General features: G+C 41.6%; 3 protein-coding genes across 6 annotated transcripts; all 3 read right to left on the bottom strand.

Annotated features, from left to right (window-relative positions):
- Positions 1-5,639: 5,639 nt before the first annotated feature.
- On the bottom strand, positions 5,640-73,451 carry SLC6A5 (solute carrier family 6 member 5). Its single transcript, XM_030562123.1, has 18 exons — positions 73,429-73,451; positions 70,941-71,019; positions 70,361-70,402; positions 58,791-59,318; positions 56,866-57,004; positions 54,041-54,172; positions 53,376-53,549; positions 48,419-48,560; positions 47,869-48,001; positions 42,023-42,157; positions 38,715-38,818; positions 35,753-35,877; positions 27,321-27,433; positions 26,892-27,023; positions 25,610-25,709; positions 12,238-12,338; positions 8,378-8,545; positions 5,640-5,951 (listed from the first exon to the last, which is right to left on the bottom strand). The coding sequence occupies exons 1-18, from the start codon at positions 73,449-73,451 to the stop codon at positions 5,796-5,798; spliced, it is 2,526 nt and encodes an 841-aa protein (XP_030417983.1). The 3' UTR covers positions 5,640-5,795.
- A 17,854-nt stretch (positions 73,452-91,305) lies between these two features.
- Positions 91,306-214,676, bottom strand: PRMT3 (protein arginine methyltransferase 3). 4 transcript variants are annotated; one of them, XM_030560159.1, is made up of 16 exons: positions 214,487-214,666; positions 214,283-214,409; positions 204,863-204,945; positions 200,005-200,054; positions 198,361-198,463; positions 195,378-195,531; positions 188,956-189,100; positions 184,272-184,337; positions 164,438-164,559; positions 161,298-161,397; positions 143,424-143,502; positions 131,768-131,955; positions 126,774-126,860; positions 107,226-107,276; positions 106,941-107,028; positions 91,306-91,972 (listed from the first exon to the last, which is right to left on the bottom strand). In XM_030560159.1, exons 1-16 carry the CDS (start codon positions 214,509-214,511, stop codon positions 91,863-91,865), a joined length of 1,578 nt encoding a protein of 525 aa, XP_030416019.1. In that variant the 5' UTR covers positions 214,512-214,666; the 3' UTR covers positions 91,306-91,862. The 4 variants fall into 4 exon arrangements, with proteins under 4 accessions (XP_030416019.1, XP_030416021.1, XP_030416023.1 ...); XM_030560161.1 differs by lacking the exons at positions 214,283-214,409; positions 214,487-214,666 and adding an exon at positions 206,078-206,097; XM_030560163.1 differs by lacking the exons at positions 91,306-91,972; positions 106,941-107,028; positions 107,226-107,276 and adding an exon at positions 113,199-114,485 and having other exon boundaries at positions 214,487-214,671.
- Positions 214,677-226,241: 11,565 nt separating this feature from the next.
- Positions 226,242-237,506, bottom strand: HTATIP2 (HIV-1 Tat interactive protein 2). The gene is made up of 5 exons (XM_030562609.1): positions 237,312-237,506; positions 237,114-237,221; positions 233,693-233,830; positions 226,553-226,614; positions 226,242-226,470 (listed from the first exon to the last, which is right to left on the bottom strand). The coding sequence occupies exons 1-5, from the start codon at positions 237,504-237,506 to the stop codon at positions 226,242-226,244; spliced, it is 732 nt and encodes a 243-aa protein (XP_030418469.1).
- Between the last annotated feature and the right edge of the window lie 50,852 nt (positions 237,507-288,358).

The raw sequence follows: 288,358 nt of genomic DNA, 5'->3' as shown, positions 1-288,358 counted from the left end.
GATGTCTAATCGCAACTTTATATTTAAGGATGGCTTGTCAAAAGCATTTTTTCCCCATGGTTGGATGGGTTTCATTTTAATAGCACAGTGCTGGTAAATGGGAGTCCATTACAGTATGTTTATTACTATATGTTTCTACCTTTAAATTGCAATTACCGGACTGGAAAAGCTCAGGTTTACGTTTTAGAAGAAAAGACATAAATGGTGTAAAAAGCCAGCATGGAGCTTCCAATTCTATAACTAGACTCTACTCTCTCTCTTCCTCTCCATCTCTCAGTATCAATCTCTTTCCACCCTCTGTTTTTTGTGGTTCAAAAATCTTTGGCATGATTAATTTGATACAATAAAAGGATATAAACAAATCCAGTTCATCCTTAGATGAGTAATTATTCAACAAGCTACAGAGTCTTTTAATAGTTAAGAATCTAACCATTTAATTGATATTTGTTTCTGCAGCTATGCAATATCTCTCTTTCCCAGGAGAGCTGTTTTCTGTTGCTGCTCAAGGTTTCTAACAATCAAACGGATCAATTCTGCAGATACCTTAAGGCAGTGTGTTAAGTAAGAATGATGTCTGTGGTAGAGGGGGTTATTTTCCATAGACATAACACTAACAATTTTTCTTTTAAACACTGGACATTTATTTAGTGTTTTTAGAACCCATACATTCTAGGATAAATGTTAATTTATAACATCAGAATATAATAGGCAAATATATAATACAATAAATTGCATTTGTACACATAAATACAAAATCTGAGGTAGGGCCTCAAGAATGACTTCTTAAATGAATAATGTACAGCATATAATATGCACTATATAAGATATATGATGCATCCTTTGTAACATAATATATTTTCTGCATGTATAGCTAATGAAAAAATACAACAACCTGATTAGGGTACATATCTTTATCCATAGGCAGCAGTACCCCCATAGAATGCCTGTAAGTATATGACATTACGCAAGTAATTAAGAATTAACCTATTCAGTGATAGGTCCACAATAAAGTGCCAAAAAGACACAGGCGCAGATCCTCAGCTGGTGTAAACTGTCACAACTCTATTGACTGCAATGGAGCTGTGACAACTTGTACCAGCTAAGGATCTGCCCCACAAAGTACACTACACACTATTGGTTACAGACAATAACATATTCTAGTCAACAATAATTATATTTCTAACAATGAAATACACCTCTAAGGCAAATGGTTACCTGAAGATGTATTTAAAACATGACGGGCAAATCATAATAATGCAAGCCATGAGGTCCAGCCCAGCTCTCACATTTTAAATTAAACCCATCAAGAAAGCGGTCTCTCTTTAGTTATAGGCTGCCTGAAGGTGACAAAGGCAGAAATCATAAATACCATAAATGGTTTTCTCCCTCTGAGTCTGTGGCATGAGTCCCCTGGAATACTAAGCTCCAGCCATTTCACAAATACAGTACGTTATTTACAGGAAGTTTAAGTACAAGCTCAGAAACAAGCATCTCATAAACCCACTAGACCTAGTGGCAGCTTTTAGGAAACCTAGCTAAAACACTTCCTAACCATGAGCATTGCATGCCAAAGCCATGCAGCCTTCAACTGCAAACATCAACAGTCTTTCTTAAATTGAGATTGCAAAATAGAGAAAGATGTAAAATAAAATAAACATCAATGTCTGCATGAAAAAGCAACCATTAAAACACAGCTAGCAAGAGATCATTATAAGCCACATAACCGTGTGTATTCAAATAAAGGGTCAGTGATAAAACAAATGAAATGGCAGGAGGAAACCACAATAAATGGGAGGTGATGATCTTGGGCACTGAGGCACATCTATACAATCAATGGAGCAGAACCTAACAAAAGGATAACTTGACCCAAATGAAACATTAGTATAAAGACATTCCAAGTCTTTTTCAATTAAAGGTCATTTTGTTAAACCCTTCTTTTGGAATCAATGTGCTGCTGTGTCTAACTGAAACACAGATTTTGTATATTGCTTGCATTTTAAAAACACTAGGAAGACCCCCAAAGAATCTGAAAATGGCAATGATTTGCATTAAGTATAATTTTAATGCATATAATAGTGCATCTCAGCTTGTCCAGAAATTCAATCTCATTTTTAAAAATTGCAATATAGGCAAAACTCATCAGTTTTTTTAAAATTTTTTTCCTTACAAGGAAATACATATTTATTTATGATAGACTAGCATGTAAATAGGTCACCTTTATGAAAATATGGCTTTTTCCCCTCTCTTTAAAATATTTTCTGATATTTAATCAGTTACTGAAATACTTTCATGTTATAAAATGCTGTATGTGCAAACTTTACTAGACAATGATAAAGTGCTTTCCCCAACTGTAACATTACTTTTCACTTAAAGGGACACTTCTGGGTAATTTAATCTCAACTTTTAGTTTTGGTAAATATGTTTTTAAAAAGCTTTAAATTTAACAGAAGTATTTTCACTTTTTTAGTTAAACTGAAAATAGGTTTTTTTCTTTTAATTAAAATTTCCCCTGCAGTTTTTGCAAGCCAAACACTGGCAGGTGAAAACCAGAAAGTGAAACTGACTAGAAACAAAAATGAAACTGACTAGTCTATTCAGTGTTTCAGCTGAAAGCTGATTCTGTGCCACTGACTTCAGTGGGAGCAGGACCAAAGCCTGAGTGAAGTGCAAAATAAATAAATAAATACAAATAAAAAACAGTAAAACACTACAACTACATAAATCTTGAAAAATTATTATACTTTTCATATTCTCTCCCTTTTAGTAGCTTAGCTAATGACACAGTTAGCAATGTTTTATTTGTATTATTTTATTGTTAACCTAACAGTGTCCCTGCAAATGATTTATCTTTACACTTTTAAAACAGGAAGTAAGCAAGTGATATCCTTACACAGTGGAAGTTACCAGTTGCACTTTACAGAGTTAGTTAATTCCAGTTCAAATAAATGTGTCTTCTGAAAAACAAGCCAGAAAGTGAAAAGGATTCACAACTATTAGGCTAACTCACCATTTCCTAACAAACACGGCAAAATCAATGGTATTTTTTTTTTTAAATCACAAAGGCAGTAATTAGTATACATTGGGTTGGGCTCCAAAAAAAGTCAAGCTCAGGTTTTAGCCAGTAAGGGTAAAAAAAGAGGCCAAGTATTGTTCATCCTGGTGAAAACACACCATTCCCAATAGATGGCGCTGATTGATTTAGGCTTCCTTCTTCACCCTACTTGTTGGGAAGACAGCTGGTAATTCATTAAATGTGAAACAATTTTCTTTTTTACTCCAGCCAGAGAGACTTGGAGGAGTTAATTTTCATCTTGTATTTATGAAATTTCATTATGCCAAGAAAGGGGTAGCTCAAATATTGCTCACACGGGGAAATAAAACCAAGAACAAGTTAGAATAGCAGCTCTCTGTTGAATCAGCTGGCAAAGCCAAATCAAGTTAGTGCAGTTTTAAGGCAGAGATGCTTGTGGAAGGATCACGATCTTAATGTTCTGTGCAATACTGGGACAAGTAAAGACAACAAACAGAAAAAAGCATAAGACAGATTTAGGGGGCAATGCTTCAAAATCTGTTCCCACTTCATTTAACGACAAATATTTGATTGTGCTTCATGTATGCTGCCTGAGGATAAAATATCCCTAGCAGTGTCAATAACTGGCAACACTATTTGCCCCATAAAAAAGAAAGTTCAGCAAAATGATTTTTTAATATCTATATACAAAATAAATTATTTATTTTGTAAATGTTACATTAAGGTCTAGTTTTTGTTTGTTTTTTGTTTTCTTCAACAAGATGAAAACATCACATCTACAGACACATTTTAACTGAAGATTTACCTGAGACCCTGTAATGTGAACACAAAAAAAGAACATGATATAAACAGTCCCCCGAAAGGAAATTACATTTAGATTGGCTACTACAATAATGGGGGAAAAACTCAGGTTACACTACTCTAAACTCACCATATCTCTACACTGGTTGATAAGATATTTATAGGGACATAAAACATCACTAGTACACGCTACATGAACACTGATCACTCTTAAAAATCTCGTATATATGTATAGAATACAACAGCATAATAAAGGTTGCAGTTTTGCCGATTTACTGAAGACATATTTTTCTCCCTCTTTATAGTGCACTTTACAATAATTTGGGGTAATTTATATTCCGTTAATTAAAGGTACTCTTAAAATCTCTATTTGTACTCTGCCCATTAGGTAGCAGAAATATTTAAGACTAACACTCAGATTGCCATACATTTACTGGATTTCTAAAATGCAGTGATAGAGGATATACTACTGCAATGCAATGTTAAAACAACAATCTACTAAAGTATGCATTATCTTCCTTATAATTTTATCTATCCAGTCTTATCACTTTATTGTATTTAATTGTTTTTAATGAAAAGGTTGACAGTAAAAAAAATTTAAGGAAAGAAACTATGCACAGCTCAGATTGTTATACGAGGATATTGTCTTGGAGAATTTATATATATATATATATATATATATATATACACACACCCACACTATAAAGAGAGACAGAAATAGAGGTTCAGTTATTTCCCCTTTGGCTGAAAGAGAAGAATATAGCTACAGGTTATATAAAGAAGTTTATAAGAGAACAAATAGGGGAATCACAAAGTTGAACAGCACACCTACATTCTAATAACTGTTGTTATGTGGAAACTAGAATACATCTACTACTGTAAGAATATAAAATTAGGCACAAATTATATGATGGCTTCTTTACGGGAGATTTTAAACAAAAGTGAAGATAGCGAAGAAAACATGTTCAGAAAACTCGGATGAAGTGAATAAAACTGGGTTTGTACTTATGTGTGCAGTTTGCCAATGAAGTTTAGATACTCAGTGTAACTGAGGCATTTTTAATGAAAAAAAACATCAAATTATTAATAGGAATGCATGAAATTAATTAAAATAGTGATGCCCATCTGCCTCATTATGGTGCTATTTCAAACCAACTTTCAGACTCAAATACAATATTAGTCCTGATCTCAAATACATTTTGCATGTGCTTTTATTTTTCTCCTCAAAAGTGTTGAATGGCTCGTTAAGCTCTTCCTGTTTTGATGTCATGCATCCGATACCAGTGCTTGGTGTTTACTTGACTGAGTCAGAAAGCCTTGAAATAAGCTTCGGTATAATCAGTACTTATTTAATAGAAGGATTGTTTGCAGACTCTGCAGGCCACATTCTGCTATCAGGGTAAATGTAGAGTGACTCCATCAGGGCCAGCGGTGTCACTCTGGATTACCATCAATATTACAGAGGTCAGAATCTGGCCAAATGGGCCACAATATCCACTCAGTCCCTCTCATGCCATCCCAATGGTCAAACTCTCCTTTCAGTTACACTAATAAGGAATTCTCAGTCTCATGTCAAAGGGGTTGCAATAGAATTGGCCCTAAATGGGCTGAAACCATTTCCCTATATAAATGGTTAAACTCAACAATCATTCCTGTTGGGCTGTGCATGACCTTTTTTTATTTTATTTTTTAAAAGAGGTTTGACCAGTTTCACAATGTCATGTTAGTATTTCACAGTGGAAATAATAGGTCATGGGCACCACTAAAAAACAAAACAAAAAACAAACTACAACAAAAAAACAGTACTTAAAGTGGCCGTCTAGTTCTTCACTACAGCATGCAACAATAAGTCCTACTTTCTAAGCAACCACTTTTAGCATCTGTGAAAAAGAACAAAGGAGACAAACTAATAAAAGAAAAATTAAAAAGGCTGTACACATTATTGCCGCCAATATAGGAATTACTAGCATTGGGTTCCAAATTCTAAATCTTTCACTGGCAGTTTAAGTCCAAGGGAGGAAGTTCCCAGTGGATCAATCATATTCTTGTAACGTTCACCACGGTGTTTAGCCAAAAATGGGCCCCAGTCAGGCTGTGGAGAGCAGACCAGCTTGAGCCTCTGTACAGTGTAGGAGAGAAAAAAAATCCCTTAAAATTATAGAGCAGAATTACAATTCAATGGAGGAAACTAGGTTACGCTGATCTGAAATAATTGACAATATCCTGCAAGGGGATATTAAAATGCTCTGCTGCTCAGTGTTTGTTTTGCACAAGTTTGCAAGATTAATAGATGATAAAATGCTCAGATTTTAATTATATATTCTCCCTCCATACCATATGAAGGGAACTCATAACCACTGCCACAGATTGCTAAACTCACTCACTAAAGGACGTGCTCAATTACTTTAGGCCAATCGGCTAAGCAGTGAGTAGCTGCATCAAAATAATTGGATTTTTGTTTAGCATATTTCCCAAAAGTATACAAATGACCAAAAAGTAATACATTGCTATGAGTGAGCAAAGATTTTAATTAGCTGATGACAAAATATATCATTTCAGTCTGTGCCCCCCCCCCAAAAAAGTAGCAGATTAACCTGGCAAAATTACCAACAATTAATATCTTGTTAATCTTTCCACTGATCTCTTTATTGAAGATATAATTTGGTTGGAGCATTTATATATAAAAAGGAAAGAAAACATATTTCTGATGGTTTAAGAGGGAACAATTATATGTTTATTACCTGTTAAAATGAATCAAGTCTCTATATCAGTTATTTTAATCTCTGCTTAATTACCAGTTTGCAACCTTTACCTCCCAAATCAACCATAATAAATTTATGCAGCAGACTCAATGGTTCAGGAAATACTGCACTAAAGCTGAAATAACTGCAGCTAAACCCTTCCCTCCTTTCACGCAGGATATGACTTTTTGCATTTCCTTGGGTGCACTGGTTAAAGGACACTAGGGAGCATGCCCTGCTCTCTGAGGCAATAAATAATCCCAGTGCCAAATGGATAAATTAGGAAACCAGAAGCAGAGTACTATTTCTCAGTGAGGGAAACTGGGCCGTGGCCTTTTAAAAAGGAGCACCAGTTTGTGTATTGCTATTTTCCAACTTAGGCCCACAGCTCTGATACTAGATCAGAGTTGGACAAAGGAAAACGAGTAAATTTAACTTCTTGCTTCACTTGTTGTGTGCTATGTTCTTTTTATAGCCTGATGCACTCCAGTGCCCTCTGCAGTCTGACAAGCCAGAGATGCATTCTATTGCCCGATGGGTTTTCCAGCACTGAACATCAAGCACCTTGGTTCTGTACAAAACAGAGGAAGATGTGGTCCTTGCCCTGTGGCATGGACAGTCTGACACATGGAGGGACCCAGAGGACATTTCTATTTTTTTCTCCTTTCCACAGCCTTGCTCTCTGTGGGTTTTGCAGAGGTGAGTTGCAAAGAGAGCTTTGGAAGGAGGAAAGTGGTGGTGCCTGTTGCTTTAGAATAAGGAGGGGGAATAGGGGATAGTATGAAAGAAAGCATGAAGAGGAGAGGGAAAGGCAACATGCAAAGAAGGGAGTAGCATGAAATGAATGCAGGTACATAGGCCAGGGCACAGTGAGTGTCAAGGGTGAGGATGAGAGCACTGAACTGATTCAAATAGTGGGAGAAAGCCAGTGAAGGGGTGATATGGTCTAAGTAGTTAGCATGGGAGATGGTTTTAGCCATATCATTGTGAAAGGATCAGAGGGGAGTAAGATGGGAAATTGGAATGCAAGTGAAGGGGAGGTTGTGGAAGCCAAGATGGGAGGCAGCCAGAGAATGGCTAAGCGTATTAACCAGAGGTGCTATAGGGAATTTTTAAGAGAAAGAGAATCAGCAGCACCCTGAATTGTAGGAGGGAGGAATAAAAAACAAACTCGAAACACAGCAGTCATAAGTCTGTGTGACAGGGAAGGTTAGGGTGTTTTCAACGCAATGAAGAAGCAAAGAGGTTTAAGTGGAAAGTTAAAGAGTTCATTTTCACCATTTGTAGCTTGAGCTGCGAGCAGGACATTCAGGGGGATGTGTCCAGATGATACCTAGTGTCTGATGTCTTCTAAGGACTGATGCTCTCTGTTGCATGATTCTCTATAGAGCGATCTAATCTGATGCCTTCTAGTGTCTGAAACTTTCTAGGGCCTGAAACGCCTTATGGCTCTCTAGTACCTGCTGCTTTCTAATTCCATTCTGCTTCCAAAAGAGGCAGATCTGAGTCAAAAAGCAGAAAGACCAGCAAGTAAGTCATCTGCAACTGTCACTGTTTTAGGGCCTAATCCTGTGAGGGTCTGAGCTCCTTCAATCTCACAGGATCAAGCCTATAGTGATTTAGGTGAATTTTATTCAGGAAGAGGGGAGCAGTAGGTGTGCATTTCAACCAGCTGCATTTTGTACTGCAATAAAAAAGTTTTCTAATAAACAATCAACAATTCCCAACACCTGAATCAGTGTAAATTATAGAAAATAATCTTCTGTGACTATATTTTTAAGAGGGTGGGATGTTCAAGAATTACCTCAATAAATTTGCCAGGTGCTAGGTGCATTTTTATCACAAACATAATAGGGATCCAAATAACAGAGCAGGCCAGCATCAGCCACCCAAGGACCATCGACCAGCCTGGATAATGGTAAGCTCCATAGGTCATTGGTTCCCATTGGTAAAAACTGAAGCAAAGAATAAACTGAAAACAAAGAAAATATATTTTAATAAGCAACACACACGTACACAGTCTGATTTACATGCACACTTTCAGTAAACACAAGTATAATCAGAGATGTTTGCACACACACATGAGAGAAAGAGAGAGAGAGAGAAACTATGTTATAATGACGCTTCTGGAAGTTTAAGGCCACATTCTGATCTCAGTTTCACCAGTGTAAAGCCAGCACAATTCCACTGAAATCAATGGATTTACTTTAGGTTTACACCGTCGGAATTAAGATTAGAATCTTGTCCCTAGGGTAATAAGCTTTATTACATAGTCTATTGGCAGTGTTTCCTAATATAATTATGTTAAGTTACTCCATTTCACTTACTGTATAAATAGCAATGCATCTGCTTACATTTGTGCATAATTCAGTAACTTTTGTAAACTGCATATGTGCCCAATAATTGCACACAAGATTTATAGCAATATAGCTATGTGAAGGCACGTACAAAAATGGTCAGTTTTATTTCTGGAGATATGAAGTAATTTAAACTCTAATCTCAAGCCATTCAAATACATCAAATATTAGTATTACAGAAGACCACAGTAGGAAGAGATACTACTTTGTTTTCTGTGCTCTTTTCCTATTGCATAATGATTGTATCATGACTGATCAATATAAAATCATTTACTACTACAGATGTTGTATTTTCCCTTTCTTGTAATTCAGTTGAAACATATGGGCTTGAGCTGGCCTCATGGTTTGTGTGGTAAGAGACCATAGAGGAGACCAAGATTCAATTCCTGGTCCTAGTCCTTGACTGCTATCAGTTCTTAAGTCTTAGTTTAGCTCAGCAGTCAACCAGAAGTTTTAGAATCACAGACAGGTTCTCTCATTCCAGTGCCAATGTTTATCAGATGTCAAGAAAATACAACACTGTGGCCAAATTCAAAATTCACATCTCAGGCTACACAAGCCATGGATCCCCTATTTTGACTATAGCAATGGAAAATGTTGCTTTACTGATTTTAAAATTCAGAGCCTTTGTGTAATTTTTTAATCAAATGCAGATCTAAAATTATAGCAAAGAATAAAAGGGAATTAGTGATAATATGATCCACATTTTTGGTATGGAGTTATAAAACTAAAAAATATAATTTTTAATAGGAATATATAAGAAAATTAACACCATACAAGATAATCTTGACAGCAGCAGAAAAATTATATGGCTTTTGCCCCCAAAAATATCATCTTACTTTTCATTAGAGATATCACAACCAAACTACTAGCATACAGTGCCACTTACTGGCACTGTGAAGCATTGCTTTTAATAACTGACTAGCTAACCTTCTTTTGCTCCAGTGTTAGAAAGAAAAAGAAAAAGTCTACTTTCAGTTTATGGTGCCCTGTATGGTGTTTGTGCAATTCAGAAACTGTTCAATAGAACTAAATTTGTTTGGCACAATGACATAGAACAGAGCATTTGTTATTGGTCCTGCTAAGTGCCAATCCTAACACTAGGTAAGAAATAGTTATGCCCCCACTTTCACTGCTGGAGAAAGATGTGTGTATTCCCACTACCACCACAGGAGAACTGGATCACACACTGAGGCCCCAATTAAATAATTCACTTAACTAAGTGCTTAATTTTAAGCACATGCTTAAGTCCATCCCTATTCAGTATCGCATTGGGTTGGTGCCTATGGAGGTATTTTAAAAATTGAAATAAAACAAAACACTTAAGCATGTGCTTAGCTTTTACACATTTAATATCTATTTATATATAATCATAGAACTGGAAGGGACCTCGAGCGATCATCTAGTCCAGTCCCCTGCACTCAAGGCAGGACTAAGTATTATCTAGAGTCTGACCATCTCTGACAACAGGTGTTTGCCCAACCCACTCTTAAAAATCTCCAATCAGGGCCGGCTTTAGGAAGTGCAGGGCCCAATTCGAACAGTTTCGACGGGGCCCCAGCAGGGATGACTAAAAAAAAAACCAAACCAAACCAACAACAAAAAACACCTGTAGAAAAACAAGTGGGGCTTTTATTCACCGGGCAGTGGTCTGAGTCTTCGGTGGCACTTCGGCGGTGGGTCCTTCACTCACTCCAGGTCTTTGGCGGCACTGAAGGACTCCCCGCCGAAGTGCTGCCGAAGACCCAGAGCAAGCGAAGGACCCGCCGCCGAAGTGCCGCTGGAGACCCGAAGCGCCGCCAGGTGAGGAAAAATTAAAAAGGTGCCTCTAGTCAGGGAAGGGATTCTCACTGGGTGCGGGGCCCTCTTAGGCACGGGGCCCGATTTGGGGGAATTGGGGGAATTGGCCTAAAGCCGGCCCTGTCCCCAATGATAGAGATTTTACAACCTTCCTAGGCAATTTATTCCAGTGCTTAACCACTCTGGCAGTTAAGAAGTTTTTCCTAATGTCCAACCTAAACCAGCCCATTGCTCCTTGTCCTATCCTCAGAGGTTAAGAAGAACAATTTTTCTCCCTCCTCCTTATAATAACCTTTTATGTACTTGAAAACTTATGTCCCCTCTCAGTCTTCTCTTCTCCAAACTAAACAAACCCAATTTTTTCAATCTTCACTCAGAGGTCATGTTTTCTAGACCTTTAATCATTCTTGTTGCTCTTCTCTGGACTTTCTCCAATTTGTCCACATCTTTCCTGAAATGTGGCGCCCAGAACTGGACACAATACTCCAGTTGAGGCTTAATCAGCATGGAGTGGAACAGAAAAATTGCTTCTCGTGTCTTGCTTACAATACTCCTGCTCATACATCCCAGAATGAGGTTTGCTTTTTTAGCAACAGGGTTACACTATTGACTTGTATTTAGCTTGTGATCCACTATGACCCCAGATCCTTTTCCTCAGTACTCCATCCTAGGCAGTCATTTCCCATTTTGTATATGTGAAACTGACTGTTCCTTCCTAAGTGGAGTACTTTGCATTTGTCCTCATTGAATTTCATCCTATTTACTTCAAGTCATTTCTCCAGTTTGTCCAAATCATTTTAAATTTTAATCCTATCCTCCAAAGCACTTGCAGCTCCTCCCAACTTGGTATCGTCTGCAAACTTTTTATAAGTGTACTCTCTACACCAGTATCTAAATCACTGATGAAGATATTGAACAGAACCAGACCCAGAAAACCGATCCCTGCGGGACCCCGCTCATTATGCCCTTCCAGCATGACTGTGAACCACTAATAACTACTCTCTGGGAATGATTTTCCAACCAGTTATGCACCCACCTTATAGTAGCTAAATCTTGGTTGTATTTCCCTAGTTTGTTTATGAGAAGGTCATGCGAGAGAGTATCAAAAGCCTTACTAAAGTTTATTTCCATGGGTATTACACATGTGCTTAGGTACTTTGCGGAATCTGGACTTACAGGATCAGCTCAAGTCCTAACACACCCGAAATTCCTCTAGAAGTCAATGGATGAGAATACTGTAGAATTATACACACACACACACACACACACACACACACACACACGCATATAGGTATGTGTAGGTATGTGTGCACACATATGTATATATACACAAACACGTACACACATACATATGTGTACATGTGCACACATGATTTATATATATATATATATATATATATATATATATATATTTGAGCTATAGTTGTCTTTGGGAAAGAGCAGGTTTCATAAACAAACAAACAAAATCTGATTGAACAGGACACATTCAGAAACTTCTTTGCCTTACAGTTAAAATAGTTGGGGTCACAAACGCCCAACAGATTCTCCAGAATTTACTTGGCTGGAATCCAATCATCATCTCTATATCTTCACAAAATCTTTGCAAGCCTGTAAATAACAAATGCAAATACAGTTAGGGGTGAGAGACTGGCTGCAGTCTGCAAAACAACTATTGTGATCTCCCTTGTGTCTAATTATGGTAACAAACTCTCTGACTAGTCAATTCAAAATTTCAATAGATGTTCTAACTATACAGTATGGTGGGAGAATACTGCATAGAACACAATTCTAATAAGTTATTTACTCCCTAAAAATTACAGCAATTTGAAATTGTATATACAGATCAAGTATATAGTATGTTTCAAAAATAATTTTTAATGTAATGACACACAAAATCCCTTTTGTTGGCTAGCTGCAAATCTATAATGTTGTCTGAAATTTCTATATTTATTTTTTTCTCCCCCCCCCAACACACACACACACCTTTGAGGATAACCTTTGTTAATTGCTTCATCCACCACCTGACAACTGTAAAAAAATAATAAACTTAATTTACACCATGATCTCAAACACTGCATACAGGGGGCCTGATTCAGATCTCATGTTGTGCTTGTGAGGCAGACAGGCCTGTATATAAAAAGTGAAAGTTAAAATTGTGACTTTTTTAGAGGCAAAGATTTTTGTCATGACCAAGTTCAAGTGTGACCTTTCATCCAAACATTGTGTGTTAAAAAGGCTGTTCAAAGTTGAGCCACTGAATACCAAAATATAAGAGAACAACAAGGAGTCTGGTGGCACCTTAGAGACTAACAGAAAACAACTTCTTAAAAACAATACTTTAAATTTTAACAGTAGGAACAAATCTATTAGTCTTTCAGGTGCCACTGGACTCGTTGTTTTGGTGGATATAGACAAACACAGCTAACCCCCTGATACTTGACAAAATATAAGAGAGAGATTTATAAGTATCTGTCTGAAAACAGGAACTGTTCCTTTATGTGCATGACTGAGTGAATGCATGATTGATGCTTTCCTTTGATTTCAGTGTCAACTTTTTGCTATTTTTGCATTTAATTATATTTGAGTTGGGACTTATGTAAGATGGTTGAGATGATGTCAGTGGATTGCCCCTCTACCTCAAATGTCTTGAACTATCAACACAGACCCATTAATTATCTGATTAATATGATGATTTAGTTCTAACCCACTACATTTTAATTTGATTTGTTTAGACTGGAAAAATGAGTGGTTCAGGTGTTTCTTCTGCAGCAGTCAGAGTTCAGACCTAAGAAGTGTCAGGACAGATAACAGAGACAATTCTGTGATGCCCTTAGCAGTCCACAGAACTGGACATATAGTCCTCTCATAACTGGCACTCAAACAAAGATTCTATTAATTTTTGGAGGCAAACTGGCTAAATATTGATCATTTCTTTCAATAAGCAACATGGGTTCCAGAACCTTTGAGGGCCAGGGATGGATACCAGCTAGTCAAGGTAAAGGTTGACCAAATCTCCTTAAATCTATACTCGCACACTGGTGTTAATATGTTGTCTTCAGTGTAATTACTATTGATTTACACTGTGGAAAGTGAGATCAAAATTAGACTGACTACATTAAAACCATAAGGCATATCCTCAGCTAGTGTAAATTGTCATCACTCCATTGATCTGAAGTAAATGACAATCTGCATCCTAAGGAAGCCAGTTCTCCTCATTTGTTACACCAGTTCTTTATATGCAGTAAAGTGCCTTCTATCTAATTTGTATTGAGCAAGATAATCTGCTGTGGTAAATTGGCATAACTCCCATTTCCCGGTTTCTGCTTAGCGGTGCTAAACCAATTTATACCATCTGAGGATCTGGCACTCATTGACTTGTCACTACTATTTGGCACACCTGTTTACCACCAAGGGTTCCCACACTGGCGGGTAGTAAATCAATCAATCTATCAGGGATCAATTTATTGCATTTTGTCTAGATGCGATAAATCGATCCGTGAATCGACGCCCGTACTCCACCTCGGCAGGAGAAGTAAGCAGCGTCGACAGGGGAGCTGCGGCAGTTGACTCACCACCATGAGGACAGCTAGGTAAGTTGAACTAAGATACTTCGACTTCAGCTACACCAACAGCATAGTTGAAGTTACATATCTTAGATTGATCCCCCCCTCCCCACATTGTAGACCAGCCCTACATAGATTGCCTGTGTTCAGTAACAGATATTTTCTAATGGAAACCCATATCTCATTAGAACATTGCCACATCTGTTAATTATTCATCCAAAGGGAACAAAAAAAAAACACATCCCACCACAAAACAAAACTAAATGTGCCATTTTTTGTCCTTCTCAGAGTGACAGAAAGTGAGAAAATTTGAGCCCAAGGCTAAATTTTCTGCTATGATGTGTATTTGTGTATGATGTATATGATGTGCCTCTCTCATTTAAATTATATAAACTTAACATTTCTCCTTACTTGTACTTCTACAGCAGTTTATACAATTTGCATGATGTGGAGAGGGGGATTGAGTCTAAAATGGTAGAGGAAAAAGAAAGGGGTAAGATTACAAGAAAAAGCAACATTGCTGGCTGTTCACTCCTGTTGCCCTTATATAACCAGCCATGTGAATGTGTTGAATGCATGGGTAGATGATGCCCATGCTTTAATGGCCTAATCCAATTTCCTTTGAAGTCAATGGAAGATGTTTCTATTGACATCAGTTGGAGTAGACTCAAGGTGTCCTGCTCTTAGAAACTTGTGCAGAGGGATAGTCCAGGCCTTAACATTTCCACAGCACGAGTAGTAGTAGTTTGGTGTACAGTATCTTCTGATTCCCCCTGAAAAAAAGGTACCAGTCCAGATAGTGCTAAGAAGTTCCTCACAAAGCAATGCCTGGATCAGACAGAAGGAGCAGAAATATGAGCAGCATAAGGTGGCTTGCAGGGGTAATACCAGATGAGACCAGGGCTTATGTCATGCCATCATACTCCTGAATGCCTTTCCAATGCTTTTTTTAGGGGGGAGGGGGAGAGCCAGAATCAGGGGTGGCTTTAGGGTTTTTGCCACCCCAAGCAGGCTGCCTTTGGAGGTTTGCCTGCAGAGAGCCCGCTGGTCCTGTGGCTACTGCCAAAGCCGCGGGACCAGCGGACCCTCCGCAGGCAAGCCGCCGAGGGCAGCCTGCCTGCCCCCTCGCGGCGCTGGCAGAGCACTCCCAGCAGCTTGCCGCCCCAAGCACGAGCTTGGCGTGCTGGGGCCTGGAGCCACCCCTGGCCAGAACATCTGATACCTCTGGTACTATCTCTTGGCACTTCTTCTTTTAGGACTTGAGCATTAGATATGAAAAGACATAAAACCCCATTCATGGTAAAGTATAAGGGGGAGGAATGAAGTAGAAGAGAAAAATGGTATTGAAGAAAAGTTATATTTAGAGAAAAACACAAATTTACAAAGGATGAAAGTATATAAAATTTGTCCGATTTCCCTTGGACTATGAAAGCAAGAAAAATAAGCTCTCTCTGGGCTGGTCTACACTACGGGGGGAAATCGATCTTAGATATGCAACTTCAGCTACGTGAATGAGGTAGCTGAAGTCGAAGTATCTAAGATCGAATTACTCACCATCCTCACGGCGTGGGATCGATGTCCACAGCTCCCCCTGTCGATTCTGCAACTCCATTCGGGTTGGTGGTGTTACGGAATCGATATAAGCGCGTTCGGGGATCGATATATCGAGTCTCATCTAGACACGATATATCGATCCCCGAGCAATCGATTGCTACCCGCCGATATGGCGGGTAGTGAAGAGGTACCCTCTGCTTTCCCTAGCTCCTGATGGTTAATGCCCCCCTCCTCACATGACCACTTCTGTTCTTCATTTTGTTTCTACGGTTATTAAGAGCAATTTTAGTTCACCATTTTAGTGTGACTTTTCCAGTGATTCTCTTACAGAACTACAGAACCACAAAGTAGCTATATAATCTTACTTTCATAGTAGCCACAGGGATTATTCACTTGCTTATATATCTTGCTGAACAGGAGCCTTAAGTGGGAGTTGTACTTATGTAACAGTGTATTTGGCCCTCATTGTTTTATACTGATATCTACTTGCAAGTCTAGTAGAGCTGAATGAACAATTTGCAGCAAGCAATTCAGATATGCATTTTAGCCCCTTTCTCTTGTCAAAACTGCCTGTGACTCCAACCCCAACATGTCTGAAGCCCTTCTATAAAACTTACTTCAGCCTCTTGATCGCTCAGAAACATCCTGCTGCAAATATTGCTTCAAGCATTCGATACCAGCAATTCAGAAGTCAAGCACAGTACACTGGACGCACAAGTCACATAGTATGTTTCTCTTCCTTGATCGGATGATCATATATATTAGTATCAAGTATCCCATAAGGAAAGGAAGGATATTCTAAGGAACTGGACACTGGACTGGGACTCAGGAGACAAGGGTTCAATTCCCAGCTCAACCACACACTTCTTGTGTGACATTGGGCAAGTCACAACCTGCCCTCGTCTCAGTTCCCCATCCCTAAAATGTGGCAATTTCCTTACACCTAGGAGTGTTGTAAGGAAAAAATCCATTGATAAGTATGAGATGCTCAGATACTAGGATGAGGAGGGCCATGTAAATATCTAGATGCAGATAGAAATGTTCACAATTACATTTCAAAATTTATTTTCTACAAATATCCCGAGGCAGTTGTGTTGATGAACATTTCCGAGATTAAACATCTTTGCCATGCTCTTGCCAAGAAACAAAGACAAAGAGCATCAAAAGAATTCATTTAAAACTTCAAGAGCATAGTTTTCTGCAGTGTTTCACCCAGCTCTGGCATCTTTGTGTGTTCCAAAATACACCGATGGGGATTATGCAGATGATTCAATTAACGAGTGAAGCCCTAAACTGCTCCTTACCAATCATGCAGCCATAATCTAAACAAGTGGAGAATAAATGTCTGTGCAGGGCATGTGGAATCAAGGCTTTGATTGGATTATGTAGCACAAGTACTAATGAAAAACAAGTGACTGCAAGGAAATAACCAAGCATGGCTTTCTTTTTTTTAATTTAAAAAACTTGAGTTCAGCAAGCAGAATGTGTAACAAGAGCTGAAGACAGATTTATTTCATCATCAAAAGCTCCTGCCTGGTACAATGCCAGACTGCTTGGTATGAAGGGTACAAGTATGTGGAGAAAGGTGTCACTGGAGTGTAAAACTAGCAATTGTCTGGAGTTCAAAAATGCATCATGCCAATTTAAAGCGCTGTTAGAATAAATACACAAATGAAGATGTAGTTCCCACCTCTGCCAGTGCAAATTGTGGACACTGCACCCTACTCCTGTGAGGAGTCCTTATAAAGCCAGTCTCACTGAAGTCAAGGAGACTAGTTGAGGGAGTAGAAATATAGATATGAGTAAACTATGATTTTAAATTGAGTTGGGATATTAGCATGAGCAATAAGCCCAAAACATATGACCAAAAAGAGTAAAATCACGAGAAAGAATAACTGTTGTGTTAAACTTGTAAAGACCCTTCAAAATACCAGTGTGACCTCATTTAAGCTTTGAGCTAAAGTAATAGAAATAGAACACAGTTAATTGGGTACCAGTTGCAGTAAACAATTGGCTAGATAAAAAACTCCTTCAATCTGGCCTTAGCTAAGGTCCAATAACTGGCAATGACATCACTTGGTTAAAAAGATATAAAAAAGAAAACTTTTTTAAAGGGCTCCTTGTTAATACCTGCCTGACCATGTTGGAAGTAACCCATGTCGGGCTAAGCACACTTGGGGTTAACCCATATTTTGATGAAATGCTTATAAATGTTTTGTTACCGTTTAGTAGCAGTAAATTGCTTAATATTTAGGCTTTTAAAGACATGTTTAGAGCAATAGTATAAATATTATTTCGCCTTTGGATTTAATAAAGGAATGTATATTTAAATTAGTGTCGTGGTAATACCCTGCATAAATAACACCATCAAGAAAATGTAAGATATAAAAGGCCCTTTATTTTTAGTGCTAACAAAAGCCAGGGTCTCTAAGCTTTGACACTTGACTAATTTCAGAAGCTAATATTTACTATATTGTACATCAGTATCATCTATTATTATTAACAACAATAATAATTACTACAACATCAATATTGTACTCAGAGGAGGGTCAGGAGAAGTAGATTTGACCTAACAGATCTTTTCCATTTCTAATTATTCTAAACTAAGATGCTGCATAAAACCTAGTTCTCCTTTGCATAAGTGCTTATCTATGCTATAAGTATGTTAGTAGAAATGATTCAAAATCATGAGCAAAATGACAATTCTAAATTCTTTTGGCTTAGCAGTTTGGAGGCCAGGTGCCAGATTGAGCCAGTGCTCATTGTAGGGTGACCAGATGTCCTGATTTTACAGGGACAGTCCTGATTTTTGAGTCTTTTTCTTATACAGGCTCCTATTACCCCCGACCCTCTGTTCTGATTTTTCGCACTTGCTGTCTGGTCACCCTAGCTCATTGGTACATGTAACAGGGCGTGCCTCTCCACCTGTCTTTTTTCCTGCAGACAGTGCACCAACTCCAGCAGGTGTGTACTCAGTGACCTTTTATTTCAACTTTCCTTCATCAGTACTATTGGAGTCCCCATGGAACAGTCTGTTTACAGTAGCTACAGTGCTTTTGGCCCCCCTCCTCAGGATCTGAGGGGAATAGAGGTTTTCCTTCCATGAGGCCTATGTGTGACTGGCTCAACTATTTTGTGTTCCCCTACCCCACCCCACCCCCAGCACTTTCTTTCTGTGCCTCGTTATCAGACTTGTGCTGATTATTTATCCCACTCAGCCCACCAGCCCGATTAGATAATCACACCAATCAGCTTCCTCTAGGGAACTAATTAGCATCTAAGTCATCACAGTGCAGGCTTACCTGTTCACTCCCTGAACTGTCACACACCTAGTCCCTCTTGCCTCCCAGCCAGGTTTTGTTTCCCCTGTACCCTCCTTTCTTTAAGAGAGGTGCTGGACTCCTTCTGCTCATTCTTGCCCCCAGGGTGGCTGTTCATCTTTCACACACAGAAGTCACACTTGAAGTTGGGGGTCACCCCATAACTGTTTCTGCACCACTGGCAGCCTGTTTCCTCACTCTCTTTTCCCTTTCTTTTTTTGGTTTGGGGCAGGACCTGTTGCTGTCCCTTCTTTTTCTCCTCCACTAGGGACTCTGATTCCACCAGCCCCAGGAACTGTTCCTGGGATTCCTCTTCCCGCTGTTCTGGCAATGAGGTTCCCTGGAACTATTTCATCTGCAAGCTAAGGGTTGTATTTTCCACTATCCCTTGTTCAAAGCTGTCTTTTCCCTCCCTTCATTTCTCCAGGGAAGTCCTGCTTTCCTCCTGTCTTGTGTCCAGGGTTCTCTGATTTTTCTCTGTCAAGTCCTTTGCTCCATTCCTTGTTAGTTTTGTTTCCTCCTGCGAGGGCCTCTGGACACATTTTCCTCTTATAAGGGAAGAGGCTCCAGTTTGTCCCTATAGTGACTGGATGAGGCAGCCCATCTTCCACGCTACCCACTTCAACCTCTCCTTAGCCTCTAGGGGGATTTCTGCCATTGGGCAGAGTCTCTTCTTGCTGTGGATATATTCTAGTTTCAGGATCCCACTTGGCAGCATCCAATCCCACCAAATCTCTCCAGATGAGTGTGAATCCTGAGACAGTGCCCACCAGCCTCCCCACCCCCAATATCTCCTCCCCACTTTTACAGGGATTGCAGGTGTTTTATTTTTCTGCCCATCTCCAATAGTTTTAGACCATCCACAAAATCTTGAACACCCACATTCCATAATCAGGTAGCCCCATTTCATATGTCCCAGCCACCCACACTGGTAGCAAACTACCCCCCAGCTACCCACAGGAGTTCCCCTCATCTCCTCCTTTTCCCTTTCATTCATCCTGGGCATGGCCCCCTTCTTTCTGAGTTCAGTTCCTGAAATGTGTGGAATTCTTTTCTGGGAAAGTCTGTGTTCACAAGCTCTTCTACAAGTTTACCGCTTCTTCCAGGGTCATCGGCTGGTACCTCCAGATGCGAATGCGTGCACTGTCAGGAAGGCTCTGGTGAAATTGTTCCAATATCATCATGCCTTATTTCCCCTGCACTTCAGCCCTCAGCTGATATGTTGCCCAGTCTGATAAATTTTGCATGAATGTCTTGGGTCACACGCTTCCAGTTCATCTAGTGTCCCAAAATTTCAGAGGTATTTTTCAACCAAAAGGTCAACCCTGTCCAGGTTGGCTGCTTTTATCCTATCATAGACTAAGGCCTGTTCCTCACTCAGGGCCATATAGCCTGCCTTCCCTGCACAAATAGGGTGCCACACAGAAGGCCCACAATCCCTTATCCCATCCAGCTCCAATTGCTACCCTCTCAAAAGTTAATAAAAACACATTGAGGTATTCTGCTGGGCCCATCTTACACAGGCTTACCCCACGTCCAACTGCTGTTCCCTGACGCTTGCCTCACCAGACCCTATATCAATTCTGCTGCCCCTGCACCTGTTACTTTATGAACTCTTGCAGACAATTCTGCTGCTCAACCTGCCATGCAAGGAGGGATTGTCATTCCACGTGTAGGGTTTCTGGAACAAATGCATAACTTTCTGCATCTCTTTTTTCGCTCCACCAACCATTGTAAGGTCTGCTCCATTACCAGAATGCTAACTCCTGGCACCAGCTTCCCCCATCTGGTCCTCTGTCCCCACCAATGGGAACATCATGATCCCAGACAAGCCCCCATACATAACAGGAAATCCATCTCCTCCTGTCTTCTTCCCTGCAAAAACTCCACCAACTCCATTAGGTGTTTACTCAGTGACCTTTTATTGCAACTTCCCTCCTCTAGTACTACTACAGTCCCAGAGCAACTATCTATTTACAACATCTACAGTGATTTGGCCCTCTCAGGACCTGAGGTCTCTGTGTGAACTGAGCTCAATTAGTCTCGTTCCACTTTTTCTTCCCCCACTGGCACTTCCTTCCTTTGACTATCTCAGACTTGGACTGATGGGCTAACTGGATCTTTAACCCACCCAGCCCACCAGCCTGATTATTTATTCGCCCCAATCAGCTTCCTCTGGAGGAATTAATTAGCATCTAAAGTGTTCAGAGTGCCATCTCACTGATCACTCCTTGCACTCTGTCACAGTACCCCACATCTGTTGGCCCATCACTTTCTGCAGACATCCACATGGGCCTTTGTCATAAACAGATAGTTAAGGGTTAATGTCTTTTATCTGTAAAGGGTTAACAAGCTCAGTGAACCTGGCTGACACCTGACCAAAGGACCAATCGGAGGACAAGATACTTTCAAATCTTGGTGGAGGGAAGTCTTTGTTTGTGCTGGGTTTTTTTGTTCTTTGTTCTCTCTTGGAGCTAAGAGGGGCCAGATGTGCAACCAGATCTTTCTCCAACTTTTTGAAATAGTCTCTCATGTTCAAAATAGTAAGTACTAGATAGAAGGCGGATTAGTCTTTATGGTTGTTTTCTTTATTTGCAAATGTGTATTTTGCTGGAAGGATATTTTACCTCTGTTTGCTATAACTTGTATCTTAGGCTAGCGGGGAGGGAATCCCTCTATCTATATAAGCTGAAGACCCTGTAAACATTTTCCATCTTGATTTTACAGAGATAATTTTTATTTTTTCTTTCTTTAATTAAAAGCTTTCTTTTTTCAGAAACTGATTGATTTTTTTCCTTGTGTAAGACTCAAGGGGATTGGGTCTGGACTCACCAGGGAGTGGTGGGAGGAGAAAGCGGGGAGAAGATTAATTCCTCTCTGTTTTAGGATCCAAAGAGTTTGGATCAGTGTACCTCTCAGGGAAAGTCTGGGAGGGGGAAGAAGGGGGAATGGTTTATTTCTCTCTGTTTTAAGACCCAAGGGATTTGGGTCTTGGGTCCCCCAGGGAAGATTTTGGAGAGACAGGGAGTGCACCAGACACTGGGATTTCTGGTTGGTGGCAGCGCTATCAGATCTAAGCTAGGAATTAAGCTTAGAAGGGTACATGCAGGTCCCCACTTTCTGGACGCTAAAGTTCAAAGTGGGAATAATACCTTGACAGCCTTGATCCTGCAACCAACTTCATGCGGGCAGATTTGCTTGTGAAGAGCCCACTTAGAGATCCATGAGAGCACACAGAGGCCCCATTGTGGAGCCAGATGACTGAAAGTGAAGAAAATGCTGAGCACCTAAAAACCATGCAAGCCCATCATTTTGTTAATTAACCTAAAGAGTGCTGTGGATACTGCTCTCAGCAAAGTATTGAGATCTTTAAAACTTTAGGAGCTTAAAGTTGGGCATCCCAAAATTGTAACACCCCAAAATTAAAGGCCTCTATTGAACATGTGGGCCTAAGTGACTTGCCCACAGTCACAGTGGAGCCTTAGAAAGACACAAGCCTTTTCCTCCCACACACTATTGCTAACACTGGCACAGCAACCACGAAAGCACTAGTGTAGACAGTGTCAGCATCCCAAGGGTGCTTTTAGCACAGGGCTGTTGCAAACCTGCTGTGATCAAATGTACACAATATGGCTAAGAACACCAACTGCCATCTGCAGCCCAAGCTGCACTAGCGCTCCCTCTGTTGCTACAACTCTCAGAGCTGGCGCAAGGCATAAGCAGACTAAGCAATTGCTTGGGCCCCGAGCAGCTTCAGGGAGCCCCTTATTCTATTTTTTTTAGTATGTATTGTGTGCAGGGGACCCCCAAAAATATTCCTGCTTAAGGCCTCCAGTGGCTAGCACCACCTGTGACAACTGCTGCAGCTATACTGACATTAGTAATGGTGAAAAACTGTACAGAAAAAACAGCCAGACACAGCCAGGAAGTCTGTAGTAGAGCCAGCAATAAAACTCTGGTCCTGACCCTCAGTTCTGTGCTTTGCCCACACAACCCTCCGATAGCCCATGAGGCTGCTGCTTTACTAGAATTTGTTCTTTTTTTCTGTTAGATTCCTTTTATGTGTTTCCATAAAAATAAAATCCACCACAAAGTGGCAATACAAATCTTATAAACAGGCATCACTGTTGAGCTTCTCAAGAGAAATCATGTGGGAACTCAATTCATCTTCCAATAAGTCAAACGGGGAATGTAATGAAAGAGTCCTGTCATTTTAATGCTTTCTTTTGGCACAGAGCAATATGCAATCACTCCATTTCATAAACAACATCTGGCACTGTGTTTTGCACTGTTTTAGCACCTATTGCCAACAGGCTCAGCCAAAAAAAAAAAGGGGAGTTCAGCTATTCCTCCACATTCCACTATTTTAACTAGCATGCTGTTGGAGAAGGGCAAAGGTAAAAGCTGCTCACCTCTTCTGCCTCAAATTATAAACGTCTCTTTATAATGCTCACCCTGTTTGACTCTGGGTTATTTAGCAGTCAACTCTTCCCTTGGACTTAGATGGATGCATCAGTAGTTTCCATTGACTTCAACAGGAGCTGACTTCAATAGGAATTATTCATGAGCAGACAAGGGCAAAAACTTAGTTCTGAAAAATATTTGGCCTCTTTCAAAATTAGGAGTTAATTAAGAGTGGTGAAGAGAGAAGAACTGATGTGTTGCAACATGTCTGGAAAAAGAGTGCAGGGTGCTCTCTATCAATATAAAATGTGGAAATGTACAATAGTTTGCACATGTAATGCATTGCTATTTTATCTGAGGATCTGCATGTGCTTTACAAATGTTGGTTGAGTCTCACTGCATCCCAAAGGGGCAGAGAGGTATTACCATTGCCTTCCCACATGTAAACTGAGGCAGCTCGTTTAGGAGCCAGGAGCAGAAACCAGGTATCCCGCCACCACTGCCCTCACCCCTCTCTCCTCCCCCATGACCTGTCCTTTAGATTTCACTTCAGGGAATCTTGCCAAGCTTCAGATCTGAGTATCTTTAGGATAGTTATTTGGATGCCAAGCTGGTAACCATTACCAATATTATCTGGTATTTTTGTTCTACCTAAGTGTGTTGATTTATTATAATTCTGAATCATCTCTAATTAAAAAGCATAAATGTTGTGGGCATGGGAGCAAAGAGGATTTTGATCAAATAAAATCCAACAGCCGGAAGCTCTCCTTTAACATTTCACATTGTATAGCTGGGTAACATTTCCCATTCATTGAGCTAACTTCTGCCCTAACTTACCCCTACACAAACCCACTCCACCCGGGTCCATGAACTCAGAAAATTCAGCTCCACACATTTTAATGACGTAACAAGATTTATATAATCAGAGGCACAGACTGATGGCAAAGGCTAACTTTAACCCCTGCCATGCCCATCCCTCAACGACACTACCACCATTTTAACTAGCATGCTGTTGTAGAAGATAATAGGTAAAACTGGCTTAATAGCCCCAGTTACACCACTTTTGCCCCAATCTCTCCTTCTTTTCATATCCTTTACATAACTTTCACCCCTCAGCAACAAGTTGGCATTCTACAGTTACCACAAGGTCAATGTGCTTTGAAACGAGCTCAGCTTTGAGCAATCCATTTACAGATGGACCCAAGTGCCTGGGCACATCACACTGCAGGAGCAGGGTCTAAAAATGAAACATTGTGTGTGCCCAAGGTTTCTCTTCACTAGAAAATGAGAAGGTTACCTACTACCAACTGACATAAAATTAGATACAATTCATCCCTGTCTGCACTGACTGCAGAACTGTGCTTCTCATCATGACCCCTCAGTGTCACGTTCTCATTTTCTAATGAAGACATGTCACCAAGTATCTCCAGGAGAATGTTAAGATTGAAGGCAGGAGTTGTCTTTTGCAAAGGGAGAACTTCGCATTTCCTTGTACCATTGTTGGACAGTGCCTCTTTCCAAGAATGGGTCTCCTGAAAATGTCACTCCTAAACAGTTTCTAGGGCCAGGATCCTCAGCTGGTATAAACTGATGTAGCTTCATTAATATCAAGAGAACTACACTGACTTACACCAGCTGAGGATCTTACCCATTGTTTAATTTATTGCATATTTTAAACAACTTCTCAGTATTCATCCAATACAAGGATTGGATAAATGTATAACAATGATAATCATAATTAACCACTTGCTGAAATGACCAGCACACTGTTGGTCCTATAGAAACAGTAATCACCTGAATATATAAGTTTAGAGGATTGCTCTGGTAAGGAAGCATCACTGAATCACTGTCATTTAAAATAATGTTTCTAAATCTCTTTTTCTTGTTTGCTAATATTGCATTGCACTGCTGAGGAGATTCAAAGTTAAACTTTCATGCGCTGCCACTTCCTTTATTTCTTATTTCATCATGTACCGTAAACATCCCTTTCGCCATATCCGTCTCTAAATGCTATCCAACAATAATACTGATTTCTTACCATATATATATGAAATCCCAACAAGCTCAAAGATGGCAATGATGACAAGAGAGTAAGAAGCTGCGTAAGTGTCCACAAGCTGTAACATGTACAGTCCACCCTAGAGTTAAAAAAAGGCAATTACCTATGGCACACACATGCTATATATTGTATCTGTCTTTACTATATACTATTCCCACTCTCTGCATAACAAAGTGTGGACCAATTGAATAAAGAGCTTTTCACCTCTAATTTGCTGGTTTGAATCCATCCCAAGGTCAGTAGTGCCAGAAGGTGTTAGCAGCTTTTCAGTAACTTATGTGAAATGTATGGGTGAGTGTGTTCTCAGTTCAGCTCCCAGTTGATAGAGACTCATATTGCAAAATATCACCACAACTGACACCCTCTTTCTTGGCAATCTCAACAGACAGGGCAAGGAATGTGTCACACACACACACACAGCTCAGCCAGGGCTGAGGTGGGTGGCAGGGCAAGGAAGCTTCCACAACTGTTGTCCATCCTGCATCTGTCCTGTGTCTATTGCTGCCTTACAGCACCTTATATCAGCAGCAAATTAATTTTTAATGTACAGTTTTCATTTACATATATTTACACACACACACACACACACACACACACACACACACACACACACACACACACACAACCTATGGCCTGAGGTACTGCAGCAACCCAGCATGTACTGGCTGTATGCTGTATACACTACAGGACAATTTAGATTTCTTTCCAAAATTTTGATTGGAACTATTTTTGTATCCCTCCACCTGTAAGGAAAGGTGCTTTAGGCTATGTCTACACTGCCAGTATAGCTATGTCATTCAGGGGTATAAAAATGTGTTAGGTCTGACTAACATAGCTATGACAGCACAAGTCCCTAGAGTAGACTCAGCTATACCAGCAAAACCATGTTTTTACCAGTAAAGCTTGATTCATTTGTGGGGGTGGATTTTACTATACCAGTACAAAACTGTGCTTTGTAGATGTAGCTGTGTCCACATTAGGAGCACTTTGCTGGCATAGTATACTAGTATTCCTATACTGGTAAAGTGCTCCCAGTGTAGACATGGCCTTAGTACCCATGAGTCCCAGTTTACAGGGTATAGAAGGAGATAATCTCTGAAAAGAATCTTAAAACAAAATTAACAGTTCTTAAAATCCAGTATCTCTGGCTATTCCAGAGTCAGAAGGCATGGGCCATTGGGAAACTCGGACATAACCATTATCCCATAGGAGAGAGGAATCGAAGGACAAGTCACAGTGGTGCTCAAAGACAATATTTTACCTGAGTGATCATAGGAAATCCCATGATGAAAAAGGAAATGCAGCAAACAAGAGTGAACAGTGGTTTGTGGGTACGCAAGTACTTGGGAAACTCATCTGAAACGGAGGTCACAATCGTCTCAATAGTGGCAAACTGGGATCACAGAAAAACAAAACATTAATAATAATCTAGCCTTTATACAAAATATGATATGATCGAGAAATAGACTACATGATAAATTCATTGTGTACGTGATTGTGCTCAGCACCTATTATTTTAAACATTAACTATGAAAATTCAAAGCTTCCCTATGAATTAAGTATTATTGTCCTCAGTTTGTTTCTCTCTTCTCAAAGAGGTTTAGTAACAGGCCACATAGGAAGTAGTATGTAACATCATCCTAAAGACAGAAGTGATGGAGCAAGAGGAAAGGTGAAAAAAGCAGTTTACCATAGTGTCCAATCCAAGAGTTAGAAGCATCAAAAAGAATATTATAGCCCAGAACGGAGAGAGAGGAAGCCTTGTTAAGGCTTCAGGATAAACCACAAAGGCAATGCCAGGACCTAGAAATGACAAAAAAGGAAATGATTGTGGTATCTTGAGCGACAACAATTATTTTTAGGAAGGAAAATATCAGGGAGCCAGAAAGAGCTAAGTTTCATGAAACAATACAATGCTACTTTGTTTTAGTTTACAATTAAGGCCCAGACTCTGCTTCCCTTAGTCCACGGTGTGAAGTCTTACCTATTGCAAAGTAAGTGTAGCAGAATTTGGCCCTGGGTGGCTACTATTCTATTGCTTTTGTGTCCTATTCTTGAATAATGGATTTCAGCATGTTATATATAATATACAGTACATAATTTTCAAGTTGCAGGATGTTTAAGCTGGATATTACACACTTCAGACAAATTTAGTTTCAAATCAGACAAAATCAGACCAGGGAAATTCAGTTGTAACTTTCTTTCATAATCTGAAATTAATTTCCCACCATCAACAATCTCTAGACAAGGGGAGAGTGCATATACCATGGGTCAGATTCTAAGAGAGATTGTCTTATGGTCTATACTACTCACATTTGCCTGGCCTTCTGCAGATGCAGCTGGAAACAATGAGTGGAAACAGGAAGGAAAACGAACACCATGTGACTAGCCATTTCTTTGAGGGCCATATGAGCATTCTGCAGATAACAGTTTGGGAACCGCTGCACTAGAAGCCATGCTGTTGGCAGGGAGATGGACTAGTGATCGAACTAAACTTTTCCATCTCTAACACCTATGATTCCATGCTTCATGCTGTCAATTCTTTCGCCAAGCTTGCTGTCATATTCCATACTTTCAGTCTGGCAAATGTTTCATCTGTTCCAGTGTAATTTAAACAGCGCACCTTGAAGTTATTTCTGGAGGCTGCAGTATCATTTATTTGAATCAGGATAGTGCTTAAAATAAAAAGATTGATTAATGGAAGCATTAATCCTAAAAACACTGGCATTTCCCATTATATGTGAGGTTTTAGGAAGACAGAGTAAAATAAGAAAGGGAGGGAGCATGGAATCATCACATGAGAATGGGTGAGATAGCATGTAAAAGAGAATGTGAGCGCTCAGAAGACGGAATACAAGAGAATGAATACATGAAAGATACAAGATGGAAATATACAATAACACCTCCCCCCACGGATTCATTGGCTACCAATCGGAGAAAAGCCAGCTTGTTAAGTGTTCATGCCCAGTTAACCAGTCATCTTTGTGCAATCCATTCCAGCATAACTCAGCTGAATCCCTTAAGGGGTAAAAGTTCTGTTACTCAAATGCTCTCTCTTTACATAGATAAATGGTTAAGAGAAAAGGTGCTGGTAGATGGTGCTCAGGAATATTTAGCATAGTTTCTGGGTATTGTAAGACCATTAAAATTGTGTGTTGCAAATGAGCCTCCTCTAGCTGCTCATTTCATTCTATGGAATTTGAATAATTCTGTCAAGATCCCTATTGGTGCCAATTCAGCAGTTTCTTGAAGTACAAAAGGATAATGTACAAATTATTTCAGCTCAAAAATGACAGCTGTAGGAAACATTTTGAGCAGCATACGGTATTTCATTTTTTCAAGATACTTTGTGAACCAGATCTTTTCTTTAATTGACAACTGTACGGAAGACAAAAACCAATATATTTTCCTTAGTGAGCTAAAATCTCATGCCATTGGTTTATATTGGGCCATCTTGCATTTTTGAGATACTTCAGTACCACTAAGGATGTGGATGCTGGCTTTATTTGCTCTGTAGTAATGAACCATCTAAGCAGCTCAAAAACAGTATCAGTAACTGTTTAGATGCTCAACTCTATAGCTGAGAGGTACACAATTGGAAATTTAATTTTATACATTTCATGAGTTACAAGAAAAGAATCTGCCCTAGTATGTTTGAAGGGATAATTCTTCACCAAAGTGTTTTCTTTTTTCATAAAGCATGCATCTATGTTTCCTAGTAAAGCTGATGAAAATGATGTTGCCTGGTTTTGGATACTTGGGATGGAGCTACATTCCTATGCATGTGTTTTTAACAGCTCCTCTTAGAGATACTTGTCATCTGTAACCTTCAAACCCAACAAGTACAAAAGGGTTATTTTAACATGCTCTGTTGCTTGGTTGATTTGGAGTTCACTGCTTTTTCAGACTCAGAGAAGCACCTCCTCAGACTGTCACTCATACGAGCATAACCTGTGACAAATCCTATTTCCAATGTTTCTTTACCAGTTGGGGGGCGGGGGGAGTTGCTTTCAAGCTATCATTATATGATGGGCAGAAGCAGATATACAGTACAGCAGGCATGTAAGTTTGCATATGATAAAACTGCTATTACTGTCCTATCACAGGAAGACAGGCAAAATGACTTATAGTTTAAACAATTTAACACACCTTCCACTTGGTTGGCCAGGAGAAGACCATCATTAGCTCATCCAGTAGAGCATCTATCTATGAAATACAAGGGTCCAAGTTTTTGGATCCCAAATTTGGTGATAATGCAGTCCAGGCATGAGATGGGACTGCACTAAAGGTTGTCTGGTTTAGTAACTGACAAACATAGTAGAGGAGACATTGAAGGCTGAATTAATTGAAGTTGACTTCCCAAATAGCATGTCACCTATTTCTTATATAATTCAGGTATAATTGACCTGCTGATGTGCTGTAAAATTCTCCTCTCACTCACTCGAGTTGTTGTTTCTGTAATGTAGTAAGCAATTCATTCCATGATTGGTTATTCCAGGCTAGAACATAAACAGATTCTACATGGTAGAACTATGTCACACAAGCTAGTTTTTCAAGATGCAAGCTAACAAACCCAGGAGCTACCATGTGTATGCAAGCCCAGCATCCTAAAAATAAAGAATTACCTATAAGTTTACTATACCCTAACTGCACCTTTTATGTCTCAGGAGAAACTTTAGAATCCAGCTGATTATGCTTCCAACACTACATTCTACCACTTCTAGTCTATGGAACAACAATATACAGAATGAACCAATGAGAGCGTCTCTTTCTTTCATCACCCTTGTTCCTTCCATTATAATTTTTTTTAAACTGTAGCAGCATTGATAATATAAAACTATCACTGCTCTGGGAAAACATATGCTTCAGTGAAAGACTGGTGAATGGAACAAGAAATGCTTCTATCCATGTCACTGGCAATATTCCCCATAAATTGAATGTTACAGCTAATGCTACCTATGCTCCATTTGAATCCTGCAACTCTACCAAATGATCCAGTGCACTGAATGAAAATTCACGCTCATTAACACCTACTCCGGAAAGAGCACTTAATAACTGGAAACATTACCAGACTTCTTGATTTCTATGTTCCATTATCAACTCACTAATACAGCCTTTGAATCAAGATGCTCATCGGTTACCTTAGACTCTGTTCTGAGCTTTAAACTGCTGGATTTATCCACATAATAAAGCTGTCAGAAAAATAGCTTAATGTCTACACATTAATGCAGCCAGTGAAACATCTTCATGCCCAGGAGTCATGAGTATGTGACATTCACTTCTGGAACTCTTCAGTCCTCCTTATGTTAGGAGCGTCTTTGTATTCTGTGCTGTTCTCCCTCATTCTGTTATGACTCACTGAGGCTGTTCTTCATTTTACTCCTGTTCTTGGAAAGGATTGTATGTGTGCTGAAGGTTAATCTGACTTAATGTGATACACTTTTAGCATTCCCACGTGTACATAAAAAGATCAGTGATGGTTGCATAATTATTTTTAATCTGCAGCTTGTGTGTTCATACACACAAATTGTGGCAAACTCATCTTGTGTCTTTCCATTTGAAATGCTTCAAAGGACTAGTAATTTTGGCTTAGGAGTCACAGTGCTGTGCCCGATGTTATTTAAGAGCTCTCTTCTGCTCTGGACAGCATTCCTTCCCTTTGTCATTTTCATCAAAACTTTACTTGTTGCCAGTAGTCATTAAGTAATACAGCAAATAAGTAAAAAATGCTTCAGTGCAATGTCATACTCAAGCCACAACAGCCACATCCAGTCAAAAGTAGTAAGCAAATGATAAAAATATCTATTTCAAAAGTAACCCAAAGACCAGAGCCTCTGTTGGGAATATGGAAATTAATATTGAACGATGGAAATTAATGAATGTCACAAATAGAAAAGTAACATTCCCTAACTGGAGGTGGATGCAGAGGGGGAAAACAAATCGTTAGTACACCAGTCACAGAATACACAACAGTACCTTCCATTCAAATGAAACTGGAAAGAAACAAAAAAAAGACTATTAAGCTTCACTGCATGAGAAGGATGTCACACATACTCCAGCATATATCCAGGAGAAGAACATACCAAAATCGTAGGCCCTTGATGTGAAAGAGAACAGCATTCAAGGCTCATGAGATTATAACAAAGGATGGTCACTAGCTACAATCCCCCGGGTTTCAGCTGCCTTCATTAAACTTAAAGGCAGCGCACCGTTCCCCAGATGCTACTGTCTATTATTATTTGTATTGTGGTAGTGCTTACAGGTTCTAATCAGCATCGGGGTCCCATTCTCCTAGGCAAACATATAATGGAAAGATGGACCAGGTAGAAAACCAACCAACTTCTACTCTGTTGATATATGTGTTAATATTTAAATAAAGCTGTAATCCTTGAATTCCTAAACTAAATATCCCTCAGATTGTGGGACTTGCAACATCTTATTGCAAAAATGCTTCAATTCTCCCTTTGTGTAACTTCTGCAATATGCACTGGAGCTCCTCAGGTAAAGCACTTTTTGCTGTCTAGACACAGTGCGTTGCAAAATGTGTCTCATCATGCTGTATGTGGTTACAAAATAGATTAGTGAATTGGGTTGCTTTAGGTAGGGATACTGAATGAGCCTAATGAATAGTTTTACTGAATGTTGCAACCACATACAGTGTTGTAGCCATGTCAGTCCCAGGATATTAAAGAGACAAGCTGGCTGAGGTAATATCTTCTATTGGACCAACTTCTGTTGGTGAGAGTTACCCAGAGCTCTTCCTCGGTTCTGGGAAAGGTACTCAAAGTGGCACAGCTAAATACAAGAGGATCACTTTGAATAGTCCTTCAGATTATCATAAATAGTTAGCACATATTCTATCTGTTCAACCTTATATTTAGGTAGGAACTGGGAGAGATGATCCCCAGAGGAGGGGATCGGGGAATAGGTGCAGTATATGATTCAGAAAGGGGAATGGTTTGTGACTCTTGACCAGCGGGTCAAATCAGCCATTTAGAAGAAGTGACCAACTGTGATATAACTGTAGAAGATGGCTCATTCTAGGGAATCTAGGTTTGTCTCTCAGAAGTTCAGTCAGTCTCTGAATTGATAGTGAACTGGGTGAGACCACTGAGCTGCCTATGACTTGCTGTGTATTCTTCTTGTCACAGGCAAGGTTGCTCAAAGAGTCTAAGGAAAGTAGAGGGACACATTCCTGTTATGTAGAATATCCAGTAAAGAATGTTGAGATTTTGGTATCTCCCCCAGTGGAATCTCTAGGGCCTCTGCAATCCTTTTCATGAGATCCTGAAAGGTCTTGAAATCATCCACGTAGGATGGCGGGAAGGAGAGGATAACAGCCTTGTCTAGTGAAGAGGATGATTTGTGAGAAAGTGGAGTCTCCTTCTCTGCACCTAGCTGTTGCTCTTCTGGGGGTCCTTCCGGTGGAAGTGGACCTGTTACTGGTGGTGGTGTTCTTACTGGGCCCTCTGCATGAGGCCATGCTGTAGAACTGGTCACCATTTGGGGCCCAACAGATCCAATGAGCCCACTGTGATGGGACACAAGGAAAAAGGGACAAGATCCCATGTTTGCTCTTGGCAGGGTTACTGGGTCATTTGTTTGCCGGGGGCGGGGAGGGTAGCTCTTCCTCAGGATGCACCTCAGGGAGGGAGGCTGGAAGGGCAAGGTGTTGGAATCCTGTGTTGGAACAAGAGGAGTCAGTACAGGGGGGTTTGTCAATACTGGAGGCCAGTGAGGGACCAGTAAACACATCAGAACCAGCGGTCAAGCCTTTGGAGAGGGATGTGCTAAGATAAGTGGATAAGTCAGTACTTGGAAATCCCTCATGGTGTCCCTTGACAGATGGGGTTCAGTAGGCCCATGGGGGGGAGGACAGTGACCACATCATATCAGTGGTCAACCCTTCATAGAAGTATGTGGAAGGACTGGAGCCTGTCAGCTTCAAAAAGGGTAAGTCAATACTGGCAGACAATCCCTCTTGGTAGCCCTCAACAGAGGGGATTCTGGTTTTTCCAGGATGAAGAGGTCTTTGTGAGAAAAGATCCTGGACAGTACTGGTGTTTCTCAGGAATCAGCACATCAGGCAGTATCATGGATGATTCTGTGCACATTCTACTGTGGCCTGAAGAAGACATCATTGTCAATGGCTTTGAGGCCTTGGTCTTGGAGGAGTCCTTAAGCTTAGAATTCTCAGATTCTGGTACTGATACCAGTGCCACTTGAGATTGCTTACTGGAAGGTTTCTTGGTATGCAGCATGCTCCTGTTAGGTGGACCCAAGGTCTCAGTACCAGAGGAGGTAGAAGCCTCAAGGTACCCATACCAGGATGCAAGGTTTCCTTTTTCCTCAGGTTGAGAAGATGACTTCCCTCCTCTCTGTCTTCCTTTTTGGAGTATGGGGTCTCTTCCTTTTGAATAGTCTAGAAAACTCAAAGGGCTCCCAAGGTTTGTGTTTAACATAGCTGGAGCTGGGGCACTCACCGGAGCATTCTGAACAGCTCAGGCAAAAGTTTTGAGGATAAAGGGGTGGCCCTTGAACCATGCAGGCCACAGTTGCCAAGGGCCAAGCTGAAACTGAGGCCACACCCAGGCAAAAAAGAACGGGGGGAAGAAGTCCCACCAAAAGCAAAAAAGTTGTGCTAAATAAGAAAAACGAAATGAGGAAGCTGTATAGCTACCAAGCGGACACTGCAACACTCCCTCTCAATCCACAGACAATTGAGAAGAAACTGGAGCAGCAACACATCCCTCCCTCCCTATAAATCCTTGTTCTGAAGAAAGACAATCCATAAGGTGCAAGTGAAGACCCACAGAAACTGCTGACAAAAAATCTCTGATCAGGAATGTACAGGCACATGCACATCCTGACATGGAGCACCCACAGGCACAGTAAGTCAAAGGAGAATAGCAGTTATCCCTCTTTCAGGCTATTATAAGAGCCTCTCAACTTCTTTTCTCTGTCCTGGCCAATAAAGCTCTTACCCTCCTACCTCTCATCCCATAAACAATCACACACAAAGCACCAATTCACCTGTCACTTGTACTCACTCCATATTCATACATACATACACACCTCTGTCAATCCAATCCATACCACCACCATGCCACCGCACTCCATTAGCCAGCCCTGCTCACAAACCTCTCCCTGGTTCCACCTTTCAGAACCTCATGTTCCCAGCTTCTGACGTGACCTCTAGCTTAAGCCCCTCTCCCTCACATCTCACTGCCAAATCAGCAATCCCTTTTAACTGTTATTGGATCTGGGCAGTGCCTAACATGCACCACATCAACACAAGTCCCAGACCCTGGAAATAAAATCTCTAAAAAGCTAGCCAGGTGATTGAAGGATGCATATTTGTAATAGCACCCGGAGAAACCCCCCTCTGCTAGGCAGCTTTCTCTACTTTCCTGCCTCCTGGGTTGTAAGCAGCCAATTTGAGCTGCTGCAGGAAGCCAACAGAGCTCTCTTCCATCCCCTTAGGACTCCCCTGCTCCCCCGCCCCACACCAATTGCACAGGAGAGGAGAGAGAAGTAGGGAGCGGAAAGATCCCAACAGCTCTGCTCTTTCCTTCCTCCTCCCTTACTGTGATCAATGGGATGGCTACTTGGGCCTCCCTCCCTGCAATATCCATCCTGGGAAGGGGGAGAGGGGACCCTGTTGCAGTCCTCCCAAGCATCGAGGGTGAGAAACCCCAGCGACTACAGGAGAAAAAGAGGTGAAACTGCAGGAGAAGGGTGCAGAATTGATGGAGGGAAGAGGCAAATGTGCAAGTGATGCTAGACACCCTGCCCACTCCCCCCCCCACACACTTTCTTAAATCTACACTGGGTCTGGGGGAGCAGGAGCAGAAGCAGCAGCAGTGGGGGACAGACTGTAGGCTAATCTGAATTAGTCTTGCCGGGGGCCTGAAACCCACAGTCTTGCTTTGTTCTGCTGCCTATTGCACTGCAAGAGGTCCTGGTATGGCAACTGGACTCCTCCGGCACACACTGCAGCCATACTCCCCTATTCCAACTGATGCATGTTTGCAGTGCAATAAGAATATAATTAAAGACAGATCATTGAATACACTCGTACACATTTTGGAAGCTGATCTAAGCAGGGGGGAAATACTGTACCTTGGTCTGCCACATCTTCAATATCTACTTTGAGTTCATTTGCCATGAAGCCAATAACTGAAAAGATGACAAAGCCTGCAAATATACTTGTGGCGCTGTTGGTGCATGTGACTATCAATGTGTCCCTGCGGAGAAAAAGACATGTGCCAGCTTGCTTTAATATGTAAAAGAGAGCTTTGTAGACAGTACATGTGCTTCAAGTAACAAATGTGCACAAGCAATAAAAATATTGATAAAGATACTTCCCACCCAACCACACATCAACCCCTTTTTCAAGGGAATGTAGTGCTGGTGGAAGATGTCAAGCTGACCTGGAGACAGAAGTCTTTGGATGAGCAGTTGCCACAAGAAGCAGCATTACAAGATCCCCTGCACTGACTCACCAATGTAACCCATCAATGTTCTGGAGAGACCTTCTCAAGGGCTAAGCAGGACATTCAGCTCTCTTGCCCTTTCAGTCTTTGGCTCCTCTGATGAAACTGCCTAATAAAGCTATGATGAATTGTGATGGGGGGATTTTATTGTTTGTGATGTGGATACCTGTTCAACAGATTTTGTGTAGGTCACCAAACAGCCATGACTTTCAGTCAGTTTGTCTTTGCAGAATTTAAACCAGACATCTCAATGTGAAGTTTTCCATAACCTGTATCATTCCCCCAGCACCCAACATTTAGTTCCTCTGTCAAGTACTTTCTGATACGATGTTCATTATCTTTTCAGAGTTGTGAGGAGCAGCCTCAGGAGATGTGTGTGCCCGAGTAGTGGGCTTTATTCTTTAACCGTGTGTGACTTTATAAAGAAGGAATCCATAATGATCCCCCTTCAGAGTTCTCACATCCTGGCTAAGACGTCTATTCTGCCATTAATACAGGCATATGTCAGACTCCCACTTCAAACTCTATGAATACAGAAGCCCCTTGCCAAAAATTCAAACTCTGGAAAAAAAGTTTTTCCAAGTTGGCATTGAATTGCTCAGTCTCACTGACATTTACTCATTAGACCCAAGAAGAAAAGCTATGTAGAAAGCCGTCAAGATCCATACTGAGCTGACAGCATCCTGGAGTCCTAATGGAGCATCCGTTAAACGAGATATTACAATATACGATCATTCTTCAGTTCTGCTGAAGGCAGATAACGTTCTGTTTGGAAGGAGATCACTGTGTGCTAATCTTGTTCCAAAGGAATGGTTTTGGCTGGGACAAGCCTCTAAAGGAGCGAAAGACAGAAAGTAGGAAGCATTATCCATTGTTTCAGTTAAATGGACATGATCAAAGAGTTTCTGTATCACATACCCTAAATTTTGGGCCTAAGAGGATTTAAGCAAGACTGGTACAGTTCTAAATGGTTTCATGAAGTTTAAAAAAGAAAAATTATTTTCACTTACATTTTTAAAATAATTACATTTGCCTTTGCCATACTAGAATGAACCAATTGGAAAACAAAACTGATTATATAAAGAGAAAAACTAACATGCCTTATTTTACCGTCCAAGCTGTGTGATATGTAAAATTAAACCAATAGGTGAAAAAGCACTAAGCTTCTTAAATTTCTTCCAGTTTTAATACTATGAGATTTATTAATAACCTAAGAATTCTTTTGAGGTTGTTTTTTTAAAAAAACTTGGTAGTGTACCTTTAATTCTGAAGTCCAGCAAACATTTCCAAATACAGTAAGCCAGTAGCTAATTAATACAGGAAGTCACCAGAAGATGACATATTGTGTTTTTGCACCTGCATGTTTTCCTCATGCTTTGGAGCACTGTTTTTCCAAGGTTAGAGGAGTCCAGACAGCACTAATAAATCCAAGACATTGGCCCAAGATTTTTAAAAAACAAAACCGAAAATTAGAACTCGGAGAGTGCTGTTGAGCCCTCAGCTCTTCTGAAAAATCAGGCTACATATTTAGGTGCTTAATTAGGAATTTAGGAGGCTAATTTTCAGCTTTATTTTTTCAAAAATCTTGGTCCAGGGACTTAAAAAGATACTCAGAAACATACTTACCAGGTAAGTAGTGCCAAAAATGTGCTAGGTGCTTCACAGATGTTAAGTATAAGATCCTTACCCTAACAAGCTTACAATCTAATGTCTTGATTCAGAAAAGGACTTGAAGATATGCTTAAGTCCATTCCTATTCAGGACAACACTTAAGTATGTGCTTAAGTGCTGTTCTGAATAGGAATTCTTTCCTGAATCAGCACCTAATCACTCCTCTGGAAATCAATGGGAGTTTTGCTTCAATGGTAGAAGGACTGCTTCTTAAAAAGGCAGTATCACTGAAGCAAAGGATGGGGGAGGGCAGACCAATGTAACAGCAAGTGAGTTAATCATTATTATAGGCATTGCACGCATTTTAATAATTATGCTTTTTTAAATGACCATTTCTTTTATAGGATTTCTGAGTAAAAAAATAATCTAAGTGAAGACAACTTTTTCAACCAACGAAACAGAACTTTTTCTTTAAAAATAAAAATAAAATAAAAATAAAGTCTCCTAAGTTTGTGACCTGAGAGAAATTTTTTTTTAAAGTAGCACTGGTGTAAATGAAACTACAAGAGTAATAAGCAGCCTTGTTAGAAACAGGAATCACGTAAGTAAAAACTGAGTATTACTCACTCACACATCTCTCAGTACAGCTTGACCCTCACCTATTTGTAATCATGAGTTGCTCTTCAACAGAGATTACCAGTTGTGCTGGATTTCATGCCACAGCCCAGAGTCCTTGACAGCTTTCGGGATTGCTTTTCATCCTGGGACTGACTGCTTGTAATGAGAACAAATGTCCCACAGGGACAATGGTGAGCTCAATGCACATTTTGGGAGTGGTGGATTTTGAAATAAAAAACTACAACAAAAGGAGACCCTTTCCAACCAGATTTCAACAAATCAAAGGTAGATCACATTTTGGATTTAAACTACTTGATTGTGTGTCTTGAATAATATTGATTGATTTAATCTCTCCATACCTGTAGCAATTATTATGGAATTTGTTATATGAAGAGAGAGTAATTAGACCTCCCCATGCAGCAGATAACGAGAAGAAAATTTGAGTGGCAGCGTCTTTCCACACCTAAGAAAGCACAGGAACAAAAACAAACAGTGTGAGCTTCAGTGAAGGGCTTTGGGCAGACTAATGAAATCAATGGTACGATTAAACATTACAGGTAAGGTGTTAACACAAATGGTTTAAATAAACTCAAACACAATTGATGTTAATAAGACAGCAATTTATGGCCAAATTCTGCCCTCAACTGGATGGTGCCTATTTGATAATTGCACATGAGCTTGAACAAGAATGATGCACCTACCTGAGGACAGACTAGAACCTTTGGCAAATATAGAAAACAGATATTCAGTGAATTACGTTCTGTATAAAACAGAATGGATTTACCTGTGTTCAACAAAGAAAATGCAGATCTAGAAAAAAAAATGTTCAGTCAATACTAATAGGTTACCTATCATATCCCCAAATCCAGTCAAAATGGCATTTTCTCCTCTTGATGCAAGGAAGTAACTCCACTTTGTGTTAGCTTAATTACACACCAAGGCCTGGTCCACACTACGCAATTAAATCAATTTAACGCTGTACCCGTCCACACTACAACGCACTTTAAATCGATTTTAAGGGCTCTTAAAATTGATTTCTGTACCCGTCCACACTGCAACGCACTTTAAATCAATTTTAAGGGCTCTTAAAATTGATTTCTGTACCCCTCCTCAACGAGAGTAGTAACGCTAAAATCGATATTACTATATCGATTTAGGGTTAGTGTGGACGGAAATCAAAGTTATTGGCCTCATCATTTTACAGTAGCTACCCACAGTGCACTGCTCCAGAAATCGATACTAGCCTCAGACCATGGACGCACACCACAGAATTAATGTGCCCTAGTGTGGATGCATAAAATCGATTTTATAATATCGGTTTTATAAAACCAGTTTTAGTTATTTCGATTTTATGCTGTAGTGTAGACGTAGCCCAAGAGCCAAGTTCAGCTCCAGTTTCAATGGGAGTTGTGGGAACTCACTGCCGAGGTCTGAATTTCATCATATCAGAGGAAAATACACCTGGGATCAAGGCTTTTAAAAATATCAGACACTGTCCATGCTATAGGTCATTATAGATTATTTTCTACAGAACATGAGCACAAGCCTCAGATGCATTTACGGGCCTGATATTCAAGTACTTAGCACCTGCAGTTAGGGCCAAATTTTCAAGAGAGATCAGCACCTCATTTAGTACAGCGGGTCAACATTTTTCAAATGTTTGATAATTTTATTACATCAAAATTTTAATATTTGATTTTCAACACAAATAATTGAACCAAAACTTGTCCAAATGTTGGGTTTTGTGTCCAGCAATAAAAATGATTGTCACTTTTATCATAACTGAAAAATTTCATCTTATTTTCAAAAGTGTTTCAATCCCAGCAGCTCTCACTGTGACACTTGTGGCCAGATTTTCAGAATTTTTTTGGAAATCTGTCCACTTATTTCAGGGTATAAATGGAGTTGTGCAGAAAAGGTTTACTACTTGCTACAACACAGAGTTAAAAACAATCCAATATAAGCAAAGTAGCTATGAAGAAAAAAACCACCCATAAAACCTAACCAGAAGGGAACAGTTTTCCAGCTGTATTTCAGATACAACCAGTGTCCCAACATCATGTCAGGGAAGATGATTTATGTCCTGGAAAATTGGCAGATTTTTTGAGATCTCAGCAATTTGAAACCAAAATCTTGCTACAACACCTGAACTGATTTCAATGTTAATTATCTGAACCTGAATTCCAACCCTAGCTCAGACCTGAATTTGATCACTAAAATCTAACCTAAACTTAATATGTCTCCATGGATGAATGTTCCTCCATGGCCCATCTGCGAATCAGTATCAAAGTAAACACATTATACATGTACATCTTTGAGGTTTTAATTTACTAGCTGCTCTAATAAACTACTTGTTTTCAAACATCAGTTCAAACTGTATGGGAGGGAGCCATGTTGAAAGCTGAGAAATAACCTTTCTTCCAATCCTTTCCAATTCATGTTCTAGTGTTTAGCAGTATATATAGATATCAAAAATTCTTCAACCCTAACCCTTATATATAGTTAGGGGTTCTAGTTACATATGATATTGGTTACAACAGATGTTCTATACCTGCACATTTGCACTTCTTATAAAGCAAAATTACTGATGGAGTAGAGTTACATAACCTGATCTGATAGTGATCAAAGTAGGATTCACTTTTCAGAATAATCTTAATTTTTTCCAATGTGTATTAAATCATACACCATGAACCCTAAAGTAATCTACAAAATAAAAACAACAAACCACCACAACCTTTGGTAAATTGTTCCAAGGATTAATTATCCTCACTGTCAAATATGTACAATTTATTTCCAGTCTGAATTTGTCTAGTTTCAACTTACAGTCATTGGATCATGTTATACCTTTCTCTGCTAGATTGAAGAGCCTATTACTAAATAGGTGTTCCCCATATAGATACTTAAAGGCAGTAATCAGTCACCCCTTAACCTTCTCTTTAAGCTGAATAGATTGAGCTCTTTTCTAATCCTTTAATCATTCTCGTGGCTCTTCTCTGAACCCTCTTCAATTTATCAACATCCTTCCTGAATTGTGGGCATCAGAACTGGACATGGTGTTCCAGCAGCGATGGCACCACTGGCAAATACAGAGGTAAAATAACCTCTCTACTCCTACTCCAGATTCCCTTTTATGTATGCTAGGATCGCATTAGCTCTGTTGGCCACAGCATCCCATTGGGAGCGCAAGTTCAGCTGACTAGCCACCATGACCCATCACATCTTTTTCAGAGTCACATCTTCCCAGATAGATTCCCCCATCCCATAAGTGTGGCTTATCGTCTTTGTTCCCAGAAGTATACATTTACGCTCAGTCGTATTAAAACACATGATTTGCTTGCCTCCAGTTTACCAAGTGATCCAGATTGCTCTGTATCAGCGACTTGTCCTCTTCATTATTTAGCACTCCCCCAATTTGTGTCATCCATCACACTTATATTCTCAAATACCCTGCTTGGGGAAGTCACCTAAGATACATACCAGTCACCGTAACACTTCTTAATGTAACACAATGAAACATACAATAAATTAGTGATATGAGAACAAGATTCCACAGATGACATTTTCAAACACCAATACTCCACATCTCAAATATGTTTATAATAAGCAGTAATAAGTCTGATAGGGAAAATAAACTCATAAAGTGTTATAAGTGGAATAATGAGCCCACCATAGCATCAGTTAGTTTCTCCCACTTAGGCGTGATGAAATACCAGATTCCAGCCCCAGCGCCTGGCAAGGTTACTCCTCTGATAAGCAGGATGATGAGCACTACATAAGGGAATGTAGCAGTAAAATACACGACCTAGAAAGACCACAAAATGTTATTGACTTGGATCTGTATGAGGAGACGAAAATAAGAGTAGTCCACCACTACCTAGAAATAGCAATTTCCCAGCCACATACATTGACAAATTAGCCCAGAGGAGGAGCAGAGTGGGAAGATAAGAGGTTTATTTCCCAGGGATCCTGACAATGCTGTCATTGTTACACCACTTCTTGCTAGCGTCAATAGCAAAGGCACTAAAGATTAGGTGCAGAGAGCTGGGGTGGTAGATAGTTAAGGGAAGGGCTTTGGAGCGGAGCCCAGAGCTGGAGCATGGAGCTGCTCCAAAGCAGTGGAGCTGCAGGTTTTTGCCTGGAGCTGGAGCAGAGCCGGAGTACAGCTCCCAAGCCCTGGTTAAGGGGGAAAAGGGAAGAGATATAAGTTGGAGTTTACAACCAAATTCGAACATCCTCAGCTGGTGTAAATCAGCATCGCTCTATGAGAATAAAGTGAGCTAGGCCAATTTACACTGGTGAAGAATCTAGCCTCTCTCATTTTCCAATATCGGCTAAATCTGCAGTGTTTTTGTTTGCACTTCTTAAAACTTATATAGAATTAAAACATTAATTATGGGCCTGATCCAAAGCTCATTGAAGTCAGTGGAAATAATCCCATTAATTTTGGATTAGGCCCTAAGTATGTAACGGCCTGAACACATCTGATCTTTCATTTAAATTATGAATTATTCAGTACACTGATATGTAGAGTTGTTCCAGCTGGTCATATAAAAAAAGCTGAGTGAATCAAGATCTGCTACAGGCTATGGTGTAGGGTCTAAAAACTGAAATCTTTTATATCCTGCAGCTCCTGAAACTCTTATTGGGACTGAGATCCTTCACCGCAACCCTCTTAATTGAGATGACTTTTGAACATACCTTCGCAGCTTCCATCTCACTTGAACCCATTGGTACTCCATTGGTAGCCTACTCCTCTCTGTCTCCTAAGCTTGTGTACAAGGAACCCCTGCTGGAGAGTTTCATTGGAATACATGGAGCATCCAGGGGCCATAAATTTGGTATTTTTTGTCTCATTGCAGTGTTAATAAAAATTATGATTGTGCCAAAGCATAATCATTTATACAGTTCAGAACCACGCCAAAAAGACAATGCTATAAAATCATTTAGTTACCAGATAAACTCTAGTGCTGGGCAAATAAATTAATGAAATGGTTTACTCAATAAATTTCATCTCTTTTTTTCAGCCTACAAACAGATCACAATTTTCTGTATTTACTCATTCCAAATTCTACATGAATTTCAATAGTAAATAATTCTTGTCCCTGGTCATTTGGTTGTAATATTTAAAATTTGTGCTGTAATCATTATGTCACATGACTTTTAATGAGACATATGCTTAAGTCATTTTTAAAAGGAATTTAAGCTCCTTAATCACTTAGTTATGAAAATATGTATAATCATCAAATATTTGTGATCATGGGATGTGTGGAAGAAACATCTTCACAAAAGCACAATCTCAAAATCTGTATTGACTTTAATGATACTAGAAGCATTTTTCATGGAACTTCAGTCAACAAACACTCGGCACATTATCAACACAGTTATAGATAACATGAATGCATCATAATTAATATTGATATAAATGCATAGCAAATGAATAAGCCATGACTAACTGTGTGTTTTGAAGTGTTTCTGGTTAGGAATCTTGATATTTATCTCTTCCAAAAAAAAATAAAATTTGAAAAAGCCTAGATTTTGAGTTGGCAGTAGACATTGCACCACTGAGTTGTACCCAAAATAGATATACACCTGACTGGAAAGTCCAAACAGTAATACTGTTTTCATTGAATAATAATTATTCATCAAAAAGGAACATGCAGTTGCAAAGCTTATGATGGTGGCCAGTGGAAAATTGCAGTTAAAAGAAAAATAAGATGCTGCAGTTTTCAGATACCTGAAATATGCCATTTTTCTAATTAAGGTGAAAAATAAGATTGCCAGTGTATGGCTTCCTAATTCAGTGTACTGCTTCCCGTATTATGTTAGACAGTTTTTGCGACAAATATCTCCAATTAAAAAATAAAGTAGAAAAGGGGATAATTCTACATCCCTTTTTTATTTCATTCAAATTGCTTTTAAGATCTGAATTTGGCTTGTACTATTTGAAAGGTAGCATGATTAAAGAGTGCATTCTACCAAATGAACGCCCAGCCCCAACTGGACACAAAGGACTATTATGAAAACCCTAGGCACCATTCATCCCTAATATAACTCCTTTATTGTCAGAGGAGTAACACTAGACATGAATGTGGCCCAGTAACTAGAAAAACTGGATGGCTCAGCCTTTCATCTCTAAGGACTTGTCTACATGAGAAAGTTGCACTGCTTTAAAGGTGTCATTTTTAAACCTATTTAGGTAAATTGGTACAGAAGTTTGAATGGGCACTCATTTCAGTTTAAACCAGGCTCATTTCAGTTTAGCTGCAGCTTTGAGCCAGGTCACTGTAGTCCTCCCCTTCCAAGGTATCACAAGTCTTTGAGGAGGTGAACCCTACAGGACAGGCTTGTGACAGATTGGTAGGGCCCTGGAGCTTCATTACTTCTGGCCAGACTGAACCTTTTCTGTGGCTACATGGAGAATTTCAATCTTCAATGCTTACAAGCCAGAGTTCTTCCATGAACTCTAGGTTCATTAAAAGAACCAGTTTTACTACTATATGCAAGTCTCAGTTTATTTATTTCTGGATCTTTGTTCCCACACCCTTCACAAAGCAACTTTTCCCATCAGATCTGGAGTGCCAAGCCCTGCTCCCACCCCTGGAAATTCCAGCATTGCCAACTTCAAGAGATCAAAAATCATGAGATAGACTCCCAAAAATCATGAGACTGGCCTTAAAATCAGGACATCTTAAAAAAAGATCATATTGTATTTTTTAGGTCAGTGTCTTGATTTTTGAACTCCCCCGTGGTGTGTGCATGTGACAATTAACATTGCCCACTCCCCTACATGTACTGGTGATTTTAGGCTTCTACTGCAGGAGCTCTCACCCCCCACATCTGCCCATCTCCTGTCCAGCAATTAATCCTGTCTCCCAATCAGGGGCGGCTCCAGACCCCAGCATGCCAAGCGCGTGCTTGGGGCAGCATGCCGTGGGGGCGCTCTGCTGGCCGCCGGGAGGGTGGCAGATGGCTCCGGTGGACCTCCCACAGGCGTACCTATGGAGGATCCACTGGTCCTGCAGCTTCGGTGGAGCCACGGGACCAGCGGACCCTCCGCAGGCACGCCTGCGGGAGGTCCACTGGAGCCACAGGACCAGTGGACTGTGAGACCAGTGGACCCTCCTCAGGCACGCCTGCGGGATGTCCACCGGAGCCATGGGACCAGTGACCGGCAGAGCGCCCCCCACAGCATGCCGGCGTGCTTGGAGCGGCGAAATGTCTAGAGCCGCCCCTACTCCCAATCCCGTCAGTTTTCTCCCTACCCAACCCCCCTCAGTTCAGCCCCATAGCCCCATCCCCCCTACTGCATCAACCCCTACCATCCTCAGTTCATCCTTCCAGCACTCACTCCATTTGCTCAGAATCCATCATCAGTCCAGCCCCCTCCGCCCCATCAGCCCTCATCCTCTTCATTTCAGCCCCTCCCCTGTAGCCTCCAGCCTCACCTCTGCTCCTTAGGGTTCTTCACTCTCCCCCAGCCTGAGGGTGCTGAAGTGGGGATCCCTCTCCCATGTCCCAGGCTGGCAGGGGAGCAGCCACTCAGGGCTGTCAGCTGGAGCCCTGGCTGCACATAGCATTTCTAAGTAAAATTAAGCCTCACTTTTAGAACTCTATATGTCAGGCTTTTATTCCAGTTGATGCTTATTTGAGGTTGGCCCTCCTCTTCTTCTATCTTTCTCAGATGAAATTTCTCTTCCCTGCTGGGGTGTAGCCAGCTGTCTCTTGTTAGCTTGCTAGCTTTGTTTATCTGATATGTAAATGAATTATTTTCTTTCAAAGTACTTTGGAATTAACTGCCCAGTGGAGAAACCACATTTCTTTGTTTAGGATGGGGTAACTAATGTTTGATTGGAAACATTTGTGGAGTGGCTGAAAAAAAAAAATCCTGACCGAAAGTTATCTTCTGAGACATGAATGAGGCTTAATATTAGGTAGAAATTGTACCTTTTGTACTCAATTTGAAAGAGTTGTCATGTCTGAAATTCCACAGCTACAACATAATAACTATTTCCTGAGAAAGAAGGGGTGTCTGGACTCAGATTTGAACTTGACTCCCCCAGTTTATGAAGTGAAGTTGCTTAATTTCCATGACTGCAGAAATTATTGTTACTGCATAGACATTTCCCATAATTGCAGAAGTGTCACTGTAACTGTTAAAGGGGCTTTCATTATGAACACTGAACAGAAATATGAAAGGTTGTCCAAGTCTCCTGGAAACATAATTGCCAAATACATTAAAAAGAAGTGTATCACTGTTAAAGTCTCTGCAGATCTGGGAGTGAACATCCCACTAAAAATATCTGCCAATTTCCACTGGCTTTCTAGTTAATCAGGAATGTAGGAGCAAATACTAATAGAATATTTCACTGAAATTTAGTTACCAGGGGTTCTCAAAATTCATTGCACCACGACCCCCTTCTGACAACGAAAATTACTTCACAACCCCAGGATGGGGGACCAAAGCGTGAGTCCACCTGAGCACAGCCGTCCTGGGCAGGGAGGAGGGTGGGCCAAACCCAAGGGCTTCAGTCCCAGGTGGGGGGGCCTATAACCTGAGCCCCATCACCCAGGGCTGAAGACCTTGAGCTTTGGCCCCAGATGTTGGGGCTTGCACTTTGGCTTGTGCCTCAGACGGTCGTGCGTGGGCTTGGGTTTCAGCCCAGTCCCCAGCAAATCTAACATCAGCCATGGCAATCCCATTAAAACAGGTTTGTGACCCACTTTGGGGTCCTGACCCACAGTTTGAGAACCGCTGAGTTCTGGGATGCAATCCTGCACCTAGAATTCCCCCTGAAGTGAACAGAAATCTTGTGTAGAGCTGGGCAAATAACAGATGTTTTGGTTCACTGGCAATTCCAAAAACAAAAAACAAAAAAACACCCATTTGGGGTTGCACCAAAGATGGCACTTTTCAAAATTGTTGGCAAATCAAATAGAAAGAAAATAATTTCTGCTCAAATAAAATGTTTTATTTTGTTTTTAAGAATTAATATTTTTTAAATTTTCTTAAAGATTTTGCAATGAAAAATCCTTTTGAATCAAAAATCAAAATGTTTTATTTTTTAAATTGCAAAATGAAATATTTCAATTTTTTTCATAATTTTTGACCAAAACAATTCAGTGAAATCAACACAAATTTTCAAAATGTTTTGGTGTCACCAAATCTGCATTTTTGCTCAAAGAAGGTTTTTGTTAAAACATTTTGCCCAGCTCCCACCTTGAGTGACAAGGAAAATAGGCCTGGATTCAAAAAGAGATCACTTCACAAACTTCCCATAAAATGGGATCATCCCCTCTCAAAATGTTCCATAAAGTAACACCAGCATCTCTTCCTGCCATTTTCCACTGGCCCTGCTGATGGTACTTAGTAAGTTCAACTTCCAGTCAGGTCCCATAAAAACTTTTGCTTTTAGCAACTTTCAACTGATTCACGGTCTTAAACTATAAGCGCTACGGATTTAAAGCAACATAGTGTACTGTTTCTGGTTTACTGTGGTAAAGTAATATTCTCACTTTTCCCGATGTCTTGATTCCTTTAGCCAGGGATGCGTACACAATCGCCCAAGCCAGAAAGAGTGCAAGTGCCAAGGGCCACCTGATTTCACCAGGATATTCAATCCCTGCAGAAATCTTCAATACAAAGTACCTGAGAGTCAAAAAGTTAGTGACAATGATTGCAAGCTGCATTCTTCCAGTGTAAGGATCTACATTAGACATCGCTTATAGTGCTGAGAAGTTTCTCTGAGCTACCCCAAAGGCTTCAGTAAAATTCACCATGTATTGTTATACCTTTTATTAATAATTATTATTTATGTGCATTGTGGCAGTGCCTAAGAGAAACAGTCATGGACCTGGATTGCATTGTGCTAGGTACTGTACAAAACCAAACAAAAAGATGGTCCTTTTAATCTTGAAACTTTTATCTTTCATGCCTGAAGGACAGTTCTCACATGCTATAGTTCGTGTCTTCTGGAACCAATCATAAGTGACCCACTCAATTTAACCCCCAGACTTCATTAGCAGAAAAGTAACCTGACATTTTCTAATCAAATAGGGGTCTTACTTGAAGTACTCTTCACTTCCACTGACAAAAGTCTTGTTTCCTTGGCTGGTGAAGTTAACCATAGTCAAGTTTGGATAGGCACTCATACAGAAAGTAGAGTTCTTGATCTGTATATTTGGGTGGTCATCAATGATGCACGAATCTGTTAAGAAAAGGTACAAATAAAAGTACTCCACTAAACATTTTTGGGACTGATGGGGACAACTCTGAACATACATTGTATAATATAGATCTATTTAATGGTGATATGTTACGTTTCTATAGCACCTTGAAATCAAGGATCTCAATTCATTTTATAAATGTAATTTTTATTAAGTCTCAATACCCATCTCAGATAGTTGGCACTGTTATCCTTTTTTTCACCAATGGGTAATCTAAGGCACAGAGAGGTTTAGGGACTTGAGTGAATGGGAGATATGGGTGAGCAAATAATGCAGAATTGACCCCCAGTTCACTTACCCAAGGACAATATTAATCTGTGGCAACACTGAAAACAGAACCCAGGAGTCCCATCCACTAAACAGATGTAAATACAGAGACAGAGATCCAACAAAAATTACACCTATGAAAAACAATTGTACTCCAAAACACACCACTGTAAATGTTAAAAATAAGGTAATATGGTTGAATCTTAGCCACATATGGGTCCAAACCAAACCCTAAGATCTATTTTGAGAGAGTTTGGATTCAGATATAAATGTTACGTCGATACTTATCCTTACAACGTTCAAATAAATTCCAGATCTGAAAATCCCCAAACTTTAAGGGTCTTCAAATTGGATGGGAATCCATGTGTAATCTGGGGCTACTTTAGTCTGAACAGAAGCCCGCTGTGATTACAGAAATGATGGTCTTTGCCAAAGTTCCCAAAGATCACCAACAAATGTAAAACAAACAAGTTTGTTAATTCAAGATATTTCATTTGAGTAAGACGTATAAATTTTCTAAGCTGAATTGCCAATAGATGGCTAGCATAGTCTCTCTCTCTCTCAATATTTATCCGTATCTTCTGAAGCTCAAAAACTTCCTAACTCAGAACTTACATAATTCTAAACCACTATGTTCAGTTACACTAAACAGAATCATTCTGTTTAGTGTAACTCCTTCCTGAAGATATCATTACTGGCAATTTTAATAATTATCTGAGACCATACAAAAGAAACATGAAATACAAAAATATTTCATAGGTGTTTAAGCATTGCCAGCAAGGCATCACTTCCCATTTGTATTGCCTGACACAGCCAAGCTAAGCTCTCTGATAAGAGGAAAGCCCAGACTTCTCTGAAATGGATATTGTCACACTGCAAAGCAATAAGCAAAGAAGGATCTGTTGAGCTGTCATCTCCTTTCCCCCCAGACTCTAATGATATCACCAAGTCCATGATTCGCCTGAGCTCTACCTGCAGGCAGATATGGAGACCGGCAAAAGTGACCTTAGCTGTCACCCTATGAAACTTACTATGAATTTGTTGCAGTTAGATGTATAATTTGATATTTTCTGTTTCTAGCACCAATTTCAAAGCTACTTACTTGTTTGTGATCATAGTTCTATGGCTCTCTAAGGCTTATTCTCAATGGCAATGAGAAGAGACAAGTCTAATACTTCTGTAAAATATATTCCCCGAGAGTGTGTGCACCCGCATCCACAAGCGAGAGCAAGGAGTATATGTACAGGTGCATACAGTTTTAGATTGTATTGGAAGGTTTTCCTTAAATAGAATTATTAATTATTATAGTGTCTGTCTATGCATGCAAAGTGCACAAATATACAGGACACACTATAATAATATATCTACTTAAAGAAAACCTTCCAATCCAGTGTAAATCCATGTGTACCTGTGGACATACACCTTGCTGACATGCACACACAATAAATTATACAGATGTATTAGAAACATCTCTCCCCATTTCCAGTGAGACTAAGCTTTAGAGATCCATAGCACAATGAACAGTAAGAGGCTTTGAAATCTCTGCTACAAACAGAAACTATTAATCTACACATCCAACTGCAACCAGCTCATAGGCGGTTTCATAGGGTGACACCTAAGGTCACTTTTGCTGCACTGCAGCAACTCTGCACAGCATTAACATTTAATAGCTTAGTTCTGTAAAGCTTTCGGTTTCCTTGCACTATCCTCTTAAAATCAGCAGAGGGCACAATTGTACTTTCAAGCATAAGCCCCTGCAATCATGTATAAATAAGTCTTCTCATGCAGTGCTCTTGATCAAAACTGAACGTGCAACAGAAACAAGGATTACGCTACCTTGGAAGATGTTAACATGAAATTACATTTACATGGACAAACATTCATAATTAAAACCATTCTTTTTTGAAATCAGGAAAGATAAGAGCAATTTAATTAAGTCCAGTGGTAACTGTGCTTGCTTTTCTGTAGAAGAAAGCTGAGACCAATCTCTGGCCTTTCAAGACCTGACTCTAATTTTTGAAGATAGACAAAACTTTTCAGTTGCTGAGCAAGTTGAAGGATAAACATGTCAGAGAAACTGACCACATTAAACCAATAAGAAAACCTGCAGATGGCACTCCCCAACTTTACAGATAGAAATGAAGGATCCTTAAAATGAGATCTGATCATTCCTGTGCTATATCTTTATAAGACAAAGCCCTTATATTCAACAACCCGTTTAGAACCAGGCTTAACTTTAAGCACCCGAGGAGTCACACTGTCTTCCATGGGACAGTTCATACTTAAGGATAAGCACATTGCTCAAGTGCTTTGCTGAATGGGAGCCATAGCACTGCATTCAGATTGTACTCTCTCAGGCTTCTTTGACATTGAGGAGATAAAATATTTTAAGGGAATATAATGGTTTACATTTTCACCTTTAAAAGAGGCCAATGTTTACAAATTTTCAAGCAAATATATGAAAATCATTCATTGGCTTTATGAATTAGCACACAGTTCAACAGCTGTCTTTGCTAGGTGCCTGAAAAGAAAAGGGGGGCTGGGCTGCTTATCTGGAGGTCCCAGGCAGATGTGAAAGACACACTTCAAAACATTAGAAGCATGAGTCAGATTGTACTATGGATCAAATGCAACCCTAGCGTAATCACTCAACTCCATCAAAACAGTTGGGATTGTAGCAGAGCTGAATTTGTCCCTATGCTCTCATTTGAAATTGGTCCTCAAGGATCCTTTTCTATTGACATCAACAGTATGGGACCAAATCCTAAAAGTTCAGACCTCCGGTGCATGATCAGTAATTATTAACATTTCCCTAACTTGTTGTTTTAGTAGTTATAAATTATTTGTATTATCCTAGTGCCTAGGAGCCCTATATCTGTACAACATGGGGGTTTAAACCTCAGAAGCAATGTCCTTGTTTCTTATTATGTTGCCATTGTGTCCTGTAAAGCTGAGCAAATAAATCATAAGGTGTAACGTATTCCATTAATTTTTCTCCCTGTCCAGTTTGTGCATCATTCACTAACAGGTCACAGATTTCTTGAATGTATTAGTTATTTGAAATGAGATATTAAATAATTCTGTAAATAATTCTGAATCTGTAGCTTGTGCGTGCACAGTGCATCATGAGCTCTCAAGATTGGCAATGCAAGCAGTTTAGATTGGATACACAAACCACTTAGTAGGTTTCCTTTCCCTGACCAAATGAAACTCTTGGAATCAGGTGCTCAGGCTGAACAGTACAGTTACAAATTTGAAACTGACTTTCCTTAAACAGCCACTTAAAATCCACTATTGAGTAATGAGCAAGTGACCATTCTTGCTAGCACACTCCTTTGCTGGAATATTTTCAGGACTCAAACACACTAGAGATGCAAATACAGTTAAATTAAGTCTGATTAAAAAGATTAATCAATATAAAAATTGAATGTATCAGTTTTATAAAAGCCAGATCTGAAGCCCATTGAAGTCAATGGGAGTCTTTCCCTTTACTTACATGGAATTTGGACAGGGCCCTAAATCTGCCACAGCAGGGTTTTAGTGGATTGTACAGTGGTCATAGTCATAAAATGAAATATGTGACTCTGGCCTGCTTTGCTCCAGCAGATCAGGAGGGAAACTTGGGAAAGATTTATTCCTGATGAGTTAGAAATTAAAGCAATGGTGAAATTGGCTCAACTGAGCTGGTCAATACTGAATCACAGTACACAAACGACATTTGTCTTCTACCCCCCACCCTCCCAAAACATGTTTTAAAAGTTATTTGTTATTAAGTGCTGCTATAAAATCTCTTCAACAAATAAAACCTAACCATAAATGATTCATCGAAATGCTCGATGGCACAAGCAGGTGACTGCCATAGCACTTCCAGTCTCAGTGCACTAAAATTCATCTGGTATTGGAAGCACAGATGGAAGGAACCTAAAAGGAACTTGCAAGTACCATTTTACTGTTAAAAAGAGCTGATAAGAAAACACCATTTATTTTTGTGGGAAGTTTAAAAACTCCCACCCCTACAGACACTAATTTTCAGGTTTTAGATTTTGTTTGTTTCTGTTTTTTAAACCTGTTTTCAGTAAAATTCTTTGGCTTTCAATAAAAATTGTAAGTTTTCATAAAAAGTCAAAAACTTTTACTGAAAACCAAAACTTTTCACCAATAATATTTTGGTTTCCAGCTTCCAATTTTTCATGGAAGAACTGAAAAAAAATTGACAAAAATCAATTTTGGCCAAAAAGGTCATTTTGGACCTTCTTTATTATTGTTTTTTTTCCAAAATAAAAAAGAAAAACAAAATCCAACCAATGGATCTAAGAGAAGAGTGCATGATTATACAGATCAGTTTAAACCAACTGCCTCAAATGACACTGCCAATGACATTCAGGATCTGACTTCAGTGGGACTGTTGTCGAAATAAGGACTGCAGTGTGAGTTCCTAATAAAGTGTCATAGGTACAATATCTCCTCTGACCCAGCTTGTGGGGAATGTCCTTTAAAATAATTTTTTTAAAAAGAGTGTCACAACTTACCTAATAAAAGTTTTCTTTTATCTTTGCAATCTGGTGTATTCCAAGGATTGGTGCAGGAAGCCCAGGGTAATACACGCACAAAGGATGCAAAAAGGTAGAAAAGTGTGTAGCACATAATAATATTATAGTATATGGCTATTAGAACAGAGATGATCAGCATAGCAATGCCACAGCCTGAAAAAGAAAGGAGACAAAAGGTTAATACAATCACACATATTCCTGATTACAAACCTATACTATCAATGGATGTAAAATATCCAAACCTGACCATATCATAAGCAGAAAGACATTTTTCAGCTGTTGCACATATAAAAACGGTTTCCTTGAAGGCCCAGCAACAATACCCCAGCATTAGCTATGCAAGCTAATGCACTTGTTGAATACAGATCAGTATATATTTTTTTAAAATTCACTTATATAAAATAATGATATAATTGTGAAATTAACACAAAATATTATTTGGATTTCCTAAGAAAAAAGAGGACAAGTCAAATTAACATTCCCTTTTGCAATAACATTCCAAGGTCAAATGAAGACTATAATGCATGGTTCAAGTGACAATGCCATGCCAAATAAAATCCTTTACAAATATCTGTTAAAGCTTGAGGCAACTCACACTTCTCTACAGACATTCCCTTAACATGAAGGGGAGGGCTGATGCTCACCTTGTAAGGCTGGGATGGCTTTCCAGACAGACACGGGTCCCTGACTAGCAAACTGCCCCAGTGAAACTTCCAGGAAGAAAATGGGTATTCCAGCTAGTGCCAGCATCATCAAGTAAGGGATGAGAAATGCACCTTGGGGAAAAGAGAGGAAAGATCTGAACTGCAGTGGGAAAATGCTCAAGCTGCGGTAATTCTCAGCATCAAACACCAAGCAAGTTAACAAAGATTCCTGGTATTTAGGAAGCCTTAAAAGAACCTGCTCCACTAGTGTATTAAGGGATGAAAAAGGCTGCAGTGGGAACACCGCACACTCTAATCTGTTTAGAAGGGACACTGTAGGGCGTTTTGTTTCAGTGAATTAATCTTAAACATACTGCTCACCGCCATACGTTTGACTAACTCATTAAGAAGGGCTAGTATTGTGTCTTGAGAAAAGTCCTGTTCTAATTATATGAATCAGTCCTTATCCATTCTCCGGGAGATTTATTTCTGTACTTTGCCACATTCCAGGGGTTCTTATTTTGTCTGGAAATGAATACCAGTCTCGCTGCAGATGGTAACCCCGATTTAATTAATTAGCGTCAATTCCCCTCATCATCAACTGCAACTTGCTTCCTTGTCTGTGTTTGAAGGGAACCAGTCTCCGGTGAGCTTGAGGGCCAGGGGCCGCTCCAGGCCCCAGCATGCCAAGCGCGTGCTTGGGGCGGCATGCAGCGGGGGCGCTCTGCAGGTTGCCGGGAGGGCGGCAGGCGGTTCCGGTGAACCTCCCCCAGGCACGTGCCGTTGTGCTTGGGGCTGCAAAATGGCTAGAGCCGCCCCTGGTGAGGGCAAGAGTCATTGGTGCAACCAGCTGGAGTGGTCAATGTGGGGAAAAAGACAACTTTACACCCATCATGCTGAGATTCTGGTGTATTAGAACAACAGAAGGGATCTAAATCGAGGCTGAGATGAGCAAGTATGCTCTTCTGTAACAAGCAACAAAGAGTCCAGTGGTACCTTATAGACTAGCAGAGGTATTGGAGCATAAGCTTTCCTAGGTGAATACCTACGTCCTGAGACGCATGTAACAGCTTGCCCAGAAGGGTTAACAATGAGATTGCCAGTCACTGTCCCTCTCCAATGTTGTCTGTATTTTTTTCTTTTAATCTTTCTATAATACAATTGTATTCAACAGGAAATTGGTTAACGCCAGTAAACCCTAGAAAGGCTTAGGAAGAGTCATCACATGCAGTACATACAAGACTTCCCAACACGACCTCTGTAGACAGTTATTAATTACTGCCAGGGCAGGTGAGCCAGATTTCGAGGCAATAAATGTGCTTCTTTGGAAAAGTCACTTAATTAATCTTGGTTTGATGATCATAAAAGATTGTTTAAAAATATATTCGTTGCATTCCTGGAGTTTATTTCCAAATCAAGGATTTAAACTATTAGGGATCTCTTTCAAAGAGTTTAGCCTTACTGCTGCTGGAAAACTGCTCTTAAAGAGGAACAGTCACTTTGATATACGCAGAGAATATGTACACAGGCACATACACATTCCTTTGCAAAATGCTGTATCGGCTTGAGCGCAACAGGAAAAAAATGAAGACCCAGATTCTGAGTGTCATAAGATACGTGTGTTTTCATCCAAATTCAGTACAATCCTTGATTTCTCATATTTACAGTAAGCTAGAATGTGTGTGGAAAATGTGATATTTTTAAAAGGGTGGGGGCAGAATAAAACCTATCTTAAATTTTATATACTCTTATTTCTGCCAAAGAATGACCTACTGAGCTCCGCTGTATGAAGGGTTTACAGTGAAAGTCCTACACTTCCTTTTACAAAACGAATAAAGGAATTTCGCTGCAAAATCTCGTATATAACGGAGTTCAGGAAGTCATTCTTTGGCAAAAATACCACCGTGAATGATCCACTTCTTACTATCTGAAGGATTTTTAGTCTATCTGGTATTTTAAACAATTACAGGCGTGTTCACTATATTTTACCATATGACAGTGGTAACAGTTGCTTGATTACCGCAACTGTTTCACCAAAAAAAAAAAAAAAAGCCAACTCGTTGTCTATAAGATTTTGTTGGACTCTAAATCTAATTAGAAGTTTTCAAGTCAAATTGCGTTTTCTATAATAAAACGGTTTAAGCAGCACAACTGCACACTGCTTTTTCAGCACATTTATTATATGTGTATGTTACTTCGTTGAACATTATTCAGACTTTTTAAAAATTACTGTTTCTGAGGCAGTGAAATGGGGTTTAAAATAAATGAGCAGTTCGACGTAAAATATTAATGAGGGTTGATTTTGATTCAGATTTTGCAGAGATTTCCCCTTATTTTGGGTTCTCCTATTTTACCTTCTCTTGCCAAAGCCAAGTATTTGGATTAGAACCGCTTCTGTGCGATTGAATTTAAATTCACACGTTTCTTTTAATTTATACTTTGGCTGGAACGTTCTTAGTCAAGTGAAAACCGGTGCTCAAAGTTTATCAGTGTGTTTGTTCATTTCCTCTCTCTCTGGCCAGTATTAAGCAGGAAGGGATCTCCTTTAAAAAAAAAAAAAAGCTCAGAACATGCTATTTTCTAAGGACCAGTGATGTCAATGTGAATTTTAGCTTTTAAAAAACGATGGTTTGGTTTAGCCCTAAATCTTTGATTGACGCAGGATATTCGTTGATATGTTTTGAAGAGCGGGTGTTGAGAGAGGTCTTTTCCCAGGCACTTTCCTCTCGCCCCAGTCCCCTTCCCTCCCTCGCCCCGACAAGTTATTTGCTGGCTCAGTATAGCTTGAAGAGCAGCAGGGTGTATAAAGACAGGAAAAGCCATACCTCCCCCATTCTTAAAGGCCAGGTACGGGAACCTCCAGACATTGCCCAGCCCCACTGCATAACCCACCATGGAGAGAATGAAGTCCATCTTGCTAGACCAGTTCCCTCGGGCTTTATTTTCATCCCCTTTATCGTCCTCCTGAAGGGTGGAGGGGAAAAACACATTGTCAACGTGGCTGTTTTCAGATCAAACAAAAATCTCAGTTCTGCAATTACCTGGAGCCGCAAGAAGACGTTATTACAGACCAGCTGCTCCGGGGAGGTGAGAGGGAGAAAATATCCAATACAAAGAGATATTACTATATATAACAAGCAGACTCCCCGTCTTCACCCTTCTACCTCCCCATGCAATCTACACCAATAATTCTGTGCACTCTTGGTTTCATTGGATACAATCACCTAGCTCTGGATCTGGCTCCTGCTGAGGATTTTTGTTATTGACTTCAGTGGAAGCAACAGAGGACCTCAGTTTGGGCATTGTTTCAAATTGGGGAGGGGTTAGTGATAGCGAGAACTATTCGGCCCAGTGCTTCTTAATCCTTCCATGTGAGTTCAATGAACAGCCATGAATTTTCTCCCGGTGTATCTGATATTTAAATTCCAGGCCTCCGAACTTTTATTTCAGCTCCTGACCGATGGGAAGAGAACTGATTTCTGTTGCGATTCTTTCTGGAAAAAAAAATCTAACCCAGGTTAGATATATTTAGCGTGTACCTGAGCTGCTTTGCTCTTCTGAGGTTCGTGCTGCTCTGAGGGGAACGATCCCCCAGTGAGACAGAACTGATTGGTCCTCAGGAGTCAGATCCTGCGCACTAGTAGAGTCTGTAGAACTCCACCACAGTTTGGCATCGTGGAAACATCCTTTAGTCTAGTATAAAGCTAGGCCGTCTCGCTCTCTCCCGCTCCACCCCACCCCAGCAAAGATCTTTGTTGAATGATCCCGGGTCGCCTCTTTCCCTTGAATACGAATGTCCCCAGTCCATGTGGAAGAGAAAGTGCAGCGCCGTTCCCATCGCATTGGTAACAGCAAGGAGCTCTGCAGCCCAGAGTAAACTTGTCTCCCGGATTATATTCCACTGGGAGAAGCCCCTGCTAGGGGAGAGTGTGAGGTGAGCGTTAGCCACATTTTCACATAGTTCAGCAATGCCTAGGAGCCGCTCACTGACCCTAAATAACAATCGAGCTGTCTGAGAGGGGGTGATTGATCACCAACCCCACCCCGGTGGCTGGTCAGGGACAGGGTTTGGTAGGGTTTGTGCAATGACTGGCTGATTTTGTTCTTGTTTTTGGTTACAGCCTCCAATGTGTTACAGGCAGTAACATCCGCAGAGGTGTTAACGCAATGCAAAGCCTTTATAAACGGGGCCAGTGAACGGCAGGGCAATCTCTTGGTATTTAATGCCAGAAAGGGAGAGTTGACCTGAAAAAAACTAGATAAACAAACGTTTCTTCCTAGCGTGAAGGAGACCCTGTGCAACTGAATTCAACTACAAGTATTCTGAGCTTCGTTATTTCGTTCCGGGCAAATTCTGATGGTTTTTATCGCCCATTTTAAGAGAACCACTCCATTGCAGCTGAGCTTCAGGGGCAGGCACCGCTCAATAAGCGCCTTTGAATTAGCTTGTAACTATAGATCATCCATTTTCCTATTGTTAACAAATTATTATTAATCAGCAACAAAGAGACTCCCGTTGCATAATTTCAGTCACACCGTTTTCTTTCTATAAGGGGGTCCTTTTGAGAGGGAGAGATTATCAGTAATCATCCCCTTGGACTGTGCCCAAATCACCTTCTTTGTGTTAGGCATTTAGAACTTGGAGTCCAAATACATATGTACTTTAATGAGCTTTGCTCAATGGTGTCAAAACACATGGGATCTACCCGGTTCACTTAGAGGAGGGGAAAGAGACAGAGAAATAACTTACCCCGTTAACACTGCCAGGCAGAACAGAAGTGTTCCCATCTGTGCTCAAAACCACGGTGCTCTGGCTCATGGTCACCCAACCGCTGTTGGCATTGTTTTGCTCCAGTGTGCTCTTACCAAGACTTTGATTAACTTCGCCTTCTGTGCTTTGCAAAGAGGGGATTTTGCAGTGGAGAATACTGACTTGCCCTTGGTTTCCTGCGCTGGGGATGTTCTTTAGAGGAAAGGTTTCTACAGAATCCTTTCTGGTGGTGGAGTTGGCTTGGACTGGGGTGCTGCTGAGCTTGCAGATCCCAATTTTGGTCCTCTCAAAATCGCTCTGTTTGGCTTCTTCAGATAGAGAGATTTTGTTGTCGCTGGAGAGAGATCTGGAGACCTTGGCCAACTGGGACGGGGCTTTTGAAGGTAGGTTCTGCTGTTCATTTTCAGGGCTGGTTCCTATAACTCCCGAACCTTCAATTTGTCCAAGGGCAACTGTTTCAGGGCTGTTGACAACCTGCTTGTTCATATCCGTTTGACGGGTGTAATCCTAAAATGACATCACATACTTTACACCGAAAAAAGCTTTAAGATTTTGTTTTTCGATAGTTCACAAATAAGCACTGTGCATAAAATTGCAGTGCAATTTTGCTGCTAACCGTGGTTAGGAAGGTTTTGCAGTATTTTCAGTCTACACGGCTCTCTTCGGTAGCCTTATCACATTACACGCTAATATTCTGAGAAGCTAACCGGGAGACAAAAACAATAGAGACTGCAAACCTATAATTCTAGACAATGTTTCTACAGCCGTGCACTTCCAACCCTTGTTGGATTTCACATCACGATTGTAGAATGCTCCCTTCCCCTATCACCGTTGCAGAAAGCTTCTTTAATTTTACGCCCCATTTCCTTTCTGTCATTCAACAATGCACACTGGCTTTTTTATAGGCAATAAACAAGCTGCCCTGTAGGCAGCTAGAGATGCTGCATCCAAACGGAATAGTTGGGATAATGTTGGTTAGCATTCCCGATATTCCCAATGAAGTTACTAGATTCATTCTAAATATGGAAAAGACAACACCATGAAGGGATATTCTACACCAAAACAAATGCTGGATTATTATTCTAAAATAAGCTTTCGAAATCACGCTCGTCTTAAAGATCTAAAATCTTCGAAAATAGCAGATAGCCTGATTGGTTAAATATTGTTAGTTACAAACAAACAAGCTGCTAAATCTCACCATTTAACAATTTCTTGTTAAAAATGTGTGCCCCTCTTTGTTTTACACTGTCACATTTCAAAGGAAGAAAATTGCCCGATGCAGTTTTCTTCGCATATATCCTGCTTATCTTTAACAATCTCCAAACCCACCCCGTGTCAGCTAATGAAACATCTGCATAGAACTCAGTAGCGATGTTCTGAGGTCTGAAGTACATACGTTTCTGAATACGTTCTCTTTCTTCTCTTATGTTGGCTATTATTATAGGTTGAGAAAGGTTTTTTCCATAGTGGAAAGTAGCCTTTCAGCACCCTGGACAGTTCCTATTTGAAACCAGCCCCTTCACCCCACAACCTAGAATACGTCTGTTAAAGAGCCACAGGACTCTTTGTCGCTTTTTACAGATCCAGACTAACAGGGCTACCCCTCTGATACTTCTGCATGACTGTTACTCTCTAGATGAAGTAATACGTGAAATTAACAAATATAAACTACATAGAGTATAGCCAAAGTAAATTCTAAAGAAAAACTCTCCCCCCACCTTAACCACATCTCAAAGACGGGAAAACAAGCACTTACCATGTCTTAAATAGCAATAGATTGAACGGGTGGAGGTAAAAACAGCAGTACAGGCGATTGATAGACTGAATTTTGCTCATCCAAGAGCAAAGCTTTCTATAGCTCCTTGGGAAAGATTGGGTTTGCGTCAGTGCAGAGCAAGGTGCCCTTCGTTTGACATTTTCTTGATAATAAGAGTTTGATAAATCATTATCCTTGGATTCAGATTTTAAAGGGACAAGAAGAAGCCAGCGCGCCGGCAAGCTGTCAGTCAGGTAGGAGTGGGATTGCGTGTTCAGTGTGATTCATATGGAACTGACTACTAAACCAAACCCCGCAAGAGCATTGGCAAAAGCAGAACTTTCTTGCAGGTAATTAGGAGGAACATGTGAGAAACACGTCCTATTGCACCCAAAGGAGAAGAGCCAAGAGGAGAAGCCTTTCATCTCTATCTCTCTCTCCCTTGTTATTGTTTTTGATTCAACATTCGATATTTCTTGTCCCTGGATCTCTGCATCTGACAATGATTCCAAAGATAAAACCTTTTAAATCATATAATATTTAGAATAGCTTCTTCCTCCACCTAATTCTACACCGTTAGACAATAATATTTTAACGTGTTTATTATTACTGCACCTCCAGGGGGGAAGCCCTACCTAAACAAATGGAAGTTGAATCACCCCACAAAGTTTATCATCTCAGTAAAGAAATATTTCTTTTCATCAAGACCCTCTTCACTGCAGTTGGGCGGGGGGGGGATACAACGTTCAGTGCAGTTTTAGATGTTATCCTTTACAAGCAAGACGAAAACTCTTTAGAAGTCAAGATATTAAGTTGGCGATAGAATTGATTTTCCAGTGCAGGAATCCATCGATGCATTTAATAATCACTCGTAAATAGGTGCTATGGGAGGCTGCTTACTGCAGTTGAGCACAAGGCGTCATTGCTTTGAAAGTAATTAATCATAGCATCTACTTTTGACAAATCTCGATGTGCCTTAAATAACACTCTCTCTGTCTTTCCATTTGAAAGTATATGCCCTCTGTTTCTTCCCAACCCCTCCTCACATTATGTTATATCCATGTGTGGTCAATCCCAAGTGTATGCCTGTTATTAACCGGGAGCAAATATAACTTTAAATTAAAATATTTTTAAAAAATCTGCTGCTAAGCCCCTTCTCTTATAGAAGACTAACCCGGATTTCAATAGAAAAACTAATCCTTAACACACATTATTTCCAAACTACCTACTGCCTTGTGCCATAAATAGTCTTAGTTCCTAGCGGGGTGATTTAAGAGCTCTGCTCCCCTGCAGCCAGCTCTGCCCAGGAGTCTCAGGCAGCAGCCCAGCACTACACATGTAGCTGCAAGGACTGCCCATCACAATCATAACTCAACACGGGTCTTTGAATTACACCTTCTCACTGCAGCCATAGGCAGAAATTCATCTGCAGGACTAATATTTAAAAAGCACCACAAGATGAGGGAGGTTGGGGCTAGCAACTGAGAACAGAAAATGTCATTTTTCTTGGAAATTTTTATCACATTCCAAAACTTTCAAATTAAACACTCAGAATTGTAAAGCAGAGGCTTAGTCTTCCTTCTGCTCTTATTTAAAACATATTGAAACTCAAAATACATACTTAATTTTTAAATATCCTCGCTTAACATCCCCCCAGTTATATTTATTCGAAAATAGTGGGAAGTATGGGTAGAATCTACTTTTATTTTATTTTAGCAGTACATCAGCAGCTTTCTGTGATATTTTCAGTATTTCTTTACCAGCATATATATTTAACTGCAGAACAGCCTGTTCAGAAGCGGGGAACTGATGATGGTCGTCAGTTCAGTTACCTTTCCCCTCAGTGTATAGCAATACCTTTACATTCAAAGACTTAAAAATTAAAAGCGACAAGCCAGCTATCCAAGGAGTATTTTTGGTGAGAGAAAATTGAGTTCCTTTTCCAGATACCCAGGGATTCCCAGGAACAGGCTTGATTTATTTTGCTTTTTAAAAGGACAGGATTTGAATGGTGAATTCCAATTCCTGAAATATTCTTAATCTTGTCTATTTCATCAGCCCTGAGGTGCTAACTAAACGTTTGACTTCTCGGACGGTTACACGAAAACAAGACGCAGGAAGAAAACTAGTTCGATTCAGAAATTTGTTAGGAAAAAGAGAGTATTTTGCCGACATTATAGAGAACAAGGAATTTCCTCAGCCACGAAGGTTCTAATAGAATTAAGTAATTATTAGTGTATCTGTGTGATAGTTACAAAACGAAAAATAAGGGGGGAATACCCGAAAAGAAATACCCCTTTGAGTTCTTCATACAACTTTTCCTTTTCCTCAAAATATCAATTACTGACTTTCCTCGCAAACCCAATTAGAGCCCTTAAAAATAAAACGCGCTCAGAATCCTAATTAATTGGAATTTTCTTTCCCTGCACACAGATCCAAAAGGCTGACTCGAAGTGGCCTTTAGTTTAAGCTGAAAGGCGCACTCTAATTTCTATGCTGCGGCTTTCAGTAAACCCAATGAATGCAAAACACTACCTATAAGAAAAACCAGCTAGTAGAGCCTGGGTCCTGGGCATAAGTCTATGCTGTTTAGTTGAGTTTGTGTCATGTGCCTGTTTTTTCTTCTATGTCAACTTCCACAACCCACCATGAACATGAATTTCCTACTAGTTTCTGGGACAGGAAGAGTTAAGGTTGGGTAGAAAGTCTCTAGTGCAGAATTTTACAAATGTTGCTGAGCTGGGCGAGTGCGTGACTACCGGGTCATCTTGACAAGAGTGGGCACCAAGGATCACCATTTACGTATTAGTCTCGTTTGGGTTAAAAATAGCTAGAACTCGTGAGTACTAAAGCTCCCCTCACCCACGTCCCTGCGTAATTCCCCTCCTCATCAGTTACCCTTTAACAATATCCTGGCTTTTTTCGGGGAGCAGGAAGGGTAAGTGCATGGCCCGTTTCCTTGGGTTACCCCTCCAAGTCTCCTCTGTACAGGCTGGTGAGAGCTGTTATAACATCAGATCGGACATGCAGCGATTCCGCCTTACTGTGCAGTGTCCCCACAGCGACCGCAACCTGACGCGGAGGCTGAGCGGGGAGATTTAGGGACTGGCGCAGCCGTGACTCAGAATAATGCGGTTGAAGTCGGGCCGTTTAAAGTTTTAAGCGCAGAGTCTATTTCCTCCCTCTCTTAAGCATTGCACCGAATCCATCAAACACACGCCAGAGGAGTAAGGTAGCCCCACCCCTGCGCCATCCTGCTGAACACCAGGACAGGAGAGCGGAGCTGGGAAACCCTGCATGTCAACCAATTTCTCCTCTGCGCGCTGAGTTATGAACTCCCTAGCCATATAAGGGGTGAATGGATCCGTTTCCCTGTGGTCCTCTGGGTGCTTAAAACTCCCTCTGCTTTCGGGGCGGGGGAGGGAGAGAGGGGGTGTATGCGGCTGGTGCACAGATCGGCATGTGTTGCATAGCTCGCCGTGTGTATAGACCTGTGTGTACTGGCCCCTCACTCGCTCGCTGGGTCAGTCAGCACCCACAGTCTTTTTAAAAAAGAAAACACGTCCTCCTGGAGCTATTCCCCGTTCTGGTCGCTTGCTTGAAGTGATAATCGCTTCCCTACACTGAAGCAGAACTGCCTATAAATCCGCATCCATCACTGCAGCAGACACTCAGATTGAATTAACAAGTCACTACATTCTTAATTACTTTGTCAAAGATGAAAAATAGCAATTGATCTTGTCCTCGATCGCTTCGCTTCCCTCTGCTCTCTCCTCATAGATAAGCAAATAAATACAAAAAGCAGGGCTCCTTTGGAAATGTAAGCCTGCACTTTCAGATAATGAAACCGCATGAGGAGGTTCGCTCACTCACACTCACTCTCTCTCTCTCACACACACACCTCTGCAGAGAAGCTGTCCACGTCCTTGGGATAGTTTGGCTAGGAGAAGGGAGAAAACAAAGAGGAAAGATTTTGAATATATGTAAATGTATATATGACAATTATATATATATATATATATTAATTTAAAACACCATTAGATAACCTCCCCACCCCCAGAACAGATATAAGTGTGGGTTTATATGGATATTGGCATGCCCCATCTGCACAAGAAGAAAGCTGATATTTCATTTTAAAATACATCTAAATCTATCCACCACTACTCAAACAGATCTAAAAACACAGAGATATTTATAATAAAGTGAATTCTGGTTTCCAAGCCAAACATCTCTGTCTCACTTCCCCTAACTTCCTGATTCTCGTTGAACTTTTCCATTATTGATCGTAGCTTAAAAGTTGTGGTGTTGTTTGGGGTGTGGATGGGTGCTTGGAAAGCTTGAGCAAAATTGGTTGGGCTTGTTGAGTGGTATGTGAGCAGGAAAACACACCACATCAGATACATAATTCCCTGCCACCATCCCATTTACCCACTTTTCATGCAACTGCCAGCTGACATTTTGCAACCCACATAAAACACAAGATTGACTAGTGTTAGAAACTTAAATCTTGGTTTTGTTTTATAGTTCTCACTGAAAGAGAAAAACTGTTGAAGTCTGAAGAAAATCAAATGGCTTTCTGTTTTTTTCCTCCTCTACTCTTTTTTGGCACCTCTGCAGAACAGAGCTATTCAGCAGGTTCAGAGAAAGCAGCCTGGGTTAATGAATCTACAATCATTTATGTTGTTTTCTCTTTTTTCTACTTTTCAGCTAAAGGCCAAAAGTTGTCTTCAATGCAATGTTTGGGATAAGAAATCATTTCAACCACCACAGTAAATTCTGACAGTGAAGAGTTTTTAAGTTAGAATCATGTGCATATTTTGCTATTTCCTTAGTTAAAATTAGCGCTAATAAAATTTATTACTTTAAACTTTATGTAACGATATATAAAAGATGTTCAGCCTGACTAGGTTAACACTACACTTTAGAATTTGTTATCTTGTAGGTGCTTGATTGCTCAATCTTCATATTGCATTTAAGGGGAGTTTTGTAGGGATGACTTACAGGAGTATTTTTTAAAATTTTTAGATTTATAAGAATGTTCACTTCCACATGGTGCAAGGCACAAGATTACATGTGCATATGTACATTTGCTTCATTAGAGTAAACATGTATACACATACACAGCCATAGATATATACGGGTAGGTAGTAGTGTGAGATCTTATTGCCGGCTATATTATTCACATTACTTGCGTGAGTTATGTGGGTTAACTCAAATGAATATCAGCAGCAAACCTGGGACATTCCTCTCTCCAATTTTAAAAAGTTCTTATTTCTAGCTCTGCAAGGTTGCAAGATGTCAGACCTTAAACGTATCATTGGTCTGAAAAAAAATTCTGCCCATCCTGGGCCATGGGACAACAACATTTTGTTATTCCACATTTGGAGAAAACGCAAGTGAACATACAGGCTAATTTTTATATAAAAGAGAATGAATACAGGTGAGAACTTGTATTTAAACCCAAAAATAGAAGACTAGCAGCAACGTGTTAATTATCTTCCATTGCCCACTGACAATTCTAATAGGAAGACTATAGATTTATATATTTCTGGATTCAGTAAGGTTTAAAAACCTGTTTATGGGATAGATCCAGCAAGTTGCTCAGCACATCCTGTCCTTCATAGTCCAGTCCCACTGCTCCTCTCCTCTCAAGGTCCAGACCTACATGAATCCTAAGTTATCTGAACACTGTGATTGTCCACAAAAAGTCCAGGCCCTTTTAAAGTGGAAGCCTCACCTTAATAGGCTCTGTGATATTGTACTTCTCTCAGTCCAGATAATTACACTCTGATAATGAAGAGTCTGGTAAATCGTTAAAGCATTAATTACATGTACTTTTTCTTCTGTGAAATGCCTCATGCTTATCATGCTTTTTACTAATCAGACTGGACACTTTTTGGATTACCTGTCTTCATTTACTTTAACCTGAGTAACTCAGTGGCAGGTACTTGCACGTTCAGAGAACTGGCAAATTCAGGAGTCCTCACTGTAAAAAGACCCAGTGCCAGGGAAATTTAATTCCTTCAGGGGAAGCCACAAGAAATAATGCAATTCGGGAGATGGGGGATCAGGTGCAAGCATCTGAAAGAGATTTCTGCACCATTGGTCAGGCACTCATGCTCTTAACAGCTATTTAACCCATAGTTACATGTTTCTTCATTTGGCCAGACATTTCCCCTGCCCACAGAGGAATTTCCATATCTGGTATAACAGAAAAATTGGATCGGAGTATCTGGCTTACTATGGGAAAATGTTACAAAGTAAGAAATCAGATAGACAGGACATATTTAGTGAGAGAGATACCATTTAATTATAAATTGAGCATATCCAGTGCTTCAGGTCCGTTCCATTGTTATTAGGAGCCCAGTCCACATCCACTGAAGTCAATAAAAGTTTTTCCATTAATTTCAGTGGGCACCAGATCCAGCCTTAGCACTATTCCAATCACCATAATAAAACCTTTCCCTCCATTTCACAACCATGAAGAGCCCAGTGTTTAGAGAAAAGGCAATAGAAGTATCTGCATCTGAAGCTGCAAGGAAGTGAGTTTTCCAGGTCAGATGGGTTGTGGGCATGTGTACATTCTGGAAACACTGCATCATCACTCAGGCAGGTTTCAATGAATAACCAGTGTATTTGAATACCTTTACAGGGTGTCAGTCATTTTTGATAGTGTAGACTTTCATCTGTAGCAATGTAAAATGGTTGCATACAGATCCATCAGGGCACTATGAGGCTTATCCAGCTTCTGCTGAAGATAATGGCAATCGTTCCCTATTTTTAATTCCAACAAGACCAGAATCAGGCCATATAAGCATAACTATTTATGTATTTCTTAATGCATCTCCCTGAAAGTATTTTGGGTCTTTAAAATTCAGCTGTACACAAAAAAAGCTTCTTTTTCTTCCTTATGTCATCTCCTCTGACAAAAGTATAAGTTTATTTTAAATCAAAGAGGGTTTCACTCTTAGGCTTTACCAGTTTGTCATTTCCAAGGTATATTAGTGTATTGGACCAGTACTATAGCACCTAGTGATGGTGACTAACTGTCTAATACTAGTTTATGAATACATGAGCAAAGAATAGCTAAAGTGTAGAAGCATTCCCGCCTCACGTACTTTACTGGGGGCAATGGGCATAGGTGGTAGAGTTCACCTACAACAGCTACAGATTATCCCATGTGGGGGGAATCTTAGATGCTTTAGGGATCCATTGCACTGTCACAATGTTCAAAGGGGCTGGATCACAGCAGAGACTCTGGCCCATAACTTCCACACATGCAGAGCTGTAGCACCAAATGGGCAAAATATACCAGCAAAAGTTCACATTGGTCAATATATGCAAATGCTGAAAAACTGAAGCCAGACTACTTGTATCAGGAGTGTTCTCAAACTGGTTTTCTTTCTGTGTGCGCCAGTGATTTCTTGATCTGTTTAAGGCTTGAATGGCAGTAATACTGAGAGGGGAAGAGTGTGGATGGAGATCACCAAAGCTCATACTTCAACAGACTCTCCAAAATAAATCTGAATTTGATCTTTAACTCTGGACTAATAAAACATCAATAATATCGCATAGAATTTACAAAGCGCCTTTAATCCCAGATTTCCTGCATGACCTTGGGCAAGTCTCTGTGTTTTAGTTCCCCATATGAAAAATGGGACTAATTTTAATCTCTGTGTTTATAATTGTAAATTTAGGGGAATAAGCTACACAGGTGTAAAGGCATCCTCATACTGGCATCCATATTAAGACCTAGACCATTTTAATTTCTCTGTTCAAAAAATAAAAATCACACTGCTATCTGAAGCAGTTAAATCAGTACAAAAACTGAATGTGGACCAGGACTTACTGTGCATTTTCACAGTTCCTAGTACAATGGAATCCTAATCTCTGTTGTGACCTTGAGGCACTGCACTACTTGCCTAAGGTACTGAGATAGATTTACTGTCCACGGAGAAGGTAATAAACTCGAGGAACTTGTCTACACAGGAAAGTTATACAGGTATAAGCTAAGGTGTAAATTTAAACTGATATAGGTTATTAGCATAACCCCAATGGCATGACTAAATTCATAACAGGGCTAAAACAGAGCTCTTAAGTCTCATCCAGACTCCCACCATCTCATGTTTCAATTACTGCAATGTCCTTTTCTCTGATCTCAACAGATACAATCTTTTCCCATGGATATCTGCTTAGAATGGTGCTACAAAGATCATTTTCCTAGCCCCTTGCTTTGATCACATCACACTTCTCTTTGAAGCCCTTCACTGGCGTGCACTTTTCTAGTATACCAAACTTGCCTTCAATGTCAAGACCCTTCACAGCCTATCCCCACCCTACCTATCATCTCTCATTCAGTATTGAAAATTTGACCCTGGCCTCCAATCGGCCCACATTGTTAGGCTCGGTTACCCACTTGTTAAATTTTCAAACAAGCATCTTTGTGCCTTCCGTAACACTCCCCTCGTGCTTGGAAGGAGCTTTTCATAAACATTCCCAAAGCCACTTCATCCTTCTCCTTCAAATCCATCTTCACTGCTTACAGAAAAAATGTGACAATGGCTGCTGGTGTGCCTTTTATACTGATCAGCGTTGTCTGTTTCATTGTACTCCTCCATTTGTTTGTATCCATCTTTTGTCTTATGCTTTGGGCTAGTTTACACTGGCAACGCTAAAGTGCTGCAGCGGCAGTGTTTTAACGTGCCTTGTGTGGTTGCGGCACAGCACTGGGAGAGAGCTCTCCCAGAGCTCTAAAAAAAACCCACCTCAGTGAGGGGTGTAGCTCCCCGGGCTGGAAGCTCCTAGCACTTGGGCACTGTTTACAGGGTCGCTCTTAGTAATGTATCACAGCCTTTCATGTTGTGGTTCCAATTTCATCACATGTTATGTATTGTTTCAAGGCTTCACATATTATATAGGATCCTTAATGCTTCGAAGACCCATGGCCCTCCAGGGTGCAAAAGCTCACAGCTAATTATGCATGATCACAGATCAAGCTTCTACAGGTGGAAGTTCAAAGAAGTCTGATACATTTTGCCTCCCCTCTGTACCCCATCTCCACCCCCAAACTATTCCACATGTACCTACCATAAAGATTAAGGGGTGTGTGTCAGCAACTGGTCCAATTCAATCCAAATTATTTTTGACTAACCACTGATCAGACTTTGTGAACAATGCTAGTAAGGAAAAAGAGGGCTATATCAGTGCTCTTCTCAAGCCTGTCTGTAGTATCTTTTCTTCCTCTATCTACAGAACATGAAAGACCATATAGCACCAATTCTAAATCAGAGGATTACAAGTCATCCTGATCTACTTTGAAGCTGGTGTCTTTTCTGTAGCCAAGTTATTCTCCATGTCAGTCTGGCAAAATCTAGCAGCATACACCATTTAGAGGGTTGGGAGGAGAAACGACACATTTTTTCCAGATATTCACTCTTCCTGTGTGTGAAAAGTAACTCAAACACACAAACAGTTTCCTATAGGACTGGATGGCTCAGGAGATGGTAACAAACAATAGTGAAAGACCAACGAACCTTTCACATCTAAATCACTAGTTCAAATAATGCCCAAGATTGGTAGAGACAAAAGTTACATTCCATTTGATTGTTGTTTAGTAGACCTTTTTGAAAAATGACCAAGAGTTTTGTGAAAGAATAGGAATTATTTTTGTTACAAGGGTTTTTGAAAAAGAATGATTTTTCATCTCTTTGAAATTTTGTCAAACATTTTTATTGAAAATTTTGGGATTGACATGTTGAGATTTTGGTTCCTCCTCTGTCTTCCCCCTACTTACCTTTTTCCATTTTGCTACTGAATAGGAAGTGGAGAATGAAAGCTAAACCAAAAAAGAAAAAAACACGTTTTTCTAGTTTTGTGAGGGAGAAAAATGAAAAAATGCAATGTTTTTAAAATTTCCATATAAAAGATCATCTCTTAATGAAAAATATTTTCATTTAAAATAGTCTAACAACTCTAATGCCCATGACTTTCATGAAATTATGTGATGATCTAAATGGAATTCCCTATTGAAAAAAATATATATTTCAAAATCTCCAGTCAAAACTGATTTCCTTGTCTCTCTAAATTGAGAGCTCAAGGATTGGGGAGACCGAAGAACTCAGGCCCCAAAAATTGTTCCATCAGGTCAGGAATATGGCATATTAGCCAGGCAGCAAGCCAAAAGATTGCATTAAACCTGTTCTTTGGATAAATTGAGAACTTCCACCAGCAAGGCTAAGTCAAGTCACCCTTCACAAAGCCCTAAGTTTGCAACAGCTTCCAAGAACATAGAAACTGAAGAACAGTATTAGCAAGGTTATTTTATTGCCTACACATTATGGCAATGTTATCTGTTACTTTGACTATGATCTTACAGATAATCTTCCAGCCCAGACCAGTGCCTCTGCTTCCTCTTGCTTCTGCGTGTGATGCAGAGGAGTACGCTCAGGAACTCTGCAATGGAAAACAGAACAGAATTTAGTGTTATGGCAAAGTTTATAGGTAAAGTATCTCAAAACACTTTACAACAAGAACAGAAACAGCAGCTGACTGAGTAGTGCTTCAACGAAGATAAACAGAGGGTCAGATCAGCATAACACCTTTGTTACACTACACTGCAGGTGATTACATAATATTGCAGGAGACTACACAATGCAAGAAACTACAATGCCAGCATTAAAACCAACACACTCACATGTACACCTGCATATGTAAAATTAAATATATAATATTTAATATTTAAAACACTGTGGATAGGATTTTCAGGAGTACACAAAGGTTTTCAAGTGTGTAAGGTGACAAATTTCCTTAGCAATTTAGAAAATCCCATTATATACATATGCCGGATTTCAAGTCCTGCTCCAAAACATGGAGGCAATAGAGCTTCTCAATTAAACAGTAAGAATTTAATAAGGACAACATAAAATTTTCTTCTCATTCTCAAAAATAGCCAAACCCTTTTTGCTGAAACTTACACACAATAAAAATCAGCCTTAGTCAGACACCTAACATGGAAAATTTCAGCCTGAACAGTTTGGCAAAGCTATAAGCAATTGAAAACATAGTCTTATAATGAAAGGTTCTAGTCAATCCTTAACTTTAGACATTGCTGCCAGTTCTCATATTTATTTATAAAATACAAAAAGGCAGCTCCTCCCGTGCATTGAGACCCTTTGCATAATTCTGTTTTCATAACAATACCAATTTATACATGATGCTTTGAAAGTGTTACTCTTAGGCCTACCTCAGTTATTCTGCTTTTCATTTCTACTATAGTCAGACTTCAAGGTAGCTTTACCTAAGCATATCGATTTTGTAGGCAGAAAAAATTTAAGCAAGACTGGCATCATTGTGCTGATATACGGTAAAGCGACTGATTACATAGAATCATAGATTATTAGGGTTGGAAGGAACCTCAGGAGATCATCCAGTCCAACATGACAACATGACTATTTTCCCCAAAAAGCTGGTAAGAGAGAATAACAAAACACGTTACCTATGTGTGATTATAATCCATGTTATTGAACAGACACTTTTACATACATGCAACTTTTCAAGGCAGGCTAAGGATTTAGATTCATATTTCCATTCAATTTTAATGGGAGATATGCTTAAATCCCTTAGACTGCTTTGAAAATGTTAACCAAAGATCCCATTGCAATAGCATCTGCATCTGGTGATCAGGGCTGTGGCTGTGCTGCGTTTGTTACCATTATTGTCAAGGATCCTTTGAATTCCTTAAGAAAGTAAGAATATTATTGTTAAATTCTGTTTTATTGTGGGCTAAGCATCCTAATATCTACTGAATCTTATTTGACCATGTACTAAAGGTATCTGAACATAAGACTGTAGCTGACTGACTTATAAACATCACGATGGTCAAAAAGGTAACATTATATATAGTGTTTTTCCCTATTACTGGTGATCTTTGACATTGAATTTTTTCACTTAAAACTCTTCGTTTTGCTATATCCGTCTCCTCTGTTTTTTAAGTTGTTCAAAATATCAGAAAAAAACGCCAGCATCTCACATCAGTGTCTGTATCCTGTATCAGCAATTCCATAGTAAAATATAGAATAAGAATAAATTGTTTCAACAGTAGGTAGCAGACAGACTCATGTTGACCCAAACTACAGGTAATAGACTCATAGACTCATAGACTCTAGGACTGGAAGGGACCTCGAGAGGTCATCGAGTCCAGTCCCCTGCCCTCATGGCAGGACCAAATACTGTCTAGACCATCCCTGATAGACATTTATCTAACCTTCTCTTAAATATCTCCAGCGATGGAGATTCCACAACTTCCCTAGGCAATCTATTCCAGTGTTTAACTACCCTGACAGTTAGGAACTTTTTCCTAATGTCCAACCTAAATCTCCCTTGCTGCAGTTTAAGCCCATTGTTTCTTGTTCTATCATTAGAGGCTAACGTGAACAAGTTTTCTCCCTCCTCCTGATGACACCCTTTTAGATACCTGAAAACTGCTATCAGGTCCCCTCTCAGTCTTCTCTTTTCCAAACTAAACAAACCCAATTCCTTCAGCCTTCCTTCATAGGTCATGTTCTCAAGACCTTTAATCATTCTTGTTGCTCTTCTCTGGACCCTCTCCAATTTCTCCACATCTTTCTTGAAATGCGGTGCCCAGAACTGGACACAATACTCCAGTTGAGGCTTTATATCTCCACCTCTGCCATACTTACTTGGTAGAGGCTTATAAAGTGAGAGGGCAGGTATTTTCTTCTTCAGGTCAGAGGGTGCCAATTTCCATGAGCAGTAATCTATATCCAGGTAGCTTATAGGAGGTGTTAAAAGACAATAAATGTTTATTATTTCTTGATGACTCATCAAAAGGATGGTTCTTACCTCTCCAAGCCCAACTTTTGCATCCTTAAAATATGAAATTAAAATTCCAAATTGTTACTAAATTTCAACATTGAAACTTAGAAAAATGGTAGTTTTCACTTCTCTTTTGCATTTATTTCCCCCATACTCTTGTGAGGGAAATATGTATTTACTGATGGGAAGACTGGGGTTCCAAGGATTGATGCAGGAAGTCTGTAGCAGAGCCAGGCACAGAACCCACCTCTCATGACTCCCGCTTTTGAGCATTTTAACCACAAGACCACCTGGGATAGCTGAAAAAAAAAAGCACACTGCATACATTGCAGTGTTATGCAGATATACAACTTTGACACATTTATTTCAGATTGATGGAAAAGTCTAGAGTCAGAAAATGAAAACATCCAAAAAGAGAAAGGAATTCCTGAGTCCAAACATAGTCCTCAAAATTTTCCATGGAAGGGATCTGGATCCCAACAACTCATGTTTGAAAAATAACACTGGCCAAAGCAACTGGCAAGGTCCAAAGATCCCTGAATCAGTTCACCTTCTTCTAACTCTAATTTGATGTGTATCATCATGCTTCTCCATTATCAGACCAGAGACAGAAAGACAATAGGCAAGAAGACTTAGCAAATAGCATCCACCCAGATGGTCTCAGAAAAGAGGGAGAGAGGTGGATATGTGAATGTCCAGATTCGTGTTTTGCACAAATATAGTTGTAGACAGAGCCTGACAGATTTCTATCTACAGCCAAATTGTTATTAGCATCTATAGCAAGTTTTCGTATCTGTTTGAAAATTCACACAACTGCAGTGAGCCAAGACAATGCAAACAGCCGCCCAGAGGACCAGGGCACACTACAGAAAGATAAAGTGGCATCTGCAAATTCTGCAGCTGGCCTTTCAAGAGATCCATGTGTAACAACCTGGCAAAAATCCCTCAGGTACTGCCTCATGCTCCTGCTTCTGTTTCCATGCTGCTGTTCATGGAAAAAAGCTTCTCAATGTTAGATACCCAGGGGCTGGAGGAGGAAGGGGAAGAAATTAGACTTGCAAAGACTTGTGCAAAATATGGAAGAAACTAACAGGAATCCAAAATATTTTTCTGAATCACAGTGTAGCTATAGATTTATATAAATCTGCACATAAAGCAATGTAGTAATTTTTATACTCTATTCACTGAATTCTCTTTACTGCATACAATCTTTTATCCCCACCTAACCGTAGCAATCCATTGATGTAATTTGATCTTAGCCCTGTAGCCAAGTAAAGTAGACTGCTGACTACTTTATTTTTCTTGGAGAAGAAGAGGGTGAGGAGGAAGTGAGAGGGAAGAGACATTTTTAGATACAAGACATTTTATACACAAGAATATGTATATGCTTTTGCTTACATGTACGTATATACACATCAACCACATGCACTTGCACATAGCTTTCTCACAAGCTCTACTCCATGTAATGCACAAGTCCTGTCTCTGCTCCAGTGCTCAGATAGTCTTCTTATTGCCCTCACTATACAACTAACCTGCCAAGTAAAATTGATGGAGGTGACCCCTTTTTATCCTCCATTCCATCCCTCCCCCCTCATTTAACAATCGCCGTCTGACCAAATATACCTTATGGGCCTTAGAGAAGACTGAGAAAGATCAACAGGATCCCAACAGCAAACTATCCAGATGTGAAGGAAAGATAGAAAGAATAGTAAGAGGCCAATATGGCTGCATCAGAAGCTCCTTAATGGCCTGAAAATCAAAAAGGTGGAAATTTTACAGAAGGTAGAAGCATGGACAAATTACTAAGGATGAGTACAAAGGACTAGTACAAGTGTGTAGGGACAAAATTAGCAAGGTTAAGGCACAAAATGAGTTACACATAGAAGAGGACATAAAAGACACTAAGAAAAGGTTCTATAAGTACATTTGGACTAAGAGAAGGACTAACAAAAGACTATACTTGGCGAGAAGGAGAGTTAACACCAGAGGACACCAAGAAGGCTGAAGTGTTAAATGACTGTTTTGCTTCAGTCTTCACTAAAAAGGTTAATTGTTACCAGATGCTTAGCACGATTAATAAGGGGGGAAAGAACACAAGCCAGAATGGAGGGTGAAAAGTTTAAAAAATATTTAAACAAGTTAGATGTATTCAGATTGGCAGGGCCTGATAAAATTCATCCTAGAGTACTTAAGGAACTAGCTGAAGCAATCTCAGAACCATAGTAATTATTTCTGAGAACACATGAAGGAAGGTTGAGGTCCCAGAGAACTGGAGAGGGTCAAACATAAGAGTGGCCATACTGGTCAGACCAAAGATCCATCTAGCCCACTATCCTGTCTTCCGACAGTGGCCAATGCCAGGTGCCCAAGAGATAATGAACAGAACAGGTAATCATCAAGTGATCCATCCTCTGTCACCCATTCCCAGTTTCTGCTAAACAGAGGCTAGGGACACATCCCTGCCCCTAACATAGTACCTTTCTTTAAAAAGGGGAACAAAGACAACCTGGGGAATTACAGCTCAGCCAGCCTAACTTCAATACCTGGAAAGGTACTGGAACAAATGATTAAATAATCAATTTTCAAGCACTTAGAGGATAATAGGGTGAGAAACAATAGCCAACACTGACTTTTCAAGAACACACCTGCCAGACTTACTGGATCTTCTTCTTTGAGAGGATTGCTGGCCTAGTGGATGGGGGAAAGCAGTAGACATGATTTATCTTTATTTTAATAATGCTTTTGGCAGAGTTCCACATAACATTCTCATAAGCAAACCAGGGAAATTTGATATAGATGAAATTACTATGAAGTGGGTGCACAACTGGCTGAAAGACCGTAGTCAAAAGTAGTTATCAATGGGTGGCTGTCATACTGGAAGAACAATCCAGTGGGGTCCCACACATCTGTCACAGGTTCATTACTATTCAACATCTTCATAAATGACTTGGATAATGGTGTGGAGAATATGCTTATAACATTCGTAAATTACACCAAACTGGGAGGGGATGTCAGCATTTTGGAGAACAGGATTAGAATTCAAAATGGAACAACAAACTGGAGAATGGGTCTGAAATCAACAGGATGAAAACCAGTACTTCACTTAGGAAAGAACAAATCAAATGCCCAACTACAAAATGGAGAATAACTGGCTACTCAGCAATTCTGCAGACAAGGATCTGAAGTTAAAGTGGCTCACACATTGAATATGAGCCCACACTGATGCAGCTGCAAAAATTATTATCATTTTGGGGTGTTTTAACAGCAGTATTGAATGGAAGACATGGGAGGTAATCGTGCCACAGTACTTGGCACTGGTGAGGCCTCAGCTGGAATAGTGTGCCCAATTTTGGGTGCCACACTTTAGGAAAGATGTGGACAAATTAGAGATAGTCCAGAAGAAAGCAACAAAAATGATCAAAGGTTTAGAAAAACCTGACCTATCAAGAAAAGTTAAAAAAACTGGGCATGTTTAGTCTTGAGGAAAGAAGACAGAGATGTTATAAAGAGGATGGTGCTAGATTGTTCTCTATGTCCCGTGAAGATAGAACAAGAAGTAATGGTCTTAATCTGCAGCAAGGGAGATTTAGGTTAGATATGAGAAGAAAAAAAAGCTTACCAACTATGAGGTTCATTAAGCTCCCTTGGAATAGGGTTCCAAGGGAGGTTGTGGACTCCCCATGATTGGAGGTTCTTAAGAATAGGTTACATAAACACCTGTCATGGCTTTGCCTCTCAGTGGGGGAAGAGACTAGATGACTTCTCGAGGTCCCTTTGATTCCTACATTTCAATGAAAGAGAGTCAAGTCCTAAGCTATATGATTGTGCTGGACTAGGAGGCTGTGACCATTACTTTATAGGAACCTTGCCACAATCCTTCATGTTTTTGTGCATCCAGATAGATTACTGTGATGGGCTACATACAGATATTTACTTAAGCATCAGCTATTGCACAATCTGGGTCAGGCATGCTTCACATAGGGAGATTATTACATCTGTGGTACAGAGATTGTTCTGGTTTTCAATTCATTTCTGGGTATAATTCAAAGTTTGGGTCCTTTTACACTCATCACAACAGTTGGGAGAATACGAGATTCATAGGCACCAACTTCCCTTCTGCCCCCGGGATGGGGGGTTGACCTCCTCCCCCCACACCCTGCAGCCGTGCAGCACCCATGGAATCGGCACTTACGATGAGCTGGTCAAGATGACAGAGTTCCTAGATTTGTGGGTCTTAGTGTTCAGCAAAGGACAAGAAGGATGGCCTTGTTATTAAGGAACTGGACTGGGACTAAGGAGCTTTTATTCACCACCACGGATGCTTTGGATGATCTTGAGCAAGTTACTCATTCTCTTGGGCCCCATCTGCAAAAATTTTAGAGAATGAGCCTCATCCTCCCCGTTTTGTCTTGTCTATTTAGATCAGGGGTTTAAAACTGCCAGCCCACAGGGTTCCAGTAATTTTGGGGCTGGGTCTCTCCCTTGAACCCACCCACAGCCACTGGGTGCTCCTCCCTCAGAGGCCCCAGCAGCACAGGGGAGCTGAACAGTGTCTGCCTGTTCACTCTAATGGCTGCCGGCCTCTGCACACTGTCCCTGCCCCAAGCACCCCTGCAACCAATGGGATGCTGCCGGGGCGTTGCCGGGGCAGAAGTGTGCAGAGGCCCCCGCCGCCCTGCCTTGTAGCCTCAGGTATGCACTGCACCCCTGACCCCGTCCCAGAGCCTGCACCCACACTCCCTCCCCACATACCGCCTCCTGCCCCCAAACTCCCTCCCAGAGCCTGCACCCCAATCCCTTACCCCAGACCTCCTTTCCCACCCAAACTCTGTCCCAGAGCCTTAGGCAGGTGGGGGTGGAGTTTCTGGGGGGCAGAGTTTTTAGGGGGTGGGTTCTGGGTGGTATGAGTGACATTGGCCCACTGGGAGAATTTGAGGACTGGCACTAGCCCTAAGGTAAATTGAGTTTGAAACCCCTGATTTAGATTGTAAGATATTCAGAGCACTGTCTCTTACTTTGTGTGTCTACATTACCTGTGTGATGGGTTCGGTCACAGAGAGCCCCTTGGGACCTGATGTACTGAAATTACCTCTGAGCCTGTTTTTCATGCCAGTTTGGGACTTCCAGAATCCTGCCTTGTTGAGCCAGATATGCTAGCGTGCTTCAACACAGATTCAGGCTCTGGGCCACACCCCCAAAGCTGCAGACTTTAACCAAAAACAGCTCAGCAAGTTACCTCCAGCACCCAGACACCCAGCTCCCAATGGGATCCAAACCCCAAATAAATCCAATTTACTCTGTATAAGGCTTATACAGGGTAAATTCAAATTGTCCGCCCTCTATAACACTGACAGAGAGATATGCATGGCTGTTTAATACCTGGGGGAGCAATCACTTACTCTGGGCTCATTAATAAACAAAAATGATTTTATTTAAGTATAAAAAGTAGGATTTAAGTGGTTTCAAGTAATAACTGACAGAACAAAGTAAGTCACCAAGCAAAATAAAGCAAAAACACGCAAGTCTAAGTCTAGTACATTAAGAAACTGATTACTAGAAATCTCTTACCCTCAGATGTTCCAATAAGCTGCTTTCACAGACTAGACTCCTTCCTAGTCTGGGCCCAATTCTTTCCTCTGGTACAGTTCTTGTTAGTTCCAGCAGACATCTGAGGTGTTAAGCAGGGGCTCTCTCATGACTGGCCGCCCTTTGTTCTGTTCCACCCCCGTTTATAGCTTTGGCACAAGGTGGAAATCTTGAGTCTCTCTGGTGTTCCCACCTCAGTATCCTGTGAAATGGTCACATGTCCTGTGAGACCCCAGCCTCCATTTTTCCTGGGCTGACCCACATGTACACAGGAAGGCTTGCAAGTAAACAGAGCCATTTACAGTTTATTGAGTCTGAAGCACCCTTAATGGCTTCCACTTAATATGTTTACATCAGTAATACAAGTTTATAGCTTATTCTCCTAACTTCAGACATAGAAATATTACATGCAAACAAATAGGATGAACACACTCAGTAGATTATAAGCTTTGTAATGATACCTTACAAGAGATCTTTTGCATAAAGCATATTTCAGTTACATCATATTCACATTCATAAACATATTTTCATTAAGCAGATGGAGTGCCACATCACAACCTAGCACAATGAGACCCTAATCTCAGCTGGGGACTCTAGTGTTAATATAATAAATAAACCACAACAAAAACAACAAAGGCCTTTTAACTGAAATTCATTCCCACCACCCTTGAGGTCTGATGGAGTCCAGGTTTGTTGGTCTGGAGGGCACATTGAAAAGCCTATTCTTGCAGGATTTTTCTGATGGATGTGCTGAGGGAGTTTATTTTTGAATTCTATTGTGGATTTGTATTGTGTTTTAAACTATTGATACTATGCCCAGAGTTTAATGGGTGAATTGGATATTCAGCTGAAAGGGATGGGGTACTAGTCTGAGCAGAGTACTCAAACTAAACTGCCATGTTAAAATACTGGCACTGACTCCCGCTGTGCCTTTGGACAAAATCACTTTACCTCTTTTACCTAGTTTCCCAATAACTCCCTCCTTTCCACAGCCTACAATGTTGTGAAGATTCACTGTTAGTACTTCTCACCTGCAATGCATTTTTACTAACTGTTGCAATGATTTCTGAGTTCAAAGAAACTAGTGTGAGCTGACTTAGAAAGAGCTACTTATAGCCCATAGAACTAGCTTGCCTTTATTATATTGAGCTGTAATGCAAGAAATCTACAGGCCAGTACCCTGTAAGATATTACAGGAAATTTAAATTAGCATCAGTGTGGTTAATCCTGAGCATAGATCAATGGCTACCTTTAGATTTTAGTAACTAAGAAGAATTTGCTCAATGGCAGGTGATAGAAAGTTCCAGTAAATGCTACTGCAAGGAATATGGAAGTAATAACTGCAAATCAGCTTACGCAAGGGATGACAGGTACGATCCTGAGCTGAAATGGCAGTTACACATATTAATATACTAACCTATAGGAAGACACCTCAACGTTCGTAGATTGAGGAAATACAAATAAATAAAAGGGAAAAAACCCTACTGAATATGCATTAGATAGAGTAGCATCAATGTAACGTATTACAAAAGTTGCATCCCAGCTTGTGGGTAGTAGGAGAGAGAGCTGTAGCCCTTGGGAAGTGCCAGAATGATGGCCACTGGTGATAATGAGGAAGATGATGGTAATGAGAAAAACAACAGCTAATTTTTCAGTTTGTTCTGTAAGGGATGATGTGAGTATATGGATGTTCAGGTGTGCATTCTGTAGCGTCCCTATTTATCTTACCAAGTTAAAGTGTTTGTGACTTTGCTAAATGCACTAATAAACTATATACAAATATAAAAGTTCCTATAGCATGAGCGTTGCACCTGTGCACATCTGGATTCCCAACTATAGAGTAATTTTAATAATCCTGGGCCTGACCTTGGGACAAGAACCTATCAACCCTCACAGTGATAATGGGAATTCTTAAGTAATCAATATATAAAATCAACAGATCAGGCTACATAATGGAGATGAAGCCAGAACTTCAGAATGGATCAGTTTAAATCCAAACCAAAAGCCTTACCAAGAACCATGTACAGTTTTGTACCAAATAAAATTTCATAATACTGAGGCAGAGCAAATTTTAAAAAGTCTATGTATCCTCTTTTGATAGATTTCTAAACTTGAGTGATTTAAAAACATGGCAGCAATTGCTGTGAAACTGACTGACTGACTAGCCTATGGCCTGCTGAAAAACAAGGCCTACAATAATGGCAATACATTAATTGGACAGAATGACCAATGGGCACAGTTTCCAGTTTGTTAAAGCTGCTCTAATAAAATGTACAAAATAGCTGATGGAGCTGTCTATAGAATTCAAGCACCGAAAAATCCCCAGAGCTGTAGTGGTAGAATTAAAGAAAACTGCCATGCTCCAGCAGAGCTCTGAAAACATAATATTTTATCAAAAAACCCATTATTCTCCCTGTATGTTTGCTAAATTTCCTTCCCATCACTGGTGATGATCAAGGCACATTTTCCTGGGGAGTAAATCCAAGAGCACACAAAGGAACATGTGCAATGCTATTCTATTGATAAAACTGTAGCTGTCCACTCCATGCTCACAACAGCATATGCACTGCTGACTGTCATGAATCCCATTTATTCACTTCCTTCAGTGGCACTATAATTGCTTTAAAACGGTAATGACTTGTGACATAGATGAACCAATCACATTGATTAGAATATACAGCCCAGTTATCCAGAGAGGTGTCTGAACCAAAATGCTGCTCCATGCTGTAATCAGAATCTAGACGTTGTAGCTGGCCTCTATCATTAAAATCAGCAGCGGCTCCAGGCACCAGCGCTCCAAGTGCGTGGCCGGAGCAGCAAGCCGCGGGGAGAGCCCTGCCAATCCCTGCGAAGGCAGCAGTCAGGCAGCCTTCGGCGGTGCACCTGCAGGAGGTCTGCCAGTCCCACAGATTCGGCAGCAATTTGGCGGTGGGTACGCCAAAGCCGTGGGACCGGCGGACCTCCCACAGGCATGCCGCCGAATCCACAGGACCGGGGACCTCCCGCAGGCAAGTCGCCGAAGGCAGCCTGCCTGCCATGCTTGGGGTGGCGAAAAAGCTAGAGCCACCCCTGCTTAAAATGGAGCAGGAAAAAAAGCCCAGCTCAAAACACCTTCAGACACTTTGGAGAAGTTCAGATTCAGATCTGATCTTTTCATCACTTACTGTGCAACAATAATTAGCTATGAGCGGAGGGAGAATAGAAAAAGCACAAGATTATTTTAAGAATTAAAACAAAATTCCTTCCTACAGAAATTTCAGGGGAAAAAACTACATAAATACTATTTTGTTTTATATGCTGATAGCTCACTTTAATGTTTGAAGAAAAACTGCATCTTACTCCTAAGGAGTTCCTCCTACCTGAAGCTATAACTATCAGTTTATAGCTTCATAATCCACAGCAAACAGAGTGGTCATAAACAGAAGTCATAGACAGTGGAATTAGCCAAAAATCAAAAGATTCATGGCCTGAATTCTCAAGTGATCATTGAGTTTTGGGGTCTCTCACTTGACCTCAAAGAGGCCTGATTTTCAGTACTCTCTGAAAATTAGCCCCAGCTTTAAAAGTATCAGTTTGGGCACTCAAAAGCATCCATAATCTCTAGTTACTCCAACCCATGGGACTAAATTGCCAGAAGGGATTGGTAGCTGGATAGGCAAATGTCTCACATATACCTACCGTTATTCTTTAAAAATAAATGAAAAAGCCTCTCTCTACAGAAGTTTCTCCCAGCCCTGCATGTGGTGGCAGACACCACAGAGGAAGGCATACAGGGTCTTGAGGGTTCTCCCACTGGATTTTTTTGGTTTGTTTTTTTGTGGCAGTCCAGAAGAGGGGGGAGACACTGCAGATGTCAGGATTTCAAGTGGGCAAAGTCCATTAATTTCCAATAGTGTGTAAGCTGTAATGGCAATGTTGTCTGTGCTGTGAAAGTGACCCAAACATCAGCCCCCCCCTTTTAAAAATATTAAAATTATTATTTAATTTCTCTCTCTCTAGGGACACTGTATGACATTTACCTTTCCTTAGGCAAGATTTGTTTTGCAGCCTTTTAACCCTGCTGAGCAATCTGGAGTTGTGAAAGACCTAGAAAAACACAGGTTATAAGAGAATTGGTGATGCACATGCCAACATGGGAAGGAAGGAAGGAAAAATCTATTGGCTTTTTCTGACACCTTCTCTTCTCAACTTAAAGCTTTGTGTCAATTTACTCATTCAGGCAAGTGTAGCCCAGTGTAGCTATAGCAAGTGAGTTACAGCGAAGTCCTGCTCCATGCCCACACCCCATCCAATTTTCCAGCTGAATGGATTTTGCTTGCCGGATGTCCAGCATTGTGACAGAGGTCAATGGTATTAGAAGATTTCATCCTTGCTCACTCTCCTTTGCATAACTCATTAAATGGCTTAATCAAAATTCAATTCTATTTACAGGTCAAGCTTGATTACTCTGTTTTGGATAACTGAGGTTCATGTAGTGTCCCCCAGTAGCATTTATTTCTATCTAGAATACTTATATGATCAAGGCTCCTAAGTCTTAGGCTAGCAATCTCACCACCAGACCATCCTTCCTCTGTCTAGTGGAAATTCCAGTTATCAGTGGAAATTCCTTCTATCACCCAAAGTTGGGCACATTGTTTGATGCTAAATTCTAATAGTGATTGTAAGTTATTGGCAGAAATTTACTGTAATGAACCCCTCTGTCAACAATACAAACAATGGTATACTAGCTAACCAAGTGTGTGTATATTTATGTTGAGAATAGAGAGTATTTTTCAAAACTGAGATAGGCACCCCATTTTAGAACTCGAAAGAAGTAATAAAATAGAACACTTGTTACTGTGTCATACAAGTACTGCACATATGGTTAGATAAAGCACCTATCTACATCAGGGGAATTTGCAGCATAAAATCCTAATTGTAGATGTATGGCACAGTATAAAGAGGGGCATGCACCACTATAGCTTACCTGGTAATGTCACTGTGCAGCAAGTTTACATCAGGAGTTTGCAGCAATACAGATTTCCTTAATATAGAACAGCCCTAAGGGCTTGATCCCTTATTACCTTACCTTGTATGGTCATTTTCGTACCCACTTTGCACAGGTGTAATCCCTCCATATCAGCACATTTCATTGCGTGAACACTTGACAGCCATTTTGTACAGGTGAACACCACCATCACAAGGCGCAAGGCAGTAGAGAAACAAGCCTATGAATCTAGGCAGGTATTGTGGTCACCAAACTCCCTTAGACTGCTTTGAAAATCACAAAAGATTCCTAGACCTCCATGTGCAATGCGGGCATTTTAATAGCAACTCTGAAGAAATCAATTTTTTTGGAGGGGTTGGGGGCAGAGGAGGATTATAGGTTTCATTGTGAGGAGGCAAAATATATTCTTTCAGTAGGGCACATTTGCTACCACGCCATACACACTTTTCCACAGTAACTTATAAACAGTACCCAAGTGGAAAATAGAATTAACTTGTTGAGTAAGTTTTATTCGCCTTTAATTTGCTACCGCTCTCATTACGAGGCTTTTGTTTTGCTTTGGTTAATCTTGCAAGAGCAGAATGAAGTGTTGTAAAGCTGTACTTGATTGTTCCACAGTACTATTGTTTGGCTGGGTAAGGCTGAAGACCACTTTTTATTTGCCATGGCCGGCTTCAGAGCTGTATGGAGCACTGAAAGCGTTAGCAAGAATCCAAAGCAATTAAGTAAAACTCTCACTTCACAGAAAGAGCTAATATCTGTTCTGAAATGTGAGGGAACAGCTGAGTAGATCAGAGTGTAGTACCTGTGAAACTGCAGCCCTCTCTATTCACAGAGCAGTAGACTGACAATATATGCAGGCTTTCGAATATCCTATTAACATGCCTCGCCCCAGATCCAGGTGGACCACCGTAATCAGTAAGATGACAGATCAGATTTCCCTGCATTGCTGATGCTCTCATTGTGTAAAGTTGACCGAATACCTACTGAGTTCACATTAGGCCAGCCATCAGGTGGTTACAATTTTAGGTCACTTGGACTTGTACAGAACCAACTGGTGGTATGGTAAAAGGCTTCAGTCTCCTGAGAAATCCAAACCTTCTAACCTTTTATCATGTATTTTACATACTTTAGCTCCTTTATGTTGAGGCTTCCTCACATTGCCCACTAGACATTCCTCACAACAAAGATAAAATTCATTTTCTACATGTTTAATCTCTCAAGCCTCTCAGTGTAATTCTCTACTGTGCTCATGACATTTGTTTTAGCTGCCTTCTATACTTTATCTCATCCACTATACATTATATTTGGTGTAAGTGAATGTCATTTTTTAAGCCAATGTCAGCATTTGCTATTATTTGCTGTTCAGTGCTCTGTAATTTATATAATATAAGCAGTCTTCAGTATATCTTTCAAGGTTCTTACATGGTTCACGAACACTCACCATAAGATGGCAGCCACACAAATTTTAGTGCAGTTATCCTGAATACTCCAGTGAGATAGGGAAGTATTATTCCCATTGTACAGATTGGGAACTGAGGCAGAGCAAAAGATATTGATGTAGGCTTTGATCTGGCAAATGCACATGTGCTCAGCTTTAAGCACATGCACAAATCTTTGATGCAGTTTCCACACACAACATTTCTAGGATTGCAACCAGTCACACCGGTAGTCTTTGGCAAAGCCAGGACTTAAAGTCTGATGTCCTGCATACCAGTCCAGTGATTTAACTGCAGTGAACTACTCATGGTGAAGTTATGGTATTTCCTCTCCTGGAGGTTACTGACATTCAATTTATGATTGGATTTATCGAGTGCAATGCCGACATCCTGCTTGGAGTGAACAGTTGCCACCCAGAGCATTCAGGAAAGACTGAGGGAGCCCCACATCAGAATATCTCATAGCTCAGTGGTTAGGACATTGATCTGAGAAGTGGCAGATCCCAGTTCAAATCCCTTCTCCTCAGAAAAAAGGGTATTACTTGAACTGAAAGTTTCCACATCACAGGCGAGTATCTATACACTACGCTAGAAGTTAGGAGGGTGCTCCTCCCATGACCCTTTTGAATAAGCTTACCTCTGGGGGTCCAAACCAGTAAGCAGGCTCAAGACCTGCCTACTAAATGAGGCCCCACAGACAAATTGGGCAGAGGAATGCCTATCTTCTCCCAGTTTGTGCATCACACTGAGGCTAGTTTGGGACTGCAGGGTGCATACTCAGAGGCAGAAATGTAAGCACCTAGGAAATTTTTACTGCAAGTTTAGTTGTACCGCAAAAAGCAAGTTTAGGTGCCTACAGAGTTTGGGGGCTTTGTGGATCCCAGTGGGGCCTGATTCTGGGATTTAGATGCCTAAGACCAATTATTAATCTAATCCTTCACTATCTAGGTTGCATGTTCAATAGTTAAGAAGTGTATCATGCTACAAATGGATTTTATTTTAAAAGGATCTGAATATATTGGTAACCTTATTAAGAATTATACAAGGTATTTTTTGTTCAAAACAGAACTTGGGTTGAGTGTTTTTTTTTAATATACTGTATACTATAGATGAATGTGGTGGCTGGGACTTACTGTACGGCACAAATGCTGCACAGCCTGAGCCTCTAATATGCAAATATATATGCATGTTCATATGCCAATATATGTGGTAAATATTCTAACATGTGGTAAATATTCTAAATATACCAAGAATAGCAGAATAAGAGATTTCAATTAGCTGTCAACAATTCTGAAGTTCATATATAGGTAAAAGTTGTTTATATAGCATTGTAAATTTACATGGCCCTCTACAACAGGCAAACCAGACCTAAACATAACATTCACATTTACGGCATGACATTAGTAATAAATAGCAACAACGGTCTCACAACCTTACGAAGCTTACAGTGCAAAAGCACCCGTGGATACATGACAACAGGATAATATGGTGTTATATACCACTCCCAGTTTTACTAGTTGGTATATACTCTAATTTTGAAGGTAAAAGGGCCAGATCAGATAGTGTAAATTGGTGTTGCTCTATTGTAGTCAATGGAGTTATGCCAATTTACACCAGATGAGGATCTGGCCCAAGTATTTTTATCTGAAGTGTAAACAGTTTTAAACGTTTATGTAAACTTTCAGAGCCCAAGCCAATAACAGAATAAAGGAACATCATTCCCCAGTGGTATCAAATCATCCTTTATTTGTGCACATGCTACCACTCCTGCATGTACTGTCAACCACTAACATCTGTGCACAATGGCGTGACAGGATTTGCACATGTACATTCTATCATGTGTGTGCACAGGAGTTTGAATCTGACCCCTGGACACGTGTTTGCCTGTGTGCAAACAGAGGTCACTGAATATTTGACCCTACATGTATGAATATATGAAAGTATCAGAAAACAAAATACAGCTATACTTACATGCTAAGTCCTGAGTACAAAAGTCAGGCTTGCCCTGAGGCAGCTAATGACCTTGAACTGTTTTAAGTGAATGTAATGTCAAAGCTTTTCCACAGAAGTTAGGTCTTGGCTGGTAATTGGAGAAGTGACTTTTCAAATAGTTCCATTCATTGTTTCTACTGCAAGTGTGCAGTAATCTGCAAATAATTTTAATTTTTTTATAAACAAAATCTTTCATTGGAATAATTCCATCCAGTTTGCTAGAAATTTAGTTAAAACTCCTTAGACAGCACTTTAACAGAGAATTTTTCCTACCATACTGGTGCTGTTTGAAGAGAAATTCTGGGATAGAGTATTTTGATCAATGACCATGAACTTAGCTATATCGTGTTACTGATGTTATCAAAGTTAACAGGCTCCTGAAATTTATCTCCAGAAATCCAATATCGCGAATAGAAAGGGTTTTCCAATGGGCAATCAGCAAAATGGCCTCAGCACATGGTTACATTGGCCATTCCTTTCCTAAAGCTTTGACTTTCACTCCTTGTAGATGAGATGGTTGCCCCGTTCAGCCATGGTGCCTCTGCTCTGCCCTTTATTCTCCTGCTTACAGGCTCTTTTACAGACACTGCACACACTTCTTATCCAATCAACACCCTTATAGGAGTCTGGATTTATTCAGACAATAACTCGGAAGTAAAACTCAGAGTACCAAGTACCTGGCCCAAGGCACGACTCTTACCTCAGAGCCTGGGTGGCTGAAAGGGTTCTTTCATCTAGTCTCCTTTTCTTTTTTTGAATGTGTTCTTAGGGGTGACCTGCCTGAGGTTCAGCCTGCAGTTGTCCATTTCAGAGTGGACTCAGCTGTAGACTCCCAGCGTAAGCTCCCCAACTGTGTTGGCTCTCTTATACGGAACCAGCTGCTTGCAGTTCCCTCCCCACAAGCAAGGTGTTTCTGGTTAGCTCCTTTAGCAAGCTTGCTCCAGGCTTAACATCTCCTGCAGGAGACATTATCACTCCCTCTGCTCTCTCACTCTTCCTTTCCATCTTTGACTTACGACATTAATAGTCAGGGCTTTCGGCTCTTTCTACATCCTCCAACAGAGAGGAAGTCATTAACAGGTGGTAGTGAAACTGTTGTGGCACATTACCAAAAATCCTGGTGAACAGATAACCTTTTCTCATGGGGAATTTAACCAGAGACATAAAATGTTGTTAGTGTGTTAAGAATCATAACTGTAGGGAACTTCAGGAACTATCAAACAGGTATGTTTGCACATGACAACTGCTAGACAATCTGTACGCTTTAAAATTCAGCTGACAAACAAAAAAGGTGGCTTGCAATCTTGCTAGCAGCCTACATGTGTGTTCAGAAAAGTGGTGGATATATTTACGAATTCCCCTTAAAGCTTTGTCCATCTGAAGATCAAAAGCCTTTTTCTTTATCACAGGAGCTGTGTCTCATTAAAGCAAACACCATGCTATAGAATAAAGATCAGGGGCAAACTATGAAATCCTATTAGGGTCCCCAGCAGGAGACTCATTCAAGAGACACATGCTAATGAAGGAACTGGAGCTGCATCCATGTTAATGCCTGGCTTCCCCTCTCCCTCACGGGTAAACTAGGAGATCACTTTTGAAGCTTGGCCGACAAGTGTTCAAAGCCATTCAGGAGAAGTTTATAAACCGGAGATCAAAAACTTTACCTTACCAGAAAAACAAAGGAAAGGTCAATTTGAAAATTGAGTTTCCTGTAATCCAGCATCCAAATACAAGTTGGTAGTAGCAGGGGCCCAGCATCCTTGCAGATCAACCCATTTGTACTGAAAGGTGCATGAATATGGTTTTAGGCATATGGATATGTTTTGAAAGTACAATGTCAGTCCTTATGCTCATCTGAAGAGAGATTTGCTACAGTTTTCATTAACCAAGTATATATATAATACCTGTGGGAAAATTGATGGCTGATGTAACTAACTCATCATTACTCGAAGCAGGCTCTGTTTTTACACTAGTTATCCCTCAATAAAGCGAAACATTCTTTCACTCTGAAAGCTCTGCATGGTTACAGCATCTATAAACATCTGCATCAAGCATTAATAAACAGCAAATGGTACATATTTGCAGAGAATATTAACGACTAATGAATGATTTTTCAAACTATTTCCCACTGAAAGAGGGGGTGGAAACCAAAAATAATTACGGGTTACTAGAAGAGCTAATTGAATACAGTAGCTTTCTCCTCAAATTCTGCAGTTACTGCAGCTAATGAGCAATCTGTTAGCTTTAATAGCCTGCAATCTCTGAGCCATTAACTAGCAAACTAATCATTAACCAACATTAATGATCAAGTTCTTGGGAATCTTCCTTTAAGTATTGAGCTGTTCTCACAAAATAGTATGAAAACTGATTATTAATTTTTAAGGACTGAAGAAAATGCCTCTTCCCCCTCCCCCCATGGCAGATATCACTCTAAATTTAACTGTCTGAAGTTTTTGGTTGGAAAAGTTAACTGGATCCCTCTTCACCATCTCCACTCCCTTTTCTATATGTTGCTTCAACATGTAGAGTTAAATGAGCCACAGAATATTTTAGAGAGAAGTTTTTTTTGAAGAGTGAAAAAAATTTAGTGCTAAAAACTGTTATTCTTGTAGTTAAAAAGATTTAAGTTAATTTGCAATCTGATGCACCTATGTTCTTTATACCTCTACACTGAACTGATGGTGTGCATGTATCAACCTACAAGAGCTTTCCATTAGAATTACACTGGGCTACAATGGATATTATCAAAATAATCATTTTTAAAACCCCTGCTTGTAGTAGCATAGGAAACTGTAGAAACTGAAAACTGAAGTTAACTATTCAGTCATTTATGCTATTCACTCACGGTACTTCATTCAGACTGAGCAATTAAAATAGATGAGTTAATGTCAATGAACTTAATGGAATTTTGTTGTGTGGAATCACAATGCTACTAAGGAACATTTACAGATTTTATTCATTAGAGATGGGCTCAAACGAAAAAACTAAATACAGCACCCTCTCTCTTCCCCAATGAACTGGGAAAGTTGGATTCAAACTTTGCAACTGGGCATTCATCACCACAAGGTGCACAACACAGCTGTGCTAGTGTTACTGCAGGAATCTCGAGGGATTTTTCAAAAGACCTCACCTCCCGCTTGGGCCCCTATATGAAGTAGCCAGACTTGCAGAAGGGCTCAGCCTCCAGCTGTTCCTATTTAGCTGCCTAAATGGGAGCAGAGCTCTTGAAAATTTGGCTCATGGACTTTTGAATCTCTTGTTTTGTATTTTAGAGAGAGTGTCCAGTATTAAACAGTAAAGCAATGTCCATTTTTACTCTTAACATAGGGTAAAATTCCTATCATGTGCACAAAGTCCAAGCCAAATTTTTTTCACTGTGGACAAATCAAGCCCCACAATTCCAACTCAAAAATGCAAGAAATGGGTAGGTGGGAAATGGGACAATATGCTCGCAAGGCTGCTCTACTTGCAATTCAGCCCAAAGACTGGTAGCAGTTTTGGTCCCGCTATCAATGGTGCATTGTGACCAGCAAATTGGTAAATGTCAGAGATGCACCTGCATCCCTTCAGTTTTCCTACGGTCAGGACTGCCAGACTTTCTGCCTTTTGCTTTTCGATAAATGGAGCTTCATTGCTAGCTCTATGGAATTTGATTTTGTTGAATTGTAGAAGATGGACATATGATGACAACTGACTGCATTTTTGTGTCACTATGCTATGAAGAAGTCAAGAGCGGATGAAGGATATTGGTACTACCCAGATACATGTGCAACTTTGCAAAAGCCAGTCCAATAGATCAGGACAGGAAAAGCTTCAGTAATTACTAGGAGAGCCACTGTAGATATTGAAGTTCTTAATCTTCCAATAAATAACGAAAATTAAGGCAACTGAATAACGAAATGTACTTTGATAGTTTATTTTGACAAGTGCAATTTACATCATACAGTAATAGAAAGTTTATAAATACAAATGTAGTTTTCATCACTAGAGCATGATGGGCCAAATCCTGAAGCACTTACTTCTACTGAATTGTTCCAAATAAAAATGAGGTCTGCACAGGAGTTGGCCCTCTTTTGATCTTAGCTAAGAAACTGTGCAAGATTGCCTTTTTTGGTGAGAATAGTCAGGTTTGCCAGTGAGCATAGTAAGAATAAGCTATGCTCTGCTGAGTTAAAATTTTACAGACAGCATGTTATCATTACAGTAAATGACAGAGTCTTATCTGACTTTTCTAGCAGATTCACCAAAATTAAAATCTTTTTCATTCTTTCTCTCCACATTAGAGGAAATGTTCAGATTTGGTTTCATCATCATCTCATCTATCACCTTTGCAAGACCACATAATGCTAATCAGTTCCAACTCTTGCTGTATTCTTGAGCCAAACACCATTTTTGTTTAGAAAAACTGACATCAGATACATATAAAAATTGCATTTCTTGAAGTCTGTTTAGTATTTTCACTGCAGGCTGTATGTCTGTTTTGTATTGTTCACCCAAAGAGTTATAATGAGGGACCGTGGATCTTTCCTATTCTTGAGGACCGTTATCTTTCCTCTCAAAGTCTCACCTACAAGAGCAAAACACAAACAATTATTGCATTTACACTAAGTTGGATACACTGAATGGCTTGATTAAAACAGCAGTGTTACATTTATCTCCTTTTATTGGTTTGCATGAGGAGTCTGTTTCAGAGGACAAGAGATGAATAAAAGGCACAAAATATTACGACAGCTACAGCTACGTGCTGAAACCATCTCCCTGTTCTATCAATTAGTAACGTCATTGACTACAAATCTGGCCAAACTGATTGACTTACTATGACATAGGTTAGATTTCATCATACCTGTTAACTTCTCACTTAACCCATCCAGTGAGCTATTAATTCCAATCAAGATTGCTATAATCAGATTGTATAGTAAATGACTCAATATGTCCTGCATACAAAGAGTTCTCCTTCCCCAAGACTCTCAAAAATTGTCTCCAGTTAAGAGGATTTGCATAGCAACTGCTTAGCAGGCCATTTGTAATAGCTTCTGGAAGCATTTCTCAATACTTCATTAATATAGCAGATATAAAAAGTCATTTTGGTATAACTTTTGCCCTTGAGTTTAAGAAGCAGTTCTCATTCCCTAAGGAAAAGTTAAAATTTTAAATTCTTTAACAACATATTACAAATTTTCTTGATGAAGTAAACATCTGTGTTAGCCATTGCACACTACTAAAGGGAAACTATTACTCCCTGAAGTGGACATTTCTTCATTCCTTCCTTGTGTTTAGACAAGGGACATTACTACAACCATGTCAGAGGAGTTAAAACTGAGTGAACAGTATAAGTCTAGTTCACTTTTCACCATGTATGCTGAGTGTTTCTTATTTGTATTACAATAATGTTGGCCTTGGTTTTTAAGATGGTTTTGTTTTGAGTCAGGTCCTGCAGGGGAATGTTTAAATAAAAACTTCATTAAATTAAAAAACTGCACAAAACATAAATTGTCACAATTCAGGGCAATTACACCTGTATTTTCCCTCAGTTGTCCATAGAGGACACCCACCCTCAGGTTTCTGGCTCCACTCCAGAGAGGCAATAGCTGGCAGAGACATGCATTCCTCTCCCTCCTGACTGTGGTATTTCCAGGCTCAACAGTTCCCTGCCTTCACTATGTCATTTCAGAAAAAGACAGTCTATCTAAAGCAGGCCTGCTTTGCTTCTCTCCTCCAATGGTACATAGTGTAATTGACACATCTGTAAGTTCCGAACGAGTTTTCTAAGCAAGTACCAATTTATTTTTAAGGTAAAAGCAACACAGAGAAAACATACGAAAAGCAATACAGAACCTACACACATGCTAATAAGCTTACCAGAGATCACCTCAACTGCAACAAGGGCTGTATCAGGAGAGGCCTTCAAACCCCACCCAGGGATTTTCCTGTAGTTTTAAATTCATTACATCCTTTGCTCTGAACAACTTTTATGAGCAAGGGAGTCACCAATTCATCCAGCCTGACTCTTTGAAGAGTTCATGACTAGATAATCAGCCAGACAGTGGATCTTTGCTCAAACTGCAGCTTCAAAAGGATGGATTTGAGGTGGGTCATTTGCATTCCTCTCACCCCTAAGTATTTCCTAGGAAATCCACTTCACACTTATTGACCCAGAAAGTCCTTTGAAGCTCTTACTATCTCCCAGAGACTGCATTAATCCTGTCTTCCTCCTAAAGAAGTTCTATACAACCCCACAATAATATACAAATATGTGCATTTTCAATACAATGAACTCCATAGGTTTTAAACTGAATTCTATGAGGTTTAATTCCATAAGGTTTGTCCGGGATATGGCAAATCACTGTCAGATCAGTCACAATTAGCATTAAATTTTGTTAAACCCCAAACAAAAATTGTCAATTAGGAACAGTTTTTTGGGGGCTAAGACATCAAGCAGACACCTTGACAGAGGCCCCGCAGCCCTTTTCAGAAGGGTAAGGAGGGAGGAGGTTACTTTTGGTTTGCTGGCCATATCCCAACTGAGGTAATTGCACTTATCCACCTAAATTCCACCCCTTAATGTTTCAATTTAACATTCTGTTCATCTTAATCTTTTGTGATACGCTGAGTTTGCTATTAAACAGGTGCTATTAGACAGCTACTGTGTTTTATCCCAGAGACTTTTGTGCTTCAGTAGTGGATAAAAACTTCCCTATATATTCTTTATCATTTTAGAGGTTTCTGAAGCTCATTGATTGTGAAGCATTTATAGATCCTATAATGAAAAGTGGTATTATAAGGCCAAATTAATACTATTAATTTTTTACCTGTGTATGCATATTTATATTTTTTTAAGATTAGTGTGTTGTAGCAGACTGTATAAGATTTGTGGAGACATATGCCTGTAGGCAGGATCCAGCCCTTAATTTTCCAGTTACATAAAAATATCTTCCCAGGTAAGGCTTAAAGTGTGTATCCAAAGGGTTCCCCTTTCTGCAAGTTTTTACTATTGACGTAGGACGTGGACAATAGCTGTTTCTGTAGAGCTACAATGCTAGTTCTAGAAAAATTTACTTTTCTTGATGAAAGATTCATAGACCAAGAGGACAGCAGTGAGTTTATAATTACAAAGATTACCAACAGCTGATCCATGCTTCATGGATTTGAACAAACAAAGGATAGAGAGCTATAAATAAACGTACATACTTTCATAGAATAAAGAGGTACACATAAATGCTTAAGTATTTTTAACAACTGCAACTAGTCACAGTTGCTTATTTTTCAAATTTATTATGTACTCAGATTGAAATGTTATTAAAAAACAAAAAAGGAAATAATGCAGTAAATCTTCATTTCTGGTTCTTTGATCAAGGACTTGCAAATAACTCAAAACAGCACTTGCTACTGACTAAAACACTTCAAACTCTCCCTCCTGCTACAATTTCAGATAAGTTATCAATGAACACATTTGAGAGGCCAGAGCAGACACCGGAATTAGGACCCAAGTGTCCTAACCCACCGTCCAATGTCCTCTGTACTGGAACAACCTGTAGGAAATCCACTTGTGTTCACCACACGTGAACAAACAGGACTGTGGGTATAAATAAAGTATGTCACTTTTACACATGCACAACTGAACAAAGTTGTGTGCACGAATGTTTTGAAAATCTAGATGCACAAGACATATTTTTAAGTTAACCAATTCAGAAGCATTCCTGCAAATTTCATCTAGTTAGCTGTTCATCTTGCATTATGTTAACTACATATTTGATTATAAAAAAGAAACCAATACTAGGTCTTTGAAAGTACTGTAGCAGTTAAAAGTGAAGTGCTGTTACACAAAAATGCCATTTGTCAAAGTACACGGCTGGGACTCTTTTCATACTTGTCATTTAGTGCCTACTTCAAAGTTTGCTTTAATTTTCATTACAGCTTTTTGAATACATGTATGAATGCAGCACAAATTGTGTTTCTTGGTCCATTAGTTGAGAGCTCATTTTAAACCCATGTATAATAAAATGGATCGTTTATCAAATACAGAAACACCTATTTCATAAAGTACTAATGATCCACTAGACAAAGGCTGATGCTAGATAAATTCAGACTAAAAATTAGGCACATATTTTAATCAGAAATTCTGATACAGGAATCAGTGGGTGAATTTCTATGGCCTGTCTTATGCAGGTGTCAGACCAGGGTTGTGTCTACAGTGCGCATCTTACAACGGCACGACCACGCTGCTACAGCCACGCCGTTGTAATGCACGCCCAGTAGGCACTCTGTCACCAGAGGAAAGCTCTCCTGATGACAAAATAAAACCATCCCCTATGAGGGGCAGTAGCTTCAGCGATGGGAAGACACTCTCCCGCCAACGAAAGTGCAGTGTAGACATAGCCTAGATCTTTATAATGGTTAATGGACATTAGAGAAGAAAAAAAAAATCTATACATTCATTACCATGGGCAAGGCTTTTTAATACTACCAGTACTTTTATGCCAGATTGCACTAAAAACAGAAGTTTAATTCACATGATCCAAACTTTTCATACGCGAATGTCTAAAATTAAGCATCCATATAATAGCAGCCTGATTTTTGGAGGCACTAAGCACCTGCATTTCCTAAGTGAACAGAAGTTGTGGAGATGCAACACTTTTGGAAGTTAAATACAAATTAATATGGCATCAAAAATTCAGTCATGACTCATAAAAGAGACTGCAAATGTCAATGCATTAAATTTAGATGCACTGTAACGGTTTAGCTTTGGTTTATTGGCACATACACATCACACCTTCCATTCTGATGCTCACAAGAGTTAAGAGTAAGTCATCATGCTACGTATGAATGCCCCACCAACTCTTCAGAAGCAATCATCATCCGATATGGATATTTTTCCACATTGTGGGGAAATTTGACCTCTGGGCTTACAACAGTATTATCTAGCAGAGGGATCTCAATGTTGTTGCTACCTTTGTTTTGAGAAAAAAAATTGAGAGCAGATGTGCAACAGAATTATCCCTAGGGTTTTGGAGTTTTTTGGAAGATAAATATGAACAGTTAATAGATTAAATTAGCAGCTCTCTCCTTTAACATTTTCCAAAATATTTAGAAAAAAGATAACTGAAAAAGCTTTACAAAGGAAGTATTTTTCTTTCAGTCTTAAGAGAGTTTCAAAATGGAATTGTGCTTTTTATTTGTAAATAGTTACTATTTGGAAAATCCATATACTAAACCAAGTACTATCAATTAAAGCAGAAAAAAAAATGAGGAGTTCTGTTTAAAAATGTATGGCACTGAATGGTGCATTAATAAAGTAGAAGGCTTTCCATATAAAGCACTCCCACAGCAGGCCTTGCTCCTTACCTGATCTTTGACCCCTCCTATCCTGAATCCCAGCTTCTGCTACCTTCTTATGCCTCCTCTGCCTCTTTGGCATCTCCCATCCTTCTTAGTCTCAGAGCAGCTAGAGATACTTGTTATTTAGTAGGATTTCTAAAGAGATTGTCAACGTCTGCAACATTTTTTGTTGCTGAAAAAGCTGAAATTTATAGTGCTGTCTTTGGATAAATAAAAGTTATGAGCCAACAAATGGCAGCATATCTGCACAGTTTAAAATCAAGTGGGACTGCTGGTTTCAAATTTAAATGGATTAAAAAAAAATCTATTCTTGCAGCTGTCAGATATCATATTAAACATAAATCCGACACCAGATCCACATTTAAAATGATTGAATGGCAGGAGTTCGTCACAGGATGCAGAATACTTTCACAGTCAAGAATGATTTTCAAGAAAAGAGTTAAAACATGGCAGAGTGGTACCCTCCTAAGGACAATAAAAACAAATCTTGTTCTCAAATTCTAGAATTATTTAGCTATTTCCCTGAAATTCCAGCTGAGCTTTTTATTAAATGTCCACTTTGCTCAACAAGACTGCTCCACTGTGGTAATTGTTATTCTATACACAAATACACTGTTAAAATGGAATGATTAGTTATTTAAATGCAACAATCCTGTCAAGCAAAAGAATAAGATTTGATACCAGTTAACTACTTCATTACCAGCAAATGGAAGACATTTAGCCTCAAGGCAAGCTCTGAGGAAGAACATCTCTTAACTTACTGATGATTTCATGGAAGAGCACCCTCAGTTATTTATAAAAAGTTAATTGCATTAAATGACCCAGAGAATCAAAGTGTAATTCATTGTCAAGAGGCAAGCTATGCCTTCCCCCCCTTAAATCTGCCTTTCTGAATAGCCTTTTCTGTAGCTGAACCGAGCAATGGCTGTGTGACCATGTAAGAGGGAGGCAGATCAGAACAATTAATCTATGCCATGGAGATATAAGATGACTGACGCTTTTTAAGAGCTCTACTGTCTTGTAGGCTGCAGAGGAAGCGCGCTCTGGGACTGAGCTGCATCACCTTGCTCTTATTATGCTCAGCAGGATGCAAATAAACCATACTGTAGTGCTGCAGTTCGATTAGGACAAAACTGAATTCGTTATAATCCAGTTGCAGCATTTTTATTCATCCCCTGGAAAACCTTAAATTTTGTCTCCCAATAAGAAAAAAAAATACTGCAGTAAATGCTTGCAGCAAGAAACTTGCTATCGCAGCAGATTAAAAAAAGGGCCTCAATTTCCATACCAAAATAATCTAAAGATAAATTACATATTTGCAATTTTCCTACATATGGTAGCATGCTATGGATATGACACTGATAATACCTCTGATGTATTATTGTGACTCTGCTCTGTATTACCAATGAGTATGAAAGGTCCTCAGGACAGGGACAATAACTTCCATATATATTTGTACAGTGCCAACACTGGAAGTTTCATATTGGGTCAGGGCAGTGATCCACCTACTCCAGTATCACATCTCTGAAAGGAGTTAGAGAAAGAAATAGTGCAATAATCTGCACACAGGGTAAATTTCTTCCTACCCCCCATGACTTTTAAATTTAAGCCCTGAAGCATAGGATTTTAGATCCCTTCCAAAGATGATTTTTTAAAAGTCTTTACTACTATAATTCAGGATTAAAAAAAAAAGACTGGATGTTTTTAAGAACAAGAAAATCCATTAAGCTCTAAGCTTCAATCGTGTCTTGTGGCAATGAGTTCCGCAAATTAGTCACACTTGGGTGAAAAGGCATTTCTTTGCATCAGTTTTAAATGTTCTGCCTTTCAGTTTAATTGAATCTCCCCTTGTTCTTGCATTATGAGAAAGGGGGAAATAGAAGTGTGTATAGCATTCGTTACTGTATACCTTTATATATGGAAAAAAGACACACACCCCCACTTTACTAACAAAAACCACTTGGCTCTTCAATATCTGGAAAAAGCATTTACAGACCCTTTTGGTTTTAGGAAGTAACCTGAGCAAAGCCTTCTCTTATTCCTTTCTTTTGATTTTATGGTTTACAGACTTGAAGGTGGAAATTCAAAGAGCAGGCTACTCTCCCATCCCACCTCAAGGCAAACTTCACCCCTTTCTCCAATCCTCATGACCCAAACAGCAAGTGATTAATGATTTATGAAAAAGGCAGTGAATGTAATCTGCTTCAACAGGAAAATCATCTGGGACAGAGACAGACAATAGTTGCATAATTTAGATTTTATCAAGATCCAAACCAGAATTTATTTTTTGTAGAACTAGGCTTCATATCCAAAGTCTTATATCATAATTAACTGGGTATAAACCTCAAATGAGCACTATTGCTTAGAAAAGTTGGCTTGAAAATTGGTTCCTTAAATCAGTGGTTCTCAACCTTTTTGGGCTCAGGACCCATTTGTAAATGTTTATGGCCCATTGCAACTCAATAAATAGTCTGGAGGTAGAGGCCTTGGGGTGGTTTCTGTTGGACCCCGTCTCCTGCAACTCCTGTGCTGCAGGGCTGTCTGGGCTTGGCTCTCTGCGCTGGGCATTGTAAGATCCAGCATTGTAGTGCAGCTCAGGTTTGGCTCTGCGTCCCTGACCACAGCAAATCTGAGAGTGGAGTTGTGACCTGGCTCATGGGGTTGCAGTGCCACTCACTCAAATTTGGCCTACCTGGACTCCCATCATCATGACAGCTGGACTAAACCTGAGTAGCACTGGGACCCCAGAGGTTGCAGTGCTGGGAGCAGAGAGCCAAGCCCAGCTAGCCCCATGGGACAAGGGCCACAGGAGCCATCACATGACCCTTTGAAACATTCTGGCAACCCCAATTTTGGGTCCTGACCCATGGGTTGAAAAACCCTGTCTTAAACTTCAGTCTCATCTGATGAACAAAAAAACCCAACCAACTAAACAAACAAAAAAGCCACCCATAGAAGGGTAAGAAATCCTCCAAAGGATTGTTTGCCGTAAACTTTGTAACTTCTACTTATTCCTTCCATATTGCTAAGCCTCTCATGTATCTTCTCTTAGATCCTAGACACTCCCAGCCACAGCCACCCACCCCACTCTCTCTTCCTGGTTTGTAACTTCGGCTGCTGTCATCACCAGCTTATGAACGCTGAAGAGCAGCCCCACTTCAGTGACCCCTACTGCTGACATAAAATTGAACTCATGAGACCATGTTTCAAGGGACTTGTTAAGTGTTCTAGAATTCTGCTTTCATGTCCGGAGGCTCATGACCACATCCTCACGAAGGTTTTGCAGGTGGAGATATTACGGATTTCCTCAAGTCGGACCACATACTGTTGTACCTCTGCATCAGAAGCATTTTGCAATTGCATTGTGGGGATGGAAAACAATTATCAGTTACTGGGATGTTTTACGCTCAGACAGCATAGTGGTGTAGACTAAATACTTACAGTGAGATTTTGTAAACAGACAGGCCAGGGAAGGGGTAAGAGGATAAACTGGTTTTATGACAACTTAATGCCCTGCCATTTCTGAGTGGCTGCAGGGGTCACTGCAGCCCAGTTGGTCCTGGACTGCTGCCTAAATTACAATACCCTGTCCCCAGTTGTCCTACCTTGGGCCAACTTGCATACACTCAGCAATGCTGCTTGGAATACCCCTGCAGCGCTATGTGCCTCTTCTGCTCCAATATGCCCCCTATGTTGGAGTTTTGGACAGGGGTGCATAAACAGTCTAACACAAAGCCAGGATGAATTCTCCACTAGCCAGATCTGGGGCTCTAACATCCCTTTTTCATTGCAGCAGCATAAGAGAGGCAATAGAAAGGAGAAAACCTCTTCCTTAGTGCTTGAAGTAGTAGGTTACAGAGGTTCCTGAAAAATCTTGAGAGCAGTTTTTAATGTCAGGTCCTGAAAGACATGTTGTAACATAATATGCAAGATATTGACAATCTCCCTCAATGCAGATAATTTCATATTTTAATCTTAAGAAATGAAAACCAATATAAAAAAGGCTAGGTATCAGCCGTTTCATTGGCCTGGTCCCCTTTGACCTTAAAGTTCAGGCTGCAAGGAAAACTAGATTTAAAAAGGATGCGATATCACCACTTCATTTATCAGTGAACAACTGCAGTGGTGACAGTGTTACAACAGAGAATTTAATTGCAATGGTAGATAGGCAGAATAGGAAGTAGAATCTCATTTAAGAGCTTAAATCCTCCAATAACTGAATGTGGAATGTAGAAGTATTTCAGTTTAAAATTAAAGCATGAAGATGCATTAATTGTGCCAAAGCCGATTTCCTACAATTTAACAAACTCAAGGAAAGAAAATTAACATTTTAAAGTTTGTTCGCTTACAAATGGCAACCTAATTATGGTGGAAACAGAGGAGGAGTAAAATGATAATCAAGAATTTTACAAGGTTTAGTTGCACGAGTCCTATTTCAGTTTTGCTGTGCTCAACCTTTTTGGCATTGTGGAAAAACAATAAAATCAAGGTTTTATTTCCACTGCAAGGCAATATCAAGAACATAAAATAATGGGGATGTGCTGTTTTATTGCTAATGGAGTTTGTTTGCATACAGATTTTCTGTTTCAACTTAATGCATTGTTATAAGGGAGGGGGGAAAATTCAGAGAGAGACTCTTAAGGTTATTTTTGGAAGCTTTAAAATTATTTACCATATGTCTGGACCTACATCAAACTCATGAACTCATGATCTTCTCTTTATATTCTTCTGTTTGGAGAAATTTAGCAAAAATGTTTAATAGGATGGAAAGCTGCAGATGGAAAAAATCAAGAAACAAATGCAATTTTCCCTCCCTAATAATCCAAATAGATATAAAGTATCGCTTTTGTTTTTTAAAAGGAATTTTCAAGCTTTTTAAGAGGGGCTATCTGCAGAGAGTTCACACAGCAATGTCCTTCAAAATGGAAAAAAAAAATGTGCGTCTTGCCAATAAAATGTCAGTTGGCTTCTCCCTCTAGTTTCTTTCATTTTGCTGCATTAATAATTAAAAACAAATCCAGCATGCTCACAGCACTTTTACTTCATTGTTCATCACCTTCAAGACTCAGAAAAAAAATACAAAAGTTACTTTTCAGATTTAATCAGCAGCAGGAGCTTTTTTCTACAGAGTTAAAACATCCCATATCTTGGTTTACTACATAGTTCTGGCTTAAGTTGATGGTTACAGACAACTCTTCATATGATTATCATTATGACTAATTTCCATTAACTTGGTCTCAAGAACTTCTGACCCATGCTGAATCTTTTCCCTCTCTCATTTCCCCACAAACATAATTCTTTCCAGCCTCTCCCAACCAGGTGTGGGTTGTTTTATTAAAGCAGTCTCATTCTATTTGGTATTATTAGCACTAACGTCAAAAAGAATACATATACATTTGTTAGCGTTAAAAGAAAAATACACAGATGTATAATTTGAGAACACAAACTGGCATGATACCAAAGGAAGGACTGAACTAGCTCATGCTGCAGAACTGAATAGTCATGCTTTGGCATAATGCAGCCCTCTTCCTGTTAAAGTAACATGCAATAGACTCAATCAGCCAAAAGCATTGCAGACAGCAAATCTAATAATATAACAAATGCTTTACAATCACTTCAGGCAACTCAAGTAAAACAAAAAGGCGCTTTTGTGTATCTGATAATTGGAGAATGAGGATTTAATTTTTGATGACAATTTTAACAATGTTTTACTTAGACTAGAAAAGGTGGACAAAAATAATTTGAGTTTTGGCAAACTGGTTGTATAAACCTGCTTTCAGAGTCACTATAAAAGTAGACATCTCCAACAGTGGGGCACGCCCACTGGGGGGTTGCAGAGTAAAGTTTGGGCCAGCCCCCACAGGGCTGTGCTCCTGTCCCCACCCCTGCCCCCAGCTGTGGCCCCAACCTCGGCCCTTTTACTTCTGTCTCCATCTCCTTTTCTCCCCAGGAGCCACAGCCCCACTGTGGGCCCTGGGGGATGAGAGTGGTGGTGGACTGAAAAGTTTGGGGACCATTGCTATAAAGAATAACATTATTTACTTTTTTCTGTAACTGTCATAACATCTTTTCAAGCATCCTTACCAAATAAAATATGGAAAGCAAGTGTCACCAAGGGTACATAATTTATAATTTTGAACAAATAGGTAATAAGTACGTCTATCTTCCCACTGGCTGCAGAATTTTGAACCACTCACTGAACCAAAAGGAAGAAATAGAACTCAACACTAATATTAAGTCTTTAACTATCTTCCTAGAGCAGGGGCGGGCAAACTTTTTGGTCTGAGGGCCACATCGAGTTTCCAAAATTGTACGGAGGGCCAGTTAGGGGAGGCTGTGCCTCCTCAAACAGCCAGGCATGGCCCTGCCCACACCCCCTATCCAACCTCCCCTGCTTCTCACCCCCAACAGCACCCCTTAGGACTCCTGCCTCATCCAACCCCCACGTTCCCTGTCCCTTGACGCCCCCCCCCCCCCGATCCCTGTTCCAGCCAACCCTTCCTCCCTGTTCCCTTACCAGGGCCGGCGCTTCCATTAGGCAACCCTAGGCAGTTGCCTAGGGTGCCAGGATTCTGGGGGCGGCATTTTGTGCGCTCCCCATGGCGTGCATGGGAGCTTCCAGTTGCGCTCCCGTCGTGCCGCCGAAGAAGGACCTTCTGCTGACATGCCGTGGAAAACAGTGGCAGGCAATTGAGCAGCTCAATGACTGCTGCTGTCGCCTGCAGCATTTCGGCAGAGAGTCCTTCTTCAGCGGCGCGATGGGAGCAGAACCGGAAGCTCCCGCGCACCCGCGGGGAGCGCACAAAATGCCACCCCTCCGAATTCTGCTTAGGGCACCAGAAACTCTGGCGCCGCTCCTGCCCGACTGTCCCCTGCTGCCCCATCCAGCCCCTCCTCTCATTTGTGACTATCCCTCCCACCCCGCTGGGACCCCTGCCCCATCCAACCACTCCTTCTCCCTGACTACCCCTGGAACTCCTGCCACTGACTGCTCCCCCACCACCCCATCCAACCCCCATCTACTTTTTGACTGCCCTCCTCAAGACACCTGCTCCCATTCAACCTCTATTCCCCACCCTTTGACAGCCCCGCCCCCTATCCACACCACCACCCCAAACTCCCCTGACCACCACCCTGAACTCCCCTGCTCCCTGCCCCTTACCGCGCTGCCTGGAGCACTGGTGGCGTTACAGCCGCGCTGCCCAGAGCACCAGGACAGGCAGCCGCGCCGCCCAGCTGGAGCCAGCCATGCCACCGCGCAGCACAGATCACTGGCTCGGACAGCACAGCTGCAGAACCGTGGCCTGGCAAAAGCTCGCAGCCATGCTGCCCAGACCATTGCACCGGCGGCGCAGTGAGCTGAGGCTGCAGGGGAGGACTGGGCATTAGCTTCCTGTGCCAGGAGCTCAGGCGCCAGACAGGAGGGTCCCACGGGCTGGATGTGGCCCACAGGCCGTAGTTTGCCCACCTCTGTCCTAGAGTCCTAGAAGTCAAGCATCTCCCTGAAGTCCTCTAAAAGGTCACATCTGGAATCAGGGAGATGCCATCTCTCGTATGGAACTGGCAGGATATGGGCAGCTGCCTTTGAAGAGCCTCCCAATTGCTGCATGCTTTTCAATCTATTCAATGCTGACATTACCTTTTTCCCTTTCCCCAGTTTTTTAATTGTTTAATGCTTGTATCTGGCCACCATTATGCTCAGAGCTGCGCAAGACTCATACCTATTCACTAGATATTTCCAAAGTCTACTAGGAGCACTGATAACTTCACCATTACCAATATTTTTGCTGATCACTGGAATGTTTGAAAGGATACAATTCTTGCCCAAGGAATTTAGATATTTGTTAGACACATACAGTTAAAAACCCACTCGATGGCCAGGAGAGGATAAAGTCTTCAAATAAACCACATTTGCACTATCTGCTCTTTTATACTTATTTCTGCAGTGTATTAGCATTGAGAGGATTCATTTGAAAATTTTTTTTTGATCTAAATGCTGAGAGGGGGGTCACCTATCACAGCAGGTGAAAAGTATGTATGGAAAATGGCACCAACGTGGTGCCAGAGCTATTGGTCTGTAAGGAGCATGAGCACTGGGAGAAGAAGTAGACAGAAATGAGAGAGGAGAAATAGGCAGGAGTGGAGCTGTACAGAGACGAGCATGAGAAACTGGAGTCTGACAAAGGGAGAGCAAAAGCCAGTGAAGGGAATCAAAGAGGGGGGTAACCTAGTCAAAGTGGCAAGAGGAAGAATTAAGCAGCAGCATTGTGAAAGGACTGAAAGAAAGGAGGTGAAAAGGAAGTTGTGGTAGGTTAGCTGAGAGGTTACTGAACCCTAGGGTTCTGGAGATAGGTGTGGAGCAGAACAGATTTTTGGAGATTTATGGAGGAACCCAAGTAGTTACAATGGTAAGAATATGCAAACGAGAATGAGGAGAACTAGGAACGTTAGATCCCAACTGCTGCAGCATCAACATGCTCTCAGGTAACCTGCAAACATACTAGGCACCTGCATTGTGATTTTTGCCTTTAAAACACCACACACACACAAAGCAACTAAGTAGCAGAATGAGCTCTTGTGCCTGAACAATAGTATTAAGTAGGATTGCTGAGTACTGCAAAGCACGTGCTTACCTGAAGCAGGTACTACTGCACTGAGGATGCAGGGGGGGAAATGGCACCCAACTAGGGAAATCCTCCCACCTGTGGAGACCTTCCTCTGGGGCACTAGGACCCATGTGGCCTTTGGGAAAGAAACTAGAGGGAGAAGCTAGAGAGAGACTGAAGCAAGCAGGAGCAGATGCAGAAGCAGTTTAAGCAGGCAACGGACACTAATGCCTGGAATTGATTGTCTGTTTGCTCCAATCCCTTGTTGGCCTCCTCCCTCAAACTCTTCACTTCAGCCTCACCTCACACCTGCTGTCATGCCCTACGCTGCTTTCTCACCACGTTCTTCTTTCTGGACTGGCCCTTCCCTTGTCTTTCTGTTTAGGCTATTACCTAACTAAACATAATTCCCAAAGTCATAGAACAAAACGGTTGCAGCCATCGTATATTCACTCTTCTTGTGGTGTTATATTCCATTTTTCCCCACCCTCTGTCTGTCTGGTGTGGAGCAGGGAACACCTATTACTCTGCTTTTATATAGTGACTAGCACATTCTTCATCCCATTTTTAGTTGATCCCTAGGTATACAAATAGTCTTCATAATGACTGAATGTGACAGGATAAGCATTCACAAGATGGTAATGACAACTTCAGTTACAAACATAGCTCAGTAAAAATTATTTTGTCTACTTTGGCTGTAAAGCTCTAAAAAAGGTTGATGCTACCCAAAACAAGAGGGAGAAGTTTGTCCCAGTGAACTGGGCATAAGAAGAGAAGCCAGGAGTTCCTGAATCCTAATCCTTGATCTGCCACAAATTAATATTGTGCCTTTAGGGTGCCTCAGTGCCCCCCTCTGTAAAATGGGGGGTAATATTAAACTACTTAGCCACAGATGTTGATGTTTTTCAAGCTTAATATCTGTGCAATGCTTTAAGATATAGCGAAATACTACTTTAATATTTTCATTAGCACTATTTAATTTCAATGTTCTCAGATGAAATCTTACATTAGAGTTTTGTTCCATCCCGATGGACAGCAAGAGATGCTGGGCTATATCCACAAAAGGACTTAGGCATTGCGACACTCATCATTTCAACTTCACAGTATTAATTTAAGAGCAAGAGCAAAACATGTAGTCATTGATCTGATATATTAATTTAAGCATACTTCTGCACTGGCATTCAATAAAACTATATATAATTTGACAAATAGGGAACAAACAAATGGGTACAACTGTCACATTTTAAAAAACATTTGTAAGATTGATAAATACTCAACAAAAAATACCACAATAAGCTAGTTTTATATTACTCGGCTACAGAAAAGAAAAACGATCTATATCTGTTGTAATATGGGCAATTTTTTCAAAAACAAAGCCAGACTGTAGTTATGGAAGCAGGATAAAAACATAAATAGATGCATTTTCTAGTTCCCTGCTTATTGTAAAAAGAAACTTCCAAATTATCATGGTCAAAAACTGGTATCACCATTAAAAACGTTTTAAGACATAATTTAACAGTGACTTGTGACTTATAGCACTGTCACATCAAAAACTATATTACATTGAAAATAAAAGAAAATAAAAAAGCATACCTGTTTTTACAGAAATAGGGGTCTCCAGAAGAAATACTGTTTGTTTCCAGTGTGTTTTGGTACACTGGGGACCCGTTGAGAACATGACCTGAATTGACAGAGTTCAAAAATCTGATGAAGTACAACATTTTTAATATCATGCTACATTAATCTATTACACAAAACACACTTCAAATGCTTGCAACAGCAAAATAGGCTTGCTCTCAAACACCTTGAGGCGACAAACTGAAAAAGTACAACACATTCGACATAATTAATTTTGAACATACAATCACCAGTACTCACACTGTTGTGGCAGTTCTTCTCAAAAAATATATCGAAGTAACCAGCAACTGCCTATAATAAAAGGAAAAAAACAAATATGAACAGGGAATATTAAGTACAATAATAGTGACACCCATGATTCTGTACATTTTCTATGAACAAAATATGCTTTTTTGAAGCAGCAAAGGTAACTTCTTCCATTACATAGATCATTTCCATTTTTCTTCAGGGGTAATTCAGGAAATTCAGATATTCACACTATTTGAACTTTACTAGAAACCTATAATACAGAATAGATGGAGACAATTCTTGAATTAATTCATAGACATATTTCTAATACTTCCAAGCACGCCATAAACTCTGTTTTACAACTGAAGTGATGAGTCACTTCAGTCTAAACAAGAAGTCTGTACTTTCAGGAAAAAACAGACATATTATTGACAGATGCTCTCTTAAGCAAGCCTCCATTTGAAAGTCAAAAGATTAGACTTCTACATTGCATTATACTGCAGCTTTCAATCACAACCTTTCACTTAAAAATGAACATTCTTATTTAATATTTAATATCGTAGCTATTTAATATTACAACAGTTATTCTTTAGGTATACACACAAATGGGTAAATCCACCTCTCTCTTCTGTGGCTGCTATAACATGCACCTAGGGTGCAATTATACACACAAAGAGGGGCTGTGGATGGGGGCTTCTTTTATCTCCCTGAATGACATGGAGCCTATTCTACACAAACTCCCTGTGCATGGAGGGTAGGGCACAGTCAGTACAGGGACCCTCATGTCCTCTATCGCAGTGATTGTGAAACTTAGGCCGCTGCTTGTTCAGGGAAAGCTCCTTGCGGGCCGGGCCAGTTTGTTTACCTGCCGTGTCCGCAGGTTCGGCCGATCGCAGCTCCTACTGGCTGAGGTTTGCTGCTCCAGGCCAATAGGGCTGTGGGAAGCGGCGCGGCCCGAGGGACGTGTTGGCTGCCCTTCCTGCAGCCCTCATTGGTGATCCCGGCAATTACAGACTGGTAAGTCTAACGTCTGTACCGGGCAAATTAGTCGAAACAATAGTTAAGAATAAAATTGTCAGACAAGTAGAAAAATAAACTGTTGAGCAATAGTCAACATGGTTTCTGTAAAGGGAAATCGTGTCTTACTAATCTATTAGAGTTCTTTGAAGGGGTCAACAAACATGTGGTCAAGGGGGATCCAGTGGACATAGTGTACTTAGATTTCCAGAAAGCTTTTGGTAAGGTCCCTCACCAAAGGCTCTTACGTAAATTAAGCTGTCATGGAATAAAAGGGAAGGTCCTTTCATGGATTGAGAACTGGTTAAAAGACAGGGAACAAAGGATAGGAATTAATGGTAAATTCTCAGAATGGAGAGGGGTAACTAGTAGTGTTCCCCAAGGGTCAGTCCTAGGACCAATTCTATTCAATTTATTCATAAATGATCTGGAGAAAGGGGTAAACAGTGAGGTGGCAAAGTTTACAGATGATACTAAACTACTCAAGATAGTTAAGACCAAAGCAGATTGTGAAGAACTTCAAAAAGATCTCACAAAACTAAGTGATTGGGCAACAAAATGGCAAATGAAATTTAATGTGGATAAATGTAAAGTAATGCACATTGGAAAAAATAACCCCAACTATACATACAATATGATGGGGGATAATTTAGCTACAACGAGTTAGCTAACTTCCAGTCACTGGGTACTGAAGCCGATTTAAAGGACAGGTTACAAACCTTAGTTAATAGTTCCGCAACTTCATATTTGAGTTCTTTCAGAACTCTTGGGTGAATGCCATCTGGTCCCAGTGACTTGTTAATGTTGAGTTTATCAATTAATTCCAAAACCTCCTCCAGTGACACTTCAATCTGTGACAGTTCCTCAGATTTGTCACCTACAAAAGCCGGCTCAGGTTTGGGAATCTCCCTAACATCCTCAGCCGTGAAGACTGAAGCAAAGAATCCATTTAGTTTCTCTGCAATGACTTTATCATCTTTAAGCGCTTCTTTTGTATCTCGATCGTCAAGGGGCCCCACTGGTTATTTAGCAGGCTTCCTGCTTCTGATGTACTTAAAAAACATTTTGTTATTACCTTTGCAGTTTTTGGCTAGCCGTTCTTCAAACTCCTCTTTGGCTTTTCTTATTATACTCTTGCACTTAAGCTGGCAGTGTGCTCCTTTCTATTTGCCTCACTAGGATTTGATGTCCACTTTTTAAAGGAAGTCTATCTCTCACTGCTTCTTTTACATGGTTGTTAAGCCACGGTGACTCTTTTTTAGTTCTTTTACTGTGTTTCTTAATTTGGGGTATACATTGAAGTTGGGCTTCTATTATGGTGTCTTTAAAAAGGGCCCATGCAACTTACAGGCATTTCACTTTAGTCACTGTACCTTTTAACTTTTGTTTAACTAAGCCCCTCATTTTTGTATAGTTCCCTCTTTTGAAATTAAATGCCACAGTGTGGGGCTGTTGAGGTGTTCTTCCCACCACAGGGATGTTGAATGCTACTGTATTATGGTCACTATTTCCAAGCAGTCCTGCTATAGTTACCTCTTGGACCAGCTCCTGCGCTCCACTCAGGATTAAATCTAGAGTTGCCTCTCCCCTTGTGGGTTCCCGTACCAGCTGCTCCATGAAGCAGTCATTTAAAGTATCGAGAAATTTTATCTCTGCATTTCGTCCTGAAGTGAAATGTTCCCAGTCAACATGGGGATAATTGAAATCCCCCACTATTATCGGGTTCTTAATTTTGACAGCCTCTCTAATTTCCCTTAGCATTTCATCATCACTATTACTGTCCTGGTCAGGTGGTCAGTAATAGATCCCTAATGTTATAATTTTATTAGAGCATGAAATTTATATCCATAGCAATTCTATGGAACATGTGGATTTGCTTAAGATTTTTACTTCATTTGAATCTACATTTTCTTTCACATATAGTGCCATTCCTCCCCCTGCACGACCTGTTCTGTCCTTCCGATATATTTCGTATCCCACAATAATTGTGTCCCATTGATTGCTCTCTGTCCACCAGGTTTCTGTGATGCCCATTATATCAATATCCTCCTTTATCACAAGGCACTCTAGTTCACCCATCTTATTATTTAGACTTCTAGCATTTGTGTATAAGCACTTTAAAAACTTGTCCCTGTTTATTTGTCTGCCCTTTTCTTATGTGCCAGATTCTTTTTTAAGTGACTGTTTATCATCTGATCCAGCCCTTACATTATCCTCTTCCGTCCTCTGTTTCTGACTATAACCTGGCGATTCCCTATCATCAGACTCTCCCCTAAGAGAAGTCTTTGTCCAATCTACATGCTCCTCTGCAGCAGTCGGCTTTCCCCCATCTCCTAGTTTAAAAACTGCTCTACAACCTTTTTAATGTTTAGTGCCAGCAGTCTGGTTCCACTTTGGTTTAGGTGGAGCCCATCTCTCCTGTATAGGCTCCCCCCATCCCAAAAGTTTCCCCAGTTCCTAATGAACGTAAACCCCTCCTCTCTACACCATTGTCTCATCCACGCATTGGAACTCTGAAGCTCTGCCTGCCTACCTGGCCCTGTGCGTGGAACTAGGAGCATTTTTGAGAATGCCACCATAGAGGTCCTGGATTTCAGTCTCTTCCCTAGCAGCCTAAATTTGACTTCCAGGACATCTCTCCTACCCTTCCCTATGTCACTGGTACCTACATGTACCACGACCACCGGCTCCTCCCCAGCACTACACAATTAAGTCTGTCTAGATGCCTTGAAAGATCCACAACCTTTGCACCAGGCAGGCAAGTCAGCATCCAGTTCTCCCGGTCATCACAAACCCAGCTATCTATGTTTCTAATGATCGAATCTCCCATTACTAACACCTGCCTTTTCCTAGCAACTGGAGTTCCCTCCCCCACCCTTTCAGGTGGGCTATGGTTATGCAGTCCAAAAGTCAGCCTCAGAAACAAGATACTGAGACCTGTAAAGAGTCCATGCTCTATTGTGTAAGATTGTCAGGCTGGCAGCTGGGGAATCTCCACCCACTAGGATATCAAATAGGGATTTCCCTCAAGTCTCTTCTGGTACATTTAATCAGGACTCCACGTGACGGCTAGTTCATTGTTTCAAATCACATTCCTCCCTAATGCAATTGACTTGCTTTTGTTATAAATATTTGTGTCTGAAAGAAGTTTCCTAGTCACAGTTCAACATTTTACCTTTTACTTAATGTCTAGTTAGAATACCAATCTCTTGCTATGAAAGTGATTATGCAAGTCATAAATTAAGCATTATGCTTTCAGTACTGACTCAAAGAAATGGGCTGTGTGAAAGAAAACACTTAAGTATCTTCCAGAAGACAAAACATGTGACTGGTAAATGGGTATCAAGGATGTGAAATATTTCATCACTGTACAATCTCATGTTTCCCTTCTCCAGCCTAAAACTTGAAAGACCATGTACTAAATGGAGAATATGGCATCTCTTAAGATGGATCTATCTATGTATAGCCATCTTGTTTGATTTTTAACTAATGGCAGTTTGAAAATTCTTGGAGAGCTTTAAGCTCCAATTTGGAGCAATATTCCTCCTGGCAGAGAAACCATACTAAGGAGACACACTGTCAATGACTCTCTTCAGAAGGTATAAATGCCAGCCTCTCAAAGCAGTGATTGTTCAGTTCCTTGAGGGCCATCAGTTCATGTTGAGAATGCCAGCTAAATAATATGCTGGTTTCTAATTTATTTTTTCCTTGGAAAATCCACAATGTTTTGTCAAGGCCTGGAGTCCTCAGATTATCTTGACCTCTGTCAAACTGCTCTTGTTAATCCACAATTTCTTGAGAATGGACAAAGATCTACTGAGTCATGCAAATTCTTTCTGGCTACTGGACTGACACTACTGATGATGAGGTATTGTTGACATGCCTGCAGAAAGGGGCAGGGATATAGCACTATCATTTTCTCTGAGGTGTTATTCATTTCTCCTGAAGCCTCACAATGCAGAGCACAAGCAGTGCCTATTATCGATCTTGTTCAGTGTCCCTTTGCTACCTTTAAGTGTGCATAAACTTATATTAACATAACCAAACTGACAAAGCGAAAACACCAGAAAAAATCCAAGTTGAGTCGCCAACATTCTGCCATATATTTCACTTTATAGCAGTCTCGGATGATGACCCAGCATGATGTTCACTTTAAGAACACTCGCTGCAGATTTGAAAAAAAAAAACAAAAAATGCAAAGAAGGTACCAATTGAAATTTCTAAAGATAGCTACAACATTCGACCCAACATTTAAGAATCTTCCAAAATCTGAGAGGGACGGGGTGTGGAGCATGCTTTCTTAAAAGAGTCTTAAAAGAACAACACTCCAACGAGGAAGCTACAGAACCTGAACCACCAAAAAAGAAAAATCAACTTTCTGCTGGTGACATCTGACTCAGATGATGAAAATGAACATGTGTCAGTCTGCACTGCTTTGGATCGTTATCGAGCAGAATCCGTCATCAGCATGGACGCATGTCCTCTGGAATGGTGGCTGAAGGGACATATGAATCTTTAATGCATCTGGCACAAAAATATCTTGTTGTAATTGAAATCAGTATACATGAAAATGTAAAAAAATCCAAAACTATTTAAATAGTATTCTATTATTGTTTAACAATGCGATTAATCGCAATTAATTTTTTTAATCGCTTGACAACTCTAATTTCTGTCAATCCCAGGTTTAATAAGGCTTGTTTTTAGAAAAATACTGTCAACTGGCCAAATTAGCCAATGACTATGAGAATCACCTGCCTATGAAGTTTGTTTTCTCAAAGTAGGACACATCTTTTTCCTTTTAGGAAGTCTTCATTGAATAGAATTTTAATACATTTTAAAAGATTAATAAATCAAAACATATTAGCATATTAACACATGTTAAATATGCCAAGAGAAACAGTATGAATTGTGAAGCGAGTTTTCATAATAACCTTCTGTTGAGACTACAGAATCATTGATTTAGGAAGCATATGTTGACTGTCACGAAACAAGACTCAACATGACTGGCAGTATAATTGATTTTTGACACTCAAACAGAAGTCACCCAGGTAGGATTGGGGAGAGACTACAGTTGCTTAGTTGAGTCCATAAATGAAGATCAATAACACAGTGGTTAGATAGTCCTTACACTCCAACACTTAGCTATGTCTTCTCACTGTTGATTTCCTGTTTTCATGCTTTCCTTCACCAATGAGCCATATACACAGTAACATTCAGAACTATGTTTGCCTCTTTTTAAAACTTATGCAATAAAATCACTGACTCACTGAACTCAGTTAATATAACTAATTCCTTTTAATTCTGAAAGCTACATTACTGAAATCATGCCAAGACTACAAAATCATTCAATGGAGTAGACTCCCAACTGGAATGTAAGTCTTAGTTACTGAAAACACTATTTAACATTTTAAAACTGATCTAAATGAACACTGAACAAGACTCTCTGTACTTATAACATGTTCTCAGACTGACATTTAACCTCTTGTCTACAGGCCATAAAATAAAAGGTATTTACTAAGATATTCATAAAAGGCTCAGAACACAAAGCCTACTCTTAAAATCTATTTACTTGATAGAATATTCGTTGCTAAATGTTTAAACGTTTTAGGCGACCCTTCAAAACAATTAAGTACAAACTTGCAAAGATCAAAATCCTCCTTATGAATGGCGATGTAACAATTAAAATTAAGTTTTAAAACCAAAAAGCATTGTTCCAACCTTAGTGGCATATATGCCAAGTTTTCTTGTTTATAAAAAAATAAAATATAACACTCATTTTCTCAGGCTCTTTCCAGAACGGTTTTCCCTCCCACAATACATTTCTAACAATTTAAAAAAAAAAAGTTGTGTGTCCACACACAGATTTCCCCATTATAGCTTTTTAAGAGGTACAGGGAAGGTTGAGATTTTGAAAAAAAGACCTCTCTCCCTCGAAACATATAACTTTCTGTGCTGTAACATAAATACTGAAGGCCTGTTGTGTTCTGCTGAGAATTACAGTCACAAATAAATCAGTGTAATTATCTAAGTTTCCCAAAGCATTTCCCCATCTTATTAGCAGGTAAAAGAATGACTTCATCCAACATACACCAAATCAGAATTAGGCATTGTCCCCAAAACAGCTACGAGAAACAAACCAACATTATCCCAATTTTACGTATATAATTTTCATCTAGAAGTTATCAGTCACTAGGAGGAGTTGACAGATTCGGTAACCCACAGCAGCAATGTTATATAACCTTATGTGCCAGATATCTGGAAAAAACAAGAGGATTAGAGACGTAGGTTAGGATTCTCATTTGTATCAATAAAGTGTGGTTACATACAGGAGATTGGACATGTAAAACTGGCACTTTCGAATTCAACTCTCTCTTTACAGTCTATTTCCAAATCAAACCTGCTCCATTTTCCTGACAGAGGGCCAAGTTGTGTGCAGTTCCTACTGACTTTGATGGAAAGCTACCTGGATGACAGAAATAAGTTTCTGATCCCATGCTGAGTCTTTAGTGTTGGCAGAAAGGGGACGCACTTGTCACTAAGCAGATTTTACAGGAAAACTATTAATGCCCCAATTCTCTGCTCAATGCCAAGCATGAAGTAGCTGAGCATTGGGCAGATGTGCAGAAAGGATAAGTGTAATGGACACATCATCTTGGCAAGCCAGCAGAGCTACTTCAGAGGCTCAGTAAAAGAACTAAAACAGCAACTGCTGGACACCAGAGGACCAGCAGATCTTCTGACTGTCCTTCCCACTCACACTCAATCACCCCATTCAGGTTGCCACAGGGTCAGTCTTCAACAGAGCTGCTGCCAGGGGAGGGGAGCCTTTATGGCAGCAGAAGCAGAATTTGTGCCAAAGAAGAAATATAGTAATCCACAAATCACTGATTACTATTCATTTTCTAGCTTTGTTTTTAAAACAAACAGTGTTCACCTGTTTACAGTTAGTTTCTGAATTGACTAACTATCTAACAAGGTTGGGAAAAAGCTGAGGTAATCAAACAGCAACAGTGCTCTACACTTTTGTCCAATATTTCTAGCTAATTTCTTCTGTTGCAATTTCACTACCTCATTACTTCATCTTTGACAGCCCATTTATAGTTCCCTTGAGGACTAATCACCATGAACCTTAGCATTTCTCTGGAAGAGGCATTCAAGTATTAGTCTCTGAACAACATGCACTAGGAAACTGAAAACAATGACTTCTAGATTGGTAATAAACAAACTGTAGCCTGCCATCAGCTTTGGAAGGATTCTATATGTTAGGAAACACAGCAGCAAGATTATTCTGCTTCTTGTTCTCTATAAATATCTTGTCAGGAGAAACAAATGCTACAAAAAAGATTAAAGCCATCTCAAAGTAAAGTAGCTAGGTTAATTAAGCAGCAAAGTAATATTCATAACTGACTTCTATTGCTTAGACTGCCAAAACAGCATTCCACAGCAGTCAGCATCATTTCAACCAGCTACAGGAAAGTAAAAGTGAAACCTCCTCAAATGGTAAATGTGATAGCCAATCTATAAACAAAATAGATAATTTATGCACAGAATACGATCACTGCAATGCAACATAGCCAGGACAGTTCTAAATATGTAAATAACCTGTATTTAAAAAACAGGTATTAGCATCCTAAACATGGCTCAATTTGGAGATGCACCTTCAGAAAGAGATCATAATCTGTACCCTTCCAGCATAAATTACAATAACAAATATTTGTCACAAACTACAGATATTTTAATGAATTGCCATAGGGAGAGTAGGTAATTTTCACTCAAATAATGCATGTAAAATGTAAAGTCACCAAAAATATTAAGATACAAAAAAGCTAACACATGGCATATGTTGCAGCAATTAAATACCCAACACATTTACACTTACATTTACACTTAGTCTTATTTTATGACTAGTGAGCTGAAATGAAAACAATTGGATTTTGATTCAAAATTATTATGAAAAGTCTTTCTGTAAAGGAAATTGCTTTGTAAACATACAGAATCTAATCTCATCTAAACAAATAAGACTGCGTGAGACCCCCTTGAGAAGTGGTAAAGACAACCTTACCAATTCAGTTAAGGAACAAGGAAATTAAAAATTATCATCATCACTATCACCTGCAGGGAGTAATTTATCATTTTGCTCATCACTGGTATCATGTTCCAACAGCGTGTGGCTATAGCAGATACAATTAGGCAGCTGGCCAGAGAAGTAGGAGGATAATGTGCTTTTGATGGAGTTTATCCAAGCATGGAGATGGAATGCTTGTAATCCATGCAGCAGAGAAAGTTACTATCCGTGCCGCAGAAATACAACAGCTATTTTAAAAATTATTTCTGTAAAAAAGAATACAAAACCTTGAGATGCCCTATTGCATAGTCTTCTTGGCACAAACTGATTATGAATATAAGTCATTTTTAATAGCATGCTATAGCAATGCATAAGTTACTAAATTTAAAACAAAGAAAGTGTATTCTAGAATGTGTTTGATACACACTACAGAAGGCTTGGGTTTCCAACTTGAGTCTGAAGATGTTCAGTACTATGATTATGGTTCAAATTAACACTTATGTATTCAAATACCTCTTATTGTAACTGGCAAATGAGTTCTCAAGTGCAGAAAATGACATTGCACAAAATTTTAAATTTTTTATAAATACAACTATCCTTCAATTAAAATTACTTTAATCAAAATTAACTCAATTTGTATTTTATTTACTGAGATTTTAGTATATCAATAATATCATCTTATTCATTTTACCGTTGTCCATCCTCTTTCAACAAAAATGCATACCCTGCTCTTTGACAACTTCTCCTGGGAGAAATGAACAGACACTGCCATTTTCCTCCCAGGGGATATTACCATTCAGCTAGGAAAAAAACAAAACAACCTTGATAGGATCACGGGGGGAAGCATTCAAACAAAAGAGGAAGTTCATCAATTGATCTCTGAGAGTAAGAAACCATTATATTTTAATCTCAAAACTAGTAAACAATTAATAGCAAACACTGAACTTTCAAATACAATTAATGGCATATTTTCCTAACAGAATCTATTGACTGATTTCAGCCAGATGTTTCATTAAAATCTGCAATGACAAACTTAGTTCACTAACAGGAAAGATGTGCTTTTAAAGATAATTAGGTTTTTTTTTTAAGCAGATTAATTTTGTGAGGTTGAAAATAGGTCAATTTGCTCTTAGAACTGATTCATTATGATCAGTTTGAGACTGTTTCGTGCTCTCAAAGAGTTTTCTGAGGTTTTGAGCAGAATTTAAAATCAAGGTATGCCAAGAAAGGAGAAGCTTAATCCTATAAGAGATTTAACTGCAGGAAATCATGGAAAGAGAAAACTGTGCCACAGTAGAGGCTTGAAAATTTATGCTTTCAAAGAGCTTTGAAGATGAAGATCCAGATATATCTAATATTAAATAATAAGCTTATAGTCAAATTTTAAACACTTAATTACACTTAACTTCACATATTTCAAAAGTCAAATGAAAACATTCCCAAAAGCTCTGCAAAATTGTGTTTAATTGTTCGAACAATTGAAGAATTATATTAAGAAACATGACTGTTTAAAGAAACCAAGTCAGTTCTTTTTCATGAATATTATAGCATAAACATATAAAAAAAGTCACAGGATCAGTTGGAGTAGTGCTGATTCATAAACACTGCCGAGGCAAATTAAAACAGGGTGACAGTAAGGGCACGTCTACACTGCATTGTAAGCCCAGAGTTCAAACTCAAGCTCAAACCTACCTTCGCTTCCATCTCCACATAAATCATGCTAACCCAAGGCTCAGACTTAGAGTCCCAGTACCCCGTGAGGATGGACGGTCCAAGCCTGAGTCAAGCTGGAACCTAGCATTCAAGTCCTATTGCAGGGGGAGGCAATCTATGGAACGCGTGCCAAAGGCAGCACGTGAGCTGATTTTCAGTGGCACTCACACTGCTGGGGTCCTGGCCACTGGTCCGGAGGACTCTGCATTTTAATTTAATTTTAAATGAAGCTTCTTAAACATTTTAAAAAACTTATTTACTTTAATACAACAATAGTTTATAGAAAGAGACCTTCTAAAAACGTTAAAATATATTACTGGCATGCGAAACCTTAAATGAAGGCTCAGCACACCACTTCCGAAAGGCTGACGACCCCTGCCCTATTACTTTGCAGTGTAGATGCAGCCCCACTGAACACATGCTCTGGGAGTCTGTCAAAAATAGTCCACAATCTTGTGGGCTGACTTTCTTTGTATTCTGGACAGTCAAGTTTTCCCTCACCGCACCATGAACAAAAAGCTCAAGTGGCCACATTTTGAGAGTACGCTAGAAAGCCTGGGATATGGACGGTTGGACTCAGACCTACATAACTCAGTGTTGATGCTGTAGCCCCACGTTGGGACTCTGGGTTCAACAATTCCTAACCTGGGGTTACAAATGAGTGTAGACGCTCAAGCCCTAGATTAACAAATCCAGGGTTTACTAACTTGAGTTCTACTAACCCTAGGCTTTAGCCGGGGAGGATCCCGAACCCCAGGCTCTAACCTAAGCCTCGACAGCTACATTGCAGTTTTATAGCTCTGCAGCTTGAGTCCCAGGAGTTCAAGTCAGCTAACACAGGTATTTAATTGCAGTTGAGACATTCCCTAAATCTCTTCATTAATCTGCATTACTTAACTATGTGAAGTATCTTAATAACTTTTTATTTCCACCTTATAATTTTAATGTTATTGAAATCTTCTCCACCTATGTAATAGTTTACATGCCCTCGCCCATCCGCCAAACAAATGAAGTTAATCACAGTTTCAGCAATGTTGTATTTAATACTGTGTTACTTTTCTGGCATCTATTTCAGTTTTGTGTTCACAGCTCATTGTCCCCATTGCCCATCTTCAGTGTTTCTCTCACGGCCCTCTCAGCTCCATAACATTTAATACAAAATATCCACATGTACTGCATTTAGTTGTTTTTATAAGATACTCATAAAATAAATACTGATGTGCCAGTTTTGCTGACAAAAATTAATGAAGTGCTGGGTTCTTGGGAGCAAGGGACTGTGGAGTAAAATGGTAACTTCTAGAAGGAAGGATGGATCCTCTAGAATACACCTGAAATCAGACTTTAGTAACACTTGCTGTGGAGGAAGTGCAAGACTGATGATATTTCGATTGACATACCAGTTAGCTAAAGGCAACGTGGACTGATTTAAAAATCACCAAGTGGAAAGCTGTGATTTAAATCAGCAATTTTAATCAACTTATCCATTTGTACTTCAGTTATTTTCTCAAGAAAGGCATATTCTCATTGGCTGATATATCACTAAAATATGTTGATTTACAACTAAAGAGTCTTTACAATAGATTTGGTATATTTTGTGCTACCTAGGAAGACAGATTTATTTAAGCAACTATATAGCTTAATATTTTCAGATTCTTATAAAAACTGTACATTTTTAGTATGTTAGAGAATGGTGAATGATACATTGATATATTTACTAGATAATTAACTTTTTGCTCATGATTTGTGTCAAGCTGCATTAGGATGGTAAGTGGAATTTAATTAAACACAAAACAGCCTACAAAATTTATTTTAAATTAAACAAAACAACTTTAAATGTTTTGGATAAACTTCTCTTATAACGTTTCCCATTTATAACTAAATGATTTATTAAAACAGAGGGATTAACTGTAGTCAGCAAATTAAACTGATATTTAAGGTCAGCCTGAAAAAATTTTTCAAATATGCCTAATTTAAAAGACACTGGATCTTAAATTCCTAGTTTACACTTCAAAATAACTTCGGCATAACTATGTCACTCAGGGGTGTGAATAATCCACTCCTCTGAGCGATGGAGCTATACTGACTTCAGTGCCACTGTAGACAGAACTATGTTGGTGGGAGAGCTTCTCCTGTCAACACAGCTACAGCCGTTCACGGAGGTGGAGTTAAGCCAATGGGAGAGCTTTCTCCCATTACCTTAGAACATCTTCACCAGACGCGCTACAGTGTGCAGCTGCACCAATGAAAATTTCTAGTCCAGATCTGCCCCATGTCTCTTAGGATACTTAGGCTGACCTATTGTGCTATACTGATAAAGCCTGACTTCAAAAGTTAGATTCCCCACCCCGTAATTCTCTTTATGCAGAAACTCAGCCTTTGATGCCAAGTTTACGATAGATGCTTCAGCATTAATTTATCATATTTATTTAATTAATAAATAAACTGGGGAATGGGCCACCAAAATACCCAAAGAGAACCTGCTTCAATACAGAAATAAAACCCCCTCCAACTGCACACTCCTAGTTGTCACCTACCACCGCATACTGGAACCAATACAGAGTATCAAACACCTACAATCATATGCAGTGGGGACCCCATCTAGGAAAGATTTCTATCAGAACCGCCACTTCTGGACTATGACAAACTATGTCCTAATATCTCCAAGATCAGCAGCGAGCCCCTCACAGACTAGGACATAGTACCTCAAAGTAACACAGAACCCTATGAGGATAACAGATGCAAAATCAGCAGACATCTCCTCTGCCACAGTGATCAAACTCCCCCCTCCCGCACACACACACATACTTTTCAAGATCCATGGTCCAACACATGCCTATATCAGCACATGGTAGTACACAGAGTGAGGTACAAGTGCCCCAATAGCAGCTGTGTGTGTGAAACCAGACAATCACTATGCTTGTGAATGAACACACACAGGAAAATGAAAAAAGGACAACCACCACCTCATCTGTGGGAGAACACTCATCACAAAGCGATCTCTCTGTATCTGAGCTATCAGTTCTCATCCTCAAAGGAAACCTGCAGAACACGTTCAAAAAATGAGCCATTGTGATAGACTGTACCCCTGTATTTAAACTTTGCACACTATTGTAATAATCTTTGTACAAAATATGCCTTTTGAGGGATCATTTGAGAACTCAATTTGCTGGTCATTATTGTTCTGGTAAAATATGTGTAGCAACATTGTATGTACATGTGACATTACTGACACAAACTGTGACAATATAGATCATTGATGCAACCAAGGTCCGACAGTTGCACCAAATTTTGTATAAAGGAAGTTAAGTAAGGTGTCTATGGAAAGGTTGTAATTTGCTGGTTATGATTATGCTGTCTGTATGTGTTATCATTTTCGTATTTTAAGTTATGAATATTGGCTATGTACTTGTATCTCAATGTGTTTGGTTTTAAGTAGCATCAGTGAAGCATTTGGTCACCTTCTTGAGAAAGGACCATTTTGAGTAAATGCCCAATCAAGAAACATTTAACTGGCAATGGAGTTTGGGAGACGCTAATCCACATCTGAGCTTTTCTGAGAACGTTCAAACTAACATGCAAACAATGGCATCGACCTGCAAAAAGCTGAATCACTCATGGACATGTGACTTGCCCAGGTGACTACAAACTCCCATCTTGTTGCTGATTTTGCATAGAAGAACAAAGGGATTTCCACCCACAAAAGAGAATATAAAAGTCCCTGGAAGCCTCTCCATTTTGTCTTCAGCTGGCTCAAGAGATGGCCTCTCCATCCTAAAGAGATGCCTGAAAGAAACTGGTACAGGAGTGTGAGCAATTGCTGGACCTGGACCATAAACCACAATGTTGGTCTGAAAAGGACTGGGCTCAGACTAGGAAGGAGTCTAGTCTGTGAAAGAAGCTTATTGGGACATCTCTGAGGGTGAGATTTACCTGTATTCAGTTTCCTGTATTAGCCTTAGACTTGCGTGTTTTGTTTTATTTTGCTTGGTAACTAACTTACTTTGTTGTATCTGTTATTACTTGGAACAACTTAAATCCTACTTTTTATACTTAATAAAATCACTTTTGCTTATTAATTAACCCAGAGTAAGTAATTAATTCCTGGGGGAGGAAACAGCTGTGCATCTCTCTCTGTGTTATAGAGGGTGGCCAATTTATGAGTTTACCCAGTATACGCTATACAGAGTAAAACAGATGCATTTGGGGTTTAGGCTCCCAGAAATACTGAATACTGGGTTCTGGGAAAGTCCCTGTTAACTGAGAAGCCCCTGGGGTAAGTGAATCTTAGTTTCTGTAAACTGCAGGGGGGTTTGGCCTAACCTTTTGGTCTGTGCTCTAGCCAACTGGTGTGTCTAGCTCAGCAAGATGGGAGTGGAGGAAAGCGTTCTCTGGCAGGGTGGTTTGTCCTCAGTGGCATCCCAACACATCTAGTGACAGTCTTGAGGGAGTCTCTGTGACCAAACTTGGCACAGTAAAGTTACAAGATTCCACTGTACGATGTTACTAAAACATGTGTTTTGGGGACCCCCTGAATGTAATTCAGGCTCGTGAGAGCTTAGGTGTGACTGGCAGGCTATAAGTGCACTTGGACACAGCTGGGAGTAATTTACATGCTGTAAGCTGTTTGTGAACAGTCCTGACGGGAGGTTACAGCAGTAAAACAGTGGAAAGGGCACCCCAGTGTAGAAGGCAGAGGTGGCACAGCTACTCACTAGTCTACATTGTACCGTGGCACAGCCATAACTTTGCCAGACACTAAAAATCATGCTCTGAATAGAGCCACTGGATTTATGGCTTATTACAATTACAAACAATTTCTTCCATCTAGTATTTAGCTGTAACACTGAGAAAGTTTCCCAGACCTGAAGAAGAGTTCTGTGTAAGCTCAAAAGCTTGTCTCTCTCACCAACAGAAGTTGATTCAATAAAAGATATTACCTCACCCACCTTGTTTCTCTAATATCCTTGGACCGACACAGTTACAACAACACTGCATACAACAAAATACAGTGTCATTTTTATGTTAAAAAACAAGGAAGTCAGAGCAGATACATACATCATTTTCTTTTATCAGAACTTTTGTCAGGTACAAAAAAAGCTTTTAGATTTTCTTCCTAGAGTGTAAAATATAAAATAGCATATTAAAAAAGTAGAAGCTGATGCATTCAAGGCAAGCCTTGTAATGCTGCTTTCAAAGCACAAAACTGTACCTCAAAAATTCTCAATACAAATAATGGACTTTTATTGTTCATTTACTGCAAGGTTAGGCAGCCTGATATGACAGATGGACTGTCAGCCTCTAACTAAACCTCCACACTCCATTATAAAAGGAGTGGAAATTCTACTCATAAAATGTTAATAATCTGACATGATTAAGTGCAAAATACTTGAGAGAATTCTACTTGTTTTTTTAAGACCTATGTTAATCAGAAAATTCCAGAAACAAACCACTAGCGCTCACAAAGCTTCCAAACTTAAAACAACATCTAACTGACATTACCTTAAAAGAGTTGCACAACAATAGAAGGTGATTTTGTAAAGGTCCAGTATTAGAGGAAAGTGATACTTTAACCAATATCCTGTTTTGCTCGATCAAACCATACAGGACAACAAAGACCATGTGGAGTTCTCTAACTAATCATAATTATTCCAAGAAGGCCAAAGAAATCAGTATCACCCTACACTAGCATTTTTTTAGGTCACAAGGTCAAGAAATCATTTTGTCACAGTTAAAAAATAAAATGCCTTCAATTTTTTTTATTAGGCAATATTTAACATTTTATTATGAAATGTTTATGCATATAACAGAATTGCACTGAGAATTTGCACATTTCACTTTGCTTGACACACATTCAGTGAACAAGAGAACACAATGTTAACCACAACATTTCAATTTACAAAAAACATGGAGAAACACCCAACAATGCATATTTTTACCTCTCTTGACACACACACGGCCAATAGCATTATTGGAAGGTACAAGTAGAAGTGCTAGGAAGTGGCTAGATTTTAAGATTTCCTGACTAGTGTAGCTAATTTCTCGACTTTACCATTACATTAATGTGAGTTTTTTAATTCTGTATTTATTATATGGCTACACATATCCTTTTGCGACTGCATATGTCAGACAAAATGCATATTATTTTCTTGAATCAATATAAAAAAGCAATGGAATTTAACATGTACACTAGGCTGCTGTCCCTTCATGTTACTGTTTATGCACTAATTTTTGCCTCTCTCTGTCCTCAATTCTGTGATGTACTGAGCACTTGCTGCAAGATAGCTGGCATCTACAACTCCCACCAAAATCAATTTGAATTTAAGATGCACAGCACGCACCAGGACTGTGCTTTCAGCACCTATTACAACAGTCCATTAATAAAGATCACCCTTTTGTTAGGCAAATCCTTTCTAATTTCAAACTTCTCAATCAAATTTGATATGGACATTCATAAAGTGATACAAAAGAATGCTTTATCATATACATTAATTGGAAAAAAGCACAAAAATGCAATTTTAATTGAGAAATCAGATACACAGAAGACAGGAAATTCAAAACGTAGCAGCAATTCACTTTTTTACTTATTTTTATGGTATACATTTAACAAACAGCTACACATTAAGAAAACTTTACAAAAATTGTGTGCATCTGCTTTCCCAGGGTAATTTCAAGTAAAATTTCACTAGATTTTTTCCCCTCACTATTGTCTCCATTACGGTAATAGAAGTCTGGTAGATTTTGTGCTTGAACTTGAACCTTCTGATGATTATTTTGCAAGGCTGCATTTGAAACACACGTTTAAATAAGAAAAACAGGCATTAAAAATAGTTCCACTTACACGCACAGTGCCTGTGACAGATGGCTATGCCTGTACACTTGAGCTATAGTTTTGCATTGTACTTCTGAACATGTTTTAAAGAGGGCTTGTCTACACAGCAAGTTTAGTGTGCAGCAAGCCAGCAAGTGAATCTACAGCTCATTAGCTTGCCATGCACTAACTTGTCATGTGGCCCCTGCTATGGCTGGGTAGAAGTTCCATAGCGTGCTTTGACATACATCATCGCAACAGTATGGCAAAGTGCTTTACGGCAGTTACGGAACTGTTAGTGCGCCATAGTGGGTCCATATGGCGAGATACTGTGCTGTAGATTCACATGCCGGCTTGCAGCTCACTTAACTTGCTGTGAACAAAAACCCACAGAAATGTTTCTACTGAAAGTACCTAGCATAAGAGCAATGGCCCTCACTAATGCCTTTGGGTGCTACCATAACAAATGATTAAATAAACTACAAGAAAACATTAAGATTGACGTGATAAGCTTCAAGAGATTGGAAATTTAATTTTAACAACCTTAATTCTGCACATGGAGTGTATATATTAAATAGTCTGATTACATGTTTCTACAGCCATGTAAGGTGCCTCTTAAGATGCGCAATAAATGAATTAGGTACATCTCTTACCTCGGAATGACAGACAAAAGTAGTACAAACAGTGCCTGAGTGCAATCAGCAATTGTTTAAAGCTAAATGCAGACAAAACAGGCACAATGCTGGCAAAAAGTAATAAAGCCTTCAGTGAAGAAGCCAATGCTTTACCTCCCTGTCACCCATCATCTTATGAAAACTGTATGCATGGAATCTTGGCAGCCCTTTCAGACTCCACTAATAATGGATACCCAAATAGTAACAGCTAAAAAATGCCCCCTTCCCTCCACAGATATAGCAATTTAGCCACATATTTTCGACTGACAGACAGTCTCGACTATTCCCATACATAATATCCAAAAATGAACAGACAATGAAAAAGATCTAGCTGATTTAACATGCAGCAGTAATACACTCTGCTAATCAACACAGGTTCCCAATTAATGACTCGATTGAATTCAAGGTCTTCACCTTGATTTTTAGAACTACCAACAGTTAGAAATTGTTTATTTTAAGAGCCCGCTTCTCCCTCCAGAGGAAGATCCACATTGTTGGCCGTGCCCTTCAGGAAAAATGGGACCAGGACTAGACAGAGTTGGGAAACAGAGCCTTATTGGTTCATGGCTGTAAACACTCTTAAAACCCAATAACCAACCTTCAGAACAAAATACAGGACTCAAACCATTGCCAAAGTTTCCCTGCATAAAAGTTTAATGGTAAAAATAATACATCAATGCCATGCCAAGTCCCTATTGCATTAATCAGGTTCAAGTGCCCATTACAAATTAATTTAATATTTATACTGACCTGATTCAGAGCAGGGACTTGAACCTGGCTATCCCACATCTGAAGTGAGTCTCCTAACAACCAGGACATTTGTTATGATAGGGTGGGTCTCCCATTTTCTGGGAGGTGGGAGTAGGGGAAGTGATTTGTCCCGATATGGAATAGGAAAATTTTGCAAATCTTGAAAATATTACAGGATGGGAAAAATATTTCCCACTTAGCTCTATGCTAGTGAAATATAAGTTATAGTAACAGGAAATTCTTCTGACTAAGCTGGAAGGGAAGAGAGTCACAGTTCGAGGCAATGGAAAAAAGATACAAAAGAAAATATAGCTTTCAATGACCATGCCCACTTTTACTTGCCCCAGAACCAGACTATTATTGGGGATTCTGCATTAATTTATTTAAAGCCCCAGTTTCACACCTCTGTAAATGCACAGATGAACTGTCAATGGTAATACTTACATTCATTTATCATCAGCACTTCAATGAATGCACTAGCCTGCCAATCAAGGATAATGTTAGTTAAATGCAGAAAGAATAAGTTGCCTTACCGTACACATGGTATTTTCAGTAATAATTAGGGTGAAATCCGATGAAAACTCAAGATCCGGAATGGATGTTGTGTGACAGTCTATACGCTATCAAAAAAGTGAAATATCAATTTTGACATTAAATAGTTTAATCAGAATTAAAAAATACATCTCAGATGAACTTAACTACATCCCCCTTAAAAAAAATAAAATAAAATAAAGACTACTTATAGTACACTACTGATTCAACTCATCAGTTGGAAAGAGTAAAACAATGCTACGTATTAGAGTTTTCAAAAAAACACAAAACTTTTATAATATATTAAGCAATATTTGTGCAACCCACAAAGATATGTCAACAACAATCGTTCCCAAACATTTAAACTTAACAAAGAAGGAAACTAAATAAAAGTTGGAATACGGAGCCTTTCACTATTGGCTGAAATCTTGTTAAGGCTGGTAGTGACGTAGCCTATACCCATTTGGATGTCTTGGCCAACAGTAACCTAAGCTGAATGCGTTGCTGGTTTCAGTATCTCTCTCCATGGACATTTGCCCATATCTCAAAGAACTTATTAATTGGCACCCATGTTGGCAGGTTCAGCAGAAAAAGAATGGTTAACCATGGAGACTTCTACTCTCCAAACTTTGAAAAGACAGTCCTCCAGGTTACAATTGAGGAATGGTGACTTGGCCTAATGGGGAACCTGCGTTGTAGCTACCTGCTATGCTGTATGCATACTGTGAATTAAACATTTGAAAAATAGTAAGAAAACTCAGTACCATTATTAACAGGGCCTCATTACATATTCAATCTTGTCATAGCTCGGAAAATACCTCACTATTTCTGCATCATATGGATTCTTTTGATTTGCTTCCTTACAGAAAATTCAAAATTTGTGCAGCACGGCCAGCACATTTTAGCTAAGAATGAATGATAACTGAATATTTTACTGAGTTTAAAAAGAGTACACTTCTAATGCCTATACTCTTCATAGTTTAGCTGTAATACTCAAACATTTCTCAATGCTGTACACCCTTTATACTTTTTCTGAACCCAATTCTAACAGGCAATACTCAAAATTAATGAATAGCTAATGTGAGGAAAGTGTACTAAACTATTTCCTTTAATAATCTTATGATGAATAGGAACATTTTTATAATTTCCTAGTTATTTTAAATCCATTTATTATGTGGAACAGTTACTGATTAAAATTGTTTATATGTAATGTCATTCTTGCTTCCCTCATTAATTATACTACAGCTTGTGCAATGAACACTAAGAAACAAAGGAGCTCAAGATTAATGGATTTATTTTAAAAAGATATTGTTACTAAAAATTATGTAAAAAGAATAAATTTAAACTGTAAAGAAGTTTTCATATTATATTGGAGCTGTATGATGACAGGCCTATTTTATGAATGGATACTCTGGCTGACTTATACAGCTCAGACAATGATTGTCCCTAAAGGTATACATTAAAGAGAGCTTACTGCACTATTTGATACAGTAAATACATATTTAACTTTAAGACTAGTGTGTTCAGTAATATGACAGAAATAGTGTTAGTGCTATATTATAGGTAGAGTAAGGAATAGCACCTACAGTTAAGACACTACCTATTAAAAGACCCTGTTTTCAGTTATGACTTATCCTAAAAGACTGCTCAGGCTGAAGTTTTCCATAACAGGTGTCTGATTTGTCCACCTTAAACATTGCTTCAATGGTTTCAGTAAAAAGCACCAGTACCTCCATCTTTTGGAGCAGGAAACTTGGTAGGGGGAGCGGTGGCCTTTGTATCAAGGATATGCCTTTTGTTAACCATGTAAAAATTCACCCAAATATGCCAAAATTATAAACTTTGGAATAAATCTCACATAGAGACTTGTTAGAGTTCGGTAGCTAAATTCTCCAAAGATTCTGTCTGCACTGAGCATGCTGTATCCCCACAGATTCCTAACACTGACCAAACTGCACCATCCTCACAGAGCAAGCTCCACCCTAGATTGCAGAGGTAAAGTTGGCCTTTTTGACACAGCTCCTCATGTGAGGTGCTGCCAGGCACAAGAACTGAGAGTGAAGGGATAGCCTCTCCTGTGCTATCAATGCCCCCTTCTTCCCTCCTCCCCTCAGCTGGTGCTGGGAAGGAGGAGGAGGAGGAGAAGGAGCAAACAACCACATTGGAACGCAGAAGGGTGAGGACAGGAACAGGAGTTGGGGTGACATAAGCAAGATCAGAGAAGGTCTAAAAACAGTAAGAAGGGGAAGGTCAGGAACAGGAAGGAGGACAAGAGCGGGGTCTAAACCACTAGAGAACACTCCCCTAGAAAACCTAAAATTGAACCCAATATTCCTCAAGCCTCAATATTCCTCTACTGTCTAACAAATAACTGTGAAACTCACTGGCAAAATGTGTCTCCATCCCCCTTTTGTGGTAGGTTTAGAAAAGAGAACAGCCTTCTATTACTACCAGCTATTCCATTAGCTCAAGTGACAGATGAGCCATGCTGCAGATCTAAAGATCCCAACCCTGCTAATGATACATGCGTGGGTCAGAATGGTTCTACAGAATGTAGTTATAAGAGGTCAGGAAGTTACATCCCAAAGTACTACATAATAAGAACATTAGCTTGCAAAATCAAGAACTCTAAAGTCAGGAAATGCCAGAAATAAGGCAGGAAGAGAAAGGACAGGCTAATGCTTACAGCAGTTCAGTGCTGCCATGGAGAATTGGATTCTATCCCTGCCTCTGGCACAAAGTTCCTGTGTGATATTGGGAAAATACACTATCAGGAATAAGGCACTGCAGCAGAACTACTCTTCAGGCAACCTAACAAGTGCAGTTGGCCTGTAGTAGGCTGCCTAACTGGCTATATTTCCTGAGTGGTTGGAGCCTAGCTCTCAAGCCCAGAAGCAGCAGCTGTGATAGCTCCTCCACTTGCTTCTGCTTGTTCCCAACCATACTCCTGCCTTGACTCACTACAGGTAATCTTTGACCCTTCAAGCTGGCATCTGGCCTCTGACTCCAGCTCTGATCTTGGGCTCCAATTCCTGGCTACTGATTCCTGCTCTGATTACTAGGCTGACTGTCCACATCCCAGTCTCCGACACACATGAACCAAAATGTTCATAGGTGGCCATTGTGTTATCCAGACAGAAACACCTGGAGTTTGATTTGCAGAAGTGCTGAGCACTCAACTGCATCAGCAGGAACTCTGCTCTGGAGCTATGAAGTGTGCTATAAAATGCTAAATACTCTGCAAAAAATCTAGCCCAGGGCTTCTCAATCTGGGCACCCAAAGTTAGTGGACACTATAGACAATTTTGGCTTCAACTAATACCCGAGTTTCCTCGTGTGTAAAATGGGCATAATACCACCATCTCCATCTCACAGGGATGTTGAAAAATTCAATAATATCTGTAAACACCAAGCAACGAGGACGATAGCAGCAAAGAAAAGCCCAAGTGGAAATTAATAATTCTGTATTCAGTGCAGGGTCTGGAGCAGCAAATAAAGCATGGGAACACACAGAATAAGGAGAATGGAATTAAATATTTAATAGCTGTTTATTCAGTGAGAAATCTCTTTCCTGGGCACTGAATGAGGCAGGTGCTCAAATAGCACATGATCAAGTAATCAAAGACTGTCTCCTGGTGCAAGTACAAAAGGGGAGCAATTAAAGGCTGCACTGGCAACTGGCATTTCCTAACTTTTGAGCGCTTAATTCTGAAACCTTAGCCTTTTTACCTTTGTTTTCCTGGATGTTATTACATACACATCCCCAACATGATATTGAGACATATGGCTGTATAAAACTGGCTTAGGCAATGTATTTTGGGCTGTTGTGGAGCTGCCCATAGTTCCATGTTAATTTTGAGTTGGGAGCATACCAGCACATTCTGAAGTCATTGCTAAATCATCTTGGATAGGTTATAACTCAGTAAGTATAACACTTATAATCAAGACCGACAGACCATTGGCCATATTTTAACCTCTGACAAAGTTTATAAATACAAGATACATTCATCTCCTATCAAATACAAGGTTAAGCTAGGGGAGCCTTGGGCACTAAAAGTATTTGGACAGAATTCCTTTACAGAAATAACTATCCAGGGAAATTAGAGGAGAAATTAATCGACATTGGTTTTAAGAGTTCAAATATTTGAAGGAAAGACAGAAACAACTTTTAATGAAAACAGAGAACATGGACCTAGTTGGATTGTCTTCCCTCCTTACAATCTTAAAATTTCTTGCTGAAGTAAAGCCTCTTTTCTCCAGGATGGAGGGGAAAAAAAACCAAGAAGGGATGGATAGTATTTCACCAAAGCTCTCCAGTTGCCCACAGACAAGCCTGTTTTATCTACACCCTTCTTTCCTGGCAACCCTTTCTCCTACTGAGGTGGCTTGAACGGTATGTGCAATTCAGTGCACACCTTAAAATTTCAGACAAGTGAGCATTCTAGAATTTAACCTCAGCCAGAAGACATACAATATTAAATGACTCAGTATGAAATAAGAATCACAATATCTGTTTACAATGAAAGCTATTTACTTTGTAATCACTCTTATCCTTTGCACTGTCACTATGAAAAGACAGCACAATCTGGTTCTCAGGAGAACCTGAAGATATAAGCTGACCGGAAAGTCAGAAATTTGTAGCAAATTAAAGTTGCAAAATTATATAACCACTTTATTTCCTCTGTTCTGGCGGGGCAGAAGAAAGACCTGGATTTAGAGGAAAAAAAGTTTAAAGATTATTACTTTTATATATCAGGAGCCAGAAGTTCCTAAACGGACTTTAGAATCTGCACTTAGTTTTTGATATTTAAAGTAAGTCATTTTAATGCTGTAAATACCTTGTTGCATTTGTTCCAGGATTTCTCTAGATTAAATATGCTTTATTAATATTTTCCATATTAAAAATAGTTGTTTGAGAATTTATCAATGGAAATAAAAAACCTGAAGAATGCATTTTTAGTGTGCTTTTATTTTAGAGAGGTATTTGGTACAGTACCTTAATGACACTGGCTTCAGATATAAGTGTGCTTGGATCCACTACCTCCACAACAGCTTCTGGAATTACAGCCTTCTTCATGCAGGACATGTTGAAGCCATACACATCATCCCAGAAAGCTAGTCTATCTGCATGTTTATTCTTATCACCTATAGCCACCAGGCTAATGGTGCAGATGTCTGGATAGACTGTAACAAACAAAGGACTAGAGGTGAAAAAAGAATGAGAATTCAGATGCTCTTTTATGTTTTATAAATGAACAACAACAAAAAAGGAACTGATTTTAGTGCTTGCACAGGGATCCAACCAACAAACAGTTTCATAGGCTGAAGTCCTTTTAGCCACAGAATATGGATAGGCTAGACCAATGGCTCTCAACCTTTCCTGACTACTGTGCCCCTTTCAGGAGTCTGACGTGTCTTGCGTACCCCTAAGTTACACCACACTTAGAAACTACTTGCTTACAAAATCAGATATAAAAAATACATAAGTGTCACAGCACACTATTGCTGAAAAATTGCTTATTTTCTAATTGTTACCACATAATAATAAAATTAATCAGTTGGAATATAAATATTGTACTTACATTTCAGTGATCATATATCAAGCAGTATAAACAAGTCATTGCCTTTATGAAGTTTGCCCCACACTACCATGGCAACATGTCTCAAAAGAAGATACCTCTATGGTTGAGCCATGCTGCCAGGATACGGAGGCGAAACATTCCATGGAGAATGCCTTGGACCATAGGGCATTCTTCGGCTTTTATGCTGAAACTACCCATAAGTGAGTATACCAAAGCGTGAAAATTTACCAGGCAGTTACTAGCCAAAGGCCTTTAGGAAAGCTGAAGAAAGCCTACTAGCAATGTCAAAGGGCAAATCCCTCATGAAACGTCCTCCACCAGAAAGGGGAAGAATGACCTGATGCCTATTGCAGTGATGCCTACTGCAGCGCTATCTTTTATATCAGCTTCTGGCTCATAGATGTTTGATGGCATTTTTAAGAAATACCTTCTGGCTGCTGGAACGGAGGAGGAGTTCTCTCCTCCTTCCTATCTTCAAGAAATCTCTTTCCTACGCACACTACATTTGGGACTCTACCACTCCCCAACTTCCATTTGTGATTGCTCCTTTCCCATGAATAGGACCAGCACCTGTCTCTGCTTATTGCTTTCTCAAACAGCAGTGGGTGACTGACACTCTTGTTTAACAGTTCACCAGTTTCACTGTGGGAGGGCATGGACCAGCATTCACATCGCACTTCCTGCCAGCACCTGCCCCAAGCTGGAAAAGCCAATGATCCAACCAGTGGACTGCATCTGATGATGAGTCCTGGTCATGTGCCGCTTGAAGCACACTGCACATATGCTAAGAAATGAAACTGGTCCTGTGGCAATTTCACTCGGTTGTTGACCGGAAAAGTTGTGAATTGCAGTAGCACTGGATATCGCAGTCTGCAGTCTTTGGAGAACAGCACTGCATCAGTCGGAAGGTTATCCTCACATTGGAATTAAGTTAAAATAGCACCTTACCTTTTGCAGAATAGATGGCTAGGATTCTCCCCACAGGGAAGTTTCCTACTTGCCACTGGTGAGATGTTAAATCTTTATTGGAGGATTTATCATTAATACATACACACACCCAGACATTTTTTTTTGTCTAAATATAAGTAGTAAGCACATTGCAGGGCACTTTACCATTTTAATGTTTTTACAGCGAAGTGCGGCAAAAGGTAATAAAAATCAAACTAGGTTTCTCTTTTCTTTTCCAACATCTGGTTAACTGTAAAATTGATTTCTTTTTCAATACTTGAAATTTTAACTTTATGAGAATGAGCATGATGGAATCAGTGAGAGGCAGGGGATGTATAGGAAGACAAATATACAAAGATTATATAATTTTTCTTTTTAATACACTGAAGTGAGAAAATAGTAGAATTAGGGAATCTCAGGGTTGGAAGTATCGGGGTAGCCGTGTTAGTCTGGATCTGTAAAAGCAGCAAAGAATCCTGTGGCACCTTATAGACTAACAGACGTTTTGGAGCATGAGCTTTCGTGGGTGAATACCCACTTCCTCAGATGCATGTCAGGGTTGGAAGTGACCTCAGGAGGTCATCTAGTCCAACTCCCTGTTCAAAGCAAGACCAATCTCCAGACAGACTTTTGCCCCAGATCCCTAAATGGCCCCCTCAAGGATTGAACTCACAACCCTGAGTTTAGTAGGCCAATGCTCTAAACCATTGAGAGCTATCCCTCCCCCTGAATAATTTGTCACCCCAGATGAGACTTGACTCTACAATCCCCGGCTTAGAAAGCCAATGCCTTATCCATTAGTTGACTGAAGTGCAATAGTAAACTGAAAGGTACTTCCGTGCAACAAAAGCAGGTTTATTCCAAAGGAAGTCCCCCTTAGTTTAACCAACCAACCAAACAGAAAGGCATCTTTGCTAAAGAAGTCACACTCTTTCATACAAAATATTCAGTAAGAAAGCATCATCGTTGACAATTGCAAAAAAGTTCTACATAAATAAACAAGCACGTTGTAATATTCTTAACATATTTCTGGCTAGCTCTTTTAAACAGCATTAATTAACAACACCTCATTGATCAGAAGACTATCATGCCCACTGTACAGATGAGGAAACTGAAGCAAAGCTATTGACTTTTTCCAAGACAGGACTCTGATTAACTCACCAGGAAAAAGGCAACATGATGAGAGATCAAAGGGCAGCAGCCCAACATGTACCATTTGCAACAAATCATTTGCTTTCCACACACCTGACAGCTGTCACACAAAACCAGCATCTGGCTTGTGAGTGGTTTCCTGGAGCAAGCGACAAGGGGCTACAGTTTCTCAATACTCCCCTGTTGCTTGTCTGTGCCAGAGTGTCTTACAAACTGCATTTTGCTAATTTTTGCCTCCCAGCATTCCAAGCCGCCTCTTGGATCACAAGGGACACCCCAATGAGAATGCAGACTATGTAATAACTAATTCACAAAGCAAGCAAAATGTCCTGAATGTTACTGCTGCTCCACGAATTGGCTAATAAGGTTTGCAGGAAGGGTTCCAAAACAATTAGGAATTTTGCTTCCAGGGCTGGCAGAGGAAGGGAATATTACGATGGTACTCTCAAAATTGTGAGTGTTGGTCAGATCTTGCAGGTCTTAGCAATAGTGTGGTACAGTATATAAGGACATGCTAGCAAGCAAGTGGCACTAGGATTGTAGTGTATGAGGGAGGAAATGACAACCTGCAACAGGCATGTAATACAGTAACTCCTTGTTTAACATTGTAGTTATGATCCTGAAAAATGCAAGCGAAACGATGTTAAGTTAATCCAATTTCCCCATAAGAATTAGTGTAAAGGGGGGGGGTTAGGTTCCAGGGAAATTTTTTTCACCAGACAAGACACACACACACACACACACACACACACACACAGAGTATAAGTTTTAAACAAACAATTTAATACTGGTACACGGCAATGATGACTGTGAAGCTTGGTTGAGGTGGTAAAGTCAAGAGGGTGGGATATTTCTCAGGGAATGCCTTACTGCTGAATGACGAACTAGCAGTTGGCTGAGCCCTCAAGGGTTAAACACATTGTTGTTAATGTAGCCTCACACTCTACAAGGCAGCACAAATGGAGGGAGGACAGACAGCATGGCAGACAGAGACAGACACACACCATTTGTTTGTGAGAGAGGCGCATTGCTCCTTTAAGTCCCTGACCCCACTCTAAGTACATTGCCTTTGCAGGGGGAGGGATAGCTCAGTGGTTTGAGCATTGGCCTGCTAAACCCAGGGTTGTAAGTTCAATCCTTGAGGGGGTCACTGGGGTAAAAATCAGTACTTGGTCCTGCTAGTGAGGGCAGGGGGCTGGACTCAATGACATTTCAAGGTCCTTTCCAGTTGTTCTAGGAGATATAAATACTTAATAATTGGAGGTATACCTTAAATAGATCAGCAAACTGAGACAGCAGCTGCTTCTAGGAAGCTCCCTCTGTCCCAAGCTCCATCATGTGTCCGATGGAAGATGGGATAAGCGGGGAGCAGGGGGACACCCTGACATTAGCCCCCACTCTCCACAGCAAGCAGGAGGCTCTGAGGAACAGCTAGCTCCAAGGCAGAGGGCATGAGCAGTACATAGCAATGTGGTGGAGGGACAGCTGAACTGCTGGGGCAACTGATGGCCTGCTGGGCAACTACCACACAGGGAACGGTGAGCTGATAGGAGGGCTGTTGGTCCACCCTGGTTCCAAGCCCCTAGCTGCAACAGGCTGTTTTTCCTGCAAGCAGTGGACAAGGCAGGTGGCTGCCGAACAATGCTATAAGGGAGCATTGCGCAACTTTAAAATGAGCATGTTCTCTAACTGATCAGCAACAAGACAACATTAACCAGGATGACTTTAAGTAAGGAGTTACTGTACTACCATGATCAAGTCCATAGTTCTGAGCCAGTGTGTCAACAGGAGATGATTTGCCTTGTATGTTAAGCCTGAAATAATATAAGTTTGCCATCCAATTGCTTTAAAATTACTTCCACTGTGTGCCAAACTCCTAAATCAGCTGCAAAACTTCTGATTGATTAGACTAGAGTAAGCTCTAAACAGCAATTGGAGGGTAAACACTAAGTGCCCAAATGTAATCTTTAGTTTATCAATCAAACATGAATTAACAAGCCCTGTAAATAGAGTTAAACAAGACACTGTGCCACAGCCAGGACACATGGGCAAAGGACCATAAACACACGTACCACTGTTTGTAGAACTATTTGCCCTTTTATAATATTGTTCAGACCATAAATAGCAGGAACAGGTACAGCTATGCTTAAATTGTTTTTAATCTTATCCTGCAAATGAGATTTTAACAATTTTATGCAACAACGCAAGACTTAAATTCTCACATTTGATAACAACATGACTTCACATACCCTTATAAAGGGACGTAAATGAATGTTTGACTTACAAATTATCTGTAATAATTACAAATCCAATGGTGGCTATGGATTTATACCATGCTCATCACCATGGTATCTGAGTGCTTTACAAAACTAAGAGCTTTTGCCAGAGATGTAAACATTGATTCTAATACTTAGGAACTTGTGTCATTTGGATGATCTATCAGTTAAAGTCTCTCCTTTCACCCCATTTATCCCATGATTTATAGGAAAGTAGGTCTATAAACATTTAAAATAAGTGGCTTTAATCATATTGGTCAGTTTCACTCCCCATCCTCCTTGTTGTTTCTAAAAATTAAATCCTCCCCAGTCCATCTTTGTCTGACCCACTCCTAACATTTTCCCATCCAATCCTGACATGTCTGTCATTTAGTTTTCTCTGACTGAAGCTATAACTGAATACTTATTCCATCTCACAAATGAAATTAACAAAATGCTGATCGGATAGAAGCACTCAGCAGCCAGCTCACAAATTCATAGCTTTGACATCTGTGTCCTTCTCGACTCACTGCCCAGAAATCATTTGTCATTGGTAACAGCTCACGTGGTGAACAGAGTAAGATGGGAAATCCTTTATCCCTTAGTAATGCCTCACAAATTTCAGGACATTAAAAGGGTAAGACTATAAACCTCAGGGTATATAGGAATAATTCCAAGTGAACAATAATGTGATCTAGTCATGAACAAGCAAACATGACACTCTCCTCCCCACCCCCCATGAAGATTGTGTACCTAGCCCACTCACAATCACTTTGTATTTCATCCAAATATATGGGAAAATACATGCCTAATCAAGAAAAAAAGTTATGTATAATGAACAGATAGGCATTGTGTAACAAGAAATTTTCATTCCCAAATAAAGGTATTATGTTCTATACACACTGAGACACCTTGGCATCCCAACATTCACCACTGTCATGTAATTAGGATATTTGTACAAAGTATGCCTCGTGAGGTATCATTCTAAAAGTCTTGATCTGCTAGACATTAATATCTCGTTGGATTGTATGTGCTATTGTCGTATGTGAAGTTATGAAGTTTGGTTATGTATGTGTTACTGAAACATGTTGCAAAGTTGAAAAGCTGCTTGTGGGGGTTTTGAGGTATAACAGTAAAAAGGCCAAACAATATTGGCTTATTGAGGAAATGCACACAAGCACAAGGATTACCCCAGGAACTGTGTATAATAAAGAAACCTCTCAGAGATAGTGCTACACAATGAGAACTCTTTGACCCAGGTCACAGCAGAAGAGCTTTCCAGGAAGTAGAAGGAAGATATAAAAGGGAGAAAATGACATCATGATGGGACCTTACTCTCCCTACAACACCACACCTGGAAACACCTGAGGAATAAAGACTGAATGGGGGAAGTGATGGTCCCAGGCTAAAGCGATTTCTAGCCTGTGTATGAAAACCTGGGAAATCTACGCTAAAAAGCCAAGGCAGCTTGTGCCTTAAGAATCTGCCATCCTGTTTATCGCTCAGGGTGAGAATTTGCTAACCCATATCCTACCTATCTAGTGTGTTAAGCTCAGTTTGCGGTTTTGTTAGCAAACAGATCAAAGCGGATTACCTATCACTTATAATGGCTTAAAATCTCTCTTTTGTACTTATAACCTTGTTTTGTTTTTGTCTAAAACTAGTGTGTAGAAAGCCTAACTTGAGGTAGAATGCTGTGTATATTCCTCTCCACATTAAGGGAGGGAGCAAATTTCACGAGCTTGCGCTGTACAGTTCTCTGGGCAGCGCAAGACAGTATAATTTTGGGTTTACGCTCCAGAGGGGTGTGCATGCCTTAGGAATTTAGCGGAGCCTTCCCATGCAGAGCTGACCTCAGCAAATGCATGCAGCTGCAGATGAGTGTGTCCCTACCTGTATGTTTGCTGGTGAGGAGTTGAGGGCCTGTTACAGCAGTACACTGTAAATGGAACCCAGGCTGGTGGGTCAGTCAGAATCAGTGGTACCCCAGTTCCAGGAGGCACCCCGAGAGGAACCAATCACACACATCAACCCAGATATTTTGAGGAGCTAGTAAAGTAAGTTGGGGCAGCTAGTATCTAACTGATAAAGCATAAAACTGGAGATCTAGAATCCATTCCAGGTTCAGCCTGACTTACTGCAAAAACTATAGACAAGTCAATTTCTTTCAAAGTCAGGGAATTTGACAAAATAGAGACCCTAATACTTATCCACCTTGTAAAGTGGTTAGGGATACAAGAATAAAATATGTTGGAAAGTTCAGGACCTTAATATTGTACCTCTAGCTGAAGGCTAGCCAGAAAGATTCATCCTACAACTGATTTATACTTTTAGCTGTCTGGGTTTGGAAGTGTCTTTAGTTCTACTGCTACTCACATATACTGAAGAGCTGACCTTTTTGTGCTATGGAGAGTAGGGATCTTTTGGTGCCTGAACCCCACCTGCTGGCTGATTTATGGGGTGACATTGGTCTGTCTCAGAGGCATCCTATTCACCTTCCATACCAGCTGGCAGAAGAGCAGTGATTATCAATGCCTAAAGGAAAAAGTATTCTATTTAAAATCTAACTAAACGAGCTGGACAGACAGTGGTTGAATAATATGGAATCACTTTGAGGAAAAAAAGATGAGAGAATTCCTAGCACTGCTGCTGAACCATCACGTTCTGTCCCTTGAGGAAAATGAGGAAGGCTCAGATTTCTAACAATCCTTCCAGCAGTGAGCATGGAGAGCAACCTATTACCTCCCTTTTTCAACATTGATAGTATGCTAGGTTAAATGGGAGGTCAAAGATTTCTTGGTGTTCTAAGATGTGCTTGGAGCAATCGGGGGAAAAAGCATTGCTAAATGCCACTGTTACATTACAGAAAGTCAAAAATCTTTACTATACCTACATTACATATTTCAAGACAAGAACTACCTATTAATAGATATCTGTGGGAAGCTTAACACGATTGGATCCCAATTCTGAATGGAGTTCCTGTGCACTATTGTAAAAGCATTAACTGGAGCAACACTACATATTATTACATTTTTTCTTTAACCCAGGAATACTAATTTCTTGTTTGCCTGTGTAATCTTCAGCTTTATAACTGAATTCCACACATCTCCACAAGAGTGCCTTTTTTCGCTGCTGCGCCTCTAATCGCATGATAGCACATTGCAATCAAACAGTGCACTGCAGTGAGCGCTGTTACAAAGTCATTAATCCAGTCATTAAGTCAGCATAGTGAAACTGAATACAAGCACGGTTAGTACAACATGGAAAAACAGTGTGAACAGCTGCAATAGAAAAGGTCACAATGAAATCTACGAGAGGTAAAAATCTTACATTAATAAAACGTATACAAATGAATAGTCTAGACAACAGTATCATAGGAACAGTATGAAATATTTTAAAGACTTATTCATAGCACCCATTTTATTACTATCAAAACCACATAAATTGCGCAAATTACTCTATCCAACCCACCTCTGTCTTTTCTGTTCTAGAAAAAGAGCACACCTTCCCTGGGATAAATATGCATGTGTAAAAACCCATGAAACAGTGCCACATTTATAATCCCTGCTTTTTTCATAATGTTTCCTGTGCCTGCGAAAGTCTCTATATGTGCCAAGTATATTAACTACTTACCTTAAGACCCAATTTTCCCACCACCATTTCTCTAATTTAGTGCTATATTGCTTTTACTCTGGCTTACACCCAAAAATTAATGCCAACACTTTCAAACTTAATACACAAAATTTGGTTTGCATCTCTTATTTGTTATCTTTGTGGCTCCTTTCTTTTCCCCTTCTAAGTCAGTTACCCTTATTTCCTGTCTAAGTGCCTTAGCATATGGAGTATAGTAACTACTCGCTTAGCGCTGTAGTTATGTTCCTGAAAAATGTGACTTTAAGCGAAACAATATTACACGAATCCAATTTCCCTATAAGAATTAATTTAAATGCGGGGGTTAGGTTCCAGGGAAATCTTTTTCACCAGACAAAAGACTATATAAATATATATAATGTGTACACACACACACACACACACAAAGTTTTAAACAAACAATTTCATACTGTACACAGTGATGATGATTGTGAAGCTTGGTTGAGGTGGTGAAGTCAGAGGGTGGCATATTTCCCAGGGAATGCCTTACTGCTAAATGATGAACTGGAAGAGCTGAGTCCTCAAAGGTCCATGCTTGATCCAAAACTGTCATTTCTTCTTCTGCCCCTTACCCAAATATCCAAACCTTCCTCTCTGTCCAGATAACTGAGACTCTTGCCCATGCCCTAAGCATTGACCATCTTCATTAATAATGGATCACTGAGGCCAAAAACTTAGCAAAATTGATTTAAAAAAAGAAGATTGTGCATTTATACAAATAAAAAGAATATCCAGTGCTATAATAGTCAAGGCTACAAATTTGGAAGAGATAAAACCTCATGCGTCAGGGTTTAAGCCAATCTTTAAATACAGGGGAGTAGGAGACCACCTAAAATGCAAGGTAGATTATCCCACAACTCTTTAATGCAATTTCTTACACAGTCCTCTGAAACACCTGATCCTTGTCACCGTCAGCCATAGGATATTGGACTGATCACAAGTCTGATCCATATGTTAATTCCTATGTCCTTACTACAACTTGTGGGTAGTGGGGAAGTTGAAGACTACATTACCCATCTCCATTTCATTCAAAAAAATAGCCTTCCATAATTTCCATGCCCACTCCAACCATGTCAGTTCTCCTTTACTTGAACCCCTCCCTTCATTTCCCCTTGCTTTCCAATCAGATGCAGGCTTCTCTTCTTCAAGGCCCCCTCAATACAACATCCTGGACTACTTCTGTGACCAAGCCCCTTATCACATCTCTATACTTGTGCTCCACCACCAACTATAACGGTCTTGATATACAATTAATCTCCTCTCCCGCCACCACAATCATTTTCACACCATTCTCCCTATGCCAGCCTGTCAAGACACCCCCTCTTTCAAACATCTCCCTGAATACTTCCATGTGCTGCATTGTGCACAAGTAAAGAAAAAGAAAAACATTATGAAGACTTTAATTTTGTTGACTCTGTACTGATGAGGCAATGGACCAATTATCATCATTATAGGCAGCTCAGTTTTATATTGGACAGCTGTCTGAGATCACTAACACTAAAAACCTTTCTGACTCTGTATAATACTTTGGTTCTTGCCTCTCAAAAAAAAAACAACCTGTTACTACATTGTCAAACAGGTGATGATCAACACTAGTATATAAATAACCACAACTACCAATCTACAATTGTAGTACTAACAACATAACAGATTCATAGTTTATTTAATCTAAGATAATATACAGTATAACTCAAAGACAGACCTAGGGTTCTTGAAATACTGAAAGCCCATCTGGTAACTGACCTGCCCTTTTCCCTAGCGAGGCATAATTTTAATTAAGCCACTTACCTGTGCATGTAACGAGTTTGTGAATAAGTGACCACCTAATGGCCCCATTTTCTATTAGAGAAACAAAACTGGGAATATTAAAAATCCCCAAAATTAATTCTGATAATAGGATTGAAAGCAGAAAAATTAACTAGCATCCTGGGAATGAATATATATATACATACACGCATACACACAATAAAATTGCAGTGGCAGGATGGGTGCAAAAGGTGGTGACAGAGCAGATTTACTAAAACTTCAATTAAGGAACTGAACTAGAAAGCCTTGGCCCTGGTCTACACTGAATAATGTAGGTGAAGTCGATGTACTCAGATCGACTTACTGTAGTGTCTTCATGTGGTGAGTCGCCTGCTGCCACTCCATCGACTCTGCTTGCGCCTTTTGCGGCGCTGGAGTACAAGAGTCAACGGGAGAGTGCTCAGGGGTCGATTTATCGCATCTAGGCTAGACACGATAAATCAATCCCCGCTAGATTGATCGCTACCCACCGGTGGGTAGTGGAGACATACCTTTAAGTGCAGTTCCTAATTGTTTCTTATAGCTGGGGACTACTTCAGAATAGCCCAGTGTGCGCATTTAAACAGAGTAGATGCAAAAATTAGATTGAGAAGGATATAAAGCCATCTGATATAACATGAATTTGGATATAACATGGTAAAGCAGTGCTCCAGCGGGGAGGGGCTGTGCACTCTGGTGGATCAAAGCAAGTTCAAATAACATGGTTTCACCTATAATGCGGTAAGATTTTTTAGCTCCCAAGGACAGCGTTATATTGAGGTAGAGGCATATGTTATTTTGAAGCATGGATGTGAGTAGATTTAAATGACTGCACCCCCAAATGGTTACATTCCTCCAGAAATAGACCAGCTTTAGTTCTCCATGTACATAGGGCATATAATCTAAGCAAAGTTAATATACTTTTCAACCTTAAAACAGGTCTTGGGAAAGACTGCATATAGCACACTGAAGAATTTACATAGGTGAAAATGAAGTGGCATGCAGTTTCTGGTTGCAAAAGTACCCTGTAACTTTCAAGGTTTTGTTTTAATGCAAAGTGTTCTTGAAAACACCATTAACTTTAAGGCCTGAGTAATCCCATCTAATACTCTTCTATTACCTCTATGGTAAATGAATGCCTTGAAGTTTCCTCTAATGGAAGCATTTTTCACTTCGACTGAGAACTGTATCAGCCATGCATAGCATATTGTAAGCCTTTAGGTTCATTTGGTTTTCCCCTCAGAGTTGGATTATTTATTAGAAAGAATTCTGAACCAACCTGAGCCTCCCTCTGCCAGGTACTTGTCTTTTGCATAAATGACAGAATCCAGCATAGACTCAAAGAGAAGGAAATAGCCCTGGAAAGGGGAAAAAAGATAGTTTAGAAAGAATTGTTTTCTATATCTACAAATCAATGCAAATATTTGTTATTACACCAGTACATCATCTCCTCCTATTGATTCACTAGAGAACTTTCAGGCCCCAAAGGTTATATGATAAAGTTATTAGCAACTAAATATAAAGGCTTAGAAGAGAAGAGCTATCTAGGTTCTAATATGCTCCCCATGACCAGAGTATGAGTGTCTTACAAAAAATTAATGTTTTTCCTCAATTTTGATTTTGCTATAGTATTTCTACAGCAATATTCTAGTTACATAGACGAGCATCATACATTTCTCTAATGGCTAAAAGACCTGCTAAATTAGAAGTTATATACATTTACTATTCCATGCACACTAATTACACCAATTACATTACACCTGTAATGTACAACTACAAAAGTGTTTCTAAATTAATGTATTTTGATTAAGTTTCAGGCAACACAGGTATACTTGTGTATTTAAATTACTTTCTAAATAGGATTCCCAAAGAAATTTTGGAACTAGCCAATGGAACTAGACATGGATTAGAAATCAGAAATCAGATCTGTTGAACTTCAGGAGCGATGAACTGTATGTGTTGATTTGACTGTACAGTAGTTCAAAATTAATACAAGACAGGAAAACTCCTTTCCACTTAAAATGACTATCAAAGAGATAAACACCAAAAAGAAAATGTTTATATTATTTAGCATCTCTAACTTGGTGGTATTCTGTATTCTTGGTGGTATATCTTGGACAATACGCACAAAACCTTCCCCCGCACTCCAGAGATACCTGGATGTGCTATAATCCATGAATTTATAACAGGATTCCATACCAACAACATTGCATATCAGCACACACATTTACAGGAAATAATTTGGTTAGAACTTTGAGTGATGGGTAAATTCTGTTTATTTCTTTTGATAAATATTTAAGGTTTATATTTGTTTAAGACTAATTGCTAAACTCTAATTGTTTGAAACATATTACGCACATTTTTTTTCAAAAACGTCAAGTCAATTGTTTTTTCCATGCAATACCAATGCCAACAGAAAGACTGTATTAGAGGAATCAGATGATTTAAATACAATAGCATTTCAGTAGTCACAGCATGTTTTATAGTACGTGTAAATAACCATTGTTCTACAAACTGGCCTAGTGCCCATTACGCCACAGTCCTTGTATTTTATGGCTTACAGAATGGCCCTTATCTTCACTACTATTATACATTTCATCTACATTTGTTTTTATACTTCTGAAGCAACTGAGAAAAAAAGTTAACACCGATTTTGTATTTTCATTTGGAAGTCCTCACTCCCACTCTATTTAAAACAAAGTTTATCGATACAACTGGACCTGTGCCAGTAATTGAACTTTCACGTGGAAAACCACACGACTAAAGCACATCAAACACTTCTGGTAGGGTATTGCAAGAGCCTGATCTATAAAATGTTATCTGCATTTCCAGAAAGGAAAATGTTCTATGCAGGGGAAAAAACAGACCACAGAAAAACTTATTACAAAAATTCTGCACTTCAGACTCCAATTGCATAGTTTAATATATTGTTTGTTCCGACATGAAAGCATTTATCATTTTCTACACAAGAAAAAAATTGAAGAATAAACCAACTGGCTTTTGCAGATGGTATGCATTTTCAAATGAAAACTAACAACTCAGAAAATATTGTTCGTAAGTGTGCATCACTTACATTGGATACTCCTGCAATTATCACCAAGTAATACCACATTTAAGTATAATTATAACTAAAGTACCACTAGCCAACAGCATGCAACACTGAGTAAAAAACTATTAGACAAGCAAACTCTATCATTGCTGAATCTACTAGAGAATTAAAACTGTCCTCTGGGATGCTCTGTTTCGTCTGCTCCACTTATATTCTTATAGGACATGTCTTAGCATACACTTATTTCTGCATTTTTACCACTAACCATATATTAAAGATCTCTACAGTCAATAGCCTATTATAATTCCCCCAGAAGTTGGCACACAATAGAACAACATTAAAGCCAGGAAATGCAGAGTTAACAACAGAGTTCCTTTTTAAATTCAACCTGCTAGGTGCTGGATGTTGCTAATACATGGGGCAGGCAAAAATCACCTGCTATAACTAAGAAAGAGAGGCAAATTGAGGATGACAACAGTACTTAAAATCTCTCAGACTGAGGGTACGTCTACACTATGGGATTATTCTGATTTTACATAAACCGGTTTTGTAAAACAGACTGTATAAAGTCGAATGCACGCGGCCACACTAGGCACATTAATTCGGCGGTGTGCATCCATGGTCCGAGGCTAGCGTCGATTTCTGGAGCATTGCACTGTGGGTAGCTATCCCATAGCTATCCCATAGTTCCTGCAGTCTCCCCTTGGAATTCTGGGTTGAGATCCCAATGCCTGATGGGGCAAAAATCATTGACGTGGGTGGTTCTGCGTACAGCCTCACCCCTCCCTCCCTGAAAGCAGCAGACAACCATTTCGCGCCTTTTTTCCTGGGTGAACTGTGCAGAGGTCATACCATGGCAAGCATGGACCCTGCTCAGATCAATACCGCAAACGTGGACGTTGTAAACACCTCGCGCATTCTTGTGCAGTCTATGAACCGAGACCTGCAAAGCCAGGCAAGGAGGCGGCGGCGACGAGAGTGATGAGGACATGGACACAGAATTCTCTCAAACCATGGGCCCCTGCGCTTTGGAGATCCTGCTGGTAATGGGGCAGGTTCTAGCTACTGAACGCCAATTTTGGGCCCAGGAAACAAGCACATACTGGTAGGACCGCATAGTTTTGCACGTGTGGGACGATTCGCAGTGGCTGCGAAACTTTCACATGCGTAAGGGCTCTTTCATGGAATTTTGTGACTTGCTTTCCCCTGCCCTAAAACGCCATAATACCAAGATGAGAGCAGCCCTCACAGTGGAGAAGAGAGTGGCAATAGCCCTCTGGAAGCTTGCAACGCCAGACAGCTACCGGTCAGTCGGGAATCAATTTGGAGTGGGAAAATCTACTGTGGGGGCTGCTGTGATGCAAGTAGCCAAAGCAATCATTAAGCTGCTGCTACCAAAGGTTGTGACTCTGGGAAACATGCAGGTCATAGTGGATGGCTTTGCAGCAATGGGATTCCCTAACTGTGGCGGGGCGATAGATGGAACCCATATCCCTATCTTGGCACTGGAGCACCAGGGCACCCAGTACATAAACCGCAAGGGGTACTTTTCAGTGGTGCAGCAAGCACTGGTGGACCACAAGGCACGTTTCACCAACATCCACGTGGAATGGCCAGGAAGGGTTCATGACGCTCACGACTTCAGGAACACTACTCTGTTTAAACGGCTGCAGCAGGGAATTACTTCCCAGACCAGAAAACAACAGCTGGGGATGTTGAAATGCCTGTAGTTATCCTGGGGGACCCAGCATACCCCTTGATGCCATGGCTCATGAAGCCATATACAGGCAGCCTGGACAGTAGTCAGGAGCTGTTCAACTACAGGCTGAGCAAGTGCAGAATGGTGGTAGAATGTGCATTTGGCCAATTAAAGGCGTGCTGGTGCACATTACTGACTAGCTCAGACTCCAGCCAAACCAATGTCCCCTTTATTATTGCTGCTTGCTGTGTGCTCCACAATCTGTGTGAGAGTAAGGGGGAGACCTTCATGGCGGGGTGGGAGGCTGAGGCAAATCACCTGGCCGCTGATTACGCACAGCCAGACACCAGGGTGATTAAAAGAGCACACCAGGAAGCGGTGCGCATCAGAGAAGCTTTGAAAATGAGTTTCATCACGGGCCAGGGTACGGCGTAACTGTTGTGTTTGTTTCCCCTTGATGAACCCCCCACCCTTGATTGACTCATTCCCTGTAAGCAACCCACCCTCCCCCTTCTATTACAGCTTGCTTAAGGAAATAAAGTCACCATCGTTTAAAAAGCATGTATTCTTTATTAAAAAGTCATTATAAAAAGAGGGAGAGAAATGACAAGGTATCCTGGATGTAGTTTGGGAGGAGGATAGGAGAGAAGGAAAAGGCTACTAAAAACATTTCAATGTAATGACAGCGTTTTGGTTGGGCTATCCATGGGGGCGGAGTGGGCGGGTGCATGAAGCCTTCCCCCACATGTTCTTACACGTCTGGGTGAGGAAGATATGGAACATGGTGAGTGGTGAGGGTGGTTACACACGGGCTGCAGCGGCACTCTGTGACCCCCGCTGCTCTTCCTGAAGCTCCACCAGACGTTGGAGGATATCAGTTTGATCACACAGCAGCCCCAGCGTTGCATCCCGCCACAGCATATCTTCCTGCCTACACCTCTGATCTTCTTGGCGCCACCTCTCAACTCGAGCGTCCCTCCTGTCCTCACGTTCACTGGCATCTTTCCTGTAATTTGATACCACGTTCTTCCACTCATTCAGATGAGCTCTTTCATTGTGGGTCACTTCCATGATTTCCAAGAACATTTCGTCTCGCATCTTCTTTTTCCTCCGCCTTATCTGAGATAGCCTTCGGGATGGAGCAGGGAGACTTCAAAAATGTGCAGCTGCATGAGGGAGGGAAAAAAGGGAGAGAAGTATTGAAAAAGATACATTTTACAGAACAATGGTTATACTCTTTCACAGTGAACAACATTATTCACCTTACATAGCACATGTGATTTCACTACAAGGTCGCATTTTGCATCTTAATATTGAGTGCCTGCGGCTCTGGTGTTACAGATCTCACAGACGCAGGCCCAGGCATCAGAATTCAGTTTGCATGTGGCCATGGTAAGCCATTGTCTTTCGGCTTCTGCAGCCTTCATATACACAGTGCCCTCCTTTCCCAAAAACCAAGCAAATCCCGTTCAGTGATACGTCTTTCCTTTAACATGCAGCAGCAGAAGCCACCTCCCCCCCGCTCCAATTCTGTGGGATGATCGCTTTACCCCTCTCCCCACCACATGGCTGGTATCATGGAAGATCACTGCTCATCACCCCCCTTGTTGCCCCCCTCCCCCACCACGTGGCTGGTAGCAGGGAAGATTCCTGATAGCCAAACGCGAAAAAGCTCAGCGCTATTTCCCTCCCCCCACTTGGCTACGTGCAAGGAAGAATTTCTTTTAAGCAACAGGCAAACAGCCCAGTAGGAATGGTCATCTCTGTCCCCTTACTTAAATTCCTGAATTTCAACCAGGTTACCATGAACGATATCACTCTCCTGAGGACAACACAGCGAGATAAAGAAAGGATGTTTCTTGAATGCCAGCAAACACCAGGACCATATGCAGCTATGCTTTGTCATGCAATGATACCCGATTACTTGCTACATGCATGGCGTGGTAAAGTGTCCTACCATGGTGGACGGAACAAGGCTGCCTTGCCCAGAAACCTTCTGCAAAGGCTTTTGGAGTACCTCCAGGAGCGCTTCATGGAGATGTCCCTGGAGGATTTCCGCTCCATCCCCAGACATGTTAACAAATGTTTCCAGTAACTTTACTGGCCACGAATGCATCCCAAGCCCTCATGGCAAATCAATCATTAAAAAACGCTTGCTTTTAAACCATGCTTTATATTTACAAAGGTACACTCACCAGAGGTCGCTTCCATGGCTTCACTGTCTGGGCTAGTGGCTTGGGAGGGCTGGGAGGATAATTCCGTCTCGGTCACAAAAAGCTCCTGACTGTTGGGGCTAACGGAGTGCTGTGTGCTCTCTGCAAGGTCGTCCTCCTCTTCCTCCTCCTCTTCATCTTCCCCCTCCGCAGAATCCTTAGACATGGTTGAGATTACAACCCCCACCTCAGAATCCATGGCGCAGCCCCCTAAAATTGCATGCAGCTCAGTGTAGAAGCGGTATGTTTTTGGCCCTGACCCGGACTTTCTGTTTGCTTCTTTGATTTTCTGGTAGGCTTGTCTGAGCTCCTTAACTTTCACTCTGCACTGCACTGAGTCCCTGGTGCGGCCTTTCTCCATCACAGCCTTGGAAATTTTCTCAAATATTTTCTCATTTTGTCTTTTGGAATGGAGTTCTGTTAGCACAGAATCCTCTCCCCATATAGCGATCAGATCCAGTACCTCCCGTGCGGTCCATGCTGGAGCTCTTTTTCTGTTCTCAGGAGACTGCATTGCTACCTGTGCTGATGAGTTCTGCATGGTCACCTGTGCTGATCAGAGCTCCACGCTGGCCAAACAGGAAATGAAATTCAAAAGTTCGCAGGGCTTTTCCTGTCTACCTGGCCATTGCACCCGAGTTCAGATTGCTGTCCAGAGCGGTCACAGTGGTGCACTGTGGGATACCGCCCGGAGGCCAATACCGTCAATTTGCAGCCACACTAACTCTAACCCGATATGGTAATACCAATTTTAGCGCTACTCCTCTCGTCGGGGAGAAGTACAGAAACTGATTTAAATAGGGCCTCGTAGTGTGGACGGGTGCGGCGTTAAATCGGTTTAACGCTGCTAAAATCAGTTTAAACACGTAGTGTGGACCAGGCCTCAAAAGGAAATTTCCATCACCACACACAGCAGCTCTGAATCCTTTCATACAGTTTGCATAAATATAGCCAATACCTGCCAAATACAGATTTTGAGTAGAATATAGGCAGTTTAGTTTCCATCAATTCCTTTATTTCAGCAATTCCTACAGGATGCATGGTGGCAGTTCATAGTTTTACAGAAAATGACACAAAATAAAGTAAGTTCATCAAATACTAACCAACTTTAATTCTGATGGGCTCTCATTCCAGAGCATCCTGAACTAAAAGAGACCAAGGCCAACTGAGTGTTCAAAACCAGGCTCCATTACTATGTGCTAAGCAATCAATCTTACTTGATGTGACAGGTAGTTACTCAAGGTACATCTACACAGGAGAAAAGAAAAAAAAAAAACATGGCTGGCCCAGGTCAGCTGAGTAGGACTTGAGCCCTGCCTGAAAAATTGCTGTGTAGACATTCAGGCTCTGGGATCCTGTTCAGGCCAAGGATCCCAGAACTCAGGCACCAGCCCAACCCCGAAGATCTACACAGCAACTGTTTTTAGCCCAGCAGGCCACGCCAGAGTCAGCTGATCTGGGCCAGCCATGGCCGTGCTGCGGGTCTTCTCTCTCTGTAGATGTACCCTCAAGGAACCACGTCTCAGACATTCCAGGGCCTTTAAAGAGGACAAAAATTAAAACCACACACACACACACACAATGATACAGAGATTAACACAAGCACATTTACACCAACCTACAGCACTCAGGAGTTGAATAGCTTAATTTTGCATTAGTCGGAGCTCCAGAAGTAACTAATGGTAAAACATACTGGAGATCATCAGAGGGGGAACAAATTGTTGTGAGGACCTCAGTAGAGAAGGCTAAATCATTCTCATCATTCCTATAACAATGGCTTACCACTGTACTGTAACCTAGAAATTCAGAAGCAGTGACTGATGTAGTAGGACCTTGTGGCTATAGGTTATTCCAATACATACTGGAATATTTACCTATACCAAGAAGAGCTGGATTGTGAGATCCACAAATAGTAACTTAACTTCCTATAATTGCCCAACAACTGAGCTGATAATACTAATTTACTTTTAGCCATCAACTGGTGTTCAGCCATAACAAGATCAGCATTTTCTATGCTATAAAAAGACATCCAGGCAAGGCCGAAATGTTTTTTAAGTCTATAAATGCAAAGTAGAGAATGATTTTTTAAGAGCTCTTGAATGAATGAAGAGATTACCTGGAGTTTCCAATAATGACCCCACAAAAATGTTATTGATACTCATGTCAGTCAAAAGGTTAAAGTCATTCAGTGATACAGAGACACTAGATACCTGGTTTGTTTTCACACAATTTGATCATAACATTTGTCAAGTATTAGGTATTTTCTTCTCTAGTTCTGCTTCCTCCACTAATTTGTTGGCACCAATAGGAAATCATTGCCTTTATGTCATTAAACCACAAGAAGGGTATAAAAATCCCAACAATATGTCCCAGGATGAATACTATTCTCAATGATGAAGACAGCCCAAAAGTTAGCTAGTATCACTCTTACTTAACATTAAGGGATTCAATATACAATAGTAACGTTAAGTATCATTCTATGCATTTACCCTTGCATAAGGTAAATATAAACATTTTGTTAACTTTTGCACAATGGTTAAAGGCTGAACTGCACCAGCGATGGAGGTGTTCCTATATTTACAACAAACCAGGGAAGGGGAGGAATGTGCTTCACCTCCTCTTCAAGAAAAGAGAAGGATATGCACTCATTACTTTACCCCATCTTTGCAGTTACAAAAATAAAATATAGTTAATTTAGCAACAGACATTCCATTTCTTTTGGCAAAGAACGAGCCCAGGTTCTAGCAATATATATATTTAAATTAATCATTCAAACATACTTTAGGAATAGTTCACTTGATTTTAGTTATAACACCCAAATTCTCAATTTTGATTTAGTTTGGAATATTGAAGACTAATGCTCTAACATTTAATATAGGAGCCAGAGTGAGTGAGGTCATGCTCACATGTGCCTTCATAAAAACCACACTACTCAATTTTTTTTGAAGTTCTAAAATAGATGTTAGCAGCTAGCTTTAAGTTTCAATGTTATGGATTAATTCTTTATAAAATTTCTTCTATGCCTGCCATCTGCAGTGATAGACAAGAAGGGTGAGACAATAGTTTTTTATTGGACCAGTCCAATAAAAAGATATTGCCTCACCCACTGTGTCTCTCTAATATCCTAGGATCGACAGGGCAACAACACTGTATTCATGTTATCTACAACGTTTACTAATCTAGTCTAAATGATAAGGCTGGATGATAAATATCCCTTATCAGCAACACAATCAGATTTTAGTAAACACCACTGTCCTTTCTTTGACCTTTCCACTGTGGCTCTGCTGGCTTTATCTAATCCCTATGTTCTCCCCAATGCAATATAACAACCTGGTAAGTTACTGGAAACTGTCCTTGGTACTGAATCAAGTCATTTATTACCAATATCAGAACTCTTCGCTCTATGTGCTGTGCTCATCTGCAGTGTAATTTAGAATGTAATTTCACAGGCTACTGCCTCACCTGTAGGGGTGCCATCTGGAAAGAGAATTATACCTGACATTTTCTCCCATGATGCTCTGGGACATTCTTGCTTCCACACTGACAATGTTCAAGTTTAAAAAAAAAAACAAAACACCAAACAAACCAAAAAAAAACCAAAAAAAACCCAAAAAACTTGCATTAGCACCTTCAAAAATAATTACTGCAAAGGGATCTGTACTGCACAAATCTGTGAGTAGAATATTAATGAGTCAGTCTTGCTAGCGGCTGAACTAACAGACATAAAAATGACATGTTCTCTGTAAAAAGACCAAACTGAATACACAGAACACTTTAAATCCTGTGCTGTGGAATTAAGCGTTTCTCTCTTACAAAGCTTACCATTCTTCCACTAAACAATCAATAGTTAAAACAAATTACCAAGGTTCTTTTCCTTTCTTTACGCTTTACAATCATAAGTGATGAGACATTTCTCCAGCTGCCAAAAAGCAATAAAAATAGATAAACAGTTCTATGCATTAAATTCAAAGAAGGTTAAATCAGCAGACTGGCCCGAGTGATGAACAAAAATGTTGCTAAAAATTGGGCACATTCCTTTAAAGCAAAGTTACAAAAGGTCAGTTCTATGCAAAGAGACCCTGCTACAGAAATTGTCTGCAGACATTAATACAAATTGTTAGTTACTGACATTAACAAAAAACTCTTTTGTCAAATTTTTAAATACAGTATGAGAGGAGAGATTTACTTCAACAGTTTCACAAAACTCTTGCCAGTTGAATAGCATACATTACTACATATTAGTTTCCTTCTCTATTAGTCCATGAAATGCAATACCCTGTAGTCTGTCATAGTCACTGAAAAATAAAGGAGTTTTCCTTAAATTGTTAAATTCTGAAGACGGACTAAAATCAAAAGTACAGAAAATATGGTGTATATAGTTTCAGATCAACACCTAGCAATTTAGGCATGTTCTCATCACTAAAGGGAAGTAAATGATTAATTTCTTTGGATACAATAGGAAACATAGTTCTTGCAATAAAAAAGGTATAGCAGTACACCTATTTAGCTATATACAGAGCTGAAATATTCTGTTAAATGTATTTCTACGATGTGACAAATGACAATATCCTGCAACAATGTCGACAAATCATATGGAATTAAGATAAGCTTTGCTGAATAAACGTTATATCTTTGGGATCTACTGGATTAAAAATGTAATTGTAAATTGTTCTTGTGGAACTGTGTGCAACTCCTGTAGGCAATTGACTAATATAATCTCTGGGAAGAATAAGGTTTTTTTGGGACAATACACATGAAGTGGATTTCCTAGGAAATACTTGCAACCCCCTACCTACAAACTCAGCCTTTAAAGCTTTGCTGTGGGGGGTGAGAGTGGGCAGCTGATCATCAGTTATATGATAACAGTTTAAAGGCGCAGTCTGGATTCTCCAAGGACCAAACAGACAAAGAGAGAACGTTTAAACAAACAGCTTGGGTTTAACATGACTCAGGGCCTTCTTCCTGATCCAGGAAACAAACAGGGCCTTTGGTCTATGGACGGGCCCAATCCTTAGCAAATGGTTGGAAGGCCTAAGCTTATTGAGGCCTCATAAAACTGGGTGCTAGTTCTGAGCTGAGGCTGTGATGAACTTGTGATCACAAAAGAGACCCCTTTGGAGGACTCACCTGCCAGAGGCCCATGTTGGAGACAACGTGGGGTGGCGAGAGGGAAAGAGGAGGAAAGGGGGAACTCTGGTAAACTTATTAACATGCATGTAGATTCTTTGGTTTTTATTGTTTTCTCTGGAATGCTTTTTCCTTAAGAATAAACGACGTTTCCTTAGGAAGTGCTCTAACTTATAACTGTGGCAATTACACTGCATACTGCTTCTCAGGGGAGAAGCAAGTAGCTATATTTAGAATCATAGAATTATAGATTCTTAGGGTTGGAAGGCAGACTGTCTTTTGCTGGGAACACAGCAAAGGCAGGAAACCGCTCAGCCTGGAAATAATCCATCAGGGTGAAGAGAGGTGTGGGTCGCCACTCAAGAAAGGCAACAGCTGCGGAGCTGAACGCCTGAGAGCAGCTGCCCTTGCTGAACCACTATGGGGAAATACAGCTGCAGCGGCCCTGAAATATGACATTTATAAAACGGGTTGATAACTTGTTCAGTAAAGAGTAGGACCCAAGATGGAGGGAAAGAAGAACTGAACAACCTAGTTTGGCAGCCACTTGAATAACCACTATAATAATATTCTGTTACCTGATTAGGATTTGTGGTAGTAGCAAACTGAGAACATAGGAAATGCTCTACCAGACCAGACCACTAGTCCATCTAGTCTAATACCCTGCCTCCAATAGACGTTAGTATCCAACATTCCAGATGAAAACAAGAAATCCTGCAGAATGCAGTTACAGAATAATTTGTCCATAAAAATCTCTTCCTTCCTCCTCCCCCCCCCACCCCCAATTAGAGTTTGTCTTATTTCTTTAAGCAAGAAGATTTTTAACTATCAAGATAAATTCCCAAATATGAGGCCTGTTAGACTGTGGAGTAAGGTACAAGGTGGAATAAACTCGACAGGAAATTGTATCTGATAATCTACAGAACAATATTGCACTGGCAGGTACACAAACAGGACAATCAGTCTCTCAATTTTCTAGTTAAAGAAAGACTGATTTGCAGATTTTATTAAATTGCTCTTTATAACTATTTCACGGGGAACAAATAAATGCAAAACAAAGCTGTGGCACATTTAAATGAGGAAGAATAAGCTGTACAGGAACTTCATCACATAGTCTGCAGCATCTCCCATTCTCCTAACACGTTATTAACATGGCCTTCACACTACTTGAAATTAATGATATTATGCAAGTTAATTCAAAAATGCACCAGGGAAACAATATTTATACTCACAGCAAACTCATACTTCAAAAAAAAAAACAAAAAAAACAGTGATTTTATTAGCATTCACATCTTGCTGTGTCCTTAAGAAAGTGTAATATTGAACAGATAGAAAAAGAGCCAAACTGAAGATTTTAAAGTAGAAATTGGATACGCAGTATTGGATGTGGGCTGAAATCATATTTTCATACAACCTTACAGGAATCAATGTGTTCAGCATTTAAATAACTTCTCTTCACAATGTAATAAACTGAAAAAAATTCAAGTCTAGTTCAAAATATAGTTTACGATTTCTCAGAGAAAATATTTAAAGGTTGTGTTATTGCTGGCAAAATTATAAGCTCTTACTTCCAAAGTTTAATGAAGTCATCACAAAATTAACTTTAAGTACTACTGTATGTGGTAAATAATATTAAAAAGCACCAAACTATTTAAGCTAATAAAAATGATTTTTTAAAAATAATGTACAGCTATAAAACGTGTTCGTTCTCTAGCTCCCACCACCAGTAGGGAGTAATAAATGTTATTTGCATCTCATTGCAACCCTTCCCTCCTCACTAAAATGATGAGCTTCAGACTTGACTATGGTACATGTATAGTAATAACTATAAGGAAAAATTGACAAGATTTTCCTTCAAACATCAGCTATTCTAATAAGTGAAGGATTAAAAGACAGGAATTTGGGGTTTTATATCTGGCTCTGTAAAGGATTCACTGTTTTAACTTGGAGGTATGGAGAGGTTGTGACTTATCCATCTACCCACATGTAAAAAGAGCATAACAGTCTCAGAAATACTGGAGGTTTCATTCAACTGTAAAATCCTTTTCGGAAAAAGAATTACAAATGTTTTTCAAGTGATAATAATATTCCAGGTTCCTTTTCAGATCCAAAAATGTAATTAAAATTCATTCAGGCTCAAATGAGGAAGGGAGGGAATAACTAAAGAATAAAAACCCCCAAAACAGGAAAGATAAACAGGTTTAAATGTGAGACAACATTTTGGAAGAGGAGTATTTTGCCATGAACCACTAGTGCAACATGGTATTTTCTTTCAGTTACCTGCACTGATTCTCTCTACAAGCAGCATATAAAATCTGCAAATATGCCAAAAGGTGTTTCATGTTTGCAATAAAATACCCACCACCCTAATTTTTGTGTAGGGCATGTCTGATTCAATTTAACTATAGAACTTGCATCAGCACTTCATATAGTGGCTCTTGTTTCACAGTTAAGTACCATATGTAGAATTACTCTAATTGATGTAAGACATCACTGCCTCTTAAAAATCTTTATCTCCAGGGAAAGGGCATAAACATGATCCTGCCTGCAACAAGCTATTTTGCACACAATACCTGATGATAATGCAGTATTCAGAGCAAGATTCTGAACTTCCGCTTAAATCTGGTATAATAAACAAAACTTGACACCCATAGTGATTTATATCCTTGAAGCACTGTACATACACAAATGCACAAAGAAAATCCTCTACTTCGTAACCATTTGCAGACTGCCAATGGACTATATATGAGCACTGTTTGTTTTAGCGGCATCTCGATACAGAATACAAGAGTAAGTGGGAATTAATTTAAGAACTACATTTTGAATAAAGTGATCTGATCAGTCTGCCTGTAGAATATCTATGACAAAGGCAACAAATTAAATATACTGGTCATGGTTTTGGTTTTTTTAAGGGTTGGATAATTGTGTGGCCAGTAATAATTATAATTCTCTAAACTAAGGTTTTCTATACTTCAGAACACAAGGTAACTGAAGGGCATTATAGCAGGTTCATCCTTCTCTAACACCACAAGTACAATGCCAGAGGTAAGGCACCTCTGCATACAAGACCAGTGGTCTAATTTGGCAGAGAAAATCTTATGTTCCTACATTCACAGTCACTTAAAACCTGGAGGTCTGGCAACCACAACATTTGCTTACTTAGAATCCCTACAACCACTGCTATTCTAAAGCAGCTTATTTTTATTAAACTACTCCAAAACACTGAACATTGCCAACTCTTTGTTCATTAAAGGCGCAACCTTAAATCATGGCCCTGCTTTATGCGGAAAGATAGATAAGCCTTTTAATTCCATGTATGCTGGCTATGGAAGCATCTAACTGTTTGAGGACATTGCAGCTCTTCAGGGAGAGTTGTATGTTTTGTTCATTCTGCAGAGTTTTTCCCCATACTAGGACTTCACCTATAAATAGGGCTAAAAGGATAATTGCAGAACCGTAAGACAACAGATCAGTTTCCTCCAATACTTTGCCAACTTGTGTGGAAAAGAGGAGGGGTCATTACTTGGTCACTATCGTCTTGCTCTAAACCATGTTGATCATTATGGTGGGGTGGTCCTCTGCTCCAAATGCCCAGACAAGAAATCCCTGATTTGGGCTGCAAGGCCAACCAGTCTCTCCATTAAACACACAGCTGGGGAGGAATCTTGGCCGGGAACCTCCTACTGAGTTAGCTCCAGTCTTTCGCATTATGCCTTTCGATACACACGACATGGAAGGGTAGCTCCCAACTGACCACACTTTTTTATATCTTCAGAGTAATTTACAAGCTAGTTTTAATGGAGAACAGAAACAAACCGGTGTCTTAGTTACATTTTGGACTTAAGAGGTAAGATGTACATTTTAGTCCTTCAGTTTTACCAACAGTGCATTCAGTCTCTGGCACAGAGGAGGACTGGCTTTGCTATTTATCAACATCCCCTGCCTGCTAGCCAGCCAAGAAACACAAATAAAATTCGCAGAAGAGACAAACTGCTCATTCATCCTACCTCTAAGCTTGATGAGGATGATAAGTAGAGCAGAAAGCACGAAACCTTTGTTTTAGGCACACAAAATGAGACACCCACAAAATGCAACGTACCACCGGCTCTACCTTCCTCCATAGTTCTGTTAAGGGAAATGTAATCCAACCAGTCTGCTACAATATCTTATCTGCTAAATAAGAGCAGCGATATCTTTGCCAGTGAATGTTTTCAAAGAATGGAACGCTGACAATTAAAAACTAGCATGGTCTAAACTCAACAATGTTGCCTGCATATCTTCACTAGTCTCAATTTTTCATTTTTGTATCTATGTATGATTATTTCCATTCCCCTTCCAATAGCTCCACTGGAGTATAGAACTTAAATGGCTAAGTGAGAAAAATAGTTTAAGGAGGCAGCCAGCTTGGAAGCTATGTAGTTGTGCCGTGCTATATAAGATCTGCAGTTTCTAAACAAAAATGAAAATTCTCAGTAGACTGGGAATGTTACCAAGGCAATAGTAAAACATGGAAGATGTTGTAGAGTGTAATATGTCACTACGCAGGATTGACCAGCAATGTTGTTACAATGTTATTACTAGTGCAAATAAAAAAAGTGCTCATCCATTTGTCATTTTTTTAAAAAAAAAATTCAAGTGATACTGCACCTACCCACCCAAGATGGTAAGGTATTTTTTATTCTCCCATCAAAAAGTTATTTGCTTATGGTGAGAATTTTTGCAAAAAAACTGCTAGTTCAATCTTGTAGTCCCACAAAAGACCATCAGTTCCCTGTCATGTAGGGCTGAAGTGTGAATCCACATGTGGCAGTATCCTTACGATAAACTGAATTTATCATCTCTCTAACCATCTCACTTGCACCTTTGGCCACTAAACCATCTCCTCCTGGCCTTGGACTCTATGAATCTGCTAGAGCTACTTCTGTATTCCAAATCTAAGCAATTCAAGTAGTCACCTTTTAAAACATCCAGGGGAAACCCTTCCTGTCACCTCACACCAGTAAATTCACATCCCCCATGCAAGAATAAGTTAGACTAATTCGAGGACAGGTAATAATTTGAACTGGCATCTGTGGAAGTCTATGATCCAACACCTCATGACCCACAAAGGTTAGAAATAAGAACTTTAGACTCTTGGAAAGGTGAAGAGTCCCAGCTTTTTATTATGCATATCATTTGCTGTTCATTCTAGAAGGTCAAAAGGGCATTTGAATCTTTACTCCTCCCCTGCCCCCCAAAAAAACAATACGGTGTATATAAAGCCAAGAGATTTCCCCATTTTATCAGCTACAATTTTATCTCCCTCAGAGACCTGGACAGATTGAGGTAACTGACTTTACAGATGAAAAGTATGAAAGATCTACCAATATACATTTTTTAAATTCTAAAATAATGCTTTGTAAACCACAAGACATATGCAAGTTTGCTTGAGGTTTAGAATCGTGTAATGAAACACTAAATCTTTATACCACACTTTATTCTGTATATGTCACATCTCTTCCAAAAACCACTCAGAAGCATAAGAGGGGGAATTCATTTGTTACTATTAACCTCATTCTTCCTCCACTTTCCCTTCTATTGTTTATCAGTCTGTTAGTTTTCTGGAATAAATTTGCTGCACAAAGCTTAATCTAAATCTGTTTTCCTAATGTCTGTATGGTGCATTATACAACAGTGCCATAATTCTAACAAAGGCCTTGGGAGCTACCACCATATAAATAACATTTTTAAAATCTGTACTGGTATTTTTCATATCACTGTAAAAAGAAATTATTTTAAAAAACTGAGTGTGTGTGTGTGTCTGACTAAGTATTATGGAAACCATTTCTATTGACTTTGCTGCAGTGTAGACATACTCTAAGATGCTTTTGGAATTTCCACAGTTGGTGTCTACCACTAGATAATTACAGAAAAATTAATGTAATGCCATCCAAACAGCAAGTATTTATACTGTCAAAAGTAACCAAAGTGGCTAACTTGAGCCTGGGAGCTTTACTAATTTAGTTAGCATGTGATGAAACCCAAGTATCACACTGTTATAAAACTGCATGAAATATTTGAAACTAAAGGCAGTACAACTCAAAACACTTGCATATTTCCAACTCTGAGCTACTTAATGCAAATGATATGGAAGTCAATGCAGTTAGAGCCAAGAGTACATTTGCAAATGCAATAAGAAGCTAGTTAATCTTTGCTAAGTGCTGACTGTATGAAAAATTAGACATGATACCTGTCCCAAAAAGATTGTAAAACATACGTTTTGTCTCATTTGTCTATGGAGAACACCAGACAACTAAGGAACTGCAAATCTGCAGATATCTACATCCATGGGCCATGTCTGTGGATCGCGGATGGATGCAGACCCAAATTTTACATCTAGAGCCCCGCAAATCTGCAGATATCTGCTTTACCTCTGCGGACCACGTCTGCGGATCATGGATGGGATGCGGATACAAATTTTGTGATATCAATTTAAAATTTAAACCACTTGGCGGGGAGGGAGTGCATTTAACAATGCAATCTAATGCTTACCAATGTAGTTTTATATTTCCACAGATGCTCAAAAAGATTAGCTACACTACATAACTATGTATAAGCAAGATGATGATGTTTCAAGATCATGGCAAAGCTCAATTTTTTTAAATGGACTTTCTACATGAAACCTATGTTATAAGACTTTACCCATGAGTTTTTGAAACATCATGCCATACAGTCACAAACTACACAAGCCTCAAGCTGCAAATTCAATATAGATGGTGAGCTGTATCAGACACAGTACACTACAAAAAGGCAATATAACTGTGCTTTAAAAATCTTCAATTGGGACAACCCAGAAAACAGGTGTTAGTAATTATCAGGTATTTCTGGTGCCAGATATTGAGGACCATTTTCTCCACCTTTCCTAGTGACAGAAGTTCTCCTTCAGGCAAGACAGATTTCAAAATTCAATTGAACAGTCTAGACTGAAAAAAAATCAGGATTATTTTTGTAAAACTGATTTTGATAATGCTTTTGCTTAAAAAAAATAAGTCTTTTACACTACATTTAGTTATTTGTGCATCTTACCATCCACTCAGACATAATAATGTCCACTTTCTCAACAGGCAAATCAACTTCTTCAATTCTTCCTTTGACGAGGGTAATCGTATCTTCAAGATTATTCAGCCTGCAAGTTACAATTTCACAATATCAGTCATATTAGATGACTCCTTAATGTTAACTCACCATGGAGGTTTTAATAATAACGTAGAAGACCTATTCTGAATGTTTACATTTTTCATGTTCTCCTTTCTAAGGGGTAAAACATTCTTCTCTACTATGCAGTAAAGAACCTGTAGTAGAGTAAGAGTTCAGCAAACGTAGTGCTTACTGCTTGGAAATTTGACCTCTAATCTTCCTCTTTTGAGTCATCTTTCAAAATAGCAAAGAGCGTACTAAAAGTTCCAAAAACTCTATCAGGCAAGTGACAAGTAAAAGATGGTGGTCAGCAGAAGATCAATAGGGGTATCCCTGAAGCACTGTGCATACGAAGTTGTTGGCCTCAAAGCACAGGAAAAAATAAAATGCAATACGTCTCCCCCTTCTTTTCAGTTGTAGGTTCCCAATTCTTCTCTGACCTCCCTGAATAAACCTAGAGTGTTGTGAGGCGTGCACGCTAATGAGTGATGAAAATTAACTCCCTCACAAAGCTATTTTAACAAAAACAAATTGCGTGCAAGCAAAACCACCTGCAAAGTAACTGAGAGCAACTGCTCTCCATAGATCAATAATATCATTCTACAATAAAGGCATTTTCTTCATTGTGCTTTCTGCAACAGTGTTATCTGCAATGTTTAATAACTGCAGTATTCCGATATTACCCTATGCACAATTTATAGTAGAAACATGTTCAGTACAAAAGGTATTCTTTGCCATGTTGCTGCAGTTTTCTGAATAAAAACACATTGCCATTTAAGTGCTAAACAACTTGAGTTATAATATTTCCAGTCTCCGTAGTGCACCATATCAATCTTTCTTGCATGTGCATTATCACGACAGCTAATGTTATAGAGGACAGAATAATTATTTGCACCAGAGAAATTTATTTCTCCACAATTCTTATCTCTGCCCCTTTTCTGGATATCTTACTCCTACAATCTCTCTATGCCTCACTTTCAGTGAAACCCAGTAATCTCATTAAAAACTTAATCTAGAGGACAACAGCAGAGACAACATGAGGGAGAAATGGAAACGATGACGGGCTATGTGAACATTTGAATGAGGGGGCAATTAAATATTGACCAAACCTCAGAATCCTCTGTTGAAATATTTTGAGAATTTACAGCACCAAGGGCAATAATAGTGATAAAAAGAATTGTTTCTGCCGCTAAATATGCACTAAAAGAAGTTAGAATTAAGTTTGATAAATGAGAAATTTTAAATAGATCAACGAATCTGAGCAGCAGTTAGCTATAGAAATCTAGCCAAAGCAAAGGTCAAAATATACATAGGAGGAACAGTAAATTGAAAAAGTGGAAATTCATTATATCCATTACTTATGTGAAGTGCAATACAGTAGTAAAAAGTGATTTAGCAACTACACTATAGAAAAATGCAAGAATCTCATTTGTCAGGTCAATTTTTGTTTTTTACTCTACAGTGACAACTTCAAATCATGCTTCACACTAGCAAGTCATTGGACAGCTATTAGGTATTCAGGACAAGGCCAGAAGCACAGTTAGTTAACTCAGGAGTCTTTTATGTGGTGATGCAGATAGTTACCTGACTCAGAACCCTAATTTTCATCATGATTAATTCACCTCATTTTTACCCTGATTTTTCACCATGACTTTCAACTTAAGTCAGTTATACCCTAGTCACTGACCTCTTCCACATGCTACTAATTCAGCATATATATGAGTAACTGTACTTCCTGGGGGGCAGATGTACTTGAAGTCATGACTGAGACATAGGTGACAGGCTTGCTCACAACATAGGAATTGCATTACTCCTCTTGCATTACTCGTAACCTTGTCATTTTATGATATTACAATAAACATTCATCACATTATGATGAACTTGACAGTTACACCCTTTATGAAAAGTACTAACTTATAACAAGGCTGTCATAAATTGCTTGAATGCAAATAGGAGAAATAAAACAGTTTTACAGAAGAAGTAACCAAACATATAGCTGTAACCAAGGGATCAGCCACTCTTCCCACCAGCTTCTCCTGACACATTACTTCTCATTTCATTAGTTCCATGTTTCTCATGCTCCCACTCTTCATATCGCGAAGTCCTCAACTTCCAAGGGTCACCGTCCTCCCTGTTCCATCACAACAGCCTACTTTTACACATGGCCACATACATCCTAGTGAAACTGGAAGCAATACTTTGTTCCTGGTGACTTTGCAGTGTTTTGTTTTTTTTTAAACAAAGGTTTTGCTGACACTAACGAAAATTAATGTTAGCAACATAATAATGTTCCCCTCCAGTTAGTAAGAAAACAGATAGAGGACAATTAGTCTGATTTTGTATATTTAAGAGAGGAACAAAATGCAGCAAGTAATAAGTGGACATTTTGTAACGTGCGATACAAAAGGAAGACTCCATTAAAGTCTATTACAGACAACCAATTTGTAGCAAGCCAATAGTATAGCTCTCGACAGCAGACTTATAAAGCTAAGACACCCTCTTAACTATGACATCAATTGATATATTCTTATATAACTAAGTCAGCAAAGTGAATTTTATAAACCCTCTTTAAAACTCTTTAAAAGCGTAAAATAAGCTAAAGCATGAAAAGTCTTCATTTTTAAGGACCAACAAGGACTTGAACCATGAAAGACAATTACAAAACATAGAATATAAAATTAAATTGGACTGCTTTGATTAATTAGAATGGATCAGAAATTGTAACAATAACTTAATGTGATGTGGCTCTTACCTTACACTAAGATTTGTTACCTAAAATTTACCTAAAATTTCCCACCATTGATACCACTGGTGGAGCTACTAGTGGAAGCACTAGAATAGAAAAGGCACTGGTGGTTGCTTTCCATTTATCCTCACCAAAAGACATGCACTCAGTCTCAGCCAAGGCTGGTTAAAAGGGAAGATTTTTAAAGACATGAGCAGATCTGACCACTGATCACTAACAGCAGTAGCTTTAACCACTAAAAGTCACTTAAGTTACAGCATAACAATTTCAGAACTTTTCCTACCTAATGATGTCCATTGCCTGATAAACAATTTCAGACTGGTCAACTCCAATCACCTTCTTCGCACCTGCTTTGGCAGCAAACATGGAGAGTATTCCAGTCCCACAGCCAACATCCAAAACCACCTGAAACAAAGAAGATAGCATTTACTCTCTTAGTTCATTTTCCTTCCAATCACCATAAAGCTTTTCTTTATCTCTGCTGAAACTATAACCTAACAGGAGGAATTAAACTGTTCAAATAACGTCAGTCCCAAAATCCAACCATGACCCAATCATCCATTACAACTGAAGAGAAGTTAAAAGCGTCACCATACAAAAGGAGTACCTCTGAAGAGCCAGGTAAACATGGCAGATTGATTTCATCTTCAGATAGAGCTATTCATGAGTCATAACATTTACATGCAATTATTTGGGCATGCGACACTAGAACTACTAAAAAAACTTAACATGGGAAAGTTGCATAACTAGGATGGACAGAAAATTAGAGACTAGAGCAGGGGTGGGCAACCTATGGTACGCGTGCCAAAGATGGCACGTGAGCCATTTTTTAATGGCACGTGACTGCCTGCTGGGACTCTGCGTGCCATTAAAAATCCTGCTGACGCGACAAGCTGCAGGGTCCACGCTCCCTGGCCGGAGTGTCTGGCCGAGCGCAGCAAGCCGCCGGCCCCTCCTCCGCCTTCCCTTGGAGCCCTGCCGCCGCCGCGCGTGCAGGGCTCTGGGGCCCGGGCTGCGTACTCTCGCGGGGCAGCATTTGCGGCCGTGGGGAGGGAGATGCTCCCCGCTTATCCGGAGCCCTGTTGCCATGCGCGCAGCACTCTGAGGGGCGGAGCAGGGCTGCGTGCGTGCGCACATGGAGGCAGGGCTCCACATGAGCGCGGAGTCTCATGGTAAGGGGTCTGGGGCCGGGGGTTGGGTAAGGGGTGGGGGCAGTCAAGGGACAGGCAGCAGGGTGGGTGGGATCCTGGGGGGAGTGTTTCGGGGTGGAAGTCTCTGGAGGGGGCAGTCAGGGAACAATGGGGGTTGGATGGGGCATGGGAGTCCCAGGGTCTGTTAGGGGGTGGAGGGTGGATAGGGGTCATGGCAGTCAGGGGACAGGGAGCAAGGAGGGTCAGGCAGGCAGTTAGAGTGGGGGGAGGTCTCTGGAGGGTGTGGTCAGGAGACAAGGAGCTGGGGAGGTTGTTCTGGGGAACCTGTCAGGAGGCAGGGGTGTGGAGAGGGTCTGGGCAAGCAGGGAGCAGGGTGGGGTTGTATGGGTCCAGAGTTCTGGGGGGGTCCTGTCAGGGGGCAGGGAGCGGTTGGATGGGACAGGAGAGTCCAGGGGGTTCTGTCTGGGTGCGGGTGTGTGTATAAGGGTTGGGGCAGTCAGGGGACAGGTAGGGAGTAGGGTCCTAGGGGAGCAATCAGGGGACAAAGGACTGGGAGGCTTAGACAGGGGGTGGGGTCCCAGGAGGGGGTAGTCGGGACAAGGAGCAGAGGGGAGGTTGAGGGTTCGGGGGGGGCAGTCACCCAGCCTTCTGCCCTGAGCCCTGACCGCCCCCCCCCCACACCCAGTCCTCTGCCTTGAGCCCTGCACCCCTACACACACCCAAGGCCCCTGCCCTGAGCCCTGTACCACCCAGCCCTCTGTTGACTCCTTCACCCCCCACCCATCACCCCAGCCCTGACTCTGGCAGCCCCACACATACCCAGCCCCCCTACCCTGACACTTGCACCCCCCACATCCCATGCACCCCGCACATCCCCAGCCTGAGCACCAAACGAGAGCTCCTGCACCCCTACTCACATTACCACCTGCACCGCTCACACCAAATGGGAGCTGCCCAGGTACAGTGCTCCCACACTCAAACCTCCTGCCCCAATCCTAAGCCCCCTCCCTCATTTTAGCTCCTGGCCAGACCCTTCACCCCCAGCCCTGTGCTCAGTCCACTCCCACCCTCAGCTCAGTGCAGAGAGAGGAAGAGAATGGGCCAGAACCAGGAAGAATGTAAGTACCCACTGTATGTGGGCAGGGCCAGGACCCCAGATCGGCAGCGGGATCCCGGCTGGCAGGAGCCAGCGGATGGAACCCCTGAGCGGCAGTGCGCTGAGCCGCTCAGCCCGCGGCCAGTCTGGGGTCCCGGCTGCTGGCCCCGCACAGCCCACTGCCGGCCTGGGGTTCTGGCTGCCAGACCCTTCCCAGTTGGGGTCCCGGCCACAGGCCCCACTCAGCCCACTTTCGGCCTAGGTGAACAGAACCCCAGACCAGCAGCAGGCTGAGCGGGCCGGTGGCGTAAGATCAACATTTTAATTTAATTTTAAATGAAGCTTCTTAAACATTTTGAAAACCTTGTTTATTTTACAATACAACAATAGTTTAGTTATATAATATATAGACTTGCAGAGAGAGACCTTCTAAAAAACATTAAAATTTATTACCAGCACGCAAAAACTTAAATTAGAGTGACTAAATGAAGACTCGGCACACCACTTCTGAAAGGCTGCCTACTCCTGGACTAGAGTTTCAATATCACCAAACCATTCATACTGTCAGAATTTAAACTAGCACTGCTGTGGAAAAACTTGCATTCCAGCTGTACCATTCACGGCACTTTAATTAAAGGTTTCCCAGCTTTTTCCATTCTGAGTCTATCTGGTGATTTTTAAATGTTGTCGTAAAGATTCATTACAAGCACAAACTTGGTATAAAAAAGCTCAGATAAGGATTTTTAAAACAGGTATTTACAAAGTGCTTAGGTAAGTACTAGAGTCAAGAAGTAAAGGAAAGAATAAGTAAGGATTAGAAGTAAAAATTAAAATATTTTGAAGTGTTAGTTTATAAGCCAATGTACATAGCAGAGGGGCATTGCTGGCATATGATGGCGTATATTACATCGGTGGACGTGCAGGTGAATGAAGCGGTGATGGTGTGGCTGATCTGGTTAGGTCCTGTGATGGTGTCGCTGGATATGTGGGCAGAGTTGGCATCGAGGTTTGTTGCATGGATTGGTTCCTGAGCTAGAGTTACTATGGTGCAGTGTGCAGTTACTCATGAGAATGTGTTGCAGGTTGCCTGTGAGCGAGGCCTGTAAAAGCCTGTGATCATTGTCCAGGGTGGGTTGTAGGTGCCTGATGATGAGTTGGAGAGGTTTTAGCTGGGGACTGTATGTGATGGCCAGTGGAGTCCTGTTGGTTTCTTTCGTGGGTTTGTCTTGCAGGAGGCGGCTTTGGGTACACGTCTGGCTCTGTTGATGTGTTTCCTTATTTCCTCATGCGGGTATTGTAGTTTTGAGAATGCTTGGTGGAGATTTTGTAGGTGTTGGTCTCTGCCTGAGGGGTTAGAGCAGATGCAGTTGTACCTCAGTGCTTGGCTGTAGACAATGGATCGTGTGATGTGCCCGGGATGGAAGCTGGAGGCATGAAGGTAGGCATAGCGGTCGGTAGGTTTTCGGTATAGGGTGGTGGTAATGTGACCATCACTTATTTGCACCGTGGTGTCTAGGAAGTGGACCTCCCGTGTAGATTGGTCCAGGCTGAGGTTGATGGTGGGGTGGAAGCTGTTGAAATCGTGGTGGAATTTTTCCAGAGTCTCCTTCCCATGGGTCCAGATGACGAAGATGTCATCAATGTAGCGTAGGTAGAGAAGGGGCGTGAGTGGACGAGAGCTGAGGAAGCGTTGTTCCAGGTCGGCCATAAAAATATTGGCATATTATGGGGCCATGCGGGTGCCCATAGTGGTGCCACTTGTGGGGACTTATCCTCCCTACACTGATCTAGGTGGATGGGGTGCGGCGCTGGATCGGGGTTGTGTCCGGGCTCTTCGCGTGGAGCTGCCGCCTCCTCGCTGCCCCCTTGCTTCCCCCCGGGCCAGTCTCTCTGCTGCCACCGTCCGGGAGAGGAGGCGAGTGGCTCGGGCTGCGGCCCCCGCTCCTCGCTCCCTCTCATACACTCGGGCACCAGGCGCTGCTGGGGCCCCGGACAGGCAGCGCAGGGAACCCAGGCGGCCGGGCTCAGCGCCGCTCCCACTCTGGTCTCAGGTATGTGTGGGTCTCTGCGCGGGGCGCTCCGCAGGCAGAGGTGGGCGGCAGCTGCCACGCGTGAGTGCCCGTTGCCCTCCTTGGCCGGAGCCCTGTGGCTGTGGCGGGGGGCGCTGGGGGGGCCGGTCTGGGCTGCAGCTCGCGCCTCGGATCCGCTTGTTTTCTGTGTTGCACACAGAGCGATTGGTTTGGGAGAAGAGAGGGGAAGAGGCTGTAGATCGTTCTTTGTGTGGTCGGGGATTGCGTCGTTGCGATTGGCCAATCGGGTGATTAGAGGCATGGTAAGCGCGTGATTTTTCTTTCTGTCCAATTAGATTGCTAGCATGTATGATGTTAGCCCGCATTATTGGTTCTTATGTAACCAGACTTAACTATATAAGGGGGTAGTAGAAAAGAATAAAGGAGATTCCTGACTTGTTTGCAGCTGTGTTGACTGTGTGAATTTTCTTCGCTCCGCATGAGATACCACAATTGGTGACCCTGACGTGATCTGATCCGGCAGGACCTGGTCGGCGCGCTCGAGAGAAGAAAAGCGGAGGTAGCGGCCGCGGCAGGAGGTACCGAGGGAAGATCGGCTCCTGGTCGTCCGAGAGAGACGTTTGTGAGCTCACAGGTGAGCGGCCGCGCATATTATAAAAGGAAATATGGGTTCCGCTTTGTCAGCGGAGGAAAAAATGGTGCATGACTTTTTGTTATGCACTGCTGAGAAGCAGGGAGAAAAGATTCCCTCCGACGCGCTGTCCCAGTTGTTGAAGTGGGGACAAAGGCGCGGGTTTTTTATTACCCCGAGTACTGTTTTGGATACAGCCGTTTGGGAGCGGGTGGGATCTGAACTATGGGAGTCTGTCTCGCATGGCGATAAAGAAGCCCCATTCCTGAGCCAAATATGGCGCAAAACAAAAAGGGCTGTAGAGACACTCGCCGCGGAGGCAGAAGTGCAGGTGGCGGTTAATAATATTTTTTGGCTAAAAGAGGAGCCGCCCTGTGTGTTGCCGGTTGGCGCCCGAGAGTTCTTTGGGGGAGAAGAGACTGTAATTCCGCTAGACCCAGTGCGCCTGAAGTCGATCCTAGCACCGTCCCGCTCCCTCAGGATTCAGATGAATCCTTGGAAAAAATGGAAGCCATCAATGCAGGGACGGTTGAATTCCAGGAGGAGATCAGAAGGCAGGGTTATCAATTGCAAGAAATGTTAAATAAATTGTCCCAGATGGTCGGGGAGGACCATCCTCCGCAATCTCATACATTAAAGACTCTGCACGAAATGTCTGAGCCGGGTTTGTCTAATTTTCAGAGAGCTTATAAGACTAAACCGCCCAATAAAACCCCACCCTCGAGTGATGTTGTCACCCCCTGTCGTCGCTGCGGGCGTTGGGGGTGTAATGTGGAATGTACTGAGCGGGATAACCTCTTTGTGGGCAAGCCGCGGGAACTTGGCCATCCCTTTATTAATAAGCCACCAACATATTCTTCTGATGATGTGGGTCCAGGGTCTCCGGATCCGGTGCGGCGGTGGCATGGGCTTATAAAGGAAGCCCACATAGAAGGAGAATTCTTACCTAATGCCTTCCCAGTTATTACACCGGACCCGAACAACCCTGCTAGGCGACAGTGGGCACCATTGGACTGGAAACTTGTCCGTGAGGCACAAAAATCAATAATGTCCTACGGCATGAATAATCCATATGTACAGTCCCTCATAGAGCAGGTGTTCATCGGACAAGCTATGTGCCCTTATGATTCGTTAAAGTTTGCTGACATGCTTCTAACATCCACTCAAAGGCTATTGTGGAAGGATAATTGGTCAAAGCGTGTGGAAATGGCTCTCATACGCAATATTGATTTGTCTGAGGACAATCCGCTGCGTTATGCCACTCAGGATATGCTTATGGGAACTGGAGTTTATGCGGACCCGCAACGGCAAGCTCGTCTTGATCCTCGGATTTTACAACAGTCGCAGGGATTGGCCTTGGCCGCTTTTAAGGATGTACCTCAAATGGGTAAACCGATCCCACCGTATGCAAAAATTGTCCAGGATCCCTCAGAGCCTTATTCAACATTTCTCGATCGACTTACAGAAGCAATAGACCGCTCCCCTAATTTGACGGCCGAAGCGAAGACAGCTGTTGGGCTCGATCTTGCTACACAAAATGCCAATGCTGTTTGTCGTCTTATCTTGGCTACCTTGCCAAAAACTGCTTCCCTAACCGAAATGGTGGAAGCCTGTAACAGAGTGTCGATATACGAGGAGACAGATAAAGCGGAAATACATGCAAAGGCTCACGCGTTAGCACTGGCAGTGGCACTTCGACCTTTGGTAAGGCCCAGTAAGCCTTCACGCCCGTCGGGGGTTTGTTTCACGTGCGGAAAGCCAGGGCATATGAAGAAGGACTGTCCAAGTAAGAATGTACAGGTGGGGACCGAAAATGCAACGAAGGCTTTTGCAGGAACTTGTAACCGCTGTGATAAGTTTGGACACCGTGCGTCTGAATGTCGATCTCGTTTTAAAAAGGATGGCACACCGCTTCAGGGAAACGGGAAGCGGAGCGCCCACCGGGGGGGCGCGAAGACACAAGAGTTCCCCAACCCCAAGCCGGTTGTTTGGAATACCTTACAGGAGCCACCCGAGGAAGTGCCGGAGTGGACTTGGCCACCGCAGCAGATGTAACATTAGAAGATGACAAAGTACAAATTGTTCCATCGGTAGTAAATGGCCCCTTGGGGTACGGACTTAGTGCTCTCTTAATCGGCCGCTCTTCTATGTCCAAGCAAGGGCTTTTTGTGCCACCTGGTCTTATCGATGCAGATTATACCGAGAATATCGGAATAATGGTCCGTGCCCTCTTCCCTCCAGTCAATATTGCAGCCGGCACTCGTATTGCCCAGTTAATTCCATTCCAAAGCTCCGTTCCAAAAACTAAACTGACGGAACGTGGGTCCCATGGTTTTGGCTCTACAGATTCTCCACAGGTAGCCTTTGCCATGACAGTAACCCAACGTAAGCCTTCACGGATGGTGCGTCTACAGGGCCCAGATGGCCACCAGATCCGACATGAAGCCCTTTTAGACACTGGGGCCGATGTCACTGTTGTTCCGATTCAATTTTGGCCTGATACCTGGCCCCTGCAGGATGCTATGACCTCGGTTAGAGGTATTGGAGGGACCCAACCCACTCGCATCAGTACGTACTATATTACAATCTGTGATGACGAGGACCCTGCTACAACAGCAAAGGTGCGTCCTTACGTTCTTTCTGCTCCCATCTGGCTGTTAGGCCATGATTGTTTAAGTCAGTGGGGGGTTGTTTTACAAAACTCCCCTTTTCCTTAGCGGCCATTGGGGGCGGCCGATCCTACAGTTGGAATGGTTAACTTCTACTCCGGTGTGGGTCGCTCAATGGCCGTTACCAGCTCACAAGCTCGCCCGTGTACAAGAACTGGTCCAAGAACAGCTCGAAAAGGGCCACCCCGAACCTTCTTTAAGCCCCTGGAACACTCCAATTTTCACTATTCCCAAAAAATCGGGAAAATGGCATCTCTTGCATGATCTGCGGGCAATAAATGCGGTTATGAAAGACATGGGAGCCCTTCAGCCAGGCTTGCCTACCCCTACGATGCTCCCACGTGATTGGCCTCTACTTGTCATTGATTTAAAGGATTGTTTCTTTACAATTCCTCTTCATCCTGATGATAAGGATAAATTTGCTTTCTCGGTTCCTTCTGTGAACAAGGCGAGCCCGCTCAACGATATCAATGGACAGTGCTTCCCCAAGGCATGAAAAACTCACCCACCATCTGCCAGCTTTATGTGGCCTGGGCGTTGCGGCCGCTCCGTCATGCACATCCCGAATGGCTTATCTACCATTACATGGATGACATTCTTTTTGCTGGAGCAACTCTTAATACTGAAACGGCCATCTTGGAAATTGCTTCTGTGTTACAATCTGCTGGCCTCACAATAGCCCCGGATAAAATTCAACGACAGGCGCCTTATTTTTATCTGGGCATGCGCATTACTAACTCTATTGTGCGACCTCAGAAATTAACTATTAATCTTACTCTTCGCAATTTACATGACGTCCAACGCCTGGTCGGAGACCTACAGTGGGTCCGTGGGGTTTGTGGCATTTCTAATGAGGACCTTGCTCCTCTTCAACTTCTCAAAGGAGGCCGTGATCCAGCTGAACCTCGCTCCTTGCAACCACAACATGAAGTTGCCCTTCGCACTATTGCCAATAAGGTCACGCTTCGGTATTCCGGCCGTGTTCTCCCGGGTTCACCTGTATCCCTAGCAATTCTTTCTAGAGATACCTCCCTGGAGGCACTACTTTTTCAATGGCTCCCGGATTTACCTGATCCTCTCGTCGGACTTGAATGGATTTTTCCATCTTCTCAATTTTCCAAAACAGTTACCACTCGATTGGAAGCCATTGCATCACTTATTGTGACAGCCCGTTCCCGTACTGTTGCAATTACGGGCGCTGACCCTGATGTTATTTATGTGCCTTTTAATGCTTTGTTACTTTCCCACATTCTTGCTAATGATGTTTCTTTTGCTGTTGCTTTGTTATGTTATACTGGTCGTCTTACCAATCATTATCCCTCTCATCGCCTTTTGTCAGTAACGATTCCCTTAGAAAAGATGGTCATGCGACAATCTTCCCCTGTGCAAGGACTTACTGTATTTACTGATGCCAGTGGCAAGATGGCCCGCGCCGGCCTTCTGTGGCATACGGCCGGTGCTTGGCATCACGAGCTGGTCGTGGCTGAGGGATCTCTCCAAGTTTTGGAATTTCAAGCCATTATTCGTGCCTTTGTCAAGTGGCCCACCACCCCTCTTAATATTGTTAGTGATTCTCTTTATGCTGTGGGTGTGACATGTCGCTTGGAACGTTCTCTTCTGAGACAAGTGTCTAATTCTGTGCTGTGGCAAGCCCTTTTGCGACTTTGGCATTTACTTGATGCCCGTTCCTGCCCCTATTTTATTACTCATATTCGCAGTCATTCTGGTATTGTTGATGGTCTTGCCCAGGGCAACGCCATCGTTGACCAATTGGGTGGTTCAGTTCATGCCCCTGACTCCTTTGCTCAGGCTCGCCTTTCACACGATTTTTTCCACCAATCTGCCCGTGCCTTAGCCCGACAGTTTAAGCTCCCTTTGGCTACCACTCGTGCCCTTGTGGCCTCATGTCCTAGTTGTCAACAGCATGTTGTACCCCCTTCCCTTGCCTCTGGTGTTAACCCTCGTGGTTTGTCCTCCTTACAAATTTGGCAAACAGATATTACCCTTTTTCCTGAGTTTGGCTCCCTTAAATATATTCACGTCACGGTGGACACCTTTTCAGGACTTTTGTGGGCTACAGCGTTAGCCAGTACTGGTTCTCGAGATGTTATTAAACATTGGCAGGTCTGCTTTGCTGTTATGGGCATTCCTGCTTCCATAAAAACAGACAATGGCGCTGGATATATTTCTCGTCGTACAGCTCGCTTTCTTTCCTTATGGGGAATTTCTCATGTTACCGGTGTCCCCGGCAATTCTACCGGCCAAGCTATTGTGGAATGCTCTCATGCCTCATTAAAGCTTCTTTTGTTAAAACAAAAAGGGAGAGTTGCCCCCGATGCTGATCCATTGTCCCGTACGCCCCATGCTCGCCTTTCAAAGGCTCTATATGTGCTTAATTGGTTACAGGAAGGAACCCATAATGTCCCACCAGTTACGCGACATATCGCTGGTGCTATGGGCCAAGACTGCCAATTGCCCTACCCACAGGTCCGATGGTTTAATTATACAGATCAAAAGTGGCAAGGTCCTGTGGATTTATTAACATGGGGAAGGGGCTATGCCTGTGTTTCTACTACTACAGGTCCCAGATGGATTCCCGCGAAGTGGGTTCGACCGTGGCTCACCCAGCGACGTGATAAGCAACCACACAATCCCGATATAGAAGCGGCAAACGACGATACCATCCCGGATCTACGCTTCCTCTTTCCTGACTTTAATTAGAAACTTGTAATTATTAGTTAAGTTGTAAGATGCAGATAGTATACGTTGTGCAATTTTGTAAAATCGAGCAACTATTGATTATAGAATAATGTGTATAACCTTACCCAGGGATAGAATCCTCCCTGGGATTGGCTTAATAGTTTTGGTTAACCAACTTGGTTTACTTCACTATTACACACTAAATTGTATCTATTAATGATTGTATTGCTTTTCTTGTTTTGCTCCTTGTTTTGTTTATATATTATGACAAAGTCTTATGCGCATTGCCACGGCCTTGTTTGAAAAGAAAGGGGGAGGTGTGGGGATTTATCCTCCCTACACTGATCTAGGTGGATGGGGTGCGGCGCTGGATCGGGGTTGTGTCCGGGCTCTTCGCATGGAGCTGCTGCCTCCTCGCTGCCCCCTTGCTTCCCCCCGGGCCAGTCTCTCTGCTGCCGCCGTCCGGGAGAGGAGGCGAGTGGCTCGGGCCGCGGCCCCCGCTCCTCACTCCCTCTCATACACTCGGGCACTGGGCGCTGCTGGGGCCCCGGACAGGCAGCGCAGGGAACCCAGGCGGCCGGGCTCAGCGCCGCTCCCACTCTGGTCTCAGGTATGTGTGGGTCTCTGCGCGGGGCGCTCCGCAGGCAGAGGTGGGCGGCAGCTGCCACGCGTGAGTGCCCGTTGCCTCCTCGGCCGGAGCCCTGTGGCTGTGGCGGGGGGTGCTGGGGGGGCCGGTCCGGGCTGCAGCTTGCGCCTCGGATCCGCTTGTTTTCTGTGTCTCACACAGAGCGATTGGTTTGGGAGAAGAGAGGGGAAGAGGCTGTAGATCGTTCTTTGTGTGGTCGGGGATTGCGTCGTTGCGGTTGGCCAATCAGGTGATTAGAGGCATGGTAAGCGCGTGATTTTTCTTTTTGTCCAATTAGATTGCTAGCATGTATGATGTTAGCCCACATGATTGGTTCTTATGTAACCAGATTTAACTATATAAGGGGGTAGTAGAAAAGAATAAAGGAGATTCCTGACTTGTTTGCAGCTCTGTTGACTGTGTGAATTTTCTTCGCTCCGCATGAGATACCACAGCCACTGATCTGGAGATATATCTTGTCATCAAATTTGAAATAGTTGTGTGTGAGGATAAAGGCACAGAGCTCAGCAGCCACTTGTGCTGTAGCATCATCAGGGATACTGTTCTTGACAGCTTGTATTCCATCTGTGTGTGGGATGTTCGTGTAGAGAGCCTCTAATCCATGGTGGCTAGGATGGTGTTTTCTGGAAGGTCACTGATGCATTGTAGTTTCCTCAGGAAATCAGTGTTGCCACTGAGATAGCTGGGAGTGCTGGTGGCATAGGGTCTGAGTAGAGAGTCCACATATCCAGACAGTCCTTCAGTGAGAGTGCCAATGCCCGAGATGATGGGGCGTCCAGGATTTCCGGGTTTGTGGATCTTGGGTAGTAGATAGAATAACCCTGGTCGAGGCTCTAAGGGCATGTTGATTTGTTCCGGTGTTAGTGTAGGGAGTGTCCTGAGTAGATGTTGCAGTTTCTTAGTGTATTCCTCAGTGGGATATGAGGGAACTGGCCTGTAGAATTTGGTGTTGGAGAGTTGTCTGGCAGCCTCCGTTTGGTAGTCAGACCTGTTCATGATGACAACAGCACCTCCTTTATCAGCTTCTTTGATGATAATGTCTGGGTGGTTTATGAGGCTGTGGATGGCATTGCGTTCTGCACGACTTAGGTTATGAGGCAAGTGATGTTGTTTTTCCACAATTTCTGCCTGTGCACGTCGGCGGAAGCATTCAATGTAGAGGTCCAGACTATCATTTCGACCCTCAGGAGGAGTCCATGTGGAGTTCTTCTTCTTGTGCTGTTGGTGGGAGGGTACCTGTGTATCAGTGTGCTGTTCAGTGTTGTCCTGAAAGTATTCTTTGAGTCGGAGACGGCAGAAGTAGGCTTCCAGATCGCCGCAGAACTGTATCATGTTGGTGGGGGTGGCAGGGCAGAAAGAGAGTCCCCGAGATAGGACAGACTTTTCTTCTGGGCTGAGTGTGTAGTTGGGTAGATTGATGATATTGCTGGGTGGGTTGGGGGTACCACGGTTGTGGCCCCATGAGGCAGGTAGGAGTTTAGACAGCTTACAGTCCTTTTTCCTTTGTAGAGAGGTGAAGTGAGTAATGTAGATCTCCTGTCTTATTTTAGTGAAGTCCGTTTGTATGAAAGTTTGGTTATTAAGGAGAGTCTCCAGGTTGAAGAGCTCTTTTTTGATGTTTTCCTGTTTGCTGTATAGGATGCTGATTAGGTGGTTCCTCAGTTTCTTTGATAGAGTATGGCATAACCTCTCACTGTGGTCTGCGTAGTATGTAGATAGCAGTGGATTTTTTACCTTTAGTCCATTTGGTATAATGTCCATCCGTTTGCATTTGGAAAGGAAGATGATATCTGTCTGTATTTGTGCAAGTTTCTTCATGAGGTTGATGGATTTCCACTCCATATGGCTAAATGCAGCGCCTTGCATGGTGTCAGGTATCAGAGGGGTAGCCATGTTAGTCTGGATCTGTAAAAGCAGCAAAGAGTCCTGTGGCACCTTATAGACTAACAGACGTTTTGGAGCATGAGCTTTCGTGGGTGAATACCCACTTCGTCAGATGCATGTCAATATGCCAATATTTTTATGGTCAACCTTCCTCAGCTCTTGTCCACTCACGCCCCTTCTCTACCTACGCTACATTGATGACATCTTCATCATCTGGACCCATGGGAAGGAGACTCTGGAAAAATTCCACCACGATTTCAACAGCTTCCACCCCACCATCAACCTCAGCCTGGACCAATCTACACGGGAGGTCCACTTCCTAGACACCATGGTGCAAATAAGTGATGGTCACATTACCACCACCCTATACCGAAAACCTACCGACCGCTATGCCTACCTTCATGCCTCCAGCTTCCATCCCGGGCACATCACACGATCCATTGTCTACAGCCAAGCACTGAGGTACAACCGCATCTGCTCTAACCCCTCAGACAGAGACCAACACCTACAAAATCTCCACCAAGCATTCTCAAAACTACAATAACCGCATGAGGAAATAAGGAAACACATCAACAGAGCCAGACGTGTACCCAAAGCCTCCTCCTGCAAGACAAACCCACGAAAGAAACCAACAGGACTCCACTGGCCATCACATACAGTCCCCAGCTAAAACCTCTCCAACGCATCATCAGGGACCTACAACCCATCCTGGACAATGATCCCAGGCTTTTACAGGCCTTGGGTGGCAGGCCAGTCCTCGCCCACAGGCGACCTGCCAACCTGAAACATATTCTCACCAGTAACTGCACACCGCACCATAGTAACTCTAGCTCAGGAACCAATCCATGCAACAAACCTCGATGCCAACTCTGCCCACATATCTACACTAGCGACACCATCACAGGACCTAACCAGATCAGCCACACCATCACCGCTTCATTCACCTGCACGTCCACCGATGTAATATATGCCATCATATGCCAGCAATGCCCCTCTGCTATGTACATCGGCCAAACTGGACAGTCGCTACGGAAAAGGATAAACGGACACAAATCAGATATTAGGAATGGCAATATACAAAAACCTGTAGGAGAACACTTCAACCTCCCTGGCCACACTATAGCAGACCCTAAGGTGGCCATCCTGCAGCAAAAAAACTTCAGGACCAGACTTCAAAGAGAAACTGCTGAGCTTCAGTCCATCTGCAAATTTGACACCATCAGCTCAGGATTAAACCAAGACTGTGAATGGCTTGCCAATTACAGAACCAGTTTTTCCTCCCTTGGTTTTCACACCTCAACTGCTAGAACAGGGCCTCATCTTCCCTGATTGAACTACCTCATTATCTCTAGCTTGCCTGCATATATATATACCTGCACCTGGAAATTTCCACTACATGCATCTGACGAAGTGGGTATTCACCCACGAAAACTCATGCTCCAAAACGTCTGTTAGTCTATAAGGTGCCACAGGACTCTTTGCTGCTTTTACCAGGTATGGGAACTGCACCTCACCATGGATTTGACATTGAAACCTACTTTGTCAGCTGGTGATTGAATGCTAAGTAGGAGACATTTTTTGAAGTGTTTCAGAGTCAGCACAGGAGATGGATGCCTGAGCCTCAGGAGCCCCAGGTTCAGTTTCCAACTGCAACTGACTTTCTATATGACTATGCAAGTCACTTTGGGCTTCACTACGCATAGCCTATGCAGGTGCAAGAAATGGCTTAGATGGAGACTGGGAATCAAAAAGAGTCTTCCCCATCTCCCTCTGCATGTCTGGCTGGGGCCAAGATATCAGGAAATGCTGACATTTCTCCCTGCTAACCAGAGTCTGGGGAAATACTCCCTAAAAGTACAAGGAGAGAAGATGGGCATAACTTCTCCTAGCCTCTCATTTTGCTCTTGCCAGCAGAACTAGATAGGTACAGCAGGAGTCCAGTAGCAGCCCTTGAAAGATATTCCCATTCTAGCAAATGCTCCCCAGCAGGAATTCTAGCTAACTTAGCCAGTTAGAATTTCTCCAGGGCTCCTCAATTCAGCATGGTTACTACCCTTCACACAAATCTTTCTTCTCAAGTAATGGCTTTAAAGCCATGATGACTCTTAATCTCTACCTCGGTTTTCCCATTTACAAAATGGGACCACAAACTTTCCAGTCTTTGAACTTGAGATGGCAGTTGCTGTTGTCAGTACAGTATTACACCTTAAATGCAGGACTGAATGGAAATGAGTAACCTTTAACAATGACTGATCAGTTTCACAGCTGCTACTCAGTGATGGACCGCAGTAAAATTGACATGAAACATATCAGCAACTGCTGAGACGCCTGAGTCCACTGCCCCAGGGCAGCCCTGCCATCTGGACCCCAGGGTTTCCGAACTCCCAAGCCAGTTGCTCCCCAGCCTGCCCAACTCCCACAGCCAGCAGATAGAGCTTTTGGACTCCCTGCTGTGTTGCTGGGAGCCTAGACTCAAAGCCACAGCCTGAGCCAGGGCTCTCAAGGCTGCCAGCTACAGTGGCAAGAAGCCTGTAAACCCTAAGGCTCTGTCTACACTGTAATGTAAACCTAAATCTGTGGGACTTAACAACAGCAGGCTTGGTGTTTGTAAGCCTGCACTTGGGCATCTACACCGAACATTGACTGGGTCTCACACCAGTGCTCATGAGTCCACACACTTGAGTCAAATCACCAGTGCACTACACACACTTGAGTCAAACCACTTCATCCCAGGCTGCCTAGTGTCCTCCCCAGCTGCTCTAAACCTTTGTTTGTGGTGCTCTATAGGAAAACTTGACCATCACAGTCGTTACAGCCTGCCAACACATCGAGCCAAGACATCTACTGGGTCAGCAAGCCTCTGGCGACTGCGGCTAGCAACAGGGAGAGCTCCCTGTTTGAAGAGCTTCTTCTGCTTGCACTTTTACTCCTCTGTCAGCAAACAGGCAGAGCATCCATGAGATACTGGTGGGCATTTCAGTGGTGTTTTTCTGATCTACGGAAGGATCTGTTGGAGGAGGGCAATGACAACAGACTCGAACTCACTGATCCTTCTCATGACCCTCTACATAGCTGCTGATGCCCCCTATGTTGACCAGTGCTTCTGGAGCACAAGCACAGACTGGTGGAATCACATCACCACATGGACCTGGGATGATCAGCAGTGAGTCTGGAACGGTCATATTAAGAAAACAATATTTCTGAAGCTTCATGAGCTGCTTGCCCTGACCCTCCAGCTTCAGGGAACATGCATGAGGAAGGCCATGCTGGTCCAGAAGCATGCTGCTGCTAACCAGTTTGGTATTGGAAAGTCAACTGTGGGAAAAGTGGTGGTGGAAGTTTCTGAGGCAATCAGGCATGTGGTTTACCCTGTCCAACTAGCATTCAGTTCCCCTTGCATGGGCCATCCAACCATGGCATTGCCTAATGTGTTCCCAGTCTGCAGAACATGGTACCGTGGAGGGGACTCAGGATGTGGTGCAGGAGCTTGAACTCTAGCAGCAGTTAGTGCAAATAGGTCTTTCTGCTGTGCTCCATCTTCCTGCCTCAAGCAATGTGCCTGCTCCAGAAACTGTGTTGCAAGTGTCTCCTCACATACCGCAATTCTCTCCACAGGCTCTGCTGCCCGTCTGTGCCTTTCCACTTACTCTGAATCCTTTTCCCTTTCTTATTGTACTTGATTGTTAGCCCTGTCTGTCTAGGATGTCCATCACAAGTTTGTCACAGAAATGCTTCCCTGAAAAATACACCCTTTGCTGAAATGTGATTACATTTCCATATGGACTACATGCAAATACACATGATAATACAGATTAAGAATTGTACAGCCAGACCTCCATCCCATGATACATCTGGACTGCATACAATCCCACTGTGCATTTTGGACAGTGAATTCATCCCACAGGCACCACATTTCCACCTCCTCATCCCCTACAGCTTATTGTTTACAGGAGGTTTGTTACGCTGTGGCATGGTACTAAAAAAGAAGGCAAGACAAAGTTTACTTTTAACTTCCCAGCACATCTTCGTAAAAATGTGCAAGTATCTAGGAAAAATTTCATGATAAATACTTGTTTAACTGTTTGTGCTTCCCAATCACCATTGTGAATTCCGCCTGGTAGGGGATGACACCAAGACACCAGTCTGCAATCCACCATCAACAGATAAGGAAATGGAAGTTCTGGACACAGAATTTTTTCTAGGAACTATGCACTCCTCTTCAACCTTTGCAATTGTTCCAGTAAGAAGTCAATTCAATGGCCAATCCATACATGGTACTGCCATTGCCACTGAAGTTCTAGCATGGAGCGGCTACAGGAATCAGGCTGAGGTCTTCTGGAGACAGGAATGGAAAATAAAGCTAATGCTTCTCTAACAGCTTAAGTCTCATGTTTTCCAAATGATATTGTCCTGCTCATACATAGCATTTCATCTACAGGATGTAACAAAATAGCTGAACCATGAAAGCTGGAAAATGAGGGTTAAAAATAAACCTTTGCAAAACAATGATCATGTTTTACAGCTGCACAGAAGCGAGCAATTACCATTAATGGGGAAAATTAAAACCGACAGCATTTTGGACAGTTGCCCTGGTTAGTTAAAAACCAAATGGAACTAACCCACCAAGGGAACGTGAGGGATGGGATAGATAGGTAGAATAGATGAATTGGAGCACATCTGAAAAACTGAAAGACGAACAATAATCACCACTTAGCCTGAGGACAGAGGTCTACAAGCTAAAGTATTCTTGCCCTGATCACATATGGCCTCTCACCACATACCTGGAATAGCTGGGCTGGTGATTTGACAGCACTGCAGCGTATTATAGCTACTGAATTCTGAGTATCCTCTGCAGTTACTTTCTGGGAAGCACAATTTCATACTAACAGAAAAGTGAATTACTTTGGATTCAGGAAAGAAGCGGTCAGCTATCCAGTCAATTAAATCTATTCCCTCAACGGCCGACAATCTTAGGAAGAGCTAAATTATGAACTCATGAACAGATACCCCACAGAGCGTCACAGACATGGAGCGTACCTATAACAAATCTTAGGCAAAGCAACTTCTTTGTTCCATACAATCTCCCCCTTTAAAAAAAAACAAAACCAAACAAATGTCTCAGTTTTAAAGTGAAACAAAGTTCCTTTTCTGGGGACAAATCAGCCTCAAGTTGTTAAAATCTGACAATTCTATGTTGAGAGGCAGCAAGCAGTAATTTCCTGAGCCACATACTGATAGAGGCATCATTTATTCTGGATATTACAGCACAGGCCAGTTGATTTTCTGAATTAATGCATCACCAGTGCACTTAACTGCCCTCCTAACTTCTGTATTTTTTGATGCCTAAGTTTTGGACTAAAAAGCAAGTGAAATTTTCTGAGCTTTCTGAAAATACACAGCTGACCTTTCAGATAGACAGGTTCAACACTAAGCACCACAATTTCCTTTCTTCCAATACTGCTATATTTGAATATTCATACTACTCTGATTATTATAGCCAATAGACTTGAAACTGGACAAAATAGAAGTTCAAGACGATGTTTGGTTAATATAGTTCCCAGCTTGGAACTTCACAATCTTAATGGTCTAGTAAGATATTTTGCTTTCAGGAAATATTTTGCATGGAGATGAAGAAAAATATTCAAGCAATTCTTAACAAGAAAGACTGCTGCTGGAGAAAGGAGGGCACAGGGAGTGGTTTTTTAACAGGCTGGGCATAAAACCTAGACACAGGGTCTTGAAGAAAATTCAAGATGTGGCTTTTACCAGACCAATATCATATCTCAGCACCAGAATTTCAGCTTTGGCCAGAATGAGATGCAAGCAAATGTGGTAGTTTTCTCCTGGATGTTATGGCAGAAGTGGGACACTGCTAGAGTATCCTTTCCTTAAGTCTTGCCCATTCCATTTTCACATACTGAGAAGGGTTCAAATGCACAGTTTGAAACAATAAAAATTTATTTTGTGCAGGAAGTTGCACTGTAAGAGGCTTGATTCATCAATGTTAGGCTTAAGAACGAGTCTGTGGAACTAACATGAGGTTACTAACAGGAGTGAGGCTTATTCTATTTGAAAGCCCCCAATAGGACTGCAGCTGCCAGCCGTCAAAAAGGGAAAGAAGCAATTAGGTGGTTGAGCAGCAAACCTATGGAGAAGAGAACCAGAGGGCAAGAAAGCATGTAGAAGGTGAGAAGACAGGGAAGAGAGACAGAACCGTGTGCAGGAAAGCAGGGGAAGATTGACTGGTTTCACAAAGGACATGTCACATTAGAGAGCTTTGAAAATACATGAATACCATTCTCCTTCCTAATGTCACTTTTTCACATGAACAATAGCTGTGGTTGTCACAGGGAAGTTACAAGATCAAATGGGAGGAAACATGGGTCACAAGGCACCCTATTATGAGGGTAGCATTTCTTGAAATAAGAACCTCCTACCTTAGAGAGCTATTTAGGTCGATTTCCAGCTGAGGGACCATTAAGGAAGAACAACTCTTTATTCTGATGCCTTGTGGTAGCACTATCACTTACAAAATACCTTCATCCTGCGAGTATAAGAATTTAGAGGGAAATAGGGGAGGCAGAGAAGAGAAATTCTCATTCAATAAGAAATACCTATAGCATCTAATGCTTCTCTTTCTTTGACTATCAGTTGAAATCTATGAAAAGGTAAGAGAAATCATTGCAGATGACCTGCAAATAGATCTTAAAGAATGGTAAGCATTAGGAATAGCCAAAATGCCTTGCAGAAAAACAGAAGTTAAATAGCCTGGGTAAAAATTGACGACCAAAAGTAATCTAGCAAAGACAACATACGCCAATAATAAAGCATGATTAACCCTGGGCCCCATTTCATTTAATTCCTAATCTGACCAAGAAAGCTTAATTCATGACAACATGAGTTAGATAAATTAATTAGATTTGAACCCTTTCCCAATACCAATTGCACTGGGACCTCTACGATGCCAGATGTAGGTGAATTGCTGTAAATAGAGCCTGTCCAAAATAGATTCTGCTTAAAATACTGGACAAGCAACATTTACCTTAGCCATGCCATCATAATTAATGAACACTCCAAGACACCATACAGAACAATGACAACACTGATGAGCATTTCTGTTATCAGCAGTCTGCACCCTCCAGCAGTTAAATAACACTCTTCCACATAACAAAGCCAGAGTGCATTAAATCAAATCCTGTCAGTGATACTCCATCCCCACTGCAGGGAGATATCCAAACCAAAGAGGGTTCCACTGCATGAGAGAATCATGGACTGCAGAAATATTACAGCTTTTAAGCTGTTTCGCTTACCTTGCCCTTGAAGATGTGTGGGTTTTTGTATATGAAGTCACGATAGCTTTCAGTACGCACTTTATCCTATAAATTAAGCATAAACAGAGTGCACACAGTTATGTACATGTGACAGTCTGAAAATGTTGGAGCAATCTTTTTTAAATCGTAATTTCTAAGAAAATATTGATTAATTAACCCTTCGCTGCTCTACATATTAAAAAGTCACAGGGACACAACCATTAGTGTAATTTCAGGACTTCCCACACAATGATTCTTCAGAATGTACATTGTTTATGAAGCAAAGACAATTTGGGATGCTACAAACTGTGGCAGGCAGTAACACAAGCATCCACGTTTGAAATTATACATAGTTCTAATTCATACTATCAAAATCTAGAAGAAGCTACTTGTGATTTTTGTTCTGATTTCAAGTGCTTGAATGAGCTTCACATTTTAAAGTATTTGTTTTATATGTATTCCCTATCCCTCGCAGCAACACTGATAACTAAAAGGTAATACTTGATCAACATAATCAAACAGTCATCTACCTGAGGCTTGACATCTGGGGCATGAACGTGTGTAGTGAAATTATTATACATTGGGTTATGCAATCAGTTTGGTTTCAAACTTCTTGCTTTGTTTTAAAGAAGCTATTGATCAGTTCCTGATACCAGATTACCTCGTTTCGCTTCTGGAAGCATATTTAACTGTCAATACATAGAAACCTACAAACCGTAACAACAAATAAATCATTGGAGCTGCACGACACACACTATGAAATACTAAGTTCAGAAGCAATGACCAAGCACCAGAAGATTCAGGTGGCCTGGGGAAAAAGCAATTTTGAGGGCCCCTTCCATAAAAAAAAGTTGCAATACTATGTTCTCGTGGGGGCCCTGGAGTGGCCCTGGGAAAAATAAACATTTAAAAACCTTCTGCATATCGGCACAAACCCAGTTTTGAGAAAACTTCTTTTTCAAGTCACCTTTACAAGGTGTCAGTGGTATCACTTATCCGTCTTTCAATTTTCATATTGATCCCCATCTTTTCCAATTTAGCTAATAATTCCCTACATGGAACCATATCAAATGCCTTACTGAAATTGAGGTAAATTAGATGCACTGCATTTCCTTTTTCTAAAAGATCTGTTACCTTCTCAAAGGAGGAGATCAGGTTGGTTTGGCATGATCTACTTTTGTAAAACCATGTTGTATTTTGTCCCAGTTACCATTGACCTCAATGTCCTTAACAACTTTCTTCTTCAACATTTTTTCCCCCCCAAGAACTTGCATACTACAGATGTCAAACTAACAGGCCTGTAGTTACCCAGATCACTTTTTTCCTTTCTTAAAAATAGGAACTACGTTATCAATTCTCAGTCATATGGTACAACCCCCGAGTTTACAGATTCATTAAAAATTCTTGCTAATGGGCTTGCAATTTCATGTGCCAGTTCCTTTAATATTCTTGGATGAAGATTATCTGGGCCCCTCGATTTAGTCCCATTAAGCTGTTCGAGTTTGGCTTCTACCTCGGATGTGGCAATATCTACTTCCATATCCTCTCCCATTTGTCATCCAACCATTATCCCTAAGCTCCTCATTAGCCTCATTAAAACTGAGGCAAAGTATTTATTTAGAAATTGGGCTATGCCTAGATTATCCTTAACCTCCACTCCAACCTCGGTGTTTAGTGGTCCCACTTTTTTCTTTGTTTTCTTCTTATTTATATGGCTAAAGAACTTTTTACTATTGGTTTTAATTCCCTTTGCAAGGTCCAACTCTACAGGGCTTTTGGCCTTTCTCACTTTATCCCTACATGTTCCGACCTCAGTAAGGTAGCTTGCCTTGCTGATCCCTTTCTGCTTTTTCTTAATCACCTCTCTGGGATATCTGTAGTGGATTAGTATGTAAGCTGGCAGAGTAGCTCAATTTACCAGCAAGCTAACACTGATCCTCTTTATACGTATAGGCACTCAAATGGACAGTAAGCCATCTGTTTTAGAGTCCCTATTGCAACAGCCAGAGAATCAAGTGAAAGAGTAAAGGAAAAGGAAATTTAAAAGCCATGATTATAACTATTTATGACTCTGGCTTGGACAGTCTAAAAACAATACTGTGCTGAAGAAGATAGCTGAACCCTAGTGCATGCATACAAAGTTCGTACTGCACCATTAGATGACAAAGGATCAAGAATTTAATATTATGGAAGATAAAAGAATAATTTCTCTATCAGCCAAGACAAGCAAAACAAAGTTACTTAAAAAAAAAGTTAAGAGTAAAACATAAGCATGCAAACTTAAGTTAAAAACTTTATTTAGATTCCAGTGCGCTCCATTTTAATTTAAGGTAAGTCAGTTCTTCACATACACCAAAAAATATATACATAAATAAAAAAAAAAAAATCAATATTTGAACAAAAATTACAAAAATGAGATAGTTTAGTAAAATGTTGAAAGAATCACAGCTTTGCATTGTTTTGATAAAACTGTGAATTATAAAAATTATCGTTAGGATCAGCTAAAATTATATCTGTTTGTTATGAGGGCAGATTCTAAGGAGTTAGGATTTTTTTATGCTCTCAGCAGCACTGAAATACTGGATTTGCTGAAACCATGAAAAAATTGCAAGGTTCAGCATCAATCAAGAAAGCAGTCAGCTGGAAAGCTTTCAGCCTCACCTATCACACTGCCTCAGCACTCCCCCAGCTTAATCAATAGAATTCCAACTGCTGTCTTTACTACATGCACTGCTGCTTGAATAAGCTTCAGTCATTCATTTTGGGTCTCTATTCATCAATTCCTTCTCTCCTCCCATCCAACCTTTCAGTACAATTACCTGAATAATTAAGTTATTATCAGATACTCCTCAAGCAATTTTTAAATAAAGTGCACCATCAGTTTCAAGTAGCAATCCTCCTGTCTTCTGAAATATTATGGGAGAGGACAGCATAAACAATGCTGACCTGCCAAGGCCAAGTTAGACGATAAAAAAAAAAAGAACAAGTTGTGTGTGCGCATGGTTCTTAGTTTTGTTTTTTGTATTGTTTTGTTTATTTTAAACCAACAAAACATGTTAGAATTACAAACAAATTTAGGATTAATTTAACAGTTTGCTGTCACTTCGATTTAATGAGCCAATATTTTTAATGTAAAAAACTCACAATAATAAAAACTTGAGCAAAAAAATGTTTGTATGTGTTGGGTAGTAATTTGGAGCTAAAAACTAGGTATATACACAAGAATTTACACATGCCATAACTTTTCCACATTTTATTGGGCAGAAATCAGATGTTACTAAAGGGATTTTAACATCACAAAAAAAGTTTCCTGAAGCCAGTGAAATAGAAAGATTTATCACAAACTACAAAACTATTAATTCTTTAGAGGTTCAAGATCTTTTAGTATAGCTCCATAACAAGATACTATGAACTGTTAGTATAGACAAAATAGTTGTTTTTTACCCCCATCTGACAAAGTAATTTAGAGCTTTTGATTTCAGATTTTCTTTGTGTGACTGACTTAAAAAAATAACCCACCTCTAGCCCCATATTTAAAAGTCATTTTGTTAGTCTGTCAGACATACAATGCTGAGGCAAATCTGATCGTTTCCAAGTTCTGCGCATAACTGTTCACCACTATGCTTTTCATTTTGGAAAGCGTATTACTTTCTGTATCCACAGATACCTGTGCCACAAAAGCACTTCTGCAAGAATGCTCCATAAAAACACATTGGCTGCTCAATGCTGTTCAAATGTACCATAAAACAGACGCAGAGGAATTTTCTGAGGCTAGGACTGGTAAATGTTTCAGAAAGCAGGAAGCCTAAATCTGCTACCTATGCTATACAAGAGTGAGTGTACTTTATGGCTTCAGATTTTAGTTGATTTTGTTTAATCGTTCTTTATTATGAAATTGCAAAAATGCTTTATGATATTTCAGAGCAACAAATTCCTGTCCTTGTATATTACATAATATTATTTTTTCAGAGAGGCGGTACTAAAGATTTTGGGTTAAAATAAAAGCCACTTATAAAATTAAGTTAACACTCAGGATGAAGGAATTTTTGTTTGTTTTCTGAAAAGTTCTAGACATTCTCTTTTAAATATATTTTCCATTTTTAAATTTTGTACTATTTAGACAACCCTGGTAATTGTTCGATGTAATGCTTATCAACACACTAAATGAAGTTCAAAGAATTTCTGAATAAACTACATAAATTGGCAGACATAGCATTTAAAGGTTTTGTGTGTTTTTTGCTTCCTAAATTTTCATCTAAAGAGCAGAATAAAAAATGAAGGACATTTACTGTTTATATCGTTTAGTGGATGAATACTGTACACTACATTTCTACAGCAAAAGAAACAAAAAAGCAGCAAGAATAGATGTTACAAATATTGAGAGATTAATATTTTCTTACTAGCCATCAAGTATACCTGTAAGCTCAATATACTCTTATTAAATTTCTAGTGTTTCTGGTACAGTCAAGAATGTATACAACAAGGATCTATTTACAAAGGCAGCTGAAAACATAAGCTCTTTTTCTGTGATTCTTTCACTCTCGCTCCCAGGATAAACTATTAAGCACTGAAAGGGTTAAAAATGCAGCTACTCTGCAGTGTATATTTACAGGCACGTCGCTTTTTTTCATCCCATTTTTCCATCCTAGTTATGAGTAAGACACATTTGTGCTGACTTTCTAACCTTTAGCATCTCTTCGTGTATCCCATAATGCCCATATGAACTGAAGTAAACGCCATCCTCATCATCCCGGAGTTCCGCAATGGCGCTAGACGACGATGAGTTGCTTCTGACATCTGCATTCATCACAAAATCCTGGGCAAATTGTCTGTAATCAATTTGAAACATACTCTTGAGACATGTTTACGGGACTATGAAAAAGAGGGGGGGGGGGGGGAGCAGAGAGGAGATAAGGAATACAGACTCCAGAGGGCCTTTTACAACACCAAAACTCTGTTATGCCTTAAACGTGTTGAAACTCCCCCTGCTGGCTTTGGAAAGAAGCTACTGCAAGATTTCTCTGCATTTCAACATCAGCATTTCTTCCGCATTATAGACACTAAATTCCAGCAGTATGAAGTTTGCAGTGTTTCATTTATCTGCCTGCTATCCCTGCACCCTCCATCTATTTTGGAAAAGCATCCCAATTACAACCCACCTGATTTAGATTTCATTAGAGGTTTTTTTAAAGAGGGAAATTACCATTTTGCAAGGTGTTTCTATGGTAACAGTATGTCAGAAGTCAAAATAAAGAATAAGAAACATGACAGACCATATTATCTAGAGATGTGGCTCAATATCATGACACCTTTAAAAACTACTCTAAAACACACCTACGTTAGAGATTTATGGAAGGTAGAGTATATTAACCAACAAAAAGAGAAAACCAGACAGGATTGATACAAATAATGATTTAAAAAGATGTTTTAATGCAAGTTGATTTATTTTAAGGGTAAAAGTTTGTTTTTTCTTTGTGTGTTACTAGTTCTCCACTTATTTCCCCTTTTATAGTCAAATTGCTAAAGACGATATTTTGTACGTTGTTTCTTGTTGATGATGTCTTATTTCTTCCACGAGAATTTACAGTTTTCTCTACTAAGAAGGTTGCCACTGAAAATATTCCTCTATGCTAAAAAAAGATAAGACTATGGCCTCACTGTTAGAATACTATAAACTCAAAACACAAAAAACTTATAAGCAAACAGTTTGTACTATATTTGCACCCAACAGCACCTTCAGATATTATGAATTCCCACAAGTCAAGCAAACAGAAATGTTTCAACCAGGCTACACTCCATCAGATTCTACGGTCTGAAGTCAACAGGACTTGTGCTGTTAAGTGATTTAGATGCAGGATTTCCAAAAGCACTTAGGTGCCTAAATATAGTCTTAGTAGCCTAACTTTAGGAACTTATTTTGAAAATTTTGGCTTGTTTGTACAAAAGACTTCAGAATAATTTTATTAGTTTATTGGAAATGTAGTTACTTTTATCATGAACATTTTTTTCTGTAAGTGACATAACATTTTATGCCACTAAGAGAAAAGTTTTTAATTAAATACAATTTTAGCCCGGCGCTGCAAATGCTTAACTTTACACATGAGTAGGACCACTATTTATGTGAGCAAAGTTACATACATCCTCAGTGTGTGGAGGAGCAGGGCAATATTTTGTTTTCTCCTATTGCAGTTTTGTGCATTTCAAATAAGAATCTTTCAATAGCAGAATTTAAAAACAGAATTTAGTTTTGTTTGTTATAATTTTTAGTTTAAAGTTGCAATAGTACATATTTTCAAATTAGTTTTATAAAGTCTCAATCTGGTTTAAAAAAAGTTGTTTTTATTTTTTTGTTAAATGAGACTATTTTTAAAGTCACTCTGCCCCAATGCCAGTGTTATGATTATCAAGTAATTTAACTGTAAGGAAACTCTAGGTCTAAACTTCCAATAGAATGAAATTTAAGACTGTCAAGAAAGATCATGAGAAATACCAACAAAAAACAAAGGTTGCCATTCAATTGGACACTGATGATAAAGTCAAGATAAATGTGACACACATTTAAATTTGTAAACTGTGTCAAATATTGTAGATTGTAACCCAGTTATGTTTAGAAAAAAAGGTTATTCCTGCAACCGGTTAAGCAAAAGATTGCTACTATTAACCTCCAACCACATACAACTGCATTCTCAAGCTGTCATCTCAAACTAAACTTCCTCAGAATATGACTATTTGGACTGGCAACCTTTAAGGAAAACTCAGGTGCTGCAAGAAATGTTTGTGACTCACTAGGTGACTGTCCTCCCACTAATTGCTGGAGATAGCTTTAATAGTTTTAGAAGCCTCTCTGCTCAAATAAAATGTAAAACTGAAGTCTTGAACATGTGGTCATTTAAACTTCCAAAGCATTTTTCATAACTGTAGATGTTAACCCTGACATACTGATTAGGAAGATGTAGATACAAACTCCTCCTATCTACCCTAAGCTTACCACAAATAAGAGAAGTTACTAAAATTGTAATGGTACCAGACGAACATTGTACAACACAAACCGCGATTTAAAAATTTAATCATGGCTCAAGAAGAGACTTCTACTTTGTGACAATCACGCTGATATCCCATGAAAGTATTACGGGGTCTCAAATGCAGCATGCTCTTTATAAGTGTAATGACTAGGTTCTGAACAAGAATAAGTTTGCATTCCACATGTTTGTGAAGTACGCAGAACTGTAGTTCTGTAACTTGAAAGCATGTGGTGGACTCAAATATCTCACATTATGTAACATGTAAGACTTTTATACGAGAGAGATTCCAGAGGACTGGAAAAGGGCAAATATAGTGCCTTTCTGTAAAAAAGGGAAATAAGGACAATCAGGGCAATTACAGAGTAGTCATCTTAACTTCAGTACCCAGAAAGGTAATGGAGCAAATAATTTAAATAAACTATTTGCAAACAGCTAGAAGATAACAAGGCAATAAGTAACAGTCAGCATGGATTTGTCAAGAACAAATTGTGTCAAACCAACCTAATAGCTTTCTTTGATAGGAGAACCCCCCTTGTGGATAGGGGAGAAGTGGTAGATGTGGTATAGCTTGACTTTACATATACTGTCTTGCATGACCTTCTCATAAATAAACTAAGGATATACAACCTAGATGGAGCTACTATAAGGTGGGTGCATAACTGATTGGAAAACTGTTCCCACAAAGCAGTTATCAGTAGCTTACAGCCAAGCTGGAAGGGCATAACAAGTGGGGTACCGCAGGGATCAGTTCTGGGTCTGGTTCTTGTCAATATCTTCAGTGATTTAGGTCAGGGTGGGCAAATGACAGCCCATGGGCCAGATTGGGCCCATCACCATTTTAAGCCGGCCCTCGAGCTCCAATTGGAGGGTCTGGGGTCTTGGGCTTGCCCTGCTCTGGGGCTCCAGATGGGAGCAGGGTCAGAAGCCACTCCACGTGGCTCCTGAAAGCCGCAGCATGGCCTCCCTGCAGGGCTCCAGCCAGGGTTGGGAGCCTCTCCACACAGTTCCTGGAAGACGCAGCATGGCCCCTCTCTGGCACTCCAGCTAGAGAGCAGGGTCAGGGGTCGCTCCACCCAGCTCCTGGAAGCAGCGGCATGGCCACCTCTCTGGCTTCTATGCATGCCAATGGCCCCGCTCCAATGGCTTCCTCCAGCACTTCAATGGGAGCTGAAGGGGCGGTCTCTGCAGACAAGGCAGTGCAAGGAGCTGCCTGGCCACACCTCCATATAGGAGACGCTGTTTCCAGGAGAGGCTTGAGGTAAGCACCACCTGGAGCCAGCATGCCGTAGCCTCTCTCCACACCGCAACCCCATTCCCCAGCCCAGATCCCCCTCCCGCCCTCCAAACCCCTCGATCCCAGTCCGGAGCATCCTCCTGCACCCCAAACCACTCATCCCCAGCTCCACCCAGAGCCTGCACAGCCAACTGGAGGCTGCACCCCTTCCCACACCTCAACCCTCTGCCCCAACCCAGTTCTCCCTCCCGCACCCTGAACTCATTTCTGGCTCCACCCCAGTGCCCGCACCCCAACCCCAATTTTGTGAGCCTTCCTGGCCCGCCATATAATTTTTATTCCCAGATGTGACCCTCGGGCCAAAAATTTTGCCCACCTCTGATTTAGGTAATGGCATAGAGAATACACTTATAAAGTTTGCAGACGATACCAAGCTGGGCAGGGTTTCAAGTGCTTTGGAGGATAGGATTAAAACTCAAAATGATCTGGACAAACTGAAGCAATGGTCTGAAGTAAATAGGATGAAATTCAATAAGGACAAATACTAAGTACATCACTTTTGTATGTGTGCAACTGATTGCACACATACAAAATGGGAAATGACTGCCTAAGAAGGCGTACTGCAGAATGGGATCTGGGGGTCATAAGTGGATCACAAGTTAAATATGAGTTAACAGTGTAACACTTGCACACAAAAAAAAAATAAAAAGCAGCAAACATCATTCTGGGACGTATTAGCAGGAGTATTGTAAGCAAGACATGAGAAGTCATTCTTCCACTCTACTCTGCGCTGATTAGGCCTCAGCTGGATTATTGTGTCCAGTTCTGAGCACCGCATTTCAGGAAAGATGTGGACAAATTGGAGAAAGTCCAGAGAAGAGCAACAAAAATGATTAAAGGCCTAGAAAACACGACCTATGAGAAAAGATGGGAAAAAATTGGGTTTGTTTAGTCTGGAGAAGGGAAGATTGAGAAGGGACATAACAGTTTCAAGCACATAAAAGGTTGTTACAAAGAAGAGGGAGAAAAATTGTTCTCCTTAACCTTTGAGGATAGGACAAGAAGCAATGGGCTTAAATTGCAGCAAGGGTGGTTTAGGTTGGACATTAGGAAAAACAGTCAAGGTGCTTAAGCACTGGAATAAATTGTCTGGGGAGTTGTGGAAACTCCACCATTGGGGATTTTTAAGAGCAGGTTAGACAAACATGTCAGGGATGGTCTAAATAATACTTAGTCCTGCCTTGAGTGCTGGGGACTGAACTAGATGACCTCTCGAGGTCCCTTCCGGTCCTGGGATTCTAACTGCTTCTGCCAACAGGCAGCAACCATAACTTCTTAAATAAGGATGATTCAAGGTACATTAATACTTCATCTTTCCAATGCCATTGATTGCTTCAACTGGAGTGGCTGCCGTTGTCATCTTGAACTAACAGTTTGACAGGATTTCATAAATGCCAGGAGACACCAACAAAGTCTGAAATTCCTTTGTATTTATGCCGCTGCACCACCATCACCAATGACATATTGCAAAACTTTATGATTTAAAAGTTAACGTGCACAACAAAGTTAAAATCAGCCAAAATATTTTTGCTAGTACTCCCTAGATTTGAGTTTGGGGATAAGGGAGCAGTGGAAGGAAAAACATTTTCAATGGGAATTCCTCAACATTAGAATTTGATGGCTCGGGGAGGCGAGGGGAAGAAATCTGTTTCATGGCTCAGGAGTTTTGTATAGACATTTAGTCAATTTAGGCCATGGCTACACTTACAGTTCTGCAGCGCTGGTAGTTACAGCTGTGTTCGTACAGCCGTGTAGGGCCAGAGCTGCAGTGTGGCCACACTGACAGTTACCAGTGCTGCAGTGTGGCCACACTTGCAGCATTTGCAGCGCTGTTGGGAGTGGTGCATTGTGGGCAGCTATCCCAGCATTCAAGTGGCTGCAACATGCTTTTCAAAAGAGGGGGGTGGGGTGGAATGTGACAGGGAGCGTGGGGGAGACAGAGAGAATGGATTTTTGGAACTGACACTGTTCTCAGCTCCCTGCCTTGCAAGTTCTAAGGACTGGAAGACACACAGTGCCTACCTTCAATCATTTTAAAAGTTCTGACCCTTCCGCCACCCCTCTCTCATTCACTAAATGCAAATTATGCACTCCTAAATAGCCGTCAGACCAGATAAGCATCTGCTCAACATGGACTTCCCCCTCCCCCTCTGCCGTGTGAGCGTGCTGTTTCTCTCTTCAAGCAAACAGCTGTGAACATTCCAAAGTAATTCCCCTGCCTGCCTCCGCTCGCTCAGCAAACAGGAGCTGTGTTTGTTTTTTAAATAAGCAGTTTGGCAGAACTCCTAGCTCCCCCTTTCTTCCGGTTTGTTGTGGACAGGAATTCTGGGATACCTCCTTATACCCCGGAGGTCAATAAAAGCGCTGGTGGGGTCCACACTTGCTGACCAGTGCTGGATCACCAGCGCTGGAATCGCTACACCCAAGGCTCGACCGGGTGTACAGCCAGCGCTGCAACCAGGGAGTTGCAGCGCTGGCTGTGCTTTGCAAGTGTGGCCACATCCTAAGTTACAGCGCTGCAACCCCCTCACCAGCGCTGCAACTCTCTAGTGTAGCCATAGCCTTAGTTGTGCTTCAACTTGCAATATTTTTAAACACAGCACAATCAACACTATTTGCAAATAGAGGCAAAACACACAGGTAAGACTAATGTCCTCTTGGTGCTAACTTACACTTGAATTCTGCAGCTTGAGTTTCCACTGACTGCTAGCATTACCTGCACACATTTCTGTCTACCATCTAGAACACTGCCAAGTGTTTCAGAAAAAGCTTCAATCGAAAACATCTTACCTCATTATCTGAAGATCTTCTTGTGCTCTGGCTAATGCTGTTTCTGCAAGCTTTGCTCTGTGTTCCATACATTTCAACTGTTCAAGGATTGCTGTGTTATCACTTAATCCACTAGGGTCCAAGATGTTTGTAGAAGCATAAAGATCTTCTATGTCTAAAGAAGCAAAAAACAAATATCATCAACCACTGTCAACTGACAGCATTACCTAATTACAGGTAGGTAGGTAGGTGTGTGTGTGTGTAATAAAAATAATGGGATAAATTAAGTGCCTGATGCTGCTACCTTCATTCACTAAATAGTACCTTATTCTACAAGTATCTTCATGGACAGGACTACTGGCAGAGCAAGATAACACTTAACATAAATGAGCATGGAGGAGGTAGGCCCTTAACACCAGTACACTCAAAAAATCTACCTTTCAAAATGTGTCTGAATGCTAGTCTTCATGACTTAACAAATCAGACAATTCTCTTTAGCTGAAGCCAATAAAGGTGGTACACCTTGCTTTACCAATTACCTTAGCCAAGAGCTAGAAGGCTATTAACTCAAAAGACAAGTTGTTCTACAAGATGAAGGCTTTCATAACTAGCATGCTACAAAAATATATTCACAGCCCTTCAAACTCATCCCTCAGGGCTGTTGTGGAGCTTAATAAAAATGGGTGAGATGCTTTGAGCTCTATAGGTAAGTAGAATTCATTATTATTAAAATAGTGCCTTGGACTCAAAATATAGGTCCAACCTTGCACCCACTGAACACAGCAGACATAACTCTCACTGGATGTCAACAGTGCAGAATTAGGCCCCACCACACTTAGGAGATGAGCATATCTCTGGTTTGTCTTTCCTGGACTAGCGAGAAGCACCGCAGAGAAAATGAGCTTGGATTTAGGGACCAAATACACCTTTGCTTTGATCTAATGGAGCTATGCATTTCAGGGGTGGGGGGAGGGGGGTTGCACAAGGCCAACAAGAGCTATGGCAACAGAAATTCTAGAACCAGTGACACTGGAACACTTTTTACAGTGCAGATACTGAAAGCCAGCTGTCCCCGAAATTTTTACTTCACATACCCCCTTTACTCCCATCCATGCCCTCTCTCCCCATAGCTGGGGCGAGGAACAGGCCACGGCTCCGGGAGGACAGAGGTGGGAGAAGTCATGGACAAGGGTGAGGGGCTGAGGCTGGAACCACAGCTAGGGGTGGAGGCTAGGACCCCAGGGTGCGGTGCCAGGAACAGAGCCCCAGGCACCAGGTCAGCAGCAGACGGGACCCAGGCACAGGGCTAGGACCCAGAACCCCACACAAAACCTGGGGGTCCAGCAGCACCCCCGAATCCCTAGTTCCCATGCCTATGTCTAGAACTGGTGAGGGTCATGGAGGATGGAGGAAGTAATGCTTCCACACCACTCAGAACAGGAAACAAAATCACTATCCCACCCTAAAGGCAGTCTTAGAATCACAGGATATGAGGGATGGAAGGGACCTCGGATGTCATCTAGTCCAACCCCCTGCTCAAAGCAGGACCAATCCCCAGACAGATTTTTGCCCCAGATACCTAAATGGCCCCCTCAAGGACTGAACTCACAACCCTGGGTTTAGCAGGCTAATGCTCAAACCTCTGAGCTAGCCCTCCCCACTAGTCCCCAACATGAACGTTAGGAGGAAAATGCAGGGCAGAAAACTACCGAGAGGGAGGGAGAAGAAAAGGGAGCAAGCGCAAGCATGGAACATGTTAGAAACCATCAAAAACACTTACAATGGAGGCACAGAGTAAAGCACAAATAAAGCCACAGAACAGGACTGAAGTGGATGTCAAAGCCACGACAAGCCATTGGTAAAACAGTCATGAAGTACAGGACATTGCTCCTGAAGTCCTGGAGAGAACCTTGTTATTTAGATTTTGTCAAGCAGCTTGGAAGTTACTTCAGTGGATCAACAGCAAAATCATAGCTTCCTCTAGATACAGTTTGGATGTTCTAAAAAATGAACCAGAGCTATATAGAGAGAGAATAATTTCTAATAACAGGAATAATTGGATTTAAAAATCATACCCCTGCTGGTAGGTCAATACTCATTTTACTCAATAGGTAAAAGTGAGATACACATTTGCAGCATGATTTTCTGAAGTGCTGAACAACTCTAACTCCTAATAACATCAAATGGAGCTGTGAGTACACAGCACTTCTGGAAATCTGGTCCTTGGCAACTTGCTCAAGTATAACATGCAAGTCAGCAGTATATTCAGAAAAATCCCTAGCTATCAGTTGGTTAGGAACTGGGTGCTACTGTCTTGTGTGCTACTGCAATACAGAAAATTCTAATTAAGACAGGGTCCCCCTTGTACTAGGTACTGTACAAACATAGGGCACGGTCCCTGCCCTACAAAACTTACAATTTAAATGAAGGAAAGATACACCAAGTGAGTGACAAAAATAGTATTGGCAAAGGGGAGGAAGAATACAAGTAACATAGATATAAGTTGTGTGAGATAAACAAGTGATTTGTATAGGTCATCAGAACTCCAAGGTGGAAACACAATTCTATAATGTATAATTTTGTTATATTATTGTATTTGTTGGGTACCTAATGAAAGACAACAAATAGAAAACGTGAAGTAGTTTTCAATGACAGATCTTCCTCTAATGTGTTTATTTGTATGTGTTGGGATTAATTTTAAGTACCCAAATGGAATATTCAAAGATGTTTTGCTGCAGCATAAGAATGGAAATTCCATAAACATTCAAAGTTAAGTATGACACTCCCTCCCCAATCTGTTCATACAACCTCTTATTTTTTCATTTGATACAAAATATTCATAGATCACTTCACATGACCTTTTTGGATAGTCCATTGCCCTGGGAAATGTAAATCTAGCCCATCTACAGCTACGGATATTGTCTCACCTGGGATGTACTAAACTAGGAAAGGGACGAATTCACTTAATTTTCTAGTAGGCTATACTCTGACTGAAAAGTCTTACCAAACTGAAGTAATAGATCATCTTCTAGCTCTGGTTTCAAGTACTCCTCTTCCTCCCAAGGCAGTGGGCTGCCGAGAGAATTCAAGTACTCTGCAGTTGGTTTCTAGACAGAAGTTAAATGAGCATGTGAAATAAGGTTCTTCAAAATCATAGGACCTTAGTTTAAGAAGTAAACTACAAGACAACTATGTTAGTTTCACTTTTCTCCCATCATTAAAATCACCTGGGCTGCAAGTGTCTAAACGACTTATTAAAATAACCTTGTAGCAAAAGCTGAGAGAGAAGCATTACTTGGCAACATGATGCAGAGCAGAGGTTCTCAACCTTTTTCTTTCTGAGTCCCCTCCGCCCCCCCGCAACATGCTCCAGGCCCTACTTGTTCCACAACAACTGTTTTTTTGCATATAAAAGCCAGGGCTGGCATTAAGGAGTAGCAAGCAGGGCAACTGACCAAGGCCCCATGCCACAGAGGGCCCCACAAAGCTAAATTGGTCAGGCTTCGGCTTCAGCCCTAGCCCCAAATGTCAGGGCTTGGGGGCTTCAGCACATGGCAGGGGCCTTCTGCCCTGAGCCACAATGAGTCTAATACCGACCCTGCTTAAGAACCCCCTGAAACCTGCCTGCAGCCCCCCAGGGGGCCCTAGATCCCTGGTTGAGAATTGCTAAACTAGAGACGGGTACTCCTGGATTCCAGATCTGGCTCTGACAACAACTGTGACTTGGAGTAGGTCACTCAGAGCCCAGTTTTTACAAGTGCTGAGCCTCACAGCTCTAAGTAGTTGCATATGTTCAGCACATCCTGAGGGGAAAATCAGGCTCGAAACATCAGTTTCTCCATTTGCAACATTGCAACAATTACCTACCTCACAGGACTAATAGTAAGATGTAATTAACAAGTCCATACGACCTGAAGATGAAAGCATGCTTGGGCATTACAGGTCTCAAAAATGCTAAGCTGTGTAAGACCTCATCCATGCTAAAACTAAACTGAATCAGGAGAAAGAGTTACAACACATTAATAAGTTGTAGTGTACACAGGGACATGAAGCAGCCCCTACTACACTACAGCTCTGAACCAGATATCCTGACATCAGTAAAACAGAGACAGGGCCTAAAACAATCAAATTAGAAGTGCGCAATACTTCCAGTACTACTTAGGGTTTCTCCTTTTACACTTTCTACCCACCTTATGTAATCTAGTCTTAACTACCAGAGTGTGATTCTGTACAGACATGGATCCAGTGGCAAGGAAATCCCTTCCCTAAACTGAATGGAGCAGCGGTTGTTACTCCAACTGGGGCCAGCTAGGTAAATTCCACTCATTTCATCAAACCCCAATATGCAGCACAATCACATGAAGGCCAATTACTTGGACTTTATAGGAGACAGGAAAAATTGCCCTGGATGAATAAATCTTGTGTCTCAATTTTAAAATACTTTTAATTTACTTAAGGTGGATTTTACAAAATAAAAACTAAAAACCTTTTAAGCTGCTCAGAGATCTGCATAAATTCATTTATAAATTTTAAATCAATTTCCACACTTATTTCTAGAGACTTAATGCAGAATTATTCCATAAAAACAAACTCAAAATATCTTTTTCCCCATGCACAAAGTAAAAAATTAAATAAACTGTCCACTTACCTTCATTCTAACAAAGTTTATTAGCTTAATGTATCCATAAAACTCAAGTGCTGCAAAATAAAAAACAGCTCATGTAACATAAAATCACATTTGACAACAGTGCGAACGTTAATTAGTTGTTCAATTGGCCAGTGTTCCCAGGGGTGCACACTAATATTCAGAGCAGTGTCCCTATCTTAATTTGCCATCTACATTATTCTGATATTTTTCTTCAGGACTTAAGTGTCAGATCCTTTAATTCTGTCTTCAGTTTATATTTGCTACACACTAAAAACTGAACACATGTAAACATAGCTTATTTAAGAGGGAATTCTGTCACTTAGCAAACAGCTTTCCATTTGGCCTGCTGAGAAAGGCCGCAACATCCACAGTAACATCGATAGTAAGACTCTTTGGCTAGAAACCCGAGTATAAATGCTGGTATTTTATCCCATGACAATTTTGATACACATTAGCAGCTTTCTAATTATTGAATAAACTGTGTCAGCTAGGACTAATTTATGACAAACAATCCCTTAAACTGGCTATGCAGCACAGCAACAAAAGTGGTTTAAACATATCTCATATTCGCTATGCAACTATAGCAACAGAACTATTCCATTAGCTTGCTATATTAATCCTTCATTTACTCTAGTTCAAACCAGCAAGTGACCCATGCTGCAGAGAAAGACGAAAGGCCTCTCCTCCACCCTGGTCTGTCAATCTGACCTGGGAGGAAATTCCTTCCCTACCTCAAATACAGTGATCAGTTAAACCTTGAACATGTGGGCAAAACCGAGCAGACAGATACCTGGGAAATAATTCTCTGTCATAACTCTGAGCCCTCCCCATCTAGTGTCCCACCTCTGGTGATTGAGATATTTGCTAATAACAGTCACAGATAGGTCATATACCATTGTAGGCAATCTGACCTATAAAATCCCCTCCACAAACTTATCAAGCTCAGTGTTAAAACAAGTTAGGTTTTTTTGCCTCCACAACTCCCACTGAAAGGCTGTTCCAGAACTTTATTCCTCTGATGGTTAGAAACCATCCAAATTCAAACCAAAACTTATTGATGGACAGTTTATAGCCATTTGTCCTTGGGCTAACATTGGCCCTTAACTTAAATAACTCCTCTTGCTCCCAAGAACAAATGGCTGGAATGGGAGAAGGAGTAAAACAGAGAGCTGGAAGATTGCAAAAAGCAGCGACAGCGTGAGCTGGAAGAACAAGAGAAAGAGACAGCATGAGCTGGAGGAGAAAGAAAGGCAAAGGCAGCACAAGCTGGAGTTGGCCAAGCTGAGAAGCAGTGAACCCCCAGCTGCGGTGAGTGATGGGGGACCCAGGACTGCATGGGGATTTGATAAGGGTGTCCTGGCCCAGCGTAAAGAAGGGGAGGACATAGATGATTTCCTGAATGTCTTTGAAAATGCCTGCGAGCTGCACAGGGTTGACCGGCCAGTCAGGCTCCAGTTTCTCACCCCCTTACTGGACCCCAAAGCTGTGGCAATGTACAGCCGAATGAAAGGGGTGGAGGCAAGGGACTATGAACTGTTCAAAAAGGCCCTGCTACGCGAGTTTGCGCTGACTCCCAAGATGTACCGGAAAAGGTTCCAGAGTTCGCGTAAAACCCCTGAGGTCACATATCTAGAACTGGCCCTCCGGATGCAGGGATACGCCTACAAGTGGGCAGAAGGGGCCCCAACTAGGGAGGACCTAGTTAACCTAACAGTACTGGAGTAACTGTATGAACAGTGCTCATCCGACCTGAGGCTATGGTTGGTGGACAAAAAGCCAGAGGACCCGCGACGTGCGGGGCAGCTGGCCGATGAGTTTGTGAACAGCCCGTCGGGGGTGGCAGGAGTCCCAAAGGAACAGGTCCGCCATGATGCAGAGAAAGCGTCACCCTGAGACCTCCCAAAGGGGGAGCATGGAGAACTGGGGAGCATCCAGCGTCAGGACCAACCAACTGGCTCGAGGGGACCAACGGGACATGAGCTGCTATCATTGTGGCCAGAGAGGCCACATATGGACCCAGTGCCCCAAGCTCAAGGACAGATCGAGCAGACCAAACCCACACAGGTTTAACTGGGTAGGGACCCTTCCAGATGAAGGGCCAGCTTCCCAGAAAATGGGGGCTGACAGCTTCCCAACTGCTCAGGAGGGAGGAGTGCCCCAGGCCAGCTCCTCTGGAGGACTGGATGCTCCGGACATAAGGTTCTCTGTTTACAGGGTGGGCACGGGGCTATCCCTGCAGAACGAGTGCCTCGCTCCCCTGGAGGTGGACAGGAGGAAGGTCGATGGATACTGGGACACAGGCACTGAGGTGACGCTGGCCCGGCCCAAGGTGGTACCTTCAGATCAAGTGATGCCCAACACCTATCCGACCCTGACGGGGGTAGGCAGGGCCCAATTCAAGGTGCCTGTGGTGAGGGTACATCTGAAATGGGGCGGCAGGAGGACCTCAAAGATGTGAGGGTGCACCACCATTTGCCCACTGAGGTGTTAATGGGAGGGACCTGGAATACTGGCCAAGCAACCACCGGAACGCCCTGGTCATGACCCAAAGCCAGCGAGGGGCACTGCGCCCTAACCTCGGGAAGGGTACCTTGCCAAAGCCGCAGGACTCTACCCCAGTGAGGAAGGAGTACCCAGGGACAAGGCTCAGGGTGGCTGAGGCTTCAGGCCCAGCCAGAGAGGGAGCAGGTCCCCATCCCTGTCCCAGCTGCTGAGTTCCAGACCAAGTTGCAGAAAGATCCCTCCGAGCAGAAGCTAAGGGATCTGGCCGACCTCAGTGCGGTACAGACCGAGGGAGAGGTTGCCAGAAAAGGTTCCTGTGGGAGAAGGGTTTCTTATACTGAGAATGGGCTTCTCCAGGGGAAATGGAGGCATGGGGGAGAGGAATTAGGAGACAGCTGTTGGTAGCCCGGAAGTATTGCAGCCAGCTGCTGTACCTGGCCCATGACATTCCCCTGTCAGGGCACCAGGGAATCTGGCACACGAGGCAGAGGCTGCTACAGAACTTTTACTGGCCTGGGGTCTTTATTACTGTCTGACAGTATTGCCGGTCCTGTCGCCCATGTCAGAGGGTAAGAAAAGCCCAGGACAAGGGGAAAATGGCTTTAAGGCCCTTGCCCATCATACAGGAGCCTTTCCAGAGGGTGGCCAAGGTCAAAATGGGGGCTCTTAACCAAGAGAGCCCGAATTACAGCCCTCCAGACTGGAACGCTGGGAGAAGACCCAATCCCAGTTTAAATCCCAGGGGTATTGGAGTGGGAAAAGGGCACAGGCCGCATAAGCCTTACCACATGTGGACTACAAGTGCCATCGAGCATACCCGACCTAAAGTGGGCATGAAACTGGAAGGGCCTGGTGTAATTCCCACCAAGGAATGGGAGGGATGCTGGTGCATCCATGGGAATGTTGGTAGGTTTGAACTTCCCCAGGTCACTGGCTAAAGTGACCCCACTCAGTTCAGTCTCAAAGTGGGGAGAGATGTGACGAAGTGGGAATGTTCTTAATGGTTTTTTTGAATACTGAGTGGGGAGTACTGACCTGGGAAGGTTTCAGAAGAGTTCTGTTGGAACTGTCTGCATTGGGGATGGGAGACTTTCCTTGAGGGAGGATACCTGAGCACGTAACAAGAGAACCCAGGAGGGGAGTTGGAGACCAGGTGACACCTTTGCCCGGAAAACTGGACAAAGGCTGGGGTAGGAGCCGGGGGTGGGGGGGGGAGGCGGAGGCTGAGTGAGACGGCTGGAGGGAGTTTCAGTTTGGAGCTGGCTGGGAAAACGGAGGGGAGCCCAGATGGGGCTCTGGTCTCCCTGACCCCCTCCCGCCCACCACCACTACCCCCAAAGTGGACCTAACTGAAGGGGTCCTGTTGTCTGTACCTGCAAGATCTGTCTTGGACTGTGTTCCTGTCATCTAAATAAACCATCTGTTTTACTGGCTGACTGAGAGTCATGGTGAATTGCAGGAAGCCGGAGGTGCAGGGCCTTGTCTCCCTCAAACTTCGTGACAAATCCCTATCTAGGTTCTTATTACCATATCCGTCACTGTAATATCTTAGTATCTGAGTGCCTGTAATTCCATCAGTTCCACCCCCTCACCGCCATCTGCTTCACATCAACCTCCCCTCACTAGGAGCTCCCATATCTACCACCCTGCTTTAATGTCTCCCTATTCACTTCACATCCAATCCACATCCACCTCTCTCCCTAGTAAATAATTTCTGAGATTTATCCTACACTACTTGTAGAACCATGACAGGGACCCTGGTTACAACATGACTGCCCTGACACTATAAAGCAATTCTATTCTGCAGCGTAAACAGGTCTTATTTAAAATGATTTAAACCCCAACGTGTCAAAAGGATAACAACCTTTTAAGATGGGTCCCCTGGCAACAGCAGAATTATAAATGTAGATGGGACTGCACCCGGTGAAAAACAGTTGAGGCATTTTCAGATCTTAGAATGCCCTAGTACAAACATGGCTGTTTAGCGTAGCAGGTATGAAAAAGCAGAAAGAGCTAAGAAGGGAAGATGGCTCTTGGGTAGATGCACTCAGCTATGTTAGCAGTAACTGTCAGATGCTGTTCACACTTAAGCTCTGTCTAAACTGTAGACAGAACCGGTTTACTGATAGAAATAAAGGACAAAAAGTGCCCAACATTGAAATGTTGTATAGGAATTTTATTAGGCTTAGTAGGGCATAAATGGCCCAGACAGAAATATGTTTTGTTTGCCAAGTCTTCAGAAGGAGGGTTTTTTTTTCCTTTTTAAAAAATGTTTCTTTTATGGTCCACAAAAAAAAATTTAAATAAAATGGTCATTTCATGGCAAAGAGTTAAAAATTATCACAGAAGTACTTACCATGCTTATGGATCATGTTACTAATATTAAACTGATGCACCGATTTACAGTGGGAAAATGTATCTTCAGCAGAACTGAACAGCCTGCAGGTAAAAAGAGAGAGATGAATATACATTAAGTCAACAGTATTATAACATTAATTTAAAATTTGATTTTTTTTTTTTTTGGTGTGACATACATGAAAGAGTCTAACCTATCCCATGCTGATGTTATAAATCATTTAAACAAACTTTTGCATTTTAGTAGAGGAAGTATTAAGTGGTGCCTAAATATTTCTTACCTACCACCACAAAGTTGAGTAGCCTAATTGTTTTTTGTGGAGTGCTTTGAGATAACATGACAGACAAACACCAAGATTTTTGTTTTAAAATTTCCCACAGGATTCATTTTATTGACAAAAGCTAGATGTCAGGTTATGATTTTCATGTGCTGACTGGTAAAGAAGACAGGTTTCAGAGAGGTAGCCGTGTTATTCTGTATCAGTAAAAATGACGAGGAGCCCTTGTGGCACCTTAGAGACTAATAAATTTATTTGAGCATAAGCTTTCATGGGCTATAACCCACCTCATCAGATGTATGGAGTGGAAAATACAGTAAGCAGGTATAAATAGACAGCACATAAAAAGATGGGAGTTGCCTTACCAAGTGTGGGGGGGTCGGTGCTAATGAGGCTAATTCAATTAGGGTGGATGTGGCCATTCCCAACAGTTGACAAGAAGGTGTGATATCCATTATGAATGTGGAAGCCCTCTACACCAACATTCCACACAAAGATGGACTACAAGCCATCAGGAACAGTATCCCCAATAACGTCACGGCAAACCCGGTGGCTGACTTTGTGACTTTGTCCTCACCCATAACTATTTCAGATTTGGGGATGATTTATACTTTTAAATCAGCGGCACTGCTATGGGTACCCGCACGGCCCCAAAGTATGCCAACATTTTTATGGCTGACTTAGAACGCTTCCTCAGCTCTCGTCCCCTAGCACCACTACTCTACTTGCACTACATTGATGACATCTTCATCATCTGGACTCATGGGAAAGAGGCTCTTGAGGAATTCCACCATGACTTTAACAATTTCCAACCCACCATCAACCTCAGCCTGGACCAGTCCACACAAGAGACCCACTTCCTGCACACTATAGTACAAATAAGCGATGGTCACATGAACATCACCCTATACCAAAAAGCTACTGACTGCTATACTCACCTACTTGCCTCCAGCTTTCATCCAGACCACATCCATTGTTTACAGCCAGCCCTCAGATACAATCACATTTGCTCCAATCCCTCTAAAAAAATCATTGGATTTTTTTCATTTAAGGTTTTTTCCTCAAAAAGCATTATCTAAAGATAAAGATGTATCTTAATTAACACTACCTCAATATAATGCTGTCCTCGGAAGCCAAAAAAATCTTACTGCATTATAGGTGAAACCACTTTATATCGAACTTGCTTTGATCCACCGGAGCGTGCAGCCCCGCCTCCCAGGAGCACTGCTTTACCACGTTATATTCAAATTCATGTTATATCAGGTCACGTTATATCAAAGTAGAGGTGTACATTATAGCTCAAAGATATCTCATCATGGAATAGGGATTATAAATTCTATAGTATGAGACAATATATTCATGCAATGTTTAAGAAAATTTTTGTAAATTAGTTCCAATAGTTCATGGATTAGGGACCTAATTTTATGGGGTTCCAAGGGTTTCTGTATAGATTATTTAGGTTAATCTTTCTATATACCCAATGGGACTCAATGCCCAGTCTAAAAAATAAAAATCAGAGATGCTTAGTGTTCCAGTTCTCAAACTGAGAATGTGTGTCTCCAGAGATAACATGCTTGTTAACAGCAAAAATGTTTTTAAATAAATATATAGAGGTGTGAAGTAACAGACCTCAAACCTATTGTCCCTCTACAAATTTGTGTACACAGAGTCAATCCCTTGCCTCTCTCAAAAGGTGCAAAGTTTCAAAAAGTTCAATGAATAGAAGATTGTTGAGTGTGGAATAGCTTTGGACAAGGAGAGGAAGTCTGGAGATAACTGTGAGAAGGGAGGGACAGGCAGTAGAAACAAAAGTGATGCTGCTCAAATAGTTTATTCCAGAAGTCTGGAGGTCTTTCTGAGTGTAGCCTTCATTAATTTGAGATCTACCATACTATTCTCTCATGAAAAGGGAAAACCTATAATGGCAGCAGGCCATAAAAGAGACTCAGTTTGGGAATAAGAAACATTCACGAAATATATGTTTGCTGATGATGTTTTAAAGAAAGTCACACCAGTGAACTGGTGAAAGTCACTTAAGCACTTGGATTCAGAAGTGCTGAAGTGATAATCTCACTGCCAGTGTAGAAAGAATATTTTCTTCCTTTGGACTAATTCATTCAAATCTGAGAAATCGTTTGAGACTTGAAAAAGCAGGAAAGGTTGTTTTTCTTTTCCAGATTATGAACAAACTAGAAGATGAAGATGACTGAGTTTGCTGCAGAAGCCAATATTTTAAAATTTCTCATGTTGACCTGGCTGACAAAGTTAATTTAATTTTTGTGAGTTTTTTTTTAATTTCATTTAACTATTTTAGTTAAAAACAATTTTAACAAAAACAAACCTGATTTTAAAAAAACTTGAACGTTTAAATTGAAAAATTCATATGCTTGTTTTGTTAAAATATCATGTTTGCTGTTGAACAAAAAAATCCATAACGTTGCTGTTTTTGTTAAAAAAACAATTTAAATGTCTGTCTGGTGATGTTCTCCTAATACAGTATGGCAAGAAAATCCTCCAAATATTAATGATTAACCTGTTGAACTGGAGATAGAGCACCTCCCAATGACTTCATAAATATCTCCTTCAATTACCTTTGGTAAATGAAATAACCAATCATCCATTTTCTGATATAGCAGTAAAACTAATCTGAAAAGTTTTCAAAATAAATCACTTAAAAAATGTATAGTGTGTATCTTCTAAAAATGAATCCTACCTCTATCTCTGAGCTGTGAAGAATATGTATAAAGGTTATAACAACCAACAAGAACGCACTTTTATGTAGAAATCCATGATTAAATTGAGTCTTCCTAACTAGTGATTTAAATCAGCTTCCACCCTGTACAATACCCACCTGGGGAAGTGAAGAAACCGACTGAGAGAAGGGTTCCCAGAAGTCACACCTACTACAGGACAGGCCCAATAAAGAAAGTAACAGAATGCTACTTGCCATCACCTACAGCCTCAGCTAAAATCTCTCCAGTGCATCATTAAGGATCTACAACCTATGCTGAAGGACGAACCCTCACTCTCACAGGCCTTGGGAGAGAGGCCAGTCCTTGTTTACAGACAGCCTCCCAACCTGAAGCAAATACTCACCAGCAACTGAACACCACACAACAGAAACACTAACCCAGGAACCAATCCCTGCAACAAACCCCATTGCCCAACTCTGTCCGCGTATCTATTCAAGTGACACCACCATAGGACCTAACCACATCAGTCACGCCATCAGGGTCTCATTCACCTGCACATCTACCAATGTGATATATGCCATCATGTACCAGCAATGCTCCTCTGCCATGTACACTGGACAAACTGGACAGTCTCTCTGCAAAAGAATAAACGGACACAAATCAGACATCAAGAACTGTAACAATCAAAAACCAATAGGAGAGCACTTCAGTCTTCCTGGACACGCACCAACAAACTTAAAAGTGGTCATTCTTCAACCAAAAACAGACTTCAACAAGAAACTGTAGAACTGGAATTAATTGGTGAACTTGACACCATCAAAGTAGGCTTGAATAAAGGCTGGGAGTGGCCGGGTCAGTACAAAAAGTAAATTTCCTTCTGTTGATACTCACACCTTCTAATCCACTGTTGGAAATGGGCCACATCCACCTTGATTGAATTGGCCCCGTTAGCACTACAAAAAGTAATTTTCACCCCTTCTTGTCAAATGTTGGGAATGGCCATATTCACCCTAATTTAATTAGCCTCGTTAGCACTGACCTCCAGTTGGTAAGACAACTCCCATCTTTTCATGTGGGGTATATTTATACCTGCTTACAGTATTTTCCACTCCTTGCATCTGATGAGATGGGTTATAGCCCACGAAAGCTTATGCTCAAATAAATTTGTTAGTCTCTAAGGTGCCACAAGGACTCCTCGTTGTTTTTACTGATACAGAACAACACAGCTATCCCTCTGAAACCAGTCTTCTTTACCGGTAAGCACATGAAAATCATAACCTGACATCAAGTTTTTGTCAATAAAATGAAGTATGCCAGGTATCAGTAGGGATGATGGTACGCCAAATGCCAGCTCTGGCCAAGGCCTAGGGGTCAGCTGAGAACTGCTTAACTCACACCCGGAGGCTAGACCAACTCACTTGTGTGTTAGTATAGTTTAAAACAGATAACATGTATTTAATGTTTAAACTTCATGAAAAACTGGTGGGATGTTGCGTGCACTGTTTGCACTTATCTGTACCCTGTTAAAATATAATGGCCAACATTTGCATTGTAACGAAGTAACCTATCAAGTGAGAAAAATGTCAGTGTAATGTAAATGAAGAACTTTAACAGGGAAGTGCTAATTCCTGAACATTGAAAGCAAATGGTCATTGTGTGCGAGATCAAAGATCAAAGACTCTGTTAAGTGCATTCCTTCCCCTAGCTCCTCCACAAAGAAGGGAACAACATGCTTGCTGTCAGCTTAATTTCTGTGAAAGGAAGCTATAAATATGGACACAAGGAAGAATTCTTCATCTCCGGACTGTTGGGATTTTAACAGGGCAGAGTAACCAAATGAGAAGATGGAGATCCCCAGAGTTATAGCCCTAAAAGACTTTTGAGAAACTGGTAGATTACTACATCTCTGCTATCTTTTGAAACCACAGATTAATTTACCTGTACATATATTTTTACTCACTTTAACTTCTCAATAACTATCGTTCCTTTTTCTCAGATGATAAACCTTTACTTAGGTCTATACTAGACTTATATAACTATGTTGCTCAGGGGTATGAAAAATCCTGAGCAACACAGATCAGTATAACTAACTCCTCGTGTAGACGGCGCTATGACAGCAGAAGAGCTTCTCTCACCCACATAGTTAACCCACTTCCCTTAGAGACAGTAGCGAAGGGTTTGGCTACACTTGTGAGTTACAGTGCAATAAAGAAGTCCTAGGTGCACTAGCTTACTACTCGTCCACACTGGTAAGGCACATAGAGCTGACTCCTCGGCAACAGGGCTGCTAGTACTCCACCTCGGCAAGAAGAATAATGTTTACTGTGCCTTGGCTACAACACCCGGGTGTCAGTGTGAACAAGGTGTTGCGTTACTGCCCTCTGATCAGCCTCCAGAAACATCCCATAATCCCCTTAAGTCAAGTGACCACTCTTGTCATTGTTTTGAACTCCTGTAGGAATGCAGAAATGCCCTTTCAAAGCTCCGTTTCTGACAGCCAGCATACAAGCTGTTACCGTGGAATGCTGTCTGTGAGAGACAGAGGTGGGGAGTGGGAGGGGAGGTCTGCTGCTGTCTGAACTTACAAGACAGCATGCTGACATGTTCTCAGCCTCCCAAAAACCCACACTCTCTCCCCCAACATACATACAACACACTCCCTGTCACACTCCACCCCACCTTTCCCATTTTAAAAGCACGTTGCAGTCACTTGCAGGCTGCCCATAAAGCACCACTCCCAATGCCACTACAAGTGCCGCAAATGTGGCCATGCCACTGCGCTTGAAGCTGTAAGTGTGGACAGATTGCAGCGCTTTCCCCACTGCGCTCTGTAAAGGCTGGTTAACTCAAAGCACTCTACATCTGCAAGTGTAGCCACGCCCTAAGCCTACTGGACAAGCTCTCTCCCATCAACTTAAGAGGGTCAGCATTAAATCTCTGCAGCTGTGCTTATGCAGCATTTTAAGTGTAGATGTGCCCTTAGCCAATTCTATAGTAAGCTCCCAGGGTTGCCTTTGGTGTGAAATCTAGAATGCATATCCACCTGAGTGATTGGTCTCTTGGGATTGGATGTAACATGAGTATTTTGTGATTTCTGGCATAAATCACCATTTATATCACAGTCCAGCTTGCCTGGGTGGCAAGATAAACAGGAGCATCTAAAAGGGCTGACTCCATTATATGACCAGAATAATAGAACTGGAAGGGATCTCTAGAGGTCATCTAGTCAAGTCCCCTGCACTCAAGGCAGGACTAAATATTATCTAGACCATTCCTGACAGGTGTTTGTCCAACCTGCTCTTAAAAATCCTCAATGATAGAGATTCCACAGCCTCCCTAGGTAATTTATCCCAGCGCTTAACCTCTTTAACAGCTTTTCCTATTGTCCAACCTAAACCGCCCCTGCTGCAATTTAAGCCCATTCTCCTATCCTCAGAGGTTAATAAGAACAATTTTTCTCCCTCCTCCTTGTAACAACCTTTTATGTACTTGAAACTGTTCTCATGTCCCCTTTCAGTCTTGTCTTCTCTTCTCCACACTAAACAAACCCAATTTTTTCAATCTTCCCGCATAGGTCATGTTGTTTAGACCTTTAATCATTTTTGTTGCTCTTCTCTGGACTTTGTCCATATCTTTCCTGAATTGTGGTGACACAATAATCCAGTTGAGGCCATATCAGCACGGAGTAGAGCGGAAGAATTACTTCTCACGTCTTGCTTACAATACTCCTGCTAATACTCCCAGAATGATGTTAGCTATTTTTTCTTTTTTGTGTGCAAGTGTTACACTGTTAACTCATATTTAGCTTGTGATCCACTATGACCCCAGATCCCTTTCCATAGTACTCTTTCCTAGGCTGTCATTTCCCATTTTGTATGTGTGCAACTGATTGTGTGTACTCTTAAGTGGTGTACTTGGCATTTGTCCTCATTGAATTTCATCCTATTTACTTCAGACCATTTCTTCAGTTTGTCCAGATCATTTTGAATTTTAAACCTATCCTCCACAGCTCTTGCAACCTCTCCCATCTTGGTATCGTCCGCAAACTTTATAACTATGCCCATTATCTAAATCATTGACGAAGATGTGAACAGAATCAGACCCAGAACCTATCCCTGAGGGGTCCCACTCATTATGCCCTTCCAGCATGACTGTAAACCAGTGATAATGTAGGGATATTAAAAAAAGGTACTAACAGTGATTCCCCCAAGTGACAGTGATCCCCCAGTTTCACCAAGTAGAAAAATCTTGCAGTTCTTCCGTTAAAACTTGTAAGCTCCTATCTGCAGAAAACACTGATTGTATCTGTCCTGTGAAAGATACTCTATTACTATGTAAAACTTACAAACAAGTTAATTGACTTTGTTCTTGAAGTAAACACTATGCTAGCCTTAAGCTGTAATTGATACAATGTAAACAAACAGACTCCCACCCTCTGTGATTACAGGGGAGGAAATCTCATAGGAATTAACATACACCCCAAAAGTAGTGGAGACAGTAAATTAAAATATGGTTAAGATATGGAATGTATGTTGATGAATGTTTGATGTACGTGAATGGTTAGGGAGGTGCCAGCCTGGAAAGGATCCATCAGCCAAAGAATGTGTCAAGTGGACCACCAGACAACCCCTGGAGGGTAAACTGGGATCCACCTCAAACATCTGGAAGGAATGTGCCATTTTAAACGGTGTAGAGCCACCAGGAACATGCCATCTGCTGACTGAGTCAACAACAGCAGGATGAAACAGTTCCCAAAGACTAACATAGGAATTAATTCCTATAAAAATGGACTCTAAAAACTGAGGACTTTGAGTCCCTGGTTCTGCTGCCAACCTCCAGGAGCATCAGGTGCATCTGACACAGACTCGGCTCCATCCTCATGACCAAGATACCTGGCCAGTAACTTGGCATGAGCAACTTCTAGGCTGGTTACTATAACACCTATACAAACCTGAATGAATGATTGTGTGAATGAATATATATGTGTGTGTATGTATATAAGGAATAAATAGTGATAGGAATAAGTAGTAAAACAACGCTGTTTGCTTTTATCTTTTGCCTATTATATTTACAATAAATGTGGCATCTTTGCCTTAACCCCCTTAATAAGATCCTGCTGGTTTTTATTATATTGGTATAACAATAACTACTCTCTAGGAATGATTTTCCAACCAGTTATGCACCCACCTTATAGGTCCATCTAGGTTGTATTTCCTTAGTTTGTTTATGAGGCGGTCATGCGAGACAGTATCAAAAGCCTTACTAAAGTCAAGATATATCATATCTACCGCTTCCCTCCCTATCCACAAGGTTTGTTACCCTGTCAAAGAAAGCTATCAAGTTGGTTTGACATGATTTGTTTTTGACAAATCAATGCTGACTATTACTTATCACCTCATTATCTTCTAGGTGTTTGCAAATTGATTTCTTAATTGTTTACTCTATTATCTTTTCAGGTACAGAAGTTAAGTTGACTGGTCGGTAATTTCCCAGTTACAGTATAGACTATTGTAGTACTTTGGGAGTTTACATCTGGTACTGGGTTAATGAAATCTAATTGCGGAACATACCTCCAGTTTGAGGTGTCTGCCCTGCTTTTGAGTCTGCCTTGAGGCAGGCAATCATAAGACACTCCAGACAACATGACACTCATGTCATAGGAGACTAAAAGCCTCTATTTGCTGAGGAATAGAGTCAAGAGAAAGACAGCCCTTTGTTTTCCTCCCAGAAACACAATCTTTAAACAAACAAACACACACACACACAATTTTCCCCTACTTTAACCTTGACCCTGGGGAATCTTTCTAGCAAAAGAACTGCAAATCTCAAACTATGATCTATTTATTTTCTCAACCTGTGCCCATCACTATTCCCACCTACGAACTAAAGTTAGTATTAATATTACAATAGCAACTAAAAGTGCCAGCTGAGATCAGAGACCCATTATGCGAGGCACTGTAGAAACCTACAGCATCAGATCGTAAACTTTGGAACAGGAATTAAGCAGACAAGACACAGTGAATGAGAACAGAAACAGGGGCAGAGAAAGGGAGCACGAGTTACCCACAATCACTCAGCAAATCAGCAGCAGAGCTGGCCTCGCCTAACAGGAAAACACGCAGGAATAACGTGCTCTAGAATATTTGCTTTGAGAAAACAGCACCGCAAACACAAACCGCTCGTCTGAAGGCAGCTGGGTTCGGAGCAGGCGCTCAAGGAGACAAGCGGGTGCGAGAAGGTGGAAGGAAGGGCATCACCCCAGGGAGCAACGGGCAACTGGGGAGACTACGGGACGCCACCCGCGGGGCCTCTCCCAGCCAGTCACCGGTGCCCGGTCTGCCCGCAAGGTCCCCTCCCCCCCAGCATCAAGCCAGAAGCAGACACGAGGCACCGAGGTAGCCGCTCCCTTCTCGGCCCCCGAGCACCAGCTCCCCGGCTGCGCGCACGAACCGGTCACAGAAGAGGCAGGGGGTCTGCAGCTCCGCGAGGTCCTCCTCATCCTCCCAGGCCTCCTCGCCGCTGCTGTCAGACAGCTCCGGCATCTCCTCCTCCGCCGCCGCCCGGCCGGGCCCCGAAGCTGCGGGCACAAGGGAGAGGGTGAGCGACCCGCGCGCTGCCCCGCGGGCGGGGGAACGGGGCTGTCCGGGTACCCACCTGCAGGGGCTGCCCTGGAACACATACAGACACCACGGAATGCGCCACGCACCAGCAGCTCGCCCACGTGCGTGCGGGTAGCACAGCGGCCGCCCCGCCCCGCCCCGCCCCACTTCCGGGTTGTCGCTACAGACAGCGCCCAATACGGTTCGGAGAGAATGTGCGTGGAGGGGCGGAGCCGAGGTTACGACGCCAGAAGCAGAATGGGTCAAGAGGGGCTCCAAGGGCTTGGGAGGAGGGGGGCACTGCTCGGATGAGCGGCCCCTGCTGCCCGGCGAGGAAATAGCCCCAGACAGCAGGTGGGTAAACATGCCATGGCCGGTGTGAGAAAGCGGGGCGGGGCGGGGCGCTGGCTCGGTTGGCTGCGGGAGGATCCCGGGCTCCTCCCGTGAGTGTGGGCGGGGTCACGCCGGCTGCCCTGGTTCGCGGGCGGAGCGTGGCACCGCTGCCGGAGGCGGCAATGGGACGTTCGGGGGCGAGCGCAGACAGGACAGCCCGGCCTTGAACTCGCACTGGGCTGTTCGCGGCCCCTCACCCTGGTGTCCGAGCGCCTCGCGTGCCGCCTGGGGACATTGAACCTCCGCGGGGGGCCGGGCCGGCCTTGCCCCGCCCCACTGGGAAGACAGACTGCCCCCGGCCCCCCCCGGCAGTGGTTTTAGGGCGACCCAGTTGAAGAAAAGTGTTGATGCCTGCGACCCAACGGAGCTGGGGCCAAGGGGTTTGGGGTGCAGGGCTGAGGGCTGGGGGGCAGAAGGGTTCAGAGTGTGAGAGGGGGTCTGGGCTAGGGATGGGCGGTTTGGGCTGTAGGAGGAGGCTCTGGGTTTGGGGTGTTCAGGGTTGGGGTGTGGGAGGGGGTGATGGCTCTGGATTGAGGGTGCAGGCTCTGGGGTGGGGCTAGGCATGAGGGGTTTGGGGTGCAGGAAGGGGATCCAGGTTGGGAGGGCTGGGGGTTGGGGTGCATGAATGGGTCAGGGCTCTGGGTTGAGGGGATGAGGGGCTTGGGGTGCAGGAAGGGGCTCTGGGTTTGCAGGGAGTTCAGGGATGGGGCAGGGGGTTGGATAGGCAGGATAGGCTTCCTGCCTATCCTGTCAGCATGGACCGTGCTGCATCCCAGAAGCGGCCAGCAGCAGGTCCAGCTCCTTGCTGGAGGCACGCAAGTGTAGGGTGACCAGATAGCAAGTGTAAAAAATCGGGGTGGGGGTAATAGGTGCCTATATAAGAAAAAGCCCTCAAAATCAGAAATGTCTCTATAAAATGGGACTGCTGGTCACCCTACGCAAGTTGCTCCACATGGCTCTCACCTGCAGGCACCACCCCCCGCTCCCATTGACCACCAGTGCTAGGACCGGGGCAGCACGCCCCTACCTAGGACCTGAACCTGCTGCTGGCCCCTTCCGGGGTGCAGCGCAGTGTCAAACTGGTAGGCACTAGCCTGCCTTAGCCGGGCAACATTGCCAACTGGACTATTAATAGCCTGGTTAGCAGTGATGACCAGAGCCACCACGACCCAGTGCTTTACAGTCTGTGTCTCAGTATTGAGTTGCAACCCACAGGTTGAAAACCCCTGGATTAGGCAATGGGTGTGCTGCTGCAGAAGAGGATCTGGGGGGGTCTTGGAGATTACCACCTGCCTATGAGTCAGCAGCAATGTGATGCAGCTGCAAGGAAAGCTAATATTCTTAGGTGTGTTAGGGACTGAGGAGGTAATTGTATCACACTGCTTCATTTTAGGAGGGCCACCGCAGGAGTTCTGGGTCCAGTTCTGGGCGCAAAACTTTAGGAAAATTGTCAACAAATTGGAGGGAGCCCGGAGGAGAGCAACCCCCTGTTTAGGAAGGAGTATGGCAGAAAGAGATCTAGGGGTCATAGTAGACCACAAGTTAAATATGAGTCAACAGTGTGATACTGTTGCAAAAAAAGCAAACCTAATTCTGGGATGCATTAACAGGTGTGTTGTAAACAAGACACGAGAAGTCATTCTTCTGCCCTACTCTGTGCTGGTTAGGCCTCAACTGGAGTATTGTGTCCAGTTCTGGGCACCGCATTTCAAGAAAGATGTGGAGAAATTGGAGAGGGTCCAGAGAAGAGCAACAAGAATGATTAAAGTTCTTGAGAACATGACCTATGAAGTAAGGCTGAAAGAATTGGGTTTATTTAGTTTGGAAAAGAGAGGGGACATGATAGCAGTTTTCAGGTATCTAAAAGGGTGTCATCAGGAGGAGGGAGAAAACGTGTTCACCTTAGCCTCTAATGATAGAACAAGAAGCTATGGGCTTAAACTGCAGCAAGGGAGATTTAGGTTGGACATTAGGAAAAAGTTCCTAACTGTCAGGGTAGTTAAACACTGGAATAAATTGCCTAGGGAGGTTGTAGAATCTCCATCTCTGGAGATATTTAAGAGTAGGTTAGATAAATGTCTATCCGGGATGGTCTAGACAGTATTTGGTCCTGCCATGAGGGCAGGGGACTGGACTCGATGACCTCTCAAGGTCCCTTCCAGTCCTAGAGTCTATGAATCTATGAAAAAAAAACAAAAGTGATAAAAGGTTAGAAAACCTGACCTAGAAGGAAAAGTTAAAAAAAAACAAAACTAGGCATGTTTAGTCTTGAGAAAATAAACTTGGGGAGCGATGACTTGATAACAGTCTTCAAATAAGTTATGGGCTGTTCTCAAGGGTATATCTTCCCTGCAAACCCGCAGGACTGCATCTCAGTGCCTGGGACACTTGACTCAAGCTTGCGTGGCTACAGCTGCAGAGCCATAAATAATAGTGTAGATGTTTTGACCCTCCCCCTCGCCAAGTTTCAGAGCCCAGGCTCCAGCAGTTTTTAGTCCTGAAGCCCAAACCTGAGCCTGAGTCAATTGATCCACGCTCTGAGATACGGCATTGTGAGTTTTTCTTTGCAGTGTAGTCACACGCACAGAGGATTGTTCTCCTTGTCCATTGACGATAGGACAAGATGTAATGGGCTTAATCTGCAGCAAGGGAGATTAAGGTCAAATATTAGGAAAAGCTTGCCAACTATAATGGTAGTTTAGCTCTGGAATAGGCTTCCAAGGGAGGTTGTGGAACCCCTGTCATTGGACAAACATCTGACAAGGAAGGTCTAGGTTTACTTGGTCCTGTTTCAGCACATGGGGCTGGGCTGGATGTCTTTTCAAAATCTCTTCCAGGCCTGCACGTGTCTTGATTACATGATAAGTGACTTGCCCAGGGTCATACAGCAGAAGTATGTGGCAGAGCAGGGAACTGAATCTGGCTCCCCTGAATCCCAAACTAGTGCCATAACCCTTCTCATGCTTCCTAAAAATGCGAGAAATTTAACACTCTGTGTGCAATGTGCGCTGGGCAACAGACACATTCAGGCTTGTTTTTTGTTGTTCTTCAGTCTTTTTATTAACAGACCATGGAACCTATAACGACTCAATGCCCAATTCACAAATATGGAGGTATCACAGCAATATGCTACTCCAGACACTCTTATCTGGCTACCCATCTGCATATAAAATTATAGTTGTTGCTCCACCTTTACATCAGCCATATGAAGAAGAAAGGTCAACTTTTTATTACGATGCAGGGACAGCCCTCTACTTCCCACCTGCACCCTGTTGTGTATGTAACCCACATTATCCCAGTATATTCCCCTTTCCCTCCTGTGAAAAATGGGGTGGTGAAGAACCTGTGGAGATGTATGATGGTTCTTGGGCCTCCCAGGACTGTGAGTCTTCTTGTTACCCCCTGCGTCCAGTGTGAGGGATTCTTGCCTGGGCCTGGCTGGGTTTCAACTTCCTAATGCTCCCAACCTTTCAGCCACTCAAGCACTCTCCTCTGGGCTATGCGAGCCCTCTGTTCATCTTGCAGGTTAACAATAGGTGCACCCCAATCTCAAATCCCATAGAAGTGTCTCCCTATAATATCCAGCCCGTTACTGGCTACTCACACCAATCCCAGATCCTCTGCCCACAAAGATGCAGCTTACCCCAGTTTACTGGATTTACCTTAATCGCCACTCCACTGTGAACCACACAGCACTTGTGAGAACTTATAATAAAACAAAAGGTTTATTTAAGAAAGGGTAAAGATTTAACTAGAAATGAGATAAAGTGATGGAAACAAACGGTTCCCATACAAAACAAAATCATAAAACAAAAACATAATAAAATAGGGGTCCCGCCCTCACACCAAGGTCAGTCTGCAGCTTAGCTGGCTGGTTTCACAGGAACCAGGGTTCAGTTTTTCATGAGAACATCCCTGCTCCCCAAGATGTCTCCTCAGTTAAAGGATCCAGAGTGCCTTTTCCCACTCTGTGTTATGCTTAGACCATCAGGGTGAGGCCCTGTCTGTTGTAATGTTCCTTTTTTTTTACCTTCAAGTGTTTTTGATGGTTTGCAGTGGGCTCTGGTGGTTTTCCATTAAAAGTTTTGGGATGGAGCAAGGCCAGACAATTCCTTGCAGCTGCATCACATTGCTGCTGACTCATAGGCAGGTGGTAATCCCCAAGACCCCCCCAGATCCTCTTCTGCAGCAGCATAACCAAATGGTTTATCACTGTCATAAACAGATAAGTAAGAGTTAATAGAACTGAAGTACTTCATATCTCTTTTGCCTGTAGGGGGTTGGTAGGATCAGTGGGCCTGGCTGTCACCTGACCAGAGGACCAATCAGGGGACAGGATACTTTCAAATCTTGAGGGAGGGAAGTTTTTGTGTGTGCTGTTAGTTTTTGGTTGTTGTTCACTCTGGGGGCTCAGAGGGACCAGATGTGCAGCCAGGTTTCTCTCTTACAAGTTCAGACTAGTGAGTACTAGGTAGATGAAGCGAGTTAGGCTTATGTTTGTTTTCTTTATTTGCAAATGTGTATTTGGCTGGGAGGAGTTCATACTTTTATTTTGCTGAAAGGATTTTAATTTGTACTTGTATACTTAGGCTGGGAGGGTATTCCCAGTGTCTATAGCTGAAAGACTCTAACATATTCCATCTTAAATTTACAAAGATAATTTTTACTGTTTTTCTTTCTTTAATTAAAAACTTTTCTTGTTTAAGAACCTGATTTTTTTTTTTAATTCCGGTGAGACCCCAGGGGACTGGGTCTGGATTCACCAGGGAATTGGTGGGGAGAAAGGTTAATTTTCTCTCTTGTTAGGATTACTTTCTCTCTCAGGGAGAGTCTGGGAGGGGGAGAGAGAAGGAGGGGGAGAAGGTGGATTTTCCTCTCTGTTTTAAGATTCAAGGAGTTTGAATCACAGTGATCTTCCAGGTTAACCCAGGGAGGGGAAGCCTGGGAGAGGCAATGGTGAAGGAAAGGGTTTACTTTCCTTGTGTTAAGATCCAGAGGGTCCCCGGGCAAGGTTTTGTGGGGACCAGAGTGTACCAGGCACTGGAATTCCTGGTTGGTGGCAGCGCTACAGGTTCTAAGCTGGTAATTAAGCTTAGAGGAATTCATGCTGGTACCCCATCTTTTGGACGCTAAAGTTCAGAGTGGGGAATTATACAATGACAATCACAGACATAATATCCAGTGGGGATTAACTTTTATTCCCAGTCCATAAACCATGCTTTCAATATAAACACATTATTCCTTAACTATTACCTGTGCATACATCTTGCAATGATTATGAATCTTTTCTATAGATCTCGTTATTCTTTATGGCTAAATATTCTGCAAGCTGTGTTTGGTATAGTGAGTTTGTCTGGTCAGACATCAGAATTGTTTCTAAAGAACAGGCAGAGACCACCTGTACCTGCTATTAGCGAGGAAGTGGAGAGACAATTTAAAGGTTCAGCTGTCCCTGGAACAACAGTTCAAGTCACACACACCCCTCAGGCAGGACCCCTCTTACAATCAGTTTCCCCTCCTGGAAACAAGAGCCCCTCCCTGGAACTCCCAGCTGTTGCTTCTGCCTCTCCCCATGTGGCACAGCTTGAAACTCACTGGCTCTGACAGCTGCAAAGCAGGGAGAGGGGCCAGTCACACCATGTGACTGAGCAGGGCTGGCAAACCCTGGCAGATATATGGGGGGGGATGTGACCCCCACATACACCCTCCTACATGTCACCTTTGAACATGGAGACCCTCTGCCAAGGAACCTCAGTGCTGCCCCACTAAGCTAAACAACTCTCAGAGCTTCTCCCCAGGCCTGGGAGAAGGAGGTGAAGAACCCCTGCAGCTGCAGAGATGCACTGAGGGGTATAGGTACCGACTCCATGGGTGCTTCAGGGCTGGAGCACCCACAGAAAAAAAAAGGTGCAGGTGCTTAGCACCCACCACCAGCCAAGCTCCCCTCTTCCCCTGCCCCCAGTGGCTCTGCTAATCAACTCTTCTTCCTCCCTCCCACTGCCTTCTGCACTCTGCAGAGAAGCTGATTGCAGCAGATGGGAGGGACGGAGGGAAGCAGGGATGGGGCAAAAAGAGGCAGGATAAGGGCAGAGCTGGGGCAGGAAGAGGCAAGGTGGGGGTGGGGGCGGGGGCAGGGCCAGGGCCTGAGCAGGGATTGAGCACCCCCCAGCACAACTAGAAGCAAGCAGCTGTGCTGAGGGTGAAGGAGCAGATGTGGGGCTAGGAGGTAGTATAATTCATGGACTGGGGACAGCAGATCTGGAGCTGGGGGGCAAATAGTTAAAATTTGGGGAGGGGGTTCAGGAAAAAGGGAAGCTGCACACTATCATGGAGCATTTTATACAGCTTTTTATAATTTGATCTCAGGGAGAGCTCCTGAAGCTGGGGCCAAAAATTCCCTTACTTTATAGATCCAGGAATGATAGCAACACTCTATTCAGTGTCCTGCTCACAAATGCTCAGCAGGAGTCCCAAAAGCAGAAGACAGATTAGAAAACATCACATCTTTTGAATTAAATCTCATTATTTGGAGAGGGGAGGTGACTTACTCATGTTTTTTGAGCTTTTGCAGGTGAGCCAAACCAGCAATAGCAAAATTTGTCTAAGAAAAATAATACATATCCTAATTTAGGACCAGATTCCATTTAAAACAAAACAATCAAGAAAGGGAGAGTGCATGTCACATTTTCTAAAATTAAAAATATGCAGCAGCTGCTATTTTTAGAAACACTTTAAATATATTTTACACAAATTTGATAAGCAGAAAATATGTTTAGGCACAGGACTTGAGTACTAACAAACAATACAATTTAATTCATACTGATTTTACTATATGCAGTGTCTTGCTAGGTATCATAAAACATTACTTTGCATAGCCTCTTTTTAAGACTTGGAGTCAGTAGTAACAAAAATAATAGAATCAAGAATATTTACTACTCTGTAATATACATCAGTAGCCACACAGTTCTTTGCACACCATTTTTTTTCCCAGTAGTACATGGCAAGTGGTGTAAGGGACAGATACCTGTAAACATGTGACTAGGAAATAAATGCAAAAAACAAAAAAAAAAGCAGCAGGAGACTAAGAATCATAAGTGATTGCTAAAATTGCCATTATTTATTAACATCTTGTTTGGTATTTGCCATTTTAGCTAATCTGATTGACCGCTCTGCCCAGCTGTAGATTTTTCTTGATTCCAGATAACTCTTCTTTGGCCTCCTTGACATCTGCAGTGCCCCCCTCTCAAGTCCATACAAACTGTACTCAAAACACTGATATATACATGTACACAGTGCTTTACAATCAATCCTTGCCTCCATTGACTGTATATATCACATGTGTATGTGGATTGTAAACTGCTTGGGACACAAATTGCATCTTACTATATGTTTGAAAAGCATTGTGTAAATTTATGGTGTCAAATACATATGTATGTATAACTGTGCCACAAGAAAGAGGGAGATAAAGGACCAAGTCCTCAGCTGATGTAGATCAGTATAGCATCATTGAAGTCAATGGAACTACTCCAGTTTACACAAGCTGAGGGTCTATAATTATTACTACTTCTCTTATTGCTAAGAACTTGGAATAATAAACTCAGGCACTTAAACAGTTTTAATTACCAGTTTTAGATTTAAATTATTTCTTAAAGGAAATTAAAGCAAAATGATTCATCCTTTTTTTTTTTATCAAAGATGAGTGTCATTGTGATTAGTTAAGAAGAAATTAAATATCTAAAAAGGCAGAAAAATCAACTGTTTCAAAGTTTGGCACCAGCTTTTTACTATTTATTGTAACAAAGATCCTAATTTTCATTCAAAAGGTACAATAGCTTTAAAAATTATTTTAATTTGCAATATGAAATAAATATGAATATAAAGTGTGAGAGCCATCGTCAAGGAAGATTGGCCATTGGTCTGACCTGGTATGACACAGCCTATCATGTCTACTATTTTGATTGACCCTCTGCCTGACTGAAACTCAATCCATCTCCCAGTGAAGCTAACTTTTCATTGACTTGAATGGGAATTGGATCAAGCTCCAACTGTGCAATGAAGCACACAGAGAAGAGGAGGAGGAACTGGACTCTTTCCTGCCCCCCCCCCCCCCCGCAGTGATCAGTTTATGCCCTCAAGCACCAGAGTTGATTGGTTACAAATATTAATATGGTCCATGAAATTATCTGGCCTCCCCTTTAAATGCAGCTACTTTATTTGACTGTGACACCTCCTATTTGCAACAATAAGCACATGCTGTGCATCCTTCTGGCACTGGTAATTTCAGCTAAGCACTGTAACCTCGTTAACAAACTGGCACAGCTCCAGAGGGATGCATACTGATTTTTTTGGTGTGACAAACAGACAGAGTCAAATCCAACATAAAGTAATGCAGGTTTGGGACTTTGGTTTTCATATAGAAAGATACTATCATGTATTTCCTTTTAATCTCCTTTAATTCTTATGTAACTGGAGTAGTTGTAGTACCCTCTGAGGCCATGTCTACATCTAAAATTTTGCAGCGCTGGTAGTTACAGCTGTATTAGTACAGCTGTATAGGGCCAGCGCTGCAGAGTGGCCACACTTACAGCAACCAGCGCTGCAAGTGGTGTTAGATGTGGCCACACTGCAGCGCTGTTGGGCGGCTTCAAGGGGGGGTTCGGGGAACGGGAGAGCAAACCGGGAAAGGAGACCAGCTTCGCCGTGGTTTGCTCTCGCGTTCCCCGAACCCCCCTGCAAACCGCAGGGAAGGAGACCAGCTTGCTCGGGGTTCGGGGAACGAGAGAGCAAACCGGGAAAGGAGACCCGCTTCGCCGCGGTTTGCTCTCGCGTTCCCGAACCCCCTGCAAACCGCGGGGAAGGAGACCTGCTTGCTCGGGGAACGGGAGAGCAAACCGCGGCGAAGCTGGTCTCCTTTCCCGGTTTGCTCTTGCGTTCCCGGAGCCACCCAGCAAACCGCAGGGAAGGAGACCTGCTTGCTCGGGGTTCCGTGAACGAGAGAGCAAACCGGGAAAGGAGACCCGCTTCGCCGCGGTTTGCTCTCGCGTTCCCGAACCCCCTGCAAACCGCAGGGAAGGAGACCTGCTTGCTCGGGGAACGGGAAAGCAAACCGCGGCGAAGCTGGTCTCCTTTCCCGGTTTGCTCTCTCGTTCCCGGAACCCCGAGCAAGCAGGTAAGGAGAACCGCTGGCTCGGCGGTTCGGGGAACGAGAGAGCAAACCGGGAAAGGAGACCAGCTTCACCGCGGTTTGCTCTCTCGTTCCCGGAACCCCGAGCAAGCAGGTCTCCTTCCCTGCGGTTTGCAGGGTGGCTCCGGGAACGCGAGAGCAAACCGCGGCAAAGCTGGTCTCCTTTCCCGGTTTGCTCTCTCGTTCCCCGAACCGCCGAGCAAGCGGTTCTCCTTACCTGCTTGCTCGGGGTTCCGGGAACGAGAGAGCAAACTGGGAAAGGAGATCAGCTTGATTACCAGAGGCTTCCTCCTTCCACGGAGGTCAAGAAAAGCGCTGGTAAGTGTTTACATTGGATTACCAGTGCTGGATCACCAGCGCTGGATCCTCTACACCCGAGACAAAACGGGAGTACGGCCAGCGCTGCAAACAGGGAGTTGCAGCGCTGGTGATGCCCTGCAGATGTGTACACCTTCAAAGTTGCAGCGCTGTAACTCCCTCACCAGCGCTGCAACTTTCTGATGTAGACAAGCCCTGAGAAGGTCAAGGCATATTCCTTTCTGCTAAGTCCTGCTTTCCCCTATTTGCATTCCACTGACAAACATGGTTTCTCTTCTCTGCAACTCCCATCTTCATGTGTCATGTTTGTTTCAGAAACAATTCATTTGAGGTAACAGTAATCACCCAGCATCTTTGCTATCAGCATAATTATAGATGTCAAGTGCCCTTTGGACAGTGCTTATTTACCACCGTACAACCACCAGAGGGAACACCAGCATTACTTTTTGTGATGCAAGTATTTGGGCTAGTGGCCCAAATTCTAATTATTAACACATTGGGACCAAGTCAGACACTGATCTCAGTTACAGCACAGTAAATTCAGAGTAACTCCACTGGTGTAATTCTAGATCTACAGAGGTGTAACTGAACAGAATCTGGCCCAGGGAAGTTTAGTATCTCTTCTAAAACCTGACTTCCTCCTCCTCTTTCCTACTTCTATTTTAAGCAAAGAAGGAGCTAAAATACAATAGCAGACTATGAGCAGTTTACACATGGATAGATTAGATTTAAAAAAGTGTTTAGATCCAGATTAGATTCTGCGTAGGCTTTTGTTTCAAATTAATTACTCAGCTCCAGAATCACAGAAGTCATTCTAAACGTCTACTACCTTAGGCTAAAAATCACCTGTGAAGAAGTCAAAGCATTTTGCGACATTGAAACCAAAACATTGGCCTCTTAAATTTTGCATCTGACCCAGTACCAAAACCACATGTTTTAATGTGGAAACTTAATTTAACATAAACAACCCCAGTGAAGTTTGAAGGGGGTAGATTATAAGGTCTCCTTTGGACCCATCTCTGATTATAAAAATTGAGGTATATCAAATTAGTGACTCTTCAAACATTGTTTATCAAAAATCAACCATTGTTACTGATAAAGGGTTTTTTCTCTAGGGTTTCTCCTATATAATGTAGGATAAGGAATTCCTAAGACTAGGGAACAGTATGAACCCTTTGTGAACAGACATATTTTCTTGTTAATCAATCTACACAAGAACCCTTTGCAAGTCAAATGGTTTCAACTTCATGCAGCAAGGCTTAGTTGCAATAAAATCATTGGCTAAATTATTTTTCCCTCTACACTTGTTCCCTGTAACGTAATCACAGGCCCAAATTCAACAGCAACCATTCTCCAAGCAGTCCCTGGCTGACAGCAGCAAAACTAGTAACAGCAGCTTCTTTGTGTTATACTGAAATTCTCTCCCAGTGAAGGGGCAAAGGGTCACTGATTGCAGTCTTTGCTCCATTGCACACCCTTTGCTAGTGTTCAGTTCTGAGAATAACTGACTGAATGTGCCACAGTCTTGTAACTGAAATCTTTTTCTTATTACATATATTGAAATACTATTTAATAAATGAAAGGCACCTGTTTATTTGGATTGATGCATGTAATAGGCTGAATGAAAATCATACTAAAAAATTCTGTAGGAAAAGTATCATTTTCATTAAATACATCCTAAAAAAATGACTCATATCATTGTTACAATCTCATAATCCTTATAAAAGGATTTTCATGGTACAGCACGATTTACAATGTAATGAATTACTATTTCATAATCCTGGGGCAGCAGGAAGAAACCACAAACTTAACAAAATTTTACTGCACTGCAAACTTTTTCCAGATGCTGAAATAGAAATTGGTGATGCTATTAGGGAGGGGAAGAAGTACACAATATCTGATAACATCACACCATTTAGCTGGTCTGTTTTTCATCTTGGTTTCCAATCATGTGGATATCCTTGTTCTCTAACAGCTCCACCTTCTTGTTACTGGGGTTTACTGCATTGTTCACCATAGCTCTTGCTAACGTTGAAATGGGCACAGAAAGTGCAGTAATAGACATCACATGAGAAAGGCAACCCAGAATTTTTCTAGCACACCATTCTAATGGACGTGACTCTTCTCGGTCACGTAAAATCAATCTTTAAGACAAAAAAGAAAGAGGGATTAAGAAGAGGTAAAAAATAGCAAACACAGTTTCCACTCACATCAACAATTACTTACACAGGTTTAAATATAGTGCAGCAATCAAAATTAAGTTCTTCAATTTTAACTTCTGCTTCACCCTTAAAAAAAACAAAATCCATTACATGTTTAAACAGGAACCCCAAAATTACTGCTCATCATTCTAGCATACTTAAAGTATTGTCAGTGCAATTCTGACAAAAGAGTCAACCTTGAGAGCAAAAGACTTTAGAACTGTATTACACACCATAGGTTATTACTATGGATCTGCTTTTTTGTCTCCTAACAGTTACAGAAAACCCAACCAAACCAGCTGTATCCACAAGTTGCACAAGCAGTTAGTCTATAGCAAAACATATTACAGTTAGCCATTCTCTCACTTTCCCCCTACCCAACTATTTTCACCCTCTACTGCTACCCTTACTTCTGTGCTGCTGCTGGCAGCTGCACTGCCTTCAGAGCTGGGCAACTGGGGATGGGCAGCTGCTGACTGAGTGCCCAGCTCTGAAGCCAGCCTGGCAGAAGTAAGGGTAGCAATACCATACTATACCATCCTTACTTCTGCACTGCTGGTGGTGGTGACTCTGCCTTCAGAACAGGGCTTCTGGTGTGCAGCGGCTGCTCTTAGCTGCCCAGCTCTGAAGGCAGCACTGCCACCTGCAGCAGCACAGAAGTAAGGGTAGCAGTATCGCACACACACACACCCAAACACACACACAGTAACCTTTCAAACCCCCACAACTCTTTTTGGGGTCAAGACCCCTACAGTCACAATACCATGACATTTCAGATTTAAATAGCTGAAATCATGACATTTGTGATTTCTAAAAGCCTATGACCATGAAATTGACCAAAATGGCCCTACACATAGGGCATATTTTCCAATCCTTTATCATTCTTGCAGCTATCCTCTGAATGCTCTCTATTTTATCAACATCCTTCTTGAATTCATGATACCAGAACTGGACACAGCATTTCAGTAGCAGTCACACCAGTACCAAATATAGAGATTATATAACCTGTCTACTCCAAATCAATATTCCTATGTTTAGACAGCCAAAGATTGCATTAGCACTTTTGGCCACAGCATCACACTGGGAGGGCACGTTTAACTGATTATCCATCATGATCCCAAAATCTTTTAAGAGTCATTGCTTCTCCAGATAGAGTCCCCCATCCTCTACTTATGACCTGTAGTCATTGTTCCAATAGGTATGACTTTACAATTACCATATTGAAATGTGCATTGTTTGCTTGCACCCAGTTTACCAAGCAATCCAGGTAACTCTAAATCAGTGAACTCCCCCAATCTTTGTGTTATCTGCTCTCTTTGTCAGTAATGATTTTCTTTTTATTTTCTTCCAGGTTATTGATACAAATGTTAAAGAGCATAGGGCTAAGATCCAATCCATAAGGGACTCCACTACAATTACATTTTAAGACCATTTTGATTTTGTATCATTTTTGTTCTTAGTGCCACACAATATTTTGATTATGTCAAATGCTATGCAGAACAGGAGTATAATAAGTTAACACTATTACCTTTATCAAAAAAATTTGTAATCCTATAAAAAAAATCAAGTTTAATGACTTTTCATAAAGCTATGTTGATTGGTATTAATTATATTACTTTTCTCTAATTGTTCATCAATCAAGTCCTGTTTTAGCTATTCCCTAATCTGCCTGGAATGGATGGCAGGCTGCAAACCTATAATTACTGAGATCATCCTACTTACCTTGTCATGATGGGGAGATGCTCTCTCCTGATTCTCTGATGCCCCAGGAACTGATCAGACCCACTGAATAAAAAAATAATGTATTGAGATATATTTATCTCATAGAACTGGAAGGGACCCTGAGAGGTCATTGAGTCTAGCCCCCTCCTTCACTAGCAGGACTAAGTACTAATTTTGCCCCAGATTCCTAAGTGGCCCCCTCAAGGATTAAACTCACAACCCTGGGTTTAGCAGGCCACTGCTCAAACCACTAAGCTATCCCTCTCCCTTTCACCTTGTGTGTAGGCTGTATTTTATTTTAAACCCAAACACTAACTCAGTACAGTGCAATATCACCATTTTAACCTTTACCTCTTTGAACACTTCTTTGCTAGAGCCCTAGAAGAAAACCCAATCACTCACTCCAGACTCAGCTAGCCCTATCCTCCTACATAACACTTCCTTCCTATCTTTTTATCAGGTTGTTCATCTAAGGGCTAATTAGTTCCTTACCTCCTCGGCCTCACCTTCTGATTAGCTAATTATCCAATCAACTGTTACTGGCAGAACTGAGACTACAGTGATCGAGTGCTGACCCACCTTGTCAGATTTCAGCAGTCTGTCACACCTGTTTAAATATTAGTGTAACATTAGCTTTCTTCTAGTCCTCTGGAACTTCTCTAGTGTTCCAAGACTTACTGAAAATTAACATTAATGTTAAAGAAAGCTCCTCAGCCAGCTTTTTAAAGTTTTTGGATGCAAGTTATCTGGACGTCCTGATTTTAAAATACCTGTAGCTATCTTCAGTAGCTGCTGTTTAACATTCACCTGAATTATTGTTAGAATGGAAAGCAGTTGATCATCATCATATAATATGAATAAATCATCTGTTTTTTTCTCAAAGAAGAATAAAAGTATTTATTCAGCACTTGTGCCTTTTCAACAATTCTACCATTTCCAGCTGGTGATAGACAAATACCATTGGTAGGATTTCCTTTGTTCCTAGTATACTTTTTAGAAGAGTCCTTCTTTTCCTTAACTGTACTGCCCAGAGATTTCTCCTTGTGTCCTTTTGTTTCCCTTATCAATTTTCTATCATTCTTAACTTCTAATTTATATTCACTGCTATCAACTTCCCCCCTTTTCTATTTGTTTTTAAATAAATATAGAGAATTGACAGAATTTGATTATTTTTTTTAATTTTGATGGGTAATTTCAAGATTTATTCTGAAGCTTTTTTAAAATTTTATTTAAATTTTCACAATGTGCAAAATTATGAGTTAAGCATTTATTCCCTATTTTTATTTATTTAAATGTTCACAGTTGCAGGAAATTATGGGGGCGTGTTAGATAATAATTAAAGGACACTAGACAGATTCAAAAAGGTAAAGCTTTATAACCACTAAAAGAGAAACTGCAAATATTATGTGTCAAAATTTTAGCCTTAAATCAAACTCTAATAAAGTTCTCAAGCAGCATTTTTCTTACTTTGCTTATCTGTAATTTTTCTATTATTGATGGAAATATTTTTTCATTGTTGTGTGTGTTGTTTATCATCATTTACCAATAAAAATCTAACCTTTCCCAGCCATATATTATAACTTCTTTCACGTCCCCTCTAAGTCAGGCTGGTCTTTTGTTTGTTGTTATGAGCCAAATCAGCTGAGAGAATTGAAACAGGAAAATGTGAATGATAATTGGGAACGGTATAAGAATATTTTATTAGATGCCCAAAAAGCTACAATCCAAAAGGACTACAGTGGTTTAAAAAATACTTTCAGCTGATTTGGCTCATAATTGCTTTCAACTTTCTGAACTTGGCCCTTTTAAAACAGTAAGTGTGTGTGTGTGTATATATATATAAAGATTGTTTGGAATCTGTTCTGTTTGCACAAAATAAATGTAATCAAATTGCAATCACATAATTAACCTGTGGAGCTCATTGCTACAACATACAGTTGAAAAGTAAGAATTTAGTAAGATTCAAGAAAGGATTAGACATTTCTATGAAAAATTAGAACATCCACCACTATGTTATGCTGGATAAAAGTGTATAAGCCAACCACTAATAGACATAAGTTAGTAAGAATTTCTCCACTGGGCAAGTTACTCCATAATTGTCTATTAAGGGATTTATTTCATCTTTCTCTGAAGCATCTAGTACTGGCTAGTGCTGGAGATGAGATACTGTATTAGATGGGTTGATTGTTAGATCAGATATGGCAGTTCCTATATTCTTATGCCTGAGCGCCTCTGTGGGAAAGCTTGGGGAGGGACCTATCAACAGTTTTCAGTCTCTGAAGATCTCAGTTACATAGCATTTTTCACTCAGATCTCCAAGTACCCCACAAAGATGAGCAACTATAACTATGCCCATTTTACAGACTAAAGAACAGAGAGGCTAACTGATGTGCTAAGGTAATACAGGTAATCAATGCGGAGCTGGGAGTAACACCCAGATCTCCTGACCCCCACTCCTGTACCATAGAGGTATGAACCATGGTTGTTATAAAAAAGACCAAACAAAATTATCTCCCTTTTTGTTAACACTTGTGAGAGGAGAGAGTAAGATTTCTATAACTTTTTGGAAGAAGAATGTGGTAGATTGTAAAATATGAATGATTGACATATTAATTCCATAGGATCAATTTAATGAGTAGAAAAAATTATAAAAATTTTATGAGCCCTGTCTCTAACCTCAGATGTAAGGCAGACAATAACCTGTTTTCAAGGTTAGCACATTCAGGGACAGAAAACATCTCCTGATAACAATCAGTCATTATTTGTATACACTTTAGGCAGATTAACTTTTAAAAGCAACATGGGACTAACAAAGCGAGTGATTTTGGAAAAAAAAATTCAAGGGACATGAGACAGACAGTAATACCCAGTGTGCAGAAATACTTGGTACACCACTTTGAGCAGGTTCATTTGACCAGAACATGGGTGGTCATGCCCAATGGTCAGAACAGGAGTCAATAGGCAGGAATTGGAGCCAAGGGTCAGAGCTGAAGTTAGGCAAGTCTGGGAACAAACAGAAGCTACTACAGCCATGAGCAGATGCTTGGAGCAGCCACTGAATTGCAGCTAGGCTTAAGAGCCGGTCAGCTGATCCTTCCAGCTGATCAGGCGGCAAAGCCAGTCAGGCCACCTACTGCAGATACACTTGTTAGGTAGCCCAGAAACTGGCTCTGCTCTGGTTCTTGACAGGGTGATGTGATGATAAGGACAAAAACCTCAAAGAAACTGAAAATTACAACAGGGATGTGAGGGTGGAAAGACTATCTGAAGTAGAGAGGCTTCTTGCTCACAGGTTGCTCAGGAAGAGAGGCAGAGGGAATGGGGACGTTAACACGAGAGGATGCATTTTTCATAAATGTAAGATGTTGCTCATTGTAATTATGCCTACAGCGTTAAACTCTTACTGAGTATAAGACCAGATATCATCTGTAGACCATTTATCACTTTAATAAGTTTTAATCAAAAGCAAGATAGAAAATCTTAAGTCTTTAGACTTTGTCTGCACTGGGGATTTGCCCTTGCCCTTGGTGACCAGCACTAGGTCAAACTTAGCTGCGCCAGTGGAACTTACCTCAGTTTCAAGCAGGGGTTAGCACCACTGGTGCAAATAGCAACGTTGCCTGCCTACATAAGAGGTTTGACCCAGTGCAGTTACAACATTGACTGTAACTGAGACAAATCCCGAGTGTAGACAGGGCTGTAGATTGTTTAGAGGTCAAAATCACTGTGGCACTCAGGTACACTTTGAAGAGAAGACAGATTTCTGACTTCTTCTGAGAAAACTGTATCTATCCTGGAGCAATGGAATGAAGCAACCTCTAAAAAATACCACTCATATACTGGCTGCAGTGACTACGCACTTAGGAATAGCTGGATGACCTCAGATGACTTGCCTCATTACACTGTCACTCAGCTGAGTTCCAGCTCACTTCAAACTGAAGTAGCTGTAAGTGGTAGCATTAAAAACATATCTGGTGGTAACTGACCTGTAGGAATTTGTTCCAAAGTGAATAGTATTAACCTCTTCAAAGCAAAGTCAGCTCAAACCACTAGTAAACATGGTAGAAAACAATCCAGCATTGGTGAGGCGGATGAATTAGTAACCTAATTAGGGTGACCAGACAGCAAGTGTGAAAAAGCAGGACAGAGGGTGGTGGGGTAATAGGAGCCCATATAAAAAAAAGCGCCAAGTATCAGGACTGTCCCTATAAAATCGGGACATCTGGTCACCCTAAACCCAATAGGACTTTCCATCTGTACGATGTATGATTATGAAAAATATATTTTGATTCAAGGAACTGTTCTGGAGATATATGGTTATTAAGACACTCAGGAAAACAAGAGGCATGAAGAATCTCTCTCCTCTCTGAAATCCTGGCTCTTTTGAAGTCAGTGGAAGTTTTCTCATTGATGTCAATAAGACGAGTATTTAATCTTCTGTGTTTACCTTAGGCCTTGTCTTCACACACACAAAAAGTTCTTAACTTGAGTTAGCTAACTGGAATTAATTAACTCAAGCTAAATTCCAAGTGCTGACAAGGCAGTTTGTAGTTTTTACATGAGTTAGCAGGTTGAACCTCAGATAAAACAGATAGGGCCAGATTCTCAAGGGAACTCAGCACTCACTGCTGGGGGCTGACTTTCTTTTTGAAAAGCTGACCATAAATGTCAGAATGGGAGCTGGTGGGCACTGAGCACTTTGGAAAGTGTGGACCTTATTTAGGTACGTAAATGAGAGCTGAAATGTTTTAAAAATCTGATCCAAATTGGGGATGTTGAGCACTTTAAAATGTGGCCCAATTCCGTCCTCTGTTACACAGGTGTAACTCCTCTGGAAGGCAGTGGGAATTTTATTCACATAAGAGGACAGAACTGAATCCTGAGAAGCTCGAGACAGCAACAATGTAGCTAAATTGTAAAGAATCATAGAAAGTGGAAATGAAAAAGAACTTGGGCCAAATGTTCAAAGATATTTAGGCACCTAACAAGGTTCAGCACCTAGGGTGGATTACAAAGGTTTTTAGGCACCTAACTCCCATTGATTTCAATGGGAGTTAGGTGCATAGATACCTTTGTGAATTCCATCCCTAGCGGGATTTTCAGAAGCGCCTATCCGCAACTTAAGCCATCTAAATAAGTACCTTGAAAAGCTGGACCTTTATATCTAGTCCATCCATCTGCCAGTGCAGGATTATCTCTGATAGTACATTTTCTAGTGTTTTTCCCCTCCCCCAATCTAGTTTTAAATTTCTCAGTCACTGGAGCTGTCTAAGAATCTTCTCCAATTTTTCTTTGTTCAGTTTTACTCCTGATTAACATGTCGTCCCCCCACCCCCACCCCGTCTTGGATAACTGCTTAAACAATTCACTGGGAAATTTTGACTTTACACACTTAAACCATACATAAATTTCTCCAGATTATTATTACAAGATTTAGACCAACCTTGATTTTTAAAATAAAAAAATTGCTGTGCTTATCAGCTCCACTGCTAGATACCAAGAGGAAATGTTTACAACCAGCAGCTTTTGCCAACTCTGCTGACATGCAAACATAATCTCGATCAACGCGAACAAATCCATCCTAGGATAAAAAGTTATTTGGATTAAAGCCAGGTCAGAAGAATCCACAGAAAAGGGAAAGTGTGTGGGGTGGGGGAAAGCAAAACTATAAGTGGGACCAAATTCAGTGACTCTCCATTTTCTTCAAAATTTCTCTCATTTTTGAAACAAAGACTGAAGGGAAATTCCATGGCACTTCATTTTAGAAAATCTTTTCATACTTAACTAAGCTAAGGGTGAGTAAATGGTTTCTAACCATTAGAAGAATTAGGTTCTGGAACATCCTCCCAACAGGTTGGGGTGGGGGGCAAACAACCTAGGTAGTTTTAAGATTGCTCTTAATACATTTATTATCGTCGGGTTGCCTACGATAGCAAGGGTCTGAATTTGATGACTCAAGTGCTCCCTTCCAGTCCTATTTAAATCAGTTATTCAAAGGTTGGTTGTTTTATCTTTGCAATTGAGCAGAATCTTTGTAAAGCACACTTTTGTAGACACTTTGTAAAGCACACTTCATTAACGGCCCAATCTTGAAAGATCCTGAGTGCACCCTAAGAAATAAGGAATGCCCTAAATTCCTACTGAAGTAATTCCATAGGATCTACTCCTGCAAGCACAGGTTGGTTCTATCTGTCCCCAGTGTAGAATTTAAAAGCACATAGAAAACAAAAAGTAGCCAAATATTCAAGTTATTTAACCCATGGTTAAGTAAATTCCTAAATTTTAATCTTTGTTTAATCAGGAGATTTTAAAAACAGATAAACAAGGCATCTATAAGTCATTCACCATCTAGGAGAATAGAAAAACTTCCTCAGAAGGTTACATAGTAGCATTAGGATAGTTCTTAGATTTCTAGGTATGCTTTCAGAGTTGTCTTGTTTTGTAAATGTGACAAAACCTCAGCCCTTCAGACTAAATGGAGATTTTTGCCTTATAAAACTAATAAAAATAGAAGCTTCCTCAATAAAACTACAAATGCTCCTGATAAATATTAATTTTAACTTTTTTTTTATATGCTTGTTTGGGGTATTTTGAGTAGTAGGCGTCTGCGTTAAATCTCTCATTCTTTGTATCAGCTTCTTAAAAAAAAAATTAGCCAATCAAAAGTCCCTAGACCGACGCTGTCTCTCTCAGTTAATCCAAGGCCAGTAAAGGGATAATTTGATTAAACTGAGACCCTAATTTATTTAGCTTTAGTTCTGGATCAACCTCTCCTTAATAGAGTGCTGTCGTCTCCAATTGTTTGATGAAAATTAAAGTGACATAAATACCATGAGACTTTTTCAATCTGATTAGTCAGCTAACTTGCATCAATACTACCCCAGCCATCAGATGCTGGCGTCCTTCCTTTCACTAGCCTTACTAACAACTGACAAGTTCTCCTTGAAGAACTGGCACCCACGCTGCCACTCAGACCCCCACACTTAACCCATCATCTCTCCTCAATGGGTCCTGTTTGACAAGGTGCCCACACGTTTTTTCCACTGCTGTTCCCCAGACAAAGCTAAATATTGTTTTATTAGCAATCAATAGCCTGTTAATCCTAAATGATTTCACAAATCCACTGAGCTCTCAAACTGATTATAAACATTCGTTTTTCTAAGCTGCTAAATTCAGATGGGTTTTCTCCTTTCCTCCCTCAACCTCCAACATGTGGCATTTTAGTTGAGAGCAAAACCTCAACAGCCAAAAATGCCTGTTGTCTTTAATGTTACATTTAACTGGCTATCAATTCTCAAAGACTTAAGATACACTTTAAATATGATAAAATCTTTGGCACAAAAAGCTCCATAGATTTAGGATCTCCATGAAGATTTCTACTGGATCCTCTGCTTTCTAATCTTCCATTTAAAACCAAATAGTGGTAATAAAGTTTCCACATCTTTTTTTTTTTGCCTGCCCTGCTCCATACAATAACATAGTGCATTTTTGTTGAGTCTGCAGCCAGGCAGAATGAAACAGTCACAGCAAAAAATAAAAAAAACCTTCTAGTTATAGTATATTAATGGCAACACAGTTAACTAACTGCTGAATGATGTACTCTATGTTCAACAATTGGAAAGCCTGGTACATTCTGACGGCCCATTTGTTTGTACATTGGGTCATGAACATTTCTTCTTTGATGTCAGAAGAGGATGAGCCAGGGTGGCATTATGAACATAAATCTACTTGCTTCACCGTACCATAATGATGTTGATGAATAAGGACATGTCTTCACTAGAAACGTTAAAGTGCTACTGTCCCAACGCTATAAAAAAACCCACCTCCACGAGGGGAATGGCTCCCAGCACTGGTGCACTGTCTACACTGGCACTTTACAGCGCTGAAAGTTGCAGTGCTCAGGGGCTTGTCGACGGGGAGCATCAGCAGTCGACCTACCTCAGTGAAGACACCGTGGTAAATAGATCTAAGTACATCAACTTCAGCTACATTATTCACGATCCCGTCCCTTCCCCCTCTCCCCCCAAGTGTAGTTTAGGCCTTAGTGTAGAACCTATTCTCTAAGGCCTGGTCTACACTGGGTGCGGGGGGGTGGAAATCAATCTCAGGTATGCAGCTTCAACTATGTGAATAATGTAGCTGAAGTTGATGTACTTAGACCACACTGCGGAGAGTCGAATGCTGCCACTCCCCCGTCAACTCTACTTGCGCCTCTCATGGCAGTGGAGTACACGAGTTGGCGTGAGAGCACTCGGGGGTTGATTTATCATGTCTACACTAGACACGATAAATTGACCCCTGCTGGATTGATCACTGCCCACCGATCCGGCGTAGTGTAGTGTAGACATGCCCTAAGTAATCAGTTTTGGCAGAGGCTGTGCATATTATGGATAGTTTTGCATCACAAGTTACAAATGAAATATTACAAAGGTAAAGTTTCAAATAGATGATTTTTTCATGCTGAAATTTCAGCTCTGCAATTAGGCTCAGTTAACTTGACAGTATACACTTGAAGTCTAATATTTAAAAAGTTGCCAAAGTAGATTCTTTAGTATCTCTTTTAAAGGAATCTTTTCCACATTCTATATTTATTTTATACATTTAATTCCAGCCCTGGCCCTGACCGAAATTTCCGTACAAAAATCTACTTTACAAGACAAATATCACTCACAAGAGTGAAACAAAACATGGCCCCAGGTGGTAAAGCTTTGACCTAGAATCAGAGCTAAATCCAAATTTTCCTAAATGTGAGGGTTGGGGGAGGTTATTAGGTTCTGCGCTGATTGAAAGAAGAGAATGAAACAAGGGGATTTGTAATATACTTCTGCAAAGTGAAAACTAAGCAATGGGTTTTTTTTGCTTACTGCTCCTCCTTTTGCTTTTGTGGTACCGAGACAACAGAATCCAACATCAGGACCTTGAAATGCTGCAGAATATTCATCTAGTTTTTCGAAGTCTACCACCTGTTGATTCTAAAACACAAGAATACAAAATAACATGAAAACATTAACCTATAAAGCAGTGTTAAAACTGACAACAAATATGCCAGTTATATGACTTACCACATTTTGATATGCCACTTCTTCAAAAGTCAGTTTTCTACGTCCTATGATGGTGACATTAGAAAACAATTTCTGTTTCAAAATTTCTTTTAACAATTCTTTGCCAGTTGCTCCTGATGCACCAAGGATAAAACAAGATTTATTTTGTTTCTTGAAGTTTTCACGAAGGTTTTGTATGTTCTCAAGCTCAGCCATTCTGTATATGAAAAGAAAAAAACATACAGTTCTTTAAAAGAGTCACAATGGATTTTTTTAAACATCCTTTTGTCTAGAAGTATAAAAGCAGATACTGATTTTTTCTGTTATATCAGATTTACTGTGTTTTTGTTCAATAGCAGAAAAGAAAGGTTTAAATGTTTTAAAGACTTTTCATTGAACCATGTCTTCAGTCTCTCAGGACTGTTCTCAAACTGTGACAATTTGAATAAATATTTTTTTAAAATGAAAAGTGAAATGTTATGTGTCATTGACATACACTAGGAAACCTGTCATTGTAACAGGGAGCTGGAAAATAACTTGTTTAACATTAATGCAAAATAAGGAAGTATCCTTGAAAGTGACTGGTTTATTTCTGGAACTCTGCCGGGAAAGGTAATAGGTGTTACCGAAATATCGGGTCTGCCTAGCTGAGAGCCAATTAACAGCCTGACAGGGATAAGGAAAAATGCTTTATTCTGCAGAAAAAGGAGAGCCTGTACCTTGGTACAAAAGACTCTGTCTTACATAAATTTCACAAACCTTTTATACACATTCAGACAAAGACCCTTGTGCGTTAATACTTGATTGGTAAGTGTAAAATCTCATGCTCTCGTTATCTGGGTAGTACTAACTGGTTTGGAGCAGGATCTTCCTGCTTTGAGGCAGAGGAAAAGAGAGAGTGCAAAAATTCAGGCTACTGTGTCCATGAGCAGTACACCCCTCCCCCCACCTACTGGCCGCTTGTAATCTATTAAGGGGGGTCAGCCAGCTTTCACATAGGTTTGACATAAAAGAGCTAATTATCCCCAGTCATAAATAGGACCTCTCTCTCTAATAAATAACCTGAATGCTCTCTGAGTGTAGAGCACCAAAGCCTTGGTGGAGGAGCAGAGGCATGTGCTGCTGGTATCCTGGCTGGCAGCATGAGGAGGCTCTTGGAACTACGTATAATACTTCACGGGGTGGTGATCTCTGGTTACAAAGAACAAACAATGCTGATACCTAGTTCTTAAATATTGCATTTTATTGATAGATCTCAAAGAGCTTTACAAAGGAGGTCAATATCATCACCCCCCATTTACAGATTGGAAAGCAAAACGGGGGACCATATCCTGGAATGCAGTGACAATGAAAAGGAATTACAGGTCATAGCAGACAATGAGTTGAACATGAGTTCCCAGTGCGAAGCTGTAGCTTAAAGGGCTAACCCAATCCTTTGATGTAAAAGCAGGCAGATGGTATGGGCCCTGTATTAAAGCATTAATTAGACTGCCGCTTTGTGAGGAGTTGCTGACTCAGTTGATCTCTCTCATATTGCAAGTAAGTTGATGGTGATTTTGTAGGCTTGTGGTCTGTCTGTTCAATGCCTCAGACCTTCAGCCTGATCATGGTTTCAAGTCCGTCCCTTTTAGGGTACCTATAAGAAGTTCAAGAACAGGGAGTTTTTCAGGATCAAGTGAGGGATACAGGGCTTCCCACTTAGGTTGAGGGCTCATGGTCCAGAACCCTGTATCTTCAGGACCTTCCATCAACCAGGTTTCCTGCTGAGGGATAGGCTTTTATAGTTGTCCCTCTTCAGTGAGTGGTAGAAGAGCCTAGGCCCACCCTCTCAACTGAGCTTGGATGCAGAGCCCAGTGGTAGGTAGCTAAATCCTGCACCCTCAGGTACTATGTGGCTGCCTCCCTGGATCACTTCCTACAAGCCCCCTTTCTTCCCACAGGGTAAAGTAAAGAACTGAACATAAAGTCTCTGACCTTCAGAGAGTCACAGGCGCCTTCCTTGTAGGCTTGGTCACACTAATACAGCCAAGCCTCAGGCAGCAAAAACTCCTGCAGGGCTCCTTCCCAGGGACTTTAGCATGTAAATCAACTCACCTCCACTGTCTACCTTCCACTGACCCTACTGTGCTCCCCTTTTTAAGTTCCTCCTCAAGCCAGTGCAAGCTTTGCAGATGTGGTCGGGCAAAGTCAACTGAGTTCAGAGCAGCTCCTTAACACCCTCTTGTCTAGTGTGGGGTCTGTATACCCTATCACAAGGAACTACTAGATTGTCTATTCTGGCCTCCTGTATATCACAGGCCACCAACACCACCCAACAGCTACACATGAAACCCAACAATCGAAACAAGTCCAAAGTATTAGAGCCTACAGGAGACACGATTGTTATATGGCACAGGCAGAAAACAGGAGGGTTTGAGATGCACCAGTGCTTGAGGCCCCTGCAGTGTCAGGGAAGTGATTAAATGAAAAATATCCAGATAATCTTGGCAAGTGATCCACATCCATATGCTGCAGAGAAAGGTGAACCACCCTGCCCCACAAAGTCACTGCCGATCTGACCTGGGAGAAATTCCTTCCTGACCCCACATATGATAATCAGTTAGACCCTGAAACTGTGAGCAATAACCAGCCAGCCAAGCAGCTGAGAGACAGAATGCTCAGTGCTACCTCAAAGCCCTGGCCCACCCCTCCCAATTTCCCCATCTCCAGCTGTGGAAGGGGATTAAAAAAAACCAAACTCTCCCAGAATACCTTGGGGGAGAGGTCTCCTCCGTTTCCCCAGTCAGCTCCAAACTGAAACCCCCTCCTTCCACACCTCCAGCTCCTCCTCCAACCTTTGTCCAGTTTCCCGGGCAGAAGGTGTCACCTAGCCCCATCACCCTCCTGGGCTCAGGTTACATGCTCAGGTATCATCCTTCAAGTGAAGTCACACCCTGATATCCCATCACCATGCAGATAGTACCTGCAAAATTCCCACGCAATATCCCCAGGTCAGTCCTCTCCACTACCTGCTCCATCACATCTCTCCCTGCTTCGAGACTGAACTGAGCGGGGTCACTCTAACCAGTGACCTGGAGAAGTTCAGGCCCCCCTCTCCAGAACAATGCATCAGCACTCCACTTCACATGGACCACGTCCATATCATAATCCTGCAGGAGCAGGCTCCACCTCAGGAGCTCCTTTCATCTGATGTAGCGAGGTCAGGGGAGAGTGGTCGGTGTACACGGTGAAGTGTTGCTCAATGAGATATGGCTGAAGTTTCTTAAGAGCCCACACCATTGCCAGGCATTCCTTCTCTGTGGCCGCATAGTTCTGCTCCCGGGGTATCAACTTCTTTCTCAAGTACACAATGGGGTGTCTCTACTCCTTTTCATCAACCTGATTTAACGCCGCACTCAGCCCCAGTCTGAGGCGTCAGTGAACACTATAAAGGGCTTGTCAAAGTCTGTGTTTACCCTGACCAGAGCCTCCTTCAGAGTGCAGAGAGCCCTCTGGCACTGCTCAGTCCAGACCACCTTGTCTGGTTTCTCCTTCTTGCATAGCACAGTGATGGGGGTGGCTATGGAGCTAAAGTGTGGCATAAATCTTTGCTAATACCCCACCATCCCAATAAAGGCTTGGACCTGCTTTTTAGTTTGGGGAACGGGCCAGTCTCTGATCATTTCCACTTTGGCTGGTTCTGGCTTTAGGCAGCCATTCCCCACCCAATGGCCCAGGTAGGATACTTCAGCCATCCCTACCTTGCACTTCTCCACTTTTATGGTCAGCCCAGCCTCCTGGAGTCGGTCCAGCACTTGTCTAACCTGGGACACATGGTCCTCCCAGGTCTGGCTAAGAGACAGATGTCATCAATATACACCATGGCAAAACTCTTCACCCCCCTCAGTAGCTGATCCACCAGGCGCTGGAAGGTGGCCGGCACCCCCTTGAGGCTGAAAGGCAGCGTCAGGAATTCACAGAGCCCCAGAAGGGTAATAAAAGCTGATTTCAGCCTGGCATCTGCACCCAGTGGCACTTGCCAGTAGCCCTTTGTAAGATCCATGGTGGTAAGGTAGTGAGCTCCTCCCAGCTTGTCTCGGAGCTCGTCAGGCCTGGACATGGGGTAGGCATCAGATACAGTGGCATTGAGCTTCTGATAGTCCACACAGAACCGGATTGACCCGTCATTTTGGGGGACCAGCGCCACTGGCGAGGCCCAAGGGCTGGAAGATGGCTGGATCACCCCCAAAGCCAGCATGTCGTTGACCTCTCTTTCCAAGTCTTGAGCAGTTTTCCCTGTGACTTGGAAGGGGGAGCATCTTATAGGCAGGTGCAATCCCATCTTCACCCAGTGGACAGTCAGATTAGTAAATCCCGGCTGGTTGGAAAACAGCTTTCGGTATAGACCCCTCTGATCTCAGTTTTCTGGGCAGGAGACAGAGACCTGCTCCCTCTTGCAGGCTGGGTCTGAAGCCGCAGCCCCTCTGAGCCTTGCCCCGGGCACTCCCTCCCCACCAGGGTAGTGTCCTGCGCCTCTTCGATGTCAGGGCATAGTGCCTCTAGCCAGCTCTGGCTATGGGTCATGACTAGGGCATTCTGGGAGTTGCTTGTCCAATCCTCTAGGTCACCCACCATCAACACCTCAGTGGGCAAATGATGGTGCACCCCCATGTCCTTGGCACCCTCCTTGGATCCCCATTTCAGATGTACCCTCACCACAGGCACCTTGAATGGGGTCCCGCCCACACCCATCAGGGTCAGGTAGGTGTTGGGTACGACCTGATCTGGGGCCACCACCTCGGCCAGGCCAGCATCATCTCAGTGCCCATGTCCCAGTACCCATTGACCTTCCTCCCCTCCACCTCTAGGGGAACAAGGCACTTGCTCCACAGGGACAGCCCTGTGCCCACCCTGTAAACTAAAAACCTTGGGTCTGGAGCATCCAGCCCCCCCAGAGGAGCTGGTCTGGAAAATTCCTCCCTCCTGAGCAGTGGGTAAGCTGCCAGCCCACCTTGCCTGGGAAGCTTGCCCCCCTCTGGCTGTATCTCTACCCAGTTAATCCTGTACAGGTTTGGCCTGCTCAGTCCGTCCTGGAGCTTGGGGCACTGGGTCCGTATGTGGCCTCTCTGGCCACAATAACACCACATCACGTTTTGTTGGTCTCTTGATTCGGGCGGTTGGTTCTTATGCCGGTTGTTCCCCTGGCGAGGGTGGTCTCCACATTCCCTCTTTGGGGAATCCCAGGGTGACTCTCTCTCTGCATCCCAGTGGGCCTATTCCTTTGGGACTCCTCCTGTCCACCCCCTGATTGGCGGTCCACAACTCATGGGCCAGCTGCCCTGTGCACCACAGGTCCTCTGGCTTTTTGTCCCCAATCACATCCTCAGATCAAATGGTCAATGTTCCATATAGTTGCTCCTGTACAATCAGGTTAACCATGTCCTACTTAGTCTGGGCCCCATCTGCCCACTTGTAGACATAGCCCTGCATTCAGAGGATCAGTTCCAGATATGTGACCTCAGGGGTTTTACGCAAACTCTGGAATTTTTCCGGTATGCCTCAGGAGTCTTCCCAATCTCATGTAGCAGTGCCTTTTTGAACAGTTCATAGTCTCCTGCCTCCACCCCTTCCATTAAGCTGTACAGCCCCACAGCTTTGGGGTCCAGTAAGGGGGTGAGAAACGGGAGCCTGACTGCAGGGTCAACCCTGTGCAACTCACAGGCCTTCTCAAAGGCAATCAGGAATTCATCTATGTCCTCCCCTTCTTTACGCTGGGACAGGATGCATTTATCAAAGCTCCATGCAGTCCTGGGTCCCCCATCACTCACCATAGCAGGGGGCTCTCTGTTCCTCAGCCTCGCCAACTCCAGTTGATGCTGATGCTGCTTTTTGCAATCCTCTTGCTGCTTTTTCCTTTCTTCCCATTCCTCCTGCAGTTCCTGCTGCCTCATCTCCAGCTCTTTCAGTTTTAGCTCCCTTGCCCATTCCAGCCGCCTCACCTCCAGCGATGGGGAGTTTCACCGGGAGGATCCCCTGCTGGCCTCAGGGGTCAGGGTGCCCTTGGTGTTCGCTGGGCTCCTTCCAACCCCTCCACTATCCATAGGTAGGAGAGGTCTCAGGATGCCCTTGGCAGCAGTCTGAGCCCTCACAGCCAGGACAGACACCATTGCCGGGACAGATCCTGGTGTCCTCCCTGCATCTGCAGGGCTGCTTTCCTCAGAGACAGGTATCGGTTAATCTGAGCAATCCTCCTCCTCCAGCTGGGCAATCAACTGTTCTTTGGTGAGCTTCCCAATGCGTAGCCCCCTCTGCTTGCACAGCTCGACCAAGTCCCTCTTAAGGCGATGGTTATACATCTCACCGGCCAGACCCGGCTTTAGGCCAATTCCACCAATTCCCCCAAATTGGGCCCCACGCCTAAGAGGGCCCCGCGCCCAGTGAGAATCTCTTCCCTGGCTAGAGGCGCCTTTTTAATTTTTACTCACCTGGCGGCGCTGCGGATCTTCAGCAGCACTTCAGAGGTGGGTCCTTCGCTTGTTCTGGGTCTTCGGCAGTGGGTCCTTCAGTGCCACTGAAGATCTGGAGCGAGTGAAGGACCTGCCGCCGAAGTGCTGCCAAAGACTCAGAGCACCACCCGGTTAGTACAAGCCCCACGTGTTTTTTTAAAGTGATTTTTTTTGTCTTCCCTGCCGGGGCCCCGTCGAAACTGTTCGAATTGGGCCCCGCACTTCCTAAAGCCGTCCCTGTCCCCGGCGACCCCAAAGTTACTGTAGTTACCATGCACTCGCAGGCTTGCATGCTCTCAGCTCCCCATGGTTTCCAGGAAGAACTTCTAGCGTGCCAGCCCTTCTCCAGGTCACCACCACTATCCCAGTGTCAAGCCACAGACTCCTCCACCCCTGGAACTGCTCACCACAGTCCCTGGGGGACCCCGTTCCTGCAACAGTCCGTCTCGCTGGTCACACACTCCCAGAGGTTAAGCATAGATTCTCTGTCCCCCACAAAACCACTCCTCTCTGAGCCTTCAGCATGCCTGGTCCTCCTCTTAGTCAGTGGATAAAGGACTGACATCCAGGCTCATCCTCAAAGACCTCTCTGCAATATGCAACACTATCACCTGAGAGAGGTGGCAGGGATCCCAGGGGAAGTGCTAACATGGTCTGAGCCTTCCTGGAGGTATGCACCCAAAAAACAGTGAGAAGAAACTGCTTCTCTATAATTAGATCCCTCACTTGTGGAGTCCCACAAGGTTCAGTTCTCTCTCTGGTCCTATTCAACATACACATGCAGCCACAAAATAATCTGGTCAGACTACAAGGACTCAAGTGCCAGCAATATGCAGATAACACATAGCTCTAACTTTCTTTCTCCTTGTACAACCACACCACCACTACCAAGTAGCTGAAACAGGGCAAGACAGATATGATTCTGCTGGTGAGCAGAGGAAAGCACTTTAAAGAGTTTGCAGCACAGCACAGTGTCCTTTGGTTGAAGGCACACATACACAATTGGTAAATTCAGTCTATACATTTGAAATGCTCCTGGATTTCTCAATGATGCTAAGCTCTCACATAGCAGCATCTGTGAAAAATGCTTTCCACTATCTCCATTTTAGCTAAGAAACTCCATCACATCCTGGCAAACGAGGACCTGCCCTAAGTTATTCATGCCATCATCACCTCTTGGCTGCACCACAAAAATGCAATGTACCTAGACATGAAGCCATCAACCAATAGGAAACTCCAGCTGGCACCGAATGCTGTAGGAAGCCTCGTCAGGAACACAAGCTTCCATGAACAAATCCAAGTTCAAGGTTTCAGTCTGTATCTTCAAGACACTCAATAGCTAGGACCAAGGATATCTGAAATATTGCCTAAAGCTCCAGGATGAAGACCATGATCTACAGCTTAACTCTTCTGGCACAGTGGAACATTTAATCAGGTAGCCAAATGCAAGTTTTTGGTAGTACCTTTTTCAGTGTCCATAAAACTTTTTTTGTGAATTCTGAATTTCAAAACCCTAAATTCAAAGATACTGCTTGATGACATCTTGTCACTATTAAGCATTCTGAACTATGTTGAGCGCTTATTACCACCTCCCCTCCAGATTCACAAGCCAGGTGACAATGAAACAACTTTAATTGGATTTCAATAATTTTTTAATGAAAACTTCATACTAATTCTTTGTTATGGAAGATAATTAGCTGGGGGTACATATGTGTCTGTATTAGCAGTGTATCTTGCTAATATGTTCCTTCCCCATGCCTGAATCAACATACAAGGCATATTCTTTTTGTACTGTCAGAGCTTACTTAACAAATTCTTACATATTCTTACACATTCACTCATAAGAATTAGTTTCCTAGTATTGGACAGATTATAAATCAAACACATGGTCATCTGTTTTCTTGAGGCACCATGTTCCAGGAATATGGAAAGGCATATGGAGTGACATGTATGTTGAAACCACCTTCATGAGATATGGCCATGGCCATGGCAGCATGGTTGGGATCAACCTGTGTCATAAACAGATGGTTAAAGGTTAATGTGTCTTTTACCTGTAAAGGATTAAGAAGCTCAGTGAACCTGGCTGACACCTGACCAGAGGACCAATGGGGGGACAAGATACTTTCAAATCTTGGTGGAGGGAAGTCTTTGTTTGTGCTGTTTGTTTTGTTCATTGTTTGCTCTCGGGACTGAGAGGGACAAGACGTACACCCAGACTTCTCCAAATCTTTCTGAATCAGTCTCTCATGTTTCAGAATAGTAAGTAATAGCCAGGAAAGACAGATTAGTCTTATGTTTGTTTTCTCAACTGGTAAATGTGTCTTTTTGCTGGAAGGATTTTTACCTCTGTTTGCTGTAACTTTGAATCTCAGGCTGGGGGGTGGGGGGAGTCCCTCTAGTCTATATGAATCTGAGTACCCTGTAAAGCATTTTCCATCCTGATTTTACAGAGATAAATTTTACCTTTTCTTTCTTTAATTAAAAGCTTTCTTTTTAAGAACCTGGTTGATTTTTCCTTGTTTCAGAATCCAACGGATTGAGTCTAAACTCACCAGGGATTGGTGGGGGGAAAGGAAGGGGGAGGGTTAATTCCTCTTTGTTTTAAGATCCAAGGAGTTTGGATCTGTGTAGCCTCTCAGGGCAACCCAGGGAGGGGAGAGTCGGGGGGGGGGGGAAAGAGAGGGATGGTTAATTTCTCCTTGTTTTAAGACCCAAGGGGTTTGGGTCTTGGGTTCCCTAGGGAAGGTTTTGGGGGAACGGAAGTGACATGTATGGAAGTGTGCCAGACACAGACTTCTGGCTGGTGGCAGCGTACCAAATTTAAGCTGGTAATTAAGCTTAAAAGTGATCATGCAGGTCCCCACTTTTTGGACGCTAAAGTTCAAAGTGGGGGGAAAAACCTTGACAACCTGAAACCAAAGATTCTCAAGACCTGGGCTCTTACCTCCACATATGCAGCTGACTGGTGGAAGACATTACGAACATAGGTGGCACCAATGAGACATAAATACAAGAGATCCACAAGGAAGAAATGAAATCAAGGATTGTTGAAGATACAAGGGACAGAGACGCCATTAGTAAGAAACTAGAGTTGTGCATTAATCCCTAAGCACCCAACAACAATAATAAATATTGTCAGTGTTCATGTGGCACCTCGGTCAATAAATGTACACTTACAACACACTAACAATTGAAATTCACCAAATGCAAGAATTTGAGCATAGCTGGCCCAGGGTTCTAGGATACAATATCAAGGATAGCAGAGGCACTGATATTGACAAAAAAAAATGTGTACAGGTTCATCCAACAAAGATATTGGACACCTACCTTATCTATTCAAGAGTAATAGGCCTATAAGCAAATTCATAAGACGTTACATGACTCTGGTTACATGAGGACTGCATAGGCTAAGTCTAACCTAAAGCAGCAGCTCTGGACTGAAGTGTCAACTACACATACTTCATGAGAAATAATCTGCAAAGCGATTGAAGATTCCGTAGTTCTTTGGGTAGTACAATGGTCAGCAAGCGGGATCATTAAGAACTTTATGACCAGTTTCAGACTCTACACTGAACTCAAGCTAATGGCAGGAGATGCATATCATGTCTTTGACAGGTAGAAAAACTTCACCACAAAGAATCACAAGATCTAGCATAGCCACAGAAGCATGAAGAATATATCAGCAGAGTATAATTACACAGCTACCACCACAGAAAGTTGTCTGACAATTACTGAAAATAAAAAGGAGTTGATTGACATCACTTGTATAGAACTCATTAAAGACAGTTTCACCAATGACTCACTAAAGCACAGGCAGAGACAATACCCTAATTGAAATAAACGAGGAAGGTGGTGGTCAACAGAAGAGATACCGCCATGATGACGCCAACAACATCTTTCTATGATAAATGATGATAGTTACAAAAGAGAAAGCAGTGGGCATACCAATATTATCAGATGACATTGAGGTATTTGTTTTACTCTTGCACCAATACCTTGAACCAGGCCTAACATCTTTAGTGATTATGGAACCCCCACACTGCAAGGGAGCTGTAATAGATATCCATATTACTACCACATTAACACCGAATATTGACTCAGGACTGTTAGCTGCCCATGCGCTCTCAAGCTGTGATACAGTAGCTTCCTATTTTGGTCTCACAGAGGCACTGTGTTGAAGATTCTGTGAGTTGGATACTCCCTGTCTCTGCTGGGTGACATCAGTGCAGCAGTGCCCAACGTCATTGAACTGGCCGCATGCTACAGTCAATCACATTGTGTTGCTATGTTGAAGCAAGACAGAAATCATGGCCAGCAACAAGTGGTAAAATTACCATGTCAACACCAAAGTTCAGCTCCTTACCACCAACAGCTGAGGCATTTATAGAAAATGTAAAATAAGCACATCTTCAGGCACACGTGGGGAAATTGCTTTGTCTCCAGATGTACCTCCACTATCCACTGCAGTATTTGGTTAATATTATTGTTATAATATAACTTCTTGGATATTTTTCACATTAAAATGAAATGAATGAAATGAAAATTGAGGTCTATTCTATATTCTCAAACACCCTCCTCATATGCCCCTATTATTCAAATATGGATTATTATTTATATTGCAAATGTTGAAGACATGCATTTCATGTGGTAGAAATCTTCTGCCTTGCTTTTATATGCACCAAATGATGCAAACTCTTACTGATTATGGGGAGGGTGGACTGACGTCAATATTTCAAAATGTTCAACAGTGATAGAGTGTCAGCAGGCAGATTCTTAAAATTTATGGTCTTGAAATCTACAAAAAATCCTTGTATGGACCATAAAGCAAGAATGATAAGGGTAAGACTGCTTTGTGCAGTGGGTGAAGCTTTCTCAGGGGCCGGCCCAAGACTGCAGAATGAACACACACACACACACACACACACACACACACACACACACACACACACACACACACACACACACACACACACATATATCCAGCCAGGAACTAACCTCACCACCTTCCCTTCCAAAGGTCAGGAACACTTTTTTGACCTTGCCTTCTCTAACATAAACACACTGAAACATATGTATGTATATACTGATGTTGTTAAAAAACAAGATTTTAAATTCCAAAACAAAACTCTCCATTGAACACACTTCCAAAGAGGATGAAAGAACAAGCATGTGACAGATGTTAGTTATGTTGCTTAATGCACTACTGGAAGGCACTCAGATCTACATTGATGAGTGTGGTGTAAGAACCTGTATAGAGTAGAAGAGAATTGTGTGGCTGGACTGGTGCAAACCAATAGTGTACACAGGCAAAGCCAACATAAACCAAGATTTGCAATGGTGCAGTTTATTCCTAATTGAAACCAGGGTAAATTGCACTAGTGCAAATCACATCTTACAGCAGCTTTGTCTGCAATAGAGGGTTGCAATCCTTCACCTACATCAGCTACTGGCCATTGATGTGTAACGAGGCAAATGCCCAGTGTAAACAAGGTCCTAGATTCTTACGTCACCTCCTATTCATATTGGGTGAGTCTGAATTAAGCTAAGGTGCCTTACAGCATGGGCCAATTATTTTGTTTGTTAATACTATTCACCCTGTCGGCATTCCAAATTAAATAAGTATGGCAGATACTAGTAACCATCACTGAGATAGGAAAGAGCTGTTAGGACCAAGATGTAGGTGGTCTCACTTACTTTATCAGAGCAGGAATCAGGTCTAGTGAGCAAATCAGGCATCCAGTTTGGGGAACAGAGCCAAAGATCAGCACCAGAGCCAATTGCCAGTTACCAGAGCCAGGGGTCAAGCTAGAGTCAGAATCAGGAATCAAAGCTGAGCTGAGAGGCCAAATGCCAGAGCCCAGGGTCAAGCTGGAGTCAGGAACAGAAGTCAGAGGCAAGTGTTGGAGCCATGACTGGTCACTGAGCACTGGAGGTGAAACATAAGGGCGGGAGAAGAGGCAAGGATCAAGCACGGAGCAGGAGCATAATGTGTACAGGTGTGAAGGTGGGGGTAAGGCAGCCAGGAGCAGAGCAGGAACCAGAAACAGGGTTGGGTACAGGAAGCTGGCACAAGCAAGGTCCAATGCAGCTGCAACAGGAATCCACTTTGTTGTTCAGACACATTTCCTGTTCCTCCTCCTGGTTTAAATGGCATAGTTGGAGCCATCAGTGGAGCCAAGTGATCTTCCAATCAGAGCTCCCATGTGTAGTGTGTTGGCTGAGAAACCACTAGGGTTATAGCCCCAGCCTACATGGTTTCAATAGCCACTGGGTGGAGGCCAGGATGTGCAGTACTGTGCACCAGGTTGCAATGCCACTCACTCAAATGTGGCTTTGACCAACCCCCCTAGTATGCCTGTAGCTAGAGCCGTCCTTGATCCTGTGCTGTCCGGAGTCTTGAACAGCAGCCTGGGAGTACCCAGACAGCTGCCACACCCTGACTACCCCTAGATGGAGTGGTGTTGCAACTGGCACTTGCTCACTTCCACCAAACCATCAGAAGACTTGCTGCATCCCCCTTGAAAATCCAGCAGACCTCCCCTTGGGGGTGCCCCCCACTTGAGAACCTCTTTTCTAAGGGATGGGGGAATGGTACAATGGTACATGCCTTGGTTTCCCCATCTTTAAAAACAAGTATAGTAATTCCTAACCTATACTGATTCATTAATACTGCTAAAATACCTGAGATGCTTGAATATACACACAACATATTTTTAATTTCAACTAAGTTATTTTAAAATAGACTCTTTTGTAATTTTACATCAGTATTTTGTTAAATATTTAGGATTTAAATTTTTTAAATCTTTTCATGTTACCTTTTTTAACAGTTGCAGTTAGTATGAAACATTCATTATCTGTAAAAATAAAATCTCATTAAGTTTCAGAATTCTTAACACGAGTGATTCATAATTAGAACAAAAAGTTAGTTACTTTTGACAAAAGACACATTTGGAGTTCTTTAAAGCAACCTGATAACATGTAGTCCAGAATGGACAAATTCAGCCCTCATTTACCCCTGTATTGCATGTATTTTCCCAGAACACACTAAACTAATTTGATTATGCCCCCTCATCACTGGTTTAGCACAGGAATAATTTAATTCTGCTACAGCTGACATATTCATCATGTAATTAAAAGTTAAGTACCTAAAAATCTAACCCTAAATTACAAATATATGGGTCCTTATTTAGGATTTAGAGTAAGTATTCTTTTTCTTTCTTTCTTTCTTGCACTCAAGTTTCACTTTGAGAACACAAGAGGGCAGTGTAGTTCTAAACTGGGTACAGCTCTCTATATCAAGCAGAAGTTAAGTTTGTGGGTTGTGATAAACACAGAAAACGATCAGTCAAAGTCTAAGAAACACAGTCCTGACATTAAAGGTTGATATCTGTCATCTGTCTCAGTATTACAAGTTAAAAACCCAACTTTAATTACTACATTTTTCTACTTTATCCTCCCCAGCTTCCACACACAATGAACCTTTCTAACATCAGGGGCAAAAGAGACAAGGAGGGTGAATGTTCATGTTCCTAAGTGTGAAGAGCTGGAATCGCTCTGTCAGCACAGGATTGTGATTTCTTAGCAATACTACAGTTCCCATTGATTTTGGGACTAGATGTGAGTGCTCAGCGTCTTTCAGGATTTGGCCCCATGTTTGTAAATGTGAGACAGACAGCGAGCACCACATTATGTTCCTCTTTGTTCAGTGTTCAAAAGCAGACCTAGTTTGTCTGAAATTGATCTTTTCAAAGGCACTGAGTAATAGCACTGCAAGCTAAAGCTGTTTAAACTTCTTCTGGACTTTATTGATCTGTATTAGCCACACATACATCAAATAAGCTGAACACTTTTCAGCCATGCAGTAGGTTAGTGCACTAGCCTTTAATCTCTGGAGAAGGGAGTTAGACCTCTGGTTTAGGGCCAAAGTAAAATTAATTTGGTTGTTTTCCTACAAGCCCCTCTCAATATTTTTCCACATATTAAAAAGAACTGTGTCATGCATGACTGGCAATGCCTGTTTATGAGAGATTTGAGTCTGAAACAGTAGGGGATGTTGTATGATCAAAGTGCATTGGACAAGTTTTCAGCAATGTTTCATTGCACTAACTCTAATGACTAGTTTTAGTTTCTCACTTTAAAGGAAAGTAAATTCTGCCCATATTTTTTTTATATACAAAGGAAAGAATGGTAGTCCTATTGACTAAAATTTAAACACACCCACCCACACCTGCACCTTGTAAGGTACACAAAAAGAGTGAGGTTTAGCCCAGCCCTTCCAGGACCAACTACAGTTAGAGTAATTTGTTCCCAGCATTAGTACAGGAGTTCTTGATAGTGCTGCTCAGCAGTGAAAGATCAGTCAGCCTTCATTGTACTTATGAGCTCATTTTAGAGGTTCTTACAAGCAACAAAGTTTTCATCCAAAATAGAATTCTCGTGTGTGTGTGTGTGTGTCCATGCTTTTTAAATGCATATGACCAAAATTTATTATAAAAATGAGATTTTTTCATCTAAGGTCTGATCCAAAGTCCACTGTCTTCAATCACTCTTTCAATTGACTTCAATGGGCTTTACATTAGTCTTCAATTACTCATTTTATCTATCTGTCTAAACACACACACCTCTGTCCTCTTCCCTTTTAACTACTGTGGACTTATAACAACAGTATTACATCAAATACCTGTGTATAATAGTGCTTGACTAAATATGTATATTCATATGTAGAATATTTCTGAACCAAACACGTGTTGTTGCCTCTAATAATCGTATGTCTATTCCAGGGGCGGGCAAACTTTTTGGCCTAAGAGCCGCATCGGTTTTCTGAAATTGTATGGAGGACCGGTTAAGGGAGGCTGTGCCTCCCCAAACAGCCATGTGTGGCCCGGACCCCACCCCCTATCTGATCCCTGCCCCCACTTCTTGCTCCCTGACAGCCCTCCCCAAGACTCCTGCCCCATCCACACCCCCCATTCCCTGACAGCCCCCCAGGACCCCTGCCCCATCCACCCCCCCTGCTTTCTGTCCCCTGACTGCCCCCAACTGCCCACCACCACCCCATCCAACCCCACTCCTTCCTGACTGCCCCCCGGGACCTCCACCCCATCCAACCACTTCTTCTCCCTGACCACCCCTGGACCCATTGCCCCCTGCCTCCCCATCCAGCCTCTCTCTTTCCTGACTGTCCCATCCAACCACCCCTTCTCCCCGTGCCATGACTACCTCCAGAACCTCCAGCACTTACTGCCCCCTACCACCCCATCTAACCCCTCCTCACATTCCTAATGGCCCCCCTGGGATTCCTGCCCCATCCACCCCCCCCCGCTCTCTGTCCCCTGACCGCCCCTGGAACCCCTGCCCCTGACTGCCCCCCGCCACCCCATCCAACCCCTCCTCCTTCCTGACTTCCCCCCTGGGACCCCGGCCCCCATTTAACCCCCCTACCCCGTGATCACCACACCGCAAACTCCCCTTCCCTCTATCCAACCGCCCTGCTCTCTGCCCCCTTACCACGCCACCTGGAGCACCAGTAGCTGGCGGCACGGCTGCACCAGGACAGGCAGTGGCACCACTCAGCTGCAACCAGCCATGCACCACGCAGCACAAAGCACTGGGTCAGTCCGGGCTCTGCAGCTCCACTGCCCCAGAAGATCGCAGCCCGTCACCCAGAGCATTGTGCAGTGGTGCACTGAGCTGAGGCTGCAGGGGTGGGGGAACAGCAGGGGATGGGCCAGGAGCCTCCCGGGCCAGGAGCTCACAGGCTGGGCAGGAGGGTTCCGCGGGCCGTAGTTTGCCCACCTCTGCTCTATTCACATATCTTAAAAATGCATTCTATACCTTGGCTGATAAATTGTTCCCTATGTACCCCTCCCCAGTGCCCACTGAAGCCATTGGAAGGATTACCATTGACTGAAAGCTGGCCATGGTTACGAGGAGTATGTTTAGTCTTTCTTTAAATCAAGTGGAAAATATTTGGCCAAATAATGAAAAAACAGTGTTGGGGTTTAACTCATTTCTCTCTGATAACTTGTTAAGCAAACATTCGCTGTTCCATTCCCATTATCTAAACTAATATTTGAACAACTTACTTTGTACAATGTGTTTACTAACTGTTCCTTGTCTCTCTGTCTCTCCTAGTTGGTTTATTTTTATTCATAACTCATTTTACTCTATCTTTTTCAACAGGGCACCATGTTTAAGTGTAACGAACTGGGACATATCAAGGCCAACTGTCCAAAGAATGCCATCCGAGTGCAGTTCATTACACCACCATCCCCCAAAAGATCCCCAGGCCCAGATGCCTCTCAAATACCCTTGGAGCGAAGGGAAAATTTGAGAGTGGGCGGAAACAAGGTTACTGCGTGGAGAGACATGGGAGCACAAATGTCAGCTATCCACCAATCCTTCGTAGACCCCAAATTCATCAACCTAAAGGCCAAAGTGACAATTTTCCCCTATCATAACTTTAGTCCTAGATTTGGACCTTAGCGTCCAAAATATGGGGGTTAACATGAAAACCTCCAAGCTTAGCTACCAGCTTGGACCTGGTACTTGCTGCCACCACCCAAAAAATTAGAGTGTTTTGGGGCACTCTGGTCCCCCTGAAAAACCTTCCCTGGGGACCCCAAGACCCAAATCCCTTGAATCTCACAACAAAGGGAAATAATCCTTTTTCCCTTCCCCCCCTCCAGGTGCACAGACACAAGCTCTGTGAATCCAAACAGAGTGACTCCCCCTCTCCGTTCCCAGTCCTGGAAACAAAAGCACTTTCCTCTTCACCCAGAGGGAATGCAAAATTAGGCTAGCAAATCCAACACACACAGATCTCCCCCTGATTTCTTCCTCCCACCAATTCCCTGGTGAGTACAGACTCAATTTCCCTGAAATTTCCCAGTAACGAAAACTTCAACAGGTTTTAAAAGAAAGCTTTATATAAAAAAGAAAGAAAAATGCATACAAATGGTCTTTCTGTATTAAGGTGACAAAATACAGGGTCGATTGCTTAGAAGAAATATGAATAAACAGCCTTATTCAAAAAGAATACAAATCAAAGCACTCCAGCACTTATATTCATGCAAATACCAAAGAAAAGAAACCATATAACTTACTATCTGATCTCTTTGTCCTTACACTTAGAAACAGAAGATTAGAAAGCAGAAACTACTTCTCCAAAGCTCAGAGAAAGCAGGCAGACAGACAACAAAGACCTCAGACACAAAATTCCCTCCACCCAAAGTTTAAAAAATTCGGTTTCCTGATTGGTCCTCTGGTCAGCTGCTTCAGGTGAAAGAGACATTAACCCTTAGCTATCTGTTTATGACAACCCCTTCATGTCACAAGCGGTAGACTTACCTACAGCTGAACTGCCTGTCCAGTACAAAGGCTGGTCAGGAAGGTGGACTTTTGCAGCCTATGACAATTATCCTATCCCCATGCTACTGGGGGAAGACTTGGCCAACCAGGTGGAGCGGGCCAAGCGAGTGGGAATGGTTACACGTAGCCAAACCAGGCAACCTTCCAGATCCATTCCTGTTCCTAAGCCGTCCACAGACACCTCGTCTGTGTTACCAGAGACCCAAACAGAGGTAGTGGACCCGGATACCATGCCAACCACTGAAACCACCACAGCACCTCCAGTCCCAGGCCCGGAACTGGAACAGCAACCAGCACCAGCAATTGCAACCACATCTTCAAACTCAACGCCAGAGGGCGCCAGCGAGCCAAAACTGGCAGAAGCAACAGACAGCCATACCCAAAAGGCTCAGCCAGAGCCTGAAATAACCTCAGGTGCACCAGCGGAGAGCGGTTTACCGGCAACGGAAACAACCCCATCACCTACATCGCTTCCAGAGGGACCAAGCCCAAGTCCACAGTCTGAGGAAAAACTGGTGACCCCAGCCTCAAGGGAACAGTTCCAGACTAAGCAGGAAGCAGATGACAGCCTTCAGAAAGCTTGGGCGGCGGCACGGAGCACCCCACCGCCTCTCAGCTCTTCTAATCGATTCCGGTTTGTTATAGACCAAGGACTTTTATACAAAGAGATTCTTTCTTGTGGACACTGGGAAGACTGGCAGCCGCAAAAACAGTTGGTAGTTCCAACTAAGTACCGGGGGAAGCTCTTAAGCTTAGCCCATGATCATCCCAGTGGCCATGCTGGGGTGAACAGAACCAAGGACTGGTTGGGGAAGTCCTTCCACTGGGAGGGGATGAGCAAGGACGTTGCCAAGTATATCCGGTCTTGTGAGGTATGCCAAAGACTGGAAAAACCCCAAGACCAGGTCAAGGCCCCTCTCCAGCCACTCCCCATAATTGAGGTCCCATTTCAGCAAGTAGCTGTGGATATTCTGGGTCCTTTCCCAAAAAAGACACCCAGAGGAAAGCACTATGTACTAACTTTAATGGACTTTGCTACCCGATGGCCGGAAGCAGTAGCTCTAGGCAACACCAGGGCTAACACTGTGTGCCTGGCCCTAACAGACATTTTTGCCAGGGTAGGTTGGCCCGCCGACATCCTTACAAATTCAGGATCTAATTTCCTGGCAGAGACCATGGAAAAACTGTGGGAAACTCATGGGGTGAATCACTTGGTTGCCACCCCGTACCACCATCAAACCAATGGCCTGGTGGAAAGGTTTAATGGAACTTTGGGGGCCATAATACGTAAATTCGTCAACGAATACTCCAATAATTGGGACCTAGTGTTGCAGCAGTTGCTGTTTGCCTACAGGGCTGTACCACATCCCAGTTTAGGGTTTTCACCATTTGAACTTGTGTATGGTCACGAGGTTAAGGGGCCATTACAGTTGGTGAAGCAGCAATGGGAGGGGTTTACGCCTTCTCCAGGAACTAACATTCTGGACTTTGTAAGCAACCTACAAAGCACGCTCCGACACTCCTTAGCCCTTGCTAAAGAGAACCTAAAGGATGCTCAGGAAGAGCAAAAGGCCTGGTATGACAGACATGCCAGAGAACGTTCCTTCAAGGTAGAAGACCAGGTTATGGTCTTGAAGGCGCAACAGGCCCATAAAATGGAAGCATCATGGGAAGGGCCATTCACGGTCCAAGAGCGCCTGGGAACTGTGAACTATCTCATAGCATTTCCCAATTCCTCACTAAAGCCTAAAGTGTACCATGTTAATTCTCTCAAGCCTTTCTATTCCAGAGACTTACAGGTTTGTCAGTTTACAGTCCAGGGAGATGATGCTGAGTGGCCTGACGGTGTCTACTACGAAGGGAAAAAAGACGGTGGCGTGGAAGAGGTGAACCACTCAACCACCCTGGAACATCTGCAGCGGCGACAAATCAAGGAGCTGTGCACTAGCTTCGCCCCATTGTTCTCAGCCACCCCAGGACGGAATGAACGGGCATACCACTCCATTGACACAGGTAATGCTCACCCCATTAGAACCCCACCCTACCGGGTGTCTCCTCATGCCTAAGATGCTATAGAATGGGAGATCCAGAACATGCTACAGATGAGTATAATCCGCTCATCTACCAGTGCATGGGCATCTCCAGTGGCTCTGGTACCCAAACCAGATGGGGAAATACGCTTTTGCGTGAACTACCGTAAGCTAAATGCTGTAACTCGTCCGGACAACTATCCAATGCCATGCACCGATGAGCTATTGGAGAAGTTGGGACGTGCTCAATTCATCTCTACAATAGACTTAACCAAGGGTTACTGGCAAGTACCGCTAGATGAACCTGCCAAGGAGAGGTCAGCATTCGTCACCCATGCAGGGGTGTATGAATTTAATGTCCTTCCTTTCGGCCTTCGAAATGCACCCGCCACCTTCCAGAGGCTGGTAGATGGTCTACTAGCAGGACTGGGAGATTATGCAGTTGCCTACCTCGATGATGTGGCCATTTTTTCAGACTCCTGGCCCGAACACCTACTACACCTGGAAAAGGTCTTTGAGCGCATCAGGCAGGCCGGACTAACTGTTAAGGCCAAAACAGAGTGACTTACCTGGGGCACCAGGTGGGTCGAGGAACCATAAACCCCCTACAGGCCAAGGTGGATGCTATCCAAAAGTGGCCTGTCCCACAGTCCAAGAAGCAGGTCCAATCCTTCTTAGGCTTGGCCGGATACTACAGGCGATTTATACCACACTACAGCCAAATCGCTGCCCCACTGACCAACCTGACCAAAAAGACCCAGCCAAATGCAGTTAAGTGGACTGATGAGTGTCAAAAGGCCTTTACCCAGCTTAAGGCGACGCTCATGTCTGACCCTGTACTCAGGGCCCCGGATTTTGACAAGCCATTCCTGGTAACCACGGATGCATCTGAGCGTGGTATAGGAGCATTGCTCATGCAGGAAGCAACAGATCACAACTTCCATCCTGTCGTGTTTCTCAGCAAGAAACTGTCTGAGAGGGAAAGTCACTGGTCAGTCAGTGAAAAGGAATGCTATGCCATTGTGTACACCCTGGAAAAGCTACGCCCATATGTTTGGGGACGGCGGTTCCAGCTACAAACTGACCATGCTGCACTAAAGTAGCTTCATACTGCCAAGGGGAACAACACAAAACTTCTTCGTTGGAGTTTAGCTCTCCAAAATTTTGATTTTAAAATTCAGCACATCTCAGGTGCTTCTAACAAAGTAGCTGATGCACTCTCCCGTGAGAGTTTCCCAGAATCTAGTAGTTAAAAAGTGTTCTTAAAATGTAGAAGTCTGTTAGTTATATACTTAGTGGCATATGTAAAGGTGCATGTGTTGTAGTAATCTGTTTATTTTAAAGTTCTAGAAGGAAATCGCCGCCAGTGAGCTTCCCCACTCTCTGCAATTTGGGGGGCGTATCATAAACAGATAGCTAAGGGTTAATGTCTCTTTCACCTGAAAAAAAAGTAACCTGAAGCACCTGACCAGAGGACCAATCAGGAAACCGGATTTTTTCAACTCTGGGTGGAGGAAAGTTTGTGTCTGAGTTCTTTGTCTGTCTGCCTGCCTCTCTCTCAGCTTTGAGAAGTGATTTCTGTTTCCTGCTTTCTAATCTTCTGTTTCCAAGTTGTGAGTACAGAGATCATAAAAACAATAAGGGTTATTGTTTTTCTTTTGTATTTACATGTCTATAGTTGCTGGAGTGCTTTAATTTGTATTCTTTTTTAATAAGGCTGTTTATTCATATTTCTTTTAAGCAATTGACCCTGTATTTGTCACCTTAATACAGAGAGACCATTTGTATGTATTTTTCTTTCTTTTTTTTTATATAAAGCTTTCTTTTAAGACCTGTTGGAGTTTTTCTTTAGTGGGGGATTCCAGGGAAATTGAGTCTGTACTCACCAGGGAATTGGTGGGAGGAAGAAGTCAGGGGGACATCTGTGTGGGTTAGATGTACTAGCCTGACTTTGCATACCCTCAGGGTGAAGAGGGAAGTAATTCTGTTTTCCAGGACTGGGAACGGGGAGGGTGGAGTCCCTTTGTTTAGACTCACGGAGTTTGCTTCTGTGTATCTCTCCGGGAACACCTGGAGGGGGGGGAGAAGGGAAAAGGTTTATTTCCCTTTGTTGTGAGACTCAAGGAATTTGGGTTTTGGGGTCCCCAGGGACGGTTTTTGGGGGGACCAGAGTGCCCCAAAACACTCTAATTTTTTGGGTGGTGGCAGCAGTACCAGGTCCAAGCTGGTAACTAAGCTTGGAGGTTTTCATGCTAACCCCCATATTTTGGATGCTAGGGTCCAAATCTGGGACTAAGTTATGACAGGGTTTAACTCATTTCTCTCTGATAACTTGTTAAACAAACATTCGCTGTTCCATTCCCATTATCTAAACTAATATTTGAACAACTTACTTTGTACAATGTGTTTACTAACTGTTCCTTGTCTCTCTGTCTCTCCTAGTTGGTTTATTTTTATTCATAACTCATTTTACTCTATCTTTTTCAACAGGGCACCATGTTTAAAAGTATTCTGTAAAATAAAGTATTAATAATACTGGACCCAATCCTGTAATCTTCACTCAATCAAAACTCTCATTGAAGTGAATGGAAGTTTTGTGCATGAAAGCACTGTGCAGCTTAGCCCAATAATTTTTTTTTAAAGCACATGTCTATTCACCTCCAATGCAATGAAAGAATGTAAATTATTTACTATGAAGAAAAGTCAGTTTAGCCTGGGGTTGACTTTAATCTTAGACATCATAGACAGTGCAGAGCAAAGGGAATGTGCTGTTTATGTGCTTCCCATCCCATCCCAGCATTGCTAGCGGCCTGGGTTTTGTCACATACCTCAGTGATGAGAAATGTTTGGAGGCTAGAGAAAACGGCTCAACGAGATGGATGATATTTTATCAATAATACTACATGGAGTACATGCCATGCAGTAGCTTCACAACATTTGTCAGAACCAGTTACTGACACATTTATACAGTAGAGGCCCAGTCCAGTCATGTCATGTTCGGCCTTTTTGTTGGTGGCTGGTTGTATTCATTAAGGACGTATATGTATATTTATCACTAATGCCAATTATAATCTTTATTGTATAATGTGATTTTTAAAATAGATTAGAATTCATATTTTAATAGGCTTTATTATGTCTGAGTAAATTTATTTTTGGTTTATCTTTACAGTCTTGCAAGTCTCCATTTAACATTCAGTCAAGGAGGAGATGGTGTCAGGGCCATGCTATATAGAATCTTTCACATCTAGCTCATGACTTCATATCCAGCTGGGGTCAACAATGTTATCATTGGATGACTCTTTCATGGCCAGTAGGAAATAAACCAGTTATTTCAGTCTTATTCTATATAGACATCCCGATCAGAAAAAAAGCTACATTTCCACAGTTGGCACCTTTGTTGAAGTCTTAAGCAGAGATCCCCAATAATGGAGTCAAAGCACCTAATCCTGTGAAGTGGTAGTGCCTCTTATAAATGTGCTTAGCACCACACAAGATCAGGTCTGAAATGACCTTATAGTTTCTACAGGTCAGTTTGTGGGTACATTAGTAGTACTGGGAAGCTGACACTTTTAGATCATGGGCCAGATACTCAGCTGGTGTAATTCAGCAAAGCTTCATAGTCTACTAGGGAGCTACACTAGTTTATTCAAAAGAGGATCTGGCCCTTTGCTCCTGAGGCTTTATTCTCCCATTGCAGGATATGAGTAACTCCCATTGAAGTCATGGGCATTACATGTGTCCTGTAGCAGGAAGTAGGGCCTCTGGGCTTTCAATCTGGCACCTTTCACAAGTATTAAATTCATGTAAAACATCACAAAGTAAAACAAATCCAATAAAAAGTTCTTTTTAAAATATAAAGTTAGTAGCACAATGCAAGCAGCTCCTTCCTAAGAATTTCACATTTTAAGCATGTCACTTTCCAGCCTAGGTATATAAGACACAAAAATCAGAACAGCAATGGCAATAATCTGACAAGGAATGAGACGTTATATAGGAGTTGTCAAAGAGTCAAAAGAATAATGACAAAACCAAGAGCTGCAAAAAGAGTGAAAGGGAACACATCATGTGGAGATGACCTAATTCAGTAAGAAATAACAAAACAAAACAAAAAACCATCTCGCTCTTCACTATGCTTATTGAGAATGAAGTTTATAAACATACTTCAGGCCTCAGTTGCACTATTGTAATTGTGGAATAACTCCATCTGGCCTTTCTTCTGCAACCAGGTTTATACTGCATATGGCTAATAAAATAATCATATCAGACGTTGGAAAGTAATGAATAAATCACTAAAGGTATAAATAATAAAAAAAAATAAAAAATCATAGTTTGGAAAATTAGCATCCAGTAAATGGCATTATACATCTGATCCCTAAAACCTCAAATAAGTATGTATGTTACTTATCAGTGCAAGTTATGTAACTAATTTCCATAACATGTCACTAACTTAAAAACCCATACAAAGCTTTAGATGAGTATTCAGCAATAAACTTTGCTGCCACCCTGAAATAGCTTGAAGTGGTCTCAGACATTGCTCACAGGAATCTCCTATATGTTTTTAAAATGAACTAACAGATTCCATTGTTAATGCAATGAATGGGTAGTTTATTTCAAATATTCCTGGTCTTAAAGTACTTAAATTTTGAGGAAATACAGCAGCACTAACTCATAGGAGATGATTATGTCTTTTACAGCTGGTAAACATTTAACTCATAAACCATAAAAGCAAATATAGTTATGGTTTTGTATTACTATAACACAGTAATCATAAACAATAGATTTTTAAGAGTTAGTGAGTGAGAGTTTCGGGGGGTTTTATATTGGCCTGATTCCACTCCCATATAGATGAGTTTATAAAGATGTAACTTGAGTGATTACAGTGGAGTAACTCCTGATTAGCACCAGTGTATCCGAAAAGAGACACCAACCCACGTTTATCCTACCATTTTGAATTTTTCACCATCTGCATCACATCAGGCAAAACATTTTTCTCCCATTTTTAAAAGGTTTATTTTCCCCTATCTTATGTAAAGCTGCTTGTTTCAGGGTCACAATTTTGATTAGTAAATAATAAATTTCAAGAACATTAAAATAGTGAAGTTAACAACTGACAGACAAAGTTTTACAAACTAAGATCCAGGGCACATATATTTTGTGCAGCCAGAGGGAACAGCTGAGATGTGGGGATGGTCATATAGGAACATATACTGAAATCCTATAATCCGTTTGTCCATAACTATTTCCAGTGGTAAGAATCATGAACTAACAGACTAACCCTTCTGACCTTAGTATAAAAGATAAGGTGAACTGAAAACAAATCTAAAAATTCCATCTACCTCATCAACATGCTCAAAATGCCCTCTACAACCAGATCAAGGGGAAGAGAACAGCCAGAAAACTATCCCTGAAAAAACATCTCCTGTGACCAAACATCTCAGCAGCAGGATAAAAGAAGGTGCCATATCAATTTCATTTCCATTCATCATTGTTAAGGGTGAGTTTAAGAAAGTTTCATTGCCCATTAATACTCAAATCATAAGCAGCTGCACATGATATAGTTTCGAACGTAGTTGCATAACATTTATTTCCCTGAAGCTTTGTCCTTAAGCTGCAGACTGACAGGCATCAACAAAATCCAGCCTTCTCTTTAAAGAAGCCCAGACAGAATTTTTTACATTTAGCAGCTGAACCAAACTTCACAAAAGCACCCGAAAAGAATTGGTAAAAGGTTAGGATAGATTGACTGTTTCCAAATTGGAATACTAATGATGATCTTTAATGAAGCCTGACAGTACAATCTGTTTCTTATTGTTCCCTAAGTGCTGGCTACTGATCATATTCACTGGCTTTAGGTGATGGGGACAGACAGGGACAAATGGGCCCTGCTGGTGAGCAAGACTGTGCACAGCTGATCTTTCAACAAGGATTAAATTAATTAAAATGATTCTCACATCAGAAGAATCAATCCTTTTATTTGTTATCATCATATTGTTTATTAATTTTGAATGATGACTAATTGATACCACTGCTGCTTGGGTCATCTGGCTCGGTAATCTTCTTAGAAGGCAGTAAAGAATGCATAATTTTAATAGCTCAGGCTTGGAACAGGGGAGTTGAAGGTGGAGAACATCCATGAAGCCTGTTTAGTACCTCTCCTAACAGAGTAAACTGTATGTGCAGGGACAATGAGAAAGAACGTTCCAAATGTTAACGTCCCTTGTCAGAACGAAATAAAATGGACCAGATTTTTAAAGGGTGTAACTTGATGTAGTTCCACTGTCCAACTTCAAACAATGTTCAGGATTGTAAATAAACATGTAAATCCAGCCTTCTTCTGATATCAGTAGCCTGCATGAGAAGTTATTTTCCCCAGCCTCTTTCTCAAACTACATCTAGCTGCAACCCAGCCACTGAAGGATGGGAAGCCCATTACTCTAGATAAGGAAACTCTCCAATATACAATTATCACTTGTAGTGTGGATTACTAGAATAACATTTTAATTATGTTCCTTGTCTCTAGGATCTTGGCTGCACGAGGCTATTTTCCTCCTAAAATTTCCATCATTGCTATCCCAGTTCAGCTCCACCAGTACAGTGAAAGTGGTAGTGTAGTAAGCAATGACAGTGTTACTCAGTAAGTTGAAAGCCAGCATGCTACCATACCCTACTTCTCTGCAGTCCCAGTGTTGAGGGTGGAGAGTGGTGATTAGAGAATATGGGTGATCCCTTGAGCTGCACTCTATTCTAGTAGGGCTTGGCCTGATGCAGAACTGACCAAAGAATTAGAAAGCCATAACTGGTTTCCTGACGGGCCACTCTTTCCTGTCCTGCTATGTTGAGTGGATCTCTGCCACACCAGAGGATCTAGCCCCACATCTGGCACATTCACTTAAGAGACAGTGTGCCCTGAATGAGAGGGATGTCGGCATATTTGCTAAGACCGATTCAGGGAGATCTGTCACAGATACCAACAAAACTGGGTCCTCACTCTAGGTTTAATAAGACCTATTGCTAATGTATTTAGCCAAATACAATGCATTAATTACTGAGCAAATCAAATGAAGAAGTTTTAGATGGAAAACTAACCAGCTCTGCAGATGAGGAATATTCATGATATCCAGGAGGGTTGATTACTGATCATCATGTAGCCATTCTGTTGGGTTTAAATACATTCTGTTAATGAAACATGATCCTGAACCAAACTCCATTTACACCCAATTTTTTTAAGTAATCAAATAAATCAAAATGCCTCATCTTACTGAGCCCCTGCCCTCATCCAGATTTGGGGTGTTAGGAAACCCAAGTCTGGATCCTGTTTTTCTGGCTGAGCCCACATATACTAGTAATGTGAGATGTAGCATCTTTTAGTTTTAATTTAACCTGCTTTATCTTGCATATATATTTTTTCTCAAAACTGCATGCGTTTTCTGTGTCTATTCAACACCAGGCACATTGTTCTTGCTCAGCAATGCCAATAATTGTGTAGACCAGGAGATAGGGCACAGGACTAGAAGTCAGGAAACCTAAATTCTGTTCCTAGCTTTACTGCTGACTTGTCATGTGCTCTTGGGCAAGTCCCAGCTCTCATTCTCAGTTTCCCAAGAAGCTCTCTGGCTGCTGAGTAAGTGCTAAGTGCCACAAATAAACTTCTTCAAATGATTAAGATGTTTTTATTCTTTCTCATCTTCCTTAGAGTAACAAATGTGTAAAACTCAAATCATACCACGAAACGCAAACTGGGTCAGGGACAGGACATTCACTCCTTCCCAGTGGGAAAATCCCAACTTCAGAGTGTCCACATTTGAATGTAGTATTCTAGCTATTACCTTGTATTTGCAATCATAAGAGATAGGTGGGTTAGAAGCATCTCTGTGCAATATGCTATTTAGAATTTTATTCCCAGAAGCTAAAGACTGAGACAAAAAAGAATTACATTGTTTCAAAAGGTCAGCATTCTTTATCTGTATTTGGTTTGTCTTTGAATTATGTTTGCACTTTAAAAGCTCCCTATTGTCTGTTTTTAGAGACACCAGCAACTGCTTGGGTTGGTGGTTCAAAATCTTCCTAAATACAAAAAGTTATGTTAAAGCAAGTCCTGTCTCACATTAGTTCAATACTAAGGGGCTTCTTTACCTCTGCAGTCAGTGCTTGACAATTCAGTGCGTTTCATACTAACAGATGTATTTTGTTTTTATTCACAAATATACTTAAACATATACTAATACTTTCCATTTCAGTCTGAGGATTAGGGTCCACTTTACAAATATCGGTGACATTAGCCTGACAACAACACTGTACTAAGAACTATTATTCCTGTTTTACCGATGGGGAAACTAAGGCACAGAGATTGTGTATTGTCCAAGGTCAAGCAAGAAGTGAGTTCCAGGTAAAACCAGGGACAGAACTCAGGTCTCCCCAATACAGTGATACTAGTAGCTGGAGAAGTGGAGTCAGCATTCCCTTCCTACCCCCCTCCAACTAGTAATGTTAGTATGAGCATGAGTAGAATGTATTCTTATACCCATTTTACAGGAATCCAAGAAGATCCCACATGCTTACCCACATGTACATTTTGACATTTGGTCACAGACTAAAAGGTACTTTGCCTTGGAGGGCTTTCTTTTTGTGCCCTCAGAAGCTCCAGGACTTTCATTTGTTTATATCCTGCTGAAGACAATGGTGACATTTTGAAGAATGTTTAAAGAGTAGAATGGACAAAGAATGGATGTCCAGCCTGTCTGAAATAGGCAACTGCTCTACTACACAGAAGATCCTCAAAAGCAAAAAGAATTAGAAGAGAATCCTGCTAAGCTGGATCAGAAAACACATAAAATAGTTGACTCTTCATACTAAACAACATGAATATTTTCGGACAACCAGGTTTATAAAAGAAGTTCCATTATGGGACAGTAGGGCCAAGGCATTTTGGATTTCAAAGCATCACAATATAACCTCCAAGTTTTGATGGAACAATAGATTCCCTGTCAGTCTTTTCCATTAATTCGGAACTGATTATAACATTACCACTTCCTGCCAGCCCTAAAATAAGTACTAGTCTGATAAGTAGATAGACTAGGTGATTGATGGCTAAATAGACATCATAATTCTTAAAGGTGACAGCATCAAAGGCAAATGACATGGGAAAAGAAAATCAATGTGCAAGTTGCAGTTAACTTAGGATTGCCTTATTTAAGTTCTATTTATTGAGAACGCTCGCTTTTTCTTTCTGCCAAGAATGCCTTCCCCAGAACACATGCGGATATTTTCAGGTTTTGTTAAGAAGACTCAACTTCTAATTGGGTTTTTCAGTTTATACAGTAACAAGAGACTGTGACAAGCTTTCTGGAATTCTTTGTCTCCAAATTCTTTTTGTCCCCTAAATACTTTCCCTGTTGGGAAATGCACTTATTCCAAATAAATCTAATGGCTAAGTCCTCTAGCAAATGTTTTAAGTACCTAATTTTGAATAACACCTTGTCCTAAGAATTGGTCAGTTGTTAACCTTTAACCCTTTGCACTGCCATGTGGGAGGGATCCTCTTAAAATTCTCCTTGTAGAAGACCAACAATAAGTCTGTTTGACCTCAGGATTTTCTAAAGGTAACTTCTGCACAGCATCATCTCATTTCTTTCTTATGTTTCAACCAATTCCTTAAAGAGTGATTCAAAGAAACACATCTTTTAGTATGAGCTTAGTATCTTTTTCCATTGTTGTGTTCCCAATAAAAATATAGGGAACCTAGTCAGTCTTTATGAAAAAGTCATAGATCATTTAAGGGGGGAGATTTTCAAAAGAGCACTGAAGCTACCATTGATTTTCAACAGGAATTGGGTGCCTAATTGCCTTTGAAAAGCAACTCGTTAGGGTATCTACATGACGGCTGGGAGCAAGACTCACACTAGCAGGGCTCAAACTAGTGCGCTAAAATATAGCAATATGGACATTCCAGCTCAGGCTATAGGTCTGGTTCTCCAGACTGGGGGGCTTGAGAGCCTGAGCTCCTGCCCAAGTCACAATGTCCGCACTGCTATTCGTAGCGTGGTAGCTTGAATTCTGCTAGCATCAGTCTGTCTACCCCAGTGAGGAAGGCCACTTCCTGTAGACTATGTTTGCACTACAAGCTAGAGGTGTGATCCCCCTGCTCGAATACACATACCCTCAGTAGGTCGATGAGAGCTAGCACAAGTATAAATAGTAGTGAGCCATAGTGGCACACGCAGTGACAGGGAAGGCGAAGCTGAGCCATGCCAATATGTACCCACCATTTTAAGGCGGGTTTTTACTCTGCATGGCTCAGCCACGTCTCCACTTCTACTGCCTGTGCTACTACAGCTACACTACTATTTACACCCATGTTAGCTCTCACTGGCCTACAGAGAACATATATACATGAGCAAGGGAATTGCACCCCAGCTTAAAGTGTAGACATAGCCATAGAGTAGAGTTATCCAAAGCCCTCAGGACTATTTAACTTGGAAAAGAGGAGAGTCAGAGTTATGAAAGCAATGTATAAATTAAGGAAGGGTACAGATTTCAGAGTAGTAGCCATGTTAGTCTGTATTCACAAAAAGAATAGGAGTAATTGTGGCACCTTAGAGACTAACAAATTTATTTTAGCATAAGCTTTCATGGGCTACAGCTCACTTCATTGGATACATGTAGTGGAAAATACAGAAGGAAGATATATATATATATATATATATACACAGGGAACATGAAACAATGGGTGTTACCATATACATTATAAGGAGAGTGATCAGTTAGGGTGAGCTGTTGTCAGCAGGAGAGAAAAATAACTGTTTGTAGTGGTAATGAAAATGGCCCATTTCCTGCACTTGACAAAGAGATATAAAGAACTGTAGTGGGGGGAAGATAAGCATGGGGAAATAGTTTTACTTTGTGTAATGGCCCATCCACTCCCAGTCTTTATTCAAACCTAATTAAATGGTGTCCAATTTGCAAATTAATTCCAATTCAGCAGTCTCTCGTTGGAGTCTGTTTCTGAAGCTTTTTTTGTTGTAATATTGTGACTTTTAGGTCTGTAATCGAGTGACCAGGGAGATTGAAGGGTTCTCCAACTGGTTTTTGAATGTTATAATTCTTGATGTCTGATTTGTGTCCATTTATTCTTTTACATAGAGACTGTCCAGTTTGGCCAATGTACATGACAGAGGGGCATTGCTGGCACATGATAGCATATATCATGTTGGTAGATGTGCAGGTGAACAAGCCTCTGATAGTATGGCTGATGTGATTAGGTCCTATGATGGTATCCCCTGAATAGATATGTGGACAGAGTTGGCAACGGTTATTTTTCTCTCCTGCTGATAACAGCTACCTTAACTGATCACTGTCATTATAATGTGTATGGTAACACCCATTGTTTCATGCTCCCTCTGTGTGTGCGCGCGTGTGTGTGTGTGTGTGTGTGTGTGTGTGTGTGTGTGTGTGTATCTTCCTTCTGTATTTTCCACTACATGCATCCGATGAAGTGAGCTGTGGCCCACGAAAGCTTATGCTACAATAAATTTGTTAGTCTCTAAGGTACCACAGGTACTCCTGTTATTTTTGAAGGGTACGGAGATGCCAGCTGAAGGTTCCTATGTACTCTATTCCATAATATACAAACAAAAGGACACAGGTACATAATTGAAAGACTGACCATGTAAAGCAGATAAAAGAACTGCATTGTTATGCTATATATAATTAACCCCTGGAAATTACTACCACAGAATGTATGAGAGGCAAAAAGACTAGCAACCTTCAAGGGGATTAGAGATCTGTATGAAAAAATTACAACCTGCAGTTACTTTCTAGTAGGTCAGACACAAAATTAAAGGGTTAACAAATCTCAGACTTCTGAATATAAATTGATCACCACTTGGAAGGGTGAAGGAGCAGGAGGATAAGCTCCCCCTGCCCAAAGGCATATTGTAGAGAAGTTACAGCGCATGACATAGTTTTACACTTTTATTTCCAGTACCCATCATTACAGCCTTAGGGTATGTCTACACTTACAGTTTTGCAGCGCTGGTAGTTACAGCTGTGTTAGTACAGCTGTATAGGGCCAGCGCTGCAGAGTGGCCACACTTACAGCAACCAGCGCTGCAGTGTGGTCACATTTACAGCACTTGCAGCGCTGTTGGGAGTGGTGCATTGTGGGCAGCTATCCCACAGAGCACCTCGTCCCATTTCGGCGCTGTGGCTTGTGGGAAGACGAAGGAAGTGTGATTGTCTTTCCGCTTCCTGTTCCAACGCCCCGTGGTGCTTTGCTACACATTCCGAGCAGTTTGGCGGCATTGTGATTCTACAGCGCTTTTTCTGCAATTTTTGTAATAAATGGATCCTGAGCAGCTAACGACCTTATTGATGAATGTTGCCAGCACATCGCGCATGGCAGTGGAGCTATTCCTTCAGCTGCAAAGTGAGAGTGACAGTGACAGTGACAGTGACAGTGAGGAGTCAGACGATGATATTGAATCGCCTCACTGTGAAGACAGTAAATTGCTTGCGGCAGTAACAGACGTGCTCAGCTCCGTGGACCGGCGCGTTTGGGCTCGGGAAACCAGCACTCAGTGGTGGGATCAAATCGTCCTGCAATCCTGGGATGACGAGCAGTGGCTGCAGAACTTTCAGATGAGAAAAGCCACTTTCATGGCACTTTGTGCTGAGCTCGCCCCTACCCTGCGGTGCAGGGACACGAGATTGAGAGCTGCCCTGCCAGTGGAGAAGCGGGTGGCTATTGCAATCTGGAAGCTGGCAACTCCAGACTGCTTCAGATTGGTGGCGAACCAGTTTGGAGTGGGAAAGTCTACCGTTGGAATGGTGCTGATGCAAGTTTGCACAGCCATTAATCGCACCCTGCTAAGAAGAACCGTGACTCTTGGGAATGTGCAGGACATTGTGGATGGCTTTGCAGAAATGGGGTTCCCTAACTGTGGAGGGGCAATAGATGGGATGCATATTCCTATTCTGTCACCACCCCACCTGGCATCAGAGTACGTTAATCGCAAGGGGTATTTCTCCGTGGTTCTGCAAGCGCTTGTGGATCACCGTGGGCGTTTCACTGACATTTACTAAGGATGGCCTGGAAAGGTGCATGATGCATGCATCTTTAGGAACAGTTCCCTGTTCAGGAGGCTGAGGGCCAGGACTTTTCTCCCAGACCGCAAGATCACAGTAGGGGACGTCGATATGCCCACTGTGATCCTTGGAAACCCCGCTTACCCCTTAATGCCCTGGCTCATGAAACCATATACAGGGAAGCTTGACAGGAGCAAGGACCGGTTCAACTACAGGCTGAGCCGGTGCAGAATGACTGTGGAGTGTGCTTTTGACCGTTTGAAAGCACGCTGGCGCTGTCTTTATGGGAAGCTAGATTTGGTGGAAAGCAGCATCACCGCTGTTATATCCGCGTGCTGTACCCTCCATAATATTTGTGAAGGGAAGGGTGAAAGATTCAGTGAGGAATGGACCTCCGAGGTTCGACGCCTAGAGGATGAGTTTGCTCAGCCAGAGAGCAGGGCTAATAGGGAGGCCCAGGAAAGGGCTTCAAGGATTAGGGATGCTTTAAGGAAGCAATTTGATGCTGAGAGCCAACAGTAATGTTTGATGCATTTGATGTGCTTTGCTTTACCTTGGTGTGTAATATTTACCACTTCCAGCAATAATATAACATAGTGAAAAAGAAAAAAAAAACTTTATTCAACATACAGTACATAACAGGCAAGGCGGTTGGGGTGGTGGACTGTACATTCACAGGTTTGAATATGCCCTATTTTGATCACTATTCAATGTCTGCTGCACTTCAGGATTACTATGCTGCAGAATAATGGGGGTAGAGTGAACAGGGTAAGAATTATAGTTATCAGGGCTGGTAGGTGATCGTACAGGTGTTGGGGGCAGCTGGGAATAACAAGGAACTAGCTGCTGGAGAAAGTTGTTTTGTGGAAATACTGGGGAACAAGGAAGAGGGCTTTGGGAGGGCTGTGGGTTACCATGGTACATATTTGTCTGCATGGCTACAAGAGACTCGAAAGACTCAGTTTGGCGAGCCAGGAGGCTTATCATCTGCTTTGTGGTTTTTTTGGCAGACAATTCCTTTCTCCTGCTTTCTGTTTGCCTCCATTCATGTACACTCTTTCTCCATTCATGTACACTCTCTCTCCATTCATACGTCTTCTCTCTCCATTCCTGTGTCTTCCTACTTTCTCTGTTGTAATGGCTCATAACAGATTTGATCAATTCCTCTTTTGATTTTCTAGGATTCCGTCTCAAGTTCTGCAACCTACGTGAGGCCGGTGATCCGGCTGCAGTAGTCAAGGTCACTAGAAAAAAGAGAGATAGAACCATGTAATACACAGAGGCTACATTGTTTATTATCACACGTTGAAGGACTTTTTAGACTTTTGGTAGCATCCTTCTCACATACCTCACATAACACAGAGAGGGCAGGCAAGCTAAGTCATGGCGAGCAATGAGGTGAGTGGTTTTGCCCCTATTTCCCCTTGGGAGTGGGAATTGACCAATGGGTCACTAGGGTTCATCAGCAATGGGTACAGGAGGTAGCTGGTGTCCTGAAGAGGGGACAGTAGTGAACAGGAAGGTGTTGAGCTGCTTGGGGGGGGGTGTTCTTTGGTCCACGTTCACGTCATCCTGCTGGTGGGGGGGGGAAGCACCGCAGTGCTGGATGCCTGCTTGGAGGGGGGTGCATAACACCGGAGCACACCGCGGTGCTGGATGCCTCCTTGTAGTGGGGGTGGGGAACACAGGAGCACACCGCGGAGCTGGATGCCTGCTTGGAGGGGGAGTGGGGAACACCGGAGCACACCGCGGTGCTGGATGCCTGCTTGGAGGGGGGTGCATAACACCGGAGCACACCGCGTGGATGCTTACGTGCTGGGAGGGGGGGTGGGGAACACAGGAGCACACCGCGGTGCTGGATGCCTGCTTGGAGGGGGGGAGGGGAACACGGGAGCACACCGCGGTGCTGGATGCCTGCTTGGAGGGGGGGTGGGGAACACCGGAGCGCACCGCGTGGCTGGCTACGTGCTGGGGGAGGGGTTAACAACAGAGCGCCATGGGCTGGGGAAACGCGAACCTGGCGCCCTGCACTCAAGTATCCCTAAACTCTCAACAGGGTTTCCTACTGCCAGACATATCACTGCTGTGTGTTACCTGGGAAGAGAGGGAGGGTCTTCTACAGGAATGTGGATACCGCCCTGGTCCCTATGCAGCTTGCCTGTGTGCAGCCATGGTCCCCGCACCCCTCGCTGCACAGTGGATCGGACGAGTTAGCCTGACCGGGACAGGGACCACGGTGGCTCTCCAGATCAACTTGAGAAAGAAAATTGCAAATGCTCTTGCTGAAACTTTTCAAGAGATTACCGAGGCAGATTACAGAGACGTGATAGAGCAATTCAATGGGCTATTCCACGTTTAGGCATGCATGCAGGCAGCCATAACCAAAACCCTCCTCTCCCAAAACATAAAAATCTACTTACCCTGAGCACGATCCTCAGCTTCTTCCTCACCATCAACTTCCAGCTGCTGCGACTGGCTAGCCTCCTCCTGGCTTGAGAAGAGCTCCTGGCTGCATGTGTACTGGGACTCCGGGGTGTCTCCCTCCACCAGTAGCCTCACTGTCGCCGTCCTCTACAACCTCCCCCACTTCTTCCTGCTCTGAACTCTCCATCGTGCTCCTAGGATTGGCAGTGGGGTCACACCCAAGTATGGCATCCAGCTCCTGGTAAAAACGGCAGGTCGTGGGGGCAGCTCCTGAGCGGCGATTTCCTTCACGAGCTTTGCAGTAAGCACTCCTCAGCTCTTTAATTTTGACCCTGCACTGCAACACGTCCCATTCATGGCCCCTTCTCATCAAGGACTGCGATATCTGCCCATAGGTATCATAATTTCTCCTTCTGGAGCGCAGCTGTGCTTGCACAGCCTCCTCTCCCCAAACACTTATGAGGTCCTGCAGCTCTGCATTGGTCCATGCTGGGGCTCGTTTGGTGCGTGGAGGCATGGTCGCTGAGTGATTGATTGATTAATTGCACTCCACACCTGGCTGAGCAAACAGGAAGGGGATTTTTAAAATTCCCGGGGCATTTAAAGGAGGGGTCAGGTGAGCCCAGGGCAGTGGAGTTTGCATGATTACCAGAGAGGCTTCTAAGGTATGCTGGGATACCTGCTTATGCCATGGAGGTCAACAAAAACGCTGGTGGGTGTCTATACTTGCTGACCAGCGCTGGATCACCAGCGCTGGATCCTCTACACCCGAGGCTCAACCGGGTGTACAGCCAGCGCTGCAAACAGGCAGTTGCAATGCTGGCTGTGCTGTGCAAGTGTGTACACATCCTAAGTTGCAGCGCTGTAACCCCCTCACCAGCGCTGCAACTCTGTAGTGTAGACAAGGCCTTAGCTTAATTTTGTGGCCAGAGTCCCATCTCTAATCACTCCAGCATTTTACAAAGCCATTTGTCCTGACCTGAAAGTGATAGATTTAGGTCGGAAACAAAATCCCAGATCTAGACTTGGATCCAAGTTAGCAGCTAAAACTGGTGTTTCTAATGGAGCCAGCCAAAGTTTTTTGTGAGGAAAGCTGCCTTGGAAAAAACTATGGTTTCATTCAAACCAGAATTTGTAATGAGAGAATGTCGATGCTAAAGAAAAAATTTGTTTTCCTGAAAGAGTTTTCTAAACAAAACAAATCTTGTTTAGTCTTAACATATCATTGCATTTTGGTTTCAAAACATAATGTTAACTTAGTTTTGACTTAAAATGTTGTTTTGTTTCAGTTTTTTTAAACTGAAAAATCAAAACAAAGCAAAGTTGAAATATAAACTGCGTTAATTGTGGGGTGTGTGAAATGTTAAAAAAAAAAATCCATCTTCCCCTAGGAAAGTTGAAGCTTTTTGACTGAAAAAAATCAAAAATATTTTTGTTAAACATTTCTCACAGAAAAAAAAAATTGGTTTCCTGACCAGCTCTAGTCTTTTTATGGGCCAATGTGAGTAAAAAATGCAATCACCCCCAAGCTTTTAAAAAGCTTGGATATAGATTTCAACCACCCAAATAGGATCTTATTCAGCTCTGATGTTTTGATCTTGCCCCTTATAGGAAGATGGGGCCATAACTGGCCTCATTAAACCTGTTTCACACCATTCCGACAAAGCACAGCAGGAGAAATCGTTGACATCAGTTGCCCCATTGAAGTTTTGCCATTGACTTCAGTGGGGCCAGAGTTTCATCCAGCAATTTAACACGTCTAAGCCAGGAACAGAGAGTTCCACTTGTATATAGGAATATTCCAATGGTGTAGGGCCAGTGTAAGCAACCCCCTCACTGCCTTGAATTCAGGGGACACATTGGAGTAGTGGCTACTGGATGAAGGAGTAGCTAGAGTGCTGCAGTGATCCCCAGCTCCTGGACAACCCCAACATAGAAGGTGACAGACCATAAAAGTTGCATATAGTAACCTTTGTCCTGAAGCACCCTCTCTCCCCAATGCTCTTTGAGCAGAGTTCAGCAAGACCCAAAGATACAGTTCAGGTTGGATTCAGAGTTTGGATCCAGAATTTTGGCTGAACCCATCTCTAGGTTAGGGGACATCCTTCTGTCTGAAATCTTTGTGCTGTACTACTGAGAAAAAATTAATACATCTTCAAACAATACACAGGTAGCTACTGGGATAGTCTGAGAATGAAACACTGTTCTTAGCATTCTGAGGTAGTATTTTAAAGTCAATTAATGCAATGAGAGATTATCTTTTCTATTAATATTTTTGTTTCCAGGAACTAATTTACAAGTGAACCTTATTGTAAAACCAGCAGCTGAGGCTAGATACTGGCATCTGAAACCCATGTTGAAAAGCTCTCAGGTTTTTGATTCATAAAAAAGCTATGTGCCCTGTTTATGAAGATTTTTCTCCCTCCCCCCCCCACCCAACACTGCTCAATTCAGTAAACACGGGGGGAAACTGTAGAACATAAATTTTCTAAGAAGAGATACATTTACATGATTCGTGCAATTTCTACTTTGTGGGGAAAAATTATCACCCCCATGGGAAGCAAATAGGGATCTACAAAAAACAAACACAAAGGCAGACTAATAAAAACTATGCAAGCACTGACAAGCCAAAAAGTGAGGACCACTTAAACTAAATCTGCCATGAACTCTGATAATATAACAATGATATTTAATTGGGCATTTGAGCCAAAAAATGAGCATTTGCCATAGCAACTGCAATAACACAGAGTACAACATAATAAAGACAATAAACAGACTAGTGCCCCAATCCTGTAAGTGCGAGTTAAAGGTGCTCAGCAAGTTGCGGGATTCACTCTCTAACAAGGTGTTAATATTACTGTACAAGGTACTTCTTAGATCCCATCTAGCCTGAGGCTGGTCTACACTAGGAAATTAGGTCAGTTTAACTACCCGGCACAAGGGCATGAAAAATCCACATACCTGAGCAACACAATTAAACTGATCTAAGCCCCACAGTTAGGTCGATGGGAGAATTTTCTCAGGGAGGTGGAGTACCTATGCCGATGGGAGAAGCCATCCTGTTGGTGTAGGTAGCTGTGTTGCCAGAGAGTCAAATTCTTCTGCCCAGGTCCAGCTCCAGGCGCCAGCGAAGGAAGCAGGTGCCTGGGGCGGCCAATAGAAAGGGGCAGAAGTCCGTCCGTTGTTGGGGCGGCACATCCAGGTCTGCGGTGGCAATTCGGCAGTGGGTCCTTCAGTCCCTCTCTTCCTCTTTAGCTGCACTTTGGCAGCAGCTCAATCGGGTTTTTCTTTTTTTTCCTTTTCTTTTTTCCTTCACTGCTTGGGACCGCAAAAAAGCTGGGGCTGGCCCTGCTTCTGCCCTTACTTACATTTGTGCACGCTCATTCTGGGGTTGCATAAGAGTTTCTGAGGGCAGAATTTGCCATTGTATGTGTGTGTATTAGAAATGGGTAACATGGTAGGACTGTAAGCTCTTTGGATCAGGGACTGTAACTGTATATCCTGTGTAGTATCTAGCATCCTGGGGCCCCACTGTCCGTTGGTCTCTAGCCACTACCATAATAAACGTGATAAATATATAATAGCAGCAAACAGTCCTATGGCACCTTATAGACTAACAGACGTATTGGAGCATGAGCTTTCGTGGTGAATACCCACTTCGTTGGATGCATGCATTCACCCTCGAAAGCTCATGCTCCAAAACGTCTGTTAGTCTATAAGGTGCCACAGGGCTCTTTGCTGCTTTTACAGATCCAGACTAACACAGCTACTCCTCTGATAAATATATAATAGAAGCCTGAAATTTGCTAACTTTTCATTAATCACATGTTCAATTATTATCTGCTAAGTCATACAATAATAAATAAGTCAAATAACTGAGTACACTTCAGTAAGATACTGCGGACAAGAAATTATCTTTAATTTGTTTCCCATTACCACCAATAATCTTATTGTTGTAAACTAAATCCTAAACCAGTGTCTATTTAGGCAAAGTTCCCACTGAAGTCAACAGTTCTAATAAGATTAATCATCCTATTTTAAGTATAATATTTAAGAAGCCCCATTCCCTGCAGAATAAGCTGCAAGTTTGGTTTTCAAACTCACGGGATCCACCGGAAACCAGGGACATCCGCACAGAATACCTCACGCTTCCACCTCTTTGACCCAATCTAGGTATCTCATCTTTGCTCCCTGGCAACATGACCCTATTTGAATTGCACTACCAGGACCATACCCAGACATGGAGAGTGTCATAGACTCAGGGTCAGAAGGGACCATTATGGTCATCTAGTCTGACCACTTGCACAATACAGGCAACAGAATCTCACCCACCCACTCCTGTAACAAACCCCTAACCTATGTCTGAGTTATTGAAGTCCTCAAATCGTGGTTTAAAGACCTCAAGGTGCAGAGAATCCTCCAGCAAGTGACCATACCCCATGCTGCAGAGGAAGGCGAAAAACCTCCAGGGCCTCTGCCAATCTGCTCTGGAGGAAAATTCCTTCCCGACCCCAAATATGGCGATCAGTTAAACCCTGAGCATGTGGGCAAGACTCACCAGCCAGCACCCAGGAAAGAATTCTTTGTAGTAACTCAGATCCCAACCCATCTAACATACCATCACAGACCATTGGGCCTATTTACCTGCTAATAATCAAAGATAGCTTAATTTTGGAAATTAATTGATCCCATCATACCATCCCCTCCATAAACTTATCAAGCTTAGTCTTGCAGCCAGATATGTCTTTTGCCCCCACTACTCCCCTTGGAAGGCTGTTCCAGAACTTCACTCCTCTAATGGCTAGAAACCTTCATCTAATTTCAAGTCTAAACTACTTAGTGTCCAGTTTATATCCATTTGTTCTTGTGTCCACATTGACACTAAGCTTAAATAATTCCTCTCCGTCCCTGATATTTATTCCCAGGAAAGAGAAGAGACTCAATCAGCATTATATGCTCTGAGTTCTCTCTTTGGGGATGGTGGTACATTAATCAACAGGACTGCCCTATGGAAATGAATACAGTTCAGCTGTCCATTTTGCTCTCATTAGGACTGCCTGAAAGAAATGAATATAGTTCAGCTGTCCATTTTGCTCTCATTGTTATCATAGTTTTATCGCTATGTATGCATGTATATATGTATGTATATACTTATGGCTCCAACTTCTCTGTATACATGTGTGTGAATGTGTTTACACACACAGACACTTTCATTTTTGGAAGTCCATATTTAGTGTGTTGTCCTAGCCTGATTATAGAATCTCCATTTCTTGGATACTGTATAAATTTTCCTCTACGTGCCTCAAACAAATATCCTTACATTAAAACCACATATTATTCCCAGACCACTACAATCTAAAAACCTCACGCAGTTGTTTTTTCTCCACTGAAGCAGCCATCACCGTTTTCATGGTGTTGTCAAATCTGGGTCTTTTTTAAATGTTTATCATATGTACAAGCAGTTGATTTTCCCATTTCTGAACAGTTCTGCCGAAAGCTTAACAGATTTTTCTATCACAGCTTGTTTGCGTTCACTTAACTGTGACATTTCAGAGGCACACATACCCTCCTTCACTCTCTCAGCTCTCAGATGAAACCCAGTGAGAAACATTCAGGGCTGTTGCTATTGTATTGAATGGCATAATCCACCAACTCAGCAAAAATAATGACTACAGTTTTATCTTTTACCAATGTGTTGTACTGAATGAATGGCCAGAAGTCAACAGAAATAAAATTGAATTTGAGGGTAAAAGTGTGTTAACCAGGATATAGTGTGACATACATTTTTTCCATATTCTGGGGAAAAGAAGTCCTCTGAATGAAAGTTTTACTGCATGAGACCCAATCCTGAGGCCCTGAGCACCTAAGTCAATGCACGTGTGTGTATTGTTTCTTTAAAATTGTAGCAGGAATCCAGTCATGAAGGAGACTGAATGAGGTTCTAGAAAGAAGCTCAACAGGGAAGCAGAGAGGGAGGCTTTAGGGATAATACATTTTTTAAAAATTCTAATCAAGTTCCTTGGTCAGTACTAGAAGAAACTGATCCTTACCACTGTCACACGGTAAGGTTCTCAGCATCTTACAGCACTGGGTCCTTTGTTATTACATCTGCAATATAAATAATAGATACACTTTGCCCAACACCACAGAACTTGAATTAATGCCTCATATTCCTTAAAAATAGACTAGATTAGTGTTACTAGATAATGGTTTCTTCAAAAAAGAGGTGTTTGGATACATACATTGTAGGTGAATGCTGCTTTCTGTTATGCTGGTGCGACCGCACTGAAGTCAGATTCCTCATTCAAATCCCTCCCATAAAATTTACTTTTTTCTGCAAGGTTCAGAGCCACTAGTAGCCCAGACAAGTGAAATGCCTTCTCCACCCCAACATTATTTTGAAGAAGAGAAGAGTAAGAAAATAGAGCAATAACCAAACAGAAACATGTAGCATTCAGTGTTCATACTTCTCCTGTCTCCCTCATTGTGTCTGGTCTTATCTGTGTCTGTAAAGTCATTGGGGCAGAGGCTGTCTTTGTAGTTTGTACAGCACCAAGCACATCACCAGTGCCTTGCCCAGGATAAATAAAAATAAAAAGGGGCAGCACCAGCAGAACAGATACAAAACTGTAGCAATATGTGGATTATGGCCACAACATTCAGTTTAGAATTTTGAATGCCTCAAAATTCAGGAGTCTTAGGATCTGAGGTGATTGTTTGAGCCACTGTAAACAGAGGGAACCCAACTGCAAAAATCTGGCTCTGAGTTTGAATTAAAAAGGTGTCAAAGTTCAGGGGGAAATAAGAGTTCAGATTTGGTATCATTGTCTAAAATATGAATTTAGGTTAGGTCCAATCAGAACAAAATAGGAGGACTGCATACGAATATGCACCTAAATCTAAGGAGCTTCAGGTGTTTCACTTTAGGTGCCAAACTTCAGACATTTTTCACATTAATCTCTGTACCTCAGTTCCCATATTTGAAACATGGGGATAATAATCCTTTTCTTCAGTTCCTACCTCTCAGTGAACTTTGAAGAATAAGTAGTTAATGGCTTTACAGGGATTTGAAATATGTCTGGCTTCATACAGGGCACGTTAAAACTTTAGTCTAGCTCTGGGTTTTTATGTGATAAGTAAGTATAAAGGAAAAATTACTTTTGTGTAAGCTTTTCAGGGAGGAAGATATCTTTGTAGCACAATCCTTCAAATGCTCAGCAACACTAAAAGCATTCATTAAAGTCAATGGCAATATTCCCTCTCTTGGCTAGAGCCAGTAAATGTTGTTATTCTTTGGGAATAGTTTATTTAACATATGGTGACATTTTTCATTAAATAATGTATTATTACATTTTCTTTTCATTATTTGATTAGCCAATAATTTTCAAGAGATCACTGATTAGATATTTTCCCATCGATCTATCATCAAATTATTTACAAATACCTATTTTCATCATCTGATGAGCTCTGCGCCTGACTACTCTTCTGCTGTCTTACAGAGTACGCATATCTGGAAACGGATATATTTACATACCACACTGCTCATGAAGGACACCTGTCTTCAATATTTCAGTCATCTCATAATTATAATAAATCACTATGAGCCAGATCCTCAGATGCTGTAAATTGGCATAGCACCATTGAAGTCCAGGATGTCTGAAACCACAGGTGAAAACCTGACCCCATATGCTTGTATCATGTAATATTGTCCATTTGTTTGTTCTCATTGGAGTATACTTTATCAAATTTCAGACATCTGAGTGAGGAAATTTTGGTCCAAGTGACTTGCCCAAAGCACACAGCAAGACAGTCACTATGTTAAGTTCTCTCACCTCCCTCTTTTAAAGTATAGTAAAGCTGAGTGCTAGTTTGGATCACTGGAACATTCAAAGCACAAGCTACTGCCTAAATTACTTTATGTGCCTTTCCCTTTTTGCCAGCTCGTCTCCTTTAGCCTATTGAAGCTGCACATTTCATTCCCATCATATACCCTGTTAGGCTATATCTCCTTTGATGGAAAACAGAGTTGGCTACTTGTGACCAAGAGAAAACAGAGGTTAAATGAGTTACTGTGCTTTACACTTTTCTTAATAAAGTATGTGAAAAGTCCATATAAATGGTAAATAACACTTAATTAAATTTCCCCTCTGCCCACCCCATGGCAATTTCCCAGGCAAAGGCAAAAAGAGAAATAATCATTTCAGTCACGTGCTGTCGTGTATGGCTAAACACCAAACCAACCGGATTTATTAACTTCATATCTAACAGCAAGGAGTTTGTGTCAGACCCACCACAGTACTAACAGATCTCCTACTGGGCCACAAACACTAGTACAAATGGCAGGGCTGAGAGCACAATCACAGCATGAATGGGCCTAAATTAGCCAGTGCCTAATAACCAGTTTACTAACACCTGTATTAGTACTGTATCACTGTGGGGAGGACTGCTGTTAGACAAACCATAATCCCATAAGCTTGTCATTTGCATATCCCTCATTAGCTGATTAAAACCTGAAGGAGGCAGGTTTTTGCAGCTGGTGGGTCCATTCCAACACTCAGTCTGCCTGGGTGGCTTGATAATGAAGTAATGTTGGTGAATGTGAGATTTATATGTATGGAAGGGATTAAGAGTATTAGAATTTGTGTGAACCGATGTTGCCATATTCTCTCTACTGGATCACAGTAATTGGATGGGAGGAGCAAGAGTGGATCCATTAGTTTTGCCTGTTTGCTCAGGAGCTGGGTGCTAGAGATTCAATTTTGCTTCCTTTTGCTCCTTTGCTTTTGTGAAGCATGTCTGCTTTGTCCAGGCCAGCTCTTAGCACCTCTGTACACTACCCACACTAAGGCAATTCAGCTACAAAGAAGAAACGTTGAAGAATGTGAAGACAGCCAGTATAAAATGCAGCCTAGCCTCAAGTACTACTTGAGGGCAGCACAATCCTGCCTAGTCCGATCCTGGGATAGAAAGCAAGAGATAATTGAAATCTATAAACACCTCTGGAGCCTTTTTATTATTTTATTGGTTCTCCACATTGAGCTTAACAAACCTTAGCATCAAAGAAGCCGTGAGCTCCTTACAAGGAAACTGAATGGTTTTAAATTTTGGTGACTTAAGAAGCAATTGTTGCAAGTATTTGTTGGGCTTGCATAACTTTAATGCAAAAAAAATCCATTTCCTATGTTATTTGTACAGCTGGAGTAATCACTCTGCGTGAGTGATGATGTAAAAAAAAAAAAGCAACATTATCTTTCCCATAGAACCAACAATGTGCCTCCAGTAAGGTCATTAAGAAAACATACTAAGCAGTTCAGAAAACCTTGAAGGCAAACATTATCTGGCAGAGTATGGAGCAGTAAATGACACACAATGTACATTCAACAGAATCACAGTGTTTTCAGAGCATGAGATGTTAGACATTTCAACATGGCCACATCATTTCATCAGCAATTGGGCGAACACATCCCTGCTGTGGCCTTGTGGCTTAAGATTGAAGGAAAGGTTATTTAAATGAAACTGTGATAAGTACCAAAAAAAAAAGAAAATTGTTTAACTGAAAGGAAAATTGAAATTTCAGCCAAATAATCCACTTTGTTATTTTCTCTTTGATTTTATTTATTGTCCCTAAACAAAAAAAACTTTCATTAAACCTCACTATGGTTAGGCCAATGAAATTAATATTTGTAAGGTCTCTTTATCTGTGTTCTTATCCTAGTCAGAGAACGTTGCTTGTAATATAGGAGAGAGTGATAAAAACTGACAGCCCTAATCAGATGTACAAAAGTTATTAGCCAATAATCAACACTGAAAATAATTAAGAATTTAAGAGACATTGTCAAGATAAAACTCATTAGCTTGATTCAGCTCTGTGCTATAACAACCTTACCCTGATATAGCTTCATTAAATCAATGGAGTTACACCAGTGTAAAACTGGAGTAACAGAAGAGAATCATGTGCCACAGTATATATTGTTAGTAATACAGATGAGAATATTTTTTAAAGTTAGTAAAATGAAAAGGATTTTTTAAAGTAATTGACCTTGTAATCATTTACATTAAGACCACTTTCAGTACTTCACTCAGACTATACAACGTAACCTGACTGGTTTGTTTGCATTTCTGTTTCTGGTCAGTTTTGCTTTCTGGTTCTCATGCACTTGCACCGAGTTGCAGTTGTTTGGGTTCCAGTACTACCGTGAAGTGTTTCAATCAGAGACAATCTTAACACCTACATCTAAACTCCAGAACTGAACATTATGGGCCCAATTCATCTCTGCATCTAGCTGACCTCAGGACAGGCACCTCCTGTGCTAATGGCTCTTCTGGGAGGTGGCACAGAGCTGGCTGTGTTGGCTTTACTCTATTCAAAGACTCCCCTAATGTCCCTGGGGGCCAGATCCACCAGCTTTACATCCTTTTTAAGCTGGGCCCACAGCACTGTGACATATGGGCCCCATATCCATATAAGGAGCAGAACATAATCTTTGGATCTGAACACTCCTGACTGGACCGGGTTGGACTCCAGATCCAAATTTGAACTTTCTCAAAGTGCAGATGTTTGAATTAAGTGTTCAGATTTGTCCCATTTCCTATATACACTGCAGATCTGTGCTAGAAATTTGGATCGCAGGGCTTTCATTCAGCATTTCTCCAGTTTCAATTATTTTTTTTAAATCAACAACTGTTTCATTGACATTAAAATAAAGACCTGAAAACATCTCTGTTCAAATTAAGTTTTCCAAATAATTTTTTTAGCACAAAACATAGATTTGATTGTTAAACTACTTGACAATGCCTTACAATCCTATGCAAGGTGCCAGAGACAAATCAGCCTCACCATAACTCCCTATCTATTATTCCCTTGCATTTAGCAAGGTTTAGCTGCCACTGGGAGCAACCAATTCCCGCATTTGGTTTCACCCACCGTATCCCTGTAGTTAACAAAAAACCTCCAGGTGTATTGTATCTGATCCTGCGTCCAAATTGGAGGAGTTTCAGAAAATTCAGAGAAGATGCCAGCAACATGTACAATAAACCACTTCTCTTCCAAGACACCAAGACCCTTCATTTCCTTTTTTCATTTTTCTACAGGATAAGAGCCTTATAGTGGGGTGCTCAGCTGCCCTTCAGACACATCCGTGCAGCAGCTCTGACAACGCGAGCATTGTCTTTGGGAAAACATTACATACATCAGACTAGCACTACTTCCATATTCTAAGAAATCAGATCACTATTCCGCTGTATGGATGATTAATGAAGCCATGAGGGCAGCCAAACCACTCCATAGGGGTCAAGACAAATTTGACTTGTGTGATACTTTCATAAATCACTTTCAACAAGGACAAGTAACACAGAGAGATGGAACTTTCCTAGTGAACATAGTAGATGCCCAGCAGTGATCTGTTTGTGTCCTACCATACACATCTGGACAGCCCAGTAATCTCTTTTGCTATGTTTGGCTTATTCAGGATCTGGAAAACTAGTTTGCAGGGAAGATTCCTTGAACTTCTGTTCCTACTTTAGGCCCAATCCTGCAACCTTTACTCACATGGGTATCCTTGCTCATAAGATCTGTCTCATTGACTTCAGGCCCATATGGGTAAATGGGGATAGGTTGTTCATTTCAATTGGCCAACATCCCAACTTTCTAGAAATCCCCTGTAAATATATTATATGAATGACACCTCAATTAATTAGCAGTCACAGTCAGTATGTCTAGCCAGTCCTTCCTTGTGCATTGATGTCAGACCTCTTAGACAACAATCTACTGCGAATAAAAACAGTGTGTTGTGCTTGGAGCTCTGTTGAAATAAAATGGTTTCCATACAAAGATAGCTCAATGGTCCCTAAAATTTCAAGAGGGAGGATGTTCAAGAGAGCTGGGACATCACCAGGAAAAATATCAACTGCATCCTGCTGTAAAAGGTATCATACATTCCAGTTTGGTTAACTACTGTTGGATTTAATAAGGTCCATTTCAGCAATGAGTACATCAGTCGTTTATAGACAAAAGGGTTATTTCATTTGTACTGCACCTTCATTGAAACTCCATTCACATGACAGTCTGTGCTTCTTACAGACACAAGTGTTCCATTTTCCTTCCTGTGTCGTGTGTAATATGAACCATTGCTCACAAGTGAAAGATTCAAAGCATGGTCTGGCCTGCATAATTGTTTCTTAATTAATGTGTCCTGAAGATCTTCAAACACATGCCCCAGGCCAGCAGTCCTTACTCAGGCAAAATAAACTAAAAATAACCTTGACTCTAGCAGAAGATTTATCTAAGTAACGACTGCAGGAACAGGCCCAAAAGATGTAGTTTTGTAATACAGTTTCCTCCATTAACCAGTTTAGCAATAAATCAAAATGGTTTATAGCCTTCTAACATGGCATTTTATAGTTGGAAATAGTTTTCATTTTATCATCACACAAGGCAGTAAAAGGGATCAAATGTTTTGTTACGTCTCTGTTTCTAATCCACTTCCCTTCCAGTTTTATCCCAGAGTCTATACACTGGGAAAATGTATTTGCCAGTAATCTTGTGCCTCGAGGAAGCATTGTAGCAAGAGGAACCATTACCTCCATGACAAATCCCCTTTATGGGCAGTGACGTTTAAGAAGCACTGGTACAGGGCAACAGACCCAGGAACTTCAGTCAGGGGTTTGTTTATGAATATTCAGGGAGTCAATGCAACTCCCATTGAGTTTGTTGAGAACAAGATTAGGCACTAGAGGGAAATTTTCCATCTTTTAGCCTAATTCCCTTTGTCAAAGGTACAATTTTATTGTTCATATTCCTTAAGTGAGTGCATGGATATGCCGTAGGCCATGATGATCGTAGAGTCAATAACAGTGCAGGTCACTGTAGATCCCTCAAATCTTTGCCTATCATAGTAGTATCTAAGCTCCTAAGTGACTTGTTACTGATCCTGTGAGGTGCTGAGTGCTCTAAATGCCACTGACTTTCCCATGAGTATCCGATAAATGTTACTTCCACAAATATATTACAGAGCCACCTAGCAGACTAAGGATCCAGTTCTCCCCATTTTAACATGAGGGCACATACCCCCTTGAGGGATCATGCCCCTCAGAGCTCAATCCTGAAAGGAGTTCAGTGTCTTCCAGAGTCAGGCACTTTGCCTGCAAGATGGCTGTAGAGTAGATTATAACTATCACTACTATTAACAAACATTTATGTTGTTCATAGGATGCTTCTCACCCGCAGGCCGACTAAATACTGAAAAAGATCCTGGCTCTACTAAAATGATATTAATAAACTTTAAGAGAAAGCTGCCAAATGAATCATGCTCTGGCTGTACTGTGGTGAATTCCAGAGCACATAATAATGCTCCCAGTTGTTTGTTTGAATCATTTTATGACTCTGCATGCACATTAAGCTGATGTACCAACACTAATGTACCATGCCTTTCTTGGAGCTAGAATTATAAAATATCTCGTAAAAGTAAACAGCTTTATTGCCAGGTCCATGAATGATAATCTCACAGATGTAAATCATTAATCAGAGAATTTATTGAGGTAATTAAAGTGGGTTACATTGTGGTGGTGGCAATATGGGTAGACTATGTTCTTTTGCACAATGCAATTGTTCAGAACCTCACAGGATCAGGCCCTGATAAAACAACCATAATCAGGCAAAGCAGCCTTCCTGCAGCACAGCTCATATCTGTGCTGTGGGAATGGAACATTTTGCTGCTACTCATATTTAATACACACAAACATCCCGACACTGCTGCTGAGTTGAGAGATTAAAAAACCTCCATTGGCATGCTTGTGCTTATGCAGAACTTCATTCTAGAAGCAAAAGAAGAGACTAGAAAGAAAAGATCCTAGAAGAGCGCTCTCTTTCCCGCAAAGCAGCTATGTGACTGGGTGTCTAGGGACCAAACGTATGTCATCCAGACAGGGTGAATGTATCCTTGCCTTAGAAATGACAGAACCTAAATTTTACCCCAGATCATTTTTCTTGTAAATAAAGATAATGATTAGGTAGTGATAGATAAAAATAAAGATTTAAAAAAAAATCACACATTTCCTCACCATACACCTTCGTTTATGAAAATGGAAATAGTTTTAAAACCTGGAGTCACTTTTTGCTGTTTCTGTTCTATCTTATTGTTTCAAATTCCATCCAACTTGCACAATTGGTCAGTTTCACTTTTATTTCTAGTGAGTTTTCATTTTCCCTTGAAGCATTAGCAGGCTATGGTGTTGTTGGGTTGCCAATAATATTGCCAGACTGTATTTAAAACTCTAACCCCTCACACAAACATATCGACGTAAAAATTAACTGAAAAAATATTGTTACAATCTTGACCCAGCCAGTGCTCCACAACACAACTGGGCCCTATCACTACACAGTGCTCTGGAATCTCCTCCTGACCATGTCAGAGGACAAGGCACCCCTGCCTGACTGACGGGCAAACAGCTTAGCTTAGAAAATAGTCAGGATGCTTGACAGCAACCCCAGCATCAAGGGAAAGTTTTGAATCAGGAGCCATTGGCCCAGAAATAGTGGCTCCACTCAAAGGAACTGTACAAATTCTAAGTCCTGTTATAACAACCTCCTATTCACCATCACCGTTGCCTCTGAGGGCTTGTCTACACTGGAACTTTACAGCACTACAACTTTCTTGCTCATGGGTGTGAAAAAACACACCCAGTGCGCTGTAAGTTTCAGCACTGTAAAGTTCCAGTATAGACAGTGCACCAGCGCTGGGAGCTACTCCCCTCATGGAGGTGTTTTATTCAAACCACTGGGAGCAGCACTTTAACGTTGCTAGTGAAGACGTGCCCTGAGTGAACTCCACCTACAATGCCTATTTTTGGAGGGCACGGTCATAACTTTCCTACTCAGATCCGAACCTTAGAGTTCAGAACATGAGAAGCTAGCATGAAACCTCCAAAATTAATTACCAGCTTGGATCTGATATCGCTGCCACCAGCCAGAAAATTCCAGTGTCTGGCTCACTCTGGTCTCCCCAAAACCTTCTCTGGGGGACCCCAAGGCTCAGATTCCTTGAGTCTCACAACAAAGGGGAATAAACCATTTCCTTTCCCCCTCCTCCCCTCCAGGTGTTCCCATCCTGGGTTCCTGGAGAGATATACAGATTCAAGCTCCATGAATCTAAACAAAGGGATTCCACCCTTCCCCCCACTTCTCTATTCCTGTTAAGTACAGACTCAATTCCCTCAAGCCTCAACAAGGGGGAAAAAGAAAGAAAAAACAAACAAACAGGTCTTCAAAAGCAAAACTTTATATAAAAAGAAAGAAAAAGACATAAAATTGGTCTCTATATCAAGGTAACAATATACAGGGTTAATGGCTTAAAAGAAAAAAAATGAATAAACAGCCTTATTCAAAAAGAATACAATTTAAAACATTCTAGCAACTACGCACATGTAAATACAAAAAAACAATATAAACCTATTGTCTTACTATCCTTGTACTTACAACTTGGAAACAGAAGATTAGAAAGCCTGGAGATAGAGAGATCACTCTCAGAGCCGAGAGGGTCACCGAACCAAGACAAAGAACACCCACCCAACAACTTCCCTCCCTTGACATTTGAAAAATCTTGTTTTCTGATTGGTCCTCTGGTCAGGTGTTTGGTTCCCTTTGTTAACCCTTTACAGGTAAAAGAACATTAACCCTTAG

The sequence above is a fragment of the Gopherus evgoodei genome, chromosome 4 (assembly GCF_007399415.2).
Source record: "Gopherus evgoodei ecotype Sinaloan lineage chromosome 4, rGopEvg1_v1.p, whole genome shotgun sequence".
Taxonomy (NCBI): domain Eukaryota; kingdom Metazoa; phylum Chordata; order Testudines; family Testudinidae; genus Gopherus; species Gopherus evgoodei.
The sequence above is the reverse complement of the archived record's forward strand: the minus strand, read 5'-3'. Positions and strand labels throughout refer to the sequence as shown.

Coding starts and splice junctions, on each gene's coding strand:
- SLC6A5 (XM_030562123.1), bottom strand. CDS start 73,451: ATGCAAAAGTTGGGCTTGGAGAG. Junction 71,020..73,428: donor CAAAAGTTGGGCTTGGAGAG/GTAAGAACCATC, acceptor TTTCCATTGCAG/AGTTCCTGAGCGTACTCCTC. Junction 70,403..70,940: donor TCTGGGCTGGAAGATTATCT/GTAAGATCATAG, acceptor TTTTTGGTTTAG/CTTTCATTCTCCACTTCCTA.
- PRMT3 (XM_030560159.1), bottom strand. CDS start 214,511: ATGTGTTCCAGGGCAGCCCCTGCAG. Junction 200,055..204,862: donor TAACATGATCCATAAGCATG/GTAAGTACTTCT, acceptor TTTATTTTGCAG/CACTTGAGTTTTATGGATAC. Junction 107,029..107,225: donor AGAAGAACTGCCACAACAGT/GTGAGTACTGGT, acceptor CTGTCAATTCAG/GTCATGTTCTCAACGGGTCC.
- HTATIP2 (XM_030562609.1), bottom strand. CDS start 237,506: ATGGCTGAGCTTGAGAACATACAAAACCTTCGTGAAAACTTCAAGAAA. Junction 237,222..237,311: donor AAGTGGCATATCAAAATGTG/GTAAGTCATATA, acceptor CTTGTGTTTTAG/AATCAACAGGTGGTAGACTT. Junction 226,471..226,552: donor TGCACTATATTTAAACCTGT/GTAAGTAATTGT, acceptor TTTGTCTTAAAG/ATTGATTTTACGTGACCGAG.